Source organism: Oncorhynchus kisutch, linkage group LG13 (assembly GCF_002021735.2).
Source record: "Oncorhynchus kisutch isolate 150728-3 linkage group LG13, Okis_V2, whole genome shotgun sequence".
Classification (NCBI taxonomy): domain Eukaryota; kingdom Metazoa; phylum Chordata; class Actinopteri; order Salmoniformes; family Salmonidae; genus Oncorhynchus; species Oncorhynchus kisutch.
In genome coordinates this window covers 62646996-62860594 of record NC_034186.2, presented here as the reverse complement: position 1 = coordinate 62860594, position 213599 = coordinate 62646996, and the positions used below count along the sequence as shown (strand labels likewise).

Here is a 213599-nt window from a genome sequence, read left to right as displayed (position 1 = left end):
TCCGATTACTTTTACGCAAATCAACTGTTACGCACATCCACTTTTACGCACATATAGACGGCATTAACGAAGCTAATCTTTTGCTGTTGATTTAGTGTAAGACTTTAGGACCATATTCGACTGCAGACTAGATATGGAATGAAGGAGTGTCCAATTGCTCGGAGATATGCTTCTGAAGTGACAGATAAAGCTGTGCCCATATATTTAAATTACAGGTATATCACAAGCCTCATTGGTTCTCAGGTACTATCACCTACTTATTGACGTCAATAAGCGGTGTCTTTTTCAGTCAACAGCTGAACTGAACTCCTCCCACGGGGTTGGCTAACAGATGCCCTTGCCATACTGAAGTTTACTTGATAAGCACCTCTGTGCATTCAAATCATCAATGACACTGTCATAAACCATTATTTTACAAGTGCTAAAAGCAGTGGCTGTCAGTGTCGTTTAAGATGAGGGAGGAGGATTATTTTTTTCATGAGTATGGCCTTATTTCTATTACAACATATTGGATGACTCTCATTCACATTTCATTCACCCAGTTCAATGTAAGAGTGATAGGTTTAGGCTACTACATGATACTCCAATTTTCACTATACCCATCATGAGGTTGCTACAACCTAGCTTATGACTGAAGTTTACAACGTAGGTGCACACAGGTCGAGAGACAAATTTGAGGTAACAGACAGTGACATTCAATACCGCCTTGCACATTCTTGCCTGATATAGGGTGTAATCATTAGTCCAACAGCCGCAAACAATGTTTATGTTTATCCCTGTTTTGTTTCCGTTTGCTTCCGCTTTAAACGTTTTTCAACAGAATCGGCAGAATGAACACACCCCTGATCACGTGTAAACACAGTTCACTCTCATAACAGCCATGTTGTATTCCTTCTCTTCCCTTCACTTGTGGACTTCAACACACAACACATCAGCTGTATGTGCCCGGGTGAAAAAAACTTTCCCAAGGAGAACCGCTACACAAAGCCTACATCATTGTCACAATATTAGCTATGCTAAATTTATAGTCAGCATAGCTAATAGAACTAACGCGTTAGTAAACCCGCTACAATCATGCAGTAACATTAGTGTACAGTCAGTAAGCAGTTACACCAGTAGGCCCTGGTGGCAATAAACTTGTAATGCCAAAAGCTTACCTTGACTTGGAAGAGTTCCAGTGTTGTGTTGGAAAGTCATAGCCAGCTAGCTAACATAGCATCCCTCTGTTTGAGCAGGGTTTTTTCCGTAGGCTAAACTAGCTTGCTGCATTTGCTAGCTAAGTCAGTTAAACTGAAAGGGGGAGAAAAAAAATGACTCTATTTCTCTCTTGCTTCTCCTTCACTTTGGAATAAATTGATTTAATTGTTCAACTATTGTCTTTCTCTGTCTTTGAGTCAACTACTCACCACATTTTATACACTGCAGTGCTAGCTAGCTTTAGTTTATGCTTTCAGTACTAGATTAATTCTCTGATCTTTTGATTGGGTGGACAACATGTCCAAAAACAACTTAACTAGGTTATATCTATTTTGTAGTCTTTGGAAATCCCAGACCTAGCTAGGGCACCAGCACTGTGCTGGAACATTGTAAGATTATGGGAGGCAACCCATCTGTCTAGAGACTCTAGTGAGACTAGTTACAGTATTTAGTGGCTGGGGAGAAATACTTTTTCCTCCTAATATATAGTAGTAGAAATTTAAATATGTGGCTGCAAGTTCTCATGTATATAGTATTAAGAAATTATACATATATATATATATATTTAAGCTTTCAGTCACGTCAAGCGTTGAAGATTTTATCAGCAGTACAGCTCTAGGGTGGTTACATTACTACATAACATGTCCATTGGGCAGCTCTCTCTGGCTGTTGTTGCTAAGAATAGTGATTCTAAACACACTGACTGATGACTGTTATGTGACATTTTTTTTTACCAACTTTATATTGTTGCAATCTTTAAGTTAAGAACTATTCTTGCGTGCATATGTGTGATCGGCAATGTGGCTGGGTGCAAATACATATGAGTAAATATCAATGACTCTCAACTTCTTCTGGCTGGGAGGTATATTGAAGAAGCGTTTGGATGAGTTGAGTTCTACTTGTTCCATCTGTCTGGCTGCTCTTTTCCGTCCCCTTCCAGATGCCTCTAAGGTACAGCTGCTTTCTCCTTCCATCTGGCTGGCTGTTCTCTTTTGCCCCTTGTTGCTAGCCGCCTTATCTGATGTACGGGCAGAGCCCCCTTCACTCTGGCTGGCTGTTGTCTTCAGTCCGCTGCTGCCATGGACGGGTTTCGTCCCCTGTCGCAGCTTGATGAGCTTGAGGATCCATTTAGGCCTCTGCAGCTGGCTCCACTTATTTTCCAGCTCCTTTCTTTTAATTTCTTTCTTTTTGATATCGTCCAATCTTTTAATTTCTTTCTTTTTTATGTTGTTCAGCTGCTTTTCTGTCAGGGGGAAGCCAATCGTCCTCAGGATCATCCTGATTTCATTGGGGTTGATGGGGTCAACAAGCAGGATGGATTCATATAGGACTTTAGCCGTTTGGGGCTTTGGGAGGTGGTACAGGTCAGCAGTAGCCCTGTGAGCAGCTTTGCCCTTTGAGCCAAAATATGGAGGTGTTGCTTCGCTGTTACCCATGGACACCAGAGACTTGACCTCTAGGCCTCTGTCACTTTGGAGCCTGGACTTGTATGCTATGGATATCTGTAAATTGGAGAGAGAGAATATTCTGAGTTTACAAACAAGTTTAATTTACACTAAATACATGAATATCTTGATTTGGAAGGCTGAGGGTGAACTTTGACCAGTTCTGAACATTTTAAAGCACATTTTTAGAATGGCTTTAACAGGCAAAACCAGTCCACGTTGACAACAATTTGAGGATAAATATTCTTAAACTTGTTTATTGTAAAGAATACACTTTAATAATAATACTCACAGTTTCCATTTCAGGCATTCATATGTAGAAGATTTTATTTTAAAAATTACTTTCAATGGAAGTTTGTTGATAAAACAGTATTTTAGGTTTGATCCATAGCTATGTTAATTCTTGATTCATATTCTGTGTTGGTGCTTTTCCAAATATTCTGGAACGATGCATCATAATGGAGGTGCGTATATAATAGTCTTTGGGAGCGTCCATTCCTAGTAGCTCGCAGTTTTGCTGTCATATGGTTTGTTTCAGGTATGAATGTGCAAGATTATCCAGATCCCTCCAAATAAATAATATAAATAGAGTAATTTTTGGGGTGTTCTTTTTAATTATTTTTTTTACAAAAACAACCACGAGAAATAATCGAATAAATAATCTAATTGCGTGTGTGCATGTGCAATTGTCAACGTTTCCTCCATCCATTAAAACCACTGTAAGCTAAGTAGTAACATTAACATGATGCCTTCTAATTGCAGTCGCTGTACTCATAATATACAGGAGAACGATCGCCTTACGGCGAGAATAGCTGTGCTGCAAGCCCAGCTTCAGACGCAATCGTTAGGCAAGGGTAATTTCAGTGTAGGAAAGGATGAAACAGCGTCTGTGCCACCAGTAAATACAGATAGTAACGTTAGTATAAATCTCCTCGCACGGTCCCCGCAGCCGGACAACTTTCTCATGTTTTCTGGAGGGAAATACTGTAGGAATGCTCAACCGGTGTCGCTCATTCTGCCGACAGAAACATTCAACCGGTTTTCCCCATTAAGCAGAGAGTCGGAGTCTGAGGCCGAGCCTTCTCTTGTCTCTACACCTCCCGTTACGGAGTCTGAGACACCGAAGCTTCCCACCATTAGCTCTGACAAATTGAAACCCCTAGTCATTGGCGACTCCATTACCCGCAGTTTGGTGTGGCGCCATTTCCGTTCTAATTTTCTGGAAGCTTGTTTAAGAGCTCGGGTATTTTCTGTGTACCAGGGAGCTAGTTTCTTATGAGAAATGTTTTTAGTTTTTAGGGGTGCAACTGCATCTAGGGTATTGCGCAAGGTTAAATTGAGTTCCTCAGTTAGGTGGTTAACTGATTTTTGTCCTCTGACGTCCTCGGGTAGGCAGAGGGAGTCTGGAAGGGCATCAAGGCATTTTTGTGTTGTCTGTGAATTTGTCTGTGAATTTATAGCACGACTTTTGATGCTCCTTGGTTGGGGTCTGAGCAGATTATTTGTTGCAATTGAAAACGTAATAAAACAGTGGTCCGATAGTCCAGGATTATGACATTAAGATCCATAACATTTATTCCATGGGACAAAACTAGGTCCAGAGTATGACTGTGACAGTGAGTAGGTCCAGAGACATGTTGGACAAAACCCACTGAGTCGATGATGGCTCCGAAAGCCTTTTGGAGTGGGTCTGTGGACTTTTCCATGTGAATATTAAAGTCACCAAAAATTTGAATATTATCTGCTATGACTACAAGGTCCGATAGGAATTCAGGGAACTCAATGAGGAACACTGTATATGGCCCAGGAGGCCTGTAAACAGTAGCTATAAAAAGTGATTGAGTAGGCTGCATAGATTTCATGACTAGAAGCTCAAAAGACGAAAACGCCAGTTTTTTTCTTCTGTAAATTGAAATTTGCTATCGTAAATGTTAGCAACACCTCCGCCTTTGCAGGAATGCACGGGGGATATGGTCACTAGTGTAACCAGGAGGTGAGGCCTCATTTAACACAGTAAATTCATCAGGCTTAAGCCATGTTTCAGTCTGGCCAATAACATCAATATTATGATCAGTGATTAGTTAATTGACTATAACTGCCTTTGAAGTGAGGGATCTAACATTAAGTAGCCCTATTTTGAGATGTGAGGTATTGCGATCTCTTTCAATAATGGCAGGAATGGAGGAGGTCTTTATTCTAGTGAGATTGCTGAGGAGAACACCGCCATGTTTAGTTTTGCCCAACCTAGGTTGAGGCACAGACACGGTCTCAATGGGGATAGCTGAGCTGACTACACTGACTGTGCTAGTGGCAGACTCCAATAAGCTGGCAGGCTGGCTAACAGCCTGCTGCCTGGCCTGCACCCTATTTCATTGTGGAGCTAGAGGAGTTAGAGCCCTGTCTATGTTGGTAGATAAGATGAGAGCACCACTCCAGCTAGGATGGAGTCTGTCACTCCTCAGCAGGCCAGGCTTGGTCCTGTTTGTGGGTGAGTCCCAGAAAGAGGGCCAATTATCTACAAATTCTATCTTTTGGGAGGGGCAGAAAACAGTTTTCAACCAGCAATTGAGTTGTGAGACTCTGCTGTAGAGCTCATCACTCCCTCTAACTGTGAGGGGGCCAGGGACAATTACTCGATGCTGACACATCTTTCTAGCTGATTTACACGCTGAAGCTATGTTGCGCTTGGTGACCTCTGACTGTTTCATCCTAACATCGTTGGTGCCGACGTGGATAACAATATCTCTATACTCTCTACACTCGCCAGTTTTAGCTTTAGCCTGCACCGTCTTCAGATTAGCCTTAACGTCGGTAGCCCTACCCCCTGGCAGTGTATGATCGAAGCACAAGCATTTCGCTACACTCGCATTAACATCTGCTAACCATGTGTATGTGTGTATGTGACAAATAAAATTTGATTTGATTTGATTCGTTTTAAGTCTAATACTGCGGGTTGGAAGTCTTAGCTTAGAAAGACCGTACCGTGCAGTATCGAAGAGCCCTTACTGCTGCTCGATCATCCTATTTTTCCAACTTAATTGAGGAAAATAAGAACAATATGAAATGTATTTTTGATACTGTCGCAAAGCTAACTAAAAAGCAGCATTCCCCAAGTGAGGATGGCTTTCACTTCAGCAGTAATACATTTACAAACTTCTTTGAGGAAAAGATCATGATTATTGGAAAGCAAATTATGGACTCCTCTTTAAATCTGCGTATTCCTTCAAAGCACAGTTGTCCTGAGTCTGCACATCTCTGCCGGGACCTAGGATCAAGAGAGACATTCAAGTGTTTTAGTACTATATCTCTTGACACAATGATGAAAATAATCATGGCCTCTAAACCTTAAAGCTGCATACGGGACCCTATTCCAACTAAACTACTGAAAGAGCTGCTTCCTGTGCTTGGCCCTCCTATGTTGAACATAACAAACGGCTCTCTATCTCTCTTTTGATGAACATATCAAGACTGTTTCAAGGACAGCTTTTTTTCATCTACATAACATTGCAAAAATCAGAATCTTTCTGTCCAAAAATGATGCAGGAAAATTAATCCATGCTTTTGTTACTTCTAGGTTAGACTACTGCAATGCTCTACTTTCCAGCTACCCGGATAAAGCACTAAATAAACTTCAGTTAGTGCTAAATACGGCTGCTAGAATCCTGACTAGAACCAAGAGATTTGATCATATTACTCCAGTGCTAGCCTCCCTACACTGGCTTCCTGTCAAGGCAAGGGCTGATTTCAAGGTTTTACTGCTAACCTACAAAGCATTACATGGGCTTGCTCCTACCTATCTCTCTGATTTGGTCCTGCCGTACATACCTACACGTACACTACGGTCACAAGACGCAGGCCTCCTAATTGTCCCTAGAATTTCTAAACAAACAGCTGGAGGCAGGGCTTTCTCCTATAGAGCTCCATTTTTATGGAATGGTCTGCCTACCCATGTGAGAGACGCAGACTCGGTCTCAACCTTTAAGTCTTTACTGAAGACTCATCTCTTCAGTGGGTCATATGATTGAGTGTAGTCTGGCCCAGGAGTGTGAAGGTGAACGGAAAGGCTCTGGAGCAACGAACCGCCCTTGCTGTCTCTGCCTGGCCGGTTCCCCTCTTTCCCCTGGGATTCTCTGCCTCTAACCCTATTACAGGGGCTGAGTCACTGGCTTACTGGTGCTCTTTCATGCCGTCCCTAGGAGGGGTGCGTCACTTGAGTGGGTTGAGTCACTGATGTGATCTTCCTGTCTGGGTCGGCGCCCCCCCTTGGGTTGTGCCGTGGCAGAGATCTTTGTGGGCTATACTCGGCCTTGTCTCAGGATGGTAAGTTGGTGGTTGAAGATATCCCTCTAGTGGTGTGGGGGCTGTGCTTTGGCAAAGTGTGTGGGGTTATATCCTTCCTGTTTGGCCCTGTCCGGGGGTATCATCGGATGGGGCCACAGTGTCTCCTGACCCCTCCTGTCTCAGCCTTCAGTATTTATGCTACAGTAGTTTATGTGTCAAGGGGCTAGGGTCAGTTTGTTATATCTGGAGTACTTCTCCTGTCTTATCCGGTGTCCTGTGTGAATTTAAGTATGCTCTCTCTAATTCTCTCTTTCTCTCTTTCTTCCTCTCTCTCGGAGGACCTAAGCCCTAGGACCATGCCTCAGGGATACCTGGCATGATGACTCCTTGCTGTGCCCAGTCCACCTGGCCGTGCTGCTGCTCCAGTTTCAACTGTTCTGCCTGCGGCTATGTAATCCTGACCTGTTCACCGGACGTGCTACCTGTCCCAGACCTGCTGTTTTCAACTCTCTAGAGACAGCAATAGTGGTAGAGATACTCTTAATGATCGGCTATGAAAAGCCAACTGACATTTACTCCTGAGGTGCTGACTTGCTGCACCCTCAACAACTACTATGATTATTATTATTGAACCATGCTGGTCATTTATGAGCATTTGAACATCTTGGCCATGTTCTGTTATAATCTCCACCCGGCACAGCCAGAAGAGGACTGGCCACCCCTCATAGCCTGGTTCCTCTCTAGGTTTCTTCCTCGGTTTTGGCCTTTCTAGGGAGTTTTTCCTAGCCACCGTGCTTCTACACCTGCATTGCTTGCTGTTTGGGGTTTTAGGCTGGGTTTCTGTACAGCACTTTGAGATATCAGCTGATGTACGAAGGGCTATATAAATACATTTGATTTGATTTGTAAGAAAACATAACCTGGTGAATCAACTTGAAAGATTGTGTGTGGTTAATAACACAAACATTTACTGTGGGCTGCTGAAACCACGTCGATTGAATAGTCTAACCTTTCACTGTACTTGAGGTAGGATCTCTAATGCTATGGGGAAATTAAGTGGGGATGGATTTATCTGTGACACGCGGGAAAGGGCGCTGTAAATTATTTTGAGATTTGCTTAGTTCGTTATCTTCTCATGGCACCAAATGCCTATTTCCGGGTAAGTGACACCAAGAAAGTTACTAAATGTGAAAGGTCAATGTACTGTCAACCTAGAAAAGTCGGGCGTCTAGTTCCGAGACACACAAACACACAAGGTTAGTTGTTGACAAATATACGTCGTTAGCCAGCAAGCTAATAACAACAACACAAGCTAGCTAGCTAACTACCCAAACAACTACTTCAGGGTCATTAGCGTGACTTGTGTCATGCGATTATTTTAGCTAGTAAGAAATGTTTTATATAGCTGTGATGACCTGGTTGTGTTTTTTTGTACTGCAACTGAGAAAGCGGCAACACTAGCCTGCTAACTTGGCTAGATAATAACAGCTAGCTAGATAGTAGCTTGGATTACACACATGGGACACATTCGTTAGCTGTTTTACTCGGCTATGTATATTTTGTCTAGCTAGTAACAACTGCAAATATTTCATCATATTGTCATATTCTATGACCGAGTATATTTTACTGTCTGCTAACGTTAGCCCCCTCATGTAACTGTAACGTTAAACTGTTGTGTTCTTTCAGGCCTCGAAGCATGAAAGCCCAGAAACGCAAATCGAGCACCCCAGAACCACTGCCCATGCGTTCTAAAGCCTTGAAGAGGGATGAGACAACCTGTGCCCCTCAGGTCTCCAATGGTGGTCCACTCTGCACTCTCTCTGTTAACAGACATCTCTCCATTTCCACCCCGGCTAAGGGAAAGGGCTCTGGGATGACGGTCACAGATGGGCTGTCACCAATGAGACACTCTCCCAGGTTCAAGCAGAGGACAATTTCTTCAGGTACGAGGGATGAGAAAAGGAAGGGGGAATGGAGAACTAGAGAGAGGGATGACAAGTAGCACATAGTGTGTTGCTGAGATATGAAGGGATGTTGGAGTTTATGTGCAAGGGCTTTTCATTGGTTTTACATATATTGGTTTACATGCTTCAGTGGTGGGAATGTGATCAACTCCTATCTCATTGTGAAATCTTTGTTTTGTATCTGCTGCAGGCCAGTTTAAGAATGGGGAAGATTGTCAGCTATCTCCCAGCCCCTCTGAGGCAGAGGAGGACGACACAGAACTGGGCCTGGTAATTACCTTAGGTGAGCTTCTCAACTCTGCTTCTTGTGACACGCCGATTTAAACAAGAACAATTTCCAACCCCCCCCAGACAACCCTCAGATATCATATTCATAACTGCAATAATTTCTCTTCACCTTATGGCGAAATTAGTATAATTGCAAGAAATTAGGTGTAAAGCTGAATTTCTTTTCTCTGCCCTGTGGCAATTTTTTAAAAGATTAGCATGAAATTAGTTATTAAATTGCTACATATTCTCTCTTCCCAATGACAAAATATGTAGAATTGCAGCAAACTTGCTTTCCAAACTTCTTGGCAAAATGCTTTCACACCCCTTGGCAAAATGTGTGGAATTTAGGGAAATTAGCTCTCCACTGTCAAGAGGGGGAGCTGCGAAAATGTTTTGCTCCCAACAATTTTACATAGGGCCCCCAAAAGTCTAGGGCTTGCTCTGACTACATGTGTGGTTATGGATGTTGGTATGCAGACCCGCGAGCCACTGCAGCCCCTCATGATGAGTTCAGATTTATTCTGGCCCTCACCCCCATCAAAGTTGCTTATCCCTTCTCTGTGGACATACCCACCATTTTGGAAACACTGAATCAGATTTCTATTGTATGAGAATTGGGTTTCTGTTTTGATGTGCACAAATTCATTACTTCTGTCTGAAGATGGAGAGGATTGTGGGGGCCAGAGGCTGTCAACGAGGAAGCACGGCTCGAAAATGAAGAGCACTTTAGACAATGGGCAGGAAGAGGGACACTCCGTGGCTGGAAAAAGGTTGTCGGAAGATTCATCCAGTGACAGTGAGGAAGATGAGTTTGAGCAGCTGGATATGGATCTGGAGAGGAAGTCACAGCAACACAACTTGACTTCCGTCAACGTACGGACCATCCTCCATGTGAGTTACCTGGAGTCTCAATCCGGGAAAAAGAGGGGTTAATGCTAACTGCTAAGTACTAATGTTAGTGTTGAACATTTTTGACTGACACCTGTGAATGTTGCCCTCAGGAGGTGATAACCAACGAGCACGTAGTGGCCATGATGAAAGCAGCCATCCAGGAGACGCAGGACTTACCCCTATTTGTGAGCGTCAACATACACAAGTTATACTGACAGTACAACTCAGAAATTGGTTGCTGATATCACTTGCAAGTTTTGAAAATAATTTATCTCTCCTCTGCTTGAATTCAATGTTTTTATCTTCTATTTGCATCCCTCAGGAGCCCAAGATGACCCGCTCCAGACTGAAGGAGGTGGTAGAAAGGGGGGTGGTGGGTTTCCAGTAACACAACTTGTAGCTAGCTACCTTTTAATATTCTGTCCTGGATTCATCTCAATAGTCTAATGTGGCTTCCTCTTCTCTTGCAGGGGATCCCCACCTGGAATATTTCTCCTATCAAAAGGGTCCTTGAAGTGAAGGTATGTCCCTGTCACACATAGTGCTAGTGTCATGTCAAATACTTTATTACTCCTCACTGTTGTTTCATCTCTGTTGCTTTCTCCCTCTATTTCACTCTTTCCCTCTCATCTCGCTCCCTGCTTCCTCTCCTCAGCCTCCCCAGTTTGTTGACATCCCTCTGGAGGAGGAGGAGGACTCCTCTGATGAAGAGTACTGCCCCGATGAGGATGAGGAGGATGAGACTACAGAGGAGGTGAGGAAGAGCATTTTCAATCAGTCAAAAGTGTGTGCTATGTGACTACGATGTCATGCCTGTGAAATTGTCGTTTCAGACGTTTTGGAGTGATGTGGACAGCACAGCCTCGTCCCCACGGTGTGCCCGAGGGGCGAGGCCCAGGACCCCTGGACACTCTGAGTGTGAAGAGGACAGATTTGACAGTCCCAGACAGGTAACATGCCACACCTCTGCATTTGGCCTTTGATTGAAAGTTATTGAAATAATTGGGGGGGAAAGAATGCAATTATTATTTTATCATTTTCTTTGTCACAAGTACAGTGAAATGCATTTCTTGACACCTCTAAACCTAACAATGCAGTAATCAATGCAAATGTAATACTAAAGATAACATAAGATAGAACAACAACAAACGAGAAATAGAAATAAGAATACAAGAAAGTAAGTTAACATACTATATACAGTGTCAGAGTTAACTGACTGAGTTAATATTTACAATGTGCACTGGATGAGTATGAGTGTACTGTAATGTTGGTCTTGGTTTATGTTTAGAAGTCAAGGCAGCCCAGACATCTGAGGGTGGAGACTGTTCCTATGGGGCCCCCTCCGCCCCCACCCTCCACTGGCCCCTCCCGGCCCCTCAGGCCCCAAGACTGCACCTTCCTGGAGAAGCTTCACGCAGTGGAGGAAGAGCTGGAACTCAGCCCCATCTGCACCGAATCCTTCCAGGTACTGAAACAGTTAAACTCTTAATGGGTTGCACTTCCGTCACTTAGTCACATCGTTGCCATTGTTATGAACTTTATACAGACACCACAGCCATATTGGTCCCTGACTGATGCCAAGTCATTTTGGACAGGGGCTAATGCCTATTTATTCTAAATTACACTACAGTGGCATGGAAATAGGATGACAGTGCTAAAGTAGGAAATAGTTAGTCAAAAACAACTTTTCCATCATTATGTCGTCGAACTTACTTTAGAGAGAGGGCAATGTTTCCATTAGCTAGCAAAGTTTGTCAAAAATAGCTAGCTAGCTAAAATTCAGTGCTGTCCCCTTAATCTCGGATAGTTAGCTAAAGTTATACTGCATCTAAAGTCAATCTGGGGACATCACAATTATGACAAAGGTTTTCTTACTAATTATTTGCCTCCTTTTGAAATGTCATAGGGTTTTCAAGCAACTGTAATGCTCTTTTGATGAAGTCTTCATCACAGCCATTGGCAATGCATTGAGTAGAACGTTAATTCGGTCACCAGTCCTCAAGAGAATGTTCAAAACAATACTGTGACAAAACGTGCAACCCATGAATACTAGCAGACTATTCAGCTATACCAGGAAATCACCTGACTCGTATCATGAAACTATTCAGCCATATCAAGACAAATGTGAATCTCTTTCTTCATTGGTTCCATCTCTCTGTTTCCAGCCTCTGACTGGAGGTGCAGGGTCTAGCCTGGTGGCGTGTCGTACCCGCTCCAAACGGACCCTGAGGAACGTGCCCCTGGGCAAGCTGGAGGCGGAGCTACATGCCCCTGACATCACTCCTGACATGTACGACTACAGCTTGGCCCTGGAGGACCGCGACTGGAGCGAGTGGCTGCAGGGCCTCATGACATCCGACATGGAGAATGAAGGTTAGGATTCAAATAAAGGGATGATGAGGGAGGATTCAAGGATGGGTGGTGTACTATTGAAATTGAATGGTCCAACCATGTAGAAACCAATGCAACAGGATTTTTCATCATTCTCAAAAATGGGTAATGAATTCAGTTTTTCCTGGAGCAAATACTTAATTAGTGAAATACACAAAAAGTTGGCACTCCCCCAAACACAAAAGTGTGAAGCAGGTAGACTTGAGACAGATGGAGCTGCATTTAACCTGTGTGTGTGTACACATTTTACGGGAGATGTGTGTGTTGTTGGTTTAATTGTTCTCTGTTTGCTCTGTCATGTTTTGCTTATTTTGACTTTGCCCCCCACTGCTCTGCTCCTGTTTGTCTCCCGCACTCTGCCTCATCTTTCCCGTTTCGTCTTCACTGGTTATGGTTGTGTGTGTTGACAGCCATTTTACCCTTAGGCCATATACCTTTCTTCACTTTACAACAGTTTAAAATAACAGTTTTTCTGTCTCTCTCGCGACCTCCGCCTTCTCTTTTCTCTCTCAGAAGAGGGTGATGATGATGACGACCCAGAGTATAATTTCCTGGAGGATCTGGATGAGCCTGACCGAGAGGACTACAGGAATGACCGGGCCGTACGCATCACCAGTGAGTCTCTGTAATAATGTTTCCATACATCAACCCTAACCATATATATATATATATATATATAATTACATTTTGCTCAAGGGGAAAAATCAACCAAACTATTTTCTTTCTCTTTCAGAAAAGGAAGTGAACGAGCTATTGGAGGAGCTTTTCGAGACGGTGAGGATTATGGGATCATATCTGCAAGTCTCTCTCTTAAAAAAAAATCTATTTTCTGAATCTCACTCTTTTTACCCCTTCAGTTCCAGGATGATGAGCTAATAGTGAATGGACAGGATGACGATGGGCATGAAGAAGATGAAGAGAGGGAGGAAGCTGCTCCACCCCTGAGTGCTCCGCAATTCAACGTTCCACAAGCCATTCGGTATGATTCCACCCTGACCCTCTCCCTATTTCTCTCTGGAAAGAAAGGGCTTTCAAAAAGTGTACTGCCAACCCAGTAAGTAAGTAGCCCTGAGCTGGAACAGCTTGTAGGAGCAGATCTCCTGTTTCTGTAGCATGAGGCAGCTTGATGTACAAGTAGACCCCCTGGACAGGACACTAGTCTAACCCAATCTATCTCCTTATTGCTGAGTGCCAAGCAGAGGCGCATTGGTTCCCATTTTTACAGTCTTGACTCGGCCGGGGATCGAACTCCCAACATTCCGATCTCAGAGTGGACACTAACCACAAGGTCACTGAGTTGGTCCACCAACCCAGTACCTCATATTAATAATGATATAGAGCTTTTAATGTGGCGCAAACAACCAGATGAAGCAACTAGACTTTTGAGATGCGCTAAATGACAACTGTTTCATAAAATAGCATTATGATTAGCCAAATAATCCATTGCTTCCTGGTCCTCCTTGAGTCAACAGTGCTATCTATCCCAGAACTGAATCGATGTGAATGTGTGACCGTTTAGCTCACCCTTGCTTTTTTCTACAAACACGGTCCTCCTCTTGTTGACTTTGTGCTGGTTGGTGAGCCAAATTGGCCATCTGTCGTATGTGTTATGAACAACTGCAGGATGCGTGACTGCAGCCACTCATGCGGTTTTATTTTTATTTATTTTTTAAATTTCACCTTTTATTTAACCAGGTAGGCCAGTTGAGAAAAAGTTCTCATTTACAACTGCGACCTGGCCAAAAAAAAGCAAAGCAGTGCGACAAAAACAACACTGTTACACATGAGATAAACTAACATGTAGTCAATAACACAATAGAAAAATATGTATACAGTGTGTGCAAATGAAGTAAGGAGGTAAGGCAATAAATAGACCAATAGTAGCAAAGTAATTACAATTTAGGAATTTACACTGGAGTGATATACAGTTGAAGTCGTAAGTTTACATACGCCTTAGCCAAATACATTTAAACTCAGTTTTTCACAATTCCTGACATTTATTCCTAGTAAGAATTCCCTGTCTTAGGTCCGTTAGGATCACCACTTTATTTTAAGAATATGAAATGTCAGAATAATAGTAGAGAGATTTATTTATTTCAGCGGGGGGGTGCGGGGGGTGCAGAGCTGTTGGTTGGGGTAGCCAGGTGGAAAGCATGGCCATCTGTAGACATATACTTCTTGAAATCCTCTATTATTGTGGATTTATCAGCGGTGACAGTGTTTCTTAGTCTCAGTGCAGTGGGCAGCTGGGAGGAGGTGCTTTTATTCTCCATGGACTTTACAGTGTCCCAATTTTGGGAATTAGTGCTGCAAGATGCAAATTTCTGCTTGAAAAAGCAAGCCTTTGCTTTCCTAACTGACTGTGTGTATTGGTTCCTGACTTCCCTGAAAAGTTGCATATCGCGGGGACTATTTGATGCTTGTGCAGTACGCCACAGGATATTTTTGTGCTGGTCAAGGGAATTCAAGTCTGGAGTGAACCAAGGGCTATATCTGTTCTTAGTTTAAAAAAAAATGAAACGGGCATGCTTATTTAAGAAGGTGAGGAAAGCACTTTTTAAAGAGCAAACAGGCATCCTCCACTGACGGGATGAGGTCAGTGTCCTTCCAGGATACCCCGGCCAGGTCGATTAGAAAGGCCTGCTCGCAGAAGTGTTTTAGGGAGTGTTTGAAGTGATGAGGGGTGGTCATTTGACCGCAGACCATAATGGACGCAGGTAATGAGGCAGTGATCGCTGAGATCCTGGTTGAAAACAGCAGAGGTGTATTTGGAGGGCAGGTTGGTCAGGATGATATCTATGAGGGTGCCCATGTTTACAGATTTGGGGTTGTACCTAGTAGGTTCTTGGATAATTTGTGTGAGATTGAGGGCATCTAATTTAGATTGTAGGACGGCCGGAATGTTGAGTATATCCCAATTTAGGTCACCTAGCAGTACGAACTCTAAAATCAAAATCAAATCAAATTTTATTTGTCACATACATGGTTAGCAGACGTTAGTGCGAGTGTAGCGAAATGCTTGTGCTTCTAGTTCCGACAATGCAGTAATAACCAACATGTAATCTAGCTAACAATTCCAAAACTACTACCTTATAGACACAAGTGTAAGGGGATAAAGAATATGTACATAAAGATATATGAATGAGTGATGGTACAGAGCGGTATAGGCAAGATACAGTAGATGGTATTGAGTGCAGTATATACATATGAGATGAGTATGTAAACAAAGTGGCATAGTTAAAGTGGCTAGTGATACATGTATTACATAAGGATGCAGTAGATGATATAGAGTACAGTATATACGTATACAAATGAGATGAATAATGTAGGGTATGTAAACATTATATAAGGTAGCATTGTTTTAAGTGGCTAGTGATATATTTTACATCAATTCCCATTATTAAAGTGGCTGGAGTTGAGTCAGTGTCAGTGTGTTGGCAGCAGCCACTCAATGTTAGTGGTGGCTGTTTAACAGTCTGATGGCCTTGAGATAGAAGCTGTTTTTCAGTCTCTCGGTCCCAGCTTTGATGCACCTGTACTGACCTCGCCTTCTGGATGATAGCGGGGTGAACAGGCAGTGGCTCGGGTGGTTGTTGTCCTTGATGATCTTTATGGCCTTCCTGTGACATCGGGTGGTGTAGGTGTCCTGGAGGGCAGGTAGTTTGCCCCCGGTGATGCGTTGTGCAGACCTCACTACCCTCTGGAGAGCCTTACGGTTGTGGGCGGAGCAGTTGCCGTACCAGGCGGTGATACAGCCCGACAGGATGCTCTCGATTGTGCATCTGTAGAAGTTTGTGAGTGCTTTTGGTGACAAGCCGAATTTCTTCAGCCTCCTGAGGTTGAAGAGGCGCTGCTGCGCCTTCTTCACGATGCTGTCTGTGTGGGTGGACCAATTCAGTTTGTCTGTGATGTGTACGCCGAGGAACTTAAAACTTACTACCCTCTCCACTACTACTTACTACCCTCTCCACTACTCCACCATCGATGTGGATAGGGGGGTGTTCCCTCTGCTGTTTCCTGAAGTCCACAATCATCTCCTTAGTTTTGTTGACGTTGAGTGTGAGGTTATTTTCCTGACACCACACTCTGGGGGCCCTCACCTCCTCCCTGTAGGCCGTCTCGTCGTTGTTGGTAATCAAGCCTACCACTGTTGTGTCGTCCGCAAACTTGATGATAGAGTTGGAGGCGTGCGTGGCCACGCAGTCGTGGGTGGAGAGGGCTCAGAACGCACCCTTGTGGGGCCCCAGTGTTGATGATCAGCGGGGTGGAGATGTTGTTGCCTACCCTCACCACCTGGGGGCGGCCCGTCAGGAAGTCCAGTACCCAGTTGCACAGTGCGGGGTCGAGACCCAGGGTCTCGAGCTTGATGACGAGCTTGGAGGGTACTATGGTGTTAAATGCAGAGCTGTAGTCAATGAACAGCATTCTCACATAGGTATTCTTCTTGTCCGGATGGGTTAGGTCTGTGGACCTATTTGGGCGGTAAGCAAATTGGAGTGGGTCTAGGGTGTCAGGTAGGGTGGAGGTGATATGGTCCTTGACTAGTCTCTCAAAGCACTTCATGATGACGGAAGTGAGTGCTACGGGGCGGTAGTCGTTTAGCTCAGTTACCTTAGCTTTCTTGGGAACAGGAACAATGGTGGCCCTCTTGAAGCATGTGGGAACAATAGACTGGGATAGGGATTGATTGAATATGTCCGTAAACACACCAGCCAGCTGGTCTGCGCATGCTCTTGAGGGCACGGCTGGGGATGCCGTCTGGGCCTGCAGCCTTGCGAGGGTTGACACGTTTAAATGTTTTCCTCACGTCGGCTGCAGTGAAGCATTCGGTTGCATGTTTTAGTTGCGGGCAGTGTCAGTGGCACTGTATTGTCCTCAAAGCGGGCAAAAAAGTTATTTAGTCTGCCTGGGAGCAAGACATCCTGGTCCGTGACGGTGCTGGTTTTCTTTTTGTAATCCGTGATTGACTGTAGACCGTAGATGGGGGGGCAATCAATTCCCATATGGTGTCCAGGGCACAGCTGGGAGCTGATGGGGGTCATTAACAAGAGGCAACAGTGAGGGACTTATTTCTGGAGAAGATGGATCTTTAAAAGTTGAAGCTCGAACTGTTTGGTCATAGACATGGATAGTATGACAGAACTCTGCAGGGTATCTCTGCAGTAGATTGCAATTCCGACCCCTTTAGCAGTTCTGTCTTGGATGGAAATGTTGTAATTGGGGATGGAAATGTCAGACTTTTTGGTGGCCTTCCTAAGCCAGGATTCAGACATTGCTAGGACATCAGGATTGGCGGAGTGTGATAAAGCAGTGAATAAAGCAAACTTAGGGAGGAGGCTTCTGATGTTAACATGCATGAACCCAAGGCTTTTACGGTTGCAAAGTCAGTAAATGAGACCACCTGGGTTAACCTCAACATCACCAGATGAGGGTACAGCTAAAGGCTATAAAAATGGTTGTCTAGTGCTTTTGGGAATAGAGAATAAAAGGAGCAGATTTCTGGGCGTGGTAGGATAGATTCAGGGCATAGTGTACAGACAAGGGTATGGTAGGGTGCGAATACAGTGGGGTTAAACCTAGGCATTGAGTGACGATAAGAGACATTGCATCTCTGGAGGCGCCAGTTAAGCTAGGTGCGGTCTCCGCATGTGTGTGGGGATGGGACAAGTGGGCTATCTGAGGCATGTTGATCAGGACTAGGGGCTCTGCAGAAAAATCTAACAATGAGAGCTGCCCTAAACAACAGTATACAAGGCATATTGACATTCGAGAGAGGCATAAAGCAATCACAGGTGTTGATTGGGAGAGCTAAGTAAGACAACAGGTGAGACAACAACGGGTAAACAGCTAAGACAACAACAACAGGTAAATGGCGATAAATGGGCAGAGAGGGTCAGTTAGCTACACACAGGGCCTGAGTTCGGGGCTGGGGCTGACAGATAAACAAAATGAAGTACAGTGTTAATGAACAGTCCAGCAGGCATCAGCTGTGTAGCCGAGTGAGCCTATCCATCTATGCCATTCTAGGAATCACTTGAAGTGACGTACACACACACACCAAGGCCTCCCTTCGGGACAGAGCAGCATAGGGGTGCTGTATCTGCTTGGGTAGGGAGGCAGAGAAATGCTCTGGGGTTTTCTCTTCCTCTGAAGTGTCAGGAGGTGGACAGAACTCAAAGTAGAGCTACAATCCACACTAACACACATTTGAGCTACAGCTACTCATACTAACAAAAGACACACACACCACTAACAAACTCACTTTGTGTCTCTCACACACATACACTCCCAGTGCGCCAGGTAGCTGGTTGGCACGTGCCTACTTTGATGTTTGAACTGTGACGTCTGTTGAGAGGTCTCTGTGTGTGCGACGTGCTGTTTTCAGGCCACTTCTCTGAGCTAATGAGAGCATTTTACTTCCTTCCAGCAACCCTCCACGCATGCACACGTTTGCGTCACTGTGTCCTGGTGTAATGGATGTCTCTAAATGTTAACGAGGCAGTATGACGTGCGGAGAGACAGACAGGTTTTTCCACACTATGGAGTAAGGGCTCTGTGACAGTGCTACCACTGATGACTCAGCAACATTAGGGAAAGTAGAGGAGGATAATAGAGGTGGGTAGAGAGGGTTAAGTCTCACCACTGTGATTTAAGTCTGCACAAGCGGAGTTAAGCTTTCGTCACATTCCAAAAGTTCAGTGCACAAAAGTATGTAGAGCTACCCAAATGAACCTCCATCAGATCCCCTTGTGTAGACTAGAGCCTTTTAAGCAGAATATTGCATAATCCAAACATATACTGAACAAGAATAAAAATGCAATATGTAAAGTGTTGGTCCCATGTTTCATGAGCTGAAATAAAAGATCCCAGAAATTTTCCATATGCACAATTTTTTTTTCTCTCTCAAATTGTGTGCACAAATTTGTTTACATCCCTGTTAGTGAGCATTTCTCCTTTGCCAAGATAATCCATCCACCTGACCAGTGTGGCATATCAAGAAGCTGATTAAACAGTATGAACATTACACAGGCGCCCCTTGTGCTGGGGACAATAAAAGGCCACTCTAAAATGTGCAGTTTTGTGTCACAACACAATGCCACAGATGTCTCAAGTTTTGAGGGAGCATGCAATTTGCATGCTGTCTGCAGCAATATCCCCCGGAGCTGTTACCAGTGAATTGAATGTTAATTTCTCTACCATAAGCTGCCTCCAATGTTGTTTTAGAGAATTTGGCAGTATGTCCAACTGGCCTCACAACCGCAGACCACATGTAACCACGTCAGCTCAGGACCTTCAAATGCGGCTACTTCAACTGCAAGATCGTCTGAGACCAGCCAGCCAGACAGCTGGTGAAACTGACGAGTATTTCTGTCTGTAATAAAGCTCTTTTGTGCAGAAAAATGTATTCTGATTGGCTGGGCCTGGCTCCCCAGTGGGTGATGCCCACCCATGGCTGTGCCCCTGCCCAGTCATGTGAAATCCATAGATTAGGGCAGAATTAATTTATTTAAATTGACTGATTTCTTCTATGAACTGTCACTCAGTAAAATCTTTGAATTGTTGCATGTTGAGTTTTTATATTTTTGTTCAGTATAATTCCAGTCAAGGGTGTCTTCAGTCCCATCTCCCACATGGGCCACATGTACTGATATTTTTGGTGATAAAGCCTGCTAATTGACCATATTCAAATAACAGCTAGTGTCCAGAGGTTTGGGATGGAAAGAAGCCTGAAAGCAAGACGGCACAGCAGAGGTGTGCAGTGTCGGGAGTAGTCCTCCCTACGATCCTCAACAAGGCTACTCTTAAATTGTTATTAAAATGTGGTGTGCTTTCTGGCGCCACATGACTATCTTCGATTCACCCAATAGGTACCTAATTTTGGTAGTAGTGAAGGAGTAGCTGGCTAGCTACACCTAACGTTAATACGGAGTCCATAAACTGCAGTAGCTGAGCTCAAACGTCATCCGAGCCCTACTATGGAGAAGCCACACAGACGGGAGGGACAGTGAGACACCTTGATGACACAGTGCTGCCTGCCTGCCATCTTTGCTTGCTCTCCCCTTACGACCACCTTCCTCCGATGACCACTCAAGCCATGAACTTTCCCCACCCTCTCAGGACCTTCCATCTCATGAATGATGTTTTTCTAAATTGCTTGTCTTTTTTTAATGCTTTAAAGCACACTGAGATGATTTATGCAATGAAGTGCTGTATTATGTCATCAATATGATTATTATTCCCTTTTCTGACCCCTGCCCTCTGATCTCTGCAGGTTTCAGGAGCCACTGGCTAACATGCTAACAGAGAGGCGACGTACTGTGAGGGAGCAGATGGAGGCTCTGCAGCAGAGGAGAGCCCTCCAGGAGACCCCTGGTCGTTCCATCGTCACGGTATCACCCCCCATGGTGCTGCTGCCACCTCTGCCCTGCCCCGTCCTCACGCTCGACCACATCCAGAAACTCCAGCTGCAGCAGCAAGTCCAACAGGTAGATTGGCCTGCTCGTAAAATTTAACTGAGGATCTGAAGTTGGTGGTATATTACATTTCGATTTTCAAAGTTGCCTTATTATTGACACCAATAATTGTAATTATTTTCCAATTGTTTCAATATTGACACATGACACTGGTAGACTCACTGACAACCCCCCTTGCCTGTTTTGTCTGTCTCTGTTCAGCACATACAGCTGCTGACCCAGGTGCACCTGCTGTGCAGCCCTGTGGAGGCCTTGCACCACAAGGCCCACACCACCAAACAGTACCTGGTGAGTAACTGAGTCTCTCGCTCTCTCTGTCTCTCGCTCTCTCTGTCTCTCTCTCTCTCTGTGTCTCTCTCTCTCTGTGTCTCTCTCTCTCTCTGTCTCTCTCTCTCTGTCTCTCTCTCTCTGTGTCTCTCTCTCTCTCTCTCTCTCTCTCTCTCTCTGTCTCTCTCTCTCTCTCTGTATCTCTCTATCTATCTATCTCAAGTCCTAGTCTCTGTGTGCCTCCCACCCAGGAGGAGCTCCAGACGTTTGCCCAGCGTGAGGAGGCGATAAGGTCAGTCCGGGACCCAGGATTCAGCAGCATCTTTAGGGCCTGTAACCTCCAGGGGGCGCTGTCTCTGGTCCAGGAGCAGGAGAGCTCTGTCTCGCCATCCGCTCCTTCTCCTCCAACCCCCCCTGCCAGGCCTCAAACACGCTCTAACAATGGTAATGAACAGGGAGGTCTGGTGTGTGTGTGGTTCATATGTAATGTAAAGATGTGAGAATCTGAATTGTATGAACTAAAGATGGTATTGATAGCCTGTGTGTGTAGTTGTTTTGTGTTATCTATGTGTGTCAGAGGGTGAGTTTTGTGAATTGCTGGTAAGTGTTTGGTTGTCCCTGCAGTGCGTACATACCCTCTGCTGCATGCTGAGACGGCCTGGCTGCTCGCCACCCGCTCCGTCTTCCTCTACCCAGAGCTCCTGCCTCACTGCAGCCTGGACCCCGCACTGCACCCTCCACGCACCAAGAACAACTTCTACACACGCGGAGAGGACAGGTACACGTTTACACACACACACACACACACACGTTTACACATGCTGCACGTCCTGTGTGGGGACACAACCTCCACAGGAGCTCATGTTCACAAACAACAACAAACTTTTAAAAAACATTACTCATTTTACACACTGGTCAAAAATAGCCATGCCAAACGTGAGTATTTTGTCAGTGAGTGCCTGCTCAGTATTGAGCTGAATATTAACACTTGAAGGTGTGTTACCCTTTGCTAAAAAGAGGGTCTCTCTCTAGCTATCTCCAAACCCATTCAATGACCATTCACCGACATAGTTGGAAACCACTACACTACAGAAACTGATGCAAGTGTTATCAGCAAGGAGTAACCCAAGTTTTACAGATATTCATTGCATGTATTCGAATTTCCAAAAAAAGCCATTCATGAGAACATATATTCTCTGTTGTTGATACAGCACTAACTGCATGTGTCAAAGATCACTGTTTCTATCAGTTTTTCAACCACAGACCTTTCGCATGTAAGGTGAACGTGATAACCATTACACTCCAGAAACTGCTACATTAATTACCAGCAAGGAGTAAACCGCATTTTACAAATATTTATTGTCATCTTTACTACTACAACCAAGCATCAAATTTCTCCTCGCATGTTTGAATGTTAGACTTAAGACTAGATATTTACTCGCAATGTGGATTTTTGTTCCAGGCTCATTGTACTTGGGCTGAAGCACTTCAGCCAGACAGAGCTCCCCTACCAGCTCATGTGTCGCTACCTCATCCGTACCAAGAAGCAGGACCAGCTACGCTCCCGTGTCAAGGAGCTGTGTGGCCACAAGGCATCTGACAACGCTATCAAGGTGTGGACCTCACAACTCATTGATGCTTATCACAGTCTTTCTCAATGTTTTGATCATGCCTTGATGTTATCTCCTGCCCATGGAGCAGTGCCATTGGTTCAGGTCTTACCCTCCATCCCGGTGGGAGCCCCCCTCTTTGTGATGCAAATGAGTCCCAATCAAACAGAGAAAAAAACACCCTACCGGGCACCGTTTCGCAAACTGCTGCCCATCCAACCAGCTACCCCAAAGCCATCACCCCCACCCCCCTTGTTTGCTCTTCCAACAGAGAATGGTGGTACTCCACTACACCTATTTCCATGTTGGTCTTTATCTGTTATTTTCTTCTCTCTCAGTTGTACTGTCAGCACAACATAGTTCCTGCCATGCAGGAGACTTGTAGCAGGGTGATGCCAGGGGAGGAGCGCCCCCCAGTGGAGAGAGAGATGTCCGTCATGCCCAACTGGCTACGGGTACAAACTCACCTACCACCACTCTCAGTATTTACTTATCAGAGAAAATGTCATTCTCCATTTTACTTCCCTATTACTACTAATAGGTACTAATTCCTATGTAAATTGTTTCTCCTCTACAGAAGAGTCTACCCTTCATCCACAGGGCGGTGATGGAGTATAATAAACCACATGGGAAATCCCCATCCAGAATACCTCCACCTCCTCCAGCACCTCCTTACACTTTCGCCAATGGGACGCGATATCCCCCATCTCTCCCTAGAAATGTCATCCTACGCCTACACCCCTGCATGAACTACAAAGGCGAGCGCCCACCCATTGCCCCTAAACCTCGTCCCTTCTACGCTTTCACCCATTCTGCCCCGCTTACGCCCCTAGCCAAAGCCCTGCCAGATACACTCCGCTTTCTGGCCCATGTTCCTGGACCTATCCCCTCACAAGGGGTCATCCTATTGGCCAAGGCCCCCAGCACTCCAATCCGGAGGGCCCTGCCATTGTCCCAGGCTCCTGTCACTCCTGCCCATGGAGCAGTGCCATTGGTTCAGGTCTTACCCTCCATCCCGGTGGGAGCCCCCCTCTTTGTGATGCAAATGAGTCCCAATCAAACAGAGAAAAAAACACCCTACCGGGCACCGTTTCGCAAACTGCTGCCCATCCAACCAGCTACCCCAAAGCCATCACCCCCACCCCCCTTGTTTGCTCTTCCAACAGAGAATGGTGGTACTCCCTCATTGGTCACTAACTCAGCCCATCGTGCCTGTGCTGCTCCAAGATTGGCCAAGCGGCCCTCACACTCCACCCCTTCCCACCAGGACACTCAGGCTAAGACCAGAGCAGCGCTCGCCCGTACTCTGACCAGGCCCCTCCTGCCTGCCCCACCCAGCTTGGAAGTTTCCATGAACTATCCCCCCACACCCCCTGATAGCAGGCTCCAGCTAAAGTCTAGCCCTGTGTTCTTCTCTCATACGCCCTCCCCTCCCCTTAGCATCAAAACCAGCCCTATGAACCCCTCCCTCGACAATCAGAACAGCACCTGGGGGCAACCAATTCATGCAGAGGTCAAAGATGAAGTTGGGTTTGACCCATCCTTAACCTATTCCCAGAACCTTTCTGGATACACTCCGAACATTACTAATACAGACACTTTCACACTCCAGTCTAGCAGCTCCCATGATATTATGTCTCCGTCAATCATCCAGAGCCTCTCAGCCCCTAAGAATGACCAGTATGTACTGGTACAAACTGCGACCCATGGTTCTATGCAAATGCTATGGGTGCCCAAAAACTGCCTGGTCTCAAACGGGTCCGTGTCATCCAATGCTTCAGAGAATGGGTTTCACCGGTCTGAAAGCCTCCCGTTTGGTCTGTCGCCTGCACCCCAACACAATATTACTGGGTTAACGAATGGCATACCTTCCTGCCTCTCGCCACTCACCACTTTACCTAATGGCACAATGGGCTACCAGCAGGCACTGAGTGTCCGGTTGCCCAGCAACAGTGTTCTGACTAGCGGATATGCTTCCGGGTCGAGTTTAGAGGAGCAGCTGCACCGATTGGTGGAGGGATTACGGGAAGAGGGGGAGCTGGAAGAGAAGGAGGGATGGGGGGATGTGGAGGGTCCTCTCCTGACACTTTCTGAGTCACCCTCTGGAAGCCCCTGCTCCAGCCTGGAAAGCCATGCTGATGCCCTGGAGAGAATGGTGGTTGGTGAAATGGAGGGAGGGGAGGATGGGGTGGAGAATAACAAGATAGGGGGAGAAGAAGAGAGGAGAGAGGTGGGGCTAGAGAGGTGGTGCATGGCAGCTACATCAACGCATATACCTGACATGCCACCTGAGGGAAATAGTGGTGAAGAGGATGAGAGAAGGGAAGAAGAGGAGGGAGATTGTGGTGTGCATGGCATGGGCATGCTGAGTGGAAGGACTGTAGCACAGGAACAAACTGGAGGAGGAGGAGAGAAGAATGGTGGAGAAGAGGGTGACCAAAGAGAAGGAGACAGTGGAAGAGGGGGAGAGGAGGAGAGAAACGGAGAGCAGGGTGAAGATGGAAAGGGAAGTGGAGAGGGGGAAGAAGAGGGAGAAAGAGATGGAGGACCAAATGGAGGAGGAGAGAAGGATGGAGAGAAAGACGGGGATGGAGAGCAGGAGAGGCAAGGGGAGGAGGAGGAAGAGGAAGATTTTGATGACCTGACTCAGGATGAAGATGAAGAGGAAGTGATGTCATCAGCCTCAGAGGAGTCTGTTCTCTCAGTGCCCGAGCTGCAGGTACGTAACTTAAAAGTTTAAGTCTGAATTTTTTGCCATGAAAGTAGCGTACCTGTTCAGACAGCTAGCACATGTTTCTATTTTTACAAGATTCTACCTTAATATATCTAGAAAGTTAAGAATAGTTTCTTCATTAGTTCTCCTTAAGCCTGCTAACGGTCGCCCACCATCTATCCCACAGGAGACCATGAAGAAGCTGACATGGCTGGCCTCAGAGGGGAGGCTGTGTGACTCTGAGGAGGACAACTCTCCAAACTCCCCCACCTCACCCAACTCCCCCGTCTCCCAGAACTCCCAGGAGGAAAACTCTGAGGAGGAGGAGGGGCCCACCAAGGGGGAGGGGCTGGAGTCTGGAGACGGCGGGGTCAGTAAGGTCCCTGGAGAGGAGGACGTGCCCCCTGGGGAGGGAACCCCCAGAGCCAGTGGGAAGGGAGCTGGACGTGGCAGAGGTCAGTCTCAGGTCTAGGGGTGATGGAGACCCACTACAAAATGTTTTCATGGTTATCAGAAATGGTCTACTAAGTATTCACTTCCATATAAGTACTAATTTGAATCCTTGTTTTGTATCTTCGCTCTTTTCCTGTGGTTGGGTACCCTCAGGGCGAGGCAGGCCTCCTCGCAGTCTGAGGCGTAGTCGTCGTCCGGAGAGGGACAGTAAGGATACGTCCAAGCTGCTGCTGCTCTATGACGACCACATTCTAGACAACGACCCCCTCAGAGAGAGCAAGGACATCGCCTTTGCACAGGCCTACCTCAACAGGGTAAGGAACAAAAATTGATTGTGTTTTTTGTAAAGTGGATTTTTGGATCTCGGGTAGCATACTCTAAATGACATACTTCAAAACAAGTTGCAAAGCATTAGTAGCAGTTATCCAATAAAAAGAAAAGGTTAACTTTAACTCTCGAACCCGGCTTCCTCTCTCAGGTGCGGGAAGCCCTTCAGGGCGTACCTGGTAAGGTGGAGGAGTTCTTGGGGCTGCTATATGAGTTTGAGCAGGAGGGTGAGGGGCGCAGCGCAGTGGAGCTCTTCTCCCAGCTCCGTCCTGTCCTGGGGGAATGGCCAGACCTCCTCAGAGACTTTGCGGCCTTCCTCCTCCCAGAGCAGGCTTTGGAGTGTGGTCTGGTAAGGATGACATCACAGCCATTTTCATAGATGCTTATTAAGGATCAGGCCCAATGTAACAGAGTGTTCATTAGAGGTCGGCCAATGATGATTTTTCAACGCCTATAGCGATTATTGGAGGACCAAAATGAGCCGATACCGATTAATCGGACCATTTTTATATATTTTTGTAATAATGACAATTACAACAATACTGAATGAACAATGAACATGTATTTTAACTTAATATAATACATAAATAAAATCTATTTAGTCTCAAATAAATAATGAAGCATGCTCAATTTGATTTAAGTAATGCAAAAACACATGTGTTGGAGAAGAAAGTAAAAGTGCAATATGTGCCATGTAAAAAAGCTCAAGTTTAAGTTCCTAGCTCAGAACATATGAAAGCTGGTGGCTCAATATTCCCAGTTATTCAATATTTCCAGTTAAGAAGTTTTAGGTTGTAGTTATTATAGGAATTATTATTATTATAGCAACTATTTCTCTCTATACCATTTGTATAACATATACCTTTGGCTATTGGATGTTCTGAATCAAGCATTGCGAAGAGCTGCTGGCAAACACAGTAAAGTTTGAATAAATTCTTATGAGCCTACTGCCGCCTACCACTGCTCAGACAAACTGCTCTATCAAATATCAAATCATAGACTTAATTATAATGTAATAAACACAGAAATACGAGCCGTTGGTCATTAATATGGTCAAATCCGGAAACTTTAATTTAAAAAACAAAACGTTTATTCTTTCAGTGAAATACGGAACCATTCTGTATTTTATCGAACGGGTGGCAACCCTAAGTCTAAATATTGCTGTTACATTGCACAACCTTCAATGTTGTCATAATGTTGTCATAAAATTCTGGCAAATTAGTTCGCAACTAGCCAGGCGTCCCAAAATGTTGCATATACCCTGACTCTGCGTGCAATGAACGCAAGAGAAGTGATACATTTCCTAGTTAATATTGCCTGCTAACATGAATTTAAATTAAAAAAATATGCAAGCTAAATTTTTTTTACTTCTGTGTATTGATTTTAAGAAAGGCATTGATGTTTATGGTTAGGTACATTCGTGCAACGATTGTGCTTTTTTCGCGAATGCGCATTTGTTAAATCATCCCCCGTTTGGGGGGGAAGTAAACTGTGATTCGATGATAAATTAACCGGCACCGCATTGATTATATGCAACGCCAATTGTTATGAAAACTTGAAATCGGCCCCAATTAATCGGCCATGACCTCTAGTGTTGATATATAATTATAATTATGTTCAACAAAATTATTATTTGTCTTGTAGCCAAACACATTGTAGTGAATCTGCAAAGTTCTCACTGCTGAAAAAGCCATTAATACTCTTCGACTATGATGTTTTATGTCCTGTCCAGTTTGAGGAGCAGCAGGCATTTGAGCGGAGTCGACGCTTCCTGAGGCAGCTGGAGATTAGTTTTGGGGAAAACCTTTCTCACTACCAGAAAATCGTACGTGCTCTGCAGGGGGGACCTGGCCTCAGTCCTGCCAGCATTGAGGAGGTATGGCAATATTCTACACCATTCACATTAGTTGTCAGCACAGTAAACCAATGTTAAATCACCATGGTAATCCACCTCTGTTTTCTACAGCTTAAAGCACAGATGTCCTCCCTCCTGAAAGGCCACACCCACTTGCAAGGGGAATTCTGGGTATTCTTTGACGAGCTCCGCCCACCCTCAGCCCGTCCAGGGCAGTTTGAAGAGGCTTGTTGGCCAGAGGAGGTAGGGGGTGGAATAGACGGAGGCGAGGGTGTGGGCTTGGGGTCAGGGGGAGGGGCAAGTGGTGGTTTTGAAGAAGTGACCCTCCCTGATCTAGAGGAAGAAGAGATTCCACCAATGACAGGTCGCAGCCGGAGGAGAAAGATGGGTTCTCATGGCATCTACAAGGTTTGAGGAAATGTGGACTGTGTCGTTTTATTGATTTCTAATTGCATTTGCAATTATGATTCTGATTTGGCTGGTTGTCTTCCTTCACAGGAGTGTGATTGGCCAGAAAAGGACTGCTTCTGCCTCTGTCATGGTGCCAGCCATGGTGCCAGCCATGATGCCAAGCTTCGCAGACACAAGAGGAAAGGATGCTCTCGCTGCCATGGCAACAAGGTAGCCTCGTAGTCTAGTGTTTTGTTGTTCTAAACTGTCTGTGTGAATAAAATGGGTTATGGAGATATGGGTTATGGAGAACAGCATGTGGAGAACAGCATGTGACATACGGTCTTCGCTCAGGCTTCCGATGGCATCCCCAGGGCGATGAAGAGCCTTGACCCCTTGTACCCCACGGCAACCAGCCCCACAGCCAACCTCCACACTGAGACAGGCGGTGAGGAGAGGGAGGAAGAGAGGGAAGAGGAGAGGGAGGAAGATAAAGAGGAAGAGCAAGAGGTGGATGCTGAAGTAAAAGATGAAGTCAACAGTGGGGCCAACAGTCCACATCCTGGTAATAATTGCACTACCTATGCTGTATGAATTAAGGTTGTTGTCATTATTTGGTCAAAAGCAACTAAAGTAAATCCGATCTACATATGCAATATGGCTGAAAATACATTGTAGGTTACCTATAGAATTAAAAACTTTAAAGTGCGACTGCCCCTAAAAAGCTATTTCTCATTTTGAAAACAGCATTGTGGCATCGATAAGAGTCATAAAGTCAGTCTTGTCCAAAACTGAGATTTGCGAGATGATAGGAAAAAATGGTATGTCACGGAATGAAGGGTATTGTTTTCCTTTTGGGTTTATTTCAATCCTGCCCACAGCTGTCAGCACCCAAGTAATCATCAATTCGGAGCGCAGCTGGATGCGACCTGATTTTAATGCCTATGGTCAATTATGTTTGACTTTCAGTATCCCTATCGACAATGTACATGGATAAAATGTTTGTCAATGCTGCCAAGTGTCTATGACTTAAACGTCAAACCAACTATACATTTTAGAATTGCTTATAGAAATATTGGAGGCATTTAATGAGACAACTAAAAGATGTGCAACGTAAGTAATTGTCCCATTTCCATTGTGTAATTCATTGACTGTCCCTAACTAGCTCCAGAGATGCTATTCAATGTCAAACCAATTTTGCCACGGTCGCGAAATAAGTAGGCCAGCACTATCTAGCCTAGACGACTTCAAGACCTGGTCAAGTTATCTATACTGAACCAAAATATGAACGCAACAATTTCAAAGATTTTACTGAGTTACATTTCATATTTTGAAATCAGTCAATTGAAATAAATGAATTAGGCCCTAATCTATGGATTTCACATGACTGGGAATACAGATATGCATCTGGTGGTCACAGATACCTTAAAAAAAAAAAAAGTAAGTGTGTGGATCAGAAAATCAGTCAGTATCTGGTGTGACCACCATTTGCCTCATGCAGCGCCACACATCTCCTTCACATAGAGTTGATCAGGCTGTTGATTGTGGCCTGTGGAATGTTGTCCCACTCTTCAATGGCTGTGTGAAGTGGCTGGATATTAGTGGGAACTGAACATGCTGTTGTACACGTCGATCCAGAGCATCCCAAATATGCTCAATGGGTGACATGTCTGGTGAGTATACAGGTCATGAAAGAACTGGGACATTTTTAGCTGCCAGGAATTGTGTACAGATCCTTACAACATGGGACTGTGCATTATCATGCTGAAACATGAGGTGATTGGGGCGGATGAATAACACGACAATGGGCCTTAGGATCTCGTCACGGTATCTCTGTGCATTCAAATTGCCATTGATCAAATGCAATCGTTGTCCGTAGCTTATGCCTGCCAATACCATAAACCACAGCCACCGTGGAACACTGTTCACAACGTTGACATCAGTAAACCGCTCGCCCACACAACGCCATACACGTGGTCTGTGGTGGTGAAGGCCAGTTGGACAACTCTTGTTTGGCATCAGTCATGATTGCTGCATTTCTGAACGAGACAAAACACTAGAGTCAAATCAGGAAGTTCAGCCACCCTTTAAACTCTTTCACACGTTGCAGATAAACAACCATTATGCTTTTCAGAAAAGCAAGGAGCCCCTTCATGGGAGGGTCCTGAGGAAGGTTCACTCCCCCTCACTGAGAAGGAGGATGATGAGGATGATGAGGAAGAGTGGAAAGATGGGGAGAGAGAAAACAGCCCCTTGCCAAAGAGGAGTAAGGGGGATGGAGAAGGCTCGGGGGTGTCTGATTGCCCCCCAACAGCCTTTAGCGGGGAGATGGAGAACCCCCTGACCCCCCTGCAGCATTGTCCCAGCCCCTCTTCCGATCCCCCGGTGTGTGCCAAAAACATCTCCCTCACTGCCAGTGGGGAGAAGGTCATACTCTGGACAAGGTGAGAAAGACGAGCCTGAAAATGTTTGGTATTTGTTTAATGTTTTAAAATGTTTTTTGTTAGAGTGATAATCCTCTTTGGGTTACAGGGAGGCTGACCGTGTCATTCTAACCACCTGTCAGCAGCAAGGTGCCAATCAGAGTACTTTCCAGGCAATTTCCACCCAACTTGGCAATAAGACACTCAATGAGGTGAAGGTTGTTTTTTTGTAACCGAACTATAAAAAATCCAACAGTAATACACTTGTTGAAAAGTCTTGGCTTGTGAAATTAACCCTCGTCCACTGACTCTTTTATCTCTCTCTTGTCCAGGTGTCTCGGCGGTTTCGGGACTTGATGCGCCTGTTCCACACCGCTGCCCGCCAGGTCAACTTAGAGGACGAAGCTGTGACCACTGAACAGCAGACAGTCACAGATGAGGAGCAGGACTGAACTTGACAGAACCAACCCAAAAAGGACAGAACTAAATTCAGATACTTCAAAGGAGAGGAGCAGAGAAGATACTTGACTGCAGTATATTCATACTAACCAGTTCAAGGCTGGTGAAATCTGGAAGCAACATTGAGGGCATATGAATGCTTTTAATTAACTCATATCAGAATCATCTGAGCTGAAGCAACACCAGCAGCTCGAAAGATGGCAGCTTTTCCATTTTTACCAGAACCAATTTTGACAGTGAGCATTGTGTAACTGTACATCACTAATTTATTGAAAGAAATACACCCTTTGTCTAAAAGTTATCACTCAAATGCACTACTGAGGGACGAGGGAACATAGTCTCTTAGTGTGGCAACAGTTGAATAAATAATATAAATAGACATGGTGTTTAGTCCAATAATGTACATGTTTTTTTTTTAATACTTTTTTCAATTCCCTGAGTTGTGCATGTATATGCACCGTAATACTACCTGTACAAGAGTTATATATTTTATACAAAATAAACGTAATTTATCCGTTTGCCTTTTTTTATTAATTCCTTTCGTTGATGACTGAGATGTTATAAGAGTGCAATCTCCAAGGCGCACATCTAGACGTCTACTAGACCCACACAGATGTGCCTGGTAACGGCTCTACCTACACTCACGCCCACCCGGCAGTGAACGGTAGTGAAAAGCAGAGGATATCAGCTACAGTATATCGCTATTGGGAGCAAATAAATTCTGCTGCGATGGGTACCTTGGGTCCATTTAGCCTGTTCTTGCTTTTTGCGTTGTCTCAGTAGAACGTCTTTGTAGCCGCCAGCGACGTGCTCGAGCTCGGGAATTCTGATTTCGATTACACGGTAGAAGAGTACGAGACTGTTGGTGGAGTTCTTCGCTAATGAATTAGCACGCACGAACTACAGCCATCTAAACATGTTTAGTAAATACAAATTCATTCCTGATTTTAATATCGATTATACCGCACAATGTTGTAGATAGCTGCACAGTTCTAACTGTAAATAGTTAAACTAACGTTAGCCGATAAAACTGTATTAATCTAGATCGCTTTATTGACTCAATGTGTCTGCTCAATTCAAACTAACAGTGTTACATTATTTGTGCATTCTGCGCTGACATATTTGAGTAGTGGATTATGACTAGTCTAGGTATCTCTTTAACACTTTTCTAAGTCACCTGATATCTCAGCTGTCACACTTGCCTCTAGCATTTGTGACATTTTATCATTCGCTTCCATTGTATGGCGCCTCCCTTCATCCCATCTCTCTTTCAGGTGTGGTCACCGCCAGCAACTAGCCCCAGAATATGAAACTGCAGCAACAAAACGAAAAGGGACAGTGTCTTTAGCTAAAGTGAGTATACCAGTTTCTCCACACATGACACCCCAGGGGATGCATTTTATTTCCTTGCATCCAGATTCGTTACAATCTATTTTTGTTCCACAGGATGGGCATTGCTTTAAAATGTGGGGGTCAACTTTCCATGATAGCTCTGTTGCTTCTCTTTTATCTTTATTGGTGAATTGAGATCAGTTCCCACAGTAGCTTTAACATCAGGGCTGCTTCTACATACCACCACTCTGAATGCACTGCTATTAAACAGGTTTCTGTCATTTTCCCCAGGTAGACTGCACAGTGAACTCTGAGACGTGTGGACGTTTTGGCGTCAATGGATACCCCACCACACACCACAATGGAGAGGACTTTGCTGCTTATGATGGACCCAGGAGTGCAGGTGGCTACTTTAAAATCATTGCTGCTCTGGTTTGTGTCTGTGTTTTTAGTGTATGTATGACTCATCTAATGTTGTCCCATGTTCCCATATATGGCATTGTGAGCTTCGTGAAAAAACAGGCAGGTCCCAGTTCCATTCCTCTGCACAATGAGAGAGACCTGGATGCATTCATCAACAATTTTGAAGCCAGTGTGGTTGGTGAGTTCACTTTATTAATCACAGCAAAGTAGAGATCCTTTAGTCTATTGAAATAAAACAATTGCATGTATATTTTTAGTGAACTATATGAGGGGCTTATATTCTCCCGCCCTGCTGTCAGGTTTCTTCTCAGGTGCTGACAGCTCTCAGATGGCTGAGTTTCTGAAGGCGTCTAGTGCAATGAGAGACAGCCACCGCTTTGCCCACACTGCAGACCTGAGCCTGGGCCTCAAACACGGCGTGGAATCAGAGTATGTGCTGTAGCTCCCCTTACATATAATCCCACCTGGGTTCTGAACATTCAGACCTCTGGTCACTAGACTATGAGGGCACAATAGTTGGATATGACATCATAGATTATTGCCAGGTAGTAGTACCTTATGATGATGTCACTCTCCTCTTGTGTCTCTCTTAACCATAACGGTGGTGCTCTTCCGGCCCCCACGACTCAACAGCAAGTTTGAGGACAGCGTGATGATGGCATGGGGCAAATTCACTTAGTTCCCATAAACCTGATGGCCAGCTGGTGAGGGCCACAGCACGGGGAAAGAAACTGCTCTTACCTGATATCCACCTCTCTCTTTTTCTCTCTCTATCACTTTCACTACCCCTTCTCTCTCCCTAGGGTGATGAAAGTGACCACTCAGTTCCAGTCTCAGGGGCTGAGTTACGCTGTGGCCAACAGAGCAGAGTTCCAGGATGAGCTGGAGGAGGAGTTTGGCCCGGGGCCGTCCGACGGGGGAGAGCTACCTCTCATCAACATCAGGAACAGGGAGGGCCACAAGTACAGCATGCAGGAGGAGTTCACGTGAGTTACGACAACACATGACCATCACAGACCCTTCCTTATGCAGTCTGGTCAGCTGTCACACTGCTAATCTGTCCATCCATTGCAGATGGGATGGGAAATCCCTGGAGAGGTTCTTGAAGGACTACTTTGCTGGTAAACTGAAGAGACCGGTCTGCTATTTTAATCTCATCTGTTGTTGTCCTTCTTCCCAGTTTCCCCGCTATTTTCTTCGTCGCAGCAGGACAGAAGGACCAACCTCGGAAATACGAGGTTAGGCTACAACACCACTTTTCCTCCTCCAAAGGACATGGATTAAATAACACTTAATGCTCTGTAATCAATATTCTGATACTTTCATTCACAGTTTTAACCGTCCGTATCTGTCAATAGGGTGGCCGTGAGGGGAATGATTTCCTCAAATATCAGAAGGAGGAGGCCACACATCCCCTTGTCCTGGGCACTGCCAGAGAAGACTTGTGAGAGCGCAATGAAGAGAGAGAAGAAAAAACAAGGGATGAGTGGGTGGACTGTCAAAGAAGCAGAAGACATGAACTATAAGGGGTAAAAAGGAGCCATCCATTGCAATACACAGTTTCCGACCAGAAGATCTCCTTTGGGTTTCTGTGCCTTACCAGCAACACTGAATACTCATAACATAGAGGACTTCTACATTTCAAAATCTGCAGTTTTTTCATGGGGTTTCAAAAGAGTAATGTTCTCAATGTGAGAGGATGGAGCATCTGCAAGTACAGTAATAGGCAACACGTGCAGATTGGTTTTGCAGTTAAACTGGTGACTTGGTGGTTGCTATTAATATTCCCAAGAAAGGCATACTAGTGTAGCGTCCTTGACTCTGAGTAAGGTACCTCAGTCAGACTATAGATAAATGTAGAAAAGGAAAAATTATGTGCAACAGTTTTTGCAAAGTTGCTTACGGGTACAAATAAAAAAGTGCCTGCTAAGCAAATAGATAAAAATAGAATCAAATGTCTGATACAGGGGCCTCCCGAGTGGTGCAGCGGTCTAAGGCACTGAGGCGTCACTACAGACCCGGGTTTGATGCCGGGCTGTATCACAACCGGTCGTTATTGGGAGTCTTATAGGGCGGTGCACAATTGTCCCAGCGTTGTCCGGGTAAGGGGAGGGTTTGGCCGGGGGGCTTTACTTGGCTCATCACGCTCTAGCGACTCCTTGTGGCTGGCCGGGTGCCTGTAGGCTGACCTCTGTTGTCAGTTGTGTTTCCTCCGGTGTTTCACAAGGTTGTTTCCTCTGACACATTGGTGCAGCTGGCTTCCGGGTTAAGTGGGGGGGTTTTAAGAAGCGTGGTTGGTGGGTCATGTTTCGGGGGATGACTCGACCTTTGCCTCCCGAGCCCTTTGGGGAGTTGCAGCGATGAGGGAGAAAAAATGGGGGTACAAACACAAAAAACAAACAAAAAGTTACAAAATATCTGATACAAAAAGATTTAGACAAGAAAATACATTTGACATTACATTTTGGTCATTTAGCATGTGGTTTCCCAAACTCTGTCCTTGGGCCCCCCTGCGTGCAGATGTAGTTTTTTCCCCCCTAGCACGACACCGTTTTCTCAAATAGTCGAAGCTTGATGATGAGTTGGTTATTTGAATCAGCTGTGTAGTGGGGGGGACTGAGTTTGGGAAACTGTGATTAGATTTCAGTTGGACTTTTATGCCAAGCATCTCATCTGGGTATGTCTTTCTTTTTGACATACATTTGCACACTTTTGTGCATCTTCCATAAATGCTCTTGAGGAGAGGCAACCTAGTTGGGCCAGTAACCGAAAGGTTGCTGGATTGAATCCCCGACCTGATAAGGTAAAAATCTGATGTTCTGCCCCTGAACAAGGCAGTTAACCCACTGTGCCCCGGTAGGCCGTCATTGTAAATAAGAATTTGTTCTTATTAACTGACTTGTCTAGTTGAATAAATCAAAAATAAATTGGAAATGCCTCATTGTCCCGAATTTATCCAATTGAACTCGATTTGATTTTTACATACTTAAAGACACTCAATATCACTATTTTGTATCGTGTTATATACACAATTTCGCACATAATCCACATATTAGTAATTTTTGTGAGAGATGTTTATTTGTTATTGGAAATTACAGTGATATTTATTGGAATTATTTATTTTCCTAGAATGTATAGTTACATCAGCTAGCCCCTCTTCTGCGATTTATGTTTTACGTGACATTTGACTTACGTCCGGTTGAGCTTTTATTTGCATTTGAGTAACTACTGAAATAATTTGATGTTTCTTTCATGAAAAGAGAGTTATCAAGGTCGGGCAATGTCCAATGCATGGGTATTATTTGATACGTTACAGAATGGTCTTGTTTCTTTCTGGACTACATATCCCAAAATGCAATACCTGTGCGTGCTGAAGGTTGTACGTACAGTGCACCAAATGGTAAGCCTAGTAAATGTAGCTAAACGTTTGAAGATACAGGTAGTTTTATGCCGTCATGCACATCATTGATACAACAGAGCTGGTCATTTATTGGGTTTCTATATAATGTCCATATGTACTGCGACATAGGATTTAATTTGCTAGGGTAATCACACGAGGAAACAATATATACTTGAAGATAGCGCCCACTGGCGACTTCCTCTTTCGTAGTCACGCAGATTGGGTTGTACGGCTGTTCATCAAAATTCCCTCGTCCTTAATTGGTCATTTTTTTCCCAACCCGCCCAGCCACAAACAAATGAGCCTTTCCTGTGCTGCGTTTGAGAACTTGGTACCCGGTTGATCTACGCACGCTGCCAAAATGATGGGAAGACCAATCGTCGTGTTGAGTGAGTGATAAAGTTACAACATTTATCAATGAATTAAATACATTAGTGTTTTATGTGTACTTTATATCTTGCTATATTTGTGAGCTTTTTCATTCACGCGAGGTGATGCCCGGCGTTCGGGCCTAGCTAGCCAGTGATGTCTCGAGTTGTGACAGTCATGCTGCGCTGTTAGCGGAACAATCGGCTATAAACTTATCAAATTTGGGGAATAAACAGGGATACTGTTCTGCTAGCGTTCTATTTGGTATTGTAATGCACGCCATCAAACGTAGTTAGACAAACCCTTCGGGTAAGATTTATGGATAATAATTTGCTAGCTGCCTTACTAGCTAAGTTACATTTTAAGGTGAGCTATTTCCCTGGTGTCTCCCCGTTTTTGGGGTTGGTCTCAGTATCTGGTTCGGGCAGTGGCAACACGGTAGCTAACGATGGTGCAGACAATCTTGCAAATGTAATTTCAGAATTTTAATGTACTTATAACTACACACTTGTTGGCCTACCATGTTGTCCGTCAAGTTGCTAAATACACTGAACAAACCGCAGCATCATGGTCAGTCATTTTGAGTATAGGCCTAGTTAAGAGACTGCCCTTCTCTGTCGCCACCTCAATGATCTTCTCTCTTTAGGCCAGAATATGAAAAGAGAGTCTGGACGCAAGGTTCAGAAAGGGAACATCAGTGCAGCAAAGGTAAAGATGACACACCACTCGGACTTCCCCTTCCCATTACCCAATAATTTTACTTCTGACTGAGGTTTAATTGCGATAATGAAACATGAGAAATTCCTGCAGCCTTACGAAGTCTACTTTTACAGGCAATAGCAGATGTCATCAGAACATGCCTGGGACCAAGAGCCATGATGAAGGTTTGTACCAAGACACAATTCCTGGCCCTTAGATACTTAAATCCCAAAGTGACACCAAAATACAACTGTCTTAACCTTTCCCTATCTATTAACAGATGCTGCTAGACCCCATGGGTGGCATTGTCATGACCAACGATGGCAATGCCATCCTCCGAGAGGTGAGGTTTCTGCACTACATTTCCCATAAGCACCCGTACACTGTATTTGGAAGATGGGAAATGTAAACAAATTCAGGTCTGTTAAAGTTACCTTTCCTGTAAACAAACACAGATCCAAGTGCAGCACCCGGCAGCCAAGTCCATGATTGAGATCAGCCGCACCCAGGATGAGGAGGTGGGAGACGGCACCACGTCAGTCATCATCCTTGGTAAGTGGCCTGGTAGTGGAAGTATTTCATCTCACTCCATTGACATGGAATTGACTGAGATCCAGTCAACCTCTTCAACATAGTCAATGTACCCTTTTGAGCTTCAGGCTATTTAGGACTGGATGTTGTGGCACTCCGACTCCGAGAGGGCTACGTTGATGATGCTTAAGAATCAATTGTCCTCTAAGCCATCGTACTGAGTGTGCACATTTTTAAAATGGCTCTTGGTTAACATATTTTTTTCCGATATTTTGTCGGTCTCTAGCTGGGGAGATGCTGTCTGTAGCAGAGCAGTTCCTGGAGCAGCAGATGCACCCCACAGTCATCATCAGTGCCTACAGACACGCCCTGGACGACATGCTCGACATGCTCAAAGACATCAGGTATAGATTGCATACACTTACACACTTACTGATGAACACTCAATTGCATTCACTTACACACACAATTCTCCCTCGCACACTTTTACACTCCATTCTATTGACCGACTGTCTCTGTTCCCTCCCAGCACCCCGGTGGATGTGAATGACAGGGCGCAGATGCTGAAGATCATCAACTCTGCCATCTGCACCAAGGCCTTGAGCCGTTGGTCTACCATGGCGTGTAATATTGCCCTGGATGCCGTGCGCACTGTGGAGTTGGAGGAGCACGGACGCAAGGAGATCAACATTAAGCTGTACGCCAAAGTGGAGAAGGTAAGCGTTAAAGGTCTTGCGGTTACAAGATTGACATCAATAAGTATGACAAGGGTGTGGTCATTGGGAAAATGACACCAGGTTGGTTGATTCCTCCTTGTTCTACTATGGTTATAGGTGCCTGGTGGCTTCATTGAGGACTCATGTGTGCTAAAAGGCGTGATGGTCAACAAGGACGTCACTCACCCCCGCATGCGCAGAATGATCAAGAACCCCCGCATCATCCTGCTGGACTGCTCCCTGGAGTACAAGAAGGGCGAGAGCCAGGTACTGAAAACACATGTACACAGTGTCATTCATACATCCACACAAATGCATTACCAGCACACACATACAGTATAAAAATAACAGTAGTAGGTACCAGCCAATAAATGTTGTGTTCCTGTGCAGACTGACATTGAGATCACACGTGAGGAGGATTTTTCTAGAATCCTTCAGATGGAGGAAGAGTACATCCAGACGATCTGTGAAGACATCATCCGCCTCAAGCCAGACCTCATCTTCACCGAGAAGGGCATCTCAGGTACTTCACATACAAAATCTGTATGTACAATTTTAGCAACCGCTCTTAATCCACCAAAGCTCCCCTGCACTGACCAGAGAAACTCACTTCTCCACTCATCTCCCCAGACCTGGCACAACACTATCTGATGAAGGCCAACATCACAGCCATCCGCCGTGTCAGAAAGACTGACAACAACCGCATTTCAAGGTAAGGTCCATTCCACACAGTATAGTATTCTGAAGATGTGCTAACTATTAATCCTTTTAAATTGTTAATTGACTATTAACGCTGATATCATATTCTCAGGGCATGTGGGGCTCGCATAGCCAGCCGTACAGATGAGCTGCGTGAGGAGGACGTGGGAACTGGCGCCGGCCTGTTTGAGATCAAAAAGATTGGAGACGAGTACTTCACCTTCGTCACAGAGTGCAAAGACCCCAAAGCCTGCACCATCCTGCTGAGAGGAGCCAGCAAAGAGATCCTGGCTGTACGTATCAAGTTACCCCTCATGCACAAGAATCCGTTGCGGCAGAAGCAGCTCATTTTCAGGCATACCGTAACAAGACAGGATGATTTGATCCTCATGGTATCCTATTATGCTCAATGCTTCATTGTGGAACCAAACAGTGTTGATGGTGTGTGTGTCTCTCTGTCCCTCAGGAGGTGGAGCGTAACTTGCAGGATGCAATGCAGGTGTGTCGTAACGTGCTACTGGACCCATCTCTACTCCCTGGAGGCGGGGCGGTGGAGATGGCTGTGTCCAAGAGGCTGATGGAGCGTTCCAAGACCCTGACTGGGGTGGAGCAGTGGCCCTACCGTGCCGTGGCCCAGGCCCTGGAGGTTATCCCCCGTACACTCATCCAAAACTGTGGAGCCTCCACCATCCGCGTGCTCACCTCTCTCAGAGTACGTGTGGTTTTGCTCTAAAATATGCACCTTTATCATTTTGTTGGGCACGGCTATGTTGTTTTATTTATCTTACCCCCCCCCCCCCTTCTGTAGGCCAAGCACACCCTGGAGGCCTGTGCATCATGGGGTGTGAACGGAGAGACTGGCACCTTGGCAGACATGATGGAGCTTGGCATCTGTGAGCCGCTGGCTGTCAAGGCCCAGACTTACAAGACTGCTGTGGAGGTAAGAGGGGCTAATGGGCTGCTGTTGAAAGTGAGATTCATCTCGAATGTATCTGCAGCAAATGCTTGAGACTTAATGTTTTTAAAACATATTGTACAAGGCATGGACGAATTCTGTTTTACTTTGTCAGTAGTGAATGCAGTCAGACACCATGCAAAAACATTTTCACTCCTACTACTCTAAAGGATGAGTGCTTTCCAGTGCCTTATCTCCTTCACATCAAAGTGAATACAATGGCAGGGCACCTTTAGTGTCTCTTGTCGTTTTATGACTTTAATCAGTCACTGGTTTCAGTGAACCCCACTAATGTAATTTTGATCTCTTCTTGCCTTTCAGACGGCCATCTTGCTGCTCCGCATTGATGACATTGTGTCTGGAATCAAGAAGAAAGGCGATGACCAGGCTGGAGGAGGACAGGGAGCAGAGTGAAGATAAATGAGGAAAGAAATGGGTTGGTAGACCAGTGGGCAAACAGACCGCTAGTGTACATAGTACAGCCTACTGTTCTCTTTTGGGATGCTATTTTGCAAAAATACTAAATGTTTGGCCTGGATTGTCTGTTCTCAACCAAGTATGTGTGTCGATAATCAAGCATCACAGTAGCCATGTATGTTTGATTTGCTATAAAATTCAAATCGAATACGGTCTGACTCTCAGTTCATTGTATATCTTTAGTCGTGGCAGATTAAATAAGTATCTTCCATGAGTATTGTTTATAGCACTGTAGTACCCAGTTAAAGTGGAAACAGGTTATACTGTTTTGAGCCTTTTTAAGAAGGGTAGGTTTCTCTCAGCAACAGACATAAAAATATTATCTTCAGCTTTATTAAAGTTAAATGCATGGAGAGAAAAAAAATGCAATTCACCACAGCATATTGAAATAAACCAGATCTGAGTACACAACAGATAACAAAATATTACTTCGGTTACATCAAGGTTCTATTTTATCTGGGCCATAACATCCCTGAATGTGTTGAATAGGCCTATTAGAAAGTCATAAAACCATGAAATAGGTCATAGCTAACTTTTTTTTTGACTCCGTATGTTAGCAACTTAACACATATACAGTACCAGTCTGGAGTAGAGGTTGACCGATTAATCAGAATAGGCAATTAATTAGGGCCCGTTTTCATAATAATCTGTAATCATTTTTGGGCACTGATTATGGCTGATTTACATTGCCCTCCACGAGACAGCGTGGCAGGCTGACTACCTGTTATGCGAGTGCAGCAAGGAGCCACGGTGCTAGCTAGCATTAAACTTATATTTTATAAAAAAGACTATCTTAACATATTCACTAGTTAACTACACATGGTTGATGATATTACTAGTTTATCTAGCTTGTCCTGCGTTGCATATAATCGATGCGGTGCCTGTTAATTTATCATTGAATCACAGCCTACTTCGCCAAACGGGTGATTTAACAAGCGCATTCATGAAAAAAGTACCGTCTTAGCACCAATGTACCGAACCATAAACATCAATGCCTTTGTTAAAATCAATACACAAGTATATATTTTTAAACCTGCATATTTAGTTAATATTGCCTGCTAACATGATTTTCTTTTAACTAGGGAAATTGTGTCGCTACTCTTGCGTTCCGTGCAAGCAGAGTCCGGGTATATGCAGCAGTTTGGGCTGCCTGGCTCGTTGCGAAGTGTGTGAAGACCATTTCTTCTTAACAAAGACTGTAATTAATTTGCCAGACTTGTACATAATTATGACATAACATTGAAGGTTGTGCAATGTAACCTCAATATTTAGACTTAGGGATGCCACCCGTTAGATAAAATATGGAAAGGTTCCGTATTTCACAAAGAATAAATGTTTTCAAAATGATAGTTTCCGGATTTGGCCATATTAATGACCTATGGCTCATATTTCTGTGTTATTATAATTAAGACTCAGACTTGATAGAGCAGTCTGACTGAGCAGTGGTAGGCAGCAGCAGGCTCATAAGCATTCATTCAAACAGCACTTTCCTGTATTTGCCAGCAGCTCTTTGCTGTGCTTCAAGCATTGCGCTGTTTATGACTTCAAGCCAATCAACTTCCGAGATTAGGTTGGCAATACTAAAGTACCTATTAGAACATCCAATAGTCAAAGGTATGTTATACAAATGGTATAGAGAGCAATAGTCCTAACAATAACTACAACCTAAAACTTCTTACCTGGGAATATTGAAGACTCATGTTAAAAGGAACCACCAGCTTTCATATGTTCTGAGCAAGGAACTTAAACATTAGCTTTTTTACATGGCACATATTGAACTTTTTGCATTATTTAAACCATATTGAGCATGTTTCATTATTTGAGGATAAATTGATTTTATTGATGTATTATATGAAGTAAAATAAGTGTTCATTCAGTATTGTAATTGTCATTGTTACATATATAAAATCATCCGATTTAATTGCTATCTGCTATTTTTGGTCCTCCAATAATCAGTATCAGCGTTAAAATCATAATTGGTCGACCTCTAGTGGACACACCTACTCATTCCAGGGTTTTTCTTCATTTCATGGTAGAATAATAGTGAAGACTATGACATGACACATGGAATCATGTAACCAAAAAAGTGTATAACAAATCAAAATATAGTCGGCCTTTGCCTTGACAGATTTGCGCACTTGGCATTCTCTCAACCAGCTTCATGAGGTAGTCCCCTGGAATGAATTTCAATTAACAGGTTTGCCTTGTTAAGTACATTTTTCTGGAATTTCTTTAAATTCGTTTGAGCCAGTCACTTGTGTTGTGACAAGGTATCCCTATTTGGTAAAATACCTTATGGCAATAAAAGTTCAAATAAGCAAAGAGAAAGGAGAGTCCATTATTTTAAGACATGAGTCAGTCAATCTGGAAAATGTCAATTTTAACGTTTCTAGATGTGCAGTAGCAAAAACCATGAAGCGCTATGAAACTGGTTCATGAGGACCACCACAGAAAATGAAGACCCAGAGTTACCTCTAATGCAGAGGATAAGTTCATTAGAGTTACGAGCCTCAAATTGCAGCCCAAATAAATGCTACACAGAGTTCAAGTAACAAACACATCTCAAAATCAACTGTTCAGAGGAGACTGCATGAATCAGGCCTTCATGGTCGAATTGCTACAAAGAAACCACCACTAAAGGACAATCAGACTTGTGCCAAAAAAATACGAGCAATGGACATTAGACCGGTGGAAATCTGTCCTTTGGTTGAGACCAAATATGAGATTTTTGGTTCTAACCACCGTGTCTTTCTGAGACAGTGTAGGTGAACGGATGAGCTCTGCATGTGTGGTTCCAACGGTGAAGCATGTGTGTTGGAGGTGTGATGGTTTGGGGGTGCTTTGCTGGTGACACTTTCAGTGACTAATTTAGAATTCAAGGCACACTTAACCAGCATGGCTTCTGCAGCGATATGCCATCCCATCTGGTTTGCGCTTAGTGGGACTATCATTTGTTTTTCAACAGGACACATCTCCAGGCTGTGTCAGGGCTATTTGACCAAGGAGAGTGATTGAGTGCTGCATCAGATTCTGGCCACCACAATCACCCAACTCAACCCACTTGAGATTTGTTAGGGAAGAGTTAGACCGCAGAGTGAAGGAAAAGCAGCCAACAAGTGCTAAGCATATGTAGGAACTCCTTCCAGACTATTGGAAAAGCATTCCACGTGAAGCTGGTTCAGAGTGCCAAGCGTGTGCAAAGCTGTCAAGGCAAAGGGTGGCTACTCTGAAGAATCTAAAATATGAATACCACTTTTTTGGGTTACTACATGATTCCATGTGTTATTTCATATTTTTGATGTCTTCACTATTATTCTACAATGGAAAAACCCTTGAATGAGTAGGTGTGTCCTAACCTTTAACTGGTACTGTACATGTCAACAGACCGTGCAAGTACATGGATTCCTGGGCTTTATCTCTATACTCTGACCTGAGAAGACCATTCAAAGCAATATGAAGGGATGCTTCTTTGTTGACTCATCTGGACAGTGGCTCAGAATATGAGAAAAGGGAGCAATGAAATGCCATAAAAGTATTTAAAGGTTCTTTTCCCTGCCCTGTACAGAAGCAGATGGCAGTGTACCAAAAGCCTACATACACACTAATAAAAAAAACTTCATATATAAAAAAAACCCTCATATTCCTTGATGGATACTTTTAAATGCTTGTTCACATACCAATGTAAAAGGGATGAGAAAAGTATTTCACAACATTGAGAGAGTCTGTACAGCCAGGTTCCAAACCACTTGACCTGTTCTAGACATTCATTATATCTGACCCAGATCTCCAGGATCAGGCCAGGTAGAAACAGCGGAAGAGTGGTGTTGTCATCTCTGGGCTTTCTCTCCAGTCTCTGGGTCAACACCGCTGTCCAGCTCTGGAGAGGAAATCAGCACGTTAGTCATCATTACAAAGCAATGAAGGTATTAGCATCTGAATTTTTCCAAACTCTTCAACAGTGTGAGTATTTATCCTTTAATTGTTATTTTTGAGCATATGACTTTAAAAAAAAACCTGCACACCTGTGTCTGACACTGTTTTAATTAAGGGAGAAAAATCTTAACAGATGGTTAAGTGTGACTCACCCATGCTGACCTCACTGGGTGCTGTGGAGGGGAGGCGTCTGTGCTGGCAGGTAGGCTGGAGGTTGGGAACCAGAGGCCCTGGAGCCAGTACAGAGGATGGGGGGAGACTCATGACCCCCATAATAGGAGCTTGGGGTTGGACCACATCCATATCCACGCCTGCTCTCAGCAGAGGGCCAGAAAAAAAGGGAAGTGAGCAGTACAAAGTTCAAGGGGGCCGAATACTTTCGCAAGGCACTGTATATAGGTATATATTATAGCCAGCAGCATACCACCCTGCATCCCAATGCTGGATTGCTTCCGAAGCTAAGCAGGGTTGGTCCTGGTTGGTCCCTGGATGGAAGACCAGGTGCTGCTGGAAGTGGTGTTGGAGGGCCAGTAGGAGGCACTCTTTCCTCTGGTCTAAAAAATATTCCAATGCCCCAGGGCAGTGATTGGGGACACTGCTCTGTGTAGTGTGCCGTCTTTCAGATGGGATGTTAAACGGGTGTCCTGACTCTGAGGTCATTAAAGATCCCATGGCACTTATCGTAAGAGTAGGGGTGTTAACCCCGGTGTCCTGGCTAAATTCCTAAGCTGTCACCCAATCATCCCCAGCTTACAATTTGCTCATTCATCCCCCTCCTCTCCCCTGTAACTATTCCCCAGGTTGTTGCTGTAAATGAGAATGTGTGCTCAGTCAACTTACCTGGTAAAATAACGGTATAATAAATATGTAAACTTCACTTGTGCGCCTGTCATATTTTGTAACAATGCGTAGGGCTCCATAAAGCTCCGCGTTGACGATAGGTGGGGACAGAACGTCCTGTATAAACGATAGGTGGGGACAGTACGTCCTGTATAAACACAAACTCACTTCCTTCACAATAGCTCTGCTCCACTAAGCGCATGAAGTATGAAAGCCCTGATGTCTGCAGAGACTGCATCACAGTAAATGCTGTAAGGCTACTTCAGATGTCGGATTGACCATGCAAAGCCTTTGAATCTCTGCCTCCGCAATGGATTGGTTCACTGAGATGGGAGCGAATAAGACAGCCTCGTGTGCCATAAAAATATATACACTGCTCAAAAAAAATAAAGGGAACACTTAAACAACACAATGTAACTCCAAGTCAATCACACTTCTGTGAAATCAAACTGTCCACTTAGGAAGCAACACTGATTGACAATGAATTTCACATGCTGTTGTGCAAATGGAATAGACAACAGGTGGAAATTATAGGCAATTAGCAAGACACCCCCAATAAAGGAGTGGTTCTGCAGGTGGTGACCACAGACCACTTCTCAGTTCCTATGCTTCCTGGCTGATGTTTTGGTCACTTTTGAATGCTGGCGGTGCTTTCACTCTAGTGGTAGCATGAGACGGAGTCTACAACCCACACAAGTGACTCAGGTAGTGCAGCTCATCCAGGATGGGACATCAATGCGAGGTGGGGCAAGAAGGTTTGCTGTGTCTGTCAGCGTAGTGTCCAGAGCATGGAGGCGCTACCAGGAGACAGGCCAGTACATCAGGGAGGCCGAAGGAGGGCAACAACCCAGCAGCAGGACCGCTACCTCCGCCTTTGTGTAAGGAGGAGCACTGCCAGAGCCCTGATAAATGACCTCCAGCAGGCCACAAATGTGCATGTGTCTGCTCAAACGATCAGAAACAGACTCCATGAGGGTGGTATGAGGGCCCGACGTCCACAGGTGGGGGTTGTGCTTACAGCCCAACACCGTGCAGGACGTTTGGCATTTGCCAGAAAACACCAAGAATGGCAAATTCGCCACTGTGCTCTTCACAGATGAAAGCAGGTTCACACTGAGCACGTGACAGACGTGACAGAAAGTCGTAATGCTGGTGAGTTACCGCCGCTCTGATATCCAATAGTTCTTCCAAGCTATATGTAATAATACAAAAAATGTTCTGGCCTAATAATGTAAAAAATAACACATACAAAAAAGGAACTACTGCAAAGTTGCCTATGGGCTAGAAGCACGGCTGCCCTCTGTAATCGGCGCAATTTTATATATTTGTTACGACTCGACTAACAAAACAACAACAATTGACCAGTAAACTAATTGGGGTCAGCCCTATAGGAATCACAGTAGCAAGCACCCCTGGTGCACCCCTGGTGCCCTGTCAAATGATTTATCCATTTAAACAATGTTTTTGTAAAGCCCTCTATGGCTTTGATGCGTTTCAAACGTGAGCTTGTCCAAGGTGTTGGACTCGACAACAGTTGCTATCCATTGGAGCACTGCAATTGGTTGCCCAAAATTCTGGGGCGGGACATAGTGAAGGGTCTGCGCATGGTAATTTGTTGTAGGCTATGGCTACTTCGGGAATAGGAACCCATCATTGCCAGAAAAAGTGACACATTTATTCTGCAATGGTTATGAAAATATGGATTGTGTATAAATGCAATATTGTCTCGAGAAATGTGAAAGTACAGTATTTAGACGTAAGCTACAAAAGTAACCTACAACCAACCGCCTGTTACACCGTTAATAAACTTCGCTTCGGATCAGATGGCATAGAGCAAAATACTTGAAATGGCTTATCTATTTACTACTATGAAGTGGATGCAATTAAACCAGAGATGGGACAAATGGTATCCTTGTTGTTGGCCTACGCTACCCCGTGAGTATGAAAACATCACAGAGAAGGTGAGGAATTTATTATGAAATAATCATGGAAATTAAATAAATAATAGGCTAGGAAATAAATGCCTATTTCTAATTATTTTCAAATGCAAAGACAAACTAAATAGATTCTCTCTTCTCACTAATGGCAAATTATTGCATCTTGTTATTAACCTGTTTAACCTGTTCTTTTCCTCCATTTGCAGAAAATACTAATCTACTTGCCTGCTTGCAATGCAATACTTCAACTACTATAAACTGTGCTTACGCATGGTCTAAGGTTTGTGGGAAGGTGAGCACATTTTCATGTCAAGTTCAGTTTTTATAAATGCCAACTTTTGTGTGAAACCTGGCACACACACGTTTAATTTCCATTATCATTGCATAATACATTCCTCACCTTCTCTCTGATGGTTTCATACTCATGAGGTACATAGGCCTTTTATTTAGTATTTTTTTACTTAAGTTTATTTTAGTAAATACTTTCTTAACATGTTTTGTTCTCAAAACTGCATTGTTGATTAAGGGCTTGTAAGTAAGCATTTCACTGTTGTATTCGGCGCACATGACAAATCAAATTTGATTTTGATTTGGGGTCTATTTTGTACGTACGCACGGTTTATAAAACGAGGCCCCTGGTCAGCCTGTCATGAAAAGAGCAGTTCTTAATGTTTTCTATACACAGTGTATGGCTCTGTGAAGCACTTTCCAATAACGTACATTCTTCCTTACTTCAAAAAAACAATCCCTGATGTGACAAGCTAAATAGGTGAGAGCAATGTTCCCAAAATATTGTTCCCATTTATAATAGGATTATCAGAGAGATTGAGGTAACTTCTAATACTAATAAAAACCAGTAACTACCATATCAAGGTTCCTGATAAAGGAGGTCAGTTAACTATATTAGCCTTTGGAGACCATTCACCAAGACATTGGGAAAGAAGGCCATGCGAGTGTTTTAATGGTCTTACCAATGGGGTCCTGTGATTGATGGGGATGGTAAATAGACTGATAGGAGGGAGGGAGGGGCTCTACATAGATGGTGCTGATAGGTCTGGTTTTGGATGCAGAAATGGGGTGCTTCCTGAAGTCTCCCCAACACATCCCACCACCAGCCGAAGATACCTCTGCCAAAGGGATTTTTTTTTAAAACAATTAGGCTTAAGTATCAATACTCTGAAGTGATTTCCTCTCCTTATCTAATTTCCTTCATCTGCATTTTTACACTGCTGACATGCACCCACCCTGGGCACCCAGCTCTTGACAGCAAGTGCAACTGAAGTACTTGACAGGAGGTGTAGGCGTAGACTAGTGTGTGTACTTTTGGACAGGTATGCCAGTCTTAAGTCTTAAGCAACCACATGATACATTGGGACTAAATGTTGCCTTGCTACTTTAGCCCCCAACTTCCTCAAAACTGTGGCAAATAATGGTGGAGGAGTTTCAGCATTGGCAGTTAACAACACTGACTACTTATTTTAAAGCCACAGTCAGACTTCTGGTAATTTCAACTAATGCAATATAGCCTACCCCTTAATTTTGAATAATATGACTTATTATTCATAATTTGATAAGTACAGTAGTCTTATCATTATATTAGGATATATTACTCCATTGTTTATGTTGACAAAATGTATACAGGTGTATACAGATAAACATGATGTAATGTTTACCTTCTAGAATGTTATTCCTTCAGCACTAATATATATATATATATTATATATAAAGGTGTTTGCATGTGGAAAAGTCGTGCATTTGCTCCCTTGATATACACATTTTATAGTGTGCCTTTATACTAAATAAAACTTTAAAATGTAAGATTATTATTTATAATGTATTATCAGGCTATAGCATTGAGGCCTATAGAGCCTACCAAACCAATTCAATAGACGTTTTACTGTCAAATTTATACAGTGCAAGGCCGACAGGGATCTATGAAGTGTCAACTTCAAACTAACTTCCTGGGTAGTATAATTCGTCTGTGGGTTAATTTTATTCATTTTTATAGGCTATATGTTGTTATCCATCAATTCTTGAAAACAACCATGTTCTTACCGTAACACCTGTTTTTCTTAAATTTTCGCAATGGACAGTTTTCTTTGATTCGAAGCAGACACGCTCCGTGTTTTCTTCGAGCTGGGGCAGCTGCCATATTCTCCAGACCAATAAATAAACGAAAAGTTTGGTTAGACGTGAACAATATTTGACCACCGACAAAAATAGCCCGTTAGTCGAAAAGTGTAGTCCTACGTCATAGGCTCGATGTTATGACTCCTTCAAAACAACTGGGAAAAAATAGCTCCGAATGGGGAAAACATTATTTGAACGGTCATCCAACTCGGAAACTAGAGTCTCTTTAGAGCTCCCGACTTTCTAACCTGAAGTCATGAGTTAACCTCGTTTTTTTCCGAGTTCCCAGTTATTTTGAACACGGCAATATGCTACGTTCATAACCAAGTGGGAAGGTGGTAATATTGTAAATACCAGTTGGATGCATTCACATGCCTTGAACTCGTTGACAAACGCGGGATAGCCAACAAGCTGCGTCAACTATAACTAAAAGTACAGCTTTCATGCATGTAAACAAAATATAGTTTTCAAAAAACACATTAATAGATTGCTTTTTTATAAACAATGTTTTATTACATTTAACTGCCGAAAATCCTGTTATCAAGGTCATTTATTTAGTAGGTCAGGTCAGCATGTGGGAGAAGTCTGCGATCAGGGGTGATAGACGAGTTTCCCACATAAAGATCGAGTCCTCTAAGTGTCCAAAAGCAAGTTTTAGAATGGGCAGCACCATTAGGATTTTTCACCATTTTGAAGTAGTCAACTGGGTGGGACTTCCTACTGGTTAAGGAAAGATTATACTCTGCTCAAAAAAATAAAGGGAACACTTAAACAACACAATGTAACTCCAAGTCAATCACACTTCTGTGAAATCAAACTGTCCACTTAGGAAGCAACACTGATTGACAAATGAATTTCACATGCTGTTGTGCAAATGGAATAGACAACAGGTGGAAATTATAGGCAATTAGCAAGACACCCCCAATAAAGGAGTGGTTCTGCAGGTGGTGACCACAGACCACCTCTCAGTTCCTATGCTTCCTGGCTGATGTTTTGGTCACTTTTGAATGCTGGCGGTGCTTTCTCTCTAGTGGTAGCATGAGATGGAGTCTACAACCCACACAAGTGGCTCAGGTAGTGCAGCTCATCCAGGATGGAACATTAATGCGAGCTGTGGCAAGAAGGTTTGATGTGTCTGTCAGCATAGTGTCCCGAGCATGGAGGCGCTACCAGGAGACAGGCCAGTACATCAGGAGACGTGGAGGAGGCCGTAGGAGGGCAACAACCCAGCAGCAGGACCGCTACCTCCACCTTTGTGCAAGGAGGAGCAGGAGGAGCACTGCCAGAACCCTGAAAAATGACCTCCAGCAGGCCACAAAGGTGCATGTGTCTGCTCAAACGATCAGAAACAGACTCCATGAGGGTGGTATGAGGGCCCGACGTCCACAGGTGGGGGTTGTGCTTACTACAGCCCAACACCGTGCAGGACGTTTGGCATTTGCCAGAGAACACCAAGATTGGCAAATTCGCCACTGGCGTCCTGTGCTCTTCACAGATGAAAGCAGGTTCACAGAGCACATGTGACAGACGTGACAGAGTCTGGAGACGCCGTGGAGAACGTTCTGCTGCCTGCAACATCCTCCAGCATGACCGGTTTGGCGGTGGGTCAGTCATGGTGTGGGGTGGCATTTCTTTGGGGGGCCGCACAGCCCTCCATGTGCTCGCCAGAGGTAGCCTGACTGCCATTAGGTACCGAGATGAGATCCTCAGACCCCTTGTGAGACCATATGCTGGTGCGGTTGGCCCTGGGTTCCTCCTAATGCAAGACAATGCTAGACCTCATGTGGCTGGAGTTTGTCAGCAGTTCCTGCAAGAGGAAGGCATTGATGCTATAGACTGGCCCGCCCGTTCCCCCAGACCTGAAGCACATCTGGGACATCATGTCTCGCTCCATCCACCAACGCCACGTTGCACCACAGACTGTCCAGGAGTTGGCGGATGCTTTAGTCCAGGTCTGGGAGGAGATCCCTCAGGAGACCATCCACCACCTCATCAGGAGCATGCCCAGGCGTTGTAGGGATGTCATACAGGCACGTGGAGCCCACACACACTTCTGAGCCTCATTTTGACTTGTTTTAAGGACATTATATCAAAGTTGGATCAGCCTGTAGTGTGGTTTTCCACTTTAATTTTGAGTGTGACTCCAAATCCAGACCTCCATAGGTTGATACATTTGATTTCCATTGATAATTTGTGTGATTTTGTTGTCGGGACATTCAACTATGTAAAGAAAAAAGTATTTAATAAGAATATTTCATTCATTCAGATCTAGGATGTGTTATTTTAGTGTTCCCTTAATTTTCTTGAGCAGTGTATATTTCCATTCAGGTCATCAGGAGGGAATCAGCCAATTAATTACACTTGTGAGGAAACATTCCATAACTGCAGGTGGCAGTAAATCCCCCAACTTGGCTTTATACCTGTTCAAACAACTCACTCCAAGTGGCATGTATGCACCCTTTCAGTTTGTTTACCAACTCGTAGTAGAAGAAAATGTACTTTTTCAAAATGGAGATGGCCTCAATGGCACAGCGCATGCTCTCACAAAGCCAAAATCTGACCGATACAATGTATTCGTCCTCTAACGATCTCTATGGTTTTCCACTAGTAATTACGAGTTGGAGGGGTGTTCAAGTGGTTTTCTCACAGTCGTTTGTGATAAATACCACCTTCCACTTGGTTACGAACACAGCAATAACAGTCATAACAGGTGCCCATTTCAAACAACTGTAATGCACAAAGGTCTACCTTAAATGCTTGTTCATTTTTATTGGTCACTAAAAGGCTTTCAAACCAATAAATGTCAGCTTCACAAATGAAAGGCCAATAAAAACATCACTTGTTAAGTATAATTGATCATTGAGTCATAAATTATTTTAAAATATGATAGGCATTAAATAGACTCTACACTTTGTTTCAGACCGAAGTTACCTTGAAATGTAGAAAAAAATCTGCGTAGTTATACATTTTATAAAGTAGATGCCTACACTATAAAAATCAGATTTCATACATAACATTTTAAAATACAGTAACAACTCTATTCAAAACCACCCTTACAGGGCTGTGCTGTATTGTGAAAGGATTCGTTTTCAGAGACAAAGGCACTTGTTGGACTGGTTGGATTTCTATAAGGTCACTGCCATTTTGGGGGGAGGCACAAAATGCCATGCAATCCACATTCTCCAATTGTGAAATGGTTCTCAATGTCAACATCTTTATACTAAATCAATTATTTTTCAATGATTTGTTAGCTGTGATGACATTGCTTATGTGGGGCCGTCCTTCATACAGTCATGAAGATGAGACAAAATGTCCACTCAGTAGTCGATTACTTTTTCACAGAACATGATTTTATGATTGGTTATATTGAACATTTTCAAGAGGAAATTGACTAAGAGGTCTAGAGCAAGTCTCAGTTTCTCTATAAATGTCCCAAATGTAAATGCAATTGTTATTAGCTTGAAATACCAGATTCATAACCAAATGCAATACAGTAGATTACAGGATGCCTCAAGTACAGATATACTTGTCAAACCAAACAGTATAGTTCAGCAAACTATTTGTCTGCAGCAGGCCTAGCTAGATATGAGGAAAACAGTGGTTTGGTTATTTTCAAAACTTCCCCAAGTGGTACAATTCTGTCTGGATCTACAAACTATTTGCAGCGAGACAATTGTGATTTCAAAATTATTCCATGGTACTTAACTGTCATGCTGTCAATTAGCAGATCTTCTACAGAATACATTCTACTGTTTCACTAAAGTGACGGTAAAATGCCATGCAAAATGAATTATTACATAGACAGCCTTTCTCCAATAACGGTTTGTACATGCTCTATCACTGACTACCACTGCCCAGTCTATTCTACACATCATCAGTGTGGTTTAAACACACTAGCACGATCCACTACCGTTTACATAGTAACCCTTTGAAAGTTAAATTCCACCAGTAGGTAAAACAAATCCTGTCCCTCTTCCCCATCCTTTTCATTCCTTCGGTCTTTACTCCATTCCCCTATCCCCAGAACCTCTGGCGGGAGGCTGGGGGTTGGTCTTGTTGGTGAACCACATCCTGGGCGAAGATGGTGCCCCCAGCGTCCATGGTGAAGATGAAATAGAGATTGGCACCCAGCATGGCCACGGTGGGCAGGAAGGACAGACCGAAGCCAAAGCCCCGAACACTGCTGCCCAGTGCAGCTGCCACCCAGTACATCAGCCTGTTGGCACAGAGGAGAGAGGGACATTAGACAGATGCAGTCATTTCTATAGTCTGCCCAGACTGTATTAAATTGAGATCACATGTCATATAGGGTTATGACGGACTGGGCACTGAAATTGGACAACAGATTTCACTGCATCTCTCTGGGTTATGTGACAAAATAAACATTTTTTTGTTGCATTGTTTCTTTACCTGCCAAAGGCGAAGATGATAGTGAGCAAGGGCACCAGTTTGAGCAGGTCCTGGCTCAGGTAGGGCGCCATTACAGCCAGCTGCAGGAAGTAGAGCAGGAAGAGGGTGACGGAGTCATCCACATAGCGCCGGTGCACACCCACCTCCCTGGCCTCCACCTCACACAGCGGCTTCACATTCCCCAACCGCATCCTGGAGACACCCAGCACCAACCAGCCTGGGAGGACAACACAAGCGTTAGCTTGTGATGTTAGTGTTGTTGTTCAACCCACCTTGCTGTTCACACCGGCATAATTCTGATAAAGAACATATGCTGAATGACCAATGAGCCACTCACCCAGTATGATGGGCACCACAGCGAAGACAGAGCAGCGCAGTGTGTAGACCAGCCTGAGGGGGGCACTGTCCAGCAGTGGGGCATCAAAAGGCAGGAAGACATAACCCCCCCACACTAGGAGGGGGAAAATTAGAGCTGCAGTGAACACAGACACCCCCACTTTGAGAGCATCCCGCTTGGCACAGTCACACCCATCTGGAGGGGAGAGGAAAGGAGAGACTATTAGTCTTTCTACCCTCTGAAGTAAAAGAAAGCTAACAGAAAACATTACCACCCTCTAGATCAGATTACCACAAAATAAGGGGAGTGGAAGGATGAATTTGCACTCGCAAATCTATTTGAGCAGAGCCACAGTGGCTGAATGAACAACGGAGAGAAGAGCAAAGAGAAAGACTGAGAGAAAGAGGTTGGAGGCCAAAAGACAGAAAGATGACATGTTAGTGCATCTCTTTACATTTTGAGGACCCCCCCTCCACTGGCCAGTCATGGTAGTAGCCATCATGTGGGGTTCCCTGGGGAACGAGGAGGAGATTCTTCTCTGCGTCCACATCCCAGAATGGCTCCCTTTCTCTGGGAGATGTCGGAGCACTAGAGGAGTATAAGATGGTGACAGATGGGTTGAAGACCTGTGCTGCCTTCTCAGGCAAAGAGTTCATACCATCTTCCACCTCTATCTCTACCTGCACCTTCTTCCCTCTCTTACACAGCCCTGGGTGCTGCACCTCTCTCTCCATCCATTCTTCCCCCGTTCTCATTCTCTCCACTCCCAAACCCAGCCTTCTCTCGCTCTCCATCCGGCTTCCTCCTTCTTGAAGAGAGGTGCACATGGAGTGCACGCTCCTCCTCTCTCCCTCAGGGTCATCTCCCTTTCCCCTTCCCTTATCTTCTTTCACAGTCAATGCACTTCCGTTCTTTGTTGCTTTCTCTACATCCCTGTCACCCGGCCATTGCAGAGTGGTAGGCTCCAATTTAGCAGAGCTAACCATTTCGTCTTCCTCCACCACTCCCTCCCTTCCCTTTTCCAATTCTTCAATCACCTTCTCCCCCTCTGCCCCCCATGTTGGGGTTTGGGGTTCAGCAGTCACCCCGCTGGTTTTGGAGGGGCTGTCTTCTAGCAGCTCCAGGTTTGACCGTAGGATCTCAGACATTGTTTTATGTTTAGGTGTTCAATGTCTCCAGACTTCGTCAGTGAGTCTGTGCTTGATTGAGTGTTTTTACTTTGACTGAAGTCACATCACATTGTCTGTTTCCTTCTTTGTGTCCCAGCTCTATTGGTTTGATGGTAAACAGCTCTTCACCTACAAAGTAAAGTACATTTTACAGAGTGCACATTCTGTAGGTCATACATGTCTTCCCACACAAGAGATGATGCCCCAAAACCGATAAGCTGTAACTCCAGACAGCATTCTAGTGTCATTAATCATCAAACAATAGTCTCTAAGGTTGAAAATTTTCCACGACAGGTAAAGTAAGCCAAGACCGATAAAACAAGTAGAATCCCTCCCTGTCCGTTGCAAACAAAGCTCCGCCCAATGCATCTCATTATGGCCTGTGCTGTTTGAGTAGTCTAAGAAAATAAAAGGCCCTATTTACGCATGAATACCAAAGAAAATACGCTTGCAATATAAAACCACAAAATAAAATATTGTTGACATACAAATAGCGTTGTAAAGTTCCCCGAATGTGTTCAATTTCCAGACAAACGTAGTACGCAGACCTTCAAAGCGCACTCCATATCACAACACGGAAGTTTCTCATACCAGCGCACTAGATAAAATGTTGGACTTTCCGACTCACGTAAGAAGACTGCTAGCTATACAATGCTGGAAAATACAAATGAAAATATATAAACATGTAAAACTCACCCAACCTCAGGGTTTATCAAACAACGAGTTTGGGGATTTTATTGAATGTCTCTGACATCGTTTTTCCACTTCTATTGTTATTGTGCAACTGCTTTTCAGTGGGTGGAAATTCAGGTGTGGCCAGGTAAATTATTAAAGGGTATGTTCCTAAAAAAACATTAAAGGGAAAGTACGATAGGAATATTTAGGTCCTATCGTACTTGTCCTTTAATGTCTTTTAGAAACACCCTTTAATAAATGAATTATTTAATAATTTAATGTGCAAAAAAACATTAACATGTGTATTTCAAGTAGTCTTATATTTATGTGACTTTCTTGGGGTGAAAATAATTAGTGAGAAATTGTGGATATAGCATACAGTAAATGTTTTGTTTCATTATGTGGTTGTTAGTACACACCAATGCAATATCTTAACTATCTTACTATCTTATCTCACATTGTTGGTTACCCTTTCTTGGATCTATTTCCAAAAGCAATATTGGTTGAAACACAGCCCTGTCACTGACGGAATGAAGTATAGATGAACAGAGAAATCAACATGTTGGTGTTATCTACAAGAGGTCTATCATATATCCTCAGTAGATGTTATATATTTAGTTGCCTAGCATTTAAAGATAGAGTTGTGGTCGGATTTACCAAATGGAGGGCGAGAGAGAGCTTTGTACGCATCTCTGCGTGTGGAGTACAGTGATCTAGAATTTTTTCCCCTCTGGTTGCACATTTAACATGTTGATAGAAATTTGGTAGAACTGAGTTAAGTTTCCCTGCATTAAAGTCTCCCACCAGTAGGAGCGCCGCCTCTGGGTGAGGGGTTTCCTGTTTGCTTATTTCCTTAAAACAGCTGACTGAGTGCGGTCAATTTATTCCAGAATGTTATGAAGAGTGATCAGATGAATTACAATTAATTGGCTTCCGGGTTGGATGCGCGCGGTGTTAAGAAGCAGTGCGGCTTGGTTGGGTTGTGTATCGGAGGACGCATGACTTTCGACCTTCGTCTCTCCCGAGCCCGTACGGGAGTTGTAGCGATGAGACAAGATAGTAGCTACTAACAATTGGATACCACGAAATTGGGGGAAAAAGGGGGGAAATTCAAAAAAAAAGAGGAATTTGCAATTAATTGTAATTCATCTGATCACTCTTCATAACATTCTGGAGTATATGCAAATTGCCATCATACAAACTGAGGCAGCAGACTTTGAAAACGAATATTTGTCATTCTCAAAACTTTTGGCCACGACTGTACATACCCAAACCAGAAGCCATAGGTTACAGGCAACATTAGCACTGAGCTAAAGGGTAGAGCTGCCGCTTTCAAAGTGCGGGACTCTAACCCGGAAGCTTACAAGAAATCCTGCTCTGCCCTGCGACGAACCATCAAACAGGCAAAACGTCAATACAGGGCTAAGATTGAATAATACTACACCGGCTCCGACACTCGTCTTATTTGGCAGGGCTTGCAAACTATTACAGACTACAAAGGGAAGCACAGCCACGAGCTGCCCAGTAACACGAGCCTATCAGACGAGCTAAATCACTTCTATGCTTGCTTCGAGGCAAGCGACACTGAGGGATGCATGAGAGCATCAGCTGTTCCGGACAACTTTGTGATCACGCTCTCCGTAGCCGACGTGAGTAAGACCTTTAAACAGGTCAACATACACAAGGCTGGGGGCCAGACTGATTACCAGGACGTGTGCTCCGGGCATGTGCTGACCAACTGGCAGGTGTCTTCACTGACATGTTCAACATGTCTCTGATTGAGTCTGTAATACCAACATGCTTCAAGCAGACCACCATAGTCCCTGTGCCCAAGAACAGAAAGGCAACCTGCCTAAATAACTACAGACCCGTAGCACTCACGTCCGTAGCCATGAAGTGCTTTGAAAGGCTGGTCATGGCTCACATGAACACCATTATCCCAGATACCCTAGACCCACTCCAATTTGCATACCGCTCAAACAGATCCACAGATGATGCAATCTCTATTGCACTCCACACTGCCCTTTCCCACCTGGACAAAAGGAACACTTATGTGAGAATGCTATTCATTGGACTACAGCTCAGTGTTCAACACCATAGTACCCTCAAAGCTCATCACTAAGCTAAGGATCCTGGGACTAAACACCTCCCTCTGCAACTGGATCCTGGTCTTCCTGACGGGCCGCCCCCAGGTGGTGAGGGTAGGTAGCAACACATCTGCCACGCTGATCCTCAACACTGGAGCTCCACAGGGGTGCGTGCCCTCCAGTACTCCCTCTTCACCCACAACTACACAGCCAGGCACGACTCCAACATCATCATTAAGTTTGCTGACGACACAACAGTGGTAGGCCTGATCACTGACAATGACGAGACAGCCTATTGGGAGGAGGTCAGAGACTTGGCCGGGTGGTGCCAGAATAACAACCTATCCCTCAATGTAACCAAGACTAAGGAGATGATTGTGGACTACAGGAAAAGGAGGACCATGCACACCCCCATTCTCATCGACAGGGCTGTAGTGGAGCAGGTTGAGAGCTTCAAGTTCCTTGGTGTCCACATCAACAACAAACTAGAATGGTACAAACATACCAAGACAGTCGTGAAGAGGGCACGACAAAGCCTATTCCCCCTCAGGAAACTAAAAAGATTTGGCATGAAACATTGAGAGCATTCTGACTGGTTGCATCACTGCCTGGTATGGCAATTGCTCGGCCTCTGACCGCAAAGCACTACAGAGGGTAGTGCGTATGGCCCAGTACATCACTGGGGCTAAGCTGCCTGCCATCCAGGACCTATATACCAGGCGGTGTCAGAGGAAGGCCCTAAAAATGGTCAAAGACCCCAGCCACCCCAGTCATAGACTGCTCTCTCTACTACCGCATGGCAAGCGGTACCGGAGTGCCAAGTCTAGGACAAAAAGGCTTCTCAGTAGTTTTTACCCCCAAGCCATAAGACTCCTGAACAGGTAATCAGATGGCTACCCGGACTATTTGCATTGTGTGCCCCCGCCCAACCCCTCTTTTACGCTGCTGCTCCTCTCTGTTTATCATATATGCATAATCACTTTAACTATACATTCATGTACATACTACCTCAATTGGGCCGACCAACCAGTGCTACCGCACATTGGCTAACCGGGCTATCTGCATTGTGTCCCTCCACCCACCAACCCACCAATCCCGGGCTGTGACGCGCCGCACAATTGGCCCAGTGTCGTCCGGGTTAGGGGAGGGTTTGGCCGGCCAGGATGTCATTGTCCCATCCCGCTCTAGCAACCCCTTATGGCAGGTCAAGGGCATTCACGCTAACTTCGGTCGCCAGTTGTATGGTGATTCTTCTGACACATTGGTGCGGCTGGCTTCTGGGTTAAGCGGGCAGTGTGTCAAGAAGCAGTGCGGCTTGGCAGGGTTGTGTTTTTGAGGACGTACGGCTCTCGACGTTCGCCTCTCCCGATTCCGTACGGGAGATGCAGCGATGGGACAAGACTGTAACAACCAATTGGATATCACTGAAAGGGGTAAAAAAAATCCGTGATATCGTCAGCCTCCCACTTGCTGGAGGAACAATAGAGCAGCAGTAGAGAACAAAAGAGGAAAGGTCCACCCCCCCCCCTCCCACTTGCTGGAGGAACAATAGAGCAGCAGTAGAGAACAAAAGAGGAAAGGTCCACCCCCCCCACTTGCTGGAGGAACAATAGAGCAGCAGTAGAGAACAAAAGAGGAAAGGTCCACCCCCCCCCCCCCCTCCCACTTGCTGGAGGAACAATAGAGCAGCAGTAGAGAACAAAAGAGGAAAGGTCCACCCCCCCCACTTGCTGGAGGAACAATAGAGCAGCAGTAGAGAACAAAAGAGGAAAGGTCCACCCCCCCCCCCCCCCCCTCCCACTTGCTGGAGGAACAATAGAGCAGCAGTAGAGAACAAAAGAGGAAAGGTCCACCCCCCCCCCCCCCCCACCACCACTTGCTGGAGGAACAATAGAGCAGCATTAGAGAACAAAAGAGGAAAGGTCCACCCCCCCCCCCCCCCACTTGCTGGAGGAACAATAGAGCAGCAGTAGAGAACAAAAGAGGAAAGGTCCACCCCCCCCCCCTCCCACTTGCTGGAGGAACAATAGAGCAGCAGTAGAGAACAAAAGAGGAAAGGTCCACCCCCCCCCCCCCACTTGCTGGAGGAACAATAGAGCAGCAGTAGAGAACAAAAGAGGAAAGGTCCACCCCCCCCCCCTCCCACTTGCTGGAGGAACAATAGAGCAGCAGTAGAGCAGCAGTAGAGAACAAAAGAGGAAAGGTCCACCCCCCCCCCCCCCCACTTGCTGGAGGAACAATAGAGCAGCAGTAGAGAACAAAAGAGGAAAGGTCCACCCCCCCCCCTCCCACTTGCTGGAGGAACAATAGAGCAGCAGTAGAGAACAAAAGAGGAAAGGTCCACCCCCCCCCCCCCCACTTGCTGGAGGAACAATAGAGCAGCAGTAGAGAACAAAAGAGGAAAGGCCCCCCCCCCCCCACTTGCTGGAGGAACAATAGAGCAGCAGTAGAGAACAAAAGAGGAAAGGTCCACGCCCCCCCCCCCCCCCCCCCCCACTTGCTGGAGGAACAATAGAGCAGCAGTAGAGAACAAAAGAGGAAAGGTCCACCCCCCCCCCCCCCCCACTTGCTGGAGGAACAATAGAGCAGCAGTAGAGAACAAAAGAGGAAAGGTCCACCCCCACTTGCTGGAGGAACAATAGAGCAGCAGTAGAGAACAAAAGAGGAAAGGTCCACCCCCCCCCCCCCCTTGTGTCATGTCTTTACTTACCTCGACCACCTATTGAGATTTGTCTTTTGTTAAATAAATCAGGTGTGAAATGAGGTGAAACTGAGATATTAAAATATATATGTTTAGCTCACATAATATAATTTCAAATCAAATTTTATTGGTCACATACACATGGTTAGCAGATTTTATTGCGTGTGTAGCGAAATGCTTGTGCTTCTAGTTCCGACAGTGCAGCAATATCTAACAAGTAATATCTAACAATTACACAACAAATACCTAATACACACACATCTAAGTAAAGGAATGCAATAAGAATATGTAAATATATGGATGAGCAATGTTAGAGCGGCATAGGCTAAAATGCAAAAGATGGTATAAAATATAGTGTATATACATATGAGATGTAATGCAAGATATGTAAACGTTATTAAAGTGGCCTTATTCATGCATTAAGGTGTGTGTAATAGAATAAATGAGGCAAAAACGAATTTAGACATTAATAAATGCATTTCTTTAGCTTCCAAAATATTTCTCAATGGTGGGGGTCCAAGATGGAGGCATGGTGGCTTCAACACAGCGCCCCTATCAGTCATCTAGTGTTCGTGTATGTGATCATCTGACCAAAAGTCAGAGACACCGCTATGATGACACACCAAATGTGTTTGATGGATCCTTTTGGTCTTCTTCTAATGCCTCTTAATGGCAAACTGAAAGTAGCCTAATTAGATTAAGTTACTGAGTATGGGTAATCAAAAGTTACGTTATTGATTACAATGTTGGACAGGTAACTAGTAACTAACGGATTACATTTAGAAAGTTACCTACCCAACCTTGCCTTTAGGGTACTTTTTTTTATACCACATCACACAATAGGCTACAACGCAGTAGGCCGATTTGCAAATTGCACGCAACATATCCAAGAAATTGGATTGTACTAGACTAATCAGTGGATTGATTCAGGGCCACCACAGTCACCTTTTATAGTCTACAGGAATATTGATGTGGTTTAAAAATGTAAAAGTATGCGAGGGCTTGCTATGGTGTATATGTCGCGTATCTCTAGCTCCCCTGTAGGCTTGGGTAACCAAAGAGCATTGAAATAAAGGGAGCCGTCGAACTAGTCTGGCTACTACCCTCTCCCCGGTACGGAAACCGGTTGCTGTCAGAATACCGCACAACCTAATTATTTAATTTCAAGGGAGACAAATTTACTTTAAATTCGGGAGTTCGTAAAGCATACTACACAGGTGAAGAAGTAGAAAGTTGTGACACGACCAACCTCACATCAAAGCGGCGCCCGACATTATCGTGAATTTATTTGGGTGAGTAGTTTTAACTATAACCACCGCCTACAGAGTTTTTCCTCAAACCCAAAATCCGTTTATTTGAATAGGCCTATTTATGAGGAGCCATTTCCCTCTCGTCTGTCTGTTGGTTCCAACTGTTGGAGATCAAGCGATGTTGGCCATTTCTTTTGTTATTTAGGGATGTGTAATGTCATATTGTATACAAAACCAATGGACGCAGCTGTTACAATGTTACGCATCAACTTTTCAAGCCTGCAACAAGTGACAATGGAATGGATGATGCCACGTTAGACTATCTTTCACACACAAGTGGCCAAAGCATCCACCTCCCCCTCTTCATGTAAATTCTCACTATTGATTGATATAAATTACCCACTTCTCATTCATGCAGCATCTCTCAATCTCTCTCTTTCTTTCTCTCTTTTTCTAGTTGTCTTGTGGAACATAGATTTGGTAATACCCTATCTGTGTCCTAATCTCTGGGGCTATACAGATGCCATATCTTAATTTGATCATCCTGTTGTTGCAGGAATGTTCCTGGACAACAGGACATGCAAACATGTAGTGTATTCAATGCTTAGAAAGGCTTCTAAAGTTTGTCATTTCCACTTAAAAATGTCAGACCTGATTTGCCTTAATGAGAAATGTAATCAACCACAGGAGTTTGGTTGAAACTTAATTGGGGAGGACAGGCTCGTGGTAATGTCTTGAGCGGAATCTGTGGAATGGTATCAAATAGATCAAACACATGGTTTCCAGGTGTTTGATGCCATTCCATTTGCTTCGTTCCAGACATTATTATTAGCCGTCCTCCCCTCAGCAGCCTCCTGTGGTATCAACCCCTACAAAAAAATGTCCATTGATTATAATCCACATAACAATTCACATTTCCTGTTGCTCCAGGATTATTTTCCTGTTGTGTGAAACTGACTCAAATTAAGATACAGCATCTGTATATGTTTTCCATTTGGACGGTCAGTCCTTGACAATGGATGTACTGGAGTAGACGTTTTAATAGTGTTACAGTAGTCTAGTGGACCAGAATGGGTCATGCATATGATATGCAGTCAAATACACATGCACATACAGAGTCACACGCACACAGAGTCACAAGTTCACACACAAATTAACTTTAAGGCACACCTGTTAATTGAAATGCATTACGGGTGACTACCTCAAAACTATGAAATAACACACATGAAATCATGTAATAACCAAAAAAACAAATCAAAATATATTTTACATTTGAGATAATTCAAAGTAGCCACCCATTGCCTTGATGACAGCTTTGCACACTCTAGGGATTCTCTCAACCAGCTTCACCTTGAATGCTTTTCAAACAGTCTTGAAGGAGTTCCCACATATGCTGAGGACTTGTTGGCTGCTTTTCCTTCACTCTACGGTCCAACTCATCCCAAACCATCTCAATTGGGTTGAGGTCAGGTGATTGTGGAGGTAATCTGATGCAGCACTCCATCACTCTCCTTGGTCAAATAGCCCGTATACAGCCTGGAGGTGTGTTTTGGGTCATTGTACTGTTGAAAAATAAATGATAGTCCCACTACGCGTAAACCAGATGGGATGGCATATCGCTGCAGAATGCTGTGGTAACCATGCTGGTTAAGTGTGCCTTGAATTCTAAATTAATCAAACTCACCAGAAAAGCACCCCCACACCAGCACACCTCCTCCTCCATGCTTCAAGGTGGGAACCACATATGGGGAGAGCATCCGTTCATCTACACTGTCTCGCAAAGACATGGCAGTTTGAACCGGAAATCTCACATTTGGACTCACCAGACCAAGGACAGATTTCCACCGGCCTAATGTCCATTGCTCGTGTTTCTTGGTCCGAGAAAGTATCTTCTTATTATTGGTGTCCTTTAGTAGTGGTTTCTTTGCAGCCAAGAGCTCAGAATAGAAGTGTGTCACAAAACAAACACTTCCCAATGATAGGGAAGAACTGAACTAAATAGTGTGTGATAATGACATGCAGGTGTGTGAACAGGTGATCAGAATTCAGGTGCTTGGGATCTGGAGAGTGAGCTGCGTTCAGGAGATCTATGTGTTTGAGAGTGTGAGCTGGAAGGTGGGCTGGAAAGTGAGCTGCGTGCAGGTGATCTACGTGTTTGAGAGTGTGAGTTGGAAGCAAGACGTTACAACATGTCACATATCCTGCCATTGTCTTGCAACAAAGACACAAACACCCTGTCATCACAGACTCTTCTCTTTTCAAACTAGCACACATACAGATACGTTGTCATTTCACACATGCATGCATGCACACCACACAGACACACACATCCTGTTTTTTTTGACCATATTTTTCCCAATTTGCATCAATGCATATTGTCAGAAAGACATTTAGACAGATAAACACACAGGTGCGAGCTCACACACACACAACTACACACACATAGACAGAAAAGCCCATAGCCGCAGGAAGGTGTTTGGGGGTGCTGAATTACAGGCAAAATTCTCACTGGGCTAAAGGCCAGAGTTAATGCTTACAAGGAACGGGACACGGACATGGACGCATACAAGAAAGGCCGATATGACCTCTAACGAGACATCAAACATGCAAAATAACAATCCTATTACACCGGCTCCAACTCTCATTTTATGTGGCAGGGCTTGTTGACGATAATGGATTACAAAAGGAAATCCAGCAATGAGTTGCCCAGCGATGCAGAACTCACAAACGAGCAAAATGCCTTTTATGCTCACTTTGAGGGAATATAACATGGTGCCTTGCATGAAAGCCCCTGTTTTTAGGATTACTGTGTGATCTTGCACTCCATGGCCCATGTGAGCACGGGGTTAACAATCACAAGGCCGCCTGCCAGACATAATACCAGGGCGCGTTCTCCAATCATGCGCAGACCAGCTGACAAGCGTCTTCACAGACATTTTTAATATCTCTTTATCCCAGTCTGTCATCCCAACATGTTTCGAGCTGACCACCATTGCCTAAATGACTGTAATTATGAAGTGCTTTTAAAGGCTGATCATGACACACATCAACAACATAATCCCAGACTCCCTAGACCCGCTCCAATTTGTATACTGCCCCAACAGATCCACAGAAGACACAATCTCAATTGCACTTCACACTGACCTCTCCCACCTGGACAAAGGGGGAAATAACTACGTGAGAATGCTGTTCCTAGACTACGGCTCAGCCTTCAACACCATAGTCCCCTCCAAGCTCATCACCAAGTTAGGGACCCTGGAACTGAACCTGTCCCTCTGCAACTGGATCCTGGACTTCCTGACGTGCCCGGCACCAGGTTGTGAGGGTAGGCAACAACACCTCCACCACGATGACCTTCAACACAGGGCCCCCCCAGGGCTGTGTGCTTAGTCCCCTCCTGTACTCCCTGTTCACCCACGACTGTGTGGCCACGCATGACTTGAACACCATCATCAAGTTTTCTGATGACACGACGGTGGTAGGCCTGATGACAGATGGCGATAAGTCAGCCTACGGGGAGGAGGTCAGAGACTTACCAGTGTGGTGCTAGGACAACAACCTCTCCCTCACCTTCAGTAAGACCAAGGAGCTGATCATGGACTATAGGAGAAAGAGGGGAGAGTACGCCCCCATCCACATCAACGGGGCTATTGTAGAGCGGGTCGAGAGCTTCCAGTTCCTCGGCGTCCACATCACTAAGGACTTAACATGGTCCACACCCCACAGTCGTGAAGAGGGCACGGCAGCGCCTCTTCCCCCCCGGAGGCGGTAAAGATTTGGCATGGGCCCTCGGATCCTCAAAAAGTTCTACAGCTGCACCATCGAGAGCATTTTGACTGGCTGCATCACCGCTTGGAATGTAAATGACAGCAAAGCGCTACAGAGGGTGGTGTGAACAGCCCAGTACATCACTGGGGCTGAGCTCCCTGCCACCCAGGACCTTTATATCAGGCGGTGTCAGAGGAAGGCCCAAATTACCATAGACTGTTCACTCTGCTACTGTACATTGATCTGGTACTGGTACTCCCTGTATATAGCTCCACGTTGATCTGGTACTGGTACTCCCTGTATATAGCTCCACATTGATCTGGTACTGGTACTCCCTGTATATAGCTCCACATTGATCTGGTACTGGTACTCCCTGTATATAGCTCCACATTGATCTGATACTGATACTCCCTGTATATAGCTCCACATTGATCTGGTACTGGTACTCCCTGTATATAGCTCCACATTGATATGGTACTGGTACTCCTTGTATATAGCTCCACATTGATATGGCACTGGTACTCCTTGTATATAGCTCCACATTGATATGGCACTGGTACTCCTTGTATATAGCTCCACATTGATATGGTACTGGTACTCCATGTATATAGCTACACATTGATCTGATACTGATACTCCTTGTATATAGCTCCACATTGATATGGTACTGGTACTCCCTGTATATAGCTCCACATTGATATGGTACTGGTACTCCCTGTATATAGCTCCACATTGATCTGATACTGATACTCCTTGTATATAGCTCCACATTGATATGGTACTGGTACTCCATGTATATAGCTCCACATTGATCTGATACTGATACTCCTTGTATATAGCTCCACATTGATATGGTACTGGTACTCCATGTATATAGCTCCACATTGATATGGTACTGGTACTCCTTGTATATAGCTCCACATTGATATGGTACTGGTACTCCATGTATATAGCTCCACATTGATCTGATACTGATACTCCATGTATATAGCTCCACATTGATCTGATACTGATACTCCTTGTATATAGCTCCACATTGATATGGTACTGGTACTCCCTGTATATAGCTCCACATTGATCTGATACTGATACTCCTTGTATATAGCTCCACATTGATATGGTACTGGTACTCCATGTATATAGCTCCACATTGATCTGATACTGATACTCCTTGTATATAGCTCCACATTGATATGGTACTGGTACTCCTTTTATATAGCTCCACATTGATATGGTACTGGTACTCCATGTATATAGCTCCACATTGATAGGGTACTGGTACTCCCTGTATATAGCTCCACATTGATATGGTACTGGTACTCCTTGTATATAGCTCCACATTGATATGGTACTCCTTGTATATAGCTCCACATTGATATGGTACTGGTACTCCCTGTATATAGCTCCACATTGATATGGTACTGGTACTCCATGTATATAGCTCCACATTGATCTGATAATGATACTCCTTGTATATAGCTCCACATTGATATGGTACTGGTACTCCATGTATATAGCTCCACATTGATATGGTACTGGTACTCCCTGTATATAGCTCCACATTGATCTGATACTGATACTCCTTGTATATAGCTCCACATTGATATGGTACTGGTACTCCATGTATATAGCTCCACATTGATCTGATACTGATACTCCTTGTATATAGCTCCACATTGATATGGTACTGATACTCCTTGTATATAGCTCCACATTGATATGGTACTGGTACTCCATGTATATACATTCAATACATTCAATACATTCAAGCTCCAAGGTGGCATAGCAGTTCAGACGTCTTTTGTCCTCGTCTTGTCGTGTCCTGTATATATATATATATATATATATTTACAACTTTTTCACATACATTTTATTTTTATTTTCCATCAACTCATCTTCAAAACACTCTCCTGCAACCCGCCTCACCAATGTATATTTATAAAAAAGTATTATTTACCTCAGATCTGTAATCCTCCAAGAAGCTAGCCAGAAACTCCAGGAGGCTGGCCTGAAACTAGCCAGAAGCTAATCCAGAAGCTAGTTCAGAAGCTAGTTGGCTCCTTTACTGGCAAGTCGTTGGTGTTCAGCTAACCACGGTTTGTGGTCATCGGCTATCCTTTGGCTCGAAAGTCTATCGCCAGTTCTGTACGGCGCAGCGCGGCTCGGAGCGGAGCATACCGGACCAATTTTTCTCTCCATGTCCCTGGATTTCGACTGCTCTCTGGACATTCATGCCCGGATCTCACAGCTAGCTAGCTGCTATCCGTGTGACTATCGGCCTTCGTCGATTCCGGAGCAAACATCAATTGTTCCGGAGCTAGCAAGCTCCGTCAATCACTCCTGAGTTCCATCAATCGCACCTGGGCTGCAGTCGCCTATCCGGACCCGTTTTGCTGCCTTCGCGGAGCCCCACCGGGCCTTCACAACTGGACTGCCGACGTTATCTACCCGAAGGAGTTATTCGGCTGGCTCCTCCGTCGCGACGTTACCTGAACGCCCATCTGCGGCCTGCTAACCGTTAGCTGTCTTACCGGCTGCTATCTGAATAGACAATCGGACAATATATATTTTTTTTATTTATTTATTTTTATTATTTTTTATTATTATTATTATTATGTTTTCTTCTTGGGCCTCTATAACTATATCTATTGTTTTTATTTTTGTTGTTGTTGTGTGATTTGGATTGATCCCCTCTACCACACGGAACCCCACTAATCTACTGACGGAGCGCAGGAGGTGGCTAACAACAGACCTCCATCCTATGCTAGCTTGCTACCGATGCCCTGGCTAGCTGTCTAAATCACCAACCAACCTCTCCACTCACCGGATCCTTTTGATCACTCGACTAAGCATGCCTCTCCTTAATGTCAATATGTCTTGTCCATTTCTGTTCTGGTTAGTGTTTATTGGCTTATTTCACTGTAGAGCCTCTAGTCCTGCTCACTATACCTTATCCAACCTATTAGTTCCACCACCCACACATGCAATGACATCTCCTGGTTTCAACGATGTTTCTAGAGACAATATCTCTCTCTTCATCACTCAATACCTAGGTTTACCTCCACTGTATTCACATCCTACCATACATTTGTCTGTACATTATACCTTGATGCTATTTTATCGCCCCCAGAAACCTCCTTTTACTCTATGTTCCAGACGTTCTAGACGACCAATTCTCATAGCTTTTAGCCGTACCCTTATTCTACTCCTCCTATGTTCCTCTGGCGATGTAGAGGTGAATCCAGGCCCTGCAGTGCCTAGCTCCACTCCTATTCCCCAGGCGCTCTCTTTTGACGACTTCTGTAACCGTAATAGCCTTGGTTTCATGCATGTTAACATTAGAAGCCTCCTCCCTAAGTTTGTTCTATTCACTGCTTTAGCACACTCTGCCAACCCGGATGTTCTAGCTGTGTCTGAATCCTGGCTTAGGAAGACCACCAAAAACTCAGACATTTTAATTCCAAACTACAACATTTTCAGACAAGATAGAACTGCCAAAGGGGGCGGTGTTGCAATCTACTGCAAAGATAGCCTGCAGAGTTCTGTCCTACTATCCAGGTCTGTACCCAAACAATTTGAACTTCTACTTTTAAAAATCCACCTCTCTAAAAACAAGTCTCTCACCGTTGCCGCCTGCTATAGACCACCCTCTGCCCCCAGCTGTGCTCTGGACACCATATGTGAACTGATTGCCCCCCATCTATCTTCAGAGTTCGTGCTGCTAGGCGACCTAAACTGGAACATGCTTAACACCCCAGCCATCCTACAATCTAAACTTGATGCCCTCAATCTCACACAAATAATCAATGAACCTACCAGGTACCTCCCCAAAACCTTAAACACGGGCACCCTCATAGATATCATCCTAACCAACTTCCCCTCTAAATACACCTCTGCTGTCTTCAACCAAGATCTCAGCGATCACTGCCTCATTGCCTGCATCCGTAATGGGTCAGCGGTCAAACGACCTCCACTCATCACTGTAAAACGCTCCCTGAAACACTTCTGCGAGCAGGCCTTTCTAATCGACCTGGCCGGGGTATCCTGGAAGGATATTGATCTCATCCCGTCAGTAGAGGATGCCTGGATATTTTTTTTAAATGCCTTCCTAACCATCTTAAATAAACATGCCCCATTTAAGAAATTTAGAACCAGGAACAGATATAGCCCTTGGTTCTCCCCAGACCTGACTGCCCTTAACCAACACAAAAACATCCTATGGCGTTCTGCATTAGCATCGAACAGCCCCCGTGATATGCAGCTGTTCAGGGAAGCTAGAAATCATTATACACAGGCAGTTAGAAAAGCCAAGGCTAGCTTTTTCAAGCAGAAATTTGCTTCCTGCAACACTAACTCAAAAAAGTTCTGGGACACTGTAAAGTCCATGGAGAATAAGAACACCTCCTCCCAGCTGCCCACTGCACTGAAGATAGGAAACACTGTCACCACTGATAAATCCACCATAATTGAGAATTTCAATAAGCATTTTTCTACGGCTGGCCATGCTTTCCACCTGGCTACTCCTACCCCGGACAACAGCACTGCACCCCCAACAGCAACTCGCCCAAGCCTTCCCCATTTCTCCTTCTCCCAAATCCATTCAGCTGATGTTCTGAAAGAGCTGCAAAATCTGGACCCCTACAAATCAGCCGGGCTAGACAATCTGGACCCTTTCTTTCTAAAATTATCTGCCGAAATTGTTGCCACCCCTATTACTAGCCTGTTCAACCTCTCTTTCGTGTCGTCTGAGATTCCCAAAGATTGGAAAGCAGCTGCGGTCATCCCCCTCTTCAAAGGGGGGGACACTCTTGACCCAAACTGCTACAGACCTATATCTATCCTACCGTGCCTTTCTAAGGTCTTCGAAAGCCAAGTCAACAAACAGAATACCGACCATTTCGAATCTCACCATACCTTCTCTGCTATGCAATCCGGTTTCAGAGCTGGTCATGGGTGCACCTCAGCCACGCTCAAGGTCCTAAACGATATCTTAACCGCCATCGATAAGAAACATTACTGTGCAGCCGTATTCATTGATCTGGCCAAGGCTTTCGACTCTGTCAATCACCATATCCTCATCGGCAGACTCGACAGCCTTGGTTTCTCAAATGATTGCCTCGCCTGGTTCACCAACTACTTCTCTGATAGAGTTCAGTGTGTCAAATCGGAGGGTCTGCTGTCCGGACCTCTGGCAGTCTCTATGGGGGTGCCACAGGGTTCAATTCTCAGGCCGACTCTATCTCTGTATACATCAATGAGGTCGCTCTTGCTGCTGGTGAGTCCCTGATCCACCTCTACGCAGACGACACCATTCTGTATACTTCCGGCCCTTCTTTGGACACTGTGTTAACAACCCTCCAGGCAAGCTTCAATGCCATACAACTCTCCTTCCGTGGCCTCCAATTGCTCTTAAATACAAGTAAAACTAAATGCATGCTCTTCAACCGATCGCTACCTGCACCTACCCGCCTGTCCAACATCACTACTCTGGACGGCTCTGACTTAGAATACGTGGACAACTACAAATACTTAGGTGTCTGGTTAGACTGTAAACTCTCCTTCCAGACCCATATCAAACATCTCCAATCCAAAGTTAAATCTAGAATTGGCTTCCTATTTCGCAACAAAGCATCCTTCACTCATGCTGCCAAACATACCCTTGTAAAACTGACCATCCTACCAATCCTCGACTTTGGCGATGTCATTTACAAAATAGCCTCCAATACCCTACTCAACAAATTGGATGCAGTCTATCACAGTGCAATCCGTTTTATCACCAAAGCCCCATATACTACCCACCATTGCGACCTGTACGCTCTCGTTGGCTGGCCCTCGCTTCATACTCGTCGCCAAACCCACTGGCTCCATGTCATCTACAAGACCCTGCTAGGTAAAGTCCCCCCTTATCTCAGCTCGCTGGTCACCATAGCATCTCCCACCTGTAGCACACGCTCCAGCAGGTATATCTCTCTAGTCACCCCCAAAACCAATTCTTTCTTTGGCCGCCTCTCCTTCCAGTTCTCTGCTGCCAATGACTGGAACGAACTACAAAAATCTCTGAAACTGGAAACACTTGTCTCCCTCACTAGCTTTAAGCACCAACTGTCAGAGCAGCTCACAGATTACTGCACCTGTACATAGCCCACCTATAATTTAGCCCAAACAACTACCTCTTTCCCAACTGTATTTAATTTTTATTTATTTATTTATTTTGCTCCTTTGCACCCCATTATTTTTATTTCTACTTTGCACATTCTTCCATTGCAAAACTACCATTCCAGTATTTTACTTGCTATATTGTATTTACTTTGCCATCATGGCCTTTTTTGCCTTTACCTCCCTTCTCACCTCATTTGCTCACATTGTATATAGACTTGTTTATACTGCATTATTGACTGTATGTTTGTTTTTACTCCATGTGTAACTCTGTGTCGTTTTATCTGTCGAACTGCTTTGCTTTATCTTGGCCAGGTCGCAATTGTAAATGAGAACTTGTTCTCAACTTGCCTACCTGGTTAAATAAAGGTTAAATAAAAAAATAAAAATAAAATATAGCTCCACATTGATCTGATACTGGTACTCCATGTATATAGCTCCACATTGATCTGATACTGGTACTCCATGTATATAGCTCCACATTGATATGGTACTGGTACTCCATGTATATAGCTCCACATTGATCTGATACTGGTACTCCATGTATATAGCTCCACATTGATCTGATACTGGTACTCCATGTATATAGCTCCACATTGATATGGTACTGGTACTCCATGTATATAGCTCCACATTGATCTGATACTGGTACTCCATGTATATAGCTCCACATTGATATGGTACTGGTACTCCATGTATATAGCTCCACATTGATATGGTACTGGTACTCCATGTATATAGCTCCACATTGATATGGTACTGGTACTCCTTGTATATTGCTCCACATTGATATGGTACTGGTACTCCATGTATATAGCTCCACATTGATATGGTACTGGTACTCCATGTATATAGCTCCACATTGATATGGTACTGGTACTCCATGTATATAGCTCCACATTGATATGGTACTGGTACTCCTTGTATATTGCTCCACATTGATATGGTACTGGTACTCCATGTATATAGCTCCACATTGATATGGTACTGGTACTCCATGTATATAGCTCCACATTGATATGGTACTGGTACTCCATGTATATAGCTCCACATTGATATGGTACTGGTACTCCATGTATATAGCTCCACATTGATATGGTACTGGTACTCCATGTATATAGCTCCATTCTTGTGTATTTTCTTTTCTTCGTCTTGTGTTACTCTTTAGTTATTATTAATATCTTTAAACTCTGCATCGTTGGGAAGGGCTCATAAACAAGTATTTCACGGGAAACTTTACACCAGTTGTATTCAGCACATGTGACAAATACAATTTGATCTGTAGTGATAGAACTTGCCATGACTGAGTGTGAGGAGTACGTTGATTTATTATCCGACTATTGATTGGAACCTGTTATCATGCCATGCATCACTCACACACAGAAGAAACCCCTAGACCCTGCATACAGGCCACATACTGTACATGCACAGGGCATATGGACACACCTCTCTGTCTTTCTCTTTTTCACAGAAGTATTCTAATCTGTGTTGTGGTTAAGCAGAACACTTTGGCCCCTGGCTAGTTAGTGTGTGTGTGCTGACAGCACATTGGGGCGTTCACTGATAAATGAATGTTATTTCCGGTGACATGTAAATATTTACAGATACAGAGCATGCCTTTGTACTCCAGCATCAGCAGGGAAGGATGTGTGTTGGTGGTTGGGTGGTTGTGTGTAAAGAATAATTATTTGGTTTTCGTTGCTAAATTAACAAGCCATAGTGGAACATTTGTTCAGCATTCATTAACGTGACGTAATAACATCTCTATTAACCACTACCATTCATAAACAACTTCCATACCTCATGCAAGGTGATGTCATCAAACACACACATATACACACACACACACAGCAGAAAATGTCTGTTCTATATAAAACATCCGGATAAGGGCGCAGTCAGTGCCTGCTTTTGTTCCAAGTTATCAGTGTTCATGCAGGACTGACCATCAAACACACACATGAAATGCAAGGAAGAGGTGTAGTTGTCTATTGACTGTTTTTTTCCTTCCAATCGCTTTGGTGATCTTTTCACAAATATATGGTGAATTTTCTAAACTCTCAGTAAAAAACTCCAAACTGGTAAAACAGCAACATCTTATATTCAAAACCTTATATTTTGTATTAATTTAGTTTGTAGACTTTCACCACACAACCATTGATCCAAAATATAATTGTACTGTGAAATACCATGAGAACCTTGATTTAATCACCACAACACATCATGATATCTTCTCAATGTAGTTGTTTTAACTAACAGTTAATCTAATAGAAATAAATGCAAGATGCAAAATTGTCCTTTGAATGTAATAGTTAATGACAGTATATTTGTCACGAACATCGTCAGGGAAATGACTGGACCCAAGGTGCAGCGTGGTGAGTGTACATTTTCCTTTATTAAGAATGTCGCCAACAAAACAAGAAACGAACGTGCAGCTTCCTAGGACTATACAGGCCACTACCAGACAACTACCCACAACTAAGGTGGCAAAACAGGCTGCCTAAGTATGATTCCCAATCAGAGACAACGATAGACAGCTGCCTCTGATTGGGAACCACACTCGGCCAAACACACAGAAATATAAAACATGAATGCCCACCCTACATCACACCCTGACCACACCCTGACCGCGAAGCGGATCCTGCGTTCTGCCTTTCACCCAGGACAACGGAATGGATCCCAGCCGGCGACCCAAAAAAACGACTTCGTAAAAGAGGGAAACGAAGCGGTCTTCTGGTCAGACTCCGGAGACGGGCACATCGTGCACCACTCCCCAGTATACTTCTCACCAATGTCCAGTCTCTTGACAACAAGGTTGATGAAATCCGAGCAAGGGTAGCATTCCAGAGGGACATCAGAGACTGTAACGTTCTTTGCTTCATGGAAACATGGCTCACTGGAGAGACGCTATTGGAGTCGGTGCAGCCAGCTGGTTTCTCCACGCATCGCGCCAACAGAAACAAACATCTTTCTGTTAAGAAGAGGGGCGGGGGCGTATGCCTTATGGCTAAGGAGACGTGGTGTGGCCACAACAATATACAGGAACTCAAGTCCTTCTGTTCACCTGATTTAGAATTCCTCACAATCAAATGTCGACCGCATTATCTACCAAGGGAATTCTCTTCGATTATAATCACAGGCGTATATATTCCCCCCCCGACACATCGATGGCTCTGAACGAACTTTATTTGACTCTTTGCAAACTGGAATCCACACATCCTGAGGCTGCATTCATTGTAGCTGGGGATTTTAACAAGGCTAATCTGAAAACAAGACTCCCTAAATTGTATCAGCATATCGATTGCGCAACCAGGGCTGGCAAAACCTTGGATCATTGCTATTCTAACTTCCGCGACGCATATAAGGCCCTGCCCCGCCCTCCTTTCGGAAAAGCTGACCACGACTCCATTTTGTTGATCCCTGCCTACAGACAGAAACTAAAACAAGAAGCTGCCACGCTGAGGTCTGTCCAACGCTGGTCCGACCAATCTGATTCCACACTCCAAGACTGCTTCCATCACGTGGACTGGGATATGTTTCGTATTGCGTCAGACAACAACATTGACGAATACGCTGATTCGGTGTGCGAGTTCATTAGAACGTGCGTTGAAGATGTCGTTCCCATAGCAACGATTAAAACATTCCCAAACCAGAAACCGTGGATTAATGGCAGCATTCGCGTGAAACTGAAAGCGCGAACCACTGCTTTTAATCAGGGCAAGGTGACCGGAAAACATGACCGAATACAAACAGTGTAGCTATTCCCTCCGCAAGGCAATCAAACAAGCTAAGCGTCAGTATAGAGACAAAGTAGAATCTCAATTCAAAGGCTCAGACACAAGAGGTATGTGGCAGGGTCTACAGTCAATCACGGATTACAAAAAGAAAACCAGCCCCGTCACGGACCAGGATGTCTTGCTCCCAGGCAGACTAAATCACTTTTTGCCCGCTTTGAGGACAATACAGTGCCACTGACACGGCCTGCAACCAAAACATGCCGCCTCTCCTTCACTGCAGCCGAGGTGAGTAAAACATTTAAACGTGTTAACCCTCGCAAGGCTGCAGGCCCAGACGGCATCCCCAGCCGCGCCCTCAGAGCATGCGCAGACCAGCTGGCTGGTGTGTTTACGGACATATTCAATCAATCCCTATCCCAGTCTGCTGTTCCCATATGCTTCAAGAGGGCCACCATTGTTCCTGTTCCCAAGAAAGCTAAGGTAACTGAGCTAAACGACTACCGCCCCATAGCACTCACTTCCGTCATCATGAAGTGCTTTGAGAGACTAGTCAAGGACCATATCACCTCCACCCTACCTGACACCCTAGACCCACTCCAATTTGCTTACCGCCCAAATAGGTCCACAGACGGTGCAATCTCAACCACACTGCACACTGCCCGAACCCATCTGGACAAGAGGAATACCTATGTGAGAATGCTGTTCATCGACTACAGCTCTGCATTTAACACCATAGTACCCTCCAAGCTCGTCATCAAGCTCGAGACCCTGGGTCTCGACCCCGCCCTGTGCAACTGGGTACTGGACTTCCTGACGGGCTGCCCCCAGGTGGTGAGGGTAGGCAACAACATCTCCACCCCGCTGATCCTCAACACCGGGGCCCCACAAGGGTGCGTTCTGAGCCCTCTCCTGTACTCCCTGTTCACCCACGACTGCGTGGCCACGCACGCCTCCAACTCAATCATCAAGTTTGCGGACGACACAACAGTGGTAGGCTTGATTACCAACAACGACGAGACGGCCTACAGGGAGGAGGTGAGGGCCCTCGGAGTGTGGTGTCAGGAAAATAACCTCACACTCAACGTCAACAAAACTAAGGAGATGATTGTGGACTTCAGGAAACAGCAGAGGCAACACCCCCCTATCCACATCGATGGAACAGTAGTGGAGAGGGTAGCAAGTTTTAAGTTCCTCGGCATACACATCACAGACAAACTGAATTGGTCCACCCATACAGACAGCATCGTGAAGAAGGCGCAGCAGCGCCTCTTCAACCTCAGGAGGCTGAAGAAATTCGGCTTGTCACCAAAAGCACTCACAAACTTCTACAGATGCACAATCGAGAGCATCCTGTCGGGCTGTATCACCGCCTGGTACGGCAACTGCTCCGCCCACAACCGTAAGGCTCTCCAGAGGGTAGTGAGGTCTGCACAACGCATCACCGGGGGCAAACTACCTGCCCTCCAGGACACCTACACCACCCGATGTTACAGGAAGGCCATAAAGATCATCAAGGACAACAACCACCCAAGCCACTGCCTGTTCACCCCGCTATCATCCAGAAGGCGAGGTCAGTACAGGTGCATCAAAGCTGGGACCGAGAGACTGAAAAACAGCTTCTATCTCAAGGCCATCAAACTGTTAAACAGCCACCACTGACATTGAGTGGCTGCTGACTCAACTCCAGCCACTTTAATAATGGGAATTGATGGGAAATGATGTAAAGTATATCACTAGCCACTTTAAACAATGCTACCTAATATAATGTTTACATACCCTACATTATTCATCTCATATGTATACGTATATACTGTACTCTATATCATCTACTGCATCTTTATGTAATACATGTATCACTAGCCACTTTAACTATGCCACTTTGTTTACATACTCATCTCATATGTATATACTGTACTCGATACCATCTACTGTATCTTGCCTATGCCGCTCTGTACCATCACTCATTCATATATCTTTATGTTCATATTCTTTATCCCCTTACACTTGTGTCTATAAGACAGTAGTTTTGGAATTGTTAGATTACTTGTTGGTTATTACTGCATTGTCGGAACTAGAAGCACAAGCATTTCGCTACACTCGCATTAACATCTGCTAACCATGTGTATGTGACAAATAAAATTTGATTTGATTTGGGATTTGATTTGACTTATCCAAATAGAGAAATAAAATGCTCTCTAAGGTCAGGGCGTGACAATATTACACTGTTTTCACATTAGGCAATACACTGGCACTACCCATAAACATTTACTGAAAATGTCCTTGATTTCTATCCCATTTGCGAACAAATTGCTACAGCTTGATTTAAAACTAAAGGCACTGTTCCCGTGTTCGGGAAGACTGTATTCACGGTAAACGCTGCATATTTCGCCTCAATTAGAAATTACCTATCAATTTCAATCGCGCTATAGCGCTGAACTTTCGCAATACAAATTCAATTGTGGCCTAGATTTCAATCGTGCTACAGTGCAAATCTTCAGCACTTGATATTGAATCAAGTCAATTGAAAAAAAGTGCTTAGAGTTGTGAAACAACTGCCTTTTTGAGGATCTGTTTTGAGTTGTGTACTAACCGTTGTGACATACTTGTGAAAATCTCATCAAAGTGATTGAAAAAACTAACGTGATACAAATCATGGGGGTTGGCTGTTTTCTTGTGTGCATAGTTGCGCAAAGTATGGATGATGATAAATACATTTATTTTAAATCGCTCCACACCCCCCTCCCCCTATGCCAACCCAAAACATCTGCCAGCGACCATGGTTGTGTGGGTTGGTGTGCATGTGTGTGCCTTTTTCAATTTATGGCCATGTTTGTTTCCATTAGTGTATCTGCTGCTATACGCTTGACATAATTATATCTACACACAGAGTACTGTTTATTGTCCCGGCATTCTTCCATGGTTCCTGATGCTGTCTGGTGACTTACTTGCTTCTATATTTGAAATACATTTTAGTTTACCTTCCAAATCTGTTTTGTCATCCCTCTTTCTTCCCTCACTTCTACAGAGTGCAGTAGCTCTGGAAAACAACCAGAAAAAATAGTGTGAGGGGGGGGAAGAGGGAAAAAGAGCAAGACCATGGCTCAGATTAAGCTGCAGAATGTGGAGGACTACTATGAGATTGGAGAGGTGCTTGGCAGGTGAGTGAGAAGGTTTGGAGTAGAGAATGGAACAGCGCTAGACATGAATTGATGTTCATTTGAATTGATTTGAATTTCACTTAATTTACATATAATGCTAGGAATACACTGTTAAGTAAATAGTACTAGAAAGGTGCAATGCCCCTCTCAGTTACTCACTCTAATCTCACATTCAAACTAGCTTTAGGCCTATTAGCATCACAGGAGTAGTTCAGCGTAATATAGAGCACAATGCAAACGTTTCCTACGATATCATCCCTTTCTGCCCCACTCTAGTGGTCACTTTGGGCAAGTGCGTGCTGTGCTGGAGCGGGCGTCCAATGTCCACTGGGCGGGGAAGTTCCTGAAGCTGCGTCGGAGCGCCAGTAGCCGCCTGGGCCTGGAGAGGAAGAGTGTGGAGAGGGAGGTGGAGATACTGCAGAGCCTGCAGCACGCCAACGTCATGGCCCTCAGGGATGTGTTTGAGAGTCGCGCCGAGGTGGTGCTCATCGTGGAGCTGTGAGTCAAGTGGGGACAGATGGAGGGAGGGGGAGACCTCTGATGGTCTCTGTCTATCTTTCTCTCTGTCTGTCTTCCCCCTCAGCCCACAGCAGGTGGGATGGAAATAGTTGCGTGGAGCACCACTCTCACTCCCACCCTGTTTAATGGGAACACAATGAGAAGCACTTGGTCCCGTCAGCCCATCTAATCCTCCTGTCATTACTAGCATTGTTCTAATAGTCCAGGTCAGACAGACAACTCAAAACTTGTTAATATAACTGAACAATAGCCCCCCCCCCAAATACAGACACACTCACAACTGCAACCAAACTGGTGCTGCACTCCAGGAAACAAGAGCGCATGAATATAAGATCTTGAAGCAAACTTTTAGGCTGATTCACTTTCGAGTAACTTTAATAGGAATGAGATGCCATTTTCATAACTTGGTCTAGTTATTATAAGTCGACAGATGTAGGATCTTAATTTGAGCCAGCTTGCTACAGCAGGGAAATAATCCTGCAGCAACAAGAAATGTGAATTATTTTGTGGATTATAATTAATGGAAATTTGTGTAGGGGTTGATACATTATTCCTAGGGGATTTACATTATTAAGGGAAAATCAAGTCTGAAATTTCAAAATAGAAAATACAAACGTCAGAAGCCTTTTTAAAAAATGTCTCCTGCAACAGAGTGATCAAATTAAGATCCTAAATATGTATGTGATGAAGATATTCTCCTGACAAACTTACATCTACTTAATTCTATCCACTTCTTTCTCACTGCCCCCCCCCCCCCTCCTCCCTCTCTCTGCTCTAGTATCAGTGGTGGGGAGCTGTTTGATTTCATAGCAGAGAAGGAGAGCCTGTCTGAGGAGGAGGCCATAGAGTTCTTGAAGCAGATCCTCATGGGAGTGGGCTTTATGCACACTAAGAACATTGCCCACTTTGACCTCAAGGTGAGACACAGTTTCCTGACTCTGTTGCCCCTTGCCTAAGCCCATTTGGGCTGTTTTTCATTCCATCAGGATTTGGCATTGTGTGTGTAACATTCTCTGTTTTCCATTTAGCCAGAGAACATCATGCTGGCTGACAAGACGATGCCACACCCCCACATCAAGATCATTGACTTTGGACTGGCCCATTGCCTCAAACAGGGGGAGGAGTACAGGAGCCTATCTGGGACCCCACAGTACATCGGTAAGTGGAACATTCCACGTTTACTGTCTTTGTTTGTTTGGTGGAAATTGTGTCAGTCAGTATGTGTCATGTTGTGTGAGCATTTTGTTAGTGTGTGATTATGGTGTATGTTTGATGTGTGTACAGTGTGTCTTCCTGTCTGTTTTAGTTTTTATTTAGCATGAGCCTCTAGAAAGGTGCTGAGGTTTCCATGGAGACAGTTTCCAAGGGGTAGTAGTGTGGTTGTGGACAGGATGTGACATCAGACCATGTGGTGGGGCTCTGGGGGTAGTGAGAGAGAGACGTGTGACTAGGTGAGAAGTTTCAACAGGCCTGAAATACGTGATGCAACCTGAGTCGCCAACACAAAGAGTGTAACAGAATGATTACTTTAAGAGAGGGCAGGAGGGTTGCATGGGTATTATTGTTGGGCCATGGGTTCTATCATAACCCACTCATTCCCCAACTAGTTGCACATTTTCATGTGTTCTACTGTAAGATTTTAGGATTTATTTATATATTTTTATTTATTTAACTAGGCAAGTGAGTTGAGAACAAATTCTTATTTACAATGATGTCCTTAGAGCATTTATTCATTATTATTCATTAGAGAATGCCATTATATTGTGCAACAGCAGTGTTAGCATCACCCAGTGTTTCCCTAACACAATGACAGTGACTGTTGTGACAAAAGGAAGTTACTCTCCTCGATTGTATTCTCAAGTCCTTACAAAAGAGGTCTCTCTCTTTTACTATCAGTTATTTTCCTCTGTTACACACACTCTGTTTTTCTGGATAAGGCTGGATTGTATTATGTGTATCTCATTATCTCTCACTTTCTCTCTCCCCCTTCACCCTTTCCATTTTCTTCCCAGCCCCCGAGGTGATTAACTATGAACCCCTGAGCGAGGCAGCCGACATTTGGTAACCATTACTACAATGTTATTCATTAGAAAAAAACAAAAAAATGTCCCAGCTGCCTTGACTATCAGGGTAAATCATTTTGTGCACACAAAGTCACTCATATCTCTCTTCTCTTCTCTCCAGGAGTATTGGTGTGATAACCTACATATTGTGAGTATGCAAAACAAGTGGACAATTTGAAATTGACATACCGTAGCTACCATTGGAGGTTTGTGGGAGGAGCTATAGGAGGACTGGCTAATTGTAATGTCTGTAATGAAATAAATGGAACGGTATCAAACATGAAACCACGTTTGACTCTCATGCCATTTATTACATTGCAGCCATTACAATGAGCCTGTCCTCATATAGCTCTGCCCACCAGCCTCCTCTGGTAGCTACACATATTCTTTAATACCCCCCTATTCTACAGGTTGAGTGGTTTGTCCCCCTTTCAAGGAGATAATGACGAGGAGACACTAAAGAATATCGTGGGGATGATCTATGAGTTTGAAGAGAACTATTTCACCCAGACCAGCACCATGGCCAAAGACTTTATTGAGAAACTGCTGGTCAAAGACCCAATGTAAACAAACGATCACTCATTAATTTATTAGTTTCATTGATATGGTTATTGTCTATAACCTCTGTATACTATGCAACAGTCTATTACTTAATGGTGTGTGTTCCTCCTACAGAGAGAGAATGACAGCGGATGAATGTCTAGTACACCCTTGGATCAAGGTGAGAGAAGAGAGAATTGTGATTTGATTGGGGTAACTTCAATATATAAACCCAACATAAGCACATTATTGTGCTGAAGGTTTGAGTAGGAAAGCTTAAGTTGTGAGTATGATTTACACTGAAAAGCTGTGAACTGCATGTCACTTTGGATAAAGCGTCTATTAAAATAGCACGTTAATTCCTTGTTTATCAGCCCCTCACACGCAAACAGGCAGATAACAGAAGTCGGTCGTCCATCAACATGAAAAGCTTCAAGAAGTTCAACGCCAAAAGGAAATGGAAGGTGAGGCCCAGTAGTGCATCTCAATACTCCAAAGTGGCTTCCTCTTCTTTTCTCCTACCTTGTATCTGCATTAGTGTGCAGCAATTGTCCTACAATATTGGTGAGAGGGGGACACCTGCTGGTCCGGACATTGTATTGCATCATATTTGCCTTTTTCTTTTCAAAGTCCTGCTTTTCTGTGGACACCTTCTCTTTCAATGCCCTTTTAAAATCCTCCCCCCCCCCTCTCTCTGTAGATGTCATATAACATGGTGTGGGCGTGTAACAGATTATTTCGCCTGCAGTTGCAGTGTAAAAGCAGGTCCCCGGAGGACCCAGAACTGGTAAGAGAGAGCAGAAAGGACTGGGTCTAGACCAGGGGACATGCTGGCTTCTGCCCTGTTCTTAAAGACTGACTAAGACCTATATAACTAGCTGTGTGTACCCTCTGGGCAATCAATAACACCAATTTTAATAAATCGTAATACACTAATCATTTATATGCCAGGGAAAGAGCAAAAACAGGAAAACTACAATGAAATATTGCACCCATATTTCATCATAATGTTACAATCCCTTTATTTAACTGTTATAAATCCCTTTATTATACTTTCAATATCAACATATCGATGAGGCTGTTGATATGCTTATGTCTGAATATCTCTGCAATTGTCCCCTTGTCAGAGGCAGTGTGAGAGCGACCAGGAGGACACGGAGACCAAGCCTGCTTCTCTCATTCGCCGCAGACTCAGCAGCAGTTCCTAAAGAAGACCACTGGGGTCACTAACACAGCCTCAGACCACCTCTATCCATCCCACCATGGGGAAATGGAGAGAAGCCTTTTGTGAGTGCACCAATCAACAATAGTCTGAGTTACAGAATGACTGACTATGCCAGTAACAATACGAGTAACGAACCCGTGATGTGCAGGTGCCTAAAGCCAGTGTTCCTGGCTTTAGGCCACGGTTCCTGATCAAACCACTGTAGTTTACCAAACTGCTTCTGTTACACTTCACCCCCATTTGACCTAGCATTTGCCTGTGCCTTTTATGTATTTGCCTGTGCCTTTTATGTATTTGCCTGTGCCTTTTATGTATTTGCCTGTGCCTTTTTAAGTTTGACACATTTATTTTCTGAACATGCCAAAACTTTTGTTTTGGTGCACGGGATAGAGTTTGTCATACTTATAGCTAACCTCAATTGCATTTATTATGCCTTACAATATTATGTGGTTATTATTTAGCCTCCGCCACATGTCCTGATATTTTTGACTGCTGTATGCCTATCAAAGGTCCAAACTCATTTTTATTTGCGTTTGAGACATTTGCATTTCATACAATTAACTAGAAAAAGTAACTCAAATGTTAATTGAGTGTTTCACATGAAATTAGGGAACTATACAAGCCATACAATTGGAAATAGAAGGCCTGTTTTTCTAATTCTGCCTTTAAGTGGATACATTATTTGTGTCAGAATGTAGATATAAGTTTATACAGAGCTACTGTACTATACACAGCGACAGGCGTGTTTGATAGTGTTTGACACTGACATGTAATGTAGTCTTAGTGTGTAGGGCCCTTAAAAGCCTTCAAACTTCATCTACTTTATTGAACATTTCAACTATCTTTGACTTATGTCAAAGGTCAATTGTATAGTCGTTTTTGAAAGGGAAAGCTACTTTATAACCTTGTGTAGGCTTGTTTTTTAAAAATATATATAATAATGAGAGTTTAATACTGACAACAACCATGTTTTGTGAATTGTGTGATGGTGAATAAGAAAATGTTAGTCTATGATGTTAAAGCTATTACAGTATATACACATTTGTTACTTTGAAAGACCACAATTTTTTAAAGACAGCAGACTACTTGCACTGGTTGAGTTATCAGTTTCTGTGGCACATGATGAGGTCAAGATAGTCAGTGAACTGCAACCTGTATCTAACTTGACCACTGCGAATCTAGAGTTAACATCACAATCATTGTAAAAGTTCATTGTAACAGACAAATGGATTAGAGGAAGTGAGGCCTACAAACTTCAGTCTTTCAGTTATTTTTCTAACTGTTCTAAATTGGTTCCAGGCTGTCAACCTCATATTCTTATGGAAGGGTGGGGAATTGTTGCCATTTTCCTCTGGGTTTATACAAGGGTATAGAGGTTTTGAAACAGGGTTGAATAGTTGGCACTTCCAAGATGAGCAGGATCCAAGGAGTCAGCAGCATTCTTGGAGAGAGGGGGCCAAGGAAATAAAGAGCTTTCACACACTGTAAATTCCTGAATCTGCCCATGCCCTCTCTCCTTCCAATGTGCATCCTACAGAGCACATGCCCGTTGCCATAGAGGACTCACAAACAGACGCACTCGAGCATGCAAGAGAGGTGAGTTTGGAATTAGGCATCCATTCAAATTGAAGTAAAGGTGCATAATATAATACGTGTTCAAGGTGTTCAGTATATTTGTAATTCGCACGCATGAACACCCACACATACAGTACATACATGTGAGAGGAGATGCGCAAACAGCCATGTCTAGCGAAACTGAGTAACAGGCTACAAGACTTACGGCTAGCCAAGCATTATCGTGGGAGTGGCGACTCATACACAGAGCGAGACAAACAAAATGTAAAACGGGTTTCCTTCTCGAGATCAAGTGACACATGGCACCTTACCTGTAGACGTTTGAGGAATTCGGATGGTCTGCATTTATTTGTATTAATTGGACAAAGTTAAATGTAAAAAAATATATATATATATATATCAGGAAGACTGGTAAACCTATAATTAAAACGGCTTTTATACGGTAGTTTTTCCGACTAAACCGTGGGAAGACGTGAAAAGCACAGGACAATCATTACATCTGCGGCTGGTTGGAAAGTTGGCTATCGCAGCAGGTGCAGCCACCAAACCGGTGAGTCATTTGCAAGTAATTTATATATTTTTTTACCTGACCATGAACTAAATGTCTATTAAAAAGTCTATGTATGTATACTGAACAAAAAATGAACTCAACATGCAACAATTTCAAAGATTTTACTGAGTTACAGTTCATATAAGGAATCAGTCAATTTAAATAAATAAATTAGTCCCTAATCTATGGATTTCACATGACTGGGAATACAGACGTGCATCTGGTGGTCATTGATACCTTAAAAAAGAAGTAAGGGCGTAGATCAGAAAACCAGTCAGTATTTGGTGTGACCACCATTTGCCTCATGCAGCAAGGCACATCTGCTTCACATAGAGTTGATCAGGCTGTTGATTGTGGCATGTGGAATGTTGTCCCACTCCTCTTCAATGGCTGTACGAAGTTGCTGGATATTGGTGGGAACTGGAACACGCTGTTGTACCTATCCAGAGCATCCCAAACGTGCTCAATGGGTGACATGTCTGGTGAGTATGCAGGCCATGGAAGAACTGGGACATTTTCAGCTTCCAGGAATTGTGTACAAATCCTTGCGATATGGGGCCATGCATTGTCATGCTGAAACATGAGGTGATGGTAAAGGATGAATGGCATGACAATGGACCTCAAGATCTCATCACAGTATCTCTCTGCATTCAAATTGCTATTGATAAAATACAATTGTGTTCATTGTCCGTAGCTTATGCCTGCCCATACTATAATCCAACCACCACCATGGGGCACTCTATTCACAATGTTGACATCAGCAAACCACTCGCCCACACGACGCCATACATGTGGTCTGCGGTTGTGAGGCCAGTTGGATGTACTGCCAAATTCTCTAAAACAATGTTGTAGGTGGCTTATGGTAGAAAAATGAACATTCAAATGTATATCAACAGCTTGGGTGGACATTCCTGCAGTCAGCATGCAGATTGCATGCTCCCTGTGGTATTGTGTTGTGTGACAAAACTGCATATTTTAGAGTGGCCTTTTATTGCCCCCAGCACAAGGTGCACCTTTGTAATGTGCATGCTGTTTAATCAGCTTCTTCAAATGCCACATCTGTCAGGTGGATTGATTATCTTGGCAGGAGAAATGCTCACTAACAGGGATGTAAATAATTTGTGCACAACATTTTAGAGAAATACGCTTTTTGTGCGTATGGAACATTTCTGGGATCTTTTATTTCAGCTCATGAAACATGGGACCAACACTTTACATGTTGTGTTTATATTTTTGTTCAGTGTATTTTCAATGTGTGGTCTAGTTTATTTAGTCATGGGACATTCAAGGCATCCTGCCAGGTTCTCCAATAATTTTGTAGCAGCCTACCAAGGGGACCATACTTTTCTAAAAATGGGTTGGAAATTATATTTATTTCATCACCATGGTTCGTTTGACACAATTTAAATATTCAAATTACACCATTATCAGACATGATAACATCTATCAGTATGATGACTGTATGATGACAGGCAGCCTACTGCATTTACAGTATAACCAGGGAAACATTGATTTAAAAAAAATCTCAAATTGACAAATGTATTTTAAAGAACAAATTGACTGGGATATATTAGTTTGGTTAATTCAAGTTGTGTTAACAACATTGACAGTAACATGATGTGTTTCTCCCCTTCCTTCCCAAAGGACTTCATGGCTCATAAACTTATGTCTCGTTGGTCTGTAAGAAGAAGCTAGGTAATGATTTAAAGGAAGACAACCCTTAAAGGTATATCAAGTGTGTTTGCATACTTTCAAGTGAAGTATTAGGTTGGCCACAGTATTAGGTTGGCCATAAAAAGTTGCCAATTGATGGCACTGATGGATGGGATGTTGGGAGCTTTCTTCATGAGCCACAAATGTTTGAAGTTAAAAAAAGGACAGTAAAAGGAGGAACAGGGCCAACAGGTACGCTCAAGATATATAAAAAAAAGCTTATATGGACATAAGGTCACATAGACATTTTCAGCATGGTTGTACGTACGTTCCCGATAGGCCGAAGCAACCCCAGTTAATAAGCCTAACCTTTAATTAGGCAGATAAGTCATTGACACCATGAATTCAAAGGATGCTTGGTAGTACAACACATTGCACATGTGAAGCAAATGTGTAGAAACATTGGAGTGCATTAGAGCACCCTGAATGTAAAGCTGGATTAAAGAGATACATGTTTGAGGGTTTGAAGAGCGGATGACACATCATTCTTCAGAAAGAAAGATGACATGTATGTTGTTTCACCTCCTACTGTTTACATTCCTTGGACAGAGTCCTGTCTATGGTTAGAGATGAGGAAGGTGAACGATCGATGGAGGAAGGGGAGTAGAGATCTAAGAGGGGGAGGTGAGGAGAGAGATGGTGTATGGAGAGGGGAGAGACAGTAGATGGCAGTCAACCATTCAATTCACCTTATGTCTTAAAGCATACATCCACTGACTTCCAGCCATCATGCTAATGCTAGTTAGAATTGTCTTGCAAAACTACCTCTAACTTCCTTAATAATGGACACAGAGACATGAAAATGGTATCCACAAGTTCATCTGACTTTGGGGAAGTAGATCCCAAAGTATCCCTTTTAAGGCAGATGAATTACGAAGAATGTGAGAAATGGAAGAGCAAAAATATCAATAGGGACTAGGAGACAAGGCAGCTAGGCACAGAGGCACAGTGACATTGTTACCTACCTTTAGCCCATGCAGAGGGAGGCACCTGTCTGTTAATACACTCAATCACTTAATGGCACATGTATATTTAATCACTCTTGTTTTCAGTCTCTCAACTCGGTAACACACAGGAAAGCACTACAAATCAAATTTTATTGGTCACGTACACAATGTTAGCAGATGTTATTGTGAGTGTAGTGAAATGCTTGTGCTTCTAGTTCCTACAGTGCAGCAATATCTAACATGTAATCTAACAATTCCACCACAACTACCTAATACACACATCTAAGTAAAGGAATGGAATAAGAATATATACATATAAATATATGGATGACCAATGACAGAGTGGCATAGGCAAGATGCAAAAGATGGTATAAAATACAGTGTATATACATATGAGATGAGTAATGCAAGATATGTAAACATTATTAAAGTGACTAGTGATCTATTTATTCAAGTGGCCAATGATTTCAAGTCTGTAGGCAACAGCCTCTCTGTGTTAGTAAAGGCTGTTTAACAGCCTGATGGCCTTGAGATAGAAGCTGTTTTTTAGTCTCTTGGTCCCAGCTTTGATGCACCTGTACTGACCTCGCCTTCTGGATGGTAGCGGGGTGAAAATGTAGTGGCTTGGCAGGTTGTTATCCTTGATGATCTTTTTGGCCTTCCTGTGACATCGGATGCTATAGGTGTCATGGAGGGCAGGTAGTTTGCCTCCGGTGATGCGTTGTGCAGACTGCACCACCCTCTGGAGAGCCCTGTGATTGTGGGCGGTGCAGTTGCCGTACCAGGCGGCGATACAGCCCGACAGGATGCTCTCAATTGTGCAGCTGTAAAAGTTTGTGAGGATTTTAGGTGACAAGCCACATTTCTTCAGCCTCCTGAGGTTGAAGAGGCGCTGTTGCTCCTTCTCCTCCACACAGTCTGTGTGGGTGGACCATTTACAGCTTGTCCGTGATGTGTACGCCGAGGAACTTAACTTCTCCACTGCTGTCCCGTCGGTGTGGATCGGAGGGTGCTCCCTCTGCTTTTTCCTGAAGCCCACGATCATCTCCTTTTGTTTTGTTGACGTTGAGTGAGAAGTTGTTTTCATTGCTGAATCTTTTAACCATACCACATGGTTAAACTCTTAGACTATCGATACCGACAGAATAAGAACAAGTTTTTGATATTAATTACTAGTCTGCAGCTAGGAATTCGGTATCATTGAACGCGAAGAACGACAACCGAAACATTCATTCTGTAACAAATGAACGAATGTCACTCTGAACTATCCCCTCTAACCAAGACCGAGAGAGAGGACGAAACTCTCCAACAGAAACAAACTTTTCACCAGCAATCAAGACGACACACTGAGCGTAAATATATATATATTGATTGCAATTGTTCCCGAATGAGTGAACGTTCATGTGCAAAGGATTAGCATTTCAATTGTTATAATTATCGCTCTGTAGTGACTTCTTAGTCGACCCCCACTTCCCCTTTTGTCTAACAAGCCACCGTGCCGGTTTAGCCCACTAGGGCACATTCTCCTATCATTTCTTGTAACCATATTTACTGTTTGTTTATGCATTTCTGTGAATGACTTAGTTAGTAATAAATAAATGATTTAAGACAATTGATGTATGGATGACTCATAGTGAAGACTAGGTTCGTGCAGATAACCAACAATTTACGACGTTTGGAATGAGACTAACGTGAGGTTAAGTAAATAATTCATTAATTCGAAGACTAATTTATCAGATACAATATCTGAAAAGTTATTTTAGGAAATGATAACTTTGTAATCTGAATATTTTTCCTTGGTGCCCTGACTTCCTAGTTAATTACAGTTACATGATTAATCAGTTGATCGCGTAATACTAATTAGAGAGAATCTTTGATAAAAACTATGTCTTCAATTTAATGATAGTAAAGACACGACACTAGTCTCTCAACACACTTCATGATGACAGAAGTGAGTGCTACGGGGCGATAGTCATTTAGTTCAGTTACCTTTGCCTTCTTGGATACAGAAACAATAATGGCCATCTTGAAGCATGTGGGGACAGCAGACTGGGATAGGGAGAGATTGAGTATCTTCGTCAACACACCAGCCAGCTGGTCTGTGCTGCTCTGAGGACGTGGCTAGGGATGCCGTCTTGGTCAGCAGCCTTGCAAGGGTTAACACGTTTAAATGTCTTACTCACGTCGGCCACAGAGAAGCAGAGCCCACAGTCCTTGGTAGCGGGCCGTGTTGGTGGCACTGTGTTATCCTCAAAGCGGGCAAAGAAGGTGTTTAGCTTGTCTGGAAGCAAGATGTCGGTGTCCGCGACGTGGCTGGTTTTCCCTTTGTAGTCCGTGATTGTCTGTAGACCCTGCCACAAACGTCTCATGTCTGAGCCGTTGAATTGCGACACCACTTTGTCTCTATACTGACATTTCACTTGTTTGATTGCCTTGCGGAGGGAATAACTACACTGTATGTATTCGGCCAAATTCCCAGTGACCTTCCCATGGTTTAATGTGGTGGTTCACGCTTACGGTGTTTCGCGAATGCCGCCATCTATCCATGGTTTCTGGTTAGGGTAGGTTTTAATAGTCACAGTAGGTACAACATCTCATATACACTTCCTTATAAACTCACTTACCGAATACGTCAATATTATTCTCTGAGGCTACCCGGAACATGTCCCAGTCCGCATAATCAAAACAATCTTGAAGCGTGGATTCCGATTGGTCAGACCAGTGTTGAATAGTCCTTAGCACCTGTACATCCTGTTTGAGTTTCTGCCTATAGGAAGGGAGGATTTGCCGAAGGGAGGGCAAGGGATGGCCTTGTATGCATTGTGGAAGTTAGAGTAGCAGTGATCCCGTGTTTTTCCAGCGTGAGTGCTACAGTCAATATGCTGATAGAATGTAGGTAGCCTTGTTCTTAAATTTGCTCAGTTAAAATCCCCAGCTACAATAAATGCAGCCTCAGGATATATGGTTTCCAGTTTGCATGAAGTCCAGTGAAGTTTCTTGAGGGCCGTCGTGGTATCTGCTTGAGGGGGGATATACACGCCTGTGACAATAACCAAGGAGAATTTCCTTGTGAGATAATACGGTTGGCATTTGATTGTGAGGAATTCTAGGTCAGGTGAACAGAAGGACTTGAGTTCCTGTATGTTGTTACAATTACACCATGAGTCGTTAATCATGAAACATACACCTCCGCCCTCGCGTGAGTGTGTCAGTGAGGGTTGTCCTCAGTGTGGGGCAGTGGTGAAAATGTACCCAATTGTAATACTTGACTAAAAGTAAAGATACCGTAATAGACAATGACTCAAGTAAAAGTGAAAATCACCAAGTAAAATACTACTTGAGTAAAAGTCTAAAAGTATTGGGTTCTAAATATACCTAGGTCTCAAAAGTAAATGTAATTGCTAAAAATTACTTAAGTATCAACTGTAAAAGTATAAATAATTTCTAATTCCTTATATTTACCAAACCAGACATTTTCTTGTTTTTTTTGGTATATAAGAAAAACCAGGGGCACACTCCAACACTGACAATTTACAAACAAAACATTTGTGTTTAGTGAGTCAGCCAGACCAGAGGCAGTAGGCATGACTAGGAATGTTCTCTTGATAAGTGTGTGAATTGGACAATTTTCCTGTCCTGCTAAACATTCAAAATGTAACCAGTACTTTTGGGTTACAGAGAAAATGTACAAGTTGTCAAAAAATATAAATAGTAAAGTACAAGTACCCCAAAAAGTACTTTAAAGTACTCTACACCAGGGGTGTGGTTCGATACTGTACCATGCAGGGCTGGAGTCTGTCTAAACCTCATTACATGAAGCATGATACACGACACGTGGTTGAAGGAATTCATTAAATATACAACCTCCCTACTAGTCTCTTGTCTCTCACTCTCAAAGGCATGCAGCACACACACACACACACACACACACACACACACACACACACACACACACACACACCACTCTGTAAGGATTCAATATTTAAATGTTTAATTTTTCTGTCATCAAAAGGAGGCCTATAGATTGTGATGTCCATGACCTTGACAAGACATCACCTTTAGAGGTTGCTGTGACTACATTATTCAATGGGCTCTGAGCACAGTCCTACTCTCATACATATGGTATGGATTCCATTTTGTATTTGTTTATGCTCAGCTAGAATAAAGAAGTAGTTATGATTACATCATAAAACAGACCAGGAAGTAGGCAACAGTTCCAGGCATTTGACACACTGCTATTCATTTGGTTCCCAATGCAGATCATCTTAACAAATCTTTAGGTCTTAATCCTTCTTAATCTCATTCCAGGTGTTTAGGACAGTGATGTCATTGAGAGTGTGGCATCTATGTATCAAACGTTTCACATTGTTCTTGTAAAATACAGAAGGTTGAAACAGGATTTGGCTGCATTTTGTTTCACCTCTTCTCTCAAGTGCGCTAGTTGCAGTATCTTTTTGTTTTGACGTGGTCTCATGTTGTTTCCATGACAGCATAACAAGTCCAACATGCAAACCACATAGTGAGTTAACAATTTAGTAGCAACTTCAACTTTTTAACGCTTCCTCAAAATCTAACATGTACTAAATTGTAATTATAATCTAATAGTTGATTCTGTAGCTGCCATGAGATGTATTTTGTAAATAATGAATTGCAGTGAAAGTATGAATAAAGGCCTTTACATAACATCTGTCCATTCTCTCGTACCCTTCCTCTCCCTTTCTCTCTCTCTCTCTCTCTCACCCTTCCTCTCCCTTCCCCTCTCCGTCAGATGATTGCCACACCTCCTCACTCCCCTCGTCTCCCAGGCTCCCCGTCATATCTGGGAGGCCGCTGCATCCCATGTCCGGCCCCCCCACCCTCCTCTCCTTGCCCCTCCCCTCCCTCCTCTCCCTCCTCTGGAGGGGTGACACTACGTCGGACCCCCCCCTCCTACTGTCTCACACACAATCTGGACCACCTCCGCAGGCACAGCTGGCAGCCTGGAGCAATGATGTATGGCTGCCCCCCGCAGTACCAGCAACGCAGGTAGGTGGCACACTAACAACCAATACTTACTAGTCCAGTGGTCAACAACCCGCTTTAGGTACAAGACTACAAGTTGCCCATAGAGACAGATCTAGGATCAGCTTACCTTCCTCAAATCCTAACCTTTATCATTAGGGCGGGGAAACCCAAAAATGACTTCACATCAGTGTCGAGGGTAGAGGTTGATGGTGCCGACGGAGAAGGGTGACATCTTACGAGTTCCAACCCAACTTTGCTCAATAGTGACTTTTATCGCAAACTTACACACAATTTGCTGCTACCACTCTTTATTTTACTCTTAATATTATCTAACCTGATAACTTGTCACTTTACCCTGCCTTCATGTACACATTAAACTGCATTGTTGCTTAAGGGCTCATAAGCAAGCATCTCACAGTAAAGTCTACACCAGTAGTATTCGGCGCATGTGACAAACAAAATTTGATTTAGATTTGATTTGAGTGAGATAGTGATTTGAGTTAAATTCACAGCTTGCAACTCAACCATGTTCCTGGAGGGCTGCGAGAATTTAGGAGTGAACTGTGTAGGATTATGATAGCTATGTTCTAATATTTGTTTTAGGGAATGGCTGATCTAAGACCAGTGCTACCAGTATATAACTTCCCACACATATAGTCAATGCTGTTGTTATCTCTGGCATTCCTGCTCTAACTGCTGGTGTTCTTATCAGTGCTGTTTTAGCTGGCCCTCTCCTACTCTCTTATTTGCTCATCTCTTCTGCTCCTAATTCACTGGGCATGGCAATGTTCTCTTTCCCCTCTCTCTCTCTGTCTTTGTCTATCCTTTATCTATCGTTCTTTTTCCACCCATTTATCCAAGATGTTGGCAACAATTTAGATTAAAAAAAATATATATATATATATTTTTTTTAAATCACTAACCCTAACCCCACCACTCCTCCCCTGATTGGAGTAAACAAATTAACAAGAACACTTCTACTTCCAGCTTATACTATCAGGAATCAAGGTAAGACCCAGATGCAGACACATCAAATTGACAATGGTTTAATTGTCCAACAGGGGCAGCCAAAGACAGGTCAAGGCAGGCAGGGGTCAGTAAAAGTGGGGCAACGGTACCGGGCGGCAGGCAGGCTCAGGGTGGGCAGAGGTCAACAATCCAGAGGTGGTGCAAAGGTACAGGTTAGCAGGCAGGCTCAGGGTCAGGGGCTGGTTGACTTGACAAACAAGACGAACTGGCAACGGACAAACAGAGAACACAGGTATAAATACACAGGGGATAATGGGGAAGATGAGCGACACCTGGAGGGGGGTTGAGACAATCACAAAGACAGGTGAAATGGATCAGGGTGTGACATATAAACTCAGCAAAAAAAGAAACATTCCCTTTTTCAGGACCCTGTCTTTCAAAGGTAATTCGTAAAAATCCAAATATCTTCACCGATCTTCATTGTAAAGGGTTTAAACACTGTTTCCCATGCTTCAATGAACCATAAACAATTGATGAACATGCACCTGTGGAACGGTTGTTAAGACACTAACAGCTTACAGACGGTAGGCAATAAAGGTCACAATTATGAAAACTTAGGACACTGAAGAGGCCTTTCTACTAACTCTGAAAAACACCAAAAGAAAGATGCCCAGGGTCCCTGCTAATCTGCGTGAATGTGCCTCAGGCATGCTGCAAGGAGGCATGCAGATGTGAAACAACAACTGCCCAAGTTACACCAGGAACGCACAGTCCCTCCATCAGTGCTCAGACTGTCCGCAATAGGTTGAGAGAGGTTGGACTGAGGGCTTGTAGGCCTGTTGAAAGGCTGCTCCTCACCAGACATCACCGGCAACAACGTGGCAAAAAGTGCTCTTCACTGACGAGTCACGGTTTTGTCTCACCAGGCGTGATGTTCGGATTTGCGTTGATCGTCGAAGGAATGAGCGTTACTCTGGAGTGGGATCAATTTGGAGGTGGAGGGTCCGTCATGGTCTGGGGCGGTGTGTCACAGCATCATCGGACTGAGCATGTTGTCATTGCAGGCAATCTCAACGCTGTGCGTTGCAGGGAAGACATCTTCCTCCCTCATGTGGTACCCTTCCTGCAAGTTCATCCTGACATGAACCTCCAGCATGACAATGCCACCAGCCATACTGCTCGTTCTGTGCGTGATTTCCTGCAAGACAGAAATGTCAGTGTTCTGCAATGGCTAGCAAAGAGCCCGGATCTCATTCCCATTGAGCACGTCTGGAACCTGTTGGATCAGAGGGTGAGGGCTAGGGCCATTCCCCCCAGAAATGTCCAGGAACTTGCAGGTGCCTTGCTGGAAGAGTGGGGTAACAGCAAGAGAAAAGAGTGGTCTCACAGCAAGAACTGGCAAATCTGGTGCTGTCCATGAGGATGAGATGCACTGCAGTACTTAATGCAGCTGGTGGCCACACCAGATACTGACTGTTACTTTTGACACATTATTCCATTTCTGTTAGTCACATGTCTGTGGAAATTGTTCAGTTTATGTCTCAGTTGTTGAATCTTATGTTCATACAAATATTTACTCATGTTAAGTTTGCTGAAAATAAACGCAGTTGACAGTGAGAGCACTTTTTTTTTTTTGCTTAGTTTACATACTATGTAAATGTTACGGACACCATCTATTTTACAATGGTTATCTTTTGTTTGTTTTTACTCCTGTCCTTCCGCTACCCTCGACCCCTCCCATCTATTTCTGAAGACCATCTAGTTTGATTTCTATTTGCCTTATATTTGTAACTGTGCTGTTTAACAAAAGTTCTGAACCTATATACATTTTACGGACACAGGATACAATTTGGGGGAGGGAGAGAGGGCTCAGAGACAAACCAGAAGTATAAGTGCAGCCGCCAGCAAATAAAGCCGGGTCATCAACACAATGTACTCTCAAAAACAAGAAGAGGGTCAATCACTAAGCTACAGCCTCACACACTCAGGATGAGTGACTGCTGCTTTCTTTACTAGACCTCTACTCCACTCCTCTCCTATCTACTCAACTACTCTACTGTGACACTACCCTCTCCCCCAGTGTGAGTCTGGAGGGTTTCGACACAGAAGAGATGGAGCAGGTACTCCTTGGGGCCCTGGAGGGGTTCAGCAGAGGGGGGAGGGACCCTCGCCGAGCCCCCATCACCTCCTATGGCCAGGAGCTGGGCTCCCTGCTGTCACTCACAGAGGAGGCGGCGGGCTGCCAGACCCAGCTCTTCTCCCCATTTGAGGTGAGGCCTAGTCCAGACTGCTAGGATTAAAGCATCAGATGAATTATCCTGTGAATGACGTGTGTGTGTGTGTGTGTGTGTGTGTGTGTGTGTGTGTGTGTGTGTGTGTGTGTGTGTGTGTGTGTGTGTGTGTGTGTGTGTGTGTGTGTGAGTGATAAATATAATTTGCTGACATTAATGAGATAAAGTAATCTTATTTAGAACACAGACAGTAACACACACACACACAGTCACATGCACACGTCTCGTGCAAGCAGTGGCAGCACGTCTTGGGTTATTTTGTTGCAAATACACACAGTCACTCACTGATGCTCTTGTCTTTGTTTATTATGGAATGAGCTTTTCATACACTCTCTCTTTCTCTCTCCCCTTTCTCTGTCTCTCGCTCGCTCTCTCCCCTCTATCTCTCTCTCTCTCTGACACACTGTGGCCCTTGTCTCTTGTCTGTGTTTTGTTAGGAGCAGTCTTCTCAGCTGCAGGGCTTCAGTGCCTCCGCTCCCTCCCTGTGTGCCAGTCCCAGTCTGCGCCAGCTACCCAAAGCCAACCTCCACCCTCCAACCCACGCACACACTCATACACACTCTCAGACACCTCACACACACCCCTACACACACTCACAAAACCACCACCATCATCAGCCTTGCCATCGCTCCTACTCAAACTCCAATTCCATCTCCCAACGCCACTACCAAGGTAGGACAGTAGGACTCTTCATTTGTGAGTGTGTGTGGGGACTCTCCTGTTTTGAAGGGCAGATATTAGTGTGTGTGTGTGTGTGTGTGTGTGTGTTTCTAGCTGTGTGCAGCTATGCGGAAGCCTTCTTCCTGTGTTTGTTCTCACTGTGGGCTGCTGCTGCTGTCATTAGCCACGGAACAGAAAGCGCTGTGTTCTCAGGCTCTCCTATCTCCTCTCTCGCTCTCTTCATTTCACCTTTTGCATGTTCACTATTCATCCTTTCATTCCATGGTATCGGCAGAGATCGTTTTAATCACTCCTTGATGGTCTTTAATCAACTGTCTTCTGTTATTTCATCCTTGTCTGCCTTCATGCGTTTGTTAACTCTTGGTCTCAGCCATCATTTGGATTAGCTGTGTTTGCCAAGAAGCTGCAGAGCAGAGAGAGGTTTGTCACTTATCAGGCGATGCACTTCAATCTATCTGGGATTGTGTGTGTGTGTGTGTGTGTGTGTGTGTGTGTGTGTGTGTGTGTGTGTGTGTGTGTGTGTGTGTGTGTGTGTATGGATGGATGGATAGTTTTGAGATAATGGGATGACTAAGTTTGTTTCCTTTGTTTCTGCTTTCTGCCTCTTCTCTTCCTCTCTGTATCTGTCTCTTTCACTTTGTCTGTCTGTCTGTCTGTCACAGAGTCTTCCCTGGGCTCTGTATTTGGGGGTTCCACACAGAGGTGAGTTGTCTCTCTCTCTCTCTCTCTTCTTGATGACCGTTGTTCACTCACAACCCTATAGAGCACATGATCTCATCTGTCACTGACTGCTTTTTGATACACATACCCATAGTAACACACCTTTTCCTTTAAGCTAGGCTGAATGCAAACTCTGTCTTATGGAAGGATGTTGCTCTTCACCTCTTTCTCAGTGTGGATGAGGAGCTTGGTGAGCTGTGGAGGCAGGAAGAGAGGCAGCGGCTGGGTGAAGAGAGAGAGAGGTGGAGGGAGGAGAGAAGGACGGAGGGACTGAGGGGTGCTCCCCCCGGGGAGGAGAGGGGGGAGAAGACAGGAAGGCCTCTGGGACGCACCTTCAGCTTCCTGCGCAAGATGGCCGTCCAGCGCAAGGTGAGAGAGTGAGAAAGAGAGAGAGAGGAGAGTGTGGGTGTGTGTTTCAGAGTGTCTGTGTCTCTCTGTGATTGTGGGTGCATGTGGATGTGACCCTGTCACAGCTGTCACTATGCAGTAGAGTACTTGAGTAGAGCGCAGGACCATCTCTGAGGACAGAGAGTTGGAGTTTGGTAGTAGGCTAGCTTCCCCTGCAGTGTAGAGTCCCAGCAGTGAACTTCCCCCAGAGAGGAAGTGACAGTATCTGCTTTATTTAGATTCAGCTGTGAAACACCCCCGATATCAATTTTACCACAACCAAGGCAAGGCCCTCCAATTCAACACATATGCTGTTTGCCAAGACTGTAACACAATGTTACAGCAATGATATATGTACAACAATATTGTCAAAGCAGTAACCACAACTCTCTCTCTTGTGCTGCTTAGATTATTGTTGACGATATCTGGCTAGCTGAATTGTAACATGCTCTTGATTTCTGATAGAACATTTTTAAGTGTTTGTACTAGTGGGTTGTGTGTGTGTGTGTGTGTGTGTGTGTGTGTGTGTGTGTGTGTGTGTGTGTGTGTGTGTGTGTGTGTGTGTGTGTGTGTGTGTGTGTGTGTGTGTGTGTGTGTGTGTCTTTATTGTAATGACAATCTTTAAACAGCAGGGGGAGACTCTGTTTTGGGAGTTGGATATGATGAGTGAAGTGGAATAAGCAGCACTGTGGCCCTCAGCAGGATGATGTATGGCCAAGTTGATGATTTAGGCATTCCACACTTGAACTGAACTTGGGTACAGCTGGTGTTCTTGTATGTGTGTTATTTCTGTCCTACTAATCTCTGGTGGACAGACGGACGTCTCATAACTAGTATCAAGAATCTGATGCAATTACGCAATATTTAAATTCTGGGTTTCAGAGATTACTGTCCTACTAATAAGCCCGACCAAAGAGCAGTATGCACCATCACACTTTTTGGAAAATGTAACACACCCATATACGTAACATTTTATGTATTCTTGTCTGTATATTGTTTAATAATAAAAAAAACGAAAAGCAAGGGAGACAAAAAAATGCCCTACCTGCCCCTCCAGACTAAGTCCCTGATTTAAGACCCTCTGGGTTGCCAGATTCCTCCGAGGTCCTTATCACGGGGAGTTGCCAGATTGTGCCCGCCATCCCAACTGATAAGAAATCCCTTTGATGTCACAGGGACGTGGCTGTGATTTTGATGATCAGCAGTTCATTGACGCAATGACATCATCGCCTCCGACTCAGATGGCCTGTTAGAGACAGACAGCTGCTGGCCCTGTTTGACGGAGCTATTTCTGGTCTGTGACAACAGCCATCGTGTGTGTGTGTGTGTGTGTGTGTGTGTGTGTGTGTGTGTGTGTGTGTGTGTGTGTGCCTGCACACGTGTGTGTGTGTGTGTGGTGTAACCAGGTATGTGAGGTTTGTCCACACCCTTGGTGCTGTATGTTTAGTGGCTACTGGACTCCAGACCATAAGACCGAGATGAACGGACAGACAGACAGAAAAGAGACAAATAAGAGAGAGTGAAAGAGAACAGAAGAGTGAAAGAGAACAGTAGTCAGAAAGAAAAAGACTGAGCTCACTTCTCCAGACCTTTCCTCTCTACAGCAGTTATGATCTCTCTCTCTCTCTCTGTCTCTCTCACTATAACATGTGACGTCTCAAGAAGTCAGCATGTGGAGGAGTCTACTTTGGAATGTAAATCAGTGTACTTCTGCTGTGTGTCTACAGGACTGTCTGTATTCCTACTGACCTCAGTGTTATACAGAGCTGGCTGAGCTGGCTCTATATGTTAGACAGAGACATCTGGTGGCTTTAGATTAAGCCCAGTACTCTCATAATGATAATATGTCATGTCTTTCAGACTGGAGGGAGCTGAGAACAGAAACACATTACAAGATCACAAGTCTGTTATTCATATACTCTTAGAAAAAAGGTTTATTCGGCTGTCTCTGTGGAAAGGGTTCTAACTGGAACAGAAAGGGTTTAACCTTGAGCAAAAAGGGTTTAACCTTGAGACAAAAAGGGGTCAAGTTTTTTTCTAAGAGTGTACCTGTACAAATGTGTCTTATACTACTCTGAACAAAAATGTAAACACAACATGCAACAATTTCAAAGATTTTACTGAGTTACAGTTCGTATAAGGAAATTGAAATCAATTAATTAGGCCCAAATCTATGGATTTCACATGACATGGGTTGGCCTGGGTGGGCATAGGCCCCCACAAAAGGGCTTTATTACAGAAATAAATACTCCTCAGTTTCATCAGCTGTCAGGGCGGCTGGTCTCAGATGATCCCACAGGTGAAGAAGCCGGATGTGGAGGTCCTGGGCTGGCGTGGTTACAAGTGGTCTGCGGTTGTGAGGCCGGTTGGACGTACTGCCAAATTGGAGGTGGTTTATGGTAGCAAAATTAACATTCAATTATCTGGCAACCGCTCTGGTGGACATTCCTGCAGTCAGCATGCCAATTGCACGCTCCCTAAAAAACTTGACATCTGTGGCATTGTGTTGTGATAAAAATGCAAATTTTAGAGTGGCCTGTTATTGTCCCCAGTACAAGAACCGCCTGTGTAATGATCATGCTGTTTAATCAGCTTTTTGATATGCCACACCTGTCAGGTGGATGTATTATCTTGGCAAAGGAGAAATTCTCACTAACAGGGATATCAATTAATTTGTGCACAAAATTTGAGAGAAATACGCTTTTTGTGCATATGGAACATTTCTGGGATCTTTTATTTCAGCTCATGAAACATGGGACCAACACTTTACATGTTGAGTTTCTATTGTTGTTCAGCGTATGTTGAGTAGGAGGAAGTTATGTCTGTAGATAGACACGACCCTCGCTTAAGAGCAAACACATCTGGACAACATGTGTCTTGGTTTTGTTGGTGTGTGTTCACTGTGTCCCAGGGGAAGTGTGTGTGTCTCACTATGTTTAACAGTGAATGTACTTAACAGTTTTGTGTACATTAAGAAAAATGTATTAGTATTTAATAACTCTTGGCCAAAGTCACTATTTTTCCTTCAATCCCTCATTCCCCCTCTTTTTTCCCCGCTCTCTCTCTCCATTAGCTCAATCTCTCTCTTTCCCAACTGGGCAGTTACTGCTTCGGGTGGCAGGATTGCATCAGCAAGCTGGCTTTTCTCCTCCACTATCCCTCTCTCCCCAGCCCCCTCTCTCTCTCCGTCACTCCACCCCCACTCCTCCGTTCATTTGTCTCAATCCCACACCATTTTCCTCCCTCAATGCCTCCGCTTCTCTGCGTATTCTCTCTCTCTCTTGCACCCCTTTCTGCTATTCTTCCCTGCTGTCCCTTCTACAGTCCCCTCTCCATTTCTCTCCCTTTGCTTTTCTCTTCACCCTTTCATATCCCCTTCTTCCTCCATCTTTCCATCATTTTCTATTCTCCCTCCCATTTTCAGTGTCTGATAATCTCTCTCCGCTTCCTCTCTTCACCACTCTTTATCCCACCCCTTCAACCTCCCTCTTTCCAACTCTCGCTCTCTTTTCCACTTTTATCTGCCCTATTCCAAATGTCCATTCTGAGGTAGTGGGAGTTTTTAAACAAACTGAGGCAGGCAGAACAGCGGATATGAAACTCATAAAGAAGCCTGCGGAGGTCCAGAGAGTATTAGCCAAGCAAATATACCCTGCCTGATTAAAGCTGCTCACGTCTCGCACCACAGCCGTTACATATCCTCTAATATCCTATCATACCAACATGTTCACTACTAACTGCTCTTAGTCTCTCTCCTCTGTCCATTCCCCACCATCACTCTCTTTATCTCTCGCGGTCTTTGTTTTTCCATTCATCATATCGGAAACTCTTATGCGAAGGGTGATGTCATGTTATAGATGCTTATAATTGTTTATGAGGACTCTTTCGCTAAATGACGTGCTCCTCTTTTCTGTTTTGAAAGGGAATACTGTTGCCCTCTTATCACGCTGTTACACATTTTCTCATTCTCTAACACCACACACACACACACACACTCTCTTTCTCTCACTCACTACATATTGTGAGGCGTTGTTGTCTCCCTCACAATAACTCTTCAGAGGGTTAGTGTATGACAGTGTCACTTAGTGACTTGTGTGTGTGATGTTGGTTGACTATGCTCAATAGAAGTATTGTACAATTTCCAACACCTGTGTGTTATATCATACCACCCAAGTGCCGCCAGGCATCGCACGCACACGCTCACACAGACACACGCATGCATGCAGTCTCTCCCACACACACGCACGCATGTACGCACACGTGTGTGTGTGTGTGTGTGTGTGTGTGTGTGTGTGTGTGTGTGTGTGTGTGTGTTTGACAATTGGCAATTGGTATCAGATGAGGACTCATGAAGAGAAGATGACGACCTGAGAAGACGGAGGAGGAGCTGGAGAGGATCACAGTGGAGAAGGAAGGATGCAGATAGCCCTCAACTGAACCAGAGAAGAAGAAAGAGAAACAGAGAGTGATAATACATAGTGCATGCTCAGAGAGGTGGAGACGGGGAACGTCCAGTAAAGTAGAAATTGTGTTGAAAGCAGAGGGACTGAAAACGAGTGGGAGGATGAAGAGGCAAGGTCACACAGGCACAGTCCTGTTAGAGAGAATGAATGGTGTGATATTGCAGTTTGTTGGACCGAGTTGTACAGAGGTCCATTGGCTGTGGGTGCATGGTTGGGCGTTTTCCTCTCTTATTGCTCTCTAAATGTAGCCCTGGGCCACTCTCCTTATTTAACCTCCCCTTCTCCCTATTTTCCTTCTCTCCATCTTAACATGCCCTCTATCCCTTTACTATTCTTCTCTTTTCCTTGTTCTATTCCCAAATACATTCACCTTTACTTTTTACAGTCCACATTTTACCTTTAAGGCATCACCTCCCAACAGATGGTATCTCTCCCATGCATTTCCCAAATGGGAGGTTTTCATAATTATGTTTTTGCCACGTCAACAGGCAAACTCACATTATGTGGCTCAAGTAGCACAGTTTAATAATTGAGGTTTCAAACAACTATAATCTGAATTGTGCTGTAAATGTACAGTAAAACATTTGGGGCCACCATAGACTGTACATGGGCACAACTCATTTAGCTAACCCCTAAATATGAAGCCTAGGTTTACACTCCGAGAAACCTTCACCTCCAGAGGTGTGGTTCAAAAAAAATATAGCCACAATCTGATTATTGGCTTTTCATTACGTCTCTTTACCCAGTGGGCGGGTTAAGTACTCAATACTCATCTGTGGTTGGTGAAAAGAAGGAAAGGGGGTGTTTTGATCTGAATAGCTCCGCATTCAGAGGCGCGGCTTAAAAATGTTCGCTCCTCCTTCAGAGTGCCGAGTCCGAATTTCCTGCATGAGAAACGGTTCAGTTGCTCGTCGAGGCAGGCCCGTACTCACACATATGGAGAAAAGTTAACCGATTCGCCTTCCATGCGCTATTATCTGACGTCGCCTGTTCCACTGGAAATGTTAAACTGGGATTTTATCTTCGTTTAAGAAAACATTGTAATAAAGTGAAAGAGAAGGATTGGAGATCACCTTTGATTTAAATTGAGGATCAATCTCTGTTGATCCCGTCCTCGTTATGTCCCGTGTCACTGAACCGCTGCCAAAAACGCGTCAAGAGAGAATGAAAGAAATCAATTTACGGGTGAGTTTGAATCGTCATATGGATATATAACTGTTCAATAAAGTATTCAATAGCATAGATAATACATTTGCATTTTCAATAACAATTTGTTAAAAGGTAGAAGGCCACTAGTAGCCTATATCAATAGTTCTGTAACATGGGTTATTCGGACATGTATAATAGCCTACATGTGTTTATTATATAAATACATAATGATGTCTTTACAGTAAAATACAGCAATGACTTGGAAATCCCCCATTTACTCATTCCGGGTATACCAAGATGAGTAGGGGAAACGAGGGGGCTCCCTTAGACTCCTGCTTTGTATGGTGGCACCTGGCAATGTAATGAAACAACCTTTTTAATAATGATTTAGACTACTATTAATGCTAATGATTTTGTCTACTTTGTCAATGTTTGTCCCGCCCGTTGCATATCATAGAAAACCGTATCGCTTGGCAAAAGGGTTGCATAGTGCGGCACAGTAGCCAAAGCTTGAGACCTCGAACACGTTGTCCGAGATAGAGGAAATAGTTTGGGGGAGGGGGGAAAAACCGCAAGTGTGTGTGTGTCTGTCATTGGTCTAGTCATGGACTATACGAAATATTACGGATCAATAATATGTCGAACAGTAATTGCAAAATGATGCAGTTACGCTATTAGACACATGACACGTATTCAAAAAGTTATATTGTGCAACTGTTTTCTGAGAGAGACCGTTGCAAATGCTCTATAACGGTATACGTCAAAGAGATGCCTATAGCTTATTCTTATAATCATTGTATTTGTTATAACGTCTCCCGGGCTCTGTTGTCTGTCTTCGCCATGTGATTTGGTTGCTGCAGCATGATGATAACGATATATTGTTTCTGTTTCGCAGTAATTGTATCATGCACTCTGAAAGTGACAAGGGTGGATGGACTATAGCACAGTTGTGGATGTGTGTTGCCACATATGCTGCGGAGTACTAGGTCAGACACTGATACTGACATATCCACATTTCCATAATAGAAGTATGTTTATTGAATCTTTACCATGGTTGTTGTCAAAAAGTAGTTTCTTAATAGCACCTTTCCCCCCCCCCCCCCCCCAAGAGTGTATCTAGAACCTAAAAGGGTTATTTGGCTGTCCCCATAGGAGAACCCTTTGAAGAACCATTTTTGGTTCCAGGTAGAACTCGTTTGGTTCCAGGTAGAACCCTTTTGAGTTCCATGTAGAATCCTTTCCACAGAGGGGACAGCTGAAGAACCCTTTTGGAACCCTTTTTTCTAAGAGTGTATGGCATGGCTAAAAGATCAGAAGGTTGAATGTGTTTGTGTTAGTTTACAAATCACTTCTTGTCTTGTGTATCTGAGTTCTACTAATCAAGTGTGGTCATGTTGTTTACTGTTCACTTCTCTTTCCCAGCCTTCTCTTCTGCACCACTTTGGATCCAGATCTGGACCAGGTCTTAGCTTTAACAAAGTCCTCTGAGTATAATTTTATTTTATAGTCTTAGAACATGGTAATAGTACATATCCTTCCTCTCTCCTATAGCCTGTCTCCCCCCCTCCCCGCTGAGGGTGTGGATAACCTGTTGGCTTTGTGTTCCTGGTTTGTGACAGGTTATACAGGTGTAATATGATCCTCTTGCTTTATGCCTATCATTATTGCAGCAGTTTTAATTCATCATCTTACTGCTTCCTGATCAGAAGGTAAAATGTGTGTGTGTGTGTGTGTGCAGTGAATGTGTGCTACTATCTCTGTGTGATGTGTACTGTGAGGTTGGTTTGTGTGTATTCTATGATACCTTATCTCACTGCTTTGTGTGTGGTTGAAGTCAGAGCTCAGATGTTTACAGGGAAGTGTACAGTTCCTATGGAAACACAAGTGTCAATGTAGTTCTGTCTTGCGTAGCCTTTTGTTTGGTCAAACTTTAATGGAGAAGGCCACAAGAGAAGGATTTGTTAGAACAGGATAGTGGAGAAAGTACAGCTGTTGTGGGCATAGATTGTAAGACCCAACCAAGTAGTCAGAAGTCCAAACATATTCACCAATGGCAACATTACTAACTAAAATCACATTGTGTGTGTGTCATTGTGTTGAGGGGAAATGTTAGTGGGTGATGCCCACTGAGTCAGAGAGGTTAGAGTGAGGGATTTCTGTGTGTGCATGCGTACGTATTTGTTTGAATGTGAACGTGTGTGTGTGTGTTCTTCGTCTGACTGTGGGATTTCAGCCTTTTGGCCAAAGCTAATTTAGCATCCCAGTGCCGTGACCTCCACCCCCACTAGAACAAGCAGACCCAAACACACATGCCAGCAGATGTGACTGGTGGAAAGGCATCAGGGCTGGCATGCATAGTCACACGGAGCCACATGCCAATACAAACTCGCAGTGCCAGACAATCACATATGAAATACTCCAGGGCTCAATGTCTACACATACACAGACAAATGCACACACACACACTTCTGGACTGTGTATATGTGTGAGAGAAAGAGATTTGGCATTGGCATACATTTAGATTAGGCAGAAATCCCATGTTTCATGCATTTCACAACCCAACCCTTTCTCTTCTCTTGGGGGTTCCATTGCTGTTCATTGGACCCTATGCACCCCAGCAAAGTTGCACATCATTGGGTAGAATGTGGGGCAGGACAGAGCAGGGATTGTGATATATACAGCCCTGGGGGAAGATGAGAGAAAGAGAGGGGGTTTGAGTGAAATAGATGGAATTGGAGAGGTTGGGAAGGGATAGCGGACGATAGAGAAAGATATTGTGCCTGTGTGAGAAAGAGGGAGGAAGCTCTCTTGTCAGTTGTCACAGGGTCTCCATTGTACCAGTTGGGGAATGGCTCTGACTGGTGGGCTTTTCCCACATTATCTCTCCCTCATTGCTGTGCCAATAACTCACTGCACACCTAAGTTGCTTTAGATATATTCTATATATTTAGGGCTTTCCTATTGCCGAATCATATATCAGAGTTTTAAATCTGTCTGGAAGACTAATATTATGAGATGTGTAGTTGACGTAGGCTGAAAGTGTCTGGGTGAGTCAGAAAGACAGGAGATGAGTCAGTCCTTGCCGTATATATCTGTTTGAGACAGGCGAGGAGTGTCTGTGTGATCAGCCTGTTGTATTCTCATTATGTGCTCTAGTGGTCGGTGCCTCCAGGAAAAATAGCTAGGAGTCTAAATTGAAGACCTACACTCTTAGCATTGCACGCATGCACACACACACTCCAGTTGTCAGACTGACACAGTGCGCTCTGTCCTTAAACCCAAGGCCATAAACTCCGTAATCTTAAAGAAGCCTTTTCCTGATCATGTGACCTCAGAAACCTGCAATCTGACCCCCCCCCCCCCCGGTCTGCCAATATGACTTATGACCTGTAACCAGAGGTGGGACCAAGTCATTGTTTTACAAGTAACAAGTAAGTCTCAAGTCTTAGCACTCAAGTCCCAAGTCAAGACAGTCAAGTCTCAAGTCCTAAACTTTGAGTTTTGAGTCCTAAACAAGTCATAATGTGCTCTTCACCAAATGTAATACCATTTCATATTTTTAACAAGAGTAATAGTTAGTATATTACATTTATGCAAATCATGAATGCTTTTAAATATATATATATATTTATTTATTACTTTCCAAATAAACATTACATTTCCATTGAAATATATGGGTAGCCATGAGAAAGACCCTCCCCCCAATAGTGATCGACTATCGAGGATCGCTATGGGGCGCAATCGGGCGATGTAGGCTTGGACACAATCGCCCAACCTTGTTTTAGGATCAGCAGTAACATCAGGCAGGATTTAGGCTACCAACTGCCTTGCCAGTTATAACTCAATGTTCACATTCCCGCACTGACTGACTGTGTGGAGGCTCATTGATTTAACGTTACGCTAGCCTACATGATACACTGTATATAGCTGTCGGCTATATTAACCACGACTTACCGTTCTTTGTGCAGTTTCAAATGTCGAACAAAGTTGGAAATTGTTGCGCCTCCCGCATGTTTTGCAAGTTGCAATCCGTTTTGTTGATACAGCATCGTCTTTATATCCGAAAATAATAATTTTGGGTATCATCTTTCCAAGGGCTCCATCTGAATTCACCTGCTGACGTTCCTCTGCACTGCCACGCACAACTTTTTCTCAGCTGGCACAATTTGATTGACTGCTGTCCGATTCAAACTGTAATTTGTTAAATGAAGAGTTGATGCACTGCACACTTTTTTAATAGCATCATTTTAATATTTGGGCTTGGGGAGGGTATCAAGTCAGTTTGAGTCAAAAGGCTCAAGTCCAAGTTAAGTCATGAGTCATTCGTGTCAAAGTCGAGTTGCAAGTCATCATATTTGTGACTCGAGCCTGACTCGAGTCCAAGTCATGTGACTCAAGTTCAAACCTCTGCTTGTAACCATTCCTTCTTCAGATCTGCAGCCCAATGAGGGGAGACAGATGGAGACCATTGAATCACAATGGATAAAATATTTTTAAAACTAAGGAGTTGATGATAAAAAAAATTGTTACAGCAAATCAAGTCTGACATTTTAAAGTAGAAAGCACTAACTTTAAAAGCCTTTTTAAACCTCATACACTACACGTTTGGATTTCCTGATGTGCAGGAAAATTCTTAGCAACAAAAGAATGATCAAATTAAGATCCCACATCTGTATGTGACATGCTGAAAGACAACAATTAAAGTGGGGAAGCAAGTGAGCGGATGTCATTATGTACTCTTAACCTGTTGCGACGTATCCGGGATCCTATTTATAGCCTCAAGCTCATTACCATAACGCAACGTTAACTATTCATGAAAATCGCAAATGAAATGAAATAAATATATTTGCTCTCAAGCTTAGCCTTTTGTTAACAACACTGTCATCTCAGATTTTCAAAATATGCTTTTGAACCATAGCTAAACAAGCATTTGTGTAAGAGTATTGATAGCCTAGCATAGCATTAAGCCTAGCATTCAGCATGCAACATTTTCACAAAAACAAGAAAAGCATTCAAATAAAATCATTTACCTTTGAAGAACTTCAGATGTTTTCAATGAGGAGACTCTCAGTTAGATAGCAAATGTTCTGTTTTTCCAAAAATATTATTTGTGTAGGACAAATCGCTCCGTTTTGTTCATCACCTTTGGCTACGAAAAAACCCGAAAATTAAGTCATTACAACGCAAACTATTTTCCAAATTAACTCCATAATATCGACAGAAACATGGCAAACGTTGTTTAGAATCAATCCTCAAGGTGTTTTTCACATATCTATCGATGATAAATCATTCGTGGCAGTTTGGTTTCTCCTCTGAAGAAAATGGAACGCGCATGGACCTGAAGATTACGCAATAATTTTGACGGAGGACACCGGGCGGACACCTGGTAAATGTAGTCTCTTATGGTCAATCTTCCAATGATATGCCTACAAATACGTCACAATGCTGCAGACACCTTGGGGAAACGACAGAAAGTGCAGGCTCATTCCTGGCGCATTCACAGCAATATAAGGAGACATTGGAACACAGGGCATTCAAAATCTGGACCATTTCCTGTATGAAATGTCATCTTGGTTTCGCCTGTAGCATTAGTTCTGGGGCACTCACAGATAATATCTTTGCAGTTTTGGAAACGTCAGAGTTTTTTCTTTCCAAAGCTGTCAATTACATGCATAGTCGAGCATCTTTTCGTGACAAAATATCTTGTTTAAAACAGGAACGTTTTTTACCAAAAATTAAAAGAGCGCCCCCTATCTCGAAGAAGTTAAAACCCAAAATATATAAAATATGTTTTACCTAATCAAAGCGGCATGTAGACTTCATTCATTAAGGTTAAATGGTGACCTGTTGGTTCCATTCATGCTATTTTATAGGGGCCCAGTCCTAGATCAGCTTCTGTTTCAGACAGTGCCATAGAGAGGCCATTCTTCAGTGCAGACTCATAAAGTGGACATGCATCATATGTCTGCAGGCCCAGGAATAAGGAGTGCCCAGTTAATGGGCCTGAACCGCTCGGTCATGTGACAAAACAGACCATACACTGTACAACATACATGCACGCTAGAGGTCGACCGATTAATTAGGGCCGATTTCAAATTTTCATAACAATCAGAAATCAGTATTTTTGAGCGCCAATTTGCTATTTTTTTTACACCTTTATCTAATCTTTTTTTAACTAGGCAAATCAGTTAAGATCACATTCTTATTTTCAATGACGGTCTAGGAACAGTGGGTTAACTGCCTTGTTCAGGGGCAGAACGACAGAGTTTCACCTTGTCAGCTCGGGGGATCCAATCTTGTAACCTTAAATATTCCAATGCAATAACGACCTGCCTCTCTCTTGTTGCACTCCACAAGGAGTTACGCGAATACAGTAAACCAAGGTAAATTGCTAGCTAGCATTAAATGTATCTTATAAAAAACAATCATTCATAATCACTAGTTATTTACACATGGTTGATGATATTACTAGATATTATCTACCGTATCCTGCGTTGCATATAATCTGACTGAGCATACAAGTATCTGATTGAGCGGTGGTAGGCAGAAGCAGGCGCGTAAACATTCATTCAAACAGCACTTTAGTGCGTTTTGCCAGCAGCTCTTCGTTGTGCGTCAAGCATTGCGCTGTTTATGACTTCAAGCCTATCAACTCCCGAGATGAGGCTCGTGTAACCGAAGTGAAATGGCTAGCTAGTTAGCGCGCGCTAATTGTCGTTGTGTTGCTGGTTCGAGTTCAGAGAGGAGCGAGGAGAGGGACGGAAGCTATACTGTTACACTGACAATACTAAAGTGCCTATAAGAACATCCAATAGTCAAAGGTTAATGAAATACAAATGGTATAGAGGGAAATAGTCCTATAATTCCTATAATAACTACAACCTAAAACTTCTTACCTGGGAATATTGAAGACTCATGTTAAAAGGAACCACCAGCTTTCATATGTTCTCATGTTCTGAGCAAGGAACTGAAACGTTACCTTTCCTACATGGCACATATTTTACATGGAACATATTGCACTTTGTTTTTGCCTTATTTAAACCAAATTGAACATGTTTCATTATTTACTTGAGGCTAAATTGATTTGATGTATTATATTAAGTTAAAATAAGTGTTCATTCAGTATTGTTGTAATTGTCATTATTACAAATAAATAAATAATCAGCCAATTAATCGGTATCGGCTTTTATGGTCCTCCAGTAATCGGTATCGGCGTTGAAAAATCATAATCGGTCGACCTCTAATGCACGCACACAAAGTTCTTCCCATGAGGCTAAGGCCTGTTTTAACACTCAAAAGTGTGCCCACACACACACTTTAACACCCAACAGAGACATAATCACACACACATGGACACACCATCTCACCTTCTGTCGACAGATCACACACACACACACACACACTGTCATTGTGGTCACCAGTGTGTGACTGCACCTGTGTAAACAGTGTTGCTTTAGGGGGCTGTTCTCACAGTCAGCCTGGTAACGGACAATGGGTTCACCTCACAGCAGCTGACTAGACTGGTAGGGGAATGGACCAATCCCATGGGGAGGAAGGAGAGAAAGTGAGAGAGAAGGAGGACTAGAGATTGAGGAAGAGGAGAGCGACAGGTTTGATTGGCTACTCAGCCACATAGCTCCAGCCAAACACCATGTTCCCCACTAACGTTTCTTCTCTACGGTCATAGAGCAGTGGAAGACTTCCGTTTGAGTTATCAGGATAGCGAGTGATTACGAAAGGGGGACAAAAGAGAGGGAGGAAAGAAAACATTTAGGAGAAATAAGGATAGGTGGAGGGGTGCTTAGTAGTATGTAGGTAAAGGACTTTGTATAGGGGGTTTGGGTGTTGCAATAGCTAGCATTTTATTACAGTTGTTTTCTTTGGAGTCTTAGCATTGCCTTTGTGAAACCCCTACTAGAGGTGACTGAGTGGGGGTCAGGGGTGGAACCCAAACTAACTAAAGCCAGAGTCACAGGAAGTGAACTCATCAGAGAGCTTCTTAAAACAAACATCCTGTGTGAACCTGATGACTCAGTCAATAGCCCCAGTTCCCCCCTCACACTCCCCCTGAGTGGCTGCTAATGGGTAAAGTCTGCTACAGTAATTACCCAAGAGACTGAAATACTGTAGCTTCATCACAGTATCCTGGCTTTCATAAACACTGATTTGAATAGAAGGATTACTAGTGAAAACCTATCTAGTCATACCTATCAGGGGAAAATGCACAAAAGGAGACTATAAATTAGGGCTGGAGTCAAATATTGATATAATTTTGTCCAAAATGTATATTGCGATATGTAACTACATAGATTTTTCCCCCGATCACTAATATAAATTAATATTAGTGCATAGCCTGTAATGGCTCTCTCTGACCATGCTGAAATGACTGTCAAGGCATAGATAGTTATCACATCTGGAGCTGAAAGGACCTGGCCTACCATCTGAGCTCGGTCTCCTCTCTCCTCCGTCCTCATCACAGACGGACAAAAAGGCACTCTTCTATCAGGGATCATCATTTTGAATTGAAGAGGTGCACTAAACTGGAATATACTTCAGTGAAAACAGTAGTAACCCTAAATACCCAGATACCTCTGTTTAGTAGGCTAAAAAAGACCAAGAGCAATTCCATTTTATGTTTTGTCCTGCGGTCACCGACAACAACGAGACAGCCTATAGGGACCTGGCCGTGTAGTGCCAGAACAACAGCCTCTCACTCAACGTGATCAAGACAAAGGAGATGATTGTGGACTACAGGAAAAAGAGGACCGAGCTCGCCCCCATTCTCATCGACGGTGCTGCAGTGGAGCAAGTTGAGAGCTTCAAGTTCCTTGGTGTCCACATCACCAACAAACTAACATGGTCCAAACACACCAAGACAGTTGTGAAGAGGGCACGACAAAACCTATTCCCCCAAAAGATTTGGCATGGGTCCTCAGATCCTCAAAAGGTTCTACAGCTGCACCATCGAGAGCATCCTGATTGATTGCATCACTGCCTGGGATGGCAAATGCTCAGCTTCCGACCGGAAGGCGCTACAGAGGGTAGTGCGAACGGCCCAGTACATCACTGGGGCCAAGCTTCCTGCCATCCAGGACCTCTATACCAGGCTGTGTCAGAGGAAGGCCCTAAATATTGTCAAAGACTCCAGACACCCTAGTCATAGACTGTTCTTTCTGCTGCTGTATGGCAAGCGGTACCAGAGTGCCAAGTCTAGGTCCAAGAGGCTTCTAAACAGCTTCTACCCCCAAGCCATAAGTCTCCTGAACATCTAATCAAATGGCTACCCGGACTATTTGCATTGCCCCCCATCCCCCTCTTTTACGCCGCTGCATGTACATATTACCCCAACCCGGTGCCCCCACACATTGACTCTGTACCGGTACACCCCCTGTATATAAGCTCAGCAAAAAAAGAAACATCCTTTCACTGTCAACTAAAAAGATTTGATTTAGTTGATAGTTAGCATGAAAAAATAACGATTAAATATGTTTATTGATTACGAAAAACAGATTTCCCCTGATGAAGATGCCTCTGTTATTTTATGTCGTGGTGGAAATAGCTGTAACCATAAAACACTGGTATGTGGACTCCTACTGTTTAATAACTCTCTCTCTCTACTGTTTATGTGTGCCGTACCTTTTGTAAGGAATTGTTCCATAAGTCAGTTTGTGCGTGTGTATAATATGTGTGTGTTCAGATGTAGGATCTTAATTTGAGCCAGTTTGGTACAGCAGGAAAGTAATCCTTCAAAAACAGGAAATGTTAATTATTATGTAGATTATAATGAAGGAACATTTTTGTAGGGGTTATGTTTTTCACAACGGGAAAATCAAGTCTGAAATTACTAAAGGGAAATTACAAACTTCAGATGCCTTTTAAACCTCAAAAACATTTCAAGTTTAAAATGTTGTGCATTGCAGGAAAGTTCTCCCGCAACAGGGTCATCAAATTATGATCCTACATGTGGGTGTGGGTGTGTAGCTGTACTCATTATTAATGAATGTGCCCTTGGGACAGTCAGGTGCTAACTAGGGGGCAGACATTAATTTTCCCACAGAACTGTGTGGGTGTGTGGCCTCGCCTCACATCATCAAGGTCATAGTGTACTAAGCCTCATGATAGATGCCATCTGTCTCTGATACAGATGTAGGATCTTTAGTTGATCACTCTTCTGTTGCTGCGAATTTTACTGCACAGCAGGAAATGCAAACTTGTAGGTTATTCAAGGTTTAAAAAGGCTTGATTTGCCCTAATAAAAAAAATATCAACCCCTGCAAAATATTTCCATGAATTATAATCCACATTGTAATTCACATTTCCTATTAATGCAGGATTATTTTCCTGGTGTAGCAAACTGGCTCAAATTAAGATCCTACATCTATAGTCTCCTCGCCCACAGGAACATGCAAAAGATGGACACGTTCCCGATTATTATAATGACCACCTTCCCCTGCGACAACACACATACAGCACACAAATACTATAGCCATACCTCCCCTTTGCTGCCACACAAACGCACACCCATATGCATGCACGTACTGAATGCACACGCACACACAAAGATGAGAACAATGGATCCACACACTCAATGTCTTTTTTCGATACATTTAGTAACCCTTAGGATACAGTTCTAAACACATCCAGTAGTTCTCTTCCCCAGTGTCTCCAGTTTCTCCATCTCTCTTTGTGTTCTTTGTCTGCTCTCTATTTCTTTGTTCCTCCATCAATACACGCTGAAATCCAGTTACCTGCTAGGCTCTCTCACTGTGTCAGGTATTCTCTTCTCCTCTTTTGTTTCCTCGCCACATCGCGCTCTCTACCTCTCTCTGGGGTTCTCTCTCTTCCCCCTGTATCCGTTTCTCCATCTGTCTGCTTCCCCCTCCCTTCATCCCAGACCCATTTTATTTCTTGCTTAGGTCTCTCTTTTTCTCCCTCACTCGTTTCAGCCTCCTGCTTTCGTGGGTCTTCCCCTCCAGGCCTCTCGCTCTTTCCTAGGTATCTCGGTTTCATTCTCTCTCCTTCCCTCTTACTCTCTCGGTTAGTAATCCTCCATCTCCTCTTAGGACATATATTTGTCTAGACAGTGTATACCTTCATAACTTCACTCCTTTTTGTTGGGTTTAGGCAGACTCTCCATGCTGCTCCTTGCTACTGATGATCTCGTCAAGCTGCTACACTTCACAGTGTAGCTATTCCATCACTATTTTTAATGTCTCTCATACGTGCTATGGGGATTGGTGACTGTGCTTGTTCACAAAGATCATTCTGAGGATATTTAATTACCCATTAGCTATCATTTTTTGTCACTATGCTGCTGATGTCATCTGAAATGAGAGAGACAACAGACAAGCTCATTGTTATGGCCCATTAACCAGGGCTCCGTCTCTCTCAGCCTCACTCTCTCTGCTACAGGGGACAGTAGCAAGCACACTCTCTCCCATAATAAGACCCCCCCCCCCTCTCCTCCTCTCCTAGAACAGAGGGACTGACCCTCTTCACGCATGACACAGGGTTAACTTGAAGGAGATCCTGGGCTGCCGCAGACCGATTGTGTAGCAAGCAAAGGCAAATGGCTTTGTTCCCCCTAGTGTATGTCCATGTGTTGACTACCACTAACTCTATTATGGCAGTCCACTTTCCTGTGACGTCGCAATACACACAGGACAGCCCTTCCTGCCTGACACACCTTGGTTTAGTTGGCTCAACTCGAATAAAGGCAGACTGCACAATGGGTTTTGATTGTTTACATATGTCATTTGAGGAACACAATCTCATTGGGGACCACTGGCATATGTCCCTGTAAATTTCAACCTATATCAATAGCGTCATGTTTACATTTTGTTTTCAGATTCAACTTAAGTTTCTGTATGCAGGTCATTCTAGTGTGATTATTCTGTGAATCTGTTGTATGCGTTTCTGTTCCTTTGTGCACTAATGACTTTCTATCGCATTAGTTAGTGATGTCATTCTGAGGTTAGTTGACCACTTATTCACCCTCTGATTAGACTGCGCTTATTTCGCTTCAGTGAGCTGACATCACACAATACAGTGCCTTGCAAAAGTATTCATCCCCCTTGGCGTTTTTCCCATTTTGTTGTATTACAACCTGTAATTTAAATCGATTTTTATCTGGATTTCATGTAATGGACATACACAAAATAGTCCAAATTGGTGAAGTGAAATGAAAACAACAACTTGTTTTTTAAAAAAATCTAAAAAATAAAAAAGACGGAAGAGTGGTGTGTGCATTTGTATTCACCCCTTTTGCTACGAAGCCCATAAGATCTGATGCAACCAATTACCTTCAGAAGTCACACAATTAGTTAGATTGCACACAGGCGGGCTTTATTTAAGAGTCACATGATCTGTCACATGATCTCAGTATATATACACCTGTTCTGAAAGGTCTAGAGTCTGCAACCCCACTAAGCAAGGGGCACCATGAAGACCAGGAGCTCTCCAAACAGGTCAGGGACAAAGTTGTGGAGAAGTACAGATCAGGGTTGGGTTATAAAAAAATATCAGAAACTTTGAACATCCCACGGAGCACCGTTAAATCCATTATTAAAAAATGGAAAGAATATGGCACCACAACAAACCTGCCAAGAGAGGGCTGCCCACCAAAACTCACAGACCAGGCAAGGAGGGCATTAATCAGAGAGGCAACAAAGAGACCAAAGATGAGGAAGGAGTTGCAAAGCTCCACAGCGGAGATTGGAGTATCTGTCCATAGGACCACTTTAAGCCGTACACTCCACAGAGCTGGTCTTTACGGAAGACTGTCCAGAAAAAGCCATTGCTTAAAGAAAAAAATAAGCAAACACGTTTGGTGTTTGCCAAAAGGCATGTGGGAGACTCCCCAAACATATGGAAGATGGTACTCTGGTCAGATAAGACTACAATTGAGCTTTTTGGCCATCAGGGAAAATGCTATGTCTGGCACAAACTCAACACCTCTCATCACCCTGAGAACCCCATCCCCACAGTGAAGCATGGTGGGGGCAGCATCATGCTGTGGGGATGTTTTTCATCGGCAGGGACTGGGAAACTGGTCAGAATTGAAGGAATGATGGATGGTGCTAAATACAAGAAAATTGTTGAGAAACCTGTTTCAGTCTTCCTAGAGATTTGATACTGGGATGGAGGTTCACCTTCCAGCAGGACTATGACCCTAAGCATGTTGCTAAAGCAACACTCGAGTGGTTTATGGGGAAACATTTAAATGTCTTGGAATAGCCTAGTCAAAGCCCAGACCTCAATCCAATTGAGAATCGGTGGTATGACGTAAATGCTGTACACCAGCGGAACCCATCCAACTTGAAGGAGCTGGAGCAGTTTTGCCTTGAAGAATGGGCAAAAATTCCAGTGGCTAGATGTGCCAAGCTTATAGAGACATACCCCAAGAGACTTGCAGCTGCAATTGCTGCAAAAGGTGTCTCTACAAAGTTTTGACTTTGGGAGGGGCGTGGGAATGCACGCTTAAGCTACATTTTTGTGTCTTATTTCCGGTTTGTTTCACAAGAAAAATATTTTGTATCTTCAAAGTGGAAGTGTAAATCAAGTGCATGTTGTGTAAATCAAATTATACAAACAAAATCCATTTTAATTGCAGGTTGTAAGGCAACAAAATAGGAAAAATGCCAAGGGGCGTGAATACTTTCGCAAGCCACTGTATACCCTGGGTTGAAAGTGTGTCGGCAAAAATAATACATAAACAGAGGAGAGGAGAGGACACACCCAAAGCTATTCAGTCAACCGGAACAAGGATCAGCCAAGCTTGTTAGTGTCTGGCTGTAATAACTTATGACTACACTGTGTGGATAATGAGTTACTTAAGGGAGAGCAATAATGGGCCTTCACATCAAAACAAAGCATTATCGTTTATGAGCTACATTATGTGCAATATGTGTTGAATGAATTTTTAGTCTTAGTGCATTTATAAAAAAAATAGATTATTGAACACTTATTTGTTATAAGTTAATAAACATTTATGTTTACAGTGTCTATGCTATAGTTACCAGTCATATAGTTACTAGAAAGCCTATGGTTCAAATTCCTAGTTGATCAGTACTTCCCACTGGGCACAGACGTAATTTCAATGTCTTTGTTTTGATTTACATTTTGTTGAGTTGCCAACTAACGTGAATTCAATGTGAAATCAACAAAAAATGTAACCATGTCATTGGATTTAGATTAAACGTTGGCTAGAAAAAAGACGGAATTCCCTTACGTTGATGACTTTTTGCAAATCCAATCAGTTTTCCACGTTGATTAAAAACCTCTGTGGGCTGCAATCCCATTAATGGGATGATATGACAACAGCCAGTGAAAGTGCAGGGCGCCAAATTCAAAACAACAGGAATCTCATAATTAAAATTCCTCAAACATACATGTATTTTATACTGTTTTAAAGGTAGTCTTGTTGTTAATCCCACCAGTGATGCGAAAGCATCACAAACAATTATGTTAGGTCACCACCAAGCCACAGAAAAACACAGCCATTTTCCCAGCCAAAGAGAGGAGTCACAAAAAGCACAAATAGAGATAAAATGAATCACTAACCTTTGATGATCTTCATCAGATGACACTCATAGGACTTCATGTTACACAATACATTGTTTGATAAAGTTCATATTTATATCAGAAAATCTGAGCTTACATTGGCGCGTTACATTCACTAGTTCCAAAAATATCCAGTGATTTTTACATAGCAACATCAATTCAACAGAAGTACTCATCATAAATGTAGATGATAATACAAGTTATACAAATGGAATTATAGATATATCTGTCCTTAATGCAACCGCTGTGTCAGATTTCGAAAAAACTTTACGGAAAAAGCAAACCATGCAATAATCTGAGACGGCGCTTAGAACAATCAAGTCAAATTAGCTGCCATGTTGTAGTCAACATAAACCATAAATGAAATATTGTTAAATATTGCCTTACCTTTGATGATCTTCATCAGAATGTACTCCCAGGAATCCCAGGTCCACAATAAATGCTTGATTTGTTCGATAATGTCTGTTATTTATGTCCAATTAGCTACTTTTGTTAGCGCGTTTGGTAAACATATCCAAACGTTCGTTCTGGTCAGCGTTACATTTCAGAAACATTTCAAACTAAGTACAGAATCAATCATTAGGATGTTTTTATCATTAATCTTCAATAAAGTTCCAACCGGAGTATTCCTTTGCGTCTTCAGGAACCATGGAACGCAGGTCGCTATCATGTGAAATGCGGGTGACCAGGAAATGGCTGACTGCCAGACACCTGATTCCTTCTGCTGTCATTCAGTCCCACAACACAGTAGAAGCCTCATTCAAATTTCTATAGACGGTTGACATCTAGTGGAAGCCCTGGGAAGTACAACTTCATTAATATCTCAAGGGGATTTCATTGGGAACTGTGTTGAATAGATGACAACCTCAGATTTCTCACTTCCTGTTTTGATTTCTCCTCAGGTTTTTGCCTGCCATATGAGTTCTGTTATACTCACAGACATCATTCAAACAGTTTTAGAAACTTCAGAGTGTTTTCTATCCAATACTACTAATAATATGCATATATTAGCAACTGAGACTGAGGAGCAGGCCGTTTACTTTGGGCACCTTATTCATCCAAGCTACTCAATACTGCCCCCCAAACATAAGAAGTTAAACTTCATCACATTGAATTTTGGTGTTAAAATGATATGGAAACAATGTAGAATCAACAAGTATTTACCCAGTGGGTTGTCACTGTTCTTTACTTAACCTACATTCACTACATATCCAGCTATATGACAAAAAAAATGCCTAAAATGTCTGCTTTGTCAGTCAGACTGGACAAAATTGGACAAAATTGTTTGCAACGCAAAGCCATGGTGTTGATCTGTGTCAAAGAAGTCTACAAGGCTGTCTGAGAAGCCCGGATCTAAGATTATGAACAACAACTTTGTCCTTCCCCTCCAACTGTAGTGTTGCTATGCTCTCAACTCACCAACCCCAGTCTCCATGCTCTCCTCTGGCTCCACTGCCTTTTCCATGAAACAGGAAGTCAGTATAATGAACTTCCGGTGTGTGATGTCAGCACTGAAGCACTAGCATAGACAATTTGGTAGAAAACAGATTACTGAAACAAAAACTGCTTTTTACAAAAATGTTTGGACTGTGTATACAAACCCATTTCCAAACAACGTTTTTCGACACTGTGAGTTTTGTTTCTCCCTTTCCTATTTAGTTTTGTTGTGTCTGAGTCTCTGGGGCTGTTTGGTTGCAGGAAGGGGAGTGAATGACATGTATTCATAGAAGCTTTTAATAGAGGGACCAAAAGTGAGCACATTTTCTCTGGCTCAGGCATCTGCACATGAGTTCAGTCCCCTGAAAACAACAGATGCCAATATCACAGTCTGAAGGGGAACAGAGACTTCATGAGTCTTGACACTTTCAGATAGCACCCTTCATAGATATAGAAAGGGAAGAATCTATATGGCTCTCTGTCCATCTCATCTGAAACTCCTCTGACCTCATCTGTCATGGCAGCCCAGTAAAGTGCATGCTAGACTTTGTAGAAGTGTCATGATAAATATGAAGTGTTTATTGTTGCGGCAGGAAAACTGGTTGACGCCTGGAAACTGACTCATCAGAAATGGACTTGTGGCATAAAAACATTTTGACAATTGCTTTAAATAGTCATTTCCATTCTATTTATTATATACTGAACAAAAATATAAACTCAACATGTAAAGTTTTGGTCCCATGTTTCATGAGCTGATTTGAAAGATCCCAGAAATGTTCCATACGCACAAAAAGTATTTCTGCCTAATAAAACCCGTTTGTGGGGGAAAACTCATTCTGATTGGCTGGGCCTGGCTCCCCAGTGGGTGGGCCTTGCTCCCAAGTGGGTGGGCCTATGCCCTCCCAGGCCCACCCATGGCTTCATCCCGGCCAGTCATGTGAAATCCATAAATTAGGGCCTAATGAATTGTTTCAATTGACCTATTTCCTTCTATGAACTGTAACCCAGTAAAATCTTTGAAATTGTTGCATGTTGCGTTATATTTTTGCTCAGTATATGTCTTTGCATACACACAGAACTCAATGTTAACTGCCTAGCACTGTGTATCTGCATCTATTTGGCTAGATTCTCGGTCATGCCAACCTCTTGGTTAACCATTAGCATCAATAAAGCCAGATCCCAGCAGCATACCCAAGCTTCATTGCTTACAGTAAACTAATTAGGTCACTTCCTTCCATCTAAAAAAAGTAATACATGCCACTTTATATAGACACAGTGCCAGTCTAAGAAGAATTTACAAAACAAAGGATTAGCCATGCTACACAATGGCTGGCTGAATTTGGCCAAAGGTGCTCTTCAACCACTAAGAGACAAAGGCTACGATAGACTCCCCCATCCAAAATAACAAGGAACGTTGCCCTCATCATACATTTTTCTGATCACTCCCCTATAGCAGGTTTATTGACCTTCTGGTTGTTTGTGTTGTTCACCACAACAGCATGTTAACAGCTCTTTTATCTCTGTGTCTTATCTGTCTGGGGTCAGAGTTCAGACTGGGATACTGTTATATGGCATAGTGGTGGTTAAGGTTGAGGCTTGTGACCTGAGGGCATACTGGTTCGTAATCCCCAGGTGAGAATTGTATACTGCTTTTATGGCCTTGTGCAGGATACTCATTCTCTGTAGACGCACATGTCTAAAGTATCTCATTTTAGATTGAAACATGGACATATAAATACAGGCGTAATCTTGGTTCAACATCCTGTTTGGTGATGATAGCCTTTTTTTCAGTGTACAAAGTTCAAAGTGATATTTCCCCTAGTGCGTTTTTCCGTAACACAATCAAACATTCCGTAGTACGTGTTTGATTGAATCCCAAGCCCTTCGTCTGATCATCACTGAGAAGTTGATCCTATAAAGTTTGTACATCCAGATAGGGTGTTATCTTAGTGGGTTTGTTGGTCTTGTGGTGGGGGGATGACGTCTGACGGTGGTAGGGTCATGGATCCTAGAGGCCTCCTTAGGCTGATTAACTCAACACACTGTGATGTGGTCTCCTCTCAGACTGGCCAGGAGCACGGGAGAGGCAGTTTAATAAACAAGTCGACTACAGAGTTTTAGCATTAGCTCTCCTCTGGCAGCTATCTGATACAGGGGAATCATATGAGAGAGGAGGTAGAGGAGCAGGGGAGAGGGACTATACATTGAGTGAGCAAAAAATTAAGAACAGCTGCTCTTTCCATGACATAGACTGACCAGGTGAAAGCTATGATCCATTATTGATGTTACATTGATGTCGAATCCATGTAGATGAAGGGGAGGAGACCGGTTAAAGAAGGGTTTTTAAGCCTTGAAACAATTGAGACATGGATTGTGTGTGTGCCATTCAGAGGGTGAATGGGCAAGACAAAATATTTAAGTGCCTTTTGAACGGGTATGTTAATAGGTGCCAGGCGCACCGGTTTGAGTGTGTCAAGAACTGCAACGCTGTTAGGTTTTTCATGCTTAACATTTTCCCGTGTGCATCAAGAATGGTCCACCACCCAAAGGACACCCAGCCAACTTAACACAACTGTGGGAAGCATCCCTGTGGAACGCTTTCGACACCTTGAGTTCATGTCCTGACTTGAGGCAGTTGTGAGGGCAAAAGAGGGTTCAACTCAATATTAGGAAGGTGTTCCTAATGTATTGTACACTCAGTGTATATCCATTTTCAGAAATGTTGGTAAATGATCTTTTATTGTTTTATAGAAATGATGAAAGAGATTGGAGTGTTTTTTCACTATCTATTCACGGTATGGTGGTGTTCAATGATAGACATGTATTTGTTTAAAATCTATCTATCACCTGATGGTTTCATTTCAGAGAGACAAATAATAATGTTTTTTCTTTGCAAAATGCTGCTTAACCACCTCACTCTGAGAGAAATAAGTGCCACTGCTAGGTTAAAAGAACTGTACAAAGGATGCATTTGGGGCATCAATATTAAAAAAAAGGAATGTTTTTTTCCCCCAATAGAGTTATAATTAATCTGTATGTAAAACATTTACATTTTACATTTGATTAATTTAGCAGGTGCTCTTAAGTGCATTCATTTATATATATTTTTTATTTATTTAACCTTTTATTTAACTAGGCAAGTCCCTTAGCTTGGCACATACCAATACAAATATACAAGATATGAACATTCTATTCCAGCTAAACACATTTTCATACACATCTAAAATCTATGAATAAAAAATCTGAGAACAGTAATATTTTACACACACATGACGGTACCCAGAAGCAATCATTTCTGATAAACATTTGTGGATATAGCGTTTTGGAAATATACTCTTCATTTCTTCATAGTACGTAATTTCCCAGTCTTACTTCCTAGCCTTTTGCTTGTGATATGGCTATTGTCATGCCAATAAAGACATTTGAATTGAGTAGAGGGCGAGAGAGACAAAATAGAGAGAGAGTAAGAAGGCCTTGTCCTCTGCTCATCCACCAAACAGTGTAAATTCCTCAGTGGGGTAAGGTTAGATATCTGGAAGGCTTGGGCAGAGGTTAAGTCTGTGGCCTAATCCGCCCCTTAAAAGTATCTACTAATCCCTGGTCTATAACAGCAGCTTCTCTCTTCCTCCCCACTGCCCCGCCCTCTTTTCATTAAAAAGTCATTACACCCATTTGGTAACAATTTACCAGCAGCGCCGCTCTTCATAAACTGCATTGTGGCATTCTTTCCCTCAATTAAATGCTCTTAGCAATCTCACTCACTCTTCTCACTCTCTCTTCCTATCGCTCACTATCTATTTTTCTCGTCTTTCACACCATTCCCTATCCGCCCTGAGTCCGATGATTCTAATCCAGTCTGTTAATCCACTATAGAGGAGCGTGATAAGGAGGGTAGGATAGAGAGAGACAAGAAGAGAGGAATCGAGAGAGAAAGAGGGAAGGGGAGAGAGATGGAGCGAGTGTGTGAGAGCGATGGATAGGGGGAGGGGGAAATTCAGTCAGTGTGCCAGATATCTAGTGTAAGAGTCAGTTCTATAGAAAAAGGTCTTAATAAGGTGGTCTTGGCTGATAGAGCAGACTGTGCATTAATAATAGTGAGGGAGGCAGTTTGGTAACAGTCGACTAACCTACCTCTGCTCTGCGGGGGACAGAGTGGATTAGAGCATGCTGCCGCAGTGCTCATCCTACCGCCATTAAAGCCAGCCCACCTCAGACATACTGTACAGGAGTTGCTAGGCGATGGACGCTACATGGATGCAGTTAAACTCTATGGATGAATTCTACCGAGAAGCTTAGAAAGATTTACCAAGCATTGGCTTGGTGCCCAGTGCCAAATTGTGCACCTGTTTCCTTCCTCTTCAAAATGGAGTGAATGTAAATGTGGGTTAGTGTGTTTAGACATGAGGGTCTGTAAGGGGAGCCAGTGTCCTGGACCAGTGTCCTGGACTGTCTCACCTCATTCCACCGTCATTACAGCGTCACAACTGTAGCTAGTCATCACACCAGCATGTTGCATGTGTCAGTGTGTCCTATATGTCCTTACCCTTGAGTCTCTTTCCACCATTTTCACCTCAGATCAAAATCTTGGCGGGTTGCCTTTTTAATTAGCTAACGTAAATGGATGGGTTTGAACTCCTCTCCCTTCTACTTTCACTCCATCCATCCCTCCATTCCTCTCTGCTTTCTTTCCTTTGGGTGTGTTTTACATACCCCTGAGATGGTGACATGTCCTGAATGAGTTCCTCACAATGGGGGCCCCCGGGCCTTTTGTTTAGGTTCTCAAAGGAACCCCTGACAAATCCTTCTTTTAGTTATTTCTCTTCCTCTTTCCGATAACGTTATAGTTGTGTGGCACGTTCCGGTGAGCGGGTTAAACCCCTCTGCTGCCCATCATGATAAACCAACAGGGTGAGCTTTCCTTATGTGTACGTCAAGGGTCTGAAGTCTACACTCTTAGAGAGAACTGCTTTGTTGATCATGTCCTCTCAATATTTTAGAAAATACAGTACAACCAGTATCGAAGGGCATCATTTCAGATAATAGACATGTTGTGTATTTGAAAACAGCTTTTGTTCTGTTTGTTTTGGTAGCATTAGCAGTTGTGGTGATGCACAAGGATTATTTGACATGGAATACCATTTTGAGTCATTTCAAAACAAATTTGATGGCAGAGTTATCCTCTTGAACATAAATAATTGCCTAAAGTGCTTACTGAGAACCTACTGGAAGCACCTGTAAGTCATATACTCTCGCTACAGTGGATACACAACCTCATCGTAACGCCACGTGTTGTTGAGTTGATAATTAGCTGAGAGCTAAAAAAACTGAGAGTGACAAAGCCACTGAAGATGGACTACTTTGTCTGTGTTCACAACATCAGGAGATTAGTTTGTGACTAAAAGGCCACCGGCTGTGAAAAGCTGTTTGGTACCTGATTATTCTGCTGACTTAGCAGCACGGCCAGAGTCACAACCAGCAGCATAGACTGGTGCTCTGGTCTGGACACAGACAGACAGGCTGGCATTAAAATGTGTGGTATAAAATAAGGCACCATGCTAGGAACAGCTGGATATTACATAGGCAAAGTAACACCGGAACATTCACATTTGAGTCACACCTACACAATTGCAAATGCACGCACATGCACCTACACTAATTAGCATAGTACACGCACACACACATTCTTAGATGCACAAGGACACACGCACTCGCAATTGCTAACATGCACACGGAATACACTCTCACGCTGAATGCGCTTGAGTTATGCTGAGGCAGCATGGAGAGCCCTGTAGTGTAACAACGAGATTAAAGACAGTCCCCAGGCTGTCAATCTCCCTGAGTGGGAGGGAGAGAGAAATACTATTCCTGAAAACACCACATTTACAATTCCTCATGCACCAGCTGTCCTCATTCAGTGAAACTTACTCTATGAAACAAAGTGCATGCTGCATATACAGTATGAGGAGACCTGAGCACCAGACAAGCATCTCACAGCTGTGGAATATCCAGAACGGTTGACAGTGTGAGATGAGCGAGAGTGGCTTTTTTTTTAAACAGTTAACATCCACAGATTGCATCGGTTGGCGCTGATTTGTGTCTTTGGTTACAGAACAAAGAGAAGGAGCGGATGAAGGAGAGGGAAAAGGAGGCGCGGGAGCGGGAGGCGCGCTACAGCAACGGCCACCTCTTCACTTCCCTCACCGTGTCTGCCACCACCCTCTGTTCCGCCTGCAACAAAAGCATCACCGCTAAAGAGGCCCTCAGCTGCCCCAGTGAGTACCACACACACACACACACTATTGTAGGCAGTACATACACTCACAAGGCCCAGACAAAAGCCTAATGTCATTAGCGATAACATTATCGGGGTATTGGTGTATTGATGCATCACCAGATCAGTGGACCAACAGACATCTTGCCCCAGGGTTGTCATATTGGAGGGAGAGAGGGAGAGATTAGTGACTGTCTAGTGTAAAGGGGGGGGGGGGATTGCTTTGGAAGAGAAAGGGTGATCAAAAGAACAGCAGGAGAGAGAGATTGGAGCTAGAAAAAGAAGATTCAAACAATAAGGGTAGAGAGAGAGATGGGGTAGGACGTGTGGGTCAATAAAGGTAGAAGAAACAAATGAGCCAAAGAGTTGGATCAAAAGAGGGAAGGAAACACACAGTGAATAGCAGGGGAGCGAAAAGGAGAGGGGATTCCTCCTGCACCCTCTCAATGTTTTTCTTTGCTCCCTCCCTCCTTCCCTTCTTTCTCTCCTTCCTTCCCTCCTTTTGAGAATCAATCAGCTGTTGACTTCTAGGAGAACCCTCTCCCTTCCCCTGCCCAGACAATAGTGTTAGTGTGTGGGGAGCACAGATCAGATGGCCTGCCCCTCTCTCCACTCGCCTGGAGGAACAGCTGGGTGGAGGGAAGGAGGGAGGAGTGGGAGGGAAGGAGGGAGGAGTGGGAGGGAGGGAGGAGTGGGAGCGAGCGAGGGAGGGAGGGAGACTCCAGGGCAAACAGGGAAAACAAATAGAGGAAGATCCAGAGAGAAGGGTGGACAGATAAAGAGAGCAGAAAGAGGGGGAAAGACAGGGGTAGAAGGAAGAGGTGGAGGTAGAGGAGAACATATTGAGTGAAAAGGCTCCTCAGGGGCCATCAGTTCTCAGGTCAAGAGAGACCGAGGGGGAGGGAGAGAGAGATATTAGTTAACAAACAAGTGAACCAGAAAGACGAGAGTAGGAGACGAAACCATATGGATGATGCATGATGACACTAACAGACAGAGAGGAGTTTGCCTGAGATAGAAAGAGGAAGTCCATACTGAGAATTGTGTTTTTGTTTTGCTTACCCCATTTTGAAACGAGCGTTACACCATGCAACAACACTACACTGTCCCCACAGCAACATCAAAGACAATTTAATTGACTGTCATAGTCGATTGAGATGTGTATTTATCATTAAATCAATCCAAACGTACATTCCTAAAGGGAAAGAGGGATGCCTTTTGTCTTATCAAACCCAATTACCTATTTTGATTGAATATTGATGTATGGATGAAGTTCATTGTCCTTCAAGTTGAGGAAATAGCTGCTCCATCTTCGACCTCGTTACCTTGACCCCTACAGCTCTGAAGACGAGGTTCAAAGAGAGAGAGATAAAAGAGAAGAGAGAGAGACAGACAGACAGAGAGAGAAGGGGAGCACAGGGGGAGGGGTACAGTGGGGCATGGGGGTGGGGGTGGGGGTGGGAGAGGGAAGGCTCTTGGCATGGGGTGTGATTACACATGTCTGCTGCCAAAGAGTGGTGTGTGTATGCCCGTGTATGTGTGTTTGTGAGTGTGCGCCTGTGTGTGTGAGTGAGTGATTATGAGTATTGTGTGTGTGTGTGTGAGTGAGTGAGTGAGTGAGTGGTTATGAGTATTGTGTGTGTGTGAGAGAGTTCCGGTACTTGAGAATGAGAGAGACGGTGGGCACAGAGATTGCAGTGGGGGGTAAGGGGTACACCAGCTGTAGTTTAGATAGAACACATAGGCTATTGATTTGGGTTGGGGGCATAATTATATTCACAGGGTCAGGTCTGGGTGTGTATGTGTGCGTATTGGGCTGAAGGGGGCATGAATACATTATCATTGTAAACTACACCGGAGGTGAGAGAGGGGGCGAGATACAGATGGAGATGGAGAGAACGGGAATAGAAACAGAGTGGATGCCTACTGTAAGTAGGAGGGACTGAGGTGTGAGCCGGCTGTGAGACTATTTCAGGTTGGGAATTCCCTTAGTGTTGGATTCTCTATTCATATATTCAAGCCAGTTAAGCCAGTTAAGGTATTTTTAGTCTAGAGTCTGTTTGATTTAGATTAGATTTAGATTCAATAAGAATCTAAATTGGTTTAGGCAACATGCCTTGGGTCAGTCATAGTCAGTTTGTCTGAACTCAACTAATATTTTTCACAGTTTTACCTTTTCAGTTTGCTAATATGTTATAATTAGATGCAACACAACTATTAGACCTGTAAGACTCAATATAGAGATGGAGAATGACAAAGTAGCTATAGTGTAACTACAGTACAGAATGCAGGTTTAGGAGATTATACAGTAGGTCTATGATGAAGCCCACTGTCTGTTGAGAGAGGGGCTTTTCTCTTTGTTTGGTGGATCTGAAACAGCCCCCCCCCCCCCCCCCCCCCCTCTTGCCCCAATACACAGCTGCTACCACCCTCCCCGACTGTAATCTGGAAATAGTGCATCTGGTAGTTGGAGTGTGGGAGATTAACAAGCAATCTGCCACACTGACGTGTGTTAACACACACATACACACACATATGCATGCACACATAGACGCACACACATGCACGCACACATAGGCAGGTCAGCACGAACGAATGCACACAGACACACTCCCAATCCCTCTTCCTCTCTGCGTCCACAGATATTAGTGGTCCCTAACAGTAATGAGTGATGAATGAGCGGAGGGTAACACAGTTAAACCTCTCCTGTTTAACACAGAGCCATATTGCCTCAGAGACCCAGCGATGTTTGAATACGGGGTCATGACATTGTCCTACATCGGGATTGCTATCTGAGGTCCCCTGTGAATTGGGACAGGGGAGACATATGTTTAGGCTGGGTGCGGGGGAGAGTGTGTGTGTGTGTGTGTGTGTGTGTGTGTGTGTGTGTGTGTGTGTGTGTGGAGTAGGTAGCACCGCCTGTTTTGGGAGAATCCATTGATTTCATGTCTGAGTGGATGTTTCCGGTTTGGAGTCACCAGGGAGGATTTTACAATATTGTCTATGTATTCAATCAATTAAGTACGTGTTCTTGATGTACAACAATGTTTGGCTTGAATTTGAATGAAGTCCACAGGTATCTTTTTATTTATTATTATTTATTTCAAATTCATTTCAGGGACCCTTTATTCCATTACTGCAGAGAAAGACATTTTGTTTTTGTTTTCATCAACATTTGAACTCGTGTTTATTTCCTGCCTCACATCTTATTGTTCTCTGCATGAACGGATAACTGACAAATAGGAGCCCTGCTGGGTGGCCAGCAGGGTGTAATTGAATGTGTGTAGCCTCTGTGTAGCGCTGTGTCATTACGTGTGAGATTACCTCCTCAGACACAGATTAAGACTCAGATTAAGACGACCAGGCCATTGTTGTTTGGCTCATTTTTACATCATCTAAGGGTCCTAGATTACACTCACACACAGATTACAATTGGGGGGTATACACTGTGTACAAAACATTAAGAATATTGAATTGTCCTCGCCCGTTTGCCCCCCAGAACAGCCTCAATTCGTCAGGTCGTGGACTCTACAAGGTGTCGAAAGTGTTCCACAGGGATGTTGGCCCGTGTTGACTCCAATGCTCCCCACAGTTGTGTCAAATTGGCTGGATGTCCTTTCGGTGGTGGAATATTCTTGATGCACACGGAAAACTGTTGAGTGTGTAAAATCCAACAGCTTTGCAGTTCTTGACACAAACCGGTGCGACTTAAATCCTTTGTCTTGCCCGTTCACCCTCTGAATGGCACACATACCCAATCTATGTCTCAAGGCTTCAAAATCATTCTTTAAAATGTCTCCTTCCCTTCATCTACACTGATTGAAGTGGATTTAACAAGTGACATCAATAAGGGATCATAGCTTTCACCTGGATTCACCTGGTCAGTCAATTTCATGGAAAGAGCTGGTGTTCCTAATGTTTTGTGCAAACAGTGTACAGTGTAATCATAGAAATAAATAAGATAATTAGTTAAAGACAAGTGAACTGTAAATAATATAGTGTCATAAGGAAGTGGGGATTCTAAGCAGTATTTGTAACCCCAAAGCATTTCTATGTTGTAGATCCACTCTGTATGGACATATCTATAATAGTATGCCATTAATCCTGTTGGGTCTCCAGTCTAGTTTCCGAGCAGCGATGTTGAGCTTTAGGGGAAGGGTCTAACAGTACTTTCTAAACGTCTCTACGAGCCTTGGAGAAGGCCACCATCGTTTCAGCACCAACAGTGTTGCTCCAACACTGGCATGTTGGTTTAGTGAGCAAGGGGCCTAGTCTGTTTGTTTTAGCATTGGGGACAATATCTACTGGATGTGTTTGTCCTTCTGTAAGGACTGGTGTGTGAGGGGCTTTGGGTATGTTTAAATCGTTTGTAGCCTGTGTATGTGTGTGTGTGTTGTGAGAGTTTGAGCGATGAATGGGTCACAGTGTGCCTCGCATTCTGAGGTTTAAGTAGAAAGCGTGTTAGCTGAGTCCATGCTCTGTAAAATGTTGGCTTTTATGGAGAACACACCCTGAAAAGAGTGTATTTTTAGCCCTATGTTCCCTCTCATGTGTGTGGAAACTATTGGTTGAAAATAGGAACGGCACCAAGGAAATGCACCCCGCCAAAGCAAAGCATACTTCTGACAAGTGTTTTGGCTGTATTTAGTCTGCTTTGGTAGCAAATGTGTAATCTGGGTAGAGACATTGGAAAGACTAAAGTAGAGGAATATGTAGAGTTTTTAAGGGAGATTCTTTTGTGTGTGTGTGTGTGTGTGTGTGTGTGTGTGTGTGTGTCTAGCCTTGGGCTGCTATTAGAACAAAGACAACCCTGTGTAGTGGGCAAGAACTCTCATAAACGCTTTTAGGCTGTTTCATATGGACGCAACAACACTCCCAGGACTCAGGACACACACACATGCACTTACACACCGATAACCTGCCTCAGACATCCCTTCAACCTCCCACCGCCATTCCAGGAGAACTTCCTGTCCAGAAAACATGTACCAGGAAGTGGAGCCCCTCTAACAATGAAGAGAAAGGGAAGTTGAGGGAAGAGAGGAGGGGAGAAGGGGTGTTTTGAAGCATAGGAGAGGTTTTAATAACAGTGCTAACATTTTCATTGGTGTCAGAAAGCGTAGGTTTCAAGGTTTCAAGTGTTAATTGTCACATGCACAAGTACAGTGAAATGCTTCACTTTCAAGCCCTACCCAACAGTGCAGTATTCAATATCAAAGTGGTAGAACTAATAAAAAACATGTGGAGAAAAAAAACTACGAAATTAGAGTCAGTGCCAGTATCAAATGTACAATGTGTCATTGATAACCCTATCTGGAACAGGAGGAGTGGGCACCTTTATCAACTTCACTTGATAGCTGTACTCACCAGTCACTCTGGAAGCAATGCATCGTGACCGTAATGACAAGTGCCTCAAAAATAGTCTCATGATTTCATGAAGTTAGTTGCCATTCTTATCAACAGTGCATATGCAGATATTGTGGAGTGTCGGGGAAATTGATCTTTGTGTTTCTGTGTTGCAGCCTGCAATGTCACCATCCACAACCGCTGTCGAGACACACTGGCCAACTGTGCCAAGATGAAACAAAAGGTAAGAGAGGGGAAAGGAAAGGTTTTTAATGTATGAAAAGCAAAAGTTGGGCCTTTTGTTCTTTGAGAAGTTGACTGTTGGATGAGACATTGGTCTGAATGTGTTTTCTCTGTGGGTTTTGCAGCAACAGAAGCTAGCCCTGGTGAGGAACAGCTCCGCGCTGCCGAACGTAGCTCTGAGGACCAAAAGTTAGTATCTCTTTTCCTCAAAAACTTCTATCCTATTTCCTCTCCTTCTTTCGCAATTAATGCCTCCTTTCTGCATGTGAATATAGGGGTGCTACCACATGTTGGCTGGTAACTGCCACTGCAGTATGGATGTAGTACTGACTGCATCATATGGATTTAAATCCTTTTGGACAGGAAAAGTTCAATTGAACCCCTTGTCTCTCTCTCTCTCTCTCTCTCTTTCTCCAGCCCCTATGATGAAGGAGCGGCCCAGCTCAGCCATCTATCCGTCCGACAGTCTCCGTCAGTCCCTGCTGGGTTCCCGCCGTGTCCGCTCTGGCCTCTCCCTCTCCAAGAGTGTCTCCACACAAAACCTTGCAGGGTGAGCAGGCTGCTTTGTAGAGTCATCAATTGATTAACCTATGCGAGCAGGGCACTGATATGAAGTTGTTTGAAACGTTGTGTAACTGTTGTGTTCAAAAATGTGTTTCCAGGAATCTGAATGACGACTCACCGTTGGGACTGCGGAGGATCCTGTCTCAGTCCACAGACTCCCTGAACTTCAGAAACAGAGCCATGTCAATGGAGTCCCTCAACGACGAGGGGGAGGTGTACTATGCTGCCATGTTGGAGGAGCTGGAGAGGGAGGGGAAGGACTTTGAGGCTGACTCATGGAGCCGGGCCGTAGACCCCTCCTACCTGCAGACGCACCGCAAAGACGTCATCAAGAGACAGGACGTCATCTATGGTGAGAACACCTCTCTTCCTCACTCTTTCTCTCTCTCCCTCTTCTCTCTCTCTTGCTCTCTCGCTATATTCCTATCTCTTTCTCTCTTTCTATCCCTTCTCTCTGTCTCTCTGTGTGTTTGTGTGTTATGTGAAGGTACTGTATATCCCTAACGCTGTTTTCCATTCCGCGCCCCTCTCAGAGCTGATCCAGACAGAGTTCCACCACGTGAGGACCCTGCGGATCATGGAGGGGGTGTTCCGGCAGGGCATGCTGGACGAGGTGCTGCTGGAGCCGGGCGTGGCGCACGCTGTCTTCCCCTGTCTGGAGCAGCTGATGGCGCTACACACACGTTTCCTTTCCCAGCTTATGACACGACGCACACACAGTCTAGCCCCCGGTAGCGGTACTAACTTTACTATCAACCAACTGGGGGATATACTGACTGAACAGGTAGGAAACGCACTGGGCACACACACTCAGACGATAGAACTAACATCCACGGTCACACACACAGAACCCGAGACGCATGTACCAACGTTGCCGTCCATTAACATTAGAATGCATTCATACTAAACACCCAATGAACAATGCATAATTTAAACATATTGTGCACACACACTAACTGAGTTGATACCTGTTGTGTGTTTTCAGTTCTCAGGTCAGTGTGCAGATGAGATGAGGAAAGCTTATGCTGAGTTCTGTAGCCGCCACCCCAAAGCTGTGAAACTATACAAGGAACTGCTGGCCAGAGACAAGAGGTTTCAGCACTTCATACGGGTAAGAGAGAGAGAGCGAGCAAGAGAGGTGGATGGAGTGAGGCGGGGGGGGGGGGGGGGGGGGAGAGAATGGGAAGGCTCAGCAGTCTGTGTCAGGAGGTGCCAGCTGAGGGGTGTCTCACATGCCTTAGCTAGGAGGAGTGCTGAACAGAGAACACTGAATGGTAGAAACAACTTATCACATTGTAGATATTCTATTCAAAAAGGAGTCATGAACAAGTTATTTCTGCGTCATTACCTAACTAACACTCGTCACAAGGATGTGTTCTGGCCTCAAAACTTTTCATAAGTGTCCTAGTTTTGTGGTCCAATCACGTTCCTATGAAATGCCCAAAAATGAACACATCTTTACTGCTATCTACTGTACTAGTCAAAAGTTTGAACACACCTACTCATTCAAGGGTTTTTCTTTATTTTTACTATTTTCTACATTATAGAATAAAAGAAGACATCAATACTATGAAATAACACTAATGGAATCATGTAGTAACCAAAAAAGTGTTTGGTTTTATATTTAAGATTCTTCAAAGTAGCCACCCTTTGCCTTGATGACAGCTTTGCACACTCTTGGCATTCTCTCAACCAGCTTCACCTGGATTGCTTTTCCAATGGTCTAGAAGGAATTCCCACATATGCTGAGCACTTGTTAGCTGCTTTTCCTTCACTCTGCGTTCCAACTCATCCCAAACCATCACACGTGGGTTGAAGGGTGATTGTGGAGGCCAGGTCATCTGATGCAGCACTTCATCACTCTCCTTCTTAGTCAAATAGCCCTTACACAGCCTGGAGGTGTGTTGGGTCATTGTCCTGTTGAAAAACAAATGATAGTCCCAGATGGGATGGCGTATCGCTGCAGAATGCTGTGGTAGCCATACTGGTTAAGTGTGCCTTGAATTCTAAAAAAGAATCACAGACAGTGTCACCAGTAAAGCACCATCACACCATCTCCATGCTTCACGGTGGGAACCACACATGCAGAGATCATCCGTTCACCTACTCTGCGTTTCACAAAGACATGGCGATTGGAACCAAAAATCTCACATTTGGACTCATCAGACAAAAGGACAGATTTCCTCCGGTCTAATGTCCATTGTTCGTGTTTCTTGGCCCAAGCAAGTCTCTTCTCTTTGGGGCGACAGGGTAGCCTAGTGGATAGAGCGTTGGACTAGTAACCGGAAGGTTGCAAGTTCAAACCCCCGAGCTGACAAGGTACAAATCTGTCGTTCTGCCCCTGAACAGGCACTGTTCCTAGGCTGTCTTTGAAAATAAGAATTTGTTCTTAACTGACTTGCCTGGTTAAATAAATAAAATTCTTACTATTGGTGTCCTTTAGTAATGGTTTCTTTGCAGGAATTAAACCACGAAGGCCTGATTCACACAGTCTCCTCTGAACAGTTGATGTTGAGATGTGTCTGTTACTTGAACTCTGTGAAGCATTTATTTGGGCTGCAATTTCTGAGGCTGGTAACTCTAATGAACTTAACCTCTGCAGCAGAGGGTCTTCCTTTCCTGTGGCGGTCCTCGTGAGAGCCAGTTTCATGATTGCGCTTGATGGTTTTTGCGACTGCACTTCAAGAAACTTTTTTCAATTTTCAAGATGACTGACCATAATATGGACTTGGTCTTTTACCATATAGGGCTTTCTTCTGTATAACACCCCTACCTTGTCACAACACAACTGATTGGCTCAAACATGTTAAGAAGGAAATACATTCCACAAATGAACTTTTAACAAGGTACACCTTTTAATTGAAATACATTCCAGGTGACTACCTCATGAAGCTGGTTGAGACAATGCCAAGAGCATGCAAAGCTGTCAGTAAGGAAAAAGGTGGCTACTTCGAAGAATCTCAAATATAAAACATTTGTTTAACACTTTTCTGGTTACTACATGATTCCATATGTGGTATTTCAGTTTTGATGTCTTCACTATTATTCTACAATGTGGAAAATAGTAAAAATAAAGAAACACCCTTGATTGAGTAGGTGTGTCCAAACTTTTGACTGGTACTGTATATTAGCTAAAATGGGATTTCTCCTGGGCTTCAGTCTCCATAGATGGATCTATACCTTTATTTTACTTTACACATTCAAATTAGTCATGTTATTACATTTTATGTCTAAGTGGTAATTATAGTATATTATAAAACTGGGTAGTTTGTGTCCTAGATGCTGGTTGGCTGAAACAGCATCAGTATGTATAACACAGGTATGGCGCATAAATACTTGTTTAATGTCCTATTTATGGGGCAGCAGGTAGCCTAGTGGTTAGAGCGTTGGACTAGTAACTGAAAGGTTGCAAGATCGAATCCCCGAGCTGAGGTGAAGATCTGTCGTTCTGCCCCTGAACAAGGCACTGTTCCTTGGCTGTCATTGAAAATAAGAATTTGTTCTTAACTGACTTGCCTAGTTAAATAAAGGTTAACCAGTTTATTATATCAATAAGGCACCTTGGTTTGTGGTATATGGCCATTATATCACGGCAAAGGGCTGTATCCAGGCACTCCGTTTCGCGTTGTGCATAAGAACAGCCCTTAGCCATGGTATATTTAAGAAAAGGGCGCAAGGAAGTGTGGTATATGACCGATATAGCACGGCTAAGGGCTGTTCTTACGCACAACGCTGAGTGCCATATATTGGCCATATATCACAAGCCCCCCGAGGTACCTTATTGCTATTATAAACTGTTTACCAACGTAATTAGAGCAGTACAAATACATGTTTTGTCATACCCATGTCAGCCAATCAGCTTTCAGGGCTCGAACCACACAGTTTATAATGGCCAATATACCACACCTACTCGGGCCTTATCGCTTAAATATATAATAAGTGGTATTAAATCTCATCCATCCCATAATCAGAGGGTAAGCCGGGGGCCCCTGCTGCGTCGCCATGGCATCCAGGAGTGCATCCTGCTGGTGACTCAACGCATCACCAAATACCCTGTCCTCATCCAGCGCATCCTGGACAACACCAAGGGTAAGACCTGACACCAGAACAGCTATAGCAGCTTAGTAAGTAGACTCACACAGCATAAAAGCTGAACACAGAACAGCCACTACAGCTCAGGGAGTAGACAAAAACGTATAAGAACTGAATAATCACTACATACACGGCAGTAGAATAACCCCCTCCCCCCTCCCCCAACAGGCAGTGAAGAGGAGGCTCAGTCCTTAGCCCAGTCCCTGACCCTGATCCGGGACATGTTGAGCTCTGTGGACCAGCAGGTGGCAGAGCTGGAGCGGACCCAGAGGCTCCAGGAGATCAGGGCCAGATTGGACCCCCGGGCCCAGGCAGAGGTCAGGGGAGGAGGGGTGTTCAGGGGAGGGGAACTGCTCCGCAGGACGCTCCTCCACGAGGGCACACTGCTGTGGAAGACGCAAGGATCCAGACTCAAAGGTAGGGAGGGAGGGAGTGTGTGTGTGTGTATCTGAGAGAGAGAGATAAAGGGGTATGATTGTTTGTGTATCTTTGAGTGTGTATAACAAGGTTGCACACTCTTTGTATCTTTAACAATGTTCCACTGTGTGTCTATGTAGACGTGCAGGTCCTGCTGATGACAGACATCCTGGTGTTCATGCAGGAGAAGGACCAGAAGTATTTATTCCCCTGCATAGTAAGTCTGCCCCACCTTTCCACCCATCTGACTCATCCTCCTCTACTCATCTATTCTGCTTTCTGACTTTTGTTCAGCAGGTCTTCCATTGCTTCTGTCTTTGCCTTTCCACACATCTAACTTTATTTAGTCTAAGTGTTAAATCACAGAGCTAACCCCTCCCCCCTTTCGGTCTCTCTCTCTCTCTCTCTCTCTCTCTCTCTCAGGACAAGCCTGCAGTGTTGTCTCTGAAGAACCTGATCGTGAGGGACATAGCCAATCAGGAGCGAGGGATGTTCCTGATCAGTGACTCCACCCCCCCAGAGATGTACGAGCTGCACGGCGCCTCACGAGACGACAGGAACAATTGGATGAGACTCATACAGCAGACAGTCAGCAGGTCAGCTCCTGTAATACACACAAACACACACCTACTCATCTCATTCAGAACATTGCCGATTTCAATTTTGAGAATTCTCTATTATCCTTACTGGAATCCTAGGGGTCCTTCCTTATGCCCCGGCATTATCCTTATTCCGACCATACCTAACCTTCTCCTCACTTTCTCTCTCCCTCCCTCCAGCTGTCCGTCCAGAGAGGACTTCCCCCTGATAGAGACAGAGGACAAGGCCTTACTGCGCCGACTCAGAGGTACAACCTCTTCTCCTCTCATCACACTCCTCCACCCTTCTCTTTCTATATCATTCCTGTGCTACACTTGTCTATGTAGCTTCCCTTAATAGACAACATCTGCATCGTTCTGAATATTCAGTTGTTTTAGACCTGAAGATGCATCTTACTGACTCAAATGTGTTTCTAGCTGACATCCAGCAGAAGGACAGAGAGGTGCTGGAGCTCCTCCAGGAGAGAGTGACTCTGTTCTCTGACCTGGCTGAGGTCACCGGTGGGTGTCAGGAGGTCACGCCCCCCACCAACTCTAGGAACATCTTCCGGGCCGACACCCCCTACGCACCCCAGGCGGAATACCTACTCACCGACGCCATCTCAGAGGGTAAGGGAATGTAGATTTTACCTTCATTCTCATTTCTGATCTATGGTCAGTTTGACTTTTCACCACCTAATAGAGGCCGTTATAGTGTTGGGTCATCCTAGGTCAGTGCCATAGAGTGTAAGGTGAGTGTTAATACCGTCTTACAGAGAGGCAGGTATTAAATGAGGCCTAACCCAGAGCTTAACACTGCAGATAGAGAGGTAGAATTACATAATGAACACCCTATAAGAGTATGAGTATCAGCTAGTCATAACTTCCTCAGGAGTCAATCTGAGATCACCAACGAAACCTCCGTTATTAACCCCTGGGTGTAGTGTTATTCAGTGACTAGGACGATGTTACATTGTGTTATTAACGTTGCTATGCCTCTTTCTTTTAGTTTTTAATTCCCTCTCCTTCCCTCCTTTCATCAGTTGACAGGCTCAGTGAGTTGCTGCTGGGCTCCAACATAGAGCTTCCCAAGTCCAATGGTAGCACCAACGGTACCAATGATGACCAGAACCACAAAGGGGCGCCAGTGAGCAGTGAGTGGTTTCACTTTGTCTTTTACTACTGGGACATGGTGGAGGGTGGTCTCTACAGTGTTTCAGCTCTCACTTACAAATCAGCTGACTTTCTCTCTCCTTCTGTCCCACCCATTTACAGATGGAGATTCGATCTCCGTCAACGGGACTCATGAAATGAAAGGAAGTCCAGCGTCCAAGGTGAGAGAGGATGACTGTGCCTTAGGGTTGGATAACATATACATAAGCCACAACTGTGACTGTAATACATAATGAGTTTATAATGACTTCATGTTTTGTGGGTGTTCTTTATCCTCTCAGGACAGAAATGGTAACCAGCTACAGGACAGACCCCTAAATGAGGAGGTGTGTCAGAGGCTTGTGAACCTCAGTGCTCATCTCCAATCTCTACAGGTGAGGCTGAATGACACACTGGAATCCATTTGAGGCCTTTTGTATTTGATAGGTGGTCCTTCCCTTACACCCCAGCTCCAACCTAGATTCAAAACTCACTCTCTCTCCTTCCTCTCTCTCTCTCCCTCTCCCAGGCCGCCGTCATTCACCAAGACTCTGTCCTCGAGCTCCGCCTCCATGAGGGCACAGGCCCTGCCTCCTCAGGTTCCTCGACTCCCACCCCCACTCCTCCAAACTCCTTCCCCAGGCTGTGCCGTTCCATGTCACGTGACACAGGTCTGGATGCGGGCATGGTGGCAGCCATGGGGGAAATGGCCATGCTCCAGAAGCAGCATGATCTGCTGCAGGAGGAGGTGGTGAGGCTGCGCCCCCTGGAGGCCAGGCTGAGGGAGAGCGAGAGGGCCCGGGCTCAGCTGGAGCAGCAGATCAGGGACAATAAGGGCAGGAGGGGAAGGAGGGGCAGGAGGGGCAGCAGAGGCAGCAACGAAGACATTGTGGTGGATGTTACAGCCTTAGAGCAGGTGAGCAAAGTAACATCTGGCAGAGGTGTGTGTGAATGTAGAGGTGTGTGAATGTAGAAGTGTGTGAATGTAGAGGTGTGTGAATGTAGAGGTGTGTGAATGTAGAAGTGTGTGAATGTAGAGGTGTGTGAATGTAGAGGTGTGTGAATGCAGAGGTGTGTGAATGCAGAGGTGTGTGAATGCAGAGGTGTGTGAATGCAGAGGTGTGTGAATGCAGAGGTGTGTGAATGCAGAGGTGTGTGAATGCAGAGGTGTGTGAATGCAGAGGTGTGTGAATGGGAGTTTGGGGTCAAGTGTGTTTGGGTTTAGGTAGACTTACAGTCCTCACCCCAACTGGCTGAATCACTAAGCCATTCAGGAAGTACTAGTGGTTGATCTGTAGGTGAGCTCAAACAGGATATGATGACTTTTGTCCTTTACTAGGCTCCCTCTAAAAGGAGAGGAAGTGGTGATGGCGAGCCCAGCCCTGTCGCCCCATTGGCCTGTCAGGAACCAGTGGACCAATTGGACGGCGTACAGGAAGGCAGTGAGGAGGAAGAGGAGGAGTCAGAGGAAGAGGCAGATGTAGTGAAGGTTTCACCACGCTCTGACAGTCCAAGAGGTGTGTAAATGACCCACAGTGTGTATCTTTCCTGTATTGAGTGTAATTGGAATATCTAAGGGAAACCAGTAATGCAGGCACTAGGGATGGAGGTGTGAGTATGTGGGTCTGGGAAGATGAGATGTAGTCATTGTTTGTGTGCGTCTGTTTGTGTACGTCTGTAAATTGTTGTTTATATGTATACGTTTGTATGTGGAGTAAAAAACAAAAATAGAAGGAATATCTAGGGCCACTAAAGTATTAGTCATTGGTAGGGTGTAATCTGTGAGATAGAGGTGGTTGACTCGATAACTTTGGGATTGGCCAAATCAATGGAATCCCCAGAAAATCCCCATGGTGTCCATTTCTGACCTTTAACCATATCACACCTAGTTTAATTAGTCACACACACACACTTTGTATGTTCTTTCAGCCCTGCCATATTTCTCACTCTCTACCTCTGCATGTTGAAGGTGTGTCGCCACGTCATATCTCTATCTATCTGTTTGGCACCGATTTCTCAGCTGTTTCTAGAGTAGACAGAGTTTTGTGCACCATGTCCTGCCCTCCCTCTATCTCTCTGCCCTCCCTCTATCTCTCTGCCCTCCCTCTATCTCTCTGCTCTCTCTTAATGGCTGCTTGTTGATAGTCAATAATAGCGCTCTGTCCTCTCCACTCTTTACTTTTCCACACTTTTCATACATTTTCATTCAACTTTGATCATACGCTATATGGTAGGTTTAGAGGAGACATTTAGAGTATTGAAAGACAGCCCCTGTTTTTTATGCCCTTCTTACTCAATCAATGCACCTCTCCCCATTCTTTCTTTCTGTGTGCTTAAAGGGTGGATACCTCTGACAATATTTAACTCCCTCTGTCCACAGTCCTTATTGTATCAGTCAATGTCTAGTAACTCAGTCTAGTAAAACAGTGCTCCTCCAGTCGCATCTTGATTGGTGACCTCTATTTACATTACTGAGCAAGCTAGACTTGTTTGGATCAACACGTTATTCAAACGCTATTAAACGTATTAATAACACATTTATTCATATGAATAACCTTCAGTGACCTCCTCAGATCTCCAGGATATCCCAGAGGAGAGCGAGTGCGGACCGGAAGCGCAGGAATCCAAAGGCTGATTCCGAGATTGTTCCGAGTTAACATTGACCTCAAACTGGACACGCAAACCAGAAAACAGGACTTGAGAGCTGGACCAACATATTGTCAACCTTCAACCAACCAGACCTGATAGAAATTATCTTCAGTGATTCCATCTATTCGTCTTTCTTTGGCATAGAAAGCCTACCCAGGAATTGTGTATTGTATCATGGTATAAGTTAGTCCGGAGATGTTATATGTTTTTCTAATGTTATGTTAAAAGCTTCATCCTTGGGATTGAACCCCTTTTTCCAATCCCACTCTTCGTTTCTTCTTTCCCTTTTCAAAACAAGGATGACTAATAAGAGAGAGAGATTAGGGCTGAAGAGGAGGATCCGGTTCGTAACAACAATGGAATTCTAATGGTGGACTGTTGATCTATAGGTGTCTGCTGATACCAGTAGGAACTATTCTGTAACTGCCTGTCATTGTTGTACATTTAATGTCACCTCTCTACAGACCTGGTTTGTCTGTGGTGGAGCTGACTGATTGAAACTGAACTTAGATCAGTAAAGGAGGGCGGGACAGGAAAAGGGGGAGGACAGGACAGAAAAGGAGGATATATATATATGTGTGTATATATATATGTATAATTGTGTATATATATGTATGTATATATATGTATATGTATGTGTATATATATGTATGGATATATAATATATATATATATATTATATATATATATATATATATATATATACTTTATATATACTTTATATAGTTGTTTTAAAAAATTGTGGGTATTAATCAACTCTCACCCCCCACCCCCATTCTTGAACACAAACACTTGAAAACACTTGTGCTTTTTATAAACCAAATTGTTTCTTTTTTCTAGGAAGACAACAGTAGTGAGCCACCATGGGGGGGTTTATACTGAATATTTTATAAAAATGGGGAGGAGGGAGGTTTGCAATGAACTGTTCTGACTTTTGGAGGATACACAGAAGGACCATACTGAACCAAAAAACAACAACATTTATATTTGAATTAGGATAAAGAATTGCATCCTTAGAATAAGGATAGACCAATCTGGCTGACTGTACCTGGAATATGTTGACCTCATATCTATTCTACAGTTGTATGTTTCATACACAAACTACTAAAACGTGGTTTACACTGCACTCAATCGTGAGTTCAGATTTGCCGGTGGAATTGACTTTGATCGTCTCTAATGTATTTCACCCATATGGTTTTTAGGATGATAAACTGTTGCTACCAGCCAACTCCACCAGCAACACTGACACCAACCAAAACCTCCTTTAACAAAAAGTCAACCTTTTTAGAACCGTTTTTGAGCTCACCCCTTGACCATGAAGCAACTATTATGTAGGAATGGAAATGATTTGACTGGATTCAAAAGGTGTTTCCTTGTTTGAAAAACATTTTTAAAAATGTGTGTTTTTTCTTTATATGCTACATATATTCTATAGGAAGAATTTGTATAAATATTTGATCTGTTCTGAAAAAAGAAAATGACTTTTAACGTTAATGTTGTAATTTTATTGTCTTTTTATAATTTTTATTTGAGTTACAATTATTGTTAATTTTGTGTATTGTTTATAAATGTTACAGAAATCTAGAGTGGCTTGTAAGTTGTTATTGGCGCGTGTGTGTTGGGAGGGGGTCACTCTGACAGGTGTGCAACATTCTCTGTGTGTGTGTACTGGATACACAAGTGATTTTATTATAGCTCCATCTATCTTACCATGTATTGGTTTTACTCCAGGTTTTATCCATTTCCTATCAGATTGGTGAACTGAACTAACGGCCAGGTAGGCTTATTGCACTTATGAAAAAAACACAGGAATTTCACATGTGAACACGTAAAGTGTTCCAAAAACACATGCTTTCATGTGATCACATGTGATCTTATGTGAAGTTAATGTGATAACACATGACAACATGTGATAACATGAAACTACACATGTGAAAACGTGATCACATGTGAAGTGTTCCAAAAAACACTTTTTGACATTTGAAATGTAATGTGAAATCATGTGATTTTCCACCTGTGAAATCATGTGGTTTTTCTGTAAGGGAGTCCATAGCCAGGAATTTCTTCAGCCAAGATAGCCTACCTGTCAATAGAGACACGCCCATGGTTATAAAATGAATGAGTGAGTGCTTCAAGTGCACCATAGCCATATCCCACCTGTCCCGCTGCAGCCACACCAGGTTGTCTTGGAAATAGACTAAAACATCAAGTAATTTCAGAGACCTCTCTAGTCAAGCGGATACGAAACGGTACTATCAGGTGCGTTTGATTTCATTATGCTGTATAATGACATAAATTGTTGGAGACACATTTTTAACAATGTATAATCCTTGATTTATGAAATTCATAATTGTATGTCTTATTGTTGTAAACGATATGGTGATAAGCGACAGAAAAAAACGTTTGGTTTCCCTGCGTTTTTTCACATGTTGTAATTTCTAGATTGGTGGGCTAGACAGTTTGTTGTAGGCAACATCACCAGAGACGAGATTAATTTAGAGTCTGTAGAGTCAGGTCGGAGGACTATTTGCTTGCTCTGACCAGATGTTGGAGTTTTGTGATATGCAATGCAAGCAGAAATGACACAACGCTGAAATGTAATTTGTACGGAAGAGTATTTATTAGGGCCAACGTGAAGAAAAAAAGAGCAAGGGGTGGCGTTACTTGGATTATATATATTTTTTGCAGGCTAGAACTTTAAAAAACGAGCAAAATATTTATAGAATAAAGTGGCACAGTTTCGTGAATAAAATGTCAATATTTCTAGAATAAAGTTGTAATATTTCGAGAAGTGCGGCGGGTTGGGTGTGTATGCATGTAGGTGTGTGTGGGCGGTTAAAAGTAGGGGCAAAACAAACAAATGGCCATCAATTTAATGATATAATACACTCGTTCAAACAGGCGCCACTGTGCACTCACGTTTATCAATCTAATGATCTAATATCTCGCACGAACAAGAACTGGGGTTGAGTCCCTGTCAGTCTGCCCTCCGAATTCGCTACAACGTTCTGATGCGTAGCCTAGGGGAACGCCTGGCAAAAATCTGCATAATGGGACTATTAACTACTTTATCCATGATGCTTTACTGATAGTAGTATTTCCGCCTTATGGCAACTATACTTCTAACGATAGGCTAGTAGGCTACGATAACACACTCAATAAAACGAATTATCTTGGGATCCTGGGTAATATGCATGTGTATGTGTCCAATGTCAAACTGCTCTCAAAATTCGCTACAACAACGCTATTCTCAGCACACTATAAACCTATAGCGGTCCATTAGATTGAGTACCTTAATTAACCTGTAGGCTAATCTTACATTACAGTGGGCAAGTGAAAGTAAATGATAGGCCTATCCAACCGCTGCGGGAGGAATGAACAATGAAGCGTGGGTTTTACGCAAATATCTGTGGGAGCAGGCAAGTCAAGGACATCTCATGCACGCGCAAACCAGCTAATCTGAGGCGCTGTTTGAATATATTCATGGTTGATTCACCCTTTCTAGAAATAATCATTGGTCTAAATATAGGACTATTAGATACATTATGATAGGCTAGAAAGAAATAATCACTGATCTGACATTACTTGATTGGTAGGCTAGCATAATATCTCCTTTCACTATCCATCTATCGGTGATGTTTTCAAGGATGGGAGGAATGAAGGATGCATATCCCAAAACAGGGACATCTCCGTTAAACACTATTTGTCTCAGCTATACGGCTAATTTAGGCTACCACTTGTTCACATTATAGAGGCTAGAGGCTAGACCTGACTGTTAGATTATATTAATGGAACGTAAAATTACTGTCGCAGACGGCGCTTTACCCAAACCTCTGCCCCGTTGCTATGCAAGGTCCATGGCATGGATTTGGCCTACTTATAATAATATGGTTATTATGTGCTAAAAGATAAAGGATTTCCTTGTCACTAAAGCCAATTCTAAAGTATAGTTTCACCAGGTCATCTAATTGCAGGCAAATCAATGGTGGCACGCACAGCAGCAGGGAGTCATGCAGTTAACCAAATCACCTACTTTAATCTTGAAATATAACTGCGATTTTATTCTCACAATCTCGATTTTATTCTCAAAAAGTTGCCACTTTATTCTCAAAATATTGTCACTTTATTTTCGAAATATTTCCATTTTATTCTCTTAAAATTCCCACTTTTAAAAACTACTATAGTAAAAAAAAATATATATATATACAAGTATCACCACTTCCCTTCACTTACCCCTAATACTCTTCCGTACATTTGCGACACTAGAGGGCAATGAAGTTAAAGTATTTTGGATGGACTTCACCGACCATTGTGGCCCTGTTCAAAAACGTTCTATTCCCTCCCTTCTTTCCTTTGGTAATCACTGACTTGTTTGTGAATTGATACACGAAGACAATGTTTCTATTGCATAAAATATCTAATGTCTGTCGTTTGGGTACCTGATTTATCAATGGTAAATGTATCAATACAGAGTTGGACAACTGAACTGCGGGACAGTGGATGCGTATTGATACGTGAATTGAAATTATGGCATCATGGTATTTGGGAATTATCTTGAATAAATCCTTGCTAACAACCAATCAGCATCTAGGATTCAAACAGTTCGTTTGGTAATATATAATATTGCATTGAATATTTGAAATATTTGTATACATATTAAATGTCAAATAACCCCAAAACGAATTATGCCTAATCTCCATCGCAGTTACTCTGTCACTCCCATCATGGAAGCTCTGCAGAAGTCTATGCAAAAAAACACTCCCAAAGCAAGTGTAAGTGAACCTGCATCTCCATAGTCTGAAGAGACTTTCTCCTCATCTCCTCTCCTTCTTCTGGACTAAACTAAAAGGATGCAATGGCTAAACGCAACATGACGGAACCTAGACAGTAAATGTCAGTGATAGAGGTTTACTGTAGTGACTCAGTGACACCACCCCTCTCTCCCCTGTCTTGTCCAGTCTCATGCGATGTGGTGGGGTACATTGGGCACTGTGCGACCCTTCCCCAACTTCAACTCAGAGAAGGATGCCCGCGACATTCAAACTGCCCTGGAGAGCAAAGGTACTATTCAAGGATTGAATGTCCGCTAATGAAGTAAATCACTACCATAGCTCATTGAAAACAATTTGTTGCCTGAGAATTTCATCAATCTGATGGTGTGAATGTTTGAAGTAGTTAATATTATACATACATATTGGATGAGGTATTCAAAATATGTGTGTGTGTTACTGTGTATTAGACAGTGATGTGAACACTTTGGTGAGAATCCTGACCAATCGAAACAATGTTCAGAGACAGAGCATTGCAGAGTCCTACCGTAACCTCACACAGAAGGTAACTCCGTGGATCTGTCAGCCTACCACTTTGTGGATCTGTCAGCCTACTTATTGACTACTTTTACATCTATAAGGGGACTGTGGGAAGGGATGTGATATATGGCATTGGAACCCAGCCCAACAGTCTCTATCTACCCATACTCTGTAGGAGTTATGTCCTGCCCTGAAGAAAGCTCTGTCAGGGGGGCTGGAGCAACTCATGCTGGGGCTGATGATGACCCCCTCTCAGTTTGACGCCCATCGCCTCAGACAGACCATAGAGGTGAGAGCAGATCACCTGTTATTTCAATGATCATTGTAATAAGCATGTAATACATGTCAATTCTATTTTTAGGTATTTACTGTATGTACTGTAATGTGGTTTGAATTAATGTGTGGGTCTTTGTGTGTGTGTGTGTGAATGAATCAGTGTTGTAGTACTCGAGCACAGGACTCGGACTTGACTCAGACTCAAGTCACGATTTTCATGATTCGCAACGCGACTTGGACTAGACCAGTGGTGACTTTGTTGTCAGAAAATGTCTCTCTTTTTCATAATGTAACAACAGCAAACATTAGATAGCTTTATTATCTATTTAGCCTTACAAATGTGCCACACTGTAATGAGGGGCTGCAGGGTAGCCTAGTGGTTAGAGTGTTGGACTAGTAGCTGGAAGGTTGCAAGTTCAAACCCCTGAGCTGACAAGGTACAAATCTGTTGTTCTGCACCTGAACAGGCAGTTAACCCACTGTTCCTAGGCCGTCATTGAAAATAAGAATTTGTTCTTAACTGACTTGCCTGGTTAAATAAAAGTAAAAAATAAATAAAAAACTTTAAAAATGGTTTGACAACTACATTTAGCACACCAAGGGACTCGTGACTCAAGTATTTGTGATTCCACTTGGACTCAACATTTAGTGACTTGGCTACATCACTGGAACAAATCACTTTAAATGTGTAATTTTTTGTTACAGGGTATTGGTACAGATGAAGAGAGTCTATTGGCTGTGTTGTGTACCAAATCACCACAGCAGCTTAAAGATGCCACTATTGCCTACAAACAGGGTGAGAATTACTGTCTCTGGGTAACACATATACTCTTGCAATACACACACACACACACACACACAGTGCGCCCTACTGTAGTCTTATACTGCTTTGTTTACAGAGTTTGGACGTTACTTGGAGAATGATCTTATCAGTGAGACTAGTAAAGACTTCACTAAGCTGGTACTGGCCATACTCAAGGTACTGCCACTCTTCTTTTAGCAGATTCTCATTCTGGTCTTAGACTTGATGTCTCAATATTGCAAACTACGTAGAGTTCACTAAGAAAAAAAGGTGCTATCTAGAACCTAAATGGGTTCTTCGGCTGTCCCCATAGGAGAACCGTTTGAAGAACCCTTTTTGGTTCCATGTAGAACACTTTCGATTCCAGGTAGAACCCTTTCCACAGAGGGTTCTACCTGGAACCAAAATGGTTCTCCTTTAGGGACAGCTGAAGAACCCCTTTGGAACCCTTTTTCTAAGAGTGAATGCAATATACGCATAGTAAGTTAGAGTGCCTTGTCAAGTTTTCACCCCCTTGCACAGAGTAAGCTGTATAGATCAGTCAGAGAAAAATAATGTCCTAATTTAAACTAAGTAAACGGTGCCATTTGTGCTTTAATACCAACAGAAGGAGGAGCTGAATTCAAAGGAGATGGTTGATTATCAGCTCATTGACCAGGATGTTAAGGTGAGTGTTCTTCCTCAAAGCCCAAAATTACCTCCAGAAAGTTCCTTCAATTAGGCAGTACTCTTGATATCATTTGTGCATGTGTGTGTAGGCTCTGAATGATGCTGTGAATGGTAAGAAAAAGGACCCAGCTCCCTGGATTCAGGTGTTAACCACGAGAGACTCAAACCATCTCAACAGAGGTAACAAACCAATTTCTCTTTCATCCATTTGCTCCTCCTAGCCCTGGTATGGCTGTAGCCTCCATTACCCCCCTTCCCCTCTCTCTATCTCTCAGTGCTATCCAGGTTGGAGGATTTGAGAGGGGAGACTGTGGATAAAACAGTACAGAGTCACTTCTCTGGGGACCTGAGGCTTGGCTTCCGCACTCTGGGTATGACATAGTTTGTCTCGCACAAAGCAATTGAACAAGGCTATCAACTTTTTCAAATGCTCATATGTGTGTTTGTGTGTGTGTGTGTGTGACAGTATGACAAACATGAATTAACAGTATGTATGGATTCTTTCCATCTGTAGTTGGCTCCATCCCAAGTATTCCTTTGTTCCTGGGCCAGCGTCTACACAGCAACATTAAGGTGAGTTTCATGTCATATGATGGTCTACTCCACATTCTGTTACAGTGACTCTACTCCAGACTCACACTGGCTACATGACTATTCTTGTTGTGCTGTGAGGTGTAGTCGGCAAGTGTAGTGGGCATTGCGATCTCGTAAGACTATCGATTTCTGTGCCTTTGTGACAGGTCTTGAGGAAGAGTCTTCTGTAAGCCAGATTCATTCCAAATGTGTATGTTTATTGTGTATGTGTCCTGCAGAAAGGCAGTTTAGTGCAGGGGATTCTTATCAGCCACAGTGAAGAGGACCTCCTCTGTGTGAGAATCGAGTATCGCAGACTGACCAACACTTCACTCTACTCTACATTGCAGGTGAAGACATATGCACGCGCACCAATACATTGAATAGTCATTCTGAAAGGTTTGTTGTTTGTAACTCTGTCATAACTACGCCCCTCTTTCTCACACCCACAGAAAGAATACAAAGGAGAGATGCAGCAGGCTCTCCTAGCCTTGTGTCGATCTGAAGACCTGTAAAGGAAGAATACCTTTTAACCTACATACAGTACATATTATTTCTGTTGTTGTAACCTAAGAACTGGTATTATGTCGCTCCATTAAACAATTTACACGTCTTTGATATTTCAGCATATTTTGCCATAATTCTACCATGTCTAGGGCGTGTTCGTGAATTCACTCTGGCTATCTACTCCGATTTCAGAGCACTCTTGTTTGAGTGTGCCAGAATGCAAAATAACTGATGAATTTACGAACGCTCAACACCCATTGAATATGGTCGGTGTCAGTAAACATTGGCAAAAAAGCTTAAGATTTTTTTTGCCAGAAGCACAGTTACAGTCACCAACACTCTGGATAACATGATAACAGCCAAACCAGCTCTGCTAGAGCAAGTAAAATGGTCAGAGTGAGGTGTTCCCTCATTTATGTCTCGAAGTAGCTAGCAAGCTAGCTAACTTTAGCTAATTAGCTTGGGTGCTTGAATGCCGTTGTGAGGTCAGAACGCTCAGATCAACCTCGACTCTTCGGCCAGAGACACTCCGAGAGCGAAAAGCTCTGAATTTACAAACGGACAATCCGACAAAGCTCTGATTTTATGAATGCCCAGAGTGCACTCTGAGTGCTCTTTGGCACTCCAGAGTGAATTTGCAAATGCACCCATAGAGACAATGCTGTTAAACCCCCCTGCTGGTTCATACCATGTGGTAGATAGGCCCTGAAGAAGAAAAGCAGTAAGAGACCTTGAGAGGAACCAGAATCCTCAGTGAGGATAAAGATAACACATCATCTATGCCCTGGCTCGTGTGGCATCTCAGACAATCTAATGGCATAATGTCATGACTTGTGGTCTCAGTTGCCAGGACAGAATATCCCTTCAGTTTTTAGTTAGTCTCGAGGGACAGAGACACAACAAGACATTAGTGAGGCAGGAGACATCCACAGTCAGGTGGAGAGATCTACATGTACTGCAGGGGCCATGACAAACCCTGGCGTGTGGCGTTCTGTAACCACACAACACAAAGCAAAATGGCCATCCAGGGTCAGCCATAAAATATATACTGCTCCCCCTCCTCCCCTACCAGCTGGCAAGCACCACCCCCTGCAGTGGCATTTTGGTGCAAAGCCTCTCGGCATCCAAGAGGGGGTGAAATTGATTTAGACAGGGTGTCACTTTGCATAGCCAGCTGGCTACAAGCCCCCCCCCCCTCCCCACGCACCCAATGTGGGATTAGTGTTAATAGTGTCGCCATGTCACTGCTGTTATCACCCCTGTCATCATTGTGTTCCCAGTGACTAGGGAGAGTGTAGTGGGGACGGTTAATATCGTTACACCTTCAAACTATTAGGGTTCAAATGTCATTGACACTCCCAGACTGGTGTAATCCGTTGTGGAGTTGTGGGGTGTCCACTGCTCCTTTACTGAGGATTAGGGACACTTTCAAACGATTGGCTTGCTCTTTGTTGAGATAATCTTTCCTGGAACATTGTATTGGGAGACGTGTGGGTGGCACACATTACTTTCTCTTCTAATGGAGTTGCTAGCGTTTCCTGACCCTTAATTAAATGTCAAGAGACATAAGAAACAGGCAAGAGATCAACTGCAGTCTTTCTGACATTGCACTGCCTGGTGGTTCGGCGTTACAAAGGCAGATCAAAAGAACTCATCCAGTATCCAATTATCATTTGATTATTTCATTTATTTAAATCATAACTTACATTCAAAATAAAATGCAACGCCACTCGTGATTAATATGCACCCCCCCCCCCCCCCCCCCCCCAGAACCAATACCTGAGCTTGATGAGATGATGAATTTGACAAGATCTCCTCTGATGCCTAGGATCCTTCAATTTAAAGTCACATTGACCAGCTCTGAAAACGTTATGTCAAAATATGTTCGGCATCAAAATATGACGTTTTGCAGAGCAACTATCGTGATTATTGCCGTTACGCACGGTATGTACTTCCAAAAAAGGTTCAAATAAAAGTAGCGCTGCTGGATCAGCCGACCTGTGCATAGCACCAATTAGTGATTTTATTGCAGGTGCCGAAGATGGATTTGGCGCGTGCGAACAAAGGATCATTTTTATTCAGACCTTTTTTGGAAGCACATACTGTGCGTCTCCTCAGACCGGGTACTGGTTCAGCCAAAGACTGGCTATTATGTGTAACCATGGGGACCTCTAGTGGTTAGACAAGCCACTCTCAAGTCCACATACAACTTGACATATGCGCTTGTCAATGAAAATCACCCATGGACCATGGTGCACATTTCTGGATACATGGGGCAAAAAGAGTAGTAATAAGCAAATTAAGCCATCTCACACCTATTGGATACCATGGAATGAATCTTTGCATACACTAAAACCATCAAGTACAACATTTATACCCTGCAATATGTGTCACCTGAGCATGGGCTAAAAGCAGGCGTCTCAAGCCAACACATTTCACAATTAGTCAGAGCATTACACGGCAGTATACATCTTCTTTATGCTAAATAAAACCACTCACTGCTCTCCAGTCCAAATAATGGCCTGGCCAGCTGGTATATGCAGCTTGGACAGATGGCCCTGTGAGCTAAGGGCAGCCATCCAAGAGTGTCTGGAAGAGATGGGCCATGACAAAGCACTGCAGACAGGACCTAGACCTATAGTGACAAAAGTAATACATTAAAAATAAAGCTATAGCTTCAGATTAACCGTATTGCTACCCACTGGCCACACTGGTTGAATCAACGTTGTTTTCATGTCATTTAAAATACATTACGTTCAACCAACGTGGAATAGATAGACGTTAAATTGACGTCTGTGCCCAGGTTGGGGGTTGCAGCCTGGTCTCATAGGCTACACGTAGCATACTAAATGTAAATCCAAGGTACTCAAATTAGTATGATAATTCACAATTAGCCAGAACATTACACAACAACTTTACATAAGACAGATAGTTGCTTAGGGAAAAAAATTAATGAAGGTGGTTGCGAGATCAAATCTCATCACAGACAACTTTATAATTTTAGCTAATTAGTAACTTTTCAACTACTTACTACTTTTGAGCTACTTTGCAACTACTTAGCATGTTAGCGAACTCTTCCCCTAACCTTAACCCTTTTTAGCTAATCCTTCCCCTAACCCTAACCTTTACCCTTTAACCTAACTCCTAAACGTATCCATAACCCGTAGCCTAGCTAACATTAGCCAGCTATCTAACATTAGCCACCTAGCTAGAATTTGTAACATAACATAAATTTTGCTAATTCGTAACATATTGTACTTTTTGAAAATTCACAACATATTGAATGTTTTGCAAATTTGTAACAATAACACTTTTTTCAAAATCTTAACATATTTTACATTTAGCTAATTCGTAACATGTAATACAAATTGTAATTCGGAACATATCATGCGAAATGGGTGATGGGCATCCATAAATTAATACATACCATACGAAACTTAACATTTCATCCACCCTAGTCATAGACTGTTCTCCCTGCTACCGCACGGCAAGTGATACCGGAGCGCCAAGTCTAGTTTCAAGCGGCTTCTAAACAGCTTCTATACCCCCAAGCCATAAGACTCCTGAACATCTAATCAAATGGCTACCCAGACTATTTGCATTGCCCCCCTCCCCTCTTTTACACCTCTGCTACTCTCTGTTGTTTTCATCTATGCATAGACACTTTAATAACTCTACCTACATGTACATATTGCCTCAACTAACCGGTGCCCCCGCACATTGACTCTGTACTGGTACCCCCTGTATATAGTCTCGCTATTGTTATTTTACTGCTGCTCTTTAATTACTTGTTACTTTTATTTCTTGATCTTATCCATATTTTTTTAACTGCATTGTTACTTAGGGGCTCGTAAGTAAGCATTTCACTGTAAGGTTGTATTCGGCGCATGTGACTAATAACATTTGATTTGATTTCATACTAAATTGCGTGTCTCAGATTTACGTACATAATAATACGAAATATTCTGAGACCAGGTTGAGCTACTAGCTAGCTCTAAATTTGACAATTTATTGGTTTACTGTTTCATTGTCTTTGCGTTGGAGAACTTTATTGCATTATCATTTGGTTAAAATCAAAATTATCCGGTGGCGGGAATATATAAGGCGTCAGTTCCCCTTTGACAGGGCGGAGTAGAGACCGGAAGCGTGCTGTCTGCTGAAATAAGGAAGAGAACGAGGCAACTGAGCAGTGGAGGGAGAGAACACCGTCTTTTTGCACAGCTTTTCTCCAAATTCTTAGGAATTTCAGTATTCATTTTCAATAGACAACTGGAACCACCGTCCATACATTTAGCTTAAAAGGAAAATCCTACTTGTATTCACCTTGTTGGAACTGCCTTTCGAACCTATAGCATTTATTTTAGCCGCTAGCTAGCTAACGACGCTGTCTGTCCATCGACACATCGAGGTGAAAACTTTGGTTTACAGTTTTTAGGCTAGTCTAATTGATTAATTCGGTATAGTTATCAATCGAACTACGTAAGAGTTAAGTTTTTATGCACATTACATTTGTCTGCCGGTAAGAATAAATTTAGACTATAAGCTGACTTCCTACAGTGTTGAGTAACGTTAGATTTGAAAGAAACAAAGCTCTGTTCTAATTTCCAGTTTGGACTCGTTGGCGGGGCGTTGGTTTGTCTGTTCGTGAAAACATCGCATCGGGAACGACGTTTGCCAGCTTGCAACTAATCCAACTGGAACGACTAACGTTAGCATCCTGCACGACCTAGTTAATAGAAACGCGTTTTCAATCGTTGCAAGTTAGCTAGCAAACAAAATCAACGTCAGAAAATGGCCAATAGCATCGAGGCAGTGAAGCGAAAAATTAAAGTTTTGCAGCAACAGGCGGATGAAGCCGAGGAAAGAGCTGAGACTTTGCAAAGACAGGTTGAAGAGGAGAAGCGGTCAAGGGAACAGGTAACGTTGACATAACCTTCCGGCGTCTGCCAACGTTAGGCCTTGAATAATCCAGTTGCTAGGTACAGGTTTTAGCTAGGTAGCTAGATTCATTGATTTGTGATGCTATGGCAACTTTACAGTATCGTTTGAACTGAACCCCCTAGCCAGTTGGCTGGATAGCTACCGTTAGCACCTATTTTTGTCGGGTTTCTTCAGCTGGCTCAGTCCAATAGCCTCATTGGAGGTGAAAGAAATGTGACAAATTCCTGCTAAATCAGCTAGCTGGAATTGGGCGTCTTCATAGAGAGTAGACTCATCGTGGATATAACCAGTTTTATGGATGGCCATTGTCATTTTTAAAGTAGTCAACTGGGTGCGGTTTCCTATGGGTTGGGAGAAATCAGCTCATGATCAGCCCATTGTATTCAAATTGGGTCTTATGGCTTGTAAATGGATTTAAGCTATAACAGCCATCTAGAGGCCACAATAAATGAATGAGACAATATTTGGTTCAGGACTCCAGCACTACAGGTGGCGGTAAAACCTCCACTATTAGCTTTCTATTTTTTTTTTAAAGACAAGAAGAAAAGTGACAGTGGATTTGGTTTAAATAGATGCATAACTGACTTGCCTTAAAGCTTATTTACAATTTTGTTAGTAAACTGGGGTTGCAACCTTTCACACTACCAATTAAGGGACGAAAGGTGGCGTGCCAGTGCACGGTGCCACGGCGGTGTGGGTATGGTGTTGTGTGAATGAATATAGTGTATGTTCTTATTCAATTGGAAAGGCAAAAATAAATTATATTCAATTTAGTCTATAGCTTTACTAAAACTATTATTATGTAAACTTTTGTGACTAAACCTCAAAATAAATTATCAAAGAAATCACAATTTGGACCTTTACAGCAAGAAATAACATTCCAAATGCGAAAGAGGGGCATGAGTCACTCACCAAGTCTGCATTTTTCCATGGATATTTTGATGCTCTTGACTGATTTAAAGCAGTCTTTTTGCATAGACAGGGAAGTCCTTACATGACAAGTCACAGTTCACAGATATTTGAAGTTCATTTTTGATCAGGTCTGTGCAGCATCTGTTTCTTGAGTCTGACCATTTAATGGTCATCAGAGAGAAAGTCTGCTCTACAAAGGCATTTGAGCCTGGCACACTGTGGACAAATGTGTATTTCCTCCCAGCTAGCACAAAATTCTTCATAGTTGGTCCATACTGACTGTGTCATTTTGAGGGCAACCACCACGCTCCAAGTCAGTGAAGGAGAGTTCCTCATAGAAGCAGATCGGTTTCAGTTTCACCATTACTTTTTCTGGTGAGAAATCAAACCACTTGTCAATGTATGTAATGACAGTGTCATAGAACTTCACAAAGTCCTTTTGCTGCTTGGACCTTGGTGCTGACAATTGTTTGTCCCATCAGCTGCTTGGTCTGGTACTAAAAAAAGCTGTCCTGTTTCTGCTGAATCATCTTCATTTTGGACTTCCTCAAGTTGACATTGGCATTGTCTTTTGCGTAGGCTGTGATGTCTATTATTCAATTCATGCTTTTCCAGACAGTTCATCAGAGCTTGATGTAAGCCATTTGCAGTTTCATCACTGTCTTCATGAAAGTCAAGTAACTTGCACTGCACTCCATCAGATTCTCACGCACACTGGACACATTAGTCTATTTCTCTTGTTTGAGGCATCACTGAGAAATACACTGGCTCACATTTGGGGAAAGATCATCCAAAATATCCTGCACAGTCTTTGGGCCTAAAACATTCATTGTAATAATCTCAGCTTTTGTTCTTCCCAAGTGCATTTTCAAAACATTTGAGTCATGAAACAAAACACTGTTAAGCTTAAGACCGCTGTTGCTGTTGTAGCTGAGTCTGTTTAACCGTATGGTACACATGCAAGGCTTCACTTGCCGAGATTTTTTTTGTCTTTTTCTGCATTAGACGCCACGAAGAATGCACCGATATTGCTAGCACCTTTAGCAAGTGTGGCCGCCTTCTGCATTTCTGTGGATGCATGCTGAGTTAGGTCATTCTCCTCTCCATGGCCAATTGAGAATTCCCGACGGCATAAAGTACAGAAAGCTTTCGAGTCACCACTGACGGGCTTAACACACTTCTTTTTTTTTTTTTTGCTTCCCGTTTGTTCTTGTGGCAATTTTTTTTATTGCAGGGTTATCCATATTTCCTTGATATGCCAAACGGACTGAACAACAACAGAAATTACTTAGCAGGGTTTGGCGTGTTTACGCTATACTGTGATTGGATGAATATACGGGACAAGGGAGGTCCTGTATGGTACAAAGCAATATAGCCCAATATAAGGGACATCCCGGCTAATACGGGATAGTTGGCAACTCTATTAAAACAACCAACCCGTCTATGGCGCAGCCCATGCTGTCGCAGATGCAGCATGGCACAGAGACAAAGATGGGTCCTTGATCCATCTCTATGGATGTCCTGCATTTCCAATTATCTGAAGAATAATTGTTCCCAAAGGTCTTAGTCTTTCATTGAATGGATGTTTTACTTGTGCAATGCTATTTCCAAGATGAATGTTGGTCAAATGCTTTAAATAGTTTATTTCAGTTGTCCCTGTATTTCCCTGTTCACTGGAATTTCAAATGTTTGCTTCCTAGGCTTGGCCCTCAACTTGCCAAATTCCTCCTCTAAGCTCATTAGTAGCTAGTGATGTAAGCGCCTGGGTTGCCACACAGTGCAACATGTATTGCGGTTTTATGGCGCATTACTTTGGCCCAGGCCCCACTTGTAATTCTATGGTTAATTTGGTCACACGCAGATGATACAAGCATGTCTGTTTTCTCCTTTCATCCCATGATAAAACTCCTACAAGACACGCATGCTTTCACTATGTGCTCTGTCTTTTTCAAGGAGGTACACAAGTGGTACTGTTTGGAGCAAAACAAATGCAACACAGTAACTGATTGGATATAAACGGCTATTCCAGAGCAATTGACTGAAATAAATGGCCTAAACAGTGGAGTCATTTTTCAATGAGAGCGTCTCTTGGTCTACAGTTATACTCTAGCACAGAGGCCCGCGTTGAAAGCGGGTGAGACAGAGCGTGAGGCTCCTGTGGAGTCATTCTATTATGGTGCACAGGAAGTGTGGTTGCCAACTGATTGTGGTGGGGCTTTTTTTTGCCACTGCTGTCAGAGGAAATGACAACTGATGACTAAAAAAAGATGTGGGTTATGAGTCGCGTGTGTGTCTTACCTAGAGGAAGACAACCTGACAATGAATGTTTGGCCCTTCTCCAACAGAATAAATCATCAGGCCTAGTCTGGAGGAGTTGTTGTATCATTCCACCTGTCTGACTCAGCCTTCTGGAAGTCAACCGTATTCAGAAATGCTCTTATTCTTCTACATGCGCTACTCCGAAGACTCGGATCATGTTGCATCTTGGTCATAAGGTGTACAAACACTAAACACCACCAAGCTAACCTAGACGCCTCATTCTCAAGTCTAGAGCTGAAATGTCTCTGCGCTACAGCGTTCTCCATAGAGGAATTTGAAGGTGCATGCTCCTCACTTCCAATCTAGGAACCATGGCTGCAAAATACCACCTCCAGAATGTGCTTGGTCAGACCGGAAGAAGCTAACTAATAGCACTCTTGTCTTTGGTGACAGAAAGCTATTTCAGGGTGTGAGGGGGTGCCAATTTGCATATCTCTATGGTGCTGGCCTACGTTGGCGAGAGGCCCATTTCTCGTGAAGGCTGTCAAACACTTGCATGCCAGTGCCATGGCAACCGGTTTGACTGTGCTCCGAAGTCGTTCTTTCATGCAGCCACAGCAGGTTGCCTGTGGTTGTTGTGTGTGTAGTAGGGGTAGTTAAGGGTTGCCGTATACATCTAAAAGGTGCTGTGCTTTCATTGCTTAATGCTCCCCTTCTGTTTTCAGTTTGGTGGTCTGTCTCAATATTGCAGCGTTATATTTACATGGTGTTCATCTGACAGATGGTCTTACCCAAAGCCATAGAGGAGAGCTTGTGGTTTCAACCTAAATGGTTCTGATACTCTTTGCAGACATGATTCCATGGCCGTCATGCTAGCGTCTCCTGGCCAGTATTTGTAAACATAGTGGCAGCAGCATCATGGTGCCCAGCTCTATAGTCAGTCAAACGCTTTACCCATTTATGATTTGTCTCATCCAGATTTACTAGATGGTACATGCATACAATTTAGCAACTGAACATGGAGGTACTACAAGTAACAGACTGTCCTAATCCTCAATGTGCTTCACAGTATATACTGAGCTGTGTCAGTGTTGGCCTCCTTCTGGTCCATCTTCTGATCTGGCCATCTGGTTGTGGCTATCTAAGGCTTAGTAAGCCTTCTATCCTTCTCTCACTGGTCTTTGTCTTCCACTTGCTATTTCTCTGACACCGCATTATTCCTCTGTTCCAAGGCATGGAGAGTGAGAACAGCCAGGCTACTCTCTACAAGGCACTAAAACATTTATTCACTCCAAGTGCTTTAACCTTTCCCTTATCCGTCTCAGTGCATTTTCTCTCTCTCCCTTGTTTTTCCATACCCGACCCACCCAGGGTAGGCAGCATAGTCATCTAGGCTGGTGTGCCTAATTAGTGCCATTCATGGCCATGGAGACTACTGGCATGTCTAACCCATACACCAGCACATCAGTGAGATTTGCTGTGTGCGTTTAGTGTATCCAACTCTTATGGTGATGAAATGTGACTGGTTGGTGTCCATTACAAAGACTCTGCGAGCACACACTTTCCCAGCTCTGTTCCAGTTCTGTCGAGAGTGCTGCTTTCTCTCTCTCACCCACACATCCAGGCTGCGGGAGAGGTGTATCCTTTAACAGGCCTGTGTGTGTCTGAGTATAACTGCCGGTTGTTATGTCATAGTAACTCTCACACTACCAGTGTTATGTGATTGTAGGCCACATCTGTAATCCTTCTCTATATCAAAGGCTGAGGTGGTGTGAAATATGTCCTTATTTAAAGGTACCGGTATGTCATGATGTGTTGTCTGTTTTGGAAGAGGTGTCTCAAATGGCATTTGTGAGCTTATGGTGTACAATAATAACCTCTGTCCACATCCAGGCTGAGGCTGAGGTGGCCTCTCTGAACAGGCGTATCCAGCTGGTTGAGGAGGAGTTGGACAGGGCCCAGGAGAGACTGGCCACCGCTCTGCAGAAACTGGAGGAGGCAGAGAAAGCTGCAGATGAGAGCGAGAGGTGTGTGTGTTTTGAAGGGGTGGAGGTGGGGCGGTGTTCTCAGTCTTCACCGGGTCACGCCACTTCCTGTTGTGGGACAAGGTCATTGATGGGTGTGAGCTGGAATTAGCCTATTTGAGGGTGTACCCTGTGGATAATTTGTCTATATATGCTAGGTTTGTCTACATATGCTAGGAGACTTTATCACATACAAAGATGTCAGGGGCAGTGTGTATCAGTGCCCCTCCAATCTGGCCTGCATTATATGGTCCTGACACCACATATCAGCAGAAGAGAGCTGTGGAGGTAGTTTGCCACCAGACTATACAGAGAGATGTGCTCACCTGTTTTTCTCCTTCAGTATTTCCTGTGCCGAAAGCTAAGGCCTGCAGTACACTGTGTAATATGGTAATTAAGGCCCAAATACTTTTTTGACACTCATTCCTTGCCCTCTCTCTACCTTAGGGGTATGAAGGTGATTGAGAATAGGGCTTCCAAGGATGAGGAGAAGATGGAGATGCAGGAGATCCAGCTGAAGGAGGCCAAGCACATCGCTGAGGAGGCCGACCGCAAGTATGAGGAGGTGCGCTGATCAGAGCCCCCCCCAAACAAACACACGGTCACACATGTAGAACAAGGCTCTGGTGTGGCTTCTGAAGAAGTCTTGGACCATGCGTCACCACTTTCGTTCTCTCATTCTCTTGCTCTTATCAAATGTTTCACTTCCTTTGCTCTCTGCCTTTCTACCCCTACAGGTGGCTCGTAAGCTGGTGATCATTGAGGGTGATCTGGAGCGTACAGAGGAGAGGGCAGAGCTGGCCGAGGGGTGAGTCGCTTTCTCACATACTTAATCAATCTCCCTGTACCTCTCCGCTACAGTCTTACACTGCATCTGCTTAAGCTGGTAGCAGAACACATAAAAACACCCACTGGTTCCATCACTCTTACACTGCAGAAGTAAGTTTAAAGCCACAATGTGTTTCAGCCACACCTTTTCCATAGCGTTACTTAACTGGCCTCAACACGGCTTTGCCTGACTGCACGACGCATTCGCTCTCGTCACAGTAGGAACTGCACACCCACTTATGTAACTTTTTAAAAAAACTTGATGTTTTGAAGATTTGTTACTAAACGTTAAACTGGAGGTGTCTTTACTATGCAACCGAACAATACTGTTACTTTTGCAATTACCTGTAGTATAGCTGTAATAGGAAATATATATTCAAATGTCTGCTAGCACTGACTTGGACTAGCACGCTATCATTAGTGTAAAAATGGGAATGCCGTAACAGTACCATGACTATCCAATCTGTTCTCCCCCTCTCCCCATATGTATGTGCCTGTTGTATGTGTCCTGGGATTACCATACCGACATGTCGGTTACCATTTTCTCTTTCCCCTCTATCTTGTCTTTCTCGGTCCTTCTCTTTTTTTCTGCATGCGCTTCCGTGTCATGTGACCCCTCCCACTCACTAACAGCAACGCCCGGAGGTTGGAGGAGCAGCTGAGGGGTTTCGACCAGTCACTGAAGAGCCTGCAGGCCTCTGAGGACAAGGTACAACCCCCCTTTCTCCCTGTTCTTACCAACTACAGGACACAATGGTGCCTTATGGGGACCCTCGACGGGTCTGACTGGGGTCTTCATTATAGGCGTCCATAAACATAACCCTCTGAACCTGGTTTATGTGGACCAGGAATGCACACAGGGATTTGCAGTCCTCCTACCCTCGCTAACATAAAGTCCTACGTTTATCTGGCTGCACGACTGACTGCTGTAATTGTATAGCTGCTGCCTCCGCGATCCTTTCCCCTTCTCGTGTGTGCTCCTTTTCACTTGTCCTTCTCTCTCAAACGCTCTGCATACCATCCGCATGAATTGACCCGACCCGGCGCTCCATAATCCAAGTTTATTAAGAGTATTTGACCACAAACATTTTCCTTTGGTTTATCAGGGATTTTTATAAGTGTTTTGTATTGTTGAGATATGATTTAGTTTGTAGCAGAATGGCCGTGGTCTGGGTCCCATTCCGAGGTTAAAGTCCATGCCTTTCTCTCCTTGTTTTTCTTTGTAAATCTCTGTCTGTCTCTACCCCCACCCTCTAATTCCCCTGTTCATTGTTACATGTCTTTTCCTTGCCCCTCACCTTATCCATTGATCTTTGTCCTCATTTCCCTCACTCCCTCATCCCCCCCTATTCCCAAACCCTGCCAAAACCCCAAATGAACTGCAAAAAAAACTAAATACTGCAGCAAATGTGCCGAGTTGGAGGAGGAGCTGAAAAATGTCAGCAATAACTTAAAGTCCCTGGAAGCCCAAGCTGAGAAGGTAGGAGGGAGGGAGGGGAAACCCTGCATGCTTTTTGAACTGAATGTAACTGCACCCAGGCCAGTCCTGGAGACCACTACAGGTCCATTGACCACCATGAGTTGCTGGTGAATTTCTTTAACTACAATATGATTACATAACCCTGGATGTTGTGCATAACCTGAATTTGAAGTGTTTGGTGTCCTTTTAAGAAGGGATACACTTAGTATTCTGTAACGTTTTAAAAAGCATGTGTACTGGTATATGCTACATAATGCTTGACTTTAGTCCAAAATGTCATGTGTAATCAACTTACTTAATTTATCAAAGTAGAGGCAGACCTGTTTGCCTTGTAACGGTGTCTGGGTTTGCGTCCCGCCCACAGCCTCAAAGTCAGTTTAGTTTCAGACATCCCCCAGAACTTGGTTTGGTTCCTGCTCAGGTAACCACGTGATCTGTAACATACGCTGATCTGTTTGGATGAACTGACCAATAAAACTGCCAGCATCACAAATTCCCAGGCAACAATGAAGTTAGACATTAGATTGTCTGGAATGTAGAGAGACCAGTACTCTAATGGCTCTAGAAGGCTTGCCAACCCTGAGGAAATTCCAGCCCCATGTTTCAGACACACAGATGTTCTCTCCTGTTGCCATTTAAAAGGTGGAACGAGGAAGTACACACAAGCAGGCATCAAAACCAGCTTACCAGTGACTCTTTCCTCCATCCTGAAAACTCACTCCTCTCATCTGAAGAGGCCCAGGACTGGTTCTAACTAGAGGTCGACCAATTATTATTTTTCAATACCGATTATTGGAGGACCAAGCAGATACCGTTAATCGGCCGATATAAAAAAATATATATATATTTGTAATAATGACAATTACAACAATACTGAATTAACATTTATTTTAACTTAATATAATACATCAATAAAATCAATTTAGCCTCAAGTAGATAATGAAACCTGATGAATTTGGTTTAAATAATGCAAAAACAAAAGTGTTGGAGAATAAAGTAAAAGTGCAATATGTGCTATGTAAGAAAGCTAATGTTTCAGTTCCTTGCTCAGAACATGAGAACATATGAAAGCTGGTGGTTCCTTTTAACATGAGTCTTCAATATTCCCAGTTAAGAAGTTTTAGGTTGTAGTTATTATAGGACTATTTCCCTCTCTACCATTTGTATTTCATTAACCTTTGACTATTGGATTTCTTCTAGGCATTTTAGTGTTGCCAGTATAGCTTCCGTTCCTCTCCTCGCTCCTCCCTGGGCTTGAACCAGCAACACAACGACAACAGCCACCACATCAAAGCAGCGTTACCCATGCAGAGCAAGGGAAACAACCACCCCAAGGCTCAGAGCGAGTGAAGTTTGAAACGCTATTAGTACGCACTAACTAGCCAGCCATTTCACTTCAGTCACACCAGCCTCATCTCGGGAGTTGATAGGCTTGAAGTCATAAACAGCGCAATGCTTGACGCACAACGAAGAGCTGCTGGCAAAACGCACTAAAGTGCTGTTTGAATGAATGTTTACGCGCCTGCTTCTGCCTACCACCACTCAGTCAGATACTTGTATGCTCAGTCAGATCATATGCAACACAGGATATGCTAGATAATATATAGTAATATCAACAACTAAGTGTAGTTAACTAGTGATTATGATTAATTGTTTTTTATAAGAAGTTTAATGCTAGCTAGCAACTTAGCTTTGCTTACTGCATTTGCGTAACAGGCAGTCCAAGTGGAGTGCAATGAGAGAGGCATGTCGTTATTGCGTTGGAATAGTTAAGGTTGCAAGATTGGATCCCCCGAGCTGACACGGTGAATCTGTTTTTCTGCCCCTAATGAGGCAGTTAACCCACTGTTCCTAGGCCGTCATTGAAAATAAGAATGTGTTCTTTAACTGACTTGCCTAGTTAAATAAAGGTGTAAAAAAACAACTGTGCCGCCCAAAAATACAGATTTCCGATTGTTATGAAACTTGAAATCGGCCCTAATTAATCGTCTATTCCGATTAATCGGTCGACCTCTAGTTCTAACTAAGGTGTTTCAGGGCAGGGAGGGAGTCTGCATGGTGGTTGTCTGCTGTGGCGTAATCCTTAAACACTTCTAGATCAGAGGCCACACCCTGACTTTGCAGCTGCACGAATGCATACCCCCCTCCTCCTGTAAATCCCCCCCAGGGTGATGATACTGTACTGCTCTGCAGCTCGGAGAAAGAGGCCTTTTCAGCAAACTCCCATTGCCAAACGAGTGTCTGCCAATGATGTCATCCGACGAGAGAAGCCGGTTTTGTTTTCATTCTTCTCCCACCCAAACTCTAGCTACATTGAAGCTGCACTAATGGACCGTTTTTCTCTCGAAACTCCCCAGGCATGTTGAGTCACACTCAGTCTACACACCTCTCCCTCATTCTCTCAAAAGCTTGATGAGCCCATGCCTTCCCACTGCACTGTTGCAGCTCAGTCCGCACAAAGGTGGTAGTGAAGATATTTATAACTAACCCAAGATGGTTCATCTGTGTCGTTTACAGTGGGAGCAAATTAAGCATAGTGGGTAGAACGAGCAAGGAGGTAGGCCAAGCACAAGCTAGCGAGTTCCTATTGGTGCGTTGAAGCATATTTCCAATAGGGAACGCCTTTGCTGAAGTGCGTGTGCGCACAAACTCAATTCGACCTTGCACTCCTAAACAATGCAATTAAAAAAAAACTTTGGCAAAGTATCAGTCTGAAACTTAGTGCACTGTCTTTAACAGATTCTAGATTTGGGGACCGAAATGTCAGCCCAGCTTCACCTAGTTCCATCCTCACTACCCGTGACTGGACTTCCTCTCATTCTAAACGGATAGCCCCGTGACATGTCTGGGTTACCCCTTCTGTCTGGTGGAGTTTCAATCAAACTCGCACAGCAGCCACATTTTTTTTTAAAAGCTTTTGACCAGACTGAGTACTCGAGATGAGGAATAATAAGTATCAGTTTCTCCTAATTGTAGGCCAACCCACTTCCCAGGGGGTTTCTTTGCAGGTCAGTATCTGTTTCTCATTAGTCGCAGATGTCGCCCCCCCCCCCACCCTCTTATTTAAAAAGAAATATATATACATTTGGAAGCCTCTAGCAGATGTGTGCTATGCAATATATATATATATATATATATCTTTAATTTATTTATTTATTGCATAGCACACATCTGCTAGAGGCTTCCAAATGGCGCAGTGGTCAAAGTCACTGCATCTCAGTGCTAGAGGCGTCACTACAGACCCTGGTTCGATTCCAGGCTGTATCACAACCATCCATGATTCTGAGTCCCATAGCTTTGTCATTTTCTTGTTGCTCTGGCTCCACTAATGTGCAGCGTTGATTCGACTCTTTCTACGACATGACACAAGAATCCTGGCTGTTCTATGTGAACGCTCTGTTGTGCTGTCCTGAATAAGCCTGAGGACTCCCTAGTGTTCCCAACGTGTGATTCTCTGATTGGCTTTTCTTTCTTCCTCCCTTTTTGTCCCCTACAGTACTCCCAAAAAGAGGACAAGTACGAGGAGGAGATCAAGATCCTGACCGACAAACTCAAAGAGGTGAGATTCCCCGGAAACGTCTATCATGAAGCTCTGAATGGATGACTGATGCTGTGATATGTGCCTGTATTGCTGTGGTGGGGGGGCTTAATGAACTTGTTACTTTCCCATAGGCTGAAACCCGTGCTGAGTTTGCTGAGAGATCAGTGGCCAAACTGGAAAAGACCATTGATGGCCTTGAAGGTAGGACTCTCTCTCGCCATATTGTTGCAGTTCACAGTACAGTTATAAGGTGTTATAAACTGTACTCTCCTGCTTGTGCCCTCTGGCTTTGTCTTGCTCTCCATCCCCCTTGGTGTACATCTCTCCTCTCCCCTCTGTGCGCCCACAGATAAGCTCTATGCACAGAAATTGAAGTACAAAGCCATTAGTGAGGAGTTGGACCATGCCCTCAATGACATGACCTCCATGTAAATACTAATTTAGATGCCTGTTGTGGTGTGGGTTGAACTGGAGTGTGCTATCGTGTGTTAATAACAGTATGATTCAGTAACTGTATGCAGACTGTCAAAAGAGGATGGATCAAGTTGAGTTGCTAGGGAACTATTGTAGTGGAATGTGCTCTGGTAGCCTTTGGCTGTTTGTGCTGGAAAATGTATTGAGGCATAGCCTACCATGTACACACACTTCCATGCATCTACACCCATACACACATTCCATTTTATTCTGACTAGGGATCGGCACATTGTAGATACAAGCATACGGTAGCTACAAGTAAATCTGCAGTGGTAGAACGTTTCCTCAGACCTTGAGCTTTCCCCTTCACCCACTTCTGCAATGTAACGGATGTGAGCTGTCACCTTGGCAACGGCACAACACAAGGCACGAACACTGATACTTTATGTAGATATGGCTCACATGCTGTCACAGGCCTACAAGTTATCTTTTTATGGATATCAGTGCCTTTGACTAGTCTAGCTCAGGGATTCCATTTGGAACTATTGGGTTGCAGCTCGTGTGTATGTTGGGCGATTTCTTTCAGTCTAATTCAATTACAAGTTTGAGTATCCCGGGGTTCTACTGTAATACACTTAAAGGGCAATTCCACCACTTTTTAACATCATTCATCTCCACCACCAAACCGGTGTCTACATATGTGAAAACAGCGTGTTTCTATGAACATTTTGAATAACTTAAATGTGCTGCCTTCACATGTTGACACTGTTATTGTGCTGTAGATTATAACAACCAGGCTGAAAAGTGGTGGCATTGCCCTTTAACTCCGGTCACGCTTGGTGTGTTTTGGATTTGCATGGATTACAGGTTTGCTGTGAGTTTACACCCCATGACGACAACCATGGTGTGTCAGTATTATTTTGAAGTGTTAAATTGCCATTGCTCCGTCTCTATTTCAGATAAATTGGACTCGTTAGATTTCTGGAAAACCCGACACACCCTGAATTCAGTCTGCCTGAACTGCCACAACGGTTGCGTGCTCTCCTTTTCCCCCCTTTCCTTTCTAGATAGAAATAACCATACCCTCCTAGTCACCAGTGCCTGTCTCTCCCTTTATCTCTCTCATCTCCCTTTGTCATTGGCCCAGTTGCGGCCAACACGCTGGCCGAGTTTCTGGGTTACTGCCTTTCCTATTTTCCACCTGTCCTTTCCTATCTGTACTACACTGCTCGCTCTGACACTCATGTTCACTCTGTATTTGTGACTGTCTCTGTACCTAATGAAGAGGGGGAAAAGAATGCCATGGCATTAGTCTCTGTTCACTGCTTTTTGGCTGTCCACACTGTCTGGGCTTCATTGGTTTCACTCCACTATGCTTTTTGGCATGGTTTTGTATCACCAGAGGTGGGTCAGTATCTGATGCAACCCCCCCCCCCTCCTGAAAATAAGTGAGTAGGGGGAGGTATTCTGAGCAAGAATTTTATCACAAGCATTAATGTGGGCACAGTAAGTACTTGAAATCGTTATGAATGATTGTTTGGCTAGATTTCTTGAATTTGGACTAAAGGCATGACACCCTCTAACACACACATTTTTGAAATATGTCCTGGTGATCAAAGAAGATTTAGTCTTGCAGACCAGGTTTGTGTAATCCTAGATTACAGGTGTGGAACAGACCCTTACCTTTCTCTCACATGTTCACCCTTCTGAGTCACGTCTGCTAAAGTGACCCAAAAGAGGAAAGCTCAAAACAGATTTGCAGGTGAATTATTATTGAAACTGTGCAAATATTGTATTTTTAATGTGACCTGGCATCAGGAACGTTACTAAAGCAGAAAAGCCTGTAATAGTGACTAGCTCAGTCAGCGTTGGTATTCCAAACCGTGTCAGTACACACAGCATGGTCATTGTACAGCTAATGCTACAGTAAGTAGTTAGACAAGATGCCTAAAATGGACTATTCAATGACATCAAAATGACATGCCTGTGGTTGCACAAAATGAGTTGCATGAGCCGTGACTTGTCATAATGCAAGATATTAACATGGTAATTGTTGACTTAAGTCTACAGAATTCATTACACACCCATAACTAAATACACAGCCTTTATTACAACCTTATGTTTGCTATCTTGACACCATAGCATAATTATAGCCAAAAAAGTAAATCTTCAGTGGTGCCATTTTGTATAAAGGTACTGGTGAGATTTTTGAAATAAAGACCAATGAATTAATTGTTTTAAAAGTTATTCTTAACATCTGCAGTTTGAACAATTAGTCACCCCACTACTGTTTTGGTGAAGGGATGAGGCTGGGCCCTCCCGAGTGGCGCAGTGCTAGCTGTGCCACTAGAGATCCTGGTTAGTCCACAGGCTGTCGCAGTGACCGGGAGATCCATGGGGCGGCGCACAATTGGCCCAGCGTCGTCTGGGTTAGGGTAGGATTTGGTCTGCAGGGATATCTTTGTCCCATCGTGCTCTAGCAACTCCTGTGGTGGGCTGGGCGCATGCACGCTGACGAGGTTGCCAGGTGTACGGTGTTTCCTCCGACACATTGGTGCGGCTGGCTTCCGGGTAAGCGGGAATTGTCAAGAAGCAGTGCGGCTTGGCTGGGTCGTGTTTCGGGGGACGCGCACGACCTTCGCCTCTCCCAAGTCCCATCGCTGCAACTCCTGTACGGACAAGACTAACTACCAATTTGGATACCACGAAAATGGGTCATAATAAAGTAAAGGGTGAGGCTGGAGAAATGCAATCACTTTCAAAATCATATTAGAGAGCGATGATGTCAGGACTGGCCATCCATGATATAAAAATCATAGTTTTAACCATGTTTTGAGGCTTTAATGGTTATTTACAATTACTTTGTTTACAAACAATGGCATGAAACATGCTTATATTTTGGGTTCTGATGAGGTACGCCAGCTGTACCTCGCTCACGAGGCATTCATAAGTTATGTTCTTCAAGAATCAATAGGTTTAGCCTATCAATCGTAAGTAGACAATGTAAGTAAATGATTACCAAATGATTCTTGTTTCCATTCAGGGGAGAAAGACTGCTCCCCCCCTCGTGTAAATAATAAATCATGGTACCAATAATTGCTTCTAATACACCAAATGTATGTCCTTGAACTGTTTTTACAAAAAACGGTTAAATCTCACACAGGATAATTTGGTTGCTAATGGCAGCCTGCAGTACCCTGGTCGGCCTTCGACTTGAAATACTCAATGGGTGGGCAGCACTGAGCTAGCCTGCAACGTCTCTTCCTGGACTAGCTCAAACTGCTCATGTTTGAGCTACTTAATTTAATTTCGATGCGCTATTGAGTCTTCATAGAAATTATTATTTACATTTTTTTAATTTTTTTATCACCTCATTCCAGGGTTTCTTTATTTTGACTTTTCTACATTGTAGGATAATAGAAGACATCAGATCTATGAAATCACATCGAATCATGTAGTAACCAAAAATGTGTTAAACAAATCCAAATATATTTTAGATTCTTGCCTTGACAGCTTTGCACACTCTTGGCATTCTCTCAACCAGCTTCAACTGGAATGATTTTCCAACATGCTGAGCACTTGTTGGCTGCTTTTGCTTCACTCTGCGGTCCAACTCATCCCAAACCATCTCAATTGGGTTGGGAGATTGTGGAGGCCAGGTCATCTGATGCAGCACTCAATCACTCTCCTTTGTCAAATAGCCCTTACACAGCCTGGTGGTGTGTTAGGTGATTGTCCTGTTGAAAAACAAATAGTCCCACTAAGCGCAAACCAGATGGGATGGCATATCGCTAAACTTTCCCTTCCTGTGGCGGCCCTCATGAGCCAGTTTCGTAGGGCTTGATGGTTTTTGCGACTGCACTTTAAGTTCTTGAAATTTTCCATCTTGACTGACCATGTCTTAACCTGTTATGTCTGTAATCCCGATACCGGAATCGATATGACAACTACCAGTGAAAATAGAGGGCGCCAAATTCAAACCACAAATCTCCATTACAATTCCTAAAACATACATGTGTCTTATATAATTTTAAAGCTCTTCTCGTTGTTAATCCCACAAGTGTCCGATTTCAAATAGGCTTTTCAGCCAAAGCACTACAAATGATTCTTAGGTCTCCACCAAACCACAATAAGCACAGCCATTTTCAGCTAAATATAGCATTGTAAAATGAGTCACTAACCTTGAATTATCTTCATCAGATGACACTCATAGGACTTCATGTTACACAATACATGCATGTTTGATAAAGTTCATATTTATATAAAAGAAATCTGAGTTTACATTGGCGTGTTAGATTCACTAGTTCCAAAAACATCAAGTGATTTTGCATAGCCACATCATTCAACAGAAATAGTCATCATAAATGTAGATGATAATACAAGTTATACACATGGAATTATAGATCTACCCCTCCTTAATGCAACCGCTGTGTCAGATTTCAAGAAAACTTTACGGAAAAAGAAACCCATGCAATAATCTGAGACGGTGCTCAAAAGTAAAAACACCACAGCCGCAAAGATGGCATCAACATAAACAAGAAATTACATGATAAATATTCCCTTACCTTTTGATCTACATCAGAAAGCACTCCAGGAATCCCAGGTCCACAAATGTTTGTTCGAAAATGTCCATTATGTCCAAATACCTTTTGTTAGTGTGGTTTGGTATACATATCCAAACGCTAAATCTGGTCAGCGTTATATCGGACAAAGTGATTTATTACCGGTCGAAGAAACATTTCAAACTAAGTACAGAATCAATCATTAGGACGTTTTTAACATAGAGCTTCAATAAAGTTCCAACCGGAGTATTCTTTCTTGTCTTCGTGAGCAATGGAACGCAAGTGACTACCATGAGGAAAAAGTGGGATCACATAATGGCTGCTTGATGGACAGCTGATATATTCTGCTCTCATTCACTCCCACCACAACAGAAGCCTTATTATAAGTTCTATTGATGGTTGACATCTAGTGGATCCCCTAGGCAGTGCAACATTCATATCTCAAGGGGATATCATTGGGGACTCAGAATACATACAAGCTCAGATTTCTGACTTCCTGTTTTGATTTCAACTCAGGATTTTGCCTGCCAATATGAGTTCTGTTATACTCAAAGACATCATTCAAACAGTTTTAGAAACTTCAGTGTTTTCTATCCAATACTAATAATAATATGCAATTATTAGCAACTATGACTGAGGAGCAGGCCGTTTGATATGGGCACCTTTCATCCAAGCTACTCAGTACTGCCACTGCAGCCATAAGAAGTTAAAGTAATGATGGACTGTCATTTCTCTTTGCTTATTTGAGCTGTTCTTGCCATTAATATGGACTTGGTCTTTTACAAAATAGGGCTGTCTTCTGTATACCACCCCTACCTTGTCACAACAGAACTGATTGGCTCAAACGCGTTAAGAAGGAAAGAAATTCCACATTTTACTTTTTAACAAGCTAACCGTTTAATTGAAACTCATTCCAGGTGACTACCACATGAAGCTGGTTGAGAGAATGCCAGGAGTGTGCAAAGGGTGGCTACTTTGAAGAATCTAAAATAATATATCTTTTGATTTAACACTTTGGTTACTACATGATTCCATATGTGTTATTTCGTAGTTTTGATGTGAACTACTATTGTACAATATAGAAAAATAAAGAAACCCTTGAATGAGTAGATGTGTCAATGTTTGACTGGTAGTATGTAGTCATTGTTTCAATCTAGTGCACCATGACTGTGCTACTGCTAGTTATAAATCTAAATAAGGTGGCTACAGAAATTTTAAGCAGAAGCTGAGTGAATGCATTGCTAGCTTACTTTGCTAGTATGCTTTTAAATATTTTTCATGTTACGCCAGCGACGATTATGGGTCTCCCTCAGTTTAGGCAACGTTGGCTAGTAAATTACCGATCTAAAGTTGTGATGAATACCAAATAAAGCTACATGTTGAGAAACCTAGAGATACTAGCCATACCAGCATATCAACCAATATGCTGTTAAGTAGTCCTATACAGTTGAAGTTTACATACACCTCAGCCAAATACATTTAAACTCAGTTTTTCACAATTCTGGACATTTTAATCCGAGTAAAAATTCCCTGTCTTAGGTCAGTTAGGATCACCACGTTATTTTAAGAATGTGAAATGTCACAATAATATAATTATTTCAGTCTTTATTTCTTTCATCACATTCCCAGTGGATCAGAAGTTTACAAACTCAATTAGTATTTGGTAGCATTGCCATTAAATTGTTTAAAAATGTTTCTGATAGCTTCCCACAATAAGTTGGGTGAATTTTGGCCCATTCCTTCTGACAAAGCTGGTGTAACTGAGTCAGGTTTGTAGGCCTCCTTGCTCGCACATGCTTTTTCAGTTCTGCCCACATTTTCTATGGGATTGAGGTCAGGGTTTTGTGATGGCCACTCCAATACCTTGACTTTGTTGTCCTTAAGCCATTTTGCCACAACTTTGGAAGAATGCTTGTGGTCATTATCCATTTGGAAGACCCATTTGCGATAAAGCTTTAACTTTGACTGATGTCTTGATGTTGCTTTAAAATATCCACAATTTTCCTCCCTCATGAAACCATCTCTTTTTTTTGAAGTGCACCAGTCCCTCCTGCAGCAAAGCACCCCCACAACATGATGCTGCCACCCCCTGTGCTTCAGTTAGGATGGTGCTCTTCGGCTTGCAAGCCTCCCCCTTTTTCCTCCATAACGATGGTCATTATGGCCAAACAGTTCTTTTTTTGTTTCAACAGACCAGACAACATTTCTCCAGATCTTCATCCCCATGTGCAGTTGCAAACCGTAGTCTTGCTTTTTTATGGCAGGTTTGGAGCAGTGGCTTCTTTGCTGAGCGGCCTTTCAGGTTGTCGATATAGGACTCATTTTACTGTGGATATAGATACTTTTGTACCTGTTTCCTCCAGCATCTTCACAGGGTCCTTTGCTGTTCTGGGATTGATTTGCACTTTTTGTACCAAAAGTACGTTCATCTCTAGGAGACAACGCGTCTCCTTCCTGAGCGGTATGACGGCTGGGTGGTCCCATGGTGTTTATACTTGCGTACTATTGTTTGTACAGATGAACGTGGTACCTTGAGGCTTTTGGAAATTGCTCCCAAGGATGAACCAGACTTATGGAAGTCTACAAAAAAAATATTCTCAGGTCTTCTTGGCTGATTTCTGTTGCTTTTTCCCATGTCAAACAAAGGGGCACTGAGTTTGAAGGTAGGCCTTGAAATACATCCACATGTACACCTCCAATTGACTCAAATTATGTAAATTCGCCTATCAGAAGCTTCTAAAGCCATGACATTTTCTGGAATTTTCCAAGCTGTTTAAAAGCACAGTCAACTAAGTGTATGTAAGCTTCTGACCCACTGGAATTGTGATACAGTGAAATAATCTCTCTGTAAACAATTGTTGGGAAACAGTGACTTATGTCATGCACGAAGTAGATGTCCTAACTGACTTGCCAAAACTATAGTTTGTTAAAAAGAAACTTGAGTGGTTGAAAAGCGAGTTTTAATGACTCCAACCTTAGTGTATGTAAACTTCTGACTTCCATTGTAAATTTAACACTTGCTGTCCCATGCAGGCAGTACAAAGCGAAACCTGTTCATAGTGAGCAAAATAAACCTACTGTTCTACTTTCTTGGACTTGTTTCCTTACTAGCACTGACTTTGCTGATGGCTGCTTTGAGGAACGTTTTTACTGACTTGTTGTTGTACGTCACTACCTTAAGTTGACAGGCCTGACTACTGTATTGCTTTCCTGTCTGGTCTACCCAAGAAAGCCATTGGTCAACTGCAAAACAGACTACTGCAGCACGGGTACTGACCAAGACGAGACTGAGAGCACACATTACCCTGGTTTTAAGGTCTTTGCACTGGCTGCCTGAGTTTTAGAATACATTTTCAGGTTATATTGGGTTTGCAAATCAATCTGCCATCGTTCACACCAATACATGTCAGACATGCTTTTAAGTAATGTACCTAGTAGGTCCCTCTGGCACTGGCCTTTTTAACTATCCCAAAGTCTAGGACCAAGATGCATGGATAGGCAGCCTTTAGTTATTATGCCCCCAGCCTTTGAAATAGCCTGCCAGAGAACCTATATATTTGATATCTTAAACATTTTTAGCTTAGCTTTTCCTTAGGATGCATTTTAGTTGTCATTTGTTTTTGTTTTTATCTTGTTTTCTGTAGTAAATATTTCAACTTTTATTTATATATATATATATATTTTTTCTTCTGTAAAGCGCGTTGCATTCCATGTCTGAAATGTGCTGAAGTAAATAGTTTGATTTGAAGTTTAATGTTAAGTGTCTCTGGATAAGGGTGTCTGGTAAAGGCTGCTAGAAAAGTGTAGCTGACAGGTCAGACTTGTTTTATTAAATGTTCTAACAGTGTGTGATCTCGTCATGCCACATGTCTGCCACGTTCTCGCTCTGTCAGAAATCCGGCCATACAATAGCTCGGGCTGTGTTTGTTTCAGTGACTTATACTGTAGTTAAATAGGGAATTATCTGGTGATACCAAACATGGCTCTCTTTACTCTATGGAGACCTTGTGAATTATGAAGCTATGTCATAGAATTTATTTTAGTCACCCCGGGTTTCATTCTACAGATTAAGGCTTACATTTTTGGTTCTGTCACTATATAGTGAAGTTGTAGACCAAACCATAACATTTGATTAAGTTCCCCTTTTGGAGGTACTGCCAGAATGACCAGGAAGCACTTTCTAGTATTAGGGGAGGGTGTGTGTCTCCAACTTTAATATTTGACCAGGTGCTATACCGTCTTGTGGAGTTGCAGAAATAGATGTCCTACATCTGTCAGCTACAGCTGAACTCATTCCTTGTTTATCCTTGACAGTTATGTATGTGACTTGTTTTCAAAGTAGTCATGTACTGATTTGACGCTATCAGGAGGTTTTGTCATATGGATTGACATGGTTTAGCCCTTGGCGTTGCTCCACTATAGTGTAGTAGACCTCTTACAAAACTCAAACACCAATTTAACATCTCAATGTCTTGCCTCCTACGTCCTCATCTCACCACCAGGAGGATCCTTCGGTTACCTTCATTCTTTGTTTTGATTTACAGATGCGCTAGCCAACGCCAAGGAGGAGAATGTCAACATTCACGCCACCCTGGACAAGACCCTGGAGGATCTTAACAGCTTCTGAGTGGCTACTGGACCTGCGGCATGGCCCCTCCACCATCTTACTGCTCCACCCCCTCACCTCTGGCCCTGTCTCTGTCTGTGCTGGCTGACTGTTTAGCAGGGGGGTGGGGGGGTTGTTAATTGTTTTTGGTCACGGTAGCACTTTCTTCAGTCCACACCTAGCCAAACGTTTCTCCCCAGTAGACCAAATGGCTGACCGCCTCTCCCACATTCCACCCCAGTATCTGCGGATGCTCTCCTGATGAGCATCTCTTTTTTTTCCTTTTTTTTATAGCCTCTTCATAGCATTCTTTAGTCTTAAAAGGGCAACATTTATTCAAGCACCCACATCTTAAGTGTTTCACAGGTTTCTAATATTCACATTCCAGCTTATTTGTGTGTTTGAGGCCATAACTATGATCTTTCTTTGGATGTTAGTTGTAAGCGTTTAAATACATTTGAGGCGCTTCTCTCCTGTTCTGATAAGAACCCTTAAGGGGATATTTGGTGTCCATTGGGGCACATATGAAGGTGGCGAGGGTAATAACTCTTACCTAATTATGTCTCCCTTTTGGAATGGGACCACCATTTGATCATTAACTCTCCCTCTGTTATCTGAACCACTTGCCCTACCAACGTATCGCCTCAAACTCTTGTCCCCCTCTAACCACTCACCTTCTGCTGGAACATCCTTACACAAGCACTGCATTTCTACTGTGCCAATGCCCAGAGGGTCCACAACTGTGCTACCTTTTGTCAAGGATTTTGTGTTAATTTACAATTATGGGCTGGGGGATTAACATGTTTTTCTTATAAGGGAGAAGTGTTTTGTTTAGTTGCATGACATGTTTTTGTTTTTATCTGGAGTCATTTTCCAAAAAGGGCCATTGTCACAAGTTACTGTAAACTGTGCTTTTTTTTTTCCCCTTTCCAGTTTACTACCCCCCCCCCCCCCCAGATCAGGAAATTGAATTGTGAATGAGTCGTGGGTCATTGAAGGGATATAAATGTCTTATAGCTTCAGACAGAATTGGATGCAGATATTCTAGCCAATTGCAGCCTTAGTCCTCTAGGCTAATTGTTATTTTTTCCCAATAAGATGATGTAGGGGAGGGGTGTGATCAGCCAATCACTACGCATTCCACTGCCAAAATGGAAGCATAGGGGCCAATGAATAGGGAGAAGGGACACAAGGGTATTATCTAGACTTCTTATCAGTGTAGACTATTAAACTATTTTTTTCTGAAAATTAAGTGAACTGCAAACCTTATAATTAATAAAGAAATGAAAAGTAAAGTATTGCATCAAGTTTAACTGGAACTTTTCACTCGACACTGGGTGTAAACATTGTTACCAGTAATGTTTTGATTGTAATCATGACACAAATGGACACACTTTTAAAAAATAAAGAACCATGATTTGTATTGACATTCCAATTTTTGTATTGTTTTTCCTTCAGTTTGATACCACTCCAATTTAGGTGCTGCTACTACCTCCATGTCTACTTTAAAATGTTTTATGAACTAACACTTACCCTGCTATTAGAACATTGATCATGTCTGTGTCTAGTACATTTTAATTATGTTGAATGGGTGTGCAATGCAGTATTGCACTAATTTTACCATGGGTCAGCATATGTGCATGTTCCAAGTTCCCAGTTAATCGTCTAGCTATTTACAACTAAAACTAGACTTTCTAGTAGCCTAGTTAACTATTTTACAATCTAAGACTATAAAAAACAAAATGACACATGGCACAATTTGACACTTTTATACAAGTGCAGATTTAATCTGTATATTGGGTCTTAGTGATGTCAACACAGGAGGTAAATGTCACCAAGTACAGGAAAATGCCAAAAAGGAAACCCCAAAGTGTCTTAATAGGGCATTGTGCCACCAGAAAAGCTTCCATGCACCTTGGCATCTATTCAAGTGTCAAACTTTATTGGATGAATGTGACAGTCACATCTCTTCTAGCTATGTTAGCCAAAATCATTTCTATATATCACCCTAAGCATGATGGGATGTTAATTGCTTAATTAACTCATGACCCACACCTGTGTGGAAGCACCAGCTTTTAATATACTTTGTATCCTTCATTTTACTCAAGTGTTTATTTTATTTTGGCAGTTGTGTGATCCATGTAAATTAACATATTGGTCAGTGCCAATATGCACACTGTACATGTTTGGGTGTTTGATCAGATTTTTGTATTCTTGCCATGCTATGTAGTTGATAGTACAGAACACCGTAGAGAAATAAATACTACATTCTCACTTTCTGCTGCTGCTCAGTGTATGAAAGGTGTTCTAGGATTTTCACAGAAAATAGTGTAATGTATACCCAACTACACTTTCCAACAAGTTCCTACAGCTGTGTAATGTCCCCTCCACATCAGTCCTCTTTCACCTTTTCTTTGGCTATTGAGAGCAGCCCAGTACCAAGCTGCTCTTCCAGTTGTGATCCATCGCCCTCATTTTTGATTATCCAATCAAAATCTACTCCTTGGTCGAGCCCACATTCAGACTGCATCATCTATTCCTGCAGAGAGAGAGGGTGTGGTGTTGAAGAGGTATTGTATTTCTCCGAAAGTGAAGAACATATCACTAATACTTTCAGTGTAGGTATTGCACCTGTTGTGAACTCCCAGCCCCTCTCACTCCGTGTCTCTTCTGAGTCCTCCACCCGAACACACTGACTAGGATACTCCCTCCAGAACCACTGCAGATCTGACAGATGTCATGTGTCACTCACAATCTGGGGCACAATAGAGATTAGAGAAGGTATAATGGTAGAGGACAATACATGATGCTTCAACTGCTCATCAGGTAGGGCCTTTTTTAGTCATGTTCACCAACTCTGAATATGCAGATGGTCAGTTTCTAATAGCAATTAAGACCTGACTCAAAGACTTGCGCTTGACATAAATCATATATGGCGGGACTTGGCTTGTATGTTTCTCCATAACAGTGGGTCAATTGAGAATTTTGTTATCTTACCCAGATAGGCTGGTGGGCTGCCTTGATGGCCACACGACAGAAGAACCCTGGGTCCTTCTCACCCCACTGGATCATGTCAGCACGGTACTTCTCCTTGTACTCACCTGCTCCCAACAGCTCCTCAAAGTCCAAACCATGGTCCTGTAGGCATAGTGGGTAATATAAGGAGACAGTAGTGGTAGAGTTCCTCCATTCACTCGTAGTGTGTATTGTAGACCAGCTGGGCATGCAGGCTTTTGTTCCTGCCCAGCACTTAATGTCTGATCGATTAACCTCATCAAGGCAAGGTCCTTGATTATCTGAATTAGGTGTTGTATTAGCTGGAACACAAGCCTGCACACCGAGGATCGGCCAGGATGATGTAGCACAACTGTACAGAAATACCAACCTGTGCGTATTGCTGTTTGAGAGGACCCGAGATACGCAAGATACAGCATACATCTGGACCTAGTCTGATAGAAATTATACATGAACCACATTGTTAAACTAATATAACATTTGATAGAGTATACAATTCAGCGATAATAGCTTTGATAAATTCGTGAACAGTATGCCAACAGTCAATAGTACCTTTTGTGAATCAAATCCGTCACGTAATATTTTCCAGATTAGCGTTTCCTACTAAATAAAAGGATGAGTTTGGGTTCCACTGTCGCCATCGAAAAAACGTTGCAGCAACCAATTTATGTGTTTTATTTTTGATACAGAAGAGCTAGCCTCTTCGTTTAAACATTAACCGTACCACATGCATTATGGTTGGTTGAGCTACAGTAATATACACATAACAAGCGCCATATAATTATAACATTTGCTTATGTGATCGAATTTCTTCGAGAAAAATACATATTTCAACATTTTTACAACATGTATTTATTTATTTTAAGATATAGTCATTCTTATAATTTCATTAACTTTAAAAAGATGGGCAAACGTTGGTTAAAAAACTGTCATGCAAGGTTTACGGTCGTCATCATATCATGGACCTTACCATTGACATGCGGAAATAGGGTGATCATATGAAATATAAAATATTTAATGGTTTCTTTCATGACGACAACATCAAATTGAATACGTGAATGAAAAATAAGAGGGATATTGCACTAACCACGAAAGAAAAAGTGTTAAAATACGTAAAATGACCCACGACAGTATGACTAAGATCATGGAACAACCTACTTTCTAAACAATAACCCCCCTCCCCTTCTTTACCTTACGGAAATCAGGGCAAAAGTCAAATCAAATTTTGAAACCATGGCGTCCACTTTACTGTGTCGGGTGTCGTCAATATTTAAAACTGATTTAACCTTGCGGTTGAAGAGTCTTGTCTACAGACGGGTAAACATTGCCACCGAGATTAATGCAATAACTCACAAATCTTATTAAAAACTCTAATGTGATGTGTAAATTAGCTAGCTAGCTGCTAGTTTAGCAGCAGGTTGTTGTTTGTTGGCTAGCTAATTGTTAGGTGTGCTTCTATGGGAAAGCTGTGCAGCGGCTTAAACATAATTTCCGACGTTTACAGACATTGTTCCAGTGTTCTGCTACAGATAAATTGCTAAGAAGTGTAGGGACAGTTGACGATATGACCACTTGTGTGATGTTCATGCAAGAGCACATACTAAACTAAATACTAAACCTGTGTAGGCGGCTTGCTGTGTGTTTTCACAGCCAGACATGTAAGCATCTCAACCTTTCACCCAGTCCCCTCTCCACTGGGAATGTGAGTACCCACGCTGTTGGAGGAGTAGAGTGCAGTGCATCAGTGGTGTTTATCAATATAAGTAATTGCTCTTACTAATGCATTTGTTTGACAGGAAAGACAACTAGTTTTTAATTCAATGGCCTCTATGCTACTTGTAGATGTGCAAGTTCAAATATAGCACAAGTTCTTATATAGCGCAGGAGAACAGCAAGCCTGGGGGGTTTTTAAACAGAAAAAGCAGCACCTCACGGCACAACGCCTCTCCCTGTGTGACCGAACAGTACTTGTGTTTATTTACTGACATGTATGTGTAACTGATAGATGCACACACACATGTTAATGTATTTATCCAAGTCTTTTTTTGTCTGTAATGTCTTTTTCTTTGTGTCGGACCCCAGTAAGACTAGCTGTGACCATTGGTGTCGGCTAATGGGGATCCTAATAAATCAAATCAAAATCTCTGACTCACAACATTCCTTTAAGCTGGTTCATTAATGAGTATTTTTTTTTTTTGTGTTATCCCATTTACTCTCCTTAAACAGTTGTTCAGCAGTGGGACCAGGGCATTGAGTGAGACTGGACCCTCCCAGGCTAAATTCTTTCCTGCAAATGAGGGATCAATGCTGCTCCCTGGGACTTACAAAGGCAAAGTGGCCTTTATCACAGGAGGAGGAACGGGGTTGGGAAAAGGCATGACCACAACACTGTCAGCACTAGGGGCAGAGTGTGTCATCGCTAGCAGGTAAGTGAAACTTGGTAGTCAGTCGGGCTATAAATCCCAACACTACTGCTGCCTTCTTGCACTCACAAATTAGAAAGTGACACATTTTTGTTGTAATTTCTAGAAAACTGGATGTTTTGAAAAAGACTGCAGAGGAAATTACAGCTCAGACAGGAAATAAGGTACTACTACTGATCATTTACCCACATTGAATTAATTCATTATCCAAGAGTTGTAGATACTGATAAATCAGTATGAACTCTGCTTTAAGTTGTGTTTGATACTTCAAGACTCTATCTGCAGGTCCATGCTGTGCAGTGTGATGTTAGAGACCCCAAGTCAATTGAAGCTGCTGTGGACCAACTGGTAGAGGTTGCTGGTCTCCCTGATGTACGTAGGTACAGATCAAGGACGTTTTGTCTGAAAAGTGGTATGCTTCGCTGTTCTAGATGTACTGGCCAATAATACTCCAATTGCTTGGTAAATATCATCCTCCTCTCTTGTTCCTTTAGGTGGTGATCAACAACGCTGCAGGGAACTTCATCTCCCCGTCAGAGAAGCTGTCTGCCAACGCATGGAGGACCATCACAGACATCGTCCTGAACGGCACGGCCTTCGTCACCCTGGAACTGGGCAAGAGGCTGATACTGGCCGAGAAGGGTAAACACCAGAGCTATCTGATGGAGCCCATAAGCACAGATCTACGATCAGCTTTCCCTCCCCATTTATTTGTGTTGTAATGTATCATGTAGTGCTGCCAACAGGGGGCAGTAAAGATTCACCATTTGCCTACAACTCCTGTACATTTGATCCTTAGTAGTATAACAAGTGAGGATCAACCCAGAACATTGGTGTGGATGCATGTGTACCATGTCTATCTGTTTTCTATTTTAAGTGTCTAATATTGACAGCGATTGAGCCTCAATATGAAATGCTTGAGCACTTTTCCATTCAGTTGGTCATAGTCCAGCGTCCCTCCCCTTGTCCACTGCCCTTTTGCCCTAGGCTCCTCTTGGCTTTGCGTGCATGCACCTTCTCATTCCATCAAATCAAAATCAAATGTATTTATATAGCCCTTCTCAAAGTGCTGTACAGAAACCCAGCCTAAAACCCCAAACAGCAAGCAATGCAGGTGTAGAAGCACGGTGGCTAGGAAAAACTCCATAGAAAGGCCGAAACCTAGGAAGAAACCTAGAGCGGAACCAGGCTATGTGGGGTGGCCAGTCCTCTTCTGACTGTGCCGGGTGGAGATTAAAACAGAACATGGCCAAGATGTTCAAATGTTCATAAATGACCAGCATGGTCAAATAATAATAATAATAATAATAATAATCACAGGCAGAACAGTTGAAACTGGAGCAGCAGCACGGCCAGGTGGACTGGGGACAGCAAGGAGTCATCATGTCAGGTAGTCCTGAGGCATGGTCCTCCGAGAGAGAGAGAGAGAAAGAAAGAGAGAATTAGAGAGAGCATACTTAAATTCACACAGGACACCGGATAGGACAGGAGAAGTACTCCAGATATAACAAACTGACCCTAGCCCCCCGACACATAAACTACTGCAGCATAAATACTGGAGGCTGAGACAGGCGGGGTCAGGAGACACTGTGGCCCCATCCGAGGACACCCCCGGACAGGGCCAAACAGGAAGGATATAACCCCACCCACTTTGCCAAAGCACAGCCCCCACACCACTAGAGGGATAACTTCAACCACCAACTTACCATCCTGAGACATTCCTCTCTTTTTTTTCTCTCCTTTCTCTGCTGTCTCTGGTCAAAGAGGAAATTATATGTAATGGGAGGATAGGAAAAGCCTCTCATGCGATGTTGTGCCATATTTATAATATATGTGTGTGTGTGTGTGGATAAGCTTTAATATTCATGTGAATATCCCAGCCCTTCGCTGATTACTGTGACTTTTCCATCTGCCCTCAACACTGCAATTAGGCAAATCACAATTAAGCAATTACCTTGAAGTACAAAGACAAAAACATGCCATCACACTAGGGGCACTATTCAATCTGAACTGATGTTTTTCCAAAACAGCCATTCTTCCAACAGTGCAAGAAAGCATATTTGAATTGATACCCAGGTGTCTGTTCTTTCACACTATTAGGATTATTCTATTGCAGGGGTGCGCAATCGTTTTGTCTCGAGGGCCACATTGTGATTTTGAAATTTAACGGAGGGCCGCACATTTTTTTTAATTTGATCGATTTGTTCGTCAAAATCAATTTGTGAGCCTAAAATAAGAAGTTTCCCTTCCCTGTTTTAGCGGCTACATAAATCTAAATGTGCTTTTATCGTAGTACAAGAACATTGCTTTGTCTTCTCACCTGGCAGCTTGGCTCCAGGCTTTGATTAAATAGTCTCACAGACACAGTATTTATTCTGCTAGCATCTCCTTCCACTACCCCTCTGACTTCTTGATGTTCCATGTATATGTAGTAGCGTCGTTTGTTTTATCAATCTAAAGGTACCCTGACTCGTTAAATCTATTGCAGTGTAATCTGGCCCACAACAGCCACCATGTTTTATGAGCTTTAGTGTGCTGGATATAAAAGCCTATAGAACTGTACAATGACTAACCGCTGCTCTCAGTTCATTGGGGGAACAGGTCAGCCTATGACAGTCTAATGAAGAGATGGATGAATTGGTCTAAACTGGGATCAGTTGTAAATTATAGGGATGTACATGATGACACATTGCTGGGCATATACTGTGCATATATTACAGTTGGACATATTTTTGTTTCTTTGTGGTATTTATGTACATTGTGTTTGTAGGTGCTGCGTTTCTGGCCATCACCACCATCTATGCAGAGACCGGCTCTGGATTTGTGGTTCCCAGCGCGGCTGCCAAGGCAGGAGTGGAAACTCTGTGCATGTAGGTATTTCAAAGGAGGCACTTCCATAAAACCTATCAGGACCTGTTTCCCTGTCCTAAACCATCCCTATCACTATTGCACCCACCACACGTAGACATCCACACTGGCCTCATTTGAAAGGATTTGGCTCTCTCACTTATCAAACGCCTTATGAACACTAATGCATTTTTAAAGAGAAGCAATCATTAGCATAACGAAGGTCCAGGAACATTTAATTAACATTAAAGTGTGTCTCTCTCCCGATCCCCCTCCAGTAGGATGTAGACAATAATAAAGACGGGTGGGCCCTGTGCGTGTACATTGTTCGTTCACACGTGTGAATCCAATAGTGTGTGAGAACCCAACTTAAATCCTGAATGGGACCGACACCTTTCATGTGGAGACAGGGATGCTCTTATCAAATGAAGAATACACCTTCTTAATGAACCTCGGAGGGCTTTTACCGAAAGAAAGATCCCACTCAATATTAGTCCCTGTCAATTCCATGGAAAGAGTTAATGACACTGAAAGGTTTCCCCATAAACCCAGGGGACTGGGAATGATAGATGGGGGAACTATTTGTCTCTCACAATCACGTCCCTTTTGTACCTTGATATGTTTGACTTCCTATACAAGTGACCGCAGTGTGTGTGTGCATTCCAGACTAGCTGGAATGCCATTTAAGGTTACGCTTGAATCCAAAATAAAGGAAACACTTGAGTAAATGAGGGATAAAGTCTATTGAAAGCAGGGTGTTCACCCAGGTGTGGTTCCTGAGATAATTAAGCAATTAACATCCCATCATGCTTAGGGGTCATGCATAAAAATGCCTGGTTGTCCAGTGATGTTGAAAGAGGGGTCTCAAAGGAGCACATGTATAGTGGCATACTGGAGAGTTACCTATAGCTGGTCTTTTTTTCTGTGTGAATGAGCGCTATTATCTGATAATGGACCCCCCCCCCCCCAATATGAAATCGCTCACACCAAAAAAGTGACCCCTCTATTTTGTAAAGGCAGCAGCAGCCAAATTTCATGCTCATTTATTGCGCCCGGCATCTCAGGGGAGAGCTAGCCTATTTTTAGATCCTATTCTTTCATTACAGTTTTTTGTGCGGAGGGTTTCAAGAAACTAGAGGGAATTAATCAATTCAACAAGCACCACCCTCGGCGCCGCTCGCTATAATGTTCCCAGAATGACATGGAATGACTAAAGCACTCCTGGCATCTACTTTTTGGCACCCCAGCTTTTTCTGTATGAATAGTTGGAGATGTATTTTGTTTTTAGGTGCAGCTAGTTACCAATCATATTAGACTCAGACTGAAGGCCTCATTATGAGTGACTACCTATGAGAATATTTAGGAGATAGTGCCTCACTCCTATGCCCAAGTCTAAACAGATTCCTTGAGCCTGCACTAGGCCATCTTTATTACTACATGCAGTAGTGGTAGTTCTTTTTCTTCCTTTTTTTCATGTGTGTGTATTGTATGTATATGTAAACAAACTACTGTTTGTTTCTCAGGTCTCTGGCTGCGGAGTGGGGGAGGTACGGCTTGAGGTTTAATGTCATCCAGCCAGGACCAATCAGAACCAAGGTAACAGACACAACTCTGGCATGAAACTTTACAAATATACTGTGTTGATATATTTTTTTTAAATAATAAAATGGCTTAAATCTGGCCCTTTCTGGTTTTATCTTGGCTTGTAAATGTGTAATTAGCTATGTTTTATGACCTCTTCTCTTTGTGTAGGGGGCCTTCAGTCGTCTCGATCCCACGGGCATGTTTGAGAAGGCCATGATCGGCAGGATACCCGTGGGCAGGCTGGGCACGCCCGGAGAGATTGCCAACCTGGCAGCCTACCTGTGCAGTGACTATGCCTGCTGGGTGTCTGGAGCGGTAAGAGAATGTGTGTCTGTCTTGATAAGCTAAGCAGGCAGTGGAGACCAATCACTATGTTAGCTGAATGCCTACCTTGCAGAATGGGTATCCGGAAATTGCAGATTGCAGTACTTCACTGTAAATTACATTCCAAGTGCACTAGGATTAGGCGATGTAGGTATAGGGATGGACTATAGCTAAGGGGAAAATGATGACTCAACATCCACATATACCATGTTCTTTTCTTTAGTTGTGCCCATTCTTTTCTATTTGCAGATCATTCGAATGGACGGTGGAGAGTATGTCTCCATGGCAGGAGAATTCAATGATCTGAGGAGGGTATGTGCTGAAACTAACTTTGCAAACCCTGTTCCACTGTCAAGACCGGAACTTTAACACTAAAAAAATCATATGAACATAGAATGATAATTTGATAGCATTGCTACCTTTTGCATAATCTCTGTTCTGTTATGCAACTAGCTATTGATTCCGTAACAAGATTGCAAGTGAGCTGTTGCTGGTTGAGGAAATCGGCCACATTTTATGACAGATGTTAGTTTATGGATATGTGGATCAGGTTGTGCTAGTTTTAACTTTGTGTTTTGTGTGCGTCAGGTCACTAAGGAGCAATGGGCTATGATGGAGACCATGATCAGGGGCACCAAGGGATCCTAAGAAGTCAAGATGGGAACACGATACTTCCGGGGCAGCAGGTAGCCTAGTGGTTAGAGTGTTGGACTAGTAACTGAAAGGTTGCAAGATTGAATCCCCGAGCTGACAAGGTAAAAATCTGTCGTTCTACCCCTGAACAAGGCAGTTAACCCACTGTTCCTAGGCCGTCATTGAAAATAAGAATTTGTTCTTAGCTGACTTGCCTAGTTAAAGGTTACATTTTTTTACTAACTCTCTACCACTGTTAATGCTCCAGGGAAACACAGATACTGTACACACAGACAATCTTTCCATCTGTTTCTGACCTAAAACAGAGATTATACCATGTCAGGGAATATGGCTACAGGATCGACACACACACACACACACACAGCCTTCTCTACAAACACCATTCTCACAAACTCACTTAACCTCAAGCCTTATTTCTCATTGCCTAATGGACAAATCGAAAGGATGGGGACAGTAGGGCAGCATTTGAAGAGAAAATGGCTTCATTAGGAGGCCATCTATTTAGAGGAGGTTTGAGAGAGAGAAACTCATCTTTTCGTTCTCACTCGGTCTGAGATTCTACTGGCTACAGCACTCCCTGGATGAAACTGGCTTCTTGTTGGTTGAAAAACCTGTCCGTTCCTACGATTGACTTGGTATTTTGCTAGTAACATTTATCATTTGTTTTTACAATGATGCCTTGAAAAGAATTAATTCTGTTCTTTTTCAAAAAACATGTTTCAATGGCCTATCTAAGTTGACGTCCAGTAATGCTATTCATTGCTGTTAAGTGATTGTCTTGTGCTCTGTGTACAATAGGTGAGGTTTACATGAATATGTCTGTGTGGAGTATGTTGAATAAAAGACAGTAGACATTTTATCTCTCTCTGACGCATTCTTATATAATTCTCAGCCACCTAATGTTACATGGAGCGTTCGATGGATTGACTCTATTCATTCCCTCCCAAGCGGCTCTATCATTATTTTAGTTACTCTGACAAATCAATAGTCTAAACGCGGACATAATCTTATGTGGATCTAATACACTGCTAAGCTGTTCGAAATAAATAACCTGAATGAGCTGTTCTTGGTCAGAAGTGCGATTTGTAGCAAGTTGAAAAGCTTGTCGAATGCATAATCATTGATGAACCGTTTCAATTCTTCGTAAATGTGTTTTTAATATTCTTTGAAGTAATCACTGATGTGCCAAGGCTTCATTGGTGAAAGTAAAAAGATGGAAACATCCTTCACGCATCCAATCGCATACCGATTGGTTACTTCAAGGAAGGACGTGATGTATTTTGACAACGTTGGAATTGGACCTAAGCCTTTTAATGGTGCACCATACGTGACGCTAAATGAAAATGTCGCCAAACGTGAAGTAGACCATGTCTCATTGTTAGGCATAGATGTCTTACTGTGATGTGTAGGCATTGTGCCAGTGAGCTTCTCTACAGAGGAACAGAGAACCCCACTCCCTCCCATCTCTATTTGTATTGTGCAAGTCACACTACTGTTGTCTTTCATACTCTCCATTTCCTGCCTTTTCTACTTCCCCCTTCTTCCTTACCTCACTTTACCTCCTTTAACTCTTTCCCTTTCACACCTCTTCCCCCTGTCTGTCTGAAGCCCCTCCCCCACTCATCCTTACATTTTCTATTTTATTTTCCTCCCTTCCTGTATTCATTAGAGCAGTGGCACCACAAAGCCTTCTCTTACAGTTGGAGCGTGGTGGATTGTCGGGTCACATTTTCACTGTTCTGCCACCAGACCTTGTCCTCCCCCACTGAACAGAGGGCGCTGGACAGTGTCTGATGCCATAGGACAAGCACAACGGAGGAAACATCCTTTCAATCCAACACAAAACACCAGTTCACTGACCCTCCTGCTAAAGCTGTGTGTATGTGTCTCACAGTGTTGGAGTATATCCAGGCTAAACACTATTACTCTGATTGTGGTGTCAGCAACTCTTAGCTGAGAAAATGAAATGTGGTGGAGTTTTATTTACCTATGAGGTTTGTGGAAATGTCCAATTGAAAAGAACGACAATTTCATCTGGTTATTCCTTTGTCATCTTTAATTGTGTTGAACCAGTGTCCAATTTGTTTGCAGATTCTCCTTTGGCCATGCTGTTAAGGTCAGGGGTATGCCTGTTCTGTGTCGAGGGAAACAGACATCAACGTATAGAGTGGAACAGTACATTGCTTTTATTAATTACAATTAGCTCTCCCATAATGCAGCCTGTTCCCCTCTTCCTACTTCATACCCCTACCCTTTCACGTCCCAGAGTTCCATTAGGCACATACAGAAACACACAGACACACACTTAACACTGGCTATGTTTAACCTTTATTTAACTAGGCAAGTACATACTGCAGCTAACCTCAGATAAGCCATCGCTATACCTTTACCAACTGGGCGAGAAATGCCAGCAGCTGCCCAATTAGGAGAAAAAATCATCCTGCTGTCTAAACTCTCACTGCATAATGCATGGGGGACAGAGGACTGAGCAATGCCTCCACTCAGTGCAGGGATTTCTAAGGTTAATGCTTCAGTCTGTCATAAAGCAGCATGTAACTTCCCCTATGTCTACAGAGATTACTTCCGGCGCCGACAGAGATGGCCGCCTCGCTTCGCGTTCCTAGGAAACTATGCAGTTTTTTGTTTTCTTACGTGTTATTTCTTACATTAGTACCCCAGGTCATCTTAGGTTTCATTACATACGGTCGAGAAGAACTACTGAATATAAGAGCAGCGTCAACTCACCATCAGTACGACCAAGAATATGACTTTCGCGAAGCGGATCCTGTGTTCTGCCTTTCACCCAGGACAACTGAAAGGATCCCAGCCGGCGACCCCAAAAAAACGACTTCGTAAAAGAGGGAAACGTAGCGGTCTTCTGGTCAGACTCCGGAGACGGGCTCATCGTGCACCACTCCCCAGTATACTTCTCGCCAATGTCCAGTCTCTTGACAACAAGGTTGATGAAATCCGAGCAAGGGTAGCATTCCAGAGGGACATCAGAGACTGTAACGTTCTTTGCTTCACGGAAACATGGCTCACTGGAGAGACGCTATCGGAGTCGGTGCAGCCCGCTGGTTTCTCCACGCATCGCGCCGACAGAAACAAACATCTTTCTGGTAAGAAGAGGGGCGGGGGCGTATGCCTTATGGCTAACGAGACGTGGTGTGGTCACAAAAGCATACAGGAACTCAAGTCCTTCTGTTCACCTGATTTAGAGTTCCTCACAATCAAATGTCGACCGCATTATCTACCAAGGGAATTCTCTTAGATTATAATCACAGCCGTATATATTCCCCCCCCCCCCCCAAGCAGACACATCGATGGCTCTGAACGAACTTTATTTGACTCTTTGCAAACTGGAATCCATACATCTTGAGGCTGCATTCATTGTAGCTGGGGATTTTAACAAGGCTAATCTGAAAACAAGACTCCCTAAATTGTATCAGCATATCGATTGCACAACCAGGGCTGGCAAAACCTTGGATCACTGCTATTCTAACTTCCGCGACGCATATAAGGCCCTGCCCCGCCCTCCTTTCGGAAAAGCTGACCACGACTCCATTTTGTTGATCCCTGCCTACAGACAGAAACTAAAACAAGAAGCTCCCACGCTGAGGTCTGTTCAACGCTGGTCCGACCAATCTGATTCCACACTCCAAGACTGCTTCCATCATGTGGACTGGGATATGTTTCGTATTGCGTCAGACAACAACATTGACGAATACGCTGATTCGGTGTGCGAGTTCATTAGAACGTGCATTGAAGGTGTCGTTCCCATAGCAACGGTTAAAACATTCCCAAACCAGAAACCGTGGATTGATGGCAGCATTCGCGTGAAACTGAAAGCGCAAACCACTGCTTTTAATCAGGGCAAGGTGACCGGAAATATGACCGAATACAAACAGTGTAGCTATTCCCTCCGCAAGGCAATCAAACAAGCTAAGCGTCAGTATAGAGACAAAGTAGAATCTCAATTCAACGGCTCAGACACAAGAGGTATGTGGCAGGGTCTACAGTCAATCACGGATTACAAAAAGAAAACCCCGTCACGGACCAGGATGTCTTGCTCCCAGGCAGACTAAATCACTTTTTTGCCCGCTTTGAGGACAATACAGTGCCACTGACACGGCCTGCAACCAAAACATGCGGCCTCTCCTTCACTGCAGCCGAGGTGAGTAAAACATTTAAACGTGTTAACCCTCGCAAGGCTGCAGGCCCAGACGGCATCCCCAGCCGCGCCCTCAGAGCATGCGCAGACCAGCTGGCTGGTGTGTTTACGGACATATTCAATCAATCCCTATCCCAGTCTGCTGTTCCCACATGCTTCAAGAGGGCCACCATTGTTCCTGTTCCCAAGAAAGCTAAGGTAACTGAGCTAAACAACTACCGCCCCGTAGCACTCACTTCCGTCATCATGAAGTGCTTTGAGAGACTAGTCAAGGACCATATCACCTCCATCCTACCTGACACCCTAGACCCACTCCAATTTGCTTACCGCCCAAATAGGTCCACAGACGATGCAATCTCAACCACACTGCACACTGCCCTAACCCACCTGGAAAAGAGGAATACCTATGTGAGAATGCTGTTCATCGAATACAGCTCGGCATTTAACACCATAGTACCCTCCAAGCTCGTCATCAAGCTCGAGACCCTGGGTCTCGACCCCGCCCTGTGCAACTGGGTACTGGACTTCCTGACGGGCTGCCCCCAGGGGGTGAGGGTAGGCAACAACATCTCGACCCCGCTGATCCTCAACACCGGGGCCCCACAAGGATGCGTTCTGAGCCCGCTCCTGTACTCCCTGTTCACCCACGACTGCGTGGCCACGCACGCCTCCACCTCAATCATCAAGTTTGCGGACAACACAACAGTGGTAGGCTTGATTACCAACAACGACGAGACGGCCTACAGGGAGGAGGTGAGGGTCCTCGGAGTGTGGTGTCAGGAAAATAACCTCTCACTCAACGTCAACAAAACTAAGGAGATGATTGTGGACTTGTGGACAGGAAACAGCAGAGGGAACACCCCCCTATCCACATCGATGGAACAGTAGTGGAGAGGGTAGCAAGTTTTAAGTTCCTCGGCATACACATCACAGACAAACTGAATTGGTCCACCCACACGGACAGCATCGTGAAGAAGGCGCAGCAGCGCCTCTTCAACCTCAGGAGGCTGAAGAAATTTGGCTTGTCACCAAAAGCACTCACAAAATTCTACAGATGCACAATCGAGAGCATCCTGGCAGGCTGTATCACCGCCTGGTACGGCAACTGCTCCACCCACAACCGTAAGGCTCTCCAGAGGGTAGTGAGGTCTGCACAACGCATCACCGGGGGCAAACTACCTGCCCTCCAGGACACCTACACCACCCGATGTTACAGGAAGGCCATAAAGATCATCAAGGACAACAACCACCCAAGCCACTGCCTGTTCACCCCGCTATCATCCAGAAGGCGAGGTCAGTACAGGTGCATCAAAGCTGGGACCGAGAGACTGAAAAACAGCTTCTATCTCAAGGCCATCAGACTGTTAAACAGCCACCACTAACATTGAGTGGCTGCTGCCAACACACTGACTCAACTCCAGCCACTTTAATAATGGGAATTGATGGGAAATTATGTAAAATATATCACTAGCCACTTTAAACAAACACACTACACTGCCAGGGACTCAAATCCTGCAGTGCCAGACGTGTCCCCCTGCTTAAGCCAGTACATGTCCAGGCCCGTCTGAAGTTTGCTAGAGAGCATTTGGATGATCCAGAAGAAGATTGGGAAAATGTCATATGGTCAGATGAAACCAAAATATAACTTTTTGGTAAAAACTCAACTCGTAGTGTTTGGAGGACAAAGAATGCTGAGTTGAATCTAAAGAACACCATACCTACTGTGAAGCATGGGGGTCGAAACATCATGCTTTGGGGCTGTTTTTCTGCAAAGGGGCCAGGACGACTGATCCGTGTAAAGGAAAGAATGAATGGGGCCATGTATTGTGAGATTTTGAGTGAAAACCTCCTTCCATCAGCAAGGGCATTGAAGATGAAACGTGGCTGGGTCTTTCAGCATGACAATGATCCCAAACACACCGCCCGGGCAACGAAGGAGTGGCTTCGTAAGAAGCATTTCAAGGTCCAGGAGTGGCCTAGCCAGTCTCCAGATCTCAACCCCATAGAAAATCTTTGGAGGGAGTTGAAAGTCTGTGTTGCCCAACAACAGCCCCAAAACATCACTGCTCTAGAGGAGATCTGCATGAAGGAATGGGCCAAAATACCAGCAACAGTGTGTGAAAACCTTGTGAAGACTTACAGAAAACGTTTGACCTCTGTCATTGCCAACAAAGGGTATATAACATTGAGATAAATTGAGATATTGAGATAAACTTTTGTTATTGACCAAATACTTATTTTCCACCATCATTTGCAAATAAATTCATAAAAAATCCTACAATGTGATTTTCTGGATTTCTTTTTCTCATTTTGTCTATCATAGTTGAAGTGTACCTATGATAAATTACAGGCCTCTCTCTCATCTGTTTAAGTGGGAGAACTTGCACAATTGGTGGCTGACTAAATACTTTTTTGTCCCACTGTGTATATATATATTCTACAGATATATACACACACACACACTGAGTGTAACAAACATTAGGAACACCTTCCTAATATTAAGTTGCAACTTGCACCTCCCCCTTTAACCCTCAGAACAGCCTCAATTCGTCAGGGCTTGAACTCTACAAGGTATGCTGGCCCATGTTGACTCCAATGCTTCCCACAGTTGTGTCAAGTTGGCTGGATGTCCTTTGGGTGGTGGACCATTCTTGATACACACATGAACTGTTGAGCGTGAAAACTCCAGCAGCGTTGCAGTTGACACAAAACGGTGCGCCTGGCACCTACTAACATTCCCTGTTCGAAGGCACTTCAATCTTTTGTCTTGCCCGTTCACCCTCTGAATGGCACACATACCCAATCCATGTCTCGAGGATTAAAAATCCTTCTTAAACCTGTCTCCTCCGCTTCATCTACACTGATTGAAGTGAATTTAACAAGTGCCATCAATAAGGGATCACAGCTTTTACCTAGATTCACCTAGTCAGTCTACGTCAAGGAAAGAGCTGGTGTTCTTAATGTTTTGTACGCTCTGTATATATAAACCTTTTTTGTTATTTTCTTCAGCGCTTTTCATATTAAATTTATTATTATTATTATGTTTCATCCATATCATTCTTGACATTGTCAATTCCCCCCTACGTCAGTCAAATAGCAACACAGCGATGCACACAGTTGGGGTGTAAGGTAGTTGTTAAATTGAGTTTTTATTACATCTTACACAGTGTTTCTGGTGCCCAGCATGGTGGGGCATGGCATTGTTTACAGTGCAAAAAAAGGTCCATGTAGCACATCAGAGACTGGCACCATCGTTGTACACAGGGCAGGTCAGGGGTCATGGGGGTTAGGCTACACAACTCTGAGATACGTGCTTGTCCATTCAGTCGTATCTCCATACAAGGCTAGCCTTCAGCAACTAACATGCACTGCAAAACAATATGTAGCTTAAAATTGTCTCACATCACGGAACTGTTCTTCCGCTATTTTCTTTATTTTTAATTTCCATGCACCACATTACAGAAACATATTAGTAACGTATTGCTTAGGCTACTGGAGGGATATAATTATAATAAGTTATTGTTACTACTAGTTTGACTACTTGGTGTAGAGATATGAATTAACAATACAGTAAACATTGTTGTCACTGGTCAGTAGGGGACACACCCTCTCTTTCAGCCAATGAGAGGTTGGAGTATGTAGTATAGAGAAGACAAAGTAGAGGGACTTTCAATGGTGGTATCAATCTCATTGTTACAAAAATCTGTACATTTACAAAGAGTATAGAAACAAAAGGTTTGAAAAGTATGTGACACCCTATGTCTCTGATAATGTGCCCTAGCTACACACACACTGTCACTGGCAAATTGACAGATTTCTTGAAAGAAAAGCAAAAACTGAAATAAAAATACCCTACGTTCTTGGAGTTTCAAGCTACAGTATCTTTAAACACTTCATGAGTGAGGGGAAGGGAGGCGGGTTGGAAGGGGATGGAGGGGGTGTGGTTAGGTGAAAAGAGGAGTGGTTTATAAGGGGGCAGGGGCTGAAATGTCCTCAGCACAGAGCACCAGTGCTAGCTCTGTCCTGTACAGCTTTCCCCCGTCTGATAGCGCCATAATGGCGGTCTTATATGTGGGGATTTTGTTGACTTCCAGCACCTGTCGGAGACAAGAAACAGATGCAGACATCCAACTTGTCATTTTCATCCCTTGACTTTTACAGATTTGACATTGACCCTACTTTTTCATTTCAAAATCCCCTGCGGCTATGAGATGGTCGCTGGGCCAAAGCTTAGCTCATAAAGATGACACAAAATATTTGCACAAGAAAAGAGGAGTAGGCTCTACACGCAGGTCACATATGGCATTGATATATTGACATCCAGAAAACTATTTTTAAAGTCAGCTGTCAGAGTGCGAAAGAGAGAGAGACAGAGAGACAGACCACAAAATTAGGTGGAAACTGAGCTGCACTTCCTAACCTCCTGCCCAATGTATGACCATATTAGAGACACATATTTCCCTCAGATTACACAGATCCACAAAGAATTCGAAAACAAACCCAATTTTGATAAACTCCCATATCTACTGGGTGAAATTCCACAGTGTGCCATCACAACAGCAAGATTTGTGACCTGTTGCCACAAGAAAAGGGCAACCAGTGACGAACAAACACCATTGTAAATACAACCCATATTTATGCTTATTTATTTTCCCTTGTGTACTTTAACCATTTGTACATTGTTACAACACTGTATATATACATAATATGACATTTGTCTTTATTGTTTTGAAACTTCTGTATGTGTAATGTTTACTGTTCATTTCTATTGTTTATTTCACTTTTGTATATTATCTACCTCACTTGCTTTGGCAATGTTAACACGTTTCCCATGCCAATAAAGCCCCTTGAATTGAATTGACAGAGAGAGAGATAGAGAGAGACAGAGACAGAGAGATTGGATATCTGTCCAGTTCTAAGCATGCTCTCATGAGTTTGTTTGAAGAGGTATTGTGATTGTCCTCAGGCCAATCATATCACCACAGGCAACAGACGAGGCCCTCTGTGATATTTGAAGTCTCAATGAAAAACTAAAATATTTGTTTGGACTGTTCAGACCTAGATTCAATCAGATCCAGCGTTAACCATTGAAAGCTGACACCCGCATAGCTGGTGTTTCAGAGGTGTGGGTTTATTACTAATTCAACTTGGCGCATCCAATGACAATGTCCGCGATAAGTATAACGCCGGGAGCCGCTAAATGATTTGACAGCTCCAACGCAGTTACACCTCAGACATCGCCTACATAAAAACAATGAGACTGGTATGCAGTTTTTGATTATCGCGGGTTAAGGCTGGAACTGATTAAATCTTGCCCTTAGTCTCCGCTCTTCTCCATCAATTAAAGATAATGGAAACCCACCTTCTTGTTCTTCTCACACAAATCTTTGAGGAGGGCATCCAGCTCATTCTCATCCATATAGCCGTTCTCATCCTGACAGACAGAAATAAGGACAGAGAGAGAGAGAGAGAGAGGGAGAAAGACAGAGAGAGACACACAAGAAACACAATGTCACACCATTTAGCCCGCCTTTGGGTTTGGTTTGGTATGCAGTGTCAACATGATACCACGCTGCATCTCACAAGACAGATCTCAGTAAACAAACAAAACAATAAGCCTAATGAACAGATGTGTATATTTGAATAGCCTGTTCATGGGCCCTTCTGATATTTGCTCATATTTTCTATTCATGAATTTGAACGGGTTGTTTTTGGTCATCTTTGTACTGGCTCGTGTTCCCTGAAAGCAATATTATAATATGATAACCACATCGCTGATACCTTTACAAGGATATCCCTATCCACTTTAGGGGAGTTCTCTGTGTGTCCAACTCCATTCAGAGCAAAATAAATACTGTACCATAGAGTCTAGCAATCAATCCTCTGTGTTGGCAACAAGAGCGCCATCATCAGGAACCATGTGGGACAGTAAGTGCCAACAAGTCACTTCTAACAATCTAAATCTTTAGACCAGGTTCTATGGTCGAAGACTAAAACAAATGGAAAAGCATGATCAGCCAGCCAGCCACTCAGATTAATTGTCCTGTAATGCTCTACAGGCAGACTAAAGAAGGTGTTGTCATTTGCTGCCCCAATTACTTGTCTGTCACATATCAGCAAGGCCCAGAACGCCTCCCTCCCTGCCTCCTTGTCTGTCTGCCTGTCTGCCCGCCTCCCTGTCTGTTTGCCTGTCAGCCTGCAACCCTGCCTGCCTGCAACCCTGCCTGCCTGTTTGCCTGCCTGCAACCCTGCCTGCCCGCCTGTGCAACATGAACCTGCCAGTCAATATGGATTACAGGCGCTGCCACGGGAGAGAAGGTATGGGCCGACCTGCTCCAGAGACAGTCATACATTAGAGAGAGGGAGAGGGTGGGGTAAATGGGGATGGGGAAGAGAGAGAGCGAGAGAGAGGAAGAGTGATGGTGGCAGGGGGGGACCATGCACTGTATCCATTGTGCATACAAATAAGGGCAATAGGAAGAGAAATTGGTAGATAGACAGAGAGAGAGAGAGCAAGAGCAAGAAAGAGAAGGAGAGATAGATAAAGAGGATAAGAGAGAAAGATTGAGGGAGTGCATCCCAGGAGAGCAGCAATTTCCTAGACTAGCACTTTCTGAAGCACTTTCTGTCCCTGTTCATACTGTGTCTTGAGAGGCATTGAAACATTCAAAAAGACGTAACAGAGAGTGATTCTTATTTTTTGGAAAATGGTGTATAATGACAATGTATTATTAGAACGTACCTGATCGTATAACTCAAAGATCTTGTTGAACTCTCTTCTCACCATCTTCACATTCTGTAACAGAAAGACAGGAGGGAGAGGGAGAGGAGACAATTGAGTCAAGGTCAATCTGATTTTCCGATTCCATCTCGGATTTACTCTGGGAATAACCACTAACCTGAAACTTGAGTAGAAAGTTCTCCTCGTCCGGTAGCAGCCTGTTGAAAAAAAACACACATTGTTCAGGTCATATACAGCACGATGTGTAGACAGATATATCATTCATATCACACAGGACAAAACTCCATAAGCAGACCTTGCCATTTCTGCCAAACACAACTTCCCATCGTGGTTTGAGTCAAATATTTTGAGCTGGAAGAGAAAAATAAATAAACGAATTAAAGCTCTACGAAACAGAAAATGAAGGACTATACTGTATGGAGCTATTTGTTGTAGCCATTTAGCTACACTGTTCTTAAAGTTGTTGCGGAGGCTAGCTGCATAAGTATAAACTATATTCTTACTGTGGTATGTGTATACTCATCTAACTTCTTTTCGTCATATGGTTTCTTAGCCTTCTGAAGCAGATCTTTCAAAAAGTTCTGGAAATGAAGCAAAAGCAGAAAGATCAGTTTGACAACAACGCCTGCTATAACAGACACATTTGAAATGCAATGCTGTCCAAAAAGTCAAAAAATATTGGCACCTTTGATAAAGATGATCAAAAAAGACTGTATAAAATAAATAATACAAATACAGAGCTACAGTGTCTTTATAAAGTATTCATACCCCTTGACTTATTCCACATTGTGTTGTGTTACAGCCTGAATTCAACATGGATTAAATGGAGAAAAATGTTCTCACCCTTCTAAACACAATACCCCATAATGACAAAGTGAAAACGTTTTTAGAAAGTTTAGCAAATGTATTAAAAATGCACAAATACCTAATTTACATAAGTATTCACAACCCTTTTCTATGACACTCTAAACTGAGCTCAGGTGCATCCAATTTCCTTTGATCGTCCTTGAGATGTCGCTACAACTTGATTGGAGTCTACCTGTGGCCAATTCAATTGTTTGGACATGATTTAGAAAGAACCACCCCTGTCTATATAAGGTCCTACAGTTGACAGTACATGTCAGAGCAGAAGCTATACCATGAAGTCCAAGGAACTGTCTGTAGAGCTCTGAGTTATACTTGTGATGAGGCATATATCTGGGGAAGGGTATAAAACAATTTCTAAAGTGTTCAAAGTTTCCAAGAGCACAGTGGTCTCCATCATTGGGAAATGTTAAAAAAATTATGGACCTACCCAAACTCTGCCTAGAGCCGGCCGCCCGACCAAACTGACCAACAGGGCAAGAAGGACCTTAGTCAGGGAGGTGACCAAGAACCCAATGGCTATTTGACAGAACTACAGAGTTCTTTGGCTGAGATGGGAGAACCTGCCAGAAGGACAACAGTCTCTACAACATTTCACCAATATGAGCTTCATGGTAGAGTGGCCAGACGTAAGCCATTCCTGAGAGAAATACACATGATGTCACGCTTGGAGTTTGCCAAAAGCCACATGAAAGACTCTGAGATCATTGAATCCCTTTGAAAATCTGCGGAAAGACTTGAAGATTGCTATTAGCCGTCCTTCCCCATCTAACTTAACATAGCTTGAGAAAATCTGCAAGGAAGAATGGGAGGAAATCCCCTGATCCAGATGTGCAAAGCTGATGCAGACATACCCAAGACGACTCAAAGCTGTCATCACCGCCAAAGATGCTTCTACAAAGTATTGACTCAGGGGTGTGAATATATATGTAAATGAGATATTTCTGTATTTTATTTTCAATAAATTTGTAAAAATGTCTAAACTTATTATAAATTTGTCATTATGCGGTGTTGTGTATGTAGATGGGTGAGGGAAAGAAATCTAAGTAATCAATTTTGAATTCAGGCTGTAACGCAACAAAATGTGGAAAACTCAAGGGGTATGAATACTTTCTGAAGGTACTGTATATTGTATGCTCAACAAAAAATGAAAAATGAAATTATTTTATACTAATACAGTTGCTTTTTTTCCACAAGAAGATAGAGGTCAAAATTATTGGCACCCCTGTTTTCAATACCTCACCTTGCAAGGATAATGGCACTGAGCCTTTTTCAAAAATGTTTTATGGATTGGAGAACACGTTGGAAAGCATCTTAGACCCTTTCTTCATACAGATCCATGATATCCTTCATCTATGCTTATGGACCTCTTCAATTCAAACCACAGGTTTTGAATGTGGTTCAAGTCTGGAGACTGAGATGGCCATTGCAAAATGTAAAAAAAATGTGTGGTCAACTAACCATTTCTTTGTGGATTTTGATGTGTGGTTGGGGTTATTGTCTTGCTGGAAGATCCAAGTTTCAGCCTCCTGGCAGACACAACCAAGTTTTTGGCTAAAATGTCCTGGTACTGGGTAAAGTTCATGGTGATATTGACCTTAACAAGGGCCCCAGGACCAGAGGAAGCAAAATAGCCCTATAACAAAAAACCATTAAGCGCTATGATGAAACTGGCTTTCATGAGGACAACCACAGGAAAGGAAGACCCAGCGTAATCTCTGCTGCAGAAGATTAGTTCATTAAGAGTTACCAGCCTCAGAAATGGGCAATTAACTGCACCTCAGATTGCAGCTCAAATGAATGCTTCACAGAGTTCAAGTAACAGACACATCTCAACATCAACTGTTCAGAGGAGACTGCGTGAATTAGGCCTTCATGATCGAATTGCTGCAAAGAAACCACTACTAAAGGACACCAATAAGAAGAAGAGACTTGCTTGGGCCAAGAAACACTAGCAATGAACATTAGACCGGTGGAAATCTGTCCTTGGTCTGATTTTTGGTTTCAACCGCCATGTCTTTGTGAGACGCGGAGTAGGTGAACGGATGATCTCCGCATGTGTGGTTCCCACCGTGAAGCATGGAGGAGGTGGGTGTGATGGTGTGGGGGTGCTTTGCAGGTGACACGGTTTGTGATTGATTTAGAATTCAAGGCACACTTAACCAGCATGGCTACCACAGCCATCCCATCTGGTTTGAGCTTAGTGGGACTATCATTTGTTTTTCAAAAGGACAATGACCCAAAACACACCCCCAGGCTGTGTAAGGGCTACTTGACCAAGGAGAGTGATGGAGTGCCGCATCAGATGACCTGGCCTCCAGAATCACCTGACCTCAACCCAATTGAGATGGTTTGGGATGAGTTGGACTGCAGAGTGACGGAAAAGCAGCCAACAAGTGCTCAGCATATGTGGGAACTCAAGACTGTTGGAAAAGCATTCCAGGTGACTACCTCATGAAGTTGGTTGCGAGAATGCCAATAGTGTGCAAAGCTGTCATCAAGGCAAAGGGTGGCTACTTTGAAGGATCTAATATAAAACATATTTTGATTTGTTTAACACTTTTTTGGTGACTACATGATTCCATATGTGTTATTTCATAGTTTTGATGTCTTCACTATTATTATACAATGTAGAAAATAGTAAAAATAAAGAAAAACCCTTGAATGGATAGGTGTGTCCAAACTTTTGACGGGTACTGTATATGAGTCAAACTTTGGTATTGGGGTTATTAAGAAAGACAAAACTCCCCCGAGATTCGTACAAAATGCTCAATTACCAAAATGATTTACAATAAAAAAGGGATTTCCAGATGAGCCTTGACCTCAGAGGCTCCCTGTGAGCCTATATCCCCTTAATGAAATAGAGGACAATGAGACAGTTCATCAAGATACAAATTGGGAGGCAAGTTACAGTCCAGCATTGCTCACCTTCAGCTCATCTGCTTCAATGTAGCCACTATGGTCTGCATCATAACACCGCCAAGCCTGGAATGAGACAATGAGTGAAATAGGGGTTTGTATCATCAATGAGGAGAGAATAGTTAAATCAGTTAAAAACGATGTTTATGTCATGAGCCACTTGAAAACATTTAAAATAGATAATATTGGTTAATAGAAAAATACCTGCATAAATTCCGCACAAGACTTCAACTGTTGCCGGAAAAATAACAAGAAGTTCTCCTCTGTGGGCAATATTTGTACTAGCTGTGACACAGAGAAAATAAGAAAATATATAAGAGATAACACTGTATTGTCCTGAAACATGCTTACATTGGTTCAACATCCCATTTATTTTTAACAGTTGATCAGTGGCAAAGAATGGCACCATGTGACAGTTTAGCCACCACCCACTGGGCACAGACGATATTTAAACGTCTAGTTTTGATTTACGTTTGGTTGAGAATTCAACGTGAAAACAACAAAAAATGTCACTATGTCATTGGATTTAGGTTAAAGTTGGGTGAAAAAAAGACTAAATTCCCTTATGTTGATTACTTGTTTCAAATCCAATCAGTTTTCCACATTGATTCAATGTCATCATTGTGACGTACTGCGGACAAGCCACCAGGGGGAGTCTTGTCGAGGCCTTGTGACAGATAGAGGGGCGGATTCCTCACCAGCCGTACGGGGCCCATAAAGCTTCCAGGAGGCCAGCACATGGGAGGGTTGATACCGGACAGGGCAAGTCTGAGAACGTGGTCAGACCAGGGTTGACATTTACGCAGTATCAGCATGGCCGAGTAGATAGCTCAGTTTGTTCAGGCACAACAAGCGCAACAGAGCATTCAGGAACGAATGCTGGAAGAACAGCGTCTACAGAATGTCCACCTGCTGAAGGACGTCAGGAAGCTGCGAGGACAAACGCAGACCAAATCGCATCCCAATCAGTTTTTAATTAAGCTAACAGAGGATGACGACCTCCCTCTGCACGTTTGAACGGACAGCACTCCGGGAAGGTTGGTCCAAGGCGAATTTGGCGAGTCTGCTGGCCCCTTTCCTGTCCGGAGATGCCCAAAAGGCGTATTATGAACTCAACACCGAACAGGTGGCTAACTACAACTGTCTCAAGAGGGAGGTCCTCAGCCGCTACGGGTACAGCCTGGCCCGTCGGGCCCAACTGGTCCACGACTGGAGGTTTGTGGCCGAAGCTTCCCCCACGAGCCCAGATGAGCGACCTACTGTGCATCACCAGAGCATGGCTCCTAACCGACATAGCCACCCTCCATGTAATCGACAAAGTTGTCATAAATCACTTCTTACGGGTGCTACCTCACATGATGAAGAGGGCGACAAACCTACGCGCCCAGACCTTGGAGAACATCTTGTGAGCTGTGGAGACACACCAGAATACAGAGGCCCTGCTGAAAGGGATGCAGGTCAAGTCCGGGAGCTGTCGGAGGGGAAAGAAGGATGACCCCACCACCGTACTCCCCAATCCGGCAGTCAGGTGCTAGAACCAACCTCGCCTGGTGAACAACCGGAGGAGGAGCCCATGCTTCCCCTCTTCAACTTCCAGTGGGAGGATCCGGACTTGAAAGCCTCCGCGGCCCGAGTGATAGCGGTGGATGGCCAGCTTGTTCTGGGGGTGAGTGACTGGCGATACCCCCATTTCCAAATCAAAAATAACCTGTTGTATCAGGTGTCCCATGAACAGGGGGTACTTCGAGAGGTGCTGTTGCTACCCCGCTGGTATGTCGGAACCGTTCTTCAGCTGGCCCACACCCATTTGTTGGGGGCGCACCTGGGAATTGAGAAGACCCGGAAACGCCTGGTTCCACTGGCCCGCGATGAGGTAGGCCGTGGAAGGCTATTGCCGCAGCTGCCCCGAGTGTCAAATCACTTCACCAAAAGCACACTTCTGGAACCCGCTGGTTCCACTACCGATCATTGGAGTGCCGTTTGAATGCATCGCCATGGATATAGTGGGCCCCCTGGTAAAAATGGCCCGAGGACACCGGTACATCCTGGTAATAGTATATTATGCCACCGTTGTCCCGAGGCCATTCCCCTACGGGAGGTGTGGGAAGCCTAGCCGACCCCCTTACGCAGTGTGGTGGAACACGTAGAGACGATGAGGGAGCAGATGACAGGCATATGGCCAGTGGTAAGGGAACATATGGCGAAGGCCCAGTGCACCCAAGCCAAGGTTTACAATCGGGGTACCCAGCCCCGAGAGTTCCATGTGGGTGAGAAGGTGCTAGTTTTAATCCCCAATGCAGAAAGTAAGTTCTTGGCAACAAGGCACGGTATGAGGTGACGGAGAAGCTGGGACCCGTAAATTACCGCGTACGGCAGCCAGGGAGATGGCAACACGAACAGATTTACCACGTGAACCTATTGAAGAGGTGACACGTGAGGACAGCCTTGGCTGTGTTGTGGTCGAAACTCAGGACGTCGACGGGACTAGTGGTGGTCTCGAGCAATGAGCACCTCGGGCCGGCCCAGAAGCAAGCACTCCGGGAGCTCATCGATCGGAACACGGATGTGTTTTCCGAGGGTGGACAAGCTCATTGACCATTTGGGAAAGGTCCAGTACATGGAGCCCAGCCCACGTTCCAGGGCCTGATGGACCAAGTCCTCCAACCCCACCAACAGTACGCAGTGGCCTGTTTGGATGACATCATCATCCACAGCCAAGGTTGAGAAGAGCAGCTGATGCGTCTCCAGGCGGTCCTGGATGTGCTCATTCAAGCGAATCACAAGAAATGCAAGCTGGGATCGATAAGGTGGAGTACCTGGGGTATTTGATCGGACATGTGAACGTCAAGCCCCAGAAGCACCCACTTCACCCTGATCACGGACCATGATCCCCTGGTCTGGATGGCCAGGGGAAAGGACACAAATGATTGAGTCACCAGTTGATTCTTGTGTGGCGTACTGCGGACAACCCACCAGGGGGAGACTCGTCGAGGCCTGGTGACAGTCGGAGTCTACATCACGCGGCGGTGGCTCCCTCTGCTGGACGTGCCAGGTATCAACGGGTCCTCCGGCCAGGACTAATTGGGGCTGATTGAGGCTGGTGAGCAATCAGACCCTGATTGAGGATGGTGAGTAATCAAGGGGCTGATTGCTCACCAGCAGTATGGGGCCCATGAAGCTTCCAGGAGGGCAGCACATGGGAGGGTTGGAGGTAGTGAGAGGTCGCTACCGGCTCGGTGTTCTACCCCAGAGGAGACAGCGTTCCCCGGAGCCCCGTAATCTGGAAGAGGTCTCCTGAAGGAGACTGGTTTCTTTACTTTTTCTTTGTTTTAAATAAACACCCTTGAAACTGAGGTATCACACTTGTGTCTGTCTGATCTGTGTGAACGTCTTGATCAAACCCTCTGGTCTGCCACATCATTTTTTTTTTTTTTTTTTAAATAACATGAAACAATATTGATTCTACCAGTTTTTGCCCAGTGAGCAAACCCAGCTGGCTGCTTAGAAATTCATTGTATATCGGGTTTGAGACCCAGCCTAAACTTTCAGACTACTCCTGCTAGACTATCCATCAGACAGCTGCAGTATAACCATTCCAGGGGCATTGAAACACCCCATGACAAAAATGTGTTTTCATACAGGACTCCTGTTCTTCCATCATGCTCCTGGAGAATCCAATCTAAACGGCAATCTGAATAACACAGGTGACTGTCTTTTAAAATGATATTTGAACACCTTTCATAGAGGGAGAAGCCCCATCTAAACCTGTCAGTGTTTCAAGATCCAGTGTCCCTGAAAGTCCCAAATTCTAGGTGGGTCTTAACCTACTGTGTGTGTATACTGCATCATGAGTTTATGTAGACTCTCACCTCAACAATTCCAATTTTGGCATCTGTATTTTTCTCATATTCCTGTACAAAAGCCTTCATTTGGTCTGTAAGCTCCTATGAGGGAGAAAATTAGTGTCAATTAATTGCAGTAGCTTTTGCCTTGAAGAATTACACACAAATCAACATATAAACATATAATTTGTTAACAACGAAACTAAATAGGTATTTGCACATCGTTATAACAAGTAATTATGTTTTATGCAGGGAAGCTTTTAGTTTGAAATACAAGCACTGATAACATGAGAGGGCTCAGTAAATCTGCTCAATTATCTGGGAAGGCTATTTAGTAGGCACCTGGTGCCGTGAAAGACCTTGTATACCTTGTGTCCTCACAAACACCATTTAACATGCTAAGTAGACGGCCATTATCCAATCTGAATTAGATTAGGAGCGAGTGTTGTAATCTTCACCCATCAGAGCACAATTCTAATAGAGTTTTGGCACTGGTCAGTCCATGTCACTGCACGCATACAGATGGCCATGCGATGCATTGATTATGCATGTACGGAGGGGCCCAACCAGCTCTCAAAGTCTCACGTCAGAATTAGACGTTGATCCATGTTTCTCAAATGGCAAATTTCGAGGTTGTTCCAAATGTAATGTGTAAAGTAAAGTGTTTAAGGTTAAGTTTAGGCATTAACTCTGAATTTTTATGGTTAGGGTTAAGTTCAGGCATTTATTCAAAATTCTTAAGGTTAGGCAGTAACTCTGAATGGTTAGGGTACGGGTTAAGGTTAGGCAGTAACTCTGAATGGTTAGGGTACGGGTTAAGGTTAGGCAGTAACTCTGAATGGTTAGGGTACGGGTTAAGGTTAGGCAGTAACTCTGAATGGTTAGGGTACGGGTTAAGGTTAGGCAGTAACTCTGAATGGTTAGGGTACGGGTTAAGGTTAGGCAGTAACTCTGAATGGTTAAGGTACGGGTTAAGGTTAGGCAGTAACTCTGAATGGTTAGGGTACGGGTTAAGGTTAGGCAGTAACTCTGAATGGTTAGGGTACGGGTTAAGGTTAGGCAGTAACTCTGAATGGTTAAGGTACGGGTTAAGGTTAGGCAGTAACTCTGAATGGTTAAGGTACGGGTTAAGGTTAGGCAGTAACTCTGAATGGTTAGGGTACGGGTTAAGGTTAGGCAGTAACTCTGAATGGTTAAGGTACGGGTTAAGGTTAGGCAGTAACTCTGAATGGTTAGGGTACGGGTTAAGGTTAGGCAGTAACTCTGAATGGTTAAGGTACGGGTTAAGGTTAGGCAGTAACTCTGAATGGTTAGGGTACGGGTTAAGGTTAGGCAGTAACTCTGAATGGTTAGGTTTTGGGATATGTTTAAAACAAAATATAAAAAACTACATTCTATCGCTAGATTAGAACTTGCAACCTTTCAAATCAGATGCTTACGCCCATCTGCCATTCCCGTTCACAACACCCTAGCAAAACCTCAACCTACTTGAAGGTAACAGCTCTCACTGTTGCCCCTAGAGGCTGGTTCCACGTCATCTCCCGACATCCTCAGACATTGATGGATGTCGAATACTGACTTGTATCACAGTTGACCTGGCTGCACAGCCAGCCAGCTACTGATGTAATGCCTGGTGTGGAGGGACAGAGATCTCCACTGACACGTTCAGTGTAATTGAATCGAGTTGACGAGGCACTGATACTGTCAGGTACTTTCATAGAAGCATACGAAGTGCCACAAGAGAATGCTAAAATAAGTTATAATAGAAGATGCTTAAAGGTCCAATGCAGCCATTTTATCTCAATAGCAAATGATTTGTGGATAACAATTAAGTAGCTTACTGTGATTGTTTTCCATCAAAATGTTCAAAAAGAAACAAAAGCAGCTTCTTAGCCATTTTCACAGTATTATTCCAACCTCATAGTGTGGGAATATATATAAAACATAGGAAAATCTAGTTTTTGACTACACACTGGGCCTTTAAAGGCAGCCATTTGAGATTGTCTATGTTGAGACTGGGAAGTGTTACATGTGACAATGTGATACTGTAGATATTGTATGATGTGTAACACAAAGGGTAGCACTTATCTGCTACATGGCCTTGCGGTAAGCCTGTTGAAGTGGGCTTTATTGCATGCGTAGTTAATTGCGTTCTTGTGTTGCATAGTTGTGTAAGGCTTTATGCTGCAAATTGAGCATTGCTGTAAAAGATGGACATGGCCTTTACTATGATCACTCACTCCCATTGTGTCGATGGTAAAAGTAAATGAGTTAGATAGATGTAAAAATATAGATGTAAAAAAAAAAAAACGAGATTCAATTTGATATCCAAGGATAAAATATCAATATATCTTACACCTCGACCACACCTATACCATCATTGCGCAAAATGGTACGCAGCATCATCTGGATATGTGTTCAACAAAAGTTTAACATTCACCTCCTACTACCATTTCTGTCAAGTCGTCTACGCATACAGTTTGACGCATACGTTCAACGTATGCACCACACAGAACACACTGCAAATGCCTCTACAACGCAATGCTGCAAGGCAAACTCAGCGTTCCATTGGAAATGAATGTACTTCTGCTGTACCAAAATGCAATGACGCTATCGGTGTGATTGAGGCGTTAGTACTATATGTTTTTATGAGAAAATCAGAAGTACCTTAGTACTGACTAATGTCTGTTTTATAGAGCCTTTCTATAGTAGGAATATAAACAGATAGATTTTTAGATTTGCATTTCATCTCCAATACACAATCAATAAAAGCAATCCATTCCTTCAAGAACAATGTGAACCATATCCTGAGATGCTATAAACAAGTATCTGTAAATCCCAGTACCACACCAGCGCTGACCAAATATGTTCCAAATATACGACCATTATCATTTCATAATTTTCCTTTCAGAGAAACTGGCACAAGAGGTTAACTCTAGAGAAGAAGACCACCTTGCATACTCACTGGAGAGAAAAGTGTACACGTAGAAAGTAGGCAATATTCTAACATTTGCCTTGTCTATCGTGGTAAAATGATTATGTTGTATGAAACGAAGATGTACTACGAGTGAACTCTTCTTCTAGTCTATGTGTGTGTCCAATGAGTAGGCGGCCATCTTTGGAAGCCATCTTTATTGCTGTATGACATAATCAAAATCATGTCAACTATCCAACGTCAAGTGACTCTGCAAATGTTAAAGTGCATGTTTCATTGAATTCCATGGAATTTCAAAGTAAGAGGACCCTGAGCCAATCAACACACTGCATGCGCTGTGCAGTCAAAACCAATCATTGATCTCTGTATTGATCTCTGTGATGATGATGCCCATGTGTAACGGATGTGAAACGGTTAGCTTAGTTAGCGGTGCGCGCAAAATAGCGTTTCAATCGGTGACGTCACTTGCTCTGAGACCTTGAAGTAGTGGTTCCCCTTGCTCTGCAAGGGCCTCGGCTTTTGTGGCGCGATGGGTAACGATGCTTCGAGGGTGACTGTTGTTGATGTGTGCAGAGGGTCCCTGGTTCGTGCCCGGGTATGGGCGAGGGGACGGTCTAAAGTTATACTGTTACACAAGCAAAATGTGGAAACCATCTTTGGCATCTCTCTGCATAAAGTGGTGTCAGATATGCTAATAACTCCAATCCTACTTCAAAATGCACTTCAATGGTGTTTTCTCACTGGCCATTGATTGGGCAGTTGTAAATGGGCACTTAATTTGATGGTAAATGCTGCGATTTCCCACTCCCCAACGTGCTCTCTCCCCATAGAGTAAATCAAAAGATGTTTTCAGTGTCTGGCAAATGTTGAACCATTACTCCTGTTTAAAGATCTGGGATTGAGTGCCAAATGGCTTGCTCTATAGAGGCTTGGCTAATTGCTTATACACAGAATGGGAAATAAGTGTTTAACCTTTCCCAAATGCAAAGTAGGAAAGTGCACTGCAGTGCTGTTTGTCACTGAGCAATAGGTGACTCAATCCAATTCAGCCCCAAAACGCTGAGTTGAGACTCAAATAAAAATACCAATGTCAAATAACAAGGTCAGAATGGAAAACAGAATTTTCCAAAACTGCTTTTTCCGCATCGGGGCTTACAGTTGAGCAAGATGGAAATGTGGGAAATACATCCATCAACCCATCAATCTGACGCAACAGGAATATGGGGTTGTTCCATGTCTTTCAGGCATGTACTTGACACCTCATAACTAGTCATAATGTATTAATCAATGACATTTGACCCTTCGCTAAGCCCCGCCCCAGAATTCTGGGCAACTAATCATAGCACTCCAATGGATAGCAACTGTCTCGAGTACTACACCTCAAGGAAGCTCATGTTTGAAACACATAAAAGCCAGTGAGGGCTGTGAGAAAACCTGAGTTCTTTAAACAAAATACATGTTTTAAATGGCTAGACAATGGAATAGTGCACCAGTGGCACTTCTGATTCCAGAGCCTGTTTAAGGAGTATTTTTAGAATCCAAAATTATACTTCTGTTACATTGTTTGGTAGTTCATCTGGTTAACTATTTCTCAGGCTCATTGACCATCAAACGTTGCTAATGCTAGCTAGCTTGCCACTAAATATAACTTTTTTTCTCGAAATGTATGTTAGCTAGCTAAGTTAGCCATGTTATTAATACAACTCCAATCTGCTGTCGACATCAGGATATGATTTGAGAGCACTAGTTAGCTCCAAAAGAGGTTAGTACGCTTTGACTGCATGCTGACAGTGAATTCAGAGCCATAGATTAATTGGCTAGCCAGACTATAAATATAATTTTACCAGGTTCCAGTGAAGCAATTGTAATGACAATCCACTACAACATACCAGAGAATTTCTTGATTAGCAAGGGGTATAATTTCATTGTGTATGAAAAACACAGTTTGAGATCATTGTGAGGGGATTTCGCCAGTGGTTAGAAGGGGGATTTGTGCTTCCAGGGAAAATGTTGTCCGTGGTTACAACAGTAACCAAGGGGGGTGGGGCTTAGCGAAGGGTCAATTAAGAACAACCAGTTTCACAATATCATGACAGTACATTAAAATGGAAGCTCAGTGAAGCGTTACATGAAATGCACCACACACACACACACACACACACACATACACACACACACACACACACACACACGCACACAAAATGTTTTAACTTGAACGCTTTCAACTGTGGCTCCACCAGTAGCCTAATCAACCACCCATTGGTTTCACAATGTCAATATGTCTGGCCTACTGTATGACCTATCTGATGAAGGTAATTGGAATGAGAGTCACACCAAACGCATTTAAATACTAGATACAGTTCAGTTTGAGAAGACAATTAGATATCAGTCCCACTGCCAATACATTCATGTTTTAAGTTTAAAACATTTAAAATAATTCAGTTTACTTACAAGTCCTGCCTGTTTTCGAGCTTGCTGAAGTTCTTTTATAAAACTCTGCAACTCCTTCCCTTCAATATATCCATTACCTGCAAGAAGTAAGCACCAAATCAATCAAAGACATGCGTAAAGTAGCATTAAGTTTAAGTTTAAGAACATTACGCACAGGATCAAATCCATCATTTGCCGTTTCATGACAGCTGTATGACTGAACTTCCATTTTAGTGCCTAAACCTATCACCATATTATAATAATATTTTCCAGTCATTTAGAGTTTTGTAAATATTGAAAATGTCGCTATAAAATGTCAATGGATAAAGTTGAGAGAACAAATATCAGTCTTGACAGCTAAATCGAGTTTTTCATTCAATATACTATAGGCTACTACATATTTTCGAAAACCCGCTAAAAAGCGTAAATGTCCATGAGGGTCTTTGGTGCAAAACTTCCCAAAAATCGTTTTACTTCAGTGCCATCTCCATGAATAATCCACAATCTTAAAGAATAAATTACCATCGTTATCATAATGGTGAAAAATATCCAGGAACTGTGATGCAGAGATCTCTACTCCTTGCAGGTAAGCGTTTGCCATGTCGCGGGTTAGGTTTGGGGACCGGAGCGCGTACCAGATAGCTGCACTGGCCGAGGATATGCTATGAATGAGACGCTTTGATTAGTCGGTGCCCGGTATTTAAAGGGAGCACTATCACGCTAATCTTTCACTGTCGCCCCCCCCTTCCCCGACGTTGGGAAACTAGCCAAACGCGCAAGTCACCTCCTCTCCTCCCGCCGCAGGAATAGCGCGAGCTCAGCAGCACGTTGACGCGCGCCAGGGGGCACGGAGATGTGAGATCCATTTAAATGAGCACCCGCTTTTCGTGCTTTTCATTTCCCCCTCCAGATATACGCTCTATCACACAAAAGTGTAAAAGTTGTTCAACCAAAAAATAGCTCAACCGCCCTCTTCTTTATTCTGGCATTTAAGGGCCATCCAAGTGCTCTTTATGAAATAAAACTCATAAATGGATTATGGAGTAGCAAAAGACTTATGCAAAGTTACATAATCTTCAAAAAAGAAGGAAAGAACAGAAAGGATATTTTGAAATGTGAATTGCTGGCTGGACCCTCCATGATAGTTGGGCTGACTCAACTCCTTATCTAACTATGGAGATTTAGGATTCTGTTTCTTACTTTTACATTTCTCTTACACCATTGGCTGTTGTATTGGGTGGTGCCACTCATTAGAGAAGACTGGTGACTGCTGCCTCATAATGTGTGTTTACAGGGAAATGGGACACACATAGTCCACACAATCAATAACAATTCAGTGCACGAGGTGGCTTTGGGAGATGGGGAAATGGAATAGAATAAAGTGAAGATATTACCTTCAATAACCGATATTGTGAGTGACAAGAGAAAAAATTGAACTTCGATATGGATGGCAGTGACCAATGAATGCTATGGAGAGTCAATGTACCCCTGCATATACATGCAGCACAGGTCTAAGACTTGTATGGCTTCAAACAACATTGTATCACACAGTTACTTCTATATGAACGTATTATGAAGAGGGTTATGCCTCTTTTTCGGGTTGTTGTACACTATAGTACAGTGCCTTCAGAAAGTATTCCTATCCTTTGACTTATTCCACATTGTGTTACAGCCTGAATTCAAAATGTAACATTTTTCTCACCCCTCTACACAAAATACCCCACAAAGTGAAAACATGTTTTTTTTAATTGTTGCAATTTATATTGAAAATGAATTACAGAAATATCTAATTTACGTAAGTATTCACATCCCTGAGTCAATGCTTTGCAGAAGTGCCTTTGGAAGCGATTACAACTGTGAGTCTTTCTGGGCAAGACTCTAAGAGCTTTCCACACCTGGATTTTGCCCATTATTCTTTTCAAAATTCTTCAAGCTCTGTCAAATTGGTTGTTGATCATTGCTAGACAACCATTTTCACATCTTGCCATAGATTTTCAAGTAGATTTAAGTCAAAACTATAACTCGGCCGCTCAGGAACATTCACTGTCTTCTTGGTAAGCAACTCCCGTGTAGATTTGGCCTTGTGTTTCATGTTATTGTCTTGCTGAAAGGTGAATTCATCTCCCAGTGTCTGGTGGAAAGCAGACTGAACCAGGTTTTCCTCTAGGATTTTGCCTGTATTTACATCCAATTCGATGCCTTTGTTATCCTGAAAACTCCCCAGTCGTTAACGATTAAAAGCATACCCATAACACGATGCAGCTACCACTATGCTTGAAAATATGGAGAGTGGTACTCAGTAATGAGTTATATTGGATTTGCTCCAAACATAACACTTTGTATTCAGGACAAAAAAGTGAATTTCTTTGCCACATTTTCTGCAGTATTACTTTAGTAAACAGGATGCATGTATTGGAATATTTTTATTCTGTACAGTCTTCCTTCTTTTCCCTCTGTCAGTTAGGTTAGTATTGTGGAGTAACTACAGTGTTTTAGTTTTTTTCCATCCTCAGTGTTTTCTTAGCACAGCCATTAAACTGTAACTGTTTTAAAATCACCATTGGCCTCATGGTGAAATCCCTGAGCGGTTTAGTCCTCTCCGGCAACTGAGTTAGGAAGTACGCCTGTATATTTGTAGTGACTGGGTATGTTGATACACCATCCCAAGTCTAATTAATAACTTCACCATGCTGAAATTCAATGTCTGTTCTTTAAAAAAAAAATATTAGATCAAAATGTATTGTTATTGTCACATATACAAATTTAGCAGATGTTATTGCGGGTGTAGCAAAATGCTTGTGTTCCATCAATAGGTGCCCGTCTTTGCGAGGCATTGGAAAACCTCACAGGTCTTTGTGGTTGAATCTGTGTTTGAAATTCACTGCTTGACTGAGGAACCTTACAGATAATTGTATGTGTGGGGTACAGAGATGAGGTAGTCATTAAATAATCATGTTAAACACTATTATTGCACACAGAGTGAGTGCATGTAACTTATTATGTGACTTGTTAAGCACATTTTTACTCCCGAACTGATTTAGGCTTGCCATAACAAAGGGGTTGAATACTTATTGACTCAACAAATTTCAGCTTTTCATTTTTAATTAATTTGTTAAAATGTTTTAAAAAACGAGTTCCACTTTGACATAATGGGGTATTGTGTTCAGGTCAATAACAAAAAAATCTAATTTCAATATATTTTTTAATTCAGGCTGTAACAGAACTAAATGTGGAAGAAGTCAAGGGGTACAGTATGAATACTTTCTGCCAGTTACTTCAAAGTCCTTTCTGCAAATGAGAAAAACAAATAAAAGTTGTTACGATGATGATGATGATGATGCTTATCATCATTGACATGATTCAGCTTGTTCCTGTTCCCGGGGCCTCCTCTCATCCACTCTCATCACACTGTCTCTTCCCTTTCCCATCAGTCACTGAGACAGGATATGCCATTGCCATTCATCATTATAAACTGGGTGGTTCGAGCCCTGAATGCTGATTGGCTGAAAGCCGCGGTATATCAGACCGTATATCATGGATATGACAAAACATTTATTTCACTGCTCTAATTACATTGGTAACCAGTTTATAATAGCGATATGGCACCTCGGGGGTTTGTGATATATGGCCGCGATGCGTCGTGCCTAAGAACAGCCCTTAGCCGTGGTGTATTGGCCATATACCACACCTCCTCGGGCCTTATTGCTTAATTATAACTCCTCTTGTCCATGTGCCTTAACACAGCC

General features: G+C 43.4%; 10 protein-coding genes, 1 non-coding gene and 1 pseudogene across 31 annotated transcripts; 9 read left to right on the top strand and 3 right to left on the bottom strand.

The window, feature by feature from the left end:
• The first annotated feature begins 7973 nt into the window (after nt 1–7973).
• On the top strand, nt 7974–31928 carry gon4lb (gon-4 like b). 4 transcript variants are annotated; one of them, XM_031786863.1, is made up of 31 exons: nt 7974–8082; nt 8610–8866; nt 9078–9170; nt 9819–10048; nt 10159–10233; nt 10371–10403; nt 10519–10569; nt 10704–10802; nt 10882–10998; nt 11337–11513; nt 12214–12421; nt 12953–13054; nt 13173–13213; nt 13297–13418; nt 20712–20925; nt 21115–21201; nt 21432–21624; nt 21805–21958; nt 22643–22793; nt 23129–23245; nt 23368–25509; nt 25691–25958; nt 26110–26270; nt 26435–26632; nt 28016–28159; nt 28250–28546; nt 28637–28759; nt 28883–29093; nt 30663–30972; nt 31061–31163; nt 31284–31928. In XM_031786863.1, the coding sequence occupies exons 1-31, from the start codon at nt 8069–8071 to the stop codon at nt 31401–31403; spliced, it is 6612 nt and encodes a 2203-aa protein (XP_031642723.1). In that variant the 5' UTR covers nt 7974–8068; the 3' UTR covers nt 31404–31928. The 4 variants fall into 4 exon arrangements, with proteins under 4 accessions (XP_031642723.1, XP_031642722.1, XP_031642721.1 ...); XM_031786862.1 differs by having other exon boundaries at nt 10371–10421; nt 12956–13054; XM_031786861.1 differs by having other exon boundaries at nt 10371–10421.
• A 23-nt stretch (nt 31929–31951) lies between these two features.
• LOC109901456 (protein disulfide-isomerase A3-like) lies at nt 31952–35232 on the top strand. 5 transcript variants are annotated; one of them, XM_031786870.1, is made up of 8 exons: nt 31952–32328; nt 32685–32763; nt 33038–33145; nt 33249–33343; nt 33465–33594; nt 33969–34151; nt 34346–34403; nt 34524–35232. In XM_031786870.1, exons 5-8 carry the CDS (start codon nt 33494–33496, stop codon nt 34611–34613), a joined length of 432 nt encoding a protein of 143 aa, XP_031642730.1. In that variant the 5' UTR covers nt 31952–32328; nt 32685–32763; nt 33038–33145; nt 33249–33343; nt 33465–33493; the 3' UTR covers nt 34614–35232. The 5 variants fall into 5 exon arrangements, with proteins under 5 accessions (XP_031642730.1, XP_031642729.1, XP_031642728.1 ...); XM_031786869.1 differs by having other exon boundaries at nt 31999–32328; nt 33034–33145; XM_031786868.1 differs by having other exon boundaries at nt 32005–32333; nt 33034–33145.
• Nucleotides 35233–35788: 556 nt separating this feature from the next.
• LOC109901954 (T-complex protein 1 subunit gamma) lies at nt 35789–41163 on the top strand. 3 transcript variants are annotated; one of them, XM_031786865.1, is made up of 16 exons: nt 35789–35842; nt 36482–36565; nt 36854–36954; nt 37581–37642; nt 37768–37818; nt 37914–37976; nt 38089–38185; nt 38451–38568; nt 38694–38880; nt 38998–39147; nt 39271–39403; nt 39511–39592; nt 39692–39872; nt 40046–40291; nt 40388–40519; nt 40856–41163. In XM_031786865.1, exons 3-16 carry the CDS (start codon nt 36927–36929, stop codon nt 40946–40948), a joined length of 1623 nt encoding a protein of 540 aa, XP_031642725.1. In that variant the 5' UTR covers nt 35789–35842; nt 36482–36565; nt 36854–36926; the 3' UTR covers nt 40949–41163. The 3 variants fall into 3 exon arrangements, with proteins under 3 accessions (XP_031642725.1, XP_031642726.1, XP_020353567.1); XM_031786866.1 differs by lacking the exon at nt 36482–36565; XM_020497978.2 differs by lacking the exons at nt 35789–35842; nt 36482–36565 and having other exon boundaries at nt 36836–36954.
• Nucleotides 40620–40755, top strand: LOC116353201 (small nucleolar RNA SNORA15). Its single transcript, XR_004202569.1, has one exon. It is a non-coding gene; the product is annotated as a small nucleolar RNA SNORA15 (small nucleolar RNA).
• An 11433-nt stretch (nt 41164–52596) lies between the features above and the next one.
• Nucleotides 52597–85623, bottom strand: LOC109901956 (transmembrane protein 79-like). 4 transcript variants are annotated; one of them, XM_020497981.2, is made up of 5 exons: nt 56464–56612; nt 55053–55896; nt 54599–54793; nt 54262–54478; nt 52597–54067 (listed from the first exon to the last, which is right to left on the bottom strand). In XM_020497981.2, exons 2-5 carry the CDS (start codon nt 55744–55746, stop codon nt 53866–53868), a joined length of 1308 nt encoding a protein of 435 aa, XP_020353570.1. In that variant the 5' UTR covers nt 55747–55896; nt 56464–56612; the 3' UTR covers nt 52597–53865. The 4 variants fall into 4 exon arrangements, with proteins under 4 accessions (XP_020353570.1, XP_031642720.1, XP_020353571.1 ...); XM_020497982.2 differs by lacking the exon at nt 56464–56612 and adding an exon at nt 56256–56387 and having other exon boundaries at nt 52604–54067; XM_020497983.2 differs by lacking the exon at nt 56464–56612 and adding an exon at nt 85530–85623 and having other exon boundaries at nt 52606–54067.
• On the top strand, nt 62086–85140 carry LOC109901957 (death-associated protein kinase 2-like). Its single transcript, XM_020497986.2, has 12 exons — nt 62086–62522; nt 79164–79296; nt 79573–79794; nt 80594–80732; nt 80844–80973; nt 81828–81876; nt 82000–82026; nt 82289–82441; nt 82554–82599; nt 82793–82882; nt 83119–83205; nt 83546–85140. Exons 2-12 carry the CDS (start codon nt 79235–79237, stop codon nt 83624–83626), a joined length of 1086 nt encoding a protein of 361 aa, XP_020353575.1. The 5' UTR covers nt 62086–62522; nt 79164–79234; the 3' UTR covers nt 83627–85140.
• A 36-nt stretch (nt 85624–85659) lies between the features above and the next one.
• Nucleotides 85660–142984, top strand: LOC109903561 (rho guanine nucleotide exchange factor 2). Of its 4 annotated transcripts, none has more exons than XM_031786857.1 (25): nt 85660–85768; nt 93197–93453; nt 96482–96671; nt 97136–97364; nt 98036–98075; nt 98267–98462; nt 126201–126363; nt 131882–131949; nt 132074–132137; nt 132366–132498; nt 132611–132864; nt 133046–133296; nt 133498–133623; nt 136484–136601; nt 136773–137021; nt 137162–137238; nt 137445–137617; nt 137801–137868; nt 138038–138229; nt 138643–138753; nt 138875–138933; nt 139054–139146; nt 139281–139667; nt 140091–140268; nt 141325–142984. In XM_031786857.1, exons 2-25 carry the CDS (start codon nt 93197–93199, stop codon nt 141384–141386), a joined length of 3738 nt encoding a protein of 1245 aa, XP_031642717.1. In that variant the 5' UTR covers nt 85660–85768; the 3' UTR covers nt 141387–142984. The 4 variants fall into 4 exon arrangements, with proteins under 4 accessions (XP_031642717.1, XP_031642716.1, XP_031642719.1 ...); XM_031786856.1 differs by having other exon boundaries at nt 97130–97364; XM_031786859.1 differs by lacking the exons at nt 85660–85768; nt 93197–93453; nt 96482–96671; nt 97136–97364 and adding an exon at nt 97506–97793.
• A 492-nt stretch (nt 142985–143476) lies between these two features.
• Nucleotides 143477–149642, top strand: LOC109901713 (annexin A2-like). Of its 2 annotated transcripts, XM_031786854.1 has the most exons (13): nt 143477–143659; nt 146106–146172; nt 146359–146461; nt 146640–146734; nt 146885–146998; nt 147691–147781; nt 147885–147964; nt 148395–148454; nt 148546–148636; nt 148732–148827; nt 148971–149029; nt 149269–149379; nt 149482–149642. In XM_031786854.1, the coding sequence occupies exons 2-13, from the start codon at nt 146125–146127 to the stop codon at nt 149542–149544; spliced, it is 1011 nt and encodes a 336-aa protein (XP_031642714.1). In that variant the 5' UTR covers nt 143477–143659; nt 146106–146124; the 3' UTR covers nt 149545–149642. The 2 variants fall into 2 exon arrangements, with proteins under 2 accessions (XP_031642714.1, XP_031642715.1); XM_031786855.1 differs by lacking the exon at nt 146106–146172 and having other exon boundaries at nt 143480–143659.
• Nucleotides 149643–153665: 4023 nt separating this feature from the next.
• On the top strand, nt 153666–176538 carry LOC109901959 (tropomyosin alpha-4 chain-like). 4 transcript variants are annotated; one of them, XM_020497989.2, is made up of 9 exons: nt 153666–153944; nt 154145–154453; nt 159542–159675; nt 160120–160237; nt 160410–160480; nt 161134–161209; nt 165477–165539; nt 165653–165722; nt 175042–176538. In XM_020497989.2, exons 2-9 carry the CDS (start codon nt 154328–154330, stop codon nt 175122–175124), a joined length of 741 nt encoding a protein of 246 aa, XP_020353578.1. In that variant the 5' UTR covers nt 153666–153944; nt 154145–154327; the 3' UTR covers nt 175125–176538. The 4 variants fall into 4 exon arrangements, with proteins under 4 accessions (XP_020353578.1, XP_020353577.1, XP_020353579.1 ...); XM_020497988.2 differs by having other exon boundaries at nt 153666–154055; XM_020497990.2 differs by lacking the exon at nt 175042–176538 and adding an exon at nt 165871–168167 and having other exon boundaries at nt 153675–154453.
• A 319-nt stretch (nt 176539–176857) lies between these two features.
• Nucleotides 176858–179002, bottom strand: LOC109901458 (phosphomevalonate kinase-like; annotated as a pseudogene).
• A 307-nt stretch (nt 179003–179309) lies between these two features.
• decr1 (2,4-dienoyl CoA reductase 1, mitochondrial) lies at nt 179310–186809 on the top strand. Of its 2 annotated transcripts, none has more exons than XM_020497991.2 (10): nt 179310–179435; nt 180345–180544; nt 180648–180705; nt 180827–180913; nt 181036–181183; nt 183312–183411; nt 184912–184984; nt 185141–185287; nt 185546–185608; nt 185885–186809. In XM_020497991.2, exons 1-10 carry the CDS (start codon nt 179352–179354, stop codon nt 185942–185944), a joined length of 1020 nt encoding a protein of 339 aa, XP_020353580.1. In that variant the 5' UTR covers nt 179310–179351; the 3' UTR covers nt 185945–186809. The 2 variants fall into 2 exon arrangements, with proteins under 2 accessions (XP_020353580.1, XP_031642712.1); XM_031786852.1 differs by lacking the exon at nt 179310–179435 and adding an exon at nt 179526–179820.
• A 6432-nt stretch (nt 186810–193241) lies between these two features.
• Nucleotides 193242–210667, bottom strand: calb1 (calbindin 1). The gene is made up of 11 exons (XM_020497458.2): nt 210376–210667; nt 209875–209951; nt 204516–204590; nt 200851–200931; nt 200656–200712; nt 197367–197444; nt 197159–197214; nt 197021–197060; nt 196864–196917; nt 195484–195555; nt 193242–194218 (listed from the first exon to the last, which is right to left on the bottom strand). The coding sequence occupies exons 1-11, from the start codon at nt 210452–210454 to the stop codon at nt 194087–194089; spliced, it is 801 nt and encodes a 266-aa protein (XP_020353047.1). The 5' UTR covers nt 210455–210667; the 3' UTR covers nt 193242–194086.
• Between the last annotated feature and the right edge of the window lie 2932 nt (nt 210668–213599).

Bases quoted from the DNA above. Each gene is read 5' to 3' on its own strand.
- LOC109901956 (XM_020497983.2), bottom strand. From the start codon at position 55,746: ATGTCTGAGATCCTACGGTCAAACCTGGAGCTGCTAGAAGACAGCCCC. The intron at 54,794-55,052 runs GTAAAGAGATGC...TCTCCCCTCCAG, and splicing joins GGAGGGGGGGTCCTCAAAAT to ATGGGTGTGACTGTGCCAAG. The intron at 54,479-54,598 runs GTGAGTGGCTCA...TTGTCCTCCCAG, and splicing joins TGTGGTGCCCATCATACTGG to GCTGGTTGGTGCTGGGTGTC.
- LOC109901954 (XM_031786866.1), top strand. From the start codon at position 36,927: ATGATGGGAAGACCAATCGTCGTGTTGA. The intron at 38,186-38,450 runs GTAAGTGGCCTG...GTCGGTCTCTAG, and splicing joins CACGTCAGTCATCATCCTTG to CTGGGGAGATGCTGTCTGTA. The intron at 39,873-40,045 runs GTACGTATCAAG...TCTGTCCCTCAG, and splicing joins CCAGCAAAGAGATCCTGGCT to GAGGTGGAGCGTAACTTGCA.
- calb1 (XM_020497458.2), bottom strand. From the start codon at position 210,454: ATGGCAAACGCTTACCTGCAAGGAGTAGAGATCTCTGCATCACAGTTC. The intron at 204,591-209,874 runs GTAAGTAAACTG...TCTCCCTCATAG, and splicing joins CTCGAAAACAGGCAGGACTT to GAGCTTACAGACCAAATGAA. The intron at 195,556-196,863 runs GTACGTTCTAAT...TCTGTCTGTCAG, and splicing joins TCTTTGAGTTATACGATCAG to GATGAGAACGGCTATATGGA.
- LOC109901456 (XM_031786867.1), top strand. The intron at 32,764-33,033 runs GTGAGTATACCA...CATTTTCCCCAG, and splicing joins GGACAGTGTCTTTAGCTAAA to GTAGACTGCACAGTGAACTC. The intron at 34,152-34,345 runs GTGAGTTACGAC...CCTTCTTCCCAG, and splicing joins AGCATGCAGGAGGAGTTCAC to TTTCCCCGCTATTTTCTTCG.
- LOC109901959 (XM_020497989.2), top strand. From the start codon at position 154,328: ATGGCCAATAGCATCGAGGCAGTGAAGCGAAAAATTAAAGTTTTGCAG. The intron at 160,481-161,133 runs GTGAGTCGCTTT...ACTCACTAACAG, and splicing joins AGGGCAGAGCTGGCCGAGGG to CAACGCCCGGAGGTTGGAGG. The intron at 165,540-165,652 runs GTGAGATTCCCC...ACTTTCCCATAG, and splicing joins TGACCGACAAACTCAAAGAG to GCTGAAACCCGTGCTGAGTT.
- decr1 (XM_020497991.2), top strand. From the start codon at position 179,352: ATGGCGTCCACTTTACTGTGTCGGGTGTCGTCAATATTTAAAACTGAT. The intron at 183,412-184,911 runs GTAGGTATTTCA...TTTGTTTCTCAG, and splicing joins GGAGTGGAAACTCTGTGCAT to GTCTCTGGCTGCGGAGTGGG. The intron at 184,985-185,140 runs GTAACAGACACA...CTCTTTGTGTAG, and splicing joins CAGGACCAATCAGAACCAAG to GGGGCCTTCAGTCGTCTCGA.
- LOC109901713 (XM_031786854.1), top strand. From the start codon at position 146,125: ATGGAAGCTCTGCAGAAGTCTATGCAAAAAAACACTCCCAAAGCAAGT. The intron at 148,828-148,970 runs GTATGACATAGT...TTCCATCTGTAG, and splicing joins GCTTGGCTTCCGCACTCTGG to TTGGCTCCATCCCAAGTATT. The intron at 149,380-149,481 runs GTGAAGACATAT...TCACACCCACAG, and splicing joins CACTCTACTCTACATTGCAG to AAAGAATACAAAGGAGAGAT.
- gon4lb (XM_031786861.1), top strand. The intron at 8,867-9,077 runs GTACGAGGGATG...TATCTGCTGCAG, and splicing joins GCAGAGGACAATTTCTTCAG to GCCAGTTTAAGAATGGGGAA. The intron at 10,234-10,370 runs GTGAGCGTCAAC...TGCATCCCTCAG, and splicing joins CGCAGGACTTACCCCTATTT to GAGCCCAAGATGACCCGCTC.
- LOC109903561 (XM_031786856.1), top strand. From the start codon at position 93,197: ATGATTGCCACACCTCCTCACTCCCCTCGTCTCCCAGGCTCCCCGTCA. The intron at 93,454-96,481 runs GTAGGTGGCACA...CCTCTCCCCCAG, and splicing joins CCGCAGTACCAGCAACGCAG to TGTGAGTCTGGAGGGTTTCG. The intron at 132,499-132,610 runs GTGAGCAGGCTG...ATGTGTTTCCAG, and splicing joins TCCACACAAAACCTTGCAGG to GAATCTGAATGACGACTCAC.
- LOC109901957 (XM_020497986.2), top strand. From the start codon at position 79,235: ATGGCTCAGATTAAGCTGCAGAATGTGGAGGACTACTATGAGATTGGA. The intron at 79,297-79,572 runs GTGAGTGAGAAG...GCCCCACTCTAG, and splicing joins ATTGGAGAGGTGCTTGGCAG to TGGTCACTTTGGGCAAGTGC. The intron at 82,883-83,118 runs GTGAGGCCCAGT...CTCTCTCTGTAG, and splicing joins ACGCCAAAAGGAAATGGAAG to ATGTCATATAACATGGTGTG.